Here is a 262,120-nt window from a genome sequence, read left to right as displayed (position 1 = left end):
ACTGGACCAAAATCATTCAAAGCCCACTCAAAAGTTCTTCAATATGATACTTGTGTCATGTAAGTGGGTCAGTTGGTTCCGAAGATATAGCCGGTTAAATGAGATAACTGGTTAAAGGGGGGAGGGGTGGTTTTTTCTCCCCCTCACACCAGAAAATGCAGGGACTAGGCTGGTGTAAAAGGGGCCAACCTGGGAATGCATTTTCTGGTGTGAAAGGAGTATTATTTCAAATAGCCGGGACCTGCAGTGCTCTGAATACAGCCAGGCTCTGCCACTGTCAGTGGCTATCACTTCTGCCTGGCGGCGGCTGTCCCCCATTTACTGTACCACGAGCATGTATTCCCCCTTGGCAATGAGCATGTAATCCCACATGGCAACGAGCATGGAACCTCTGGCAATGAGCATGGAACCCTTGACAATAAGCATGTAGATAAGCAGCATTTATGTAGCATAATTTTTGGTACTTATGTAGTATCTGGGCTGCCGATTTTTTGATTGTATGCCTTAAGTTAAGGCATACAATCAGATGCGATGCGATGCGATATCGCATCGCATCGCATGCGACCATCGGATGCGATGACCCGATTTTTCCATAGGAATCAATGTTAAAATGGACTGAGTCCATTTTAACATGGAATTCAATGGGAAAAAGGGGTCCTTTTCATACCCCTACTATCCAAGTGGGCATGGAGTTGGATATAAACCTGTGGCGAGCGCAGCGAGCCACCGAGCCCGAAGCGTGGCGAGCGAAGCGAGCCCCGCGAGGGGACGGTATTCTGTGTCCCCTCGCGGGGCTCGCTACGCTCGCCACGCTTCGGGCTCGGTGGCTCGCTACGCTCGCCACAGGTTTATATCCAACTCCATGCCCACTTGGATAGTAGGGGTATGAAAAGGACCCCTTTTTCCCATTGAATTCCATGTTAAAATGGACTCAGTCCATTTTAACATTGATTCCTATGGAAAAATCGGGTCATCGCATCGCATCGCATCGCATCCGATGGTCGCATGCGATGCGATGCGATGTACCCGATTTAGAAATCGGCAGCCCAGATACTACATAAGTACCTAATTTTTAATAGGCATTATGGTGTTTGGCATTATACATAATGGACATAATGGCGTGTAATTGAACGTGTAATGGACATTATGGTGTAAATGTTTAATGCGCGCCTTTGGTGGACAATGTCCCTGTTTATGAAGCGTATTGTGAATTTTGGCTTAATCTGTGTGGCATTATCTGAATTCTGGCTCAATCCATGTGGCATTATGTGAATTTTGGCTCAATCCATGTGGCATTATGTGAATATTGTCTCAATCCGTGTGGCATTATGTGAATTTTGGCTCAATCCGTGTGGCATTATGTGAATTTTGGCTCAATCCATGTGGCATTATGTGAATTTTGGCTCAATCCGTGTGGCATTTTGTGAATTTTGGCTCAATCCGTGTGGCATTATGTGAATTTTGGCTCAATCCATGTGGCATTATATGAATTTTGGCTCAATCCATGTGGCATTATGTGAATTTTGGCTCAATATTTGTGGCATTTTATGAATTTTGGCTCAATCCGTGTGGCATTATGTGAATTTTGGCTCAGTCCATTTGGCATTATGTGAATTTTGGCTCTATCCGTGCATTATTATGTGAATTTTGGCTCAATCCGTGTGGCATTATGTGAATTTTGGCTCAGTCCATTTGGCATTATGGGAATTTTGGCTCAATCCGTGTGGCATTATGTGAATTTTGACACAATCCATGTGGCATTATGTGAATTTTGGCTCATTCCATTTGGCATCATTTGTAAGGGGCAAGTATAATGGCGTCTAGTATTTTGTTGCATAATGTGTAGAAGTTGTATATGGTGTGGTACACTACACTCAAGGACATGCCCCCTGTTGAGTGGCCACACCCCCTTTTCCGGAGCACAACTGCATCCTTCACTTTTGTCGCCATGGTGGGCCTGCGTACTTTTAATCCCATTCCCACCCTCTCTCAGCCGCTCTCTTAGCATGTACACTGGCACCACTAACACCGCCCCTCCCCCACCTAAACCCTCTTTTATCATGGTGCCCCCCCTGTCATTTTATCCTGGATCCGCCCCTGGCTGTAAGCAACTGGTTGAATATAAAAATTACTTCTATGCAATACTTCATAAAATTAGTCATGGCTCTACACCGAAATGGGATTGTTTATGTAATAACATCATTGAGAATAAAACCTCTCAAGTGTACCAGAAGAGTCATCCGTGAATATTGTGAAATGTTTCTCTGCTTACAAACCACTGATAAGCCTGTGCTGCTCATTTCTCTATTAACATTCCTATGGGATGTATCCTGTAAAATAAATGCACTACTTGTTTAGTTTCACGGCGGCAGTTATGCCATCAGCGTAGCGTTCCCGCGCCCAGCGTAGTCAGTCAGAAGTAGCGTAGCATCCCTGGCTGCCTTGCTTGTGTAGTTTCACAGTGGCAGCATAGGCTGCCGCCATGTAACTACCATACTGTTGCCGGGAACTGCATCTCTGTCCCCGACATCTCTGGCAAGCCTAGTCAGCGCCTCTCTCACACCGCCGGCGCCAGCATGATCCCCTCTCTTTGGTGGAGAGATGATCATGCTGGCGGAGAGGCGCTCCATCTGTTTGAGATGCAGGAGTGTCTCAGACGCTCCTGCAATGAGACGCTCCTGCCCCTGACCTGAGTAGCTATTGCTCAGATGTATGATATGGCAGGTGTGAATGTGTTCCTGAAACACCCCCACTATCCACGGCACCTTATTCAGGAGCTTAGTATGTGGTCAGATGTTAAGACCCAGGTAGACCTCCTCACCCGGGTCTTAACATCTGATCCCACACTAAGCTCCTGAATTAGCCTTTTGTTAAAAGGCCAGATACTGTACCAGGCTTTTATATAAGAAAATTTTGTCTTTTTATATATGTGTTGTTGAATTCCATTTACTTTTTACGCTATGTGTTTTTCCACTCTGTACTTTTATTTCTGAGGGATAAGGAAGATCCTGTTGATATGTAGACTCAAGCGTGTGACCCCCGTTCTACATGCAATTGTTGGCATAGGAGAGGCCTTTATACGGTACGGGCATCTCATAATTTTTAATAATTCATTATAATACTAGTATTAAAACTGCACCATGAGACCTCTTTCTGTTTTGTTCTGAGGTTAAGATCTACGTTTGGACACCAGAAAGGAGGGACATTTACTATCAAAGTTACCCCCTAAAAAGGAAAGAACTTTTACTCCAATAGGAAGCGCGGGCCCCTACTATTATTTTCAGCTGTAATTCTAGTCTAAGCAGGGAGTGGGATGCTGGGTAGCAGTGGTGCAGTGTCCCAGAAGGGGGAGGGGGTTTTAGGGCAGCAGCATTCTAGTTTGCAGGAAGGAATGGGGTGTGGGGGGGGGGGGCAGGTAGCAGCAATGTAGTGTGCAGTAAGGGGGGGTGCAGGGAAATAAAGGTGTAGTTTGCAGTTAATGGAGGTGCAGGGTAGCAGCTATGTAGTGTGCAGGAAGGGGTATGCCAGGTAGCAGTGGTGTAGTGTGCAGCATTGAGGTGCAGGTAGCAGTGGTGTAGTGTGCAGTAAGGGGAGGTGCAGGGTAGCAGCGGTGGAGTGTGCAGGGTAACAGCGGTTTGTAGGGCATGGTAGGGAGTTGTAGGTTAGTGGAGGTAGTGTAGTGTGTGCATGGAGGGGGTGCAGGGTAGTGACGGTAGTGTGTGTGCGGGGAGCCGTGTGCAGAGAATCAGCAATGTAATGTACGGAGGGAGGTATAGGGTAGCGGCAATATATTCTGAGGGTGCAGGGTAGTGGTGGTAGTGAAGAATGCAGGTAGGCAGGTGTAGGGTATTGGTGGTGTAGTATGTACGGGGAGGGAGGTGCAGGGTGGCAGCAATAGTGTATTCAAGGCAAATAGATAGGTAGGTTAATGTGGCGCTGGATGATTTCAAGGTCGCCCTTCAGAATTTACTTGGAGTCTTACCCTAGGGACTCCCAGTGAGAATATGGGGTATAAGAAATGTGTCATTCAGAATATAGGCGCTCTTTATACGGGCATAGATTGATTAAAAGAGTGGAAAAAGGTTGGAAAAATACTTCCCTTCTCTTGTGGGGAATAGGGTTTTTCTTAGAGATGTCTTTTTTCTTTTTAGACTTAATCCTCCTTTCATCTTAGAAGTTTCTCAGAATATGTGAAAAAGAATATATATGCAATGGGTTATATTCTGTCAATTTCACCTTAGAAAAATGGAAATCATTCAAGTTCTTTAAGGTTAATGATCGGGCGTACCCAACTCACTATTGGAAAAAGATAAATACACGTATCAAGGTATCTTTTTTACTGGGTAACGCACCAGTACTCACGGTGTTAGTAGCTGTGTGAAGCAGATAAAGGTATCTTTCTCCTCTTTTTTTCCTTAAAAAATACTTTATTCCAAATACACAGCAAACAGTTTCTTTTTAAAATCCAACATAAATTATGCTGTCTGAACAACAATGAGGTTACAGATGGTGATAATGTGAGATCAACACTTTCAACTGGTATTCCGGATCCAGGAGAAAGTGGACCAACGCATACACACTCACCTGGTCCAGATTGCAGTCCTCCAGTTTATGCACATTCAGTTTTGAGTCGACATGTTTCGAGACAGATGTCTCTTCATCTATAGCAATAGTGTATTGTGTGCAAGGAGATGTTTGTATGGGGAAGAGGCTACAAGGTAGCAACTGTAGTGTGTGCAGGGAGGGCATGTAAAGGTATTGGCATGGGTCCGGAGCAAAAGCTGGCATAAGAATCTCCTGGTTTACATGAAAACCTACCACCCTAGGAAGATATTCCACATGAGTGCATAACACCGCTCTATCCTCTAAGAACACCGGAAATGGAGAATGATGAGACAAGGTACCCAAATTAGATACAATGTGGGTGCAATGGCCAGCAGGAAATTTTTTTATTTTTTTTTTACAGGAGATCAGCCAGTTTTAATGGCTCAAATGGGGTACCTTGAAGCTTTCAGAGCATTAGGGGCAAATTTCAGGGCTGCACTGGAGGTTGTAATTGTAACACTGTCTGTAAGAAGGTGTGAATAGTGGACAAGGCCACCACTCGCCATTGAATTAGAACATAGAGGACGAAGACCTGTACCTTCAGGAACGCGCTATGGAGCCCTAAATCCAAACCTCTCGTGAGAGGCGGTAGACCTTTGGATTATAGTGGTGCAGGTCACACTACTAAAAATGTTTTTGCTAAACTCTGCATTAGATCTTAAGACTGCCCATCAATAGCCAACCCATCAAATTGAGCTTGAGCAGATCCGATGATGGCATGGAACTTGCAATAGGATGTTTGGCCTGCCTGAGAGGAAGACGCTGGGGACTGACAACCTGAGAAGATCTACATACCAGGGCCTCCTGGGCCAATATGGAGCAATCAGGAGTGCATTACCCAGCTCCTGATTCAACTTGCGCAGCACTCTGATGATCAGAGCTATAGGAGGGAATATGTACACCCTTTGAAACAGCCAAAACACAGTGAAGGCGTCTACAAGACACGGTGCAGGATTTTGAGTCCTGGACCCGTACAGAGGCAGTTTGTGGTTGTATCTGGAAGCCATCAGGTCCACTTGAGGCTTGCCCCACCAATTGACTAGGAGACAAAAGACGTGCTGGTGGAGAGACCATTCCCCCGCATGAATGTTCTGCTGATTTAGGAAGTCGGCCTCCCAGTTCAAGACTCCTGGGATGTAAGTTGCGTACAGGGACATCAGAAACTGTTTTGTCCACTACAGAATTGCAGAATCTCGGTCATGGCAGCATGGCTTTGTGCTGCCCTAATGATCTATGTACACAATGGCTAATCTATGGACAAGATTAATAAGATCCAAGATGAAATGGTATACTCTTTCTCAACTAGTGGCCTGCTCAATTCTGTACCTGAAACCTCTGGTACTCTCTCTTCATTTGATTCTACAGATGAAGTTTCAACACTCTTCCCATCCTGCTACACTACTACTTCTCCTCTCACAAGTTAGTAAATCGTTATCTCCTATGCTCATTTCCTTCAATGTTTAAGCTTGCAGTGATTACTCCCATTCTAAAAAATAAAAAAATTATGACCCTAATACTGTCAAATTACTATCCTATCTCTCAACTTCCATGCCTCTCCAAGCTACTTGAGATACTTGCCTACACGCACCTCATATAGGGGGTTATTCTGGTTCACTCTTTCTGTCAAATTCCTTCTTAGATGGACAGAACCATGTGCACTGCAGGTGGGGCAGATGTAACTTGTGCAGAGAGAATTAGATTTGGGTTGGGGTTTACTTCAAAGTAAGATCTATATTGCAGTGTAAAAATAAAGCAGCCAGAATTTACCCTGCACAGAAACAAAATAACTCACCCAAATCTAAGTCTCTCTGCACATTTTACATCTGCCCCCCTGCAGTGCACATGGTTTTGTCCATCTAAGAAGGAATTTGTCAGATAGAGTGAACCAAAATAACCCATACTTACATAGTAATTAAGGCTGAAAATAAGACTTTTGTCCATCCAGTTCAACCTTGGTTTATTAGCTTAACCCTTGTTTTATGTAGTGAATACTGATATTTTAAAGATTGTTATTTTTATTTTTATTTTGTACCCCAGGATGTTTTCAGCCAATAAATGTTTGTCTAACCTTGTTTTAAAAGTATTTATCGTGTCTGCCGACACAAGAGAACGAAATCTTTTCTCTTCTATTCTGAACTCATGCCCTCGTGTCCTAGAGTCCTTCCTTGTAGTAAAAAGGGTACTTGACAGTTCCGTATATTGGCCCCTGATATATTTGTACATGTTAAGCATGTGCCCCCTTAACCGTCTCTTTTCTAGCGTAAATAATCCCAATTTGTTCAATCTGTAGCTTAAATTCTCCATTCCCTTTATTAGCTTTGTTGTTCTTCTTTGGATTTATTTCCAGTTCTATGATGTCCTTTCTATAGTGTGGGGCTTAGAATTGTACTCCATATTCAAGATGTGGTCTAACCAATGCTTTGTACAGTGGCATAATTCCTTTTGAGTCCCTAGTTTCCATACCCCTTTTTATACATGATAGTATTCTGTTTGCTTTGATTGTTGCTAGATGACATTGAGCACTGCACCCCAATTTGTTATCTATTTGGACTCCTAGATCTTTTTCACGTTCTGAATTACCTAATGCCTCCCCGCTTAGGTTATAACTAATACATTAGTTATGTCTCCCCAGGTGCATAACTTTGCATTTATTAAACCTCATTTTCCACTTTTTTTCGCAAATTCATCTAGTTTATTAAGATAATTTTAAAGCGAAGAGACATCCTCGGTTGATCTAATTACTTTGCTCAATTTTGTGCTGTCATCAAAGATGGAAACTTTGCTGAGCATTCCCTCCCCAATATCAATAATAAATATGTTAAATAAAATGGGCCCTAGTACCGATCCATGTGGCACTCACAACCACTGTCTGTTCTCTATTACACAGCCAGTTCCCTACCCATCTACAAATTCTTACCCCTAGTCCCAGTTCCTCCATTTTGTTTATCAACCTCTTGTGTGGTACTGTATCAAAGGCCTTAGCAAAATCTAAGAAGACCACGTCTACAGCATTTCCATTACGAAGGTTTTTGCTGACATCCTCATAGAAGCCTAGTAAATTTGTTTGGCATGAATGATTTTTCACAAACCCATGTTGGTTGATACTTATTAAACTATGAAGATCTAAATATTCCTGCATACCATCCCTTAAAAATCCCTCAAATAATTTACCCACTGTTGATGTTAAGCTCACAGGCCTATAATTAGCTGGGTCATCCCTTTTTCCTTTTTTTAAATATTGGCACTACCTCAGCTAATCTCCAGTCTTTTGGTACCTTACCCGATGTAAGTGAGTTATCAAAAAATGTAATACACTAGGGTTGCTAATTCCTCCCTTAGTTCCATTAGTACCCTGAGATAAATCCATCTGGGCTTGTTGATTTGTTTGTTTTGATTTTACTGAGCTGCAATTTTATCTCATCTGTCGTGAAAGCAATATTAAGATCTGGTTTGCTCGTTCCATTTGTGGTACCTGTAAGTTCCACTGTCTGTTCTCTTCTGGTAAACACTGATGAGAAAAATTTGTTTAACAGTTCTGCTTTTTCCTTATCTTCGGTAAAGCTTTTACCATCAATATTGGTTAATGGGCCTATGTTATCTTTAATTCTTCGTTTACTATTGATGTGTTTGTAAAGCTTCTTGGGGTTGGTTTTACTCTCAGAGGCTATGTGCTCCTCATTTTCTCTTTTAGCTATTTTGATTACCCTTTTACAAATTGTATTTAATTATTTGTTTTTGCTGAATGCCTCGTCATAAATTGATTGCTGTCCTTCCTTTTTTATCTAACCATGATGGCTTTTTCGTATTGAATTTACCTTTATTGCTTTTTGGGATGTATTTAGTTGTTAGTGATTTGAGCACATTTTTTTGTGTTTCCCACATTTCTTCTGCATTCTTTCCCTCAAATAATGCCTCCCACTCAATTTCTTTTAAAGATTCCCTGAATAATTTGAAGTTAGCTTGTCTAAAATTTTATATTTTAGCCGGTCCTGTATGTTGTAGTTTGCAGAAGTTGATTTCGAGTGAGACCGTGTTGTGGTCACTGTTCCCTAGGTGTTCTATTACTTTGGTATTTGAAACTAGATCTTTGTTGTTTGTCAACACTAAATAAAAAAGTGCCTCGTTTATATTTGGAGTTTCTACCGATTGTATGATAAACTGGTCCTTGAGTAAGTTTATGAACCCTCTGCTTTTCTTCTACGATCCCCATGGCAGCCTTAACACTGGGATATTCCCATCCCCCATAGATTCAGACAGGACATTTTTCTCTAGGACCGCCCACCTTGGGTATAATAGCCCCCTCCTTGCTCTCCTCTGTGTCTTTTTTCCTGTCTCCGTTAAGAGTAGGACAGAGTAGGTTGTTTGATTTTGTTTAAACAGGGTTACCTCTATACAGTGATGGGGTGGCTCCCCGTGGAGAAGAGGATGCTAAGGTCAGTATACTGCCCTTATGCATAAATTCCTGCCTTTTACAGGGACACTACCTCATACAGTTTGTCCCTATGGGAAACGCTGATTAAGCCCAGATATGCGCTAGGAGAAGAAATTGTACATACCCAGCGGGAGAAGCTGCAGGCTGTGGGAGAAGCACGCGGTGTCTGTCACAGGCGCTGAGAAGCTGGCAGTAGCAGGAGAAGGGAGCCATCAGACCGAGCTGCAAGCCGCGTCTGTGTGCTCCGGAGTACAGGCAGAAGGGGCGGAAGTGTGCGGTGCGTGTCACTTCCGCCCACAAGCGCCGGAGGTGCGCTGGTAAATGCTTCCCCGCGGAAACAAGGGGAAGCATTTTTTGTTCCGCTTGGCCATCCTGAATAGGAAAAGCGGCTATCATAGGGTTAAGGCGCCCTATTTAAAGAAACGCCAGGATGAATAGCATGTGCAGCTATTCTAGGATTCTGGACCTTGTAGCACTGAAGCAGAGAGCATTATGGATACACCTTCTCCCCACAAGCCGGTTGATGCCCCAGTGAGGTAAGCCCTTTGGTTTTGGGCATTAGTTTTCTTTATTTTACAGATACTTAGTGTAGTTTTTTCTTGTAGTGTGCCTGTTGCGGATACAGTTCCCAAAAAGAAAACGGCAAAAAAGAAGTTTGTGGAGACTAGATGCATGTCTTGTGATAAACTATTTGCTTCAGCTCAAAATAAATCACTATGTGACGAATGTGAGGCTGGACAGAGAAGAGTGGAGAGAAAGGCTGAGCAATAGGAGATTCTCAAAGACTTGATGGCGTGGATGAAGGACTCATTTGTCTCCAAAGATGAATATTTGCAGGCAAAAACACCAAAGAGATCTAGAGCTCAGGCGGGGTTCAGTGGTGAAGAGGGCTCAGCTGACGAAATAGAGCATCAGGAGCCAGAGAAAAACTCCACGGATGAAGGGGAGTTAGAGGAAGCCAGAACCTTTAATCTGGATTTGGTTGAAGGTATACTGAAGAATATATACAAGGCAATGAATTACAAGGAAGAGCCTAGTACGTCGGGAGTGAAGAACCCCTTATATGATGAAAAACCGAAAAAGGGGAGAACATTTCCGGTCCACGCCATGGTGAGAGATATGATCGCCAAGGAATGGACGAACATGGACAAGAAATTAACATTGGGTAATCGGGTCGATAAGATGTACCCATACAAGGACGATGAGTTCCTAGGCTGGTGTTCACTGCCCAAGGTGGATGCCGCGGTGGCAGAACTTACATCAAGGTCCACCATCCCAGTGGAGGATTCGGCGGCCTTTAAAGATTCCATGGATAGGAAAACTGAGAACGCCTTACGTAAGGTCCATTCGGCCTCTGCAGGGGCACTGAAGTCCACGGTGGCAGTGGCATCTGTGGCAAGGGCTTTAAGGCTATGGGCGTCTAACCTCCATACGGATGTTGAGGAGAAAATATCTAAGCATTACTTATTGAAGAGCCTTGAAGTTATGCAGAAGTCAATAGACTACCTATGTGAGGCTTCATTAGACTCAGTATCATTCTCAGCGAAAACTATGGCCGCTGGGGTCACAGCCAGAAGGCTTAGACCATGAAGTGCGGACGCCAACTCTAAGAATAAATTAGCAACGCTGCCCTTCGAGGGGAAGTTCCTATTCGGGTCTAAATTAGACACAATGATCCAGAGGTTGTCTGGAGGAAAATCGATTCGGCTTCCTCAAGATAGAAGAAATCGTTTCCCTTACCCGACTTCATCCAAACAGTCGTACAAGGAGGCTAAGACGTACAGACCGGGCAGGCCGTACTATAGAAGAGGTTCCAGCACTTCAAGGCAGTCCTTTCGTCAGTCCTTTCGTGGGCGATTCCAGACGGATAGAGGAGGAAGATCATGACTATCCTCGGGAGTTGGAGGTAGGAGCCAGACTGTCACTGTTTTTAGAGGAATGGAGAGACACCATAACAGACAAGTGGGTGTTGGGGATAATTCAAGAAGGTTATCACATAGAATTTGTGAAGTTCCCAGCTCACAGCAGATTCATGAAGTCAAGGGTACCAGAAGATCGGCAGAAGAGATCAGCACTCTGGGAGAAGATAGAGCAACTATTGAAGCTGAAAGCAATAGAGAAGGTGCAGCAGACCCAACACAAGGAAGGCTTTTACTCCAATCTCTTCTTAGTGGAAAAAGCCAAAGGTGGGTTTAGGACCATCCTGGACCTAAGAGAGCTGAATTACTTCATAAGGAAGATAAAGTTCAGGATGGAGTGTCTAACTTCAATACTTTCAGGCATAAGGAGGAACGAGTTCCTAGCCTCAGTGGACCTAAGAGACGCGTACTACCACATTCCAGTATGCAGAGATCACAGGAAGTTTCTAAGGTTCTACGTGGCAGGTCAGCACTTTCAGTTTACATGCCTACCGTTCGGGCTGAAAAGTTCACCGAGAGTCTTCACAAAGGTTCTGATCACAGTAATGGCGGAGCTGAGAAAAAGGAAAGTCCAGATCTGGCCATACTTAGACGATTTGCTAATTGCTGGGGACTCAGCGGAAGAAGTAAAGCTGAGCCTATCGCTTACTCTAGAAACACTGACAAGACTGGGGTGGATAATAAACGACGAGAAGAGTCAATTCAATCCTACCAAGATAATACAGTTCCTGGGTGTCAGAATAGACACGGGAAAGTACTCAGTGGCCTTGTCGGTGGAAAGAGGTACGAAAATAAAAGAGCTGACGGAATGGATACTACTGAAGAGAAGAATCCCACTTCTAAAAGCAGTTCAATTGCTGGGGATGATGGTGTTGTGTATAAAGATTGTACCTTGGGCACAGTGGAACTCAAGACAGTTACAGTGGCATCTGCTTCCACTGTTGAAAAGAGGGTACAAAGACCATCATATGATACAGCTGCCACAACCAGTGAGAAGATCCCTGAGATGGTGGATAGAAGATCTGGAGAGCAGATCCTCCAGCTTAGAGAATCCAAGTTTCCGGATACTGACAACAGACGCCAGTTTGTCAGGATGGGGAGCCCACATGGGCGAATCGTCGGTTCAGGGAAACTGGTCTCAGGAAGAGGCAAAGAATTCCTCAAACGCAAGAGAACTGCAGGCTGTTTGGGAAGCAATGTCTATGCTCAAAACGAAAATTCGAGGCTCTGATCTCCGAATTATGACCGACAACGTGACAGTGGTGTCCCACGTAAATCACCAAGGGGGAACCAGAAGTCAGAAGTTGATGAGATTGTCGGAAAAGATCATGAACTGGGCAGAGGCGAATCTGCTGTCGATTTCAGCGGTTCACATTCCAGGGAAAGAGAACATAGTTGCGGATTTCCTGAGCCGCAGGGCGATACTGCCTGGAGAGTGGGAACTGAACCAGGAGGTGTTCCGAGAGATCGTGAAGAAGTTTGGGGTGCCAGAAGTGGACCTGATGGCCACAGCCACCAACAGAAAGGTGAGCAGATTCTGCTCAAAGTTTTGGCATCCTCAGGCAGAAGCACTGGACACTTTCGCGATCAAGTGGTCGTTCAACCTGGGTTACGTCTTTCCCCCTTTCCCAGTAATAACCAAGATACTGAAGAAGATACGGGAAGACCAGGTGCAGGTGATAATAATTCTACCGCATTGGCCGAGGAGGGCCTGGTATACCAATGCCCTGAGAATGTCAATACAGCAACCTTGGAGATTGCCGAACATACCAGATCTGTTGAGCCAAGGGCCACTGTGGTATCAAGACCCAGCAGCATTGTGTCTAGAGGCATGGAAATTGAGCGGCAGATTCTGAAGAAACATAATCTATCGCCACAAGTCGCGGAGATAATGATGAAGGCTAGGAAGACAGTTTCTTCAGCAGCCTATTATAAAACTTGGAATAAGTTTATTACCTGGGGTGAATTCAAAGGAGACTTTGCAGGTATTCCCACAGACAAGGTGTTACAGTTCCTGTTTGAAGGATTTCAAATGGGCCTAGCCACGGCCACGATCAAAGCACAGACTTCAGCTCTGAGTGTTCTATTGGACAGGCCTCTGGCGGAGGACAAGATGGTCAAAAGATTTGGTAGGGCGATGAAGAGAATCAGACCACCAATCAAAGCCATTGTAGCACCTTGGGACTTGAATCTATTACTGGCGGTCTTAACTAAGGATCCGTTTGAACCTCTAGCCGAATGCGCATTAAAATTCCTCACCTGGAAGGTGGTGTTTCTGGTTGCAGTCACTTCTGCTAGACGGGTCAGTGAGTTGCAGGCCCTGTGGATAGAGGAACCATACCTGGTAATATATCCAGACAGGGTAGTTCTACGTACGCACCCAGAATTTGTCCCTAAGGTCGTCTCTTCTTTCCACTTGAACCAAGAGATAACATTACCTCAGTTTTGTACTAATCCGCAAAACGAGCAGGAAGAAGCCTGGCATACTCTAGACTTGGTCAGAGCTATATCCATTTATCTGGAAAGAACTAAGCCTTTCAGAACTTCTAATCACTTGTTTGTCATTCCAGAAGGAGTAAAAAGAGGGAAGGCACCAGTGAAGCAGACAATATCCAGGTGGATCAGAGAAACCATCCTGTTTGCATACAAGAAGGCCGGTAGAACAGCTCCTCCTATTGTTCAGGCACACTCTACCCGGGCAGTTTCCACTTCCTGGGCAAATAAGGCGAAGGCGTCGGTGGCAGAGATCTGCAGAGCAGCTACTTGGTCGTCAGTTCATACCTTTGCGAATCACTACGCACTTAATGTATCGACTGCCCACTTTGGGAAGCATGTCTTACAAGAGGCTACTTCGGCTGTTTAAGAGCCTACAGATATATAAATAAATATTACATGCATGAATTCAGCCCTCCCGTGTGTTTACTTGGGTATGTCCCAGTGTTAAGGCTGCCATAGGGATCGTAGAAGAAAGAGGCGAATTATACTTACCGATAATTCCTTTTTCTTCATAGAGATCCCATGGCAGCCATTGGTTACCCTCCCTGTGTATTATGCTATGTTGTGTTTTTCTCCAGGACCAGTGTTACGGAGACATCAAAAGACACAGAGGAGAGCAAGGAGGGGGCTATTATACCCAAGGTGGGCGGTCCTAGAGAAAAATGTCCTGTCTGAATCTATGGGGGATGGGAATATCCCAGTGTTAAGGCTGCCATGGGATCTCTATGAAGAAAAAGGAATTATCGGTAAGTATAATTCGCCTCTTTTTCTGACTTACATGACTCATTTGTCCAGTCAATGTCTGGATAGTTAAAATCCCCCATAATTAGTACCTGCCCCTGATCTGACAATTTTTTTTATTTGGTTTAACAGTAGAAACTCATCCCTTTCATTAATGTTCAGCGGTCTTTAGCACACCCCTATTAAAATTATATTTTAAGGTGTTTTTTTTTGTTGTTTTCAGTTATCTCTGCCCACACGGCCTCAGTATTATCCTTGTCCATCCCCGAGCTCATTTCTTTCTCACATGGTTTTAAGTTACTTCTTACATAAAGGCACCCCCCGCCCCTTCCTTTTTCCCTGTCTTTTCTGAAGTGGGTATATCCCTCCATGTTCAGAGCCCAATCATGCGACTCATTGCACCAAATTTATTTTATACCAATTATATCATAATCGTCCCTTGTGGCCACAGTTTCCAGTTCCCCAATTTTTCTTGCATTAGCCAGCAAGTTTACTTTTACTGTTTTTTTTATTTTCCTTAAGGTGTGATTGTGTTCTAAGTGTGCTACAGATTTCTTACTTTAATCTAGTTTTTCTCCACAACCCCCCTTCTCCAACCTCACATACTTTCTAAAGTCACACAACCCAGTGGACTAAATCCTTCTATAAAAAGCTTTGTCAGACTGCTAGACCATCCTGTTCTCGACAAACAAAATAAAAAAAAAATCCTAAGGAACCTCTCCAATAAATAATGAATCGCTCTAAAAAGGTTGAGCACTGATAATAACATTGTGATACGCCCCGGAGATAAAGGAGGGGCATTGGTTGTCCAGGACATTAACAAATACAAAAATGAATTGTATAGTCAATTGGTTGATGAAGACGTTAACGAACCACTTACTTCAGAACCCACATTAAATGCCCTTATTCGTAGCCATTCGTTGTGATATATGGCCGTAAATTCGTATTTTCAAAACTTACTAAGGGAAATATACGGGTGTTCGTATTTTTGTACGCCATTTCCATTCGTATTTCATTTTACATATGAATACACCATCGAAAGAAAATGAATGGGTTTGTCCATACGCTTGTATTCAAAATCCAAATTTACTATCAGGTCCTGTGCTGAATAAGACTGGTAATTTGCCTGAAGCCTGCACGGATCAGTCAGATCCGTGCAGGTATCTCTGTGTAAAAAAATGAAATAAATAAATAAAACCCTGGTAATTGACAGCCCCTGGGTCTTTGAGCCGGTCCTGGTTGCAGAAATACAGGGAATAAAAGCTGGGGTTCCCCTCTATTCAGTGGCGTAACTACCTAATTGCCCCCCCCCCCCACCGCATATTTTTCGGCGCCCCCCTCCCCTCGGCCCCCTGGATGTACCTGCCCGGCCGCATCTGCCTGTCACGGTCCCGTCTCTCCCGGCGCAGGCTCCTGCTACTGTAATGAAAACGGACGCTTAGAAAATGGCTGCCCCCATACTGCAGACAGAAAACTGTCTACAGTATGGGGGCAGCCATTTTCTAAGAGTCCGTTTTCATTAAAGCAGCAGGAGTCGGCGCCGGGAGATACGGGACCGTGACAGGCAGATGCAGCCGGACAGCAGCGGGTAAGTGGTAGCTATAGCCCCGCAGACCCCCGGCGCCCACAGGTTCTCTGCACCTCCCCGCCACCGCGGGGGCTGCGGAGCTATAGCTACGCCAATGCCTCTATTGCTATACCCAGCAGCAGGCTCATGGCCTGGTCCTGAGTCCCAAAATACAGTGGTGTCATGTAACAGCCGGGGAGACTTTAACATAGGCGTCTATGATGGGAATTGCCTATAGACGTCCATGTTAATCTTTAATGGAGTCACGCACAGCCCCGGAGCCCGCTCCTGATTTGGCTGGGGGAAGACCCGATGAATGATATCACCAGGAAATCCTTCAGTCTCAGGGAGGAGCTGCAAGTGTAAACACACTTGCGGCTCCTCAGTCTGGTGCTATGGGCTACTCTTGTTTTTGCTGCTGCATCATACAAATTTGGCAGCCATTAAATAGGCAGCCAAATACGACTGATATCGACTTAGGATAATACCAATCAGGAGAATACAGCCTTAGTAAATTTGCCATATTCTCCATACCACTGCAGCATGCTTCAAGTCAGCAAGATGATAGGACAACTGAATAACAACTACAACACTTACATTTGAAAGTACTATTGACACAGTGCGACTGTATCACAAGCTCTGACACCAGGGCCTGACTAGCCAACTGGCAAATGCCAGAAGGGCCGATAACCTTGTGGGATGATTTTCTCCATCCATTTTTCTAAACTTCTAACGCACAAAATAGGAGTTTAAACACTTATCCAGCGCTCTGTTGTAGCTTTCTGCTGAAACCTTTTAAATCAGCCAATACTCCACATATAGGGAATATGAAGAAAATATCATGGTGTAGTACAGCATGAAAATTTAATTGACATCACAATATATAAACAATCCACAAAAACTTTTTCCCATCAGGTTTTCAGCATAAGAGGTGGGTAATTACCAAATAATGGGAGAACTGCACACAAAACAGTTCAACAAGCATTTGTTACATGTGCGGGGTCAGGATACTGGTTCCTCCTGTCTCCTCCTGTGTGTTGCTGGTCTCCCACGTGCCTGGTTTCCCCTCTCCGTATAGCTAGAAAACGAGTCTGGATGCGGGCTTCACCGACGCGTTTCTTCCCCGTCCGGGGACTTTATCAAGGTGTGCCTACCGCCCGCTGGTTCCGGCTCTTTATACCTCGTTTGTCCAATCAGAATCTACACGGCGGCACGGATGGATCTCTAGACATATTGTGCCTAGAAGTCACACAATCCTTTCCGTTTCCGCCGTCTTCCTGACGCTGGAATCTGAGCGTACGTCCAGCGTCCAGGGTTGCCATGACAATCGGACGCCAGAGCGCAATCGTAGCGTTCCATGTCAACTCGTCAAACTGTCCTTTTCTTTCTTTTTCATCCGTTTCCAGTCTGTGACTTATTCTTTGAAGGAAAAGAGAGGCATATATCAATATCTTAATTGATGGGAAAGTCATTTCAAAATATCATTTTAAAACACTCTAAAATCAATCCTTGATATATTTAAGGATTTAAGAATTTTTATTTGGAGAGGAGGAGAAGATGTTTTAAAGGAATTTTATGAATATCTCAACTGTAATTTATTGAATATAGAGTTTACATTTGTAGATAGTAAGGAAAGAATGAACTTTTTAGACATTACTATTTACATTAAAAATGATAAAATCTGAACACAAAATTTTTGTAAACCTACGGATTCAAGTGCTTACATTAATGCTACCAGTTGCCATCATCCGCATTGGTTGAAGTCAATACCTGAAGGCCAATTTAGGAGACTTAGGAGAAATTGTACAAATAAGGAAGTGTACGATCTACAATCCTCGGTAATGGAACAAAAGTTTGAAGCTTCAGGTTACAAAAAAGATCAATTAGCCATAACAAATAACAAAGTTGCTGAACTAGATAGAGAAACACTATTAAAACCCAAGCCAAAAAATAGTAATGGAAGTACAGATGCATTCCAATGGGCGTTCATAACAACTATTAATAGTCAATACAAAACCTTAGAATCCAGTTTAAAAAAACACTGGGGAATCCTAAGGAAAGATCCGGTGATAGGCAGTCTGATCCCAGAAGCACCCAAATGCATTTACCGTAAAGCCCCGACTATTAAAAATCAAATGGTAAAAAGTATGACGATTAGTAACAAAAAACAAATGACAACCATTAAATCCATAGGTTTTTTTCGATGTGGGCTACGCATAGCTTGCGGATAAGTAAAAGGAAGCTTTAATAAAATCGTAGAGGTAGAAATTAATACCACTAATTTTAAAATTCATGATTTTATTCCCTGCAATAGCACTAGTGTGGTATACGCTATAGACTGCACCTGTAATTTATGGTATATAGGCAGAACGTCAAGACCACTAAAAACACGGCTCGGAGAGCACCTTAGAAATATTAAAAAAGGTGTAAGGACCCATGCACTCTCCGAGCATTTTAGGGTACATCACGGGAGCTGTGCTTCCGGAATTAAAATGTTCTGTGGAATAAGACATATTAAAAGCAACATAAGGCAAAGGGACCTGAAATCAGCTTTGGCAAAAGCTGAAATGAAAACAATTTATGAGCTTGGGACCCTCATACCGGGGGTCTCAATGCTGACTTTGAAATAAAATGGTTCCTTTGATATCCTTCATACAGCACTTGTGTACTTTTCTTAAAGCACTTTTCACAAGCTTCTCTCCAGCACCTTAATCACTCTGCACTTTACTCGAAGCATGCTTGAGTTTTTATAAATGAATTGTTTTATAATAATTGTATTTTACAAAGTTTTAAATATATCAAGGATTGATTTTAGAGTGGTTTAAAATGATATTTTGAAATGACTTTCCCATCAATTAAGATATTGATATATGCCTCTCTTTTCCTACAAAGAATAAGTCACAGACGGGAAACGGATGAAAAAGAAAGAAAAGGACAGTTTGACGAGTTGACATGGAACGATACGATTGCGCTCTGGCGTCCGATTGTCATGGCAATGCTGGACGTACGCTCAGATTCCAGCGTCGGGAAGACGGCGGTAACGGAAAGGATTGTGGGACTTGTAGGCACAATATGTCTAGAGATCCATCCGTGCCGCAGTGTAGATTCACATTGGACAAACGAGGTATAAAGAGCCGGAACCAGCGGGCGGTAGGCACACCTTGATAAATTCCCGGGACGGGGAAGAAACGCGCCGGTGAAGCCCGCATCCAGACTCGTTTTCTAGCTATACGGAGAGGGGAAACCAGGCACGTGGGAGACCAGCAACACACAGGAGGAACCGGTATCCTGACCCTGCACATGTAACAAATGCTTGTTGAACTGTTTTGTGTGCAGTTCTCCCATTATTTGGTAATTACCCACCTCTTATGCTGAAAACCTGATGGGAAAAAGTTTTTGTGGATTGTTTATATATTGTGATGTCAATTAAATTTTCATGCTGTACTACACCATGATATTTTCTTTATATTCCCTATATGTGGAGTATTGGCTGATTTAAAAGGTTTCAGCAGAAAGCTACAACAGAGCGCTGGATAAGTGTTTAAACTCCTATTTTGTGTGTTAGAAGTATTGGTGAAGGTCTCAAGGAGAGCCTTGTTTTCTTGGGAGTTTACGCTGTTCAGCTGCACTTTGCGCACGTTTCCTTCTGTCACAATCTTTTCTTTCGACCATTTTTCTAAACTGTCAGCACCACCTCCCAGGTGTCACACTGTGCTGAGCGAACACTTAATTTGCATATTTACATCATGACATGCCTGTGTCATGACATTATTATGCTACCGCAACTGAGCCTTCCACTCTCAGCGGCGTAGATGGGGGAGCTGAATGGACAGTGACCGCATCATTTGCATAGGATGTCATGATTCGGCTGCGCTGCCTTCAAGTTCCCTATCTGCACAGGCGGGAGGAGCTGAGCGTCTGGGCGTGCAAAATCTTTTTTTTTTTTTTAAATATGTTTTATTGATCCTCATAAATAACAATCAATACAGACAATAGGAATGGAAACAAAGATATCAAATGAAGAGCAATCCACAATTTTAACATTTTCCAAATAAACATTAATAAAAGAAAGAAAAGGAAAAAAACATAACATAGTAACTCCGGTGTTGAAATGATTATGTTGGGAATTACATCCCAGGATTAGTAATGACACATGTAAGAATGAAGACATCGCATATTATTAAAAGAGGGTTTACAAAAACATCTCAATAACAAAAGCCATATATTAAAAAACAATCGCCAGTTCCAAAGACCAAGCCATCAACCCATCCATGGACTGATCTAGTCATCCAGCAGAGAATACAAGAGGAGAGAAGAAAAAAAGGGAAGAGTAGAAGAAAGGTAAGGATAAAAGAGAGAGGAGGGCAGTACATACCATAACAGATATATTATGATAGGGGTTTTGTTTTGAAGAAGCTGTAAGTTATACCATAAAGTGAATTGGAAGCATTCCTGGATTGCCACTTTAGTCCTGGGAGGTAGAGTCTGGATATATTTATCCCAGCATCTAAACAGGACTGGGGTCTTAGATTATTTATGGAGTGATGCCTTAAGCCAGTCCATGGTAAATAGAAAGAGTAATCTAGAAGTTGTCATATGTAAAGAGGGAGCCGGAATGTGAAACCATTGCTGTAGGATAGCTTGCCTTCCAACCGCTGATATAATTACTAGGAGGTTTTTTTTATCATGTTTGGGAACAGAAAGTTGATCTGTAATATAGCCAAATAACACCCATGTTTCATTACAATGGAAGGTCAGTTTTAAGGATGAGGTAGTGCAATTATGTAGGTCATTCCAAATGTGGGGGCAAGTAGAAAAACAGTGGTATACTGTAAACCAGCCTCATGTGAGTGACATTTTGGACAATAAGAGGTATCAGCGGTGCCTATCAGATAACAATGCTTAGGGGAGAAGTATGCTCTATGAATGATTTTATAGGACATCTCTTGGTAAGAGCTAGCAGGGATAAATTTAAGGTTTAGTAAGATTGTGTCAAGAGTCATAGTCTGTGAGGCCCATTTGTGAAGTCCTGGAAGGTCCGTGTCAGGGTCTAGTTCAGGATGTATGTGTGCGTATATCACTGATATAGAATGTGTACAGGTACGAATGGTGGAGTCAAGAGGGTTCATAATATCCTGGGATTGTAATCTAGCAAGGACCAAATGTAGGTAATATGGGTGAGATTTAATAGGATGAGAGATTCAGAAAGTGAGAGATTTGGTAAGAAATCGCCAGTTTTTTTAAAGCGGCAATCATTTACACTGCTAAACCAGTTTGATTTTGCAGTGTAAATGATTGCCGCTTTAAAAAAACTGGAGATTTCCCACAATCTCTCACTTTCTGAATCTCTCATCCTATTAAATCTCACCCTATTAAATCTCACCCTGTGTATCTTCAAAGTAGGCAAATTGTGGGCACAAATTAAAGCATGACATAGCTCTGTCAAAGGTTAACGGTGTGTGCAAAGTATTTAATACATTTCGTAAAGTTAGCATACCAGAAGAGCGCCAAAGAAGCCATAGCTTTGCCATTCTGGAACTCTAGATTGCCAAATCGGGGGACAGATAGGGAATAGTAACATTGTAAATGTAGGGATTTCCTGACTCGTCTCCATGCATAAATAGTAGAAGACCAGAGGAGGTTGTCAAATTGAGTAGACTTCTGCTGCAACTCAGAACAGCACACGCAGATAACTTTGTGCAAGAGCCCAGGAAGAACAATTGACATTGACAGTCACTGCTATTACAGTTAATTTATTTAGTTAAACGGTACCAGTTAGAATGCTAACGTTTTACTTGATGTGGCATGAAAAAAATTCGATTTTTTTTATTATTTTTCTGCTTGTAGGGATCTTTTACATTTTTAGACACTGTAGTCAGAGTAGACCCTGTTGATGGGACTTGTAGTTCTGCAGTGCTAAGTTAGCAATATTTATGAAGAAAAAAAATAATTCTTGAGAGTGACTGTGGTCCTCCTAAAGTGTTATTCAGGAGGACCCTGAAAGGCATGTAATGCATTAAGCATATTTCCATGAACCAGGAATTCCCCTAAATAAATGTATCTAAGTGAAATGTTCCAAAGGTACAATGTGTAATGGGCATGCATTATGGTGTGTGCCATGTGTAATGGGCATAACAGATTGTGTCATATTTTGTAATGGGCATTACGGTGTGTAGCCTTATATGTAATGCGTACTGGGCATTACAGTGTGTGCCATAATGTGTACTGGGCATTATGGTGTGAACCATAATGTGTAATGGGCATTTTACGGTGTGTAGCCTTATAGTTAATGGGCATTACAGTGTATGGCACAATGTGTATTGGGCATTAAGGTGTGTGCCATAATGTGTTATGGGCATTACGGTGTGTAGCCTTATATGTAACGGGCATTACGGTGTGTGCCATGTGTAATGGGCATTACGGAGTGTTCCGTAATGTATAATGGGAAATAACTTGTAATTTTTTTTTATGTTATGTACTGAAAGTTACTTTTGTATTCATTGTGCTCCCAAAAACAATATCACAAATGGAGGTCTCAAGCAGGTGGGCCTGTGTGGCAAAAATGCCAGGGCCAATTTGTGGTCCCAGTCTATTTATTATTTTATTTATTTATTAACAGTTTCTTATATAGCGCATACAAATTCCGCAGCGCTTTACAGAGCATAGTTTTATGAGCAAACACAAAACAAATTACATTACAAGACAGTTTAGGACAAGTACATGGTTAATACGGATAGTTGCATCAGGGGACAGGACACTGAAGCAATTATCAGGGTGGCAGTGGTTTATATATTCTAAGAAAGGCACATGAGGAGAGAGGGCCCTGCCCATGAGAGCTTACATTCTAAAGGTGAGGGTTAGACAGACAGGGGTAACACAGAAGGGGGAGAGGTGAGCATAAACAGGTTAGGATGAGAGATGGTCAAGTTTTATGCAGGAGGGTCAAAAGAGGTCAGCTTAGCGTTTGATATTTTAAGTCTAAAATAGCACTGTGTCATCCAAGAGTAGATAGCAGAGAGACAGTTGGAGATATGAGTTAGGATGGAAGGAGAGCAATAAGGAAATGAGGGGTAGATTTTAGTATTTTCGGCATAGTGGAAGTCGAGTGAACAAATAAGTTCACCCAGAGAGGACATGTAGAGATAGAGAAGAGGGCCAAGAATAAAATAATCAGGGACACCTACTCTCAATGGAACAGCAAGAGAGGTAAAGTCATTAGAGGTACAGCTGGGCATTTTCAAAACTGACAGTGCAAGTACAAGCATAAAGAGTGATATTCAAAAAGTTTTAGCAGATGGAGAAATGGTGATATCACAGCTGAATAGGCAGATTAAGCAGCCAGGAGTAGTATGATGGGAGACAAGGTTGTAACTACCATAGGTGCAAGGGGTGCAGCTGCTATGGGGCCCAGAGCTGAAGGGGGCCTATTGTTACCGTCTAAGTAATTTGTTTTACATACATTTATCACCATCAGTTGCTAAATTGGGGGCCCTTACAGGGGCAAACGCAGGATTTTCAGAAGGGGGTTTCCAGAGGGGCGGAGCAAAGCACAGAGATGGACACTTAGGTGACCCAGTATATGCCGGGTCAGTTAAAGTATTATAGGTAGACCAAATGTATATAACTAATAATAATAATAATTATATATATATATATATATATATACATATATAACAGCAGAGTAGACCCCTGGGCATAGCAATGTATTGGGGCCCCTACCTATCCTCCAGCGGTAGGGGTGGGAGGTGCTATAAGCGGAAGCTTTGATGTCCTGCGGGTGTTAGGGGGTATTATATCAACCGCTTAGCATGTAGGGCTCAGTAATTTCCACTAATTACGCTTTACTGCACAGATGGTGGGAGATGGGGTGGGAGAAGGGGGCATTGGGCTGAATGAAGGGGTCCCAATACATAACTTCCAGGGTGGTAGAGGATGTTTAATACGCAGAGGAGGGGTGTATAGTGGAGTTGGGCTTATTATTCATAATTTTCTGGTGGGAGGACAGCTTGCTTGACTGCAGATATCTCCAGTTCCCGGAAATAGATTTCTTAGCTTTTAATGAAATTAAAAACTAGAGAATCCCTCCTACCAAACGGTATTGGGGACTAGGGGATCAGAGTTCAGTAGGCAGAGCAATCTGCCAACGATATTATAAAACTACATACCAGGTGTGTGGAGCTGGAGCAGTAACCAGCTGCTGGAAGGCTGATATTTCTGGTTCTGGGCACAGTAGAGACCAGCTTCTAGTGTTTCTCAAAGGGGGAGAGTCACAGCTTTTGGAATATACCCTCAGAAAAACTCTAAGTCAGACAGAAACTGAAATATCTGACTGGGAAGAGCAATTAACAGGCTTGGATGGGGACCACTGCTTTAAAGTCGGATATCTCCGGTTCCCCTTGGCCGATTTTTAAAATTCTTGTACCTATGGAAAGAGGGGACCCTCAGCTTTCAGACTAGGGTCCTCAGATTCCTGGGGGGGTTTCTGGGTACTCAGAAACCCCCCCTGCGTGCGCTACTGCCTTAAAAACTTTTGCTATGGGGCCTACAAATATCTAGTTACGCCCCTGATGGGAGAATGAAGTGAGCTCACTCAGTCTAGCCCTGCCTGTTAGATAATTACTGTGGCATTGGCCGGAGCCAACAAGTCCTGTTCCACTGCATCTGGCTAAAACGCAGTGCAGTAGTAGCTGATTGACTGGTTCCTTATCACTCTCCACGTTACTACTTTCCGAAGCTCGGGGCATCTGGCCTGGCCGTATGTATCTCCTGCAGACAGGAGGACACAGCAGCGCTGACGGGCAGCCGGTCTGTGGTAACGGTAACGCGCTGCCGCAGGTCGGACACTGGAGGGCGCTGTGGCTCGCTCTCCGCTGCCTCTCTGTACTGCACACGTCGCTCTCCCCTCCCAGGGGGCATGCGGGGAGAAGGGGAGGCGGCGACGGCTGGCTCGGAGTGGATGTGAGAGGACTGTAGGAGGGGGAAAGCGGCTGCTGCTCATCATCTTCCCGCTCCGTGGTCAGGAGGAGGCAGCGCTGCCTCGGCTATTACACCCCTCCTCCAGGGATATCGCCAGCCAGGCTCTGGCAATCCTGTGTATAGAGCAGCTCCCTCCGACAATGGCGCCCCTGCAGCACATCCCATCCCTCCGCCTGCCCTCCGCTCCTGCCTTCTAGCTGCAGCCAGCGCACCCCCAGCGGTGACAGGAACAGGGACAGAGCGGCGGTGGCGACCGGGAGTGCTCGCACAAAGGAACGGGCTGCGGTGTGTGATACCCGGCGAGCCAGCACGGAGAGGTAAGCGGCGCTCAGTACAAAGGACTTCCTCTCCCAGCCCTGTCCCGGTCGCAGTGAGGGGGCACAGGGCAGTGTGTGGCGGGGGCAGCAGGTCACGCTGTGGTGACTGGATGGATGGAAGGGGGGAGGTGGCAGGGAAACCAGCCGAGCTGTGGAACGGGGGAGCAGCGGAGTAATGCCTGAGGAGCACAAGAGCTGCAGTTGCACTGTGCGGGACATGGGCAGGGGAATGGTAACAAAGAGCCTGTGCCAGCAGCCAGCACATACCTCCGTCATATCCCCCCCCCCCCATCATCTCACCTCACCTCACTCCCATCAAATCAACACCCCCCCCTCCCCCCCCCCCCCCAGCACCTCACTCCCAGCACATCACCCCCATCGCATCCCCCATCACCCCCAGCACATCACAGGCACATTTCTATCAGACAAATAACAACAACGGACAGACCCAAAATGAGACGTGACAGCCTGTGTAGGGACAGCAGTGATATACTGTAGCATGCCCAGAGGGCAGGTCACAGTGTCACTGCTGTAGGGACCATTATATACCCCTAATTGCTGCACATTCTCCCTGATTTCTGCTCTTTATTCGGCAGGTAACTGAGGTAACCCTCGTGCAAGTCCCTGCTTCTGTAATCCGATTACATCCCGTCACAGCCAGGCCCTGTGTGTCCCTATGGCTCATGAGCACTGACATAGTCACATTAAGGCACCATCCAACCACAGTGATTTACAGCTTTCCCAGGGCCCAGATTGACATCCCATTGTATGTGCATATGATATCTTCGCAGTAATACCAATAGAAAATCTTTATTGGGCAAACACTTTTATTTATGTTTTGTTCATTTTTTTCATGTGTTTTTTTTTTTTTTTCTTGCTTGGTGATTTGAGAGAACCTTTTAGTAGGCAGTGTGCATTACTTGTTGTCACACACATAGGTGATATTATACACTTTGAAACATGAGTTATGTGATTTCTCTGTCTACCTTATACACTACAGTATCTCTCCAATGCTTAGTACATAGAATCCTTAGGGTGCTTCCTTGTTTCAGTGACTTCATCAGTTTATGGGGCACATCTATCAAACAATATTGCAGCTATGACCACGTAACTACTATTCTTGGGGACTATCCACAATTATTATGCATCCCTGCAATGTGGAGAAAATCTATTTTTTTAATATGGATTAATAAATTTATAATTGGAATATTGTGCTCCTAAATTGTCAAAATGTATTTTATGTTACTGCTTTTATTTGTGTAGTTAAATAAATAAGTGCACTTTCACTGATAACATGGTAATACTGCAATGTTTATCCTGCGTTTAACTTTTTTAAGTTGTTGAAGGACTTTTATAGTGTATTGTCTGTTGACTGTTCTTAAGGTTGCTTAATAAAAGTAAATGAACTTCAGTGTTTCTTGATTTAGGAAATAATCACTTCAATTCAATTGAGATACACAATGGTGACTATTGTGGAAGAATTTTATTGCAAGGTCAGGCAAGGATAGCCATCCTAGCTGGTAAATGATGATACTATGGCTTCATGGCAAATCACTTGGGTTCATATGTGGTGACTGAGGGGGCTTTGACATACAGATAACATTGGTGTCATTAATTTATTAATGTAGTTTCTTATATAGTGCAGCATATTCCGTTGCGCTTTACAATAGGAAACGGTGATACAACATACTGGGTATTTACAGATCTATATTAAATCTACTAAAGAGAAGAATTTGCCAGTCAGCTTCACAGCATATACTTCATAACTGATAGATCACAATTGTTATGGGCACTTTCTCCACTTTTACGCCTTTGAATTTCTGATACATCTGCCTCGACGGTCTACAAAACACAGTAAAGACATTCCCTCAGTACTATTACATTGCATTTATTTTGCCTTCTAATGGAATGTCTACCCAAACCATTCCATACCCCTTCAACGTTGTCAACTGATGGAAATCCTGGGATTTGGGATTGGAAAATGCTCGGTCCTGGCATTGGCCTTCCTGATCATAAAAATTACTTACATGTGTGGCGGTGCTGGGTTGCCACCAGTGGCGCATCCTGAGCAGTGTGACATCTGATGTCGAGCATGCACAGTATTCCTGAAATATGGCATTGGAAACTCCAATCCTGGGATACAAATCCTAGCAAATTCGGTGCCTAATCCTGGATTTGCCTCCCTAGTTGTAAACAAGCACTTGGTATGTAGCTTTCTTCAGACTGGATACCAACTGGCATTTGACCTTTTGTTATAGTTTCAATTTCAAATGCCAGTGAATTTACATGTCAAACAATACATACTTCCGAATGCAGGTATCATTGTAAATCAAAGAAAGAAAAAACTTGGGGCGCTTGTAAGTACACAAGATAATGCTTTTTTTATTTAAAAAAAAACCCACAACAAATACACACAAATATAAAAACATTACACAAATAAAATTGAATCCATATACAGTTGATATGCACAACATACACAATGATCGTTGGTTGTATAGTACCCTTTTAGTAAATATAACCTTATGTCCTTTTAAGGCTATATGGGATTGTCAGCCGAGATGCTGATCTGAGCTCAATAATTGATATTTGACTGCATGAGGTGAAGCTGCCTTCTAACTGTCCCCGCCGCTGTGTGAGGTACGACCACCCCGCCCACACTTCTTCCCGCAAAGCTGCCACAGCCCGGAGACAGGTATCCCTGCTGAGACCCTTCCTGACACAGGAAGCGGAATATGCACCAATATCACTGTTACACCCAGGCATCCTCCTGAAAACCACCACTTTGGAGGATTGCTGGCCTCCACGGTGGCACAGAAAAGGAAGAACGCTGTGGCCGAGCGTCTTACCGAACGTACTCTAACATCAAGCCGTGGGGAGGAGACTTGCTGGAGCAACACAGTCAGTTGAATAACACATAGCAGCTGAGAGGTACGGGATGGAGCGGGTGCTGCAGCATATCTCCAATTTGGAAAACCCTTTAAACTGCGTGTGCCCGACAGAGTGACAGGAGATACCCATATTTACAAGGCGGACAATGTTATAAATCCAACATCACTCTGCATAAAAGGAGGTAATTTCCCCTGCATTTCAAACGTGTATTTATCCACATTAATTTACACAGAGACATTGTGGTGCTGCCCAAGTATGGCAGTGTGTACAGTGATTGCAAAATTGGATGGTTCATGGTTTGTAAGGAAACCTGATTTATTATCAAATATCAATTGAGCTCAAAATCAGCATAGCCTTAAAAGGACATAAGGTTATATTTACTAAAAGGGTAGTATACAACCAACGATCATTGTGTATGTTGTGCATATCAATTGTATATGGATTCAATTTTATTTGTGTAATGTTTTTGTATTTGTGTGTATTTGTTGTGTTTTTTAAATAAAAAAATCATTATCAGTACCTACAAGCGCCCCACGTTTTTTCTTTTTTTGTGCTATTGTGGAGGATAGCAATCCTCCAACGTGGTGGCTGCAGGGTGACAAGTTACACCACCATAACCTATAGCGCCAAAGACATACCTTCGTTTATCTATAATTGTAAATCAGTAGAATCGTCATTGGAAACTATTTCAAACCCATTTGAAAAATTAGTGTATTGGACAAACTTGACACCACAGCATGTGAAGCCTTAATTCCAAACACACTTGAGCTGAAAGAAGCTAATACCCCTTTCACACTGCAGCTCTTAACCGGTATATAGCCCAGCTTAGTACCTTAACCTTGGGATCGGAGAAACACTGAGACTGAGTAGATTGCTCTTCCGAGGGGGCCGCAACTCCTAAGGGAGTCATTGGAAAAGCCCAGTGGAGTACCCATTCCCATGCCAGGGGCTGAAAAGTGCCCTACGATGGGAGCAGAGAAACACTTGGTCGGACGCTGATTGGTCGGCTGCCTAGGTCCCGAGGCTGCACTGTGCCCCCGGGGAATCTCGGGGGTGCCGAACCTGCACAGGTGATCCCAAACATCACCTTGCACAAGAAAGCACTGCACTGCGCACTTCCCTCTAGGTTAGGCTGCACGTCCTTACCTCATCCTTTTGGATGGGGTAGGACAATTTTTTACACCCCTACTCCGGCCTTCTGGCTGGAGTCCTCTTTATTATTTATTTCTCTTCTTCTCACGTTCCTGCACTTTTCACGTTTTCTGTTTTCCGTAGTTTGTCACTTGGTTTTTTGGGTTGTGTGGTTGACCCTTATGGGCCTACCATTCCCCAATGTGCCGAAGCTCTCATCCTTTTGGGGAGAGCTTCGGTCCCCTTGGAGGATGACCCCGAGACGCAAGGCGGAGGGAAGTCTAATGCGGGTCTCTCCAAACCTTCGGGTGCGGAGGACCCACCGTCCTAACCCTTCCGGGGGTTGAGGAAAGAGGGTCCCTCTGAGCTCTGACAAAGAGGACCCACCTATCCCTTTTTTCCCCTCTTCGGCCTTATGGCTGAGAGGGGTTAGGGGAAAAACGGGGCCCTTCTCCTTTGGGAGAGGGTCCACTCGATCGCACGACCCCCTATGCACGTGTTTAGGCACAGCACTGGTGGTAGGGAGCACACCTCGGGCTCCTGAGTTTTTTTCAAACTCATTGACACTCATTTAGCCTTTTCAAACGGTTAGAGCTGCAGTGTGAAAGCACCAGTCTGCATTTACCGGTTACAAATAACCGGTATTTGCAAACTGGTAAAAAGCCCTACAACGGTACAGAGCCGTCTTTTATGCAGTGTGAACGGCTCTGAACCAGTATATAGGACTCAGGCAGTAGCTATGAGAGTGCAGTGCATATGTAATGAGCCACTCATTATATATGCACATATGTAATGAGCGGCTCATTACATATGCACTACGCTGTCTTATAGCTACTGTCTGTCCTACTTTCACACTGCAAACCTTCTTGAGACCCGGTATGTGCAGTGTAAAAGGGGTTTAAAACGGTAATATACCGTTGTTAAATACAGTTTCAAAATACTGGGTCTCAAACGTTTAGGCATGTGAAAACAGCATCAGTTTCGCCGTTTGAGCTGCTTTTAGTTGAAAAACCGCCCAGTGTGTATGGGCAGGCAATGAGCACTGATGCTTGCTTCCGTACCATCACCGACAGCCGACGTTCATATGCTGGCATTACCAGCAGATGGAACGGCTTTCCATAGCATCCTGTTGTGGAAAGCCATTCACAGCGTTCAAAATCGCTGGGCAGGGGGAAAATGAGCGATTTTCATCCCATCGATTTTAGCGATCTTTGCTGTTCATACGCGTTGGGGAAAAAAACGATGTATGGTCACTAGGTCTACAACTGGGGTAGCCAACTGCAGTCCTCGAGAGCTACCAACAGTTAATGTTTTCCAGATCTCCTCACAGAATCACAAGTGAAGAAATTAGCTCCACCTGTGGATAATTGAAAATGTGTCAGCGAGTAATGAGTAAACTTTTGCAGCAACTAGGTTATCTGTGATCTGTTGGTATCTCTTGAGGACTGGAGTCGGCTACCACTGGTCTACAACAACTAGGTCGACATTCATGAAGGTTGACATGGTGTTAGGTTGACAGGGTCATTAACATGGGGAAGGTCGACATGAGTCTTTAAATGAAAAAAAACAAACATTTTTTTTGAACAGACATGCCAACAGGTGGTATTTCATGCTCTACCATCCACTAGGGCAGGCCTAGCCAACCTGCGGCTCTCCAGATGTTGTGAAACTACAAATCCCAGCATGCCTTGCCACAGTTTGCTATAAGGGAGTGTAAAAACTGTGGCAAGGCATGCTGGGATTTGTAGTTTCACAACATCTGGAGAGCCACAGGTTGGCCTGTCCTGCACTAGGGCATGGTGGCAGAATAAAATAGTATGCCAAGCATAGCAAGGCACTGTGCCCGAAGTATGACGAGCACAGTGAGCCATGCAAGGGAACGCGTTCCACTTTTTTTTTTACTGTCGATTGTCGACATCCGGGACAAAAACAACTTGACAAATTCCATGTCGACCTAATGACCCTGCCGACCTAATGGTGTTGACCTAATGCTTGTAGATCTAGTTGCTGTCTATCCAATGATTGATACCTGGCAAAAATGCCCAGTGTGTATGCACCTTGAGGCTGGTGTCAGACATGCTTTCACTGTTTGTCAAGAACATGGTGAAGGGTGATTCATCTGACAGTATTGCACTCTTGAACTGATTTGGTTACTAGCTGTCTGTGCTCTTTGCACCAATGTAATGGGCATTCCCAGGTGTAAAGCATGGTATGTGCAGTACATCCTGACACTGATCTCCTGTTCTCCGCCTTTTATCATTTGATGATTTTTTTTTTTTTTTGTAATGAAACCCACTGCTGCCACTTGATCTTAATTGACTAAGGTGGGTATAATGAGAGTCAATACATTCTATTCCTGTGGTAAGTGTCAGTTGAGCAACACTAGTATGTAGCTGCTCCTCCTGTTGTGGCTGGCACTCAGGGGTCACAATCTCACATTCTCCTAGCTACTCTTATTCTGGGTACAATTTAATGAATGATATGCTCAATGACTATATTGTTAATGTACTGTTGATTCTAGCACCTTTTGAAAATGCACTTGCCAATGCCAGCAGGCGAGGTACGATGGGGGGGCATGGCCCTCATTAACAGTCCACTCCGTAGTAAAAAAAAAACCATGCACAGTCTTTTTTTACTTGGGATAACAACCTTGCGGGGCTGCGGGGATACGAAGCCCCTTAACACTGCGATTTTCTTTAACTAAATTCAAAACTGCATCGTGTGCTGCTTTACTTGTGAATCAGGAGCTTTTTTTAGCAAAACATGCCCCTAAGCGCACTCCACTTTCAGTGGTTGTCTATTAGCCATGCTAACTGTATTTATAGGTGAGTGTTCACTCTAGGTCAGTGGTTCTCAACCTCGGTCCTCAGTACCCCCCAACAGTGCACGTTTTCCAGGTCTCCCCACAGAATCACAAGGTAAGTAATTAGATCTTTTAAAATGTGTCCGTGAATTAGTGCAGCTGCAGGGTGACCTGGAAAACGTGCACTTTTGGGGGGTCCTGAGGACCAAGGTTGAGAACCACTGCTCTAGGTGAAGGGTGCTGACAGCCCTTGATAAAAATGTACAAATGGCCAGGGCTTTGATGGAGGGGCTTATGGATGTGGAAGCCGTGCCTGCATTTGTGACTCTTGAGCCCATGATAAGTACCATGGAGTTGATAGGCTGCTTTTATGTGCTTTTTCCACGATTACTTGGATTAACTACACTTAAGGGACCTACACACGTAGAGATTTGCTGAGCATTCTGAGTGATGCTAGATTGCTCAGAACACTCATCAAGATCTCTCCGCAGGTGTGTCAGCGCTGTGTGCTGAGTGATCTGTCTGGGCCAGTGGTCTCTGTTGAGACCACTGGCCCTGACAGAAAAATATCCAGCATGCTGGGTATTAATTGCTGGGCGATAGCGATGAGTGGGGCCACACATCACTATTGCTGTGGTTTCTATGCATGGAGCGATGTAGGGGCATTTTCTAAGCAATCTAGTGAGATTGCTTAGGAAATGCCCCATAATATAGACTTGTTTTGTATAAAATTGCTTTGCTGGTTTCCTGCTTTTGCTGAGCCCCTGGAGGAGTCATGATTGCTCTACTACAGTATATGAGAGATTATATGATAAAACTTTGCACCAAGACGTTGGTTCTTCCTGGCATCATGTCTCCTAATTCACCTGCTATATCTCTAGATGCTTCTACCACTCATGCTTACTGTTATGTGTTATACCTGCTGGCATTTTGCTTAAATATTTGAATGATACTATCAAACACATTACATATCAAAAGCAAAAGTGTTTGCAAATGGTAAATACAGAAATGGAACAAGTTGCATTCCCGAAACATCTATTACGTGGAAAAGCTATGTGAACACTCCGTACAATGTTTTCTAGTGTTAAGGTGGGTACACACGGAACGATGTCGGAAGCGTTCCGACATCGTTAACGAGTGTATCAAATCGTTCATCGTGCGTACACACGGAACGATTGGATACACTTGACAAAAGATTTGTCTATGATCTTCCTGCATGCAGGAAAGATCATAGACCATCGTTAACGATTCACGGGTACGCGCATCGTTAACGATGCACGGAACGATTTGAACGATTGGTCGTTCCCATCGATCGGGAACGCCCACATCGGGCTTCAAATCTATCCGTGTATACCCAGCTTTAGAGCAGTTTATTTGCTCTAAAAACATGCAAAATATAAAAAAATGCCCATTGCTATGAGTCACGATGGGGTTCTTTGTATCCAATGTGTTTGAGAAGAATAGTTCTATTACTTCACTGCATTCACTGTCATGCTTATTTTTGTCAGACAGTCATTGTCAGCAGTATGAAAGGGATGTAATTAATGGCAGTTGTTATCAGAAGTAAGGCACATATGCTGAATAATTATTAGTATGTGTCAATATTGAGTGGCTAAGCTAAATGGGGCATATACATAAAAATCTGTGCAATGCAGACATAGCTTTAGAACAATGTTGTTGTTTTTTCCATTTGTCTGAGGGGTGGGCTGTTAGGGATATGGTCACTAGGTCAACATGCAGGAAGGTTGACATGGGTTAGGTTTAAGCCAACATGTGCTGACAGGCAGTATTTCATGCGCTACCATCCACTAGGGCGTGGCGGGAGAATAAAATAGTGTGATGAGCGCAGCGAGTCACCGAGCCCGAAGCATGACGAGCGCACGCGGTGCTGCGTTTGTGTCCTTGACGACGGTGAAAATTCAGACAAAAAAAAAAAGTGAAAAAACTCCATGCCAACCTCTTTTTTTTTACTTTCGACCTTCCCCATGTTGACCTAATGCTTGTCGTCCTAAAGGGGCCTGTAGACCTTCTTGCATGTTGACCTAGTTGCTGTCTATCCAATGATCCATAACCGTTCTTTATGCCATTATGAAACTATTGCTCCATTGCTATAAGTTTGTCATAGTGAATTAATGCATTTAACCTAATATTCAAATTCACTAGCATTTGATTAACATTATTACCAGGTTTGTTAATAGTACTTTATTTGAGATGATACAGCTGTGTTGAAAAAAGGCTTAGTATATAAATGTAGCCACAACGGATCCGCAGCACCGGACAAAATACATAAATACGCAAAAACAAAAAACAATGACTTAAGGGGCATACACACGGGGAGATGTTAGCCCCTTTTCTAAGCAAAAATTATTCTGATCCGTTCATTCACTGCTTGTTCACCCGGTGAAGGGATGTTTGGCATCTGTTCATGTGTGTTTCTGCACATAGGCGCCAGGTGCGAACATGCACAGCGAACTGCAAGATCGCTGTCCCATTCGCACCCACCATGGACGGAGGGCAGTGGTGTTCCTATGGAAATGAGGCAGTGACTTGGCTGCCGGGGACCAGGCAGCTGCCTTCACCAGATGTCAGCTGCCTGTCCTGTTCTCATACAGGGACACTGAAAACGTAGACATCTGGGAGGGGCTTAGTTTCGCGTCCCCGCACCCAAGGCCACGCATGGATGTTTATGCAAAACATCCATATGCAGCCGTTTGGGTGACTTCGGCGACCAGGGGGGGGGACGTTTGTATGAGCATCGTGAAATCCACAATGGCTTTCCCCAGATCACGGGGCTTTGCCTATTATAAAAATAGCCAAAGCCTTGCTCAGCATGAACGCCCAGCACACAGCATCGCAGTCTGTCCCGCTTTGTGCTCAGCGTTCGTGCTGCAGCAAGTTGCTCAGCACAAAAGCACAAATAGCCGGGTCGCCTCGTGTGTATGGGGCTTTAGAGTACAACCCGTGACTAGCACTGGTGTGTAAGGTTCCTGGGCCTAAATACCAGAATTCCAAACCTGCTATGTTCCCGGGGTCCTGGCTGGTGTGAAAGGGGTAGGGGTACTCACCCGGGTTGCCGGTCCTTGTGCGGGCTGTCAGACGGGGATCCACACAGGTGGCAGGCGCAGATGACAGGATGCCGGACGGTGTATGCAGATCTCCGGCGCCCTCACTGCAGCCGCCCGCCGCCTGATCTGTCATCCGCACCCGCATGGATCCCCGGTCTGCATCGAGGACCAGCAACCCAGGGTGAGTCCTCTCCACCTCCTGCCGGCCTCCGAAAATGCAGGTACTTTTCTGGTGTGAAAGGGGCATGATCCCCGGGCCATATTCCCGGATTGGTCCCTGCATTTTCTGGTGTGAATGGGAATGCAACCGGGTTGGCTGGTGTGGCTGGGGTATTATACATACCCCAGTCACACCAGCCAACCTTGTGTGTGAAAGGGTCCCGGACCAAAATGCCATGCCCCGGGATTTCAACCCTGCTAGTTACCAGACCATTTCTAATGACATTCTCATAAAATGCAGGGCCATCCTCGATACAGTATGAAAGGTGCGGAGCATGGATTTCGCTGCTTCAAAAGCTTGTGTAAACGGAGTCCAACCCAGGAATGTCCCTGGAGTTGGATTCCGGGTTGCACCCTGCATCTCTGGTATGAATGGGGTATAATTGAATTGACCCATATGTATTATTATTTTTTTGTCAAATATGCAATCCCCTTTCTACAGTAGAATTTAATTAACTTTTTTTTCATTCTAAACATTTTCTGTATTACCTGGAAGAAGTACTTTTCATTCTTATAAGCTTGAAACACTGTCACTTTCTTTTACTCTTCGGTGTCTTTGGAAAATCATGTTTCAATTTGGACACAATGTTGAGAAATGCATGGCCTAAATGCAGCTGTCCTTGCAAAAGCTAATACTTTAAGCAGGCAACACCCTAAAACAAATTACTGTAGCTATAACTCAGTATTAAGGTATACTTACCTTGTCATATTTTTTTTTAATCAATATAAGTAATTTAAAGCTTTGTCAGGCATGTTTAATACCTGAATAAGTCTTCTTTACACAATATGTGTATGAAAATTGCCAGCAATACACTAATTTCTCATATAGCTTAAAGTTATCAATGAAATATAATTTGAAGGGAATTGTAATATATAGGTGATGTTAATGAACCTTTTAAACTCCTGAAATTATCTCTATAGGACTCGGTAGTCGTCTGTGAGTCCTGATAATCACTTCCATTGTTTATCACTGAGGGCAGTATTCAATGTAAAATATTGCTGTGTTCCGGAGGGCTGGCTGCCACTCGCTCTCCCTGTATTCAATGTCGGAGGGGAGAGTTGCCCCTCTCGGTGAATCTTAACCCCTGCAGCGGACGAGCGTCCGCTGCAGGGAGCCGTGGGACGGTGGCAGGCAGCGAGATGGAAGTCTCCCTGCCTGCCCCAGAACCTATGTGGGGGGGAGGTGGGCTCCCCGGGAGCCAGGCAGCACAGGCTGCCCCCCCCCCCGGGAGAGCCAACAGGGGACCGGGTATTCACTGTACCCGATCGTGCATATGTAATGATCGGGTGCAGTCAATATATGAATATCTAATGAGCGGCTCGGCTCGCGGCCCCCTGCTGGCTGCTCTGTGTAAAAAAAAATAATAATAATAAAAATATTTTTTTTTTAATTAAATATATATTCATGTGCTATAAGCACATGAATAAAAATAGCATGCCCCTTTTCAGAATACAATTCCTGATTTTTTGACACCAAAATTAAAACAAAAAACTTTTATTTTAAAAATTCACATTCCACTTCTCCATGAAAAGATGGAGAATTGCTACACAGAGAGACACGGCGAAAATCACTTAGAAAGACGGCGAGAAGTGCACGTTGAATAGGGTTGTTCGCTTTTTGAGACCAAAATTCTCCGTCCAACGCGAGAAAAGCACAAACTCGCTATAAAACACGGCAAATTTTTCTCATTGAATACTGCCCTAAAACTTGTGTGTTATTTGATCAATGGAACATTATGGTTGTCACGGACAGATCATAGTTGGGATCCATGGACTGGACTGGTGAGTGATAGTGGAAATGTGCTGAGCGTGTCAGACACTTACTCATGCATTAGTCACCAGAATAGGAAGTGACCTAGTGCAAAGAGGTCAGCAATTTAGTGGTAGGCCCCCAGGCTGTCCTGGAATCAATTGAGAGGAACTCCGCTCCAGTCCTGACCTTCAGGACAGTGGTGCTGGAACCCATTTGTAAAACTCAGGAGCAGGACTTGAGGTAATATATAATTGGTAGCCCTACTGGAATAAACTAAATATCTCAGGCTTGGAGCAATGTTGCAAAAGGATCATTGGTATTATGAGAAACTCGGGTACTTGTGTAATAGCACGGCTACGCTACGTTTTCAGCGTAGGGTAAGCTACACTGTCAGCGTAGCCCAAACGCTGCATAGCGCACTTAGCGTAGTGACTCCGCGGCTGCCTAGCGTAGTTAGCATAGTGACTCCATGGCAGCCCGTCTCTGTCCCCGGCGTCCATGGCAAGCCTAGTGAGCGCCTCACACAGCGCCGGTAACCGCCAGATGCCCTGCGCTGGCGGACGCAGGCGGAAAGAGGATCATGTGGGCACCGGTGGAGAGGCGCTCCATCTGTCTGAGATGCAGGTGAGTCTCAGTATTATTGCGGCTACGGAAAACCTGCCCCCATGTCCGCTTCAGGGAGAGCCTCCTTTTCAAACCTCCACTATCCACGCCAGCCCCAAGTGTGGCGAGCGCACGTGTTACGTGTCCCCCCGACCTGTTTATACCCACACTATCCACGTCGGCGTGGAGTTGATTTCACAAAGTGTGGCGAGCGGATTTTTACATGTACTCAGTGTCCCCTCGCGTGGATAGTGGTGGTGTTTTAGGAACACATATCTGACAGGGACGCTGACTATGCTGGCCGCGGGAACACTACGCTACTTCTGACTAGCTGACTATGCTTACTACGTTAACAGGAACACTACGCTACTTCTGACTAACTACGCTGGCCATGCGAACACTACGCTGAATTTGACAGGGACGCTACGCTAACTACATAACTGGCGCCATGCTATTACACAAGTACAGAAATTCAGTCAAGTTCTGGTCAGATCGCCAGTGTTCTAACACTGGTTAGCACACATCGCTGGTGCATAGCATGTGTGTCAGCAATGTGTGCTAAGCAGTCTGTGCTTAAGCACACCACTCAGCACAGGGCTCCTGTCACCCTGTGTGTACGGGCTTTAGAAGCACTAGAACAGTCAAAGGTAATATCAGGATACTTCTGAATATATGGGAAGAGGGGGGCCCTAGACTGCACACCCTAATGAGAGGTGCTACCTTGCTGAGATTTTTAGCTATATGCAAGACAGAGGGGATTTGCAGGTGCACTATGCATTACTGCTAACATATATTCCTTTTATAATTTATGAGGTTGAATATAGTAAAAATAGCTCAGGCTGGAACTGGAGTGTGCAGATCAGGCTTAATGGTATGCAGGTTGAACTGGATTGGAACCAAACTACAGGACACAAACCAAGTTGGAACCACAGGAGATGGCAGCACTGGATGTACAGTATGCAGGCTGGATGCTGGCAGCAGCAATATTTTGCAGAGCCAACATCCAATGAGAAGCTCTCCGGACAGGGTACGAGAGACCAAATTCCCCATTCACTAAAACAAAATGGTTAGGGGATATATACTATATTTCAGGTTTATAGAATGGAGATGTTGCTCATAGCAACGGGTCATATTTGATCTGTTATTTAATTGAACAGGCCTGGCTGACCTGTGGCTACAGTTGTCATGGAACTACACATCCCAGCATGCCAGGTCACAGTTTTTCTAATTTCCTAATAGTAAAACTGAGGCAAGGTGTGCTGAGGTTTGTAGTTTCACAACAGCTGGAGAGCCACAGGTTGGCCATGCCTGTACTAGAAGGTGCTGAATTTGAATCTGGTTGCTATGGGAAACATCCACTTCTGTAAACCCATACTCTAGTAAATATGCCCCTAGGTGATCTGCCACTTGTATACATGGCTGGCAACTCTTTTCATTTTATATGGTAACTACCTATATCAATTTAATTTACTATGGGAAGACCTTTCTACCATATGTTAAAATAAATAAATCTTTTGAAAAATCTGTGCAAAAGTGAAAATATATACTTAGACCAAGAGCTCAAATGCCACCGGAGGAGGGACTGGCAGCGTTTGAGCTTAAGTATATATATGTAAGTATATATGTTCACTTTTGCACAGTTTGCATTTATTTGTCCTGAAGATGGGCAGTTTGCCCAAAATGGCATAGATTGCGCATAAAAGTTTGACTATTACACTAAAGACCCAGAGTGACGTCTATTACTAAATATGTTTCACCCTATTGCTGTCCCCTGATGCAACTGTCTTTTATTTATAATATCCTCAATGCTGTACTGTAATTCATTATTTTCTTGTTTTTTGCTCATTTATATATGTTTAGGTGCTGCAGATGCCTTGTGGCGCCATATAAATAAATGATAATAAAAAAACTGCTTAATAATGATGAAGGTAATGCATGTATGTACAGTATGGGTATAGCCCTATATGCACTACCTGTGTGTTTTTTTCTTTATAATGCCCTTCTGAGCAATATCTTCAAAAAAAAAAAAAACAGGTAGTGTGTTTACTTAATATCGTAAATGATGCACGCTCCTACGCATTGTTAATGGTCACCCCCTGTCGACTGAACATGCATGTCAGTTTTATCTTTGTAGCCACCGACCCGCAAGTTTGGCGGTGTCCAGGTGAAGTCACTGAACAATATAATTAATTATATTGTTCAGTGTGTATCCACACTATAGGCTACACGCGGGACCGCGGATATCTTTAATCCTAGTGTGTACAGTACTTAACAGTCAATTTCATTGTATTTTGGGGTTTTTGGTTGTTTACATTATGATAATTTTGTGCATTTCAAGACAGTAATTTTAAAAGAAAATAAATTATATAAAACTGTTTTGTATAATTGCTAAAATAATACTACTGTGTCGTCAACACTGACCATAGTGTTATGATGTTCTGTGTGCCCTCGAAAGGAGCAACACTTGCCAATGTTTGCACAGTTGAGCAGGATTTTATTTTCTCTACTGTGCGTGCATAAATATTTCTTAATCTCTTTTGCCACATGTGTATGCACAAAGGCACTGCTACAGTTGTATAAGAAATGTCTTCTAGTCCTGTGAATTTCTGGGGGATGATTTGGAGGTCGTTAAACAGATGAACGGATATGGTCCATCTTATGTTTGTATTATAATGCTCAATCATTCAAACTCGAGTCTACTTATATGTAAAATCTGCACATGCCGTAAGGTGTCCGAAGATGCCCCAGGTGGTATTACAGCAGTGCACTTTTATTGTATTCTGTTTTGTACGGCTCCGATAAAGTGATCTCATAAGAACATTTGGAAAAAATACACTTCCATATATAAAGAGGGTGAAACGCAAAATTATAAGCACCATGAAATGCAAACTGAAAGAAAAGAGCTCAATATGTACTTTCCGCCTGTCAAATAAAATCGGACGTTCGGCCCCGTCATGTGGAAGACACGGCGAAAGCTCAGCGCCGTCATTTGCAACGCTTGACGGAAGGCCACGTGGAGAACAAATGGCCTGACACTGATGATGATAACATGTCCTGCGGCATAGCAGAAAGGCGGGAAACAAGTTTTTGATGGCATCGGGTGAATAAAAAAAAAGGTGGAGGTGGATTTCAAGGGGAATGTATGTTCTTTCTATGGGGACTTAGCAACTAGGATATGTCTGGAATTAGGCCCAACCTTCATATGAAAGGAATGAAGAGAATTGTGGGTATAAATATAGGAATATGGACTTCGATCCAATACCTTGAATAAGATACAGCTCCGTATCGAAACGCGTTGCTGCAGGGACTTCTGGAGAGTGACTGCTGGACGTTCTGTCCCTGGATATGAACAGCCTCTTGCGGGGAAGAATGTTTAGCTCTTTGGTTTTAGTGTGTTTTATGTACAATAAAAATGGTGTTTACACCATATGGAGCATTTCCTCTTTTACTATATATTATCCTGTGGAGGAGTGGTAGCCTCATCTGTTTTGATGTGCGTTATATTGCTGGTACAGTCTACAACGAGTTTGTGGACCATATGAGAGGGTGAGAGTCCTGTATATCCCACTTTTCACTTATCCCCTGAAGAAGAAAGTAGAAAAGTGGAAGTTAAAAGGAAGGAGGACCTTTATTTTTTCTTTTAAAAGTGTTTTATGTCTACAGTGTGAAAACGTAGACCACCATAAGGAGTACGAGCATTAAGAGTCCATTATTTGCTTGCTATTCATTATACACCTATTAGACGGTATTATGCTATGTGACCAATTCTTTTTTTGAGCATCTTCATAATTGGAATCTTCTGAGCGGATCTACATTCAACCATTATTTCAGCGCACGGGGAGCATTTGGTGATATCTTTTTTTGTATTTTACACTTTTGGTGGTTTGTGGCAGAACCCACATCACACCCCAAGCAGCTTTTCCAGCGCAAAAGTCCTGTCTCACTCTTTTTCTATTGACTTTAATGGTTGTACCTACAGAGAACTACTTAACTTATCACAAGCAGCATTTTATAACTATATCATCCAAACTCGAGAACCTTCTTTGAAATCTCATTGTACTGACTTTAGTTAGTTGTTTGATGTTGCGGTAAAAGCCTTTGTTAGATGTTTCTATTTTAAAACTTGCTTAATGTCTTTTTGAGATCCGTTTTCAATGGTACTGGTTTATAGCTGCAGATTTATATTTTAAATAACTGTATGCTCAAAGGTTACACAGTATGTAAGGTTTACTTTTATGTGAGCATATTGTTCCAGTTTGTACACTGTTGGGGTATGCACACAGGCTTTTATGATGAAATATTGCTTGTGTGATCTTATTACAAGCCATCTATTATATTGTGCAAAGCTTTCTCTTCCTGATTCTTTACAGTGCTTTATGTTTGATGATCTAGGGGCCACATCTTAGAAGTTCATGGGCTTTTGATCATGCTACTGCTGTTTTATGATACAATTGCTCAGTCTTCATTTGTAAAATAGTATGAACTAAGAAGTTGCATGATAATTAATCAAATGTATGTCCCCTTTTAAACACTGACATTAAATATGCCATATCCTTAGTTAATATAAGACTGTGGACATGTGTACTAGAACATAATAGGAAACTGCGTGCTGTCTTTATCATTGAACCAAGCTCACCTCAGACATAGCAATGTCCCATGTTTAAGTGGATGGGGTTTGTATAGCCTTGATCCGATTGGCTCACTAGAATGTTCATTGTTATAATAATACTGTGAAACATTGCTTTGTATAAACCTTGATCAACCATATTTTAATGTTTTCTAACATTAAGAAGTTCTATTGAAGATAGGATTTTGCTTATAGCAACCAACCAGATTTGTTCTATTATCTGCTAGAAGGAGCTAAATAAGAAGTAGAATCTGGTTTCTATGGGCAACATCCCATCTCCCAAACTCCAATCTTTAATACATTTATCCTTAACAATCCAAAGTTATTAGGCTTTGATATGATTTATTTGAAAACTTTCAATAAAACCAATTTTTGGTAAAACGTGCAAAATAAATATTCAGAGAAACACACACACGAAGACAAAGGAGTTCAGCATTAGCACTGGATGTGTCACGGACATTAAACATTTTGAATAAAAATGCTAGTTTAGATGCCTTTTTCAGTTCTGTCTGTTTTAAAGTTGTGATTGAACTAATCCAAAAGAAAAAATAATTTCTACATTAACTGAAGATGATTCAGCAGTCAGAAGTTCAATAATGGGGAATACATTAGCAATTAACGAATGTTGGGGAAGAAGCTTGATGGTGGGTAGACTTAGCACCTCTCTTATCTGAATCAATTCCCCAAATCTCTGGTGTGTGTGTGTGAGAGAGAGATTTACTGCATTGGTTCAGCTTACTTAAAGCCCGCAAGCAATAGGCTTTTTTTAAGATGCCTTTTTTTTTTTTTTTTTTAAACCAGCCAACTCTGCAGGTAATATTTTGCACTGTCCATTGAACATGTCAGCTATTTATGTTTTGTATCCTGCAATCCGTAAAGGTGCCCATACACGTTGCGATTTTAACATGCGTTTTGAACTTTTAAAGTTCAAAGCACATCGAATCAGTTAGAATCGCACCATGTTCCTGTGGGGATGCGATGTGCGTCCCCATGGGTACAATATTGTATAGCACAAAAAGTATCTGCAGGCAGTACTTTTTGTGCTACATCGCATCAGTTTTGTAGTACATGCAATGCGATGTCCATTTGGTAACTATAAACTCAAAAAAATAATAATAAAGTGGCTAAAATCGCATCGCATCCCACTACAAGTGCCAAAATCGCAGGGCACAAATGAAGTACAAAATGCACAGCACACTTATCGGCACATGTATGTGCACCTTAAGAGAGAAAGAGAAACAAAATAGGAGTTTGAAAAAGATGACAACTATTGGTCTGTGTATACATTCAATAGCTTTAGACTAGCCACTGGGACAAATTGTTATTATGTACAATGTTAATTGTAATGCCTAGCTTTATGTGCAGTAGTGCCCAGCAGCGCTTAGCAGTATGTACAATGTTGTACCCACCAGGGCTCAGTAGAGTGCATATTGGTATTTAATATTATTGTGCAAAGTGGTCACACATTTTTATGTTGGTTTGTGGTTAACTTTTTCATGCTGCTACCAACTGTTCTGGGACAGCGCCTAGCAGGAAAAAAAATTGCTTTTGTGTAGTTTAAGCCAGGCTTAATTGACCTGAATTTGTAATGAAGATTATTTAATAGCTAGTTTCATACAACAAGTAATGAATATTAAATTCCTGTAAGATACACTGAGGATAATGCAATTAGATGGCGTGCAACAGAATAATTCAATTGGTTCTCCGTTTGGACGTGAATGCAGGGGGGGGGGGGGTGCATATTTGAATATTGAATTGCCTCCATTTGATTTTGATGAAACCTCCACTGACCTCGAAGGCAGTGACGTGTGGTGAGGTCAGTGGCTGGTAAGGCAATTCCCACCTCTGAAGACCTGCCGTCACCACCAGGGGTGGATCCAGAACTAAATAACAGGTGTGGGCACAATATCAGGGGAATGGGGGAGAAGTCGTGGAAAAGTGGGTGTGGCATGACAAGGGGAAAGGCCTCCAATGGAATGCCCCTTCCAATTGTCAAACTCTCATTTTCTTTATACTTCCTCACCCAGTACCTTTTTATGGGGGTGTTAAGAGTCAGGTTGCAGGGTAATGGGGGTAGGTTTAGGCGGCAGTGTACAAGGGTTTAGGGTTAGGCACTAGTGGGGAGGTTCAGGATGTGGGAGTTAGTGTTAGGATGGGCAGGGGGGTTGGTAACTATACTTACCAGACCCCTTTCGGGATTCCCTCCTTTGGGATGCTGGCATTGGTATTCTGACCACCAGCATCCCTGCCGCAGTCATCAATATGTGGTGCATATTTATTTCATACAAAAATATTTGCCTTAATCCTAAAACTTAAGATATAGAGGGCATAGCCCATTAATTGTGCCCACAAATGTAGTCTAATGTGAATATATGGTAAATGCTAACATAATAATAAACAATTCAAATTTTGCATGTCTGAACATATCCTAAAATGAAAAAAAAACAATAAAGTGCAAATGCCAATTTACGTCAGGTGTCCACTGTAGCAGTTATACAGTATGTCCCTAAACAACGTGACCTGCGTGGCATATCAGCAGAATGGCAGGGGAGCATTTACAGGGGCATGGAGTGACCCAAAGTACTCCTGGGAGGGGTATTGGGATACTTAAATCACTTTAGGAAGGGGGATTTATAGAGTGCAGTTGTTCGGCGGGGTAGAGGGGGGTGGGGCGGTGATTGCAGGGGTGCATGTGGAGACAGTTACCCTTATCTGCATTGCTGTGCTGCTGCGGCCTTGTATCCTCCCAATTTCCCGTGCTCCTCCAGTCCATCAGTCAGCTGTTGCTCCACCCACCTACACTGCCATTGGCCAGGGATCTGTGTGGGAGGTGGAGGCCGGGATGAATGAATGTAGCTGGGTGCATCGCAAGTGACATGTGAGCACACGGCAAACAGATTGTGCTGTCCGGACAGTAACAAAAGGCGTCTGTACAATCCTCAGTCCTGCCTTTTGTTACTGTCCAGACAGTAATGCCGCTGCCATCTCCCCTGTGAGCCCTCTTTTGTAAGGGGGAGGACATGGGAGCCGGGGGGTAATGGGGACAGCTGTTTATGGCTGATGCCACTGGGAGCGGTGGAGATTGACAGCTGCTGCTGGGAGTCTATAGTCATAGGTCACTAAAGCTTGCCTCTCACTGAGCGGTGAGCAGATTTGAATTTCCCCCAGGCAATTATCTCACTTCGACCACTGATATAGATCCTCTGGCCCAATCACATCATCTTCAGTGGCGGGGGCATGCTTTCTGATTGGCTGAAAGCACGAGTAAATATTACAGAAGACTATCAAGTTAAGAGAATGGTAGGGGTTCACCTAGCCATGGTAGGTTGGCCCTTATTTTTGACTAAAGAACCTACATTTTACTCCCATGTTAAATTACAAAGCTTACTATAATTGTTATGAGTGCTTAGGTCAATGTGCATTTAAAATTTACGGAGGGAGGGGGGTGGTGGTGTGTTTGACATGTAGGGCCAGATATTATGCATTGTGAGTCTGACAGCCATGCGGGATGCTGGCTGAACACAGACTTTTTTTTTTAAAAGGGGCAAAAATAGCTGCATGGAGCACATTCTTTCCTTAGGCTTTGCCTAGTGGGGAGAACCCCGGGTTAGTAATGCACATCTGAGATAGATAGTCTCAGTCTGCCTCTCTCTGTTTCTCTGCCTCTGACATTGATTTGGTTGAGATTAAGTTGAAGACCAATTAGACCCCCAATCCTGATCCCTCCATGGGGCCCAAAATGTGGTCCGGCCAATACAAAGTGGATCAGGGATATGGCAGATTTGTATAACATAAAGGTTGTATGTATGTATATATATATATATATATATATATATATATATATATATATATATATATATATATATATATATATATATATATATATATATATATATATATATATATATATATATATATATATATATATATATATATATATATATATATATATATATATATATATAGAGAGAGAGAGATCTTTGTTAAAAAGTTCAAATGGCAATTTCCACACCATTTTTAAAGCTGTAAGGAAACGCACAAATTCTGCTTGTGAATGTTGCTGTAATTGATGTTACCTGAGGAAAATATATAAGCTGTCCTGTGTTCCCTACGCTCATTATTTCTTCAAGGCAAGAAAATGGCCAGTGGAATTGCAGGTCTGTCCAGCCACTGCCATTAATGTTATATTTTTCACCCCACTTTGACGTCTCTGCCTTGGGTTTAGTGCTTCGCTGAAGAGTTGTCATGGCAGCTTGGCATTTCCTCTAGCAGGACACCCACTGTCAGTGCTGTAGTAGCTGAGGCTACCTGATAGCTCTTGACGTGTTTTTCTGCATACTAATACCGCGTGACTCCTTTTATTTTTTTCAACAGGGAAGTTCCCTTCTGTCTCTCGGCACAAACTTTCACACAATAAGTTCCAAGATTTTGTTTCTCTTTTAACATACAAGTTACTATTTGTGTCATCCCCCTACATCAGATACTTTTGGGTACTTGCAGTTTACAGAAAAAGCTAATATCAGATTTGGCCTAACTTACTTGAATGGCCCCATTGTTCCTCTGATAATGATTAGCTATAATTGATCAATTTTGTGCCGTCCTCTTTTAGAAGTACAAGTGATGAGTTTCATAGAATGAGCCGATTCCATGTGAACATTGCCAGTCACTAACTAATCTTGTGTTTTTGTTTTTTTGGGGGCATTTTTAGGTATTATTTAACTTTTTTTTAAACTATTTTATTGTCGTTGACATTTACCCAACTTGTCTTGGAATTGGGAGTAGCTGTGTTGATACATTTAACATGTAGTATTTTTCATGTATCTTTTTACATTTGCATTCGATTTTTCAGGATTTACTAATCCTTCAAATATGAGTAATATAGTAGATAAGGTTTAGAACATGGGTCTTCAAACTGTGGCCCTCCAGATGTTTTGAAACTACAAATCCCAGCATGCCTTGCCACAGTTTTAACATTCCTTTATAGCAAAACTGTGGCAAGGCATGCTGGGATTTGTAGTATCACAACATCTGGAGGGCCACAGTTTGAAGACCCATGGTTTAGATCAGGTCTGGGCAAAACCGGCCCTCCAGATGTTGATGAACTACACATCCCAGCATGCCTTGCATCAGTTTCAGCATGGCCGCATAGCAAAACTAATGCAAAGCATCCTGGGATGTGTAGTTCACTAACATCTGGAGGGCCGGTGTTGCCCAGCCCTGGTTTAGATGTTCATTTCCCTTTGCAAACAGCAAATGAATATCCGTGACTGCAGTACTTTTTCTTTATAATAGGATTTAAAAAATCTTAGGTGGGAAGTCAACTGAGGGTGAATGGACTCGCTTGGCGGCTATTCATGGCAGCAGCCGCGCTTTCTGGCAGTATGATCCCACTGAAAGCTGTACACTGTTGTACTGTGATTCGGGCTGAAAATGCTGGCATTTACATTCTAAGGCAATTCCCCCTTTGTTTGTTTCTAGTATGCTCCTGAAGCTTGAACATCTTTATTTGTGCTACTGGTAGTGCTCTTTTTTATAAGAAACTTGATCTGTTGTATTCGTGCTGAGCAGTACCATACATTACACTACAAAAGCTTCCAAGATTCAGACATTTTCCTACAACATTAATGTCTATATGATACCCCTTTTTACACCGCCACAAAACACCCGTGTCCCTTTACACAGGACTTCTACCCAGGTCCTGACCAGGGTAGAACACTGGCAGGACCTGGGTAGAGGGCAGTGTAAACGGGTATGCCAGGTCTTCTGACCCGGCTCCCGTTTACATCAATGGGGAAGCACAACCTCCGGACCGTAGCGGCCGCAGGTGGAATATGCGGGGGGGGGGGGGGGGGGGGGCGCGGCGCACACACAGCCTCCGCTGCTGTACTGTGCAAACAGCAGCGAAGGCAGGGAGGAGTGAGTGGATGTCCTGGCTTGCTGTCAGAAGAGAACAGAGGAAAACTGGCAAGTAACCCATCAGATGATTTTTCATCTGTGCTGGTGCATTCAAGTGAATGTGTAAGCGTAAATATCTGCTTGCAGCATGGCGAGGTGATCCGGCAGGGGGGGGGGGTGTTCATTCACCATGGCATTGTTAACCAGCTTGCTGGGCTTCGCATATACACAGCCTAGGGAGCAGGTCCTTGATTTCATTCTAAAGAACTAGCCACCTAAGTGACAATTGCAGGTGTTGTCATGGGTGGTTCACCAAGAGCAGCCACTTGGTGGTGGGATGATCAGTCCCACACTAAGCCAAGAAATGTACAAACAGAAAAAGTGGTGCTTGTTTTGATGAAAAAATTGTGTACAAGTTTATTATAGACTTAAAAGTATACATAAAATAGCATAAATCACACATGTATAACATGTATATGGATAATAACAATTTAAATGAAAAAAGTAATAATAAAAATCACAAATATGGACTCAGACTATAAGAATGATTTCTGCAGTGGAAGTCCCGTTACTATTTTGCCGCCAGATATTAGACAAATGAAAGCACTTGAGAACAGTCAGAAATGGCACATTCTGTATTGTGAGGCTTGCCCCATAGGATATATAATTACCCAGTACCGCTAGAGGCTCGAATCCAAGCAGATGGCATTGCAGCAGTCGTCATCAGATCTTGTGGTTCGTTGCCTTGCTGGGCACAAATTGTAATCCAAGTATAGGTATACTGGTATACAATAGGTTGACGGAAATCACAATAAAGGTAGGTTGGTCCGGGCAGTTTAAAAGTCTTTAAATGAGTCTGGTCCAATACTTCTAACTATACATTACTTGTTCTGCATGAGACTGAGGGGCAGATGTATTAAGCTCGATGAAGTGATAGTGTCTGATTTTTATCACCGACCAATCCGCTCCTAAGTGTGAAGTTACAGGCTTGGTTTGAAAAATGGTAGGAGCTGATTGGCCAATGATAAAAACCAGACACTTTATAACTTCACCGAGCTGAATAAATCTGCTCGAGTTGCTAATGTATGTCATTGCAGAAGGAAGCCTAATGTTGACCCATATAAGCAAAACATTGCCACATCAATGTCTGATCTTTGAATACAAGATGAAATCATTAAAAATGGTAATTGAATTAATCAAATGAAAATGAGAGCAAAACAGTTTGCAGAGCGTAAAGTGTGAATGTTTTTTCTAACAATCTTCTCAGCTAATTATTTAGTTCAGTTATAATTATCTTCAGAAAATGAGTTGTTATGTATGAATATTTGTTTCTGCAGGAAACTTGTGAGCTCTACTGGGTAAATTCAACCTTATCACGGGCATACCTGCATACTGTATCTCTCTACTGTAACATCCACATGCTTTTGAACTCTGCTGGGTAAATTGAAAATAGAATATTATTTGTTTAGCTATTTCTGCTTAGGTCTGTACCCAAGCAGGAAATCTGTGTTCTAGTGGGTGCAGGGATCTGATAGTGATCACACCTTTGATTGAACCATTTGTTGTGGGTGGAGTTTAAAGGGGGGGATTGCTAGCATATGAATGCCAATTTAATCTGTATATTTCAGGCTGTGAAGTCTTGGCTTTGTAGTCTTTAGATATCAAGTATTTTAGTATTAAGTATTAGATATTAATATAACATTAGAGATATACTGGCAATAAACAGGAGAAAACAGAAGGACTGGAAACTCTTCAACCTCCACTGGAAACCAATCAAACAAAATACTGCAGTGAGTTACGTGATCCATCAACACCAACAGTCTGCACAGCCTGGGCACTTAACACGCTGTGAGAGACTCCTGAGATTGTTACACTGCATTCACTGTGTAACAATCTCAGCCATCCTTTATCTTCCAACATTACTTCTGAAGGTCTGCATAAAAACCCCAAAACTCAGGAACATCATGTGGCCTTTGCCATGAGAACACCTGGACCAGGCCCACCACCCCTACGGCTGAGAACACCAGGATTACCCCCAGCCCTACCCCTCATGGTGAGCATGGAGCTGTGAGGGGAAGCACCAGGGCCAGCCTATGTAGCAACACTTCCCCCATCAGTCCCTTGTAACGGTGTAAGCATACCCCACCATGTGCTTTTCCTGTACTGTGTACCTCCGCAGATTGCACACCCTGCTAGCTCTGACCTATGCAGTGCACCAAGCTGGTTGCATCGGATGGTATCTCTGCGGGCAGGATGTTGTTCACTTGGATGCTTCTGTGCAGGGTTTATCATACTACTACACAAGTATTTGCTTTCCAATATATGCATTGGGGCTTGTATGGCTCGCATCCTACAGTGTAACCTTTTGTAGTGCACCCACCATGGCTGCCTCATCTGGTGCACTTGTGGATGTGATGAAAAATACATGGACCTGAGTATCCACTGAAATCACCCATTTTGGGTAATTTCTTTTAGGGGTAATCTATTCCACCTAGGGTAATCCTATGCAAAGCGCCTAAAATGGCTGCCGCACCTGGTACCTTGTCAGGGTGGAGTACACAACCCATGGAAGTTATTATCCAAAATGCTGCGCCACTCCTGCATTATGCTTACTGTGTGCTCAAGGGTTTCTTTTGTCTGTGACTTTTCTGTTACTGTACCACCAACATCCTCTGTATTATGTGCATTGTTTTTTAATCTCTGTAAAGCGCCTTGAGTCCTGTTGGAGAAAGTGCGCTATATAAATTAAACTTACTAGTATCTATTTTCTGTTTAACCCTTTGAGTACCAAGTGAATTTGTCAAAATTGGTGTAAAAATTGCCAATCAAACAATTTTATTCATCATAATGGCCTGTAATGTTTACCGTTTTTTATATAGGAAATATAATCTTTTTTTACACATCATTTTTTAATTTGAAATTCTATAACAAATGTGAGACGCTGGCATTTTTAGCGGATATTTCGAACATCTCTCACAGATATGTTGGCACTCAAACGGTTAAGCTCAACTGGTCAATGGGGGAATCTGGGGAAAGCCGCAAAGCTGGGGCCTCGACATTCACGTGAATGTTATAACTTTACTCTCTCATAAGGTCATTATTCCTCCCAGACTGTTGGGACAATAGCCTGGGAGTATATAACTGGGGATAAGGTATGCCATCAATGTGCTTAGGTTATAGTGTGTGTGTGTGTGTTTTGTTTTATTTATTTTAACTTTTGTCTTGGTTTTTAAAAACACACCTGGAGTATGATTATTTTAATATGTTTTTCTATTAAATATAAATATTGTTTATTTAGAAGTTTTTAATGTGACTGTTAATTAGGTCTTATATTTTCATTTAACATCGTAAGTGTATAAGGGTTCTAGCTGAGGGAAGAACATTTTAATTTATAAAAACATGATGATGATGATGGTACCTAACCAAGCCTATGAATATGTGAATATACCTGCAGAGATGAATATATTTGTTTTTGCGCTCACAATGGGGACCGCTCATGTGCCCAATGATTTCTGCATATCTGAGAATCTAGCCTATTAGTTTGGAATAGACCGTGGAGAAGATGTATTAACCAGCTGAACTAAATGCTGGTTATCTGGGGGGGGGGGGTTTAACGTGCACTAGGGAAACCCGCTGGCTGCCCCCTGCCGTTTACGGCTCGGGTGATGTATGACTGGCTCTGAGGCCGCTTCACCAGCCCAGGGCTAGTGTTGTCCTATTCCCACTGCAGGTACAGCGCTAGCCCTGCTGCTGGCTCCAGGCTGCACACGTGATCTGGTGCATGCCCATTACAGCTGGCTGGGGGAGAGAGGCTTTTTTTTTTTTTTTTAATAAGAGTGGTCTAATTCAGCAACTTGTTCCTCTGTGAACAAATGTCCTCAGCATTTACTAAGCTTGTTGTTATCCAGAGGTGGAAAAAAGTAACTGCTACTTCTATTCTGTAACAGGTATTTAATTATTTTGCATATGTTTTATCATTCAATAGTTTGACAAATTCCTTTATGGAACAAGTGGACTTTTTATTATTCTGAATTGCAACAACATATTCCACGTTCCAGTGTTTAGTACAGATCCTTTCTGTGAGATGCTTGCTTAGATATAATATATGCTGATTTGTATTGTGTGTATTCTGTATTAGTTGCTGCTGCTGCAAACTCCCATAGTATATGCTTGCAGTCAGCCAAATGAATGGATGTATACACTGGCGCCTTCTGGCTGGGGTCCAGGAGGAGAACATTCAAGTGATTGTCTGTCTCTTTCAAATTTCCATGCTTCAGGAAGGGAGTCAGCCTTCTTCTGCAAAGGTGTATTGCTTCACAAATAGAAACATTGCTCTGGATTTAATACAGAGCCAAACAGAGCGGGAGCCTTCTATTTCTTACATGCAGTATACCCTCCCGAATCCATTTTCTAGGTTTAACTGCTCAACATATAGGGCAGTATTCAATGAGGAAAATTCACCATGTTCTAAGGCGAATTTCTGCTTTTTTCGCGTTGGACGGAGAATTTTGGTCTCAAAAAGTAAACAACCCTATTCAATGTGCACTTTTCGCCGTCTTTCTAAGTGATTTTTGCCGTGTCTCTCCGTGTAGCAATTCTCCATCTTTTCATGGAGAAGTGGAATGTAAACTTTTAAAATAAAAGTTTTTTTGTTTTAATTTTGGTGTAAAAAAATCAGGAATTTTATTCTGTGAAAGGGCATGCTATTTTTATTCATGTGCTTATAGCACATGAATATATATTTAATAAAAAAGAAATTATATTTTTTTTACACATAACAGCCAGCAGGGGGCCGGAGCCGAGCCGCTCATTAGATATTCATATATTCACTGCACCGATCATTACATATGCACGATCGGGAGCAGTGAATATACCCGGTCCCCTGCTGGCTCTTGGGGGGGGGCAGCTTGGGCTGCCTGGGTCCCGGGGAGCCCTCCTCCCCTCCACATGCATTCTGGGGCAGGCAGGGAGACTTCAATTTCCCTGCCTGCCACCGTCCCACGGCTCCCTGCCGCGGACGCTCGTCCGCTGCAGGGGTTAAGATTCGCCGTGAGGGGCAACGAGCCCCTGCGACGTTGAATACTGGGAGAGCGAGTGGCAGCCAACCCTCCGGAACACAGCGAGTGTGCAGCGAATCCTAAAAAGGATTCGCTGCACACCGCAATTTTTTACATTGAATACTGCCCTTAGTATCAGCAGTGTGTCTGCTTAGAAAGACTAGTAACGCAATTATCAAACATCTGGTAATCTGCTGATTTTAGAAATGTTTAGGCAAATAAGGAACTGGAAATGTATTCATTCATCAACATCTGGCCCAAACAATATAATCATTTTGGGAAAATGGCTCAGGGACTGATGTCAGTGATGGAACACACTCTGTAAAGTGCTGCGTAATACTTTGGCTCTGTATAAATAAAGGATGATAATGTAACAGCTGGGGATTTCAATAAATATTGTGACAGCTGTAAAAAGCTCAGGTGCAGATGCTGTTGGCTAAGGTGAGATGGAAACAATTTATAAAAGGCTGGTGTGATGATGAGTACATCCTGCACAAATGTAGCTGAATAAGTATGGATTAGGCTTGACATTTATGAGGACGCGGTCAGGAAAGCAGTTTGGTGCTTTTGAATATAGTTTACGGCCCAGTAATACGTTCTACAAAAAAAAAGCATTTAATGTTTTTCCGTCAGGTTTGCGGTAGCAGCAGCAGTTCTTTATATTGGCATTGCTTAGCAGTCCGTTCTCGTTCAGCGATACCTCTTGATCCGTTCAGTTAATCAGCCTGGCTTCCACTAGTTACTTTCCACAGTACAGTGTCAGCTAATACGTGAGACTGCTGCTACACATTTGCCAGCATATATATATATATATATGCGACCTTGCTGAGACTTGTAGTGCCACACACAGAGAAAATGCAGGTGTGCTGTTTGCAGATTGGTCTAATGACCAACATTGTGCAATCAATTTATGTTCATTTTTTTTTTCTTTCATATTGTTTTGCATTATTGTGGGCTTACTCACCAGGTCCAGGTAGCCTCATCAAAGGGGAAAGTCTCTAACCTTTTTAGGGCATGGGACACCCCTAAGGCAGCTCATTCAACCCACCCCAAGGCACCACACTAGCAAAAGATAGCAAGTAAAGTGTTAAACACTCCTAATATAATAATATATTTTTTTTTATATAGCACTTTTTCTCAAACATTTTCTCACACATTATATACTAGATACAGAATGTATATTCCAACCCCCCATTATATCACCCTCTATACCTCACGTATAACCTCCCCATTATCTTGTATGTATGATATGTATACCTATCTTTCTACCCTACATCCATCACCCCTTTTGTCCTAGATACCTATTATACCATATTCCTACTCCCTGTACCTTATGCCTCACATATGACCCACCCTGTCTGTTTTCAAAACTTCAAAATGCACCCTGCTTTTTTGGTGTGTTCTACTGCGCGCCCTCACGCTGCTCCCCACCACACTGACATGCTGAGAATTTTCGGTCTGTGCCATCATGTGTAATGGGTATTACAGTCTCTGCCATCATGTGTAATGGGTATTACAGTCTCTGCCATCATGTGTAATGGGCATTATGGTGTGTCGTATAATGTGTAAGAGGCAATACAGTGTGTGCCATCATGTGTAATTGCCATTACAACAGAATATGTAATGGACATAGCAAAGTATGACAATGTAATCCTAGTGCAGTATGCAATTTTTATATATATATATATATATATATATATATATATATATATATATATATATATATATATATATATATATATATATATATATATATATATATATATATATGTATATATATACACATATATATATATGTATATATACACACACATATACACACACATATACACATATACATATACACATATACACACACACATATACATACACACATATACACACACACATATACACACACACATATATATATATATAATTTTTTTTCTAATAATGTACATTTCTAATATAAAATGTGCCCTCCCGATTGAAAAAATCGCCTGCCTGGTGGTCAGCGCCCTGCCCTAAAACAATCCTAGAGTGAACACACTTTCTCCTACTTCTCCACATACAGCTCCACTTCAGTACCCTAACCCCTAGAAACAGAACCCTGATTCAAAGCCCCCTGTACTATATATATATATATATATATATATATATATATATATATATATATATATATATATATATATATATATATATATATATATATATATATATATATATATATTTATATATATATATATATACCTCACATCACCACTGCATTATCTTAAATACATCACAAATGCCCCCCCCCTTTACTACCCTACATATGTCACTTGTCATCCCCCCCTCCCCCCCCCCTGCATCACACCACCCAGTCTCTGTAGACTCATTAGCCAGCACCTGACACCGCGTAGCAGCCATGACTCCTGCACCTCACACTCCCAGCTCCCCACATGCTTTCACTGTTTCCCGGCTAGAACCGGTGCTCACCTTGTGGCAATAGAGGAGACTCGTGGGCGTTGGGCACACAGAACGAGAGCACGGGCTGATCTTCTATAGTAGCTGCTCTCAGTTATCTAATGACAGTCAGGAAATGGTTGGCTGGTGCACCATTTATGATGCAATGAGTTTTATCCCTCGTTGATAAATAAGGCCCATGTTTGATACAGCTCCTCTATAGTTACAAAATAACTGAATATGTGAGTTTTTTATTATTTTCCTGTGAAAGGTATAACAGACAAAAGTCATTGAGCCAGCTGGCTGTTATAAAGCCTTTCTACTCATATTACTGTGGCTAGGTGGCTTGAATATGTATTTGTAATTAGAACATTGTTATTATTTACAAGATGTGCTTTTCTCTGCTGCTTGCAGGAGCGGACAGCTGGGGCACACATGTGCATTATTTTAATCTCACTTGTTCCCCTTCTCCTTATCCCTCATTTAAATGGCCTTTGAGATTTAATAACCTATCCATTATGCATCCCACTAGGAAGTGAACTCTTCTATGCTATGGCAGACACAATATTTTTCTAGGGAATGCTTTGGTTTCCTCTTTATCAATGGGATATTTTATTCCTACACCTTCATGTAATAAAAATGGTATATCCTATATAATAATAGTGTTCACTCTAGGTTTGGCTTGGGGCAGGGCGCCGGGGGGCGGCCCCGGCCCGCCGACGTCACAGCTGGGGGCGGTCCCGTGCCTCCAATGTCATTAGAGGGGCGGGCCCGGCCGGCGCCGTCATGAAAGGGGGCGGGCGCGTCTGCCGCCGCCATGAAAGGGGGCGGGCCCGGCCTCCGCCATCATGAAAGTTGGCGGGCACGGCCACCGCCGTCACTAAAGGGGGCGGGCCCGGCCCCTCCAAAGTCACTATGCTGCCGGGGAAGCACCAGGCATCGCCGTCTACGGCGACGCTGGGCTTCCCCGTGAGGCCGTTTTAGCGGGGCGCTGTGAGAGGGGCAGGGCGCATTTTGCCCTTTAAAAATCGGGCAGGGCGCAGCACCTCCGCTAAAACAGCCTAGCGGGAACACTAAATAAAAAGCTAATGGCCCCCATCCACTACTACCATATGTCCCTTTTTCTCAAGATTTCGACTCATCTGGCGGATCGTGTGAAAAGTGTCGTAACTTATGTCCTTTAATTCCCAATCCAATATGATGCTTGCTACAGTGCGCATCAAATTGGAACTGGAGATCGACAAGGATTTGTCATATACTGGGGCAGTAAATGGTGCCGCATATAATACACAGTATGCTAAAAGACTACATACAGTACGATGTATTCTATGCGATCCTAGCTGCTGCAGAACCTGGCGACGACTCAGTGGGTAATTGCTGAAGTATTTACATGCAATAAATTGGCTAAATATTATGGTGGCCTTAACTGTGTTCCTCACCTCTATATGGGGGGGGGAGGGGGGGGGGGTTTAAAGTGTTGCTCTGTTCAGACATGCACAGGGGCTGGCATTACTGATTATCCTTCATTTTAATGAGCTAGTAACTATTTTTGCAAAGGAAACCTGGGTCTATTTGGTGTAAAAGAGTCTCTTAAAATTGCCTGGGTCGTGTTACCCTGTATCTGACCCTATCACTATTCGACTTGAGTCTGGATAGAATCGCGATAGTCTGGTGGAAACGGGAGACCCGGGTCATACTAAAAGCCTGTGGAGCACAGCTCACCAGCACTTAAAGAGGATACCAGCTCTAAGTAATGGTGAGAGGCAGACCCACCTCTATCCTCGGTCCTGCTTGCACAGTGTGAACATTGTTTTAAGCGGCTTAAATCAGTGTTCAATTTTCCAGTGGTGTAATAGTATAAACCAGGCATGTCCAAACTGTGGCCCTCCAGCTGTTGTGAATCTACACATCCCAGCATGCCTTGCCATCGTTTTAGCATTCACTAATAGCAAAACTGTGGCAAGGCATGATGGGACTTGTAGTTTCACAACAGCTGGAGGGCCATAGTTTGGACATGCCTGGTATAAACCTAAGAAAATTATAAATGTAATTTATAAAGTGAAATACAATATGCTCTGAGTATATGGCCATGTTACATGTCTCTTGATTTTTTTTTTTCTTTAACTTGTTGAAAAACCTCATACCAAAAATCTGTTTTGCTGTATCTTTTGATTGAATGGTAAAATGGCTAAAATAGATCATTATGTAATTTTTGTTTTATACATACTCTTTGAAAGCTGAGTATTTCTGTATAATACCTACAGTGACTATTTATAGAAGCAGAGATGTTGGCTTTAGCAACTAATTAGATTCTACCTCTACATCTAACACCTTCTAGAAGATAGTAGCTGGAATCAGGTTCCTATGGGCAACATCTTAACATCTGAAAACACAAACTCTATCTTTTTTCTGTTTGTTCCATATCTGCTGGGGTAATGGTAGAAGTGAGGGCAGTTGCTAGAGGAGGAGTACTAGTTGGTGTCTGCTTTTGGAAAACCTCTTTCACATTCCCCTGCCCAAATGTACACAAGCTTCATATCAAAATATGAAATGTTAGGCACATACTTTATTAAGCTGTTTTTCCTGTTTTATAATTTCTTTGTGTAGTTTTCGGAGATACTCTGTAGTGTATGCACAAGCAGCAGTATTTGTAGTCTTTTCAACATTTTGTTTTTGAAGATGCAACCTTTTTCACTTAATGAGTTACTATGTTCTTTCATTCATGATTCATTTGTGTTTAATCATTTTCCATTGTTTCATTTTAGTGGCAAACTAGGGAACGGTGGATTTTCAAAGCATGGGGGAAATCGAGCAACAGCAGACAGCTGCCTCTCGATTAGGGGCTCCTGAGAGTGCTGGAATCAGCACTTTAGAACATGGAATCAAGCCACCCCTGTCACCGCAAGGCAAGTCCTTTCCCTTCAAAGTCCAAATGTTGGATGACACACAAGAAACCATTGAAGTTCCGGTAAGTGTTTTCATGTGGTTCTGAGCAGTAATATAATAAAAATGGTTTGCCAATCCTTGACACAGACTGAACTTCAGTAACATGTTGTGTACTTTTACATAGCCTGTGGTATTATGCACAATTTAAAGCAAATATAATCTATAGTTGATATGCCTCCATTGCAGAGCTATATGCAGCTTCAAATGGATATGCCTCCATTGCAGAGCTATACTCATCTGCAAATGGATATGCCTCCATTGCAGAGCTATACCCAACTTCAAAAGGATATGCCTCCATTGCAGAGCTATACGCGCTTCAAATGGATATATCTCCATTGCAGAGCTATACGCGCTTCAAATGGATATGCCCCCATTGCAGAGCTATACAGTTAGCAACCTTGCTAACTCCTAGTCGTTGTCGTCAGTATGAATGAGCACGTGCTCTGTAAAGATGTGCCTTCTAATAGGAGGTCATGTGCTTATATGCTGGCCTGCAAGGACTGTATTTGTGCAAACACAGAGTTACTGAATGTGAGAACATCTGTCATTCCCCTTATTCTGGACCAGATGTATCAAGCTTCAAAAGGTGATTAAATGGAAGAGTGAAGCCCCCTCCTGCGATATCACATGCTGGGTTTGTCTGGTTGTTTATCACTCTCCATTTTATCACTTTTTGAAGCTTGATACATCTGGCCCTCATACACTCCGGTTGAAATATTTAAACATACAAAATGTATGTGGCTCTTCATAGAGGCATATACATGCGTGCCCTTTTTTGAGCATGCCTCATGTGAATACCCACAATGCATGCTATGCAGATCAGAATATGTTCATGTCTCAGCCCAATTGTGGTGCCTGTTTTTTTAAGCACCTTTTGTTTTTATTTTGAAATGACAATATGGAGGGATTGTGGTATCTACGTTGTAAATCCTTTTGGTTGCCATTGATTTGTGCATATTAGGTATGTTTTTGTGTATTTGCTTTTATAATTTAGCATTATAGTTTGCTTTGCAACTACTCGTGAGATGAAGAGGAACTGATCTGCAAGACATTTTCAGCCAAGCCTTTCTCCAGCCTTTACTGCAAATTCACAAAGCTATCAATTGTCAATTCAAACCAACCACCAATGTTTTTTTTTTTTATAAATTCATTTTTATTAGGTTTTGCAATTTGACACACGTCTCATACAACATTACATAACATTGAACACTACATTACATTACATCACACTCACATATAAAAACATATCACTATCAGTGCGTTGGTTTCCTTCTGTGTCTTTTTAACTCTCTATTTCCCTCCTACTACCTTGACATGAATCGACACTGTACCAACTACACCATCCATGCATACATTGTACTACCCCTTTCTCTATTTGCCCTGCCCACGGCAATATTCCCTATTCCTTAGGAACATTAGAAATGTGGTTTCCCATGCTATACCTCTTTAGCTGGCGGGAGTCGACTTAATTCCCTACGACCTCTCAATTTCCTATGGGGCTGGTAACTGAATATGTCAAAAAGGAGGGACAACATAATTAAAGAGAATGGGTAAAGGATAGCAAGATAAGATTAAGAAGAAGAAAAAGCACACTATAATCATTTCATAGGTACGCCTATGGCATAACCTGGATATCTTTCTGTAGGATTAACTAGTAGCATACAAGTGGGAGTCTATTGGATTTCATCATCCTCTCGAATCCATCTGAAGCAGGTAACTAAATATTTCAATAAGGAGGGACAACATAATTAAAGAGAATGGGTAAAGGATAGTAAGATAAGATTAAGAAGAAGCAAAAGCACACTGTAATCGTTAAATAAGTATTCCCATGGCACTGGCAAGGTACCGATGGGAATCAACTGGATTCCGTCTACCTCTCAGCTTCATCTGAGGCAAGCAACTAAATATTTCAATAAGGAGGGACAACATAATTAAAGAGAATGGGTAAAGGATAGCGAGATAAGATTAAGAAGAAACAAAGCACACTGTAATCGCAGAGTAGACCCTCCTGTGTCATCCTGGGTATCTCCATATAGGGTTAACTAATAAAATACCCATAGGACAACTCAATTCTACTCGGAGACGGGTGCAGGGACAACAAGATAAGCGGAGAAAGAAGAAAAAAGCACACATTTTGATTCCCGTAAGGGATTTTGATCAATGCAGCCGGGGTACTGCTTAGCCATGTAGTACCTATCGATATAACATGTGTAGGGTTTACCCCAGTTATCTGGGGTCATCATTGACGCGTACCTACACAGGTGGATTGATGGGCATATATTAATACCGTAGATATGGAACCTCCTATGTTATGCCTCCTGACTGTCAGCAATATTTGTGTCGATAATTACATTGGTGGTGGAAATTCAAAAAACCACGAAATAGGTCGTGGTTATCTATCATAGTGAACTATTAGTGCATTCTTACATGGGCTTGTCCGAATCAAATCTCGCCGATAAAATGACCAAGTGATTATCATTCTAGTTGTATGTTCTTTCTAGTGACTTATCTAAGTGAAAAAAGAATAAATATGCTCCCCCACCATTCTCCCCCTTGATAATTTTTTTTTTTTTTTTTTTTTTTTACTGAAAATTATTCTTTACCATTCCTTATTCGTGCATCTGTGAACCTATCATTACGTGTTCAATATTGCTATCGATTATCACTCACTAGCTTTAAAATATATAGATGTCAACCAGGGGGTCCATATCTGTATATATTTGTGTACATTATTACGCCTTATGTATAGATGTTTCTCCTGCGTTACTGTATAATTAACCAGGGCCAACCATTTGCCAATCTCTGGGGCCTTGCTGTCCATCCATTGTCTGGCCACTATTACCTTGGCCAGGGCGCACAAACTGTTAATATAAACTTTGTTATACCTCATATCCCCTTTATCCTCCAGAATATTTAAGATACACCCTCTGACCGTGAGAGTATCACCCGGGATGCCCGTATTTTCTATTATGTCCCTAACCTTTTGCCAAAATGTAAGGACTACTTGGCACTCCCATATAAGATGAAAAAACGTCCCGGGTGCCCTCCTACACTTCGGGCATTCCTCTGATGTTCTTGCCTTAAATTTAGCCATTCTTACTGAGGTCATATAAGATCTGTGCAAAACAAATAGTTGAACCTGCTGCGTCCGAATCCCATTCGTGGCCCTCGTGATTGCTCTCATAGCTGATTTCCAATCTTCCTCGCTAATAGCCCCTACATCTGCCTCCCACTTCCCCTTTAGCCCTTCCAACTGATCTATATATTTTATCTTTCCCAGATCTTTATATAACCTGGAAACCAGCTTTCTTCTGTCCCCTCTTTTTATCGTTTTCTTAATTGTTGACTCACCGAACTCTGGGGGACCATTAGGAAACTGTGCCTCCAGGGCCTGTCTAATCTGTAGATACCTGAAGAAGTGTATCCGGGGGACCACATACTCCTCTTCTAACTGTTGGAAGGATTTAAGGCCCTCCCTATTGTATAGTTGTTTTAAGGTCTTAATCGAGTAGGGTACCCATACTTTTTTAATCTGGAGTTCTGCCAGCTCGGTAAACGTTATTCCATCATCCAGCGGGTGCTCCTCATCGATAATATTACTTTCTCCCTTCCTGTGTACTTCCTTCCATACCCTGACGGCTTGGGTAAGCAGGGGTGGGTCTGCTGTCTGAGTATGGCCCTGTAGTAGTCTGCCCAACGGGCTACTAGTGCACCCTGTAAATGCCACCAGTTCTCTAATCAGTTCACTCCCCTCTTCCTCCACCAGCCAGGGTCTTATTTGGGTTAATTGTGTGGCTAGATAATATCTCCTAAGGTCTGGTAACCCCAAACCCCCCTCACCCCTGTCACGCATCAAATTATCCAGTAGTATCTTCGGGCGGGCGTTGTTCCACACAAAGGAGGAAAGCATACCATTCAGTTTCCGGAAGAGCGACTGCGGCAAGAATATCGGAGATTGATGTATTATGTATAATAATTTTGGCAGAACGATCATCTTTACCAGGCCAACCCTGCCGGAAACCGTTACTGGCAGTCTACCCCAGGTTTTAAATTTACCCTCCATCCATTTAATTACTGGCTGAATATTCAAAGGGACATATTCCTTCGGGTCTTTACTCACCCAAATCCCCAAATATTTAAAAGTTTCTGACCATTTTAGGGTAAGGGGAGGGAGAGGAGAATGATTATCTCGCCCAGAGGCATGGCAGATAGAGGACTTGGCCTTATTAATACTAAAACCTGAGTATTCGCCATATCTTTCAATGAGGTCCATGACCACTGGCAGGGAGTGTTTATAATCTGCTAAATATATCAGCACATCGTCAGCGTATAATGATATCACGTCCTTTGTGCCGAGCCCCCTAACATTAGGGTTTTGTCTCAAAAGACACGCCAAGGGTTCAATTGCCAGGGCGAACAAAGCAGGGGACAATGGACATCCCTGTCTTGTCCCCCTGGCAAGTTGAAAAGATGCAGAGGTCCAGCCGTTCACGGATACCCGTGCCATTGGTTTAGAATATAATAGTTTTAACCATTTTATAAAGTTCGGGCCTATACCGAATGCCTCCAGTGTTGCCCATAAGAAGGGCCATTCCACGGCATCAAAGGCCTTTACTGCATCCAGCGATATCACCACTGGGTCTTTATCCCCGGCCCCGACCATCTGCAAGCGGCTGAACAATCTGCGTAAATTTATAGCAGTGGCCTTCCCGGGCATAAAGCCCGTTTGGTCTGCATGTATAATTTTAAGAATGTTCTTATTCAATCTATTTGCCAGTATTTTGGCCAGGATCTTGGCTTCGGTGGTTAAAAGAGAAATGGGTCTATAAGAATCCATTTCTTCGGCCGCTTTACCCTGTTTTAGTAGGACCACAATTTTGGCTTCGAGCATTGAATCTGGGATGCTATTCCCTGCAAAACACTGATTCAAAGTTTCGTATAGCATAGGGGCCAAGACTAGTTCAAATTTTTTATATATCTCGGCTGGGATTCCGTCCAGCCCGGGCACTTTGCCTCCTGGAAGGTCTCTAATTGCGCCTCTAACCTCTTCAATATCAATAGGGGACTCCATTACAAGGCTATCTACTGGATTTAGGATTGGCAGATTAATCTGTTCTAGATACTGCTTTATCTGTTGGTCATCGCGCTCTAGTCTGCTAGCATATATTTGACTGAAATAATTTCTAAACTCTTCTCCTATTTGTGGAGTAGAGGTTACTAGGTGTCCTGCCCCGTCCCTTATCGTATTTATATTATTGGGGGGGGATTCAGTGCGTGCAATAAAGGCAAGATATTTCCCGGTACGGTCTGAGTTTTGGTATTTATTCTGCTCTCTATAGGCCATCATTTTTAGGTTTTCTGCCTTCACTATGTCCAACCATTCAGCTTCGGCAATCTTCCATGACTCACGATTTTCCCTGGTATTATCCATTAGAAATTTACGTTCTGCCTCTATATATTTATTTTCCTTCGACTCCACCCTTTTTCTGCTCTCTTTTTTAATATTGGATATGCATTTTTTTAATGTGCCTCGCATATAGGCCTTGAACGTGTCCCATGTTATAGCTGGGCTTGCCGTCCCCTTATTTATCTCCCAACACTCCTTCCATTGCTCTACCAATTTCCCCTCCTGGTCTATATAACGAAGCCAACCCGCGTTAAATCGCCAGAAACCTTGTCCCCGTGCCTCTGCGTCCAACAATTCTAACCATACAGGGGAATGGTCGGATATGCCCCTTGGTTTATATTCGATTTTTTTAATTAGGGGCATTAGGTTTCTGGAGATCAACATGAGGTCTATTCTGGAAAAGGTTTGGTGTGTCGCTGAATAGCAAGAATATTGCCTAGAGTTCGGGTTATGTTCCCGCCAGGGATCGCACCATCCCATATCTTTAACAAATTTTGTGAACCCCATATTACTCCGAGCCGTGCCCACCTGTCCCTGCTTCCATCTATCCAATATAGGATCTATTGTGTTATTAAAGCCCCACATACTTATAATACTTGCTTCTGGTGAGGAGATCATGAAATCAGAGGCTTTTATCAAAACTTCGAAGGAAAATGGGGGAGGAATATATATTGCTAGCAGGAGGAAAGGCCTTAGGTTGATTATACAATCAATAAATATAAATCTTCCACCGGGGTCTATGCTTACCCTTTTACAGCTAAATGCTAGTGTTTTCCTGACCAGGACAGATACCCCACGTGAAGAGGAGGTGAATGGAGCATGATACATCTGTCCTACCCAGGGCTTCTTAAGGGTCATCAGTTTCCCCCCGACCAGGTGGGTTTCGGTTAAGCAGACTATGTCTGCCCCATACTGTTTTAATTGATTTAACACTAAAGATCGTTTCACTTTTTCATTGATGCCCCTCACATTCCACGCTACCACCTTTATCATCTATCTACATACGGTAGCCATATTTGTATCTTGTGGAAATATTGATATAAACAGGTTATTCCTTTAAGAGCCCCCATCTTCCTAAGCTTCCACCTTGACAGATTTGTTTTAGTACAATTACCATGCATACAATACATCCTGAACAACAAGAAAAACACAGAAAAAACGACGCTGATGCCCAGCCCCCCCCCCTCCCTGTATACCCTCCTGCCCAAGGCATACCTGAACCCAACCACCCATACCATACCCCTTAACATATCTCACAAAAACTACCAACAGGAACAAAAAAAAAAAAAAAAAAAAGAAAATACATGTATATGAAAAAAAAAAAAAGAAAAACATAAATGACACCATTGACTCCTCGCACTCGCCCAGAGGCTACCAATGTGCCACCAATGTGCGGGTGAGCTCCCCAGCAGACTTTTTTTTTTTTTTTTTTTTATTTATTTATGTATATATATTATCCCCCAAAGCCACTGCCATCTGCCTTTTCCCCGGAGCCCGATTATCCAGCCATCTTGCCGCTTCGTCGGGGGTATGAAAGAACACAGTTTCGTTCTCGGCCACTATCCGCAACTTTGAGGGAAACAGCATTGAGTATTTGAAGTTACATTCCCTTAATCGTTTTTTGATTTCGCTGAATTTGGCTCTGTCTTTTTGGACCTCTAGAGCGAAGTCTGGAAATACTGCCACTCGTATTCCATCCCACTCCAGAGGGCCCTCAGATCGAATTAATCGTAGTATCGCATCTCGATCTTGGAAGTTCAGGAATTTCACGATTAATGTCCGTGGGGGAGCACCAGGTGGCAGGGGTCGAAGAGGCACCCTATGAGCTCTCTCCACAGCAAAATGGTCTGTGAATGCATTTTTACCAAATTTCTCTGTTAACCATTTAACCATGAATTTCGGTGCGTCTAGACCCTCCTGTTTCTCCGGCAGCCCCACAAATCGGAGATTGTTTCTCCTGGATCTCCCCTCTATATCCACTATTTTTGCCTTCATCACCGTCATTTGTTGGGATAGATCTTTTACTTTATGGACCCATTGATTATTCACATCCTCTAGTGTTGATATCCTTGCCTCGGTTTCTGTGATTCTTGCCACTGTATTTTTTAATTCCGTTTTTATAGTAGCCATTTCGGTTTGTACTGTAGCGATTTGCTCAGACAGACGTAGTTCACTATTATTTATGGCTTCTAACACCTGTTGAAGCGTAATTTCTGTACTCCCAGCTGGACTTTTATTTTTTGTAGGTGTGGATTGTGGGGTTGTTGTTGGGGTTTGCGGCGGATTCCCGCCCTGTGCCCGGGCATACCTTTCAAGTCTGGCGGCCGCCCCAGTTTTACCGGACTTACTCATTTTGCCGACTCTCAAAAAAGAGAGAATTTTTATTAACTTTGGGAAATGGGGTGTTGGGCGCAATGCTGCAGGTGCTATGAACGGTATGAATATGCAGTCCCGCTGTACCAGGGCCTTCTCTCAGGCAGACGACAGGGAAGCTATTATAATTTTATTAGTCCTTGACCAATTGCCCGGATATCTCAGGACTTAATAATGAGTCAGCAGGGTTTGCAATTCGATTTTTTTCCCCCCTGTTTGTGGCAATTGACTCACTTAATATTAATTTTAGTCCCGTACCAATGCCCAGAATTATATACCTGGACGATATCTCTTCTGTTTATGCAATCATCTACACCAGCAATATAATATGTGAGTACTGAAAGAAAGTTTATACTGCACCAGACTCTTGTTGGTAGCTGTCCTGCTGGTTAGAATGCTGGTTCCATATTGTGGCTTGCCAGGATCCCTGCTGTGATGCTTGATGAATTTTAGGGGAGAAAGGTAGATGCTGAGAGCGATCTCACCGTGCCCAGCTGTCCCAATATCGCAGTCCCAATCACTGCTACAGTTGTGGATCTACACCGTCTGGATATTCTCCGTGGCTTGGGGCTCTCTCACCGCTGTCCCCCCTTTCTCACGGTTGCAGTTGATACCGGTACCTCGGGGCTTAGCTTCCCCGCCGTGTTCTCTGGAGGTGAGCTGCTGGCTGGAAGTGGGACTGTATGAGCTGAAGACGCTCTCCCCGTTCCCATCTAACACGTCTGTTCCCGGCTGCAGCTGTTATAATTTTTTTTTTTTTCTCCCCAGGCACCGTCTGGAGTCTTGTTTGGGGCACGGGGCACTCTCACTGCTCCCGCTGTCCCCCGTTGTACTCACAGCGGCAGTCGGTACCCGGCGCTTGACCACGCTGCTGGGACCGTCACCACCGCTCTGCCCGGCTCTCCTGGATGACGTCACCCGGCTCGTGGCGCGCTCCGTATGTCTCAGTGCCTGGCTACGGCGCAGCGTCCCCTCCACCACCTCTCTCCACCAGGTACCGTCTCGTTCTTATGCCGGAGTCGGGGACCGGGTATATGGTAGCTTTGTCAGCCGGGTTATAGCTGCAGGGAGCGGCTCATAGATACATGCTGAATGGGTATTTGTTCCGTCTGCCGGGGAGCTCACACTCCAGCCTCCTCACTCCCGCACCGCCGTGGCCACGCCTCCTCAACCAACCACCAATGTTAAATAAACTACTGTAACTTGGCTGGAAAAAATAGTTTAGGTATGCATGTATGTAAAAGATGTTCTTTTAAGTGCAAACAAACAAAATGTCCCCAAGTAATAGAAGCTTGGTTGTTCAGGTTTTGCTCTGCACTACCAACAATCCCTCCTTTAGCAACTGCATTTGATGATTAAGACCCAACATCTTGAAGCCTTCATCTGTAAAGTTTTCTTATTAAGGTTGATGGAGGAAGCTGATTGGAGGAACCATACTAGCTTTGCTGTCTTATGCTTCTCTGTGTTTCACAGTAGTTTTTAAAAGTTGGACAGTACAGTTTTTGTACACCTCTATTTGTTCTTACCTTTTTTCATTAATTACAGTAAGATGGGTAACTGCGCTGGATGTATGACAATATATGGTAATAAAAACCGAATTTAATTGTACATAAATGATAACATGTTTGACAGGACAATACACATAAAAATAAAAATAATCAATCAATAGGAATGTTTAAAATGTCATTGATGTAATTAATAGGTACAATGACCTTATTTGGATAGTCACCCATTTAGCCACCAGTACTGGGAAAGTCCGTCCAGGTATTTTGCAAATGGGTTGAGAATGCCAGAATCCTTGCAGAATTAAAGTTCCTCCCTTTGTTTGGAAGTTGAAGCCGGGTCTCCTATTTTAATTAACTGTTATTATGCTGTACTGTTTTTTAAAATGTATATGTGATTGTACATCCACAATGAGTCTCACAGGTGTATGACATCATCCTCATTAAGAGGGTATTTAAACCCTGACCATACACTAAGCAAGTCATCCTTGAAAAAGCCGCATTTAGCGGTGAAACGCGTAGGTACTTGCACCTTCAATTTTAACATTTGGACAGAGCACCCATTGCACCAATCATTTGCCTTACAACCATCCAGTGGTTATTATCCTCGGTAACAATACACCATATACCCATATCACTTGCCGTGGCTAAGAGATCTTCTGGAGGAACGCCACCTCCTAAGGACCCGGCTTCAACTTCCAAACAAAGGGAGCAACTTTTATTCCGGAAGGATTCTGGCATTCTCAACCCATTTGCAAATACCTGGACGGACTTCCCCAGTACTGGTGGCTAAACGGGTGACTATCCAAATAAGGTAATTGTACCTATTTATTACATCAATGACATTTTAAACATTCCTATTGATTGATTATTTTTATGTGTATTGTCCTGTCAAACATGTTATCATTTATGTACAATTAAATTATTTTTTTATTACCATATATTGTCATACATCCAGCGCAGTTACCCATCTTCCTGTACTTGCTCTTTTCCTAATAGGTAGTGACTATCCCTATTGTTTTAACTGCTGCTCACAGCAAAGCACACTCATACCAAGTGCCCTACCCCTTGATATCTTGATATCAATCCAACACTATTTTCATTAATGTCTGTTGTGTAAATATAAGACCGTGTACAGAAGGTTGTTAAACCATCCGAGAACCTTTTTTTTTTTTTTTTTTTTTTTTTTAAGAAAAGCAGCTTAGATTAAGATTTACAGTTAGAAAATTAGACCTGGTGATACCAATTAGGTAGCTATTACCCAATTGTTATTAAATGGGTATTATGTACTCGTACACATTGTTGCTTATGCAATACTCATGTATGTCTAACTTTACCCAGGAAAGATATGGGTCTGATTCAGAACTGCAAAAAGCTGTCACAGATGTGGCCGCATTGTGTGCTCAAAAATAATTGTGGCTGTTCATCTGTAGTTAGAGTTGCACCTCTGCAGTCACATGACCAATATCCATCTGTTTCCAGAAGTTATTAACCTTATCAGTGTGGACTTGTTATTGGTACACCTTATCTGAATGAAATGAGTCCTATTACTGTTCATGTTTGACTGAATACCCCACAAACCTACCTTATACCCATGTTGCATTCTCAGAACACATAGCCTATGTATGCACTTCCTGCTGCCACCCAGTTACACCCATTTAGCCATGAGGTAGATGTGGCTGACATGCGTATAACTAATTCATTGAAACATGCATGCACTTGGCTCTGATACTTGCACAGCTGCTAAATATTGTGAGCTGCACCTAGTTATAAACACCTGAGTTGGATACATGCCCACTACAGTTGACCCGGGTAACACCAGAGAAAAATCCTGGTACAAAGCAGGGTTGGGGACCCGGAATCTCATTACTGCTTTTACATAGGAAAAACCCAAGTTTATGCCATTCACAGAATAAAAAAATCCTTCCTCCTCCCATGCAGTTAAATTGAATGGCCCATATCTACGGGGAGTAGATATTAAAGCTGCATACACACAGATAACTTTTTTTAAACGATGTGGACGTTAACTCCAGGTTCTGAACAATGAATCATGTAAGTCATCCAGTGTGTATACTCTTATCACGAATACTGATGCATATTCTCACTGGCTTCTACTGTTCTTTTCAGATGCAGGGTTTGTATGGATTGTTCACAACGGCATACTGCTGGTTGTGGCTACTGACTATCCATTTTGCAAGATGGCACAGTGTATATGCACAATATCTGTAAAGTGACTGATGATTCTGGCCTCTATCTGTTCGACTTCTATGTACACTTGCCACTTGTTGTCTTTTCTGTATTGTTACCATAGTCTCCCCCTTTGATTGTTATTCCCATTCCTGGCGGTCTTATCGGCCATGTCCACATGCTTGTTACATCAGTTAATAGAGGTCAACTCTCAAACCAGCAGTACATCTTTCAGGACTGACGAATGGAAGGCGGCTCTGCTCGTATCAATTTCCAATTTACATATTTCTTTTGGCCAGGCTTCTTTTTTACATTTCTTTTCCAGAAAACACATGTCAAATGTGAACGGTGTGGAATATTGTCCATTCCTGCAATTTCTTACTGCTGCCAGAACAACTTTACAATGCAATAGACACTGCTTCACTAATAGTGAGGGGATGAGTCCATATTTAATGATGTCAAAATTAATATGGAACAAAACTTAAATTCAAGCTAGACGGTGTATATTAATAGGTACAAAAATTTTAAAGAGACATTGCGCTGCGATTAATTTTTTTTTATCTATATCACGAGTGATAAGTACTTAACATTTTTATATTCATATTAAAAGAATTTACACACTTGTATCAACAACAAAATGAAATAGGTACATTTAAAAAGTCACAATCTAATGATAACTAGGAGATATTTACAATTGGTAACAAATAGTAGCAATTAACTCCCACTTAGTGCTTTTTGTAGAAATAGAGAGCCTGAATGCAATGGGTTAAAGCTTAAATCCCTTTTCTTGAGGAATTGGCATGCAAGCAAACACGCAAACCACAGTTCAAGCAGCAGTTGAAGAAGGGTTAATAAATGTTTAGGAGCAGTTAATGAGCTTCATATTAAAATTTCTCACCCAATGGTTATAATAATGAATAATACTAAAAGTTACAAACAAAAATCTTAAACAAATCAAAACCAGTGAGAGCTGCGGAGATCCATGGGTCACGCTGGGGGGGTATTACATTTGCTTTTCCTTCAACACTTGTGGCCAGATGTCTAGGATGACCACCATTTGGCAGATATGTAATTTCTCCTTTAGAATAACTCTCCAGCTACTGACCAACAGCAATGAGATGACAAATAGATTGCATTTCTTATGGGGCCTACACACATAGTGATGTTAGGGCATTTTCTAAGCGATCTCCCTAGATAGCTTACTAAATGCCCCTACATCGCTCTGTTTGGTGGGGCCATAGTGATGCCCGGCCCCACACGTTGCTGTGTTCTGGTGAGTAATGTCCATCATGCTAGATATTAATCAGTCAGGGTCGAGAACTCAGCACATAGCGCTGACACATAGCTGTGTGCTAAGCGATATTGCTGAGCGTTCTGACCAATCTAGCAGCGCTCAGAAATTCTCTACAGGTGTAGGCTCCATTACAGTTTAGCAGAAGATTGTTCAGGTTCTACTTGGTGAACATCTCAAGAAATCGGGATTCCCAGACCAAAGCATACAGGTTCTACTGGTTCTGTTAACTTTATTTACCTGTTTTTTTTTTTTTTTTTGCTGCACTTTTCATCTTTTCATCTTCAACCTAATATTTTAAATGTACTTTTTATAGATTTTTTTTTTCCTTTCTCCTAATGGTGTGTACACACGGTGAGATTCCTTCGCTATTCGACTGCTATACAATCATTGCTAACTCTGTACTTTTTACATACAATTCATACTACATTTGATTTGCACTATATAGTCATTGCTGCCCTGTCTATCTGGGTTTCGATTTGTGCTGTCACGGGAGCACGCATCGGGATTGCAAGGTAAAAAAGCTGCATGCGATCTTGATTATATAGTCAAAATCTCATGCTGGATTGTACCGCATGTACACAGTACAAATAACAATTTGAAATTAAGCCAACATGTAACACAAACAATGTGTGCACCAAGTTTACTACACAAACATTGCAATACACTCTCAGCAAGATGTGAGAAGCAGTGCTAATATGCACACTTGGGGAAATGAAACATTTCTGTAACAAGACAGACAACACAGCTGAATAAACACACCCTTCAACCTTCCTCAATAAAGAACTATTGTTTGTTAACTTTTAAGTAACTTGTTTGGGGATTTTTTGCATGTCCCTTTTTTTTGTTGATGCAATCCAAACAAAACCTACTGATTGTCAGCATGGATAATTATTATTACCAGCTATTTATATAGCGCACACATATTCCGCAGCGCTTTACAGAGAATATTTGAACATTCACATCAGTCCCTGACCCAATGGAGCTGGCAATCTATATTCCCTACCACATGTACACGCACACACATTCATGATAGGGTTCATTTTTGTTGGGTGCCAATTAGCCTACCAGTATTTTGTTTTTTTGGGGGGAGGAATCCGAAGTACATGGAGGAAAGACCGTACAAACTGAACATTTCTAAAATATAAGATCTGTTTCTGCAATCTTACTTCTCTAATGGTAGTGGGTTTTTTTACCATCGATGTTGGGCCCTAGTCACACTTGCTTGGTTAATTTTTCTGTTGTTGCATACTTTTGTGTTTGCCAATAGGGACAGAAAGCACAACAAGGGAACAATGGCAACCATTCCTAATTTTGTGTTCCCAGGCATGTGCTTTGCTGTGTGTCAAATATGATATACTTCACACTAATTAATCAACCGTATTTTCACAACAATACATACTGTGTCTCTGCTCCAGTGCTCTCTCTCCATCATATTTATTTGAGCCCGAGATTGCGCTGCCCACACCAGATCCAGCCCCTTTCCCTGGAGCAGCCTGTCACGGAAATGCTATGTTTTACATTCAGATGTCATTGCTTGCAGGAATATTCTGGGAGCATACAAATTCTACCTTGTCACTGCTTTCACAGTCGCACCTTGAGGATGGGAATATACTGGGTTCTGTTATTCCTTAAGACATTTTGACCACTGGTCTTGAATGTCTTTCTTTATTCAGTGTGACGTGTGTACACAGTCAGCCTTGCAGTTTGTCATAACAATTCATAGAAGGAGCTGCCTGCCAGATGATTTCTCCCACCATGAACTGTTAACTGAAAATAGAGTGGGGCAGCCTTGTGCACAGAAATGTCCTGTACAGAGTACACCGTGTACCAGAAACAATCTGCTTATTGCAAGCCTGTTTTCATGGTTAAGACTTTTGCCTCTGTGTCTAGCTTCATCATATACTCTTTGTGATCCATCTCCCACTTCTACAAATATAGGTTTGAGAGCCATGATACTTAAGCGGCCCACAGACTAGGCAATTTACTATAGTCACTAACGCACAACCCCTTCAATTCTTGAAACCAAAAATATGCTACTTAAAATACTGTATATGTAGATGGTATCCTGACTGATCATAGACTGACATATGGTCGACAGGGTTTAAAGGTTGACAGGCAAAAGGTCGACATGCATTTTTCTATAAAATTTTCAGGTGACATGTGCCGACAGGCGGTATTTCATGCCCTACCATCCACTAGGGCGTGGAGGGAGAATAAAATAGTGTGCCGAGCCCGAAGCATGGCGAGCACAGTGGTACACTTAGACAGTGTCCATGTCGATCTATGTTGCCATAGACACCCTAAAAACATTAAACTCATGGCGACCTTTTTTCATGGCAACCTTTTACATGGCGACTTTTTTCATGTCGACCATATAACCATGACGACCTTTTACTTGTCGATCATATGACTGTCGACCATTAGTGGTTGACCATATGACTATCATGATGCCGTCTATGATGCATACCATAACCATGTAGATACAAGCCACATTACCTGATATCGAAACGGGTGATTGCCCACTGATACCCAAACACAGATACTATGTCTATACGAAAAAACCTCTTGGTACCTGAAAAGACAATTACATAATACCTTAAAGCAGGGGTTCCCAAACTTTTTGGAATCATGGCACCCCGAAGCATCAGAATTATTTTGTGGCACCCCTAGGCTACAGGTTTCTCATTGAGAAAGTTAAAAACAAATATTAAGTTAAATATATTGTGTTTATATCTCATCCTTAGGATCAGTAATGTGGTAATAGACAGTATTCACTTCTGTTTGTGCACAATTTGACTATAATGTTAGACATAAATAACTTGAATTGATCCTGGACCACCAACCCAGGGCACCCCTGCAAGTCCTCCAAGGCACCCCAGGGTGCCACGGCACACAGTTTGAGAACCCCTGCCTTAAAGTATGTCTTGCTTGATCCCCCAGTGTTGAATGGTGAAGTCTACGTAGTATCTATTTTGTTTAGTAATATTTTGTGGCAACAGTGACTACGCACCAATCGTTCATATGCCCGGTTTTGAGTCATTTACGACTGCTTGACTGTGCAGAGCACTCTATTTGATATTCACTTTCTTGAACTTTGCTATTGTGAATCTCCAAATAAAATGTGTTTGGAAAAAAAAAAGTGATGATAAACTACAAGTTGTGTACATTTTAACAGACCATTTTTCCCACCTGTGCATGCAAGCCCTTAGTGGCAGCAAACTTCAACAATCCGTTATTCACATAGATCTTCTGCAGAACCGATAACTCTGCCATGAGGTAGGTAGTACAGTAGCACATGCAGTTGCCCATGTTACTGGAAATATTTGTGATTTCATTTGTTTTCCCCTTCCATTCAAGGTACTTGTTATACATACACCAATCTGGCTAGGACTGCCCATATGTTGTATTTAGATCCCACATTAGTACACTGCAGCAAAAGCGTATTTCCCTCTGTGGAGCTTAGCCTCACTGGCAGGCTCTATCAATCAAAATAATGTCAACTGTCCCAAAACATGTGGTCTCTCACAGGGAGGGGGCTCTTTTGTGTGCATGTTTCTAGGATAATGGTAGTAGCCTTGTAATAAGGTGCATGTGGTCTCATGTCAGACTGCTGGGCCGGGGGTAGGCCTAAGCGTAGGGTATGGGGGTTATGGTTAGACACGATGACCTAACACTTTTTGGACAGCAAGTGTAGTGCTGGGGTTTAGTCCTCTGTTTACTGCTTGGGAGTGATGAGGTGAGGGTCCTATTTCAGGCCTGCACACTGCCTGAGGTAGAATCGCAAGGTACGCCCTTGTGCCAGCCCTAGCACTTGCAGTGAGGCAAAGCGGGTCTTACTGCTGCAAATGCACTTTAGCAGGACCATGGGGTTGGAAGCTCCTTCCACATTCTTGTGCGCAGATAATAATACATCTGACACAACACCTCCCAGACATTTCTAGAGCTTGAAGCATAGACTTGCACGATAATGATGATGTCATACTCTCACGAGGCTGGTGGTTCTGTGCGCCTCCGGTACACATGCCGCATTATATTCTACTAGGAGCCTGGAGGAGGGATAATATTGTAGATCCCCCCCCCCTTTTACATCTTCCCAATTTGATCCCGAACTGTGCAAACAAGTCTATATAGTACAGATCCGAACTATGTAGTCCAAATCTAGTGTTTATTCAACCACCCGCCATCTTTGAAAACCCGTGCAGTTCCTCTTCTCTACCTGGGGTGTCTCTGTCTGCTGTAGTGCTTCTAGCACAGTGTGGTCTGTTTATCAGCACTGATATGCAAATCAGACCTGTGCTAGAAACACCACAGCAAACACCGACACCCCAGAAAGGGAAGAGGAACTGCATGGGTTTTCAAAGATGGCGGGTGCTAGAATGAACACTACGAATCTAATGTGTTTTGCTTGCAGTTCAATTCCAATAAATTCGAATGGCAAGATCACAATGTGTGAAGAACACCACTTTAGAGTTATGAAAATGACAATACAACATGCACAGTTCTCCCAAGTTTTATTTCAGGAGTATGATGCAGTGATGAATACTGAATCGTCATACCCAACCTTATTATATATGTTGCCTCTTTATTATGCCAACTCTGATCAAATCACATTCCGCATACTCTTGATTACCTGTAAAAAATGATGATCCATATACACTGCTTTGGTACACTGGTTTTTTTCATTAGGTGTTACAAAATGTGGCGGTGTGCCTTTTTAGATATTTCCAAGTTATTCTATAATTTGTGGAACCCTTTCTTAGATTTATGAAATGCATCTCTCAGCCTCACGGCCATCATTACTCATTTATATGTACTTTGTTCTTAGGGGGAAATTAACTAAGATGGGAATTCTATTTCAGATGGGATATTGCTTTGGTCAACCAATCAGAATCTACTTATTTATTTAGCACCTTCTAGAAGGTAACGCATAGTATCTGATTGGTTGCCCATATCAACATACCATCTAGTGTTGATTGAGTTCGGTTTTAATCGGATCCCAAAACGGGATCTTAGTTGCTATCCAAAACATGTTACACCCGATAGCCAATCCAGAAAAATCTTAAATTGCGATAATTTGGGTAAATTGAGTGAACCCGAACCTGATCACCCCTAAATAGAACTCTACGGTGGACAAAGTGAGAAAAGAAATGTAAAAATTATTAGTAACCTTATCTTAACGAGAACTTTACTAACAGTGCAAATATGTTTTCTAGGGTTAGTATATGTTTTCTTAAGGATGATTATAAAAGCACATATGTTGAATGCTAACTTAATATGCACAACTGGAACTAGGTGTAGCGAGTCAGGGATTGGGTCTCTGCTCTCAGAGTTTAGAACAACCCTCACTATAGACAAGACAAACATAACTAATCTTAATTGAAATGCTAAGTATTTCTGCTGTCTACTTCCCCACATACATTTTTCTGGTTTAACTCCCGCTGGTGAGTGTTGTTACAGGGCGCACCTGACAGTATAAGGAATGCACAGAAAAATAACATGGGACTAAAAACATATATTTCATACTCCTGTGTACATACTTAGAAGGGAGGACTTATTCTGGTGCATTATTGTTAGCATCAATGCCTACTACTTACTCACTGTGGAGGCAGTTATATCTGTGTATTTGCAATGTCTTATGGTGTCAGTAGATTATAGTGATAACTAATTCATTCAACAAAGTACTTCAGATATTTTGACCTATGGAACCCACTTGATACATGGAATTAGCAGTTAATATCCTTATTGTCTGCTCCTATTACACAGGAAAAATGCTATTTAATGGTTTTTAAGTGCCATTCATCACAATGTTTAACCTTTTTGAGTGCCAAGTGAATTTGTCAAAATTGGTGTGAAAAAATTGCCAAGCAAACCTTTGTTCATCATAATGACCTGTAATGTTTACCTTATAAAGGAAATATAAGCTTTTTTTGCTCCGCTTATTTATTTGAATTTATATAACAAATGCGAGCAACGCAGGCATTTTTTAGCGAATATTTTGTGCATCTCTCACAGATGTCCATTGAAAGCATAAGAAGTGTTTTTTTTTTTTTATTAACCGTAACAGCCTCTGTTTTTCATAGTTTGCCCCTTAATCAATTCCATCTCAGAATGTCAGAATTATTGAGGATATAAAAGGAGATAATACAATGTGAGACTTAAGACATTTAATTAACATATTAAGGATCATATATATATTATATATTAGCACTTCTGCGATTTATTAATAGTCAGTATTGTGTGACAAGGAAGCGCATACACTGGATCAGATGAAGTGTTGGTCTTTATTTTTGCAGCAGGTGACCAGCATACCAGGTAAATTAGCACAGCAAGAATAGTTACAGCATTGCATAAATACTTCAGAATGCTCCAGTGGTCCCCACCGTAGCACACACTCAAGCCGATCAGTTGGACAGTATTGAATGAGTGTACATGTGGTAGGGAATATAGATTGTAAGCTCCACTGGGTCAGGGACTGATGTGAATGTTCAAATATTCTCTGTAAAGCGCTGCGGAATATGTATGCGCTATATAAATAACTGGTACTAAATAAAATAATGAATAAGAGCAATGACCCTCTGCCCTGGAAACACTTATATCAGGAGAACACATGTGCTGCTTAATCAGCCCAACCCAGATCACACCAATTTGGAAACCTGGACTGGATCTAACTTTCCTGCTGCTAATCTAAAACATGGTCTGGATTTTCCACATTATCTTCATGTGGAAAGATGCTGTATCTACCACAATTGGAATGAAAATATTCCTACTCCTATACTAAAGTTAACTCAGAGACAGCAGTAGCACTAAGCAGTGGTCATGCATATTAGAGGGGTCTTTAACATTCATGAGACTCTTCCAGTAAATCTGACAGTGTGCATGTGCAAAGTGTAGGATTCCGGAGCCGACAAGGCTGTACATGGAGTATACTCTATGCTGTATTGTTCTGCATCTCTATGTTCTCTGTATAATTTACATATTTTGTGTTCTCTGTTTTCTAATCATGTCTATGTGCATAATACATTCCACTTCTGAATGGTCACTATTTTATAACTCTTGTTGTACAAGAAATACAGGTTGGGTAAATATCAAGAGATTAAAATAGCCATTATTCTGGGATCCCCCTATAGAGCTGTTCCCGATAGAATGGTATATTCTAGTCAGGGACCCATATTTTGAGGCCCCACTCGCTAAACCTCTGCTTCAACAGAACCTTCAGTATGTGACCTGACATCAGCTATAGTCTAGGTCAGTGGTCTCCAACCTTTTTGGGGTGTGAGCTACTCGCAGCAAAATAAACCTACCCGAAGAGCTACTAGAATAAAAAAAATTAAATCTGCCTAATAACCAAATAATGCCCTTTACACATTATGCCACACACTGTAATCACTGTAATTGATTAACATCAATCGAGTGAAGGAGAGACGGGCGGGCAGCAGTGTTCGAGCTACCAGTAGCTTGCGAGCAACAGATGGCGACCATTGGTCTAGGTTTCCCCCAAATAAAATGTATTTACTGTACGAGTTGACATTTTATACCCCTTACACACCAAAATCCTGGTTCCTGGCTGGATTTGGAACACTGCTTTAACCTCAGTATCATCCTGTTTACAAAGTGACTCTGAATCCTGTTATTCCCGGGCTGGCACCATTTACACTGCACATGAGTGAAGTGTTAACTTTGAGAAAGGTCCTTTGACCGAAATGCATCAATCGTGTTTGAGGAATATGAACAATCATTTACCACTTCAGAGTCTTATTTATGTATAATCGTTTTTATGGACTTTTTTATTTATTTTTTATTGTCTGTGTGGATCGCTTTAGGATTGTTATCAGACATCATCTTTTGCATATGTCTCCTACCTGGATCGCCTCATTGATTAGGGGAAAAAAACAGAATGTGAGCACTCCAAAATACATTGGACTATTCAATTTTTGTACCTTTACCAAGTGTTGTGGAAGTGTGTATAAAAAAAATGCCTGGTCACCCTGTACCATGTTTCCTTATACCATCCAAAGAAACTGATATATACTGTATGTGAGGAACCTCTACAGTTGGGTACACTTACCACCCTGTGCTATAAAAGAAACTGTTATGGGCTTTTCCCACTGATTTAAAGTGGTGAGTGAGGTACGCATCGCACTACCTACCAATTCCCTTTCTAGATTCTGGTGCTAAAGATACCTTTATACACTGTCTAGTGTCCGTGAATCTCCAAAACACTGCCATCTGCTGTCAGAGTGCAACTACATCTCTTTCTCACACATGCAAAGACAGAAGGTAGCAGACTAGCTTTCGAAGCTTTTGCTTCGAGTGGGCTTACGTACCTACATCATTTTTTTATATTGTGTTTCACTCTGTGAGTGCGGTATGCTTTGGAAATTTTTATAAACAGTGACAAAACAGTACGCAACAAACAATTCTACACATTTTGGTATCGCTTTTTTTTTCCCCACATGTTACAGCTCAATATTTGAAGACTTCACTAAAAAACTATTTAGAACAGAGGATCCATGGTCCAAGTAAAGATACTGCTACTGGTTTGAAATCTTCAAAACCTACCCTGAGTTGGGGGTATGTCCATTATACTGCATCACCAAATGCAATTTTGAAGATACCTCCTCGTTCTGTATCTTTCATATATATTGAGTCACCATTTCTTTGATGGAAAAAAAAACTATCATAAGGAAGATCACACTTCTCCTTATTGGAAGACTATATGTACTTAAGTTTCAGACTTACTTTTCTGTTGTGCCCTAAGATGTGTTATCCTTAACCTTTTTTCTGTTTTATATTTGTATTGAGTTGTGGGTGACATCCTAGGGGATTATACATCTCTGGCTTCACTGCACCATTATAGGTTACTGTTTACCAATTTTTGTTCCTATTTACTGTTCTGCTGGCTCTCCCTGTGCTGTAAATTAAATGTAAACTGTTCACACTGTCTCTTAACCCAGGTCCTTCCTATGTTCAACCCTGCTCACTATACCCAGACAGGATTCCTGTGTCACTGCAACAAGGTTATTTTTCATGGCCCCTTTCACACTGATCTGTGTTATCCTGGCAATAACCCAAGTTATTGCTGTTGTATTAAAGTAATGTAAATGTATTGCTTGTGAAGCCTGGCAAACCAATGAAATAGAATCATAATACACAAATAACTGCTCTGAGAAATTCTGGCTATATAGGAAGGGATAGGTTTGGGGACTTTTTTTAATGAAATTAATGACTGGACCAGTATGTACTGTTGTTCATGGACCATGAGGAAAGCCCCCTTTACTGCTGAAGAGGGGCATCCTAGCTGTATCACATTGCATCGAAGAGGGGTACTCAATAGTTTATGGAATTTTTGACCAGTTGAAACCATTCTTTTTTAAGAATTGGATTTGCCCTATGCAGTACCTTTTTTTTTTTTTTTTGGACTGGTCAGAAAACTAGACTGATCAATGCTGTTCCAAGTATTTTTGACCACTTTTGGTCAATTTTTGCATGCATTTTTTCTTTACCGTTTTTAGGTCTGTTTTCTCCCATTCATACTTCTGGATGTGGCCACTGACAATATAATTTTTGAAATCTCTCAGTTTTTATATGCATTGTATTGTTGTCCGGGTAAATCATGAGCGATATGGCACGCTTGTAACGTCGTCTAGTGTGTACCGAGCTTTTCACAAAGCATTGGGTGATTTTTTTTTTTCATTTGTGCACATGAAGATTCCATATCCATTACACTTTTAAAGGAATTAATTCTGGTACCTAAACAGTTTATTTTTTTCTGGAATGTTGCCATTATAACCGCTTTGATGAGCACATAGCTTGATCAGTCCTTTCACTAAGATACATTTGTTATTCATCAAGATGATTTACAGCTGTTAATTATTCACAGAAATCTGTTCTACAGTTAATAAACAAATGCCAGATAAGTTAGGACATTAACTTGTCTTTCTGCATGTCCTCTTTTGTTTTTTTCCTGGTCGCTAAAGAGAGGCTGCGAACTATATGTATTTTAAGCCGTGAAATACAAGTGTATAGCAACTGTACGTTTGACAGCTGCAGGCTTGTGATCTTACGTATGAGCAGATAAAAATGTCTTTATTCTCACTATATGTATCTGTCTCCATTTAACTTGAATACTGACAGCTGATTTGGGTGGAGGGTGTTGAAACTAAAATCTAAATTGCAGTGTAAAAATTAAGCTATCCAACCTGTATGGGCTTAATGTAAAAGCAACCAGTATTTATGCTGCACAGAGAAAATATAACCCGTCAAAATCTCTCTGTACATGATCTACATTGACACTCACTGATCTTCAAATTTGTACTGTTAGAGGGCCACATTTCTTTTCTGAGCCAGCTTGCTGTATGCCTCTATGAACAAAACATCACTGAACACGTGGAACGTGTTGTGTCCTGTTCCTATAATAATATGGATGAAGGGATTAGTTAATTAGTCCTGACTTATCAGTCTAGACCAGTGATTTTCAACCTTTTTCAGGTCGCGGCACACCAGACAAGACTTCAAAATTGCCAAGGCACACCAACATTTTTTAATCAGATATTCCAGATATTTTGCATACCATAATGCCAGTTACATGTTATATCACACACATTAATGGCCATTACAAGTTATGCCACACATCGTGATGCCAATTACAAGCTATGCCATATACCGCAATGGCCATTACACATTATGCCAGGACTCAACAAATTTCTTGCAAACGAGGGACAATATGGACAGTGCGCGCCGAAGGCGCGCGCCAAATTTTTCAACATAATGCCAACACACCGCACACCCATTATATAGTATACCACATGCCATAATGGCCATTACATGTTATGCCACACACCGTAATGCCCATTGCACATTTAAGTGAACTTTGTAATTCCGATTACACATAAGCCCACACATGATGCCCATGACATACTATATAACACACCGCAATGCCCATGACATACCATATAACACTCCGCAATGCCCATTGCATACTATATAACACTCCGTAATGCCCATGACATACTATATAACACACTGTAATGCCCATGACATGCTATATAACACTCCGCAATGCCCATGACATACTATATAACACACTGTAATGCCCATTACATACTATATAACACTCCGCAATACCCATGACATACTATATAACACACCGCAATGCCCATGAAATACTATATAACACACCGCAATGCCCATGACATACTATATAACACACCATACACATTTGACACATAAGTGCCACTTACCTACATGCTCAATTCCAGGGGCTTCATGCTCGATGCCAAGGTGGACTGAATTTGCTCGTTGCCAAGGGGAACAGAACTGTGCAGTGGCCCACTCCTGGCTCCCGTCCGCTATTTGCAATTCAATGCACCGCCAGTAGTGTGCAGCAGGGAGGGAGGGTGGGAGCAGTAGGGTGGGAGGGTATCTGCAGTGGGGTGGGAGGGTGGCTGGGAGGGTATCTGCAGTGGGGTGGGAGGGTGGCTGGGAGGGTATCTGCAGTGGGGTGGGAGGTTGGCTGGGAGGGTATCTGCAGTGGGGTGGGAGGGTGGCTGGGAGGGTATCTGCAGTGGGGTGGAAGGGTGGCTGGGAGGGTATCTGCAGTGGGGTGGAAGGGTGGCTGGGAGGGTATCTGCAGTGGAGTGGGAGGGTGGCTAGGTGAGTGCAGGAGGGTGGGAGAGTGGGTGGGAGTACACCATACTAAGTTAGCCGGCCCGCTCACCTCACTCCCCCCCACCTCCTCCTCCCAGTGTGCGTCTGTGTGAAAACCCCCCTCCTGCCTGTGCTTACACGCCGTCGCCGACGACCCCTCCCCCCTGTCAATGTGCGTCCAGTGTGCCGCTCACGGCTCCCCCGCTATGTACGGGAGAGAGAAGTGCTGTGCTGATATGTAATATTCATATCTCCCGCTGCTGGACCACTAGCCAATGGGCGCTCGCGGTCCAGCAGCCACCAGTTGATTGGCTGCTGGACCGCAAGCGCCCATTGGCTAGTGGTCCAGCGGGATATATGATTATTGCAATGCATAGCAGCACAGCACGTCTCTCGACAAGTGCCGGACAGTGCACAGCGGGGGAGCCGTGAGCGGGCGGGCAGTGCGCACATGGATGCACACTGACAGGGGGGCGGGCGGGGAAGCATTCCCGGACAGCGCCGTGCGACCACACACAACCCATGACACATGATGCCGAGCCGCCTGCCCGTCCCCCCTGTCAAAGTGAACAAAGTGGTGTGTCGCCGTGACCCAAGGCATGGCGGCACACCTGTCAGCTAGTGTGCCGCGGCACACCGGTTGAAAATGTCTGGTCTAGACTCTCAAGATTTGATTGCAGTGGTTTGTGGCTTGTTTTAACTCCTTCTGCGATTGAATACTAAAGTGTAGGTGATTCCCAAGTAACAAGTCGTGGCACATGGTGTGTTTTTTTAGAATTTCTGAGCTAGTGAAAACATAAATTAATGATTGTATTTTGGGACTGATACAGAATTGATCACAAAAGAAAAATCTTTCTCAAATGGGAAAAATCATGTGCACTGCAGGTGAGGCAGATGTAACATGTGCAGAGAGAGTTAGATTTGGGTGGGTTCATTTGTTTCTGTGCAGGGTAAATACTGGCTGCTTTATTTTTACACTGCAATTTAGATTTAGTTTGAACACACGTCACCCAAATCTAATGCTGTAGGTACACGGTGCTATTCAGGGTCACTTTCTATTCTATATATCTATATAGTCCAAATCGAATAGAAAGTTGGTCTGAATCCAGCTGCATTCGATACCGATTAGATCCCGATGCGCGTCGCAGCTAGATCGGGATCCAATGGGCAAATAAAATGTGCAAGCAAAGCTATATATAGTACAAATATATCAAATTCAAATGTGTTTTTTTAGCTGTGTGAGATTCAATCCCGACTGAATCTGGATCGAATGGAAGGATTTAACACTAACTTTCTCGGCACATGTTTAATTTGACCCACCTACAGTGCACATTGTTTTATCCATATGAGAAAGATTTTGCTTTTGCGATCAACTCTCAATCAGGCCCTTTGATGGTGAGACTTTTTTATTTGATTTAATTTTATCTACTTTTATATGTGCTTGTTTAAATTTTAAGATTTACCCATTGATGAATAGCAGCTGTATGTACACAAAATGTGTGAAATATGTATTCTGTTTGAAACTTTTCCATAGCTTTTGGCTTGAACTCAAAAGGAAGGCATCATTTATTTTAGTGACAAAAACGAAAAAATATATCCCAATCATTATTTTTTTTTCGGTTTACATACATGGCTCTTCTAGATTTTGGTTGAAGTAGACCAGGCATGTCCAAACTATGGCCCTCCAGTCTTATCATTCCCTAATAGCAAAACTGTGGCAAGGCATGATGGGACCTGTAGTTTCACAACAGCTGGTGGGCCATAGTTTGGACATGCCTGGAGCAGACAATGTCTTGTGGAAACAAAAATCTGCTAATGTTTTGGGGCATATGAAAATCCTCTCTTTTCCAGCTTTTGAGAGCAAATGGTTAATAGTCATTCAGACATATTGCTTAATTCAATTTGATCTAACAGATTTGTACAAGGTCCAATGCGTTATGGCATAACAGGATTTTCTCCTGGGGGAAAAAAAAACGGCTATTGAATAACCCTATAATGACCATTGGTCATCAGACTGTTTTTTTTTAATCCTTTTTTTGTAGACCAGTTAATGGGGTTAATTGGATACCACCCTAAGGGCTCGATTTCTAATTAAACTATGTAAACCATTAATTATTGCTCCTGCCCAGATTACTAGTTAATACGACACTGCTGCTATTTTACCAGTACTTACAGATGGGTCCACACATTAGTTGAGCCGGCGCGCCAAGGTTTATTAGGAACTAGTCATCCATAATTTCCTGGAACATAAATAAATAAACTTTTGCTTTGGTAAATTGCAGCTCACGAAATGCACTAGGTCCATAATGACAAAAGTTTGACACATGAAAAGGTTGACAAGGATTTTTTAGGGTTTTTAGTGTTATTGTTCATACAGAAGGGGAGTTGGGTACAGAATAAAGGAGGGGGGAGGGGGGTACAATCAAACATACAGCAGTTTATACAAATGGAAATGCCAATACTTACAGAGATTGCACTGAGGGTATAGTTAAGATCAATACAGTACACATAAATGATTGACGATAAAGAGGAGTAGGCTAAATGGGTTTTGCAATACCTTAGGCCATGTCGTATATCAGTGTTGGCCCTTCTGGGGTGGTAACATAATCACGCCTACAGGACCAAGTTACTAGGGGAGATGATGTTTTAGATGAGGAGGTTAAACCCATAGTTTCCATTTGGAATGAATGGTGTAGTTTCCTGATAATTTTACTAAGAGGTGGGGGAGGTGTTTTTTTTTCCAGTCTTTGGCTATTGCTGCTCGTGTAGCTATGAACAAATGGCCTAAGACGTAGCATTTGATCTGTGGGAGGTCAGGAGGGTATAAATACAAAAACGCCGGGAGCGGGGACCTCACGATTGGAGCTCCGATGACTTTGCAGGCAAGGTTAATAACGCCCCCCATAGATGTATTATTTTCGGGCAGGCCCAGAAGATGTGATGTGTCGCCAATCTCCCCACAATTTCTCCAGCATAAATCAGAAGTTGAGGGTCAGATTCTATGGAGTTTGGCAGGGGTAAAATATAGATCGTGTAGGTCGGAGTTTGAAATGCATTTCGAGATGGTTATATGGACTACTATTGGTAATGGTAAAGTGTGCCAAGCACAGCACCATGCCCGAATCATGGCGTGAATGCAATACACTAATTGGTGGTCCATGTTTGAAAGACATCATGTTTGAAAAATGCACATCGACCTTTTTGTCAATGTCGACCTTTTGGTGCAGACCTATTTACACCTTTTTAGACCTTTCCATCCACAGCCCTCAGGCTAAATAATAAAATATTTCCAGTGAATATCTATGTCAGGCGCATCAGGCTGGGTTTGTGCACAGTAGACCGGTGTACTCCCATACATTCTGCAGTTGTTGTGTTTTATTTATAGCTGTAAACATACATTCCCACGATCTAGGATTCAGTTTTAAGCATAACTAAGTGCTGTGGAGATTTCCCCCTCCCCCCTTGCTTCATTTCTCATAATCCTTTCCATATTGTTAATATTCACTACACAACCCAAAATTATTCCCACAGAAACACCCCATTGCCCCAACTCCTAGAGCTTTGGGAGTTCTATGCTATACGGAATAGTCAGAATGTAATTGGTACCCAACATACTCTGCCTATTACACCAGCTGCTCTATTCATTTAAGTAAAATATGACTGAAAGGGTTTAGATCAAGGGGTCATCCAGCTAGTGGGGTAAAATAACATTAATTGGGCCTACAAACGGGGTAATTTCAGGGCATTTTCAAAGCAATCTCACTAGAAAATGCCCCTACATCGCTCCGTGTGTAGGGGCCATTGTGATGCGCGTTCCCCATATTGCCCAGTGATTAAGATCCACCATGCTGGATAAATCTAGTTAGATCACTGATTAGGGACCATGTTCTTACAAGAGATCGCTCAGCTCATTGCTGACCCAGCGCTGTGCAGCGATGTATGCGGAGCAATGTTGTGAGGCCTACACACATAACAATGTAGGGGCATTTTCTGAGCGATGTAGTAAAGTTAAGTAACACAAATATGTATCCCCCTCTGCCACATGTACCTTTTTGTGGCATTTAAAGAAAAGTCTTATATGTTAGATATTGCTTCCTCTTAATTCGGGACTGAAAAGAACATAAAAAGTTTTCATAAAAGCCTTTTTGTGTTAGTCCATGCACAAGAACCATAGAGCATGCCGTGTAATGCACAGTGTTTGTATAGTGCCTTCCCCCAGCAAGATTGACTGAATTGGCCTCTTTCATTGCATTCTCTGTGAAAAGGGGGGAAGGGAGGCGGCGGTTGGGGAGGTCTGAATACAATACCTTCAACACTGAACCACAATGGGAGTGTCTAAGACGCTGTAGCGACACATGTTTGACGGAGTGTCTGAATTAACGGGTCAATTGGGAAAAATGTGTCTACTTTGCACCCTGATATATCTGGTTCTATGTGGCCTAGAGACTTGAGACTGGTACCATATGAAAGAGGAGACTCTTGGCTTACTACATGTAGTAGTTTATATGACATCAGTAAGGGAAGCGGCAAGCATCCATAGTTACGGTCCCCTCTAATTGTCCACCTACTGTAGCTCATTACTACTGAGTACCGCAAATAGGAAGTACTGTATAGAGAGTCTAAAGACGGTGTGGTTGCATCCAGGAACTTAGGGAGGAGCTTTTATGTCTCTCCATTATACATATAGAGATATCACTTATAGCTGTAACTGTTGCAGTACAATGCAATAAAAGCTGTTCCTGCCTGTGCAGACGCACGGAAATCTTTATAGGGAGGTAGGATTTTTTTTGTGTATTAAATACTGTATACTCTAACTGACCTACTGTACTATAGCTGTGTTTAAAAAAATGATCCCTTTATGAATCAAACTCAGGCATACTGTAATACATGCAGAGTGTCACGCTTATCCACTACTTTACAACACTTGACAAGAGCGGCCAGACTTTCCACTCAGATGCATCCTAGCGACTTTTGACCAAAACAATGAGACGCACTAGCGTCTGTGCCCATGCAGACGCACAGAAAGGTTAATAGGGAGGCAGGAGTTTTTGTGTGCTAAATATACAGTAACTGACCTACTGTAAATTTGTTAGAAAAAAATAAGTTCCCTTTAATATAGATTGTAAGCTTGCAGCAGGGCCCTCCTACCTCCATGTCTGTCTGTTGTTACCCAGTTTGTTTTATCACTGTTTACTATTGTAAAGCGCAACGGAATCTGTTGCGCTATATAAGAAACTGCAAATAAATAATAATAAATAATAATTTAATAATCAAACTCAGGCATACTGTACTTTAATGTACAACATGCAGAGCGGCGCGCTTATCCATTAGCCTACACACCTGATGAGAGCTGTCTATCTACAGTACTGTAGCTTACTGGACAGTACAGTAGTAGCAAAGTCGTTCCTGCGCTACAGAGCTTTTTAATACTGTAGTCACTTCATGAACACGCTGCAGCACACATTTCACGCATGCGCAGTGAAGATTTAAAAAAGTGACACCTGGTGGATGATCACTGGTATTACACTCATCCGGCAATCGCCAAGCTGTTAAAATGTATTGCGATGCCTTGCGCCGTGGGCCGCCATGGGTAGGCTGAATGAGCGGCACTACATCTGTATTAGCTAGCAATATTGTATATGCAAACTGTTGCTGAGAAACTTTTTCTACATGTATTTCATTACTTTGCATTTCGGGTCCAATCCAACTGGCCAGTGGTTGTGTTGTGTGGTCTCTTCTCACAGTAAAAAGTGCCCAGAACTATTCAATTAGAGACCTGAAAGCACATTTGAGCCAGCAGGTATCACTTCTGTCTGCTAGTACCTCCGAAGCAGAACTAAACCTCAATATTCCAATTGTAAAGCGCAACGGAATATGCTGCACTATATAAGAAACTGTAAATAATAATAACTACTGCCATAATATAGCCTTAAAGTAATGACAATTTGTTACAACATATTTAGACAAATACCTGTATTACTGCTGAACCCCCCTCCTTCCATACATAACAAATTTGTACTTTAAGATATCTTGAAGTCTAAAATGTGATGGTAGGAGTGTGAGAAATGCTGGGCAGAATTCTTTCTAGAAGGAAACCAAACAGATATGTCCTTAAAACTGGTGTGCAGTGTAGTTAGAGATGTATGAACATAATACAAAGCAGCTGATCCAGACGCAGCTTCCCAAAGGTATTGTACTGTTCTATCTGAGGATTGCTCCAGGTTATACCATTTCATTTACCATTTCATATACCATTTAATCATTGGTAATATCATAGTTTGCTGCATATGTTATTCCTGTTTGATGCTGGAATCAAGGCCAATTAGTTAAAGGGGATTTACTCTCATTAGGATAACAGACAGGCTTGTCAGCCATTCAAATGCTTGCACAGAATAGAAATTGTGTTGGCGTTGGTGTTTACATCACAAGGTTTATTTATGCAAAATAAGTTTATTTATCTTTGTTAATACATTTCCATAATAATACGCAGTGCTGGTTGATGGGGGAGATATAACAGGAGATCTTTTCTCACCCAAACTGCAATTGAGATTTCACATCCTCCAATTAGTATTCCTAGTGATTGTGACATCCATGATGGCAGGCCACCGAGGTCCTGTGCTAGAAGTGGACCACATTCTATGCAGTGTCCTGCTGTCTGTCACTTTCTGTGAGCAGGATGCATTAGTGCACGTCATACAGGTTGCACACTGTAGAATTAATGCAAGACATTGCTTTGTTGCCCGTGACTCACTGTTTCTAAATAAATTGTGCAGGTAATGAAAATATCTTGAAAATGAGCATTAATGTTACATTATGTAACGCAGGACTTCACGTTACAGAAATAAAATATTTGGTTTAAAATTTTCTAAATTGCGACAATTTTTAAAGCTTTCTAAAGATTTCTATGAAAAGATACCCATGCTCACCTAACATTACAGATTTGCAGTATTGTCTGATTTATTATTATTATTCTTATATTCACCAAGTTTTGTACACAAATAGCAGAGTATTCTGCAAATGTTGGGGGAGATAACATTCAAATAGCAGCTGCAACCTCATGGGAAAATGCATTCCCATGATGTCATCCTAACATCTGAAGTGTAAGGCTTCATTCAGTATATCGGATAGGCATATAGTATTGAGAACAGAAACGTTGTCTTTGCATTCCCTGGACACTAGCATTCATTGTCTTCAGTTACTTGCTCATTTTCATTGATATCCACACAGTTAATAAACCTGAAGCTACCTAATGTTTTTTTTTTTTTTGGTAGGACTTATTAATGTAAACATCTTTTATATTGTAAATTTAATGTGCCCTCATGACTGGCACAATTGTAGGGGATCTTTGCATAAGTTTTGAAGAGAAATAAACTTTTAGTCGGTCATCATGTCCGTTTACAGGCAGTGTTTAAAAACATGGCAGGAGCAGTTTGGTCATTTCTCCTACCACTTTAACTCTCTCCAATTATAAACATCTAGGGAGTGATTTCATTGTACCATACGGCACCTGCTGGGCATATATGCGAATGGGACACATGGTTTTGTAGATTAGCAAACCAAATCTGCTTTGTGAATGAATCTGAATCGCCCCCTTGGTAAGGAAGTCCCTGTAGGATTCACTGATGCAGGCCTGGCCAACATGTGGCTCTCCTGCTGTTCTCAAATGACACATACCAGAATACTCTAACACCAGTTTTAGCATTCCCTAATAGCAAAACTGTTGCAGGGAATGCTGGAACTTGTAGTTTAACAGCTAGAGAGCCATAGGTTGGTTACATCTGCAGACTGGAGTTCTGCAGTACTAGCTTGCAGTACAGATGGAGCCCCTCTTCACTATCTTCCTTAGGTCTTGGCTCACCATGGCTATTCTATTATTCTCCGCAGCAATACAATACATAGAACAATACAGTAGGGCAGGGGTGTCAAACCCAAGGCCCGCGGGCCAAATCCGGCCCGCCAGACCTGTCTATGTGGTCCCCGCAGCCGCCGCCGCCACCCACCCCCGCCGGCCCTTTGAAGGCGCTTCGTCTCCTCTGAGCCGATACTGTAGCTGCTGGCTGCCGGCTACCGCAGCCTGTGCATGTGAAAGTGACAGGACTGTCTGACAGGAGCGGTGCCGGCAGCAGCGCAGACCCGGGTGATGGACGTGGCTGGGAGACATTGAATACTGCTGCTGCAGTATTCTTGGACACCCGCTGGCCGCCGAACAACTCACACCGCCCCGCGCTACTGAACGACACTGCCCTCCTCCCGCCGACGTCATCACATGATGCGTGTACAGAGGAACTAGACCCGAGCTGGAGGGCGGCCTGGTGGTTTTATTGGCTGGACTCTGGAGCAGGTTGACAGTACGGTGTGGGACACACTGCGCGGGCCAGGGCACAGTCACGGAGGCCACAAAGGTGTGTGTTACAGGGGCAATTATCAATGGTGCAGAACGGTGGGCCACTATGACAGAGTGCATTAACACAGAGGTGGCAGTGGCACTCACAGGATTAATTAGAATTAGTTGAGATTCAGAAGTGTCTGTAAGCGTTTGTTCATTCGCTTCATTCTGTGAGTGCCACTGTCACCTCTTTGTGAATACAGTACAAGTGTTAGGGACTTGCTTTCTAAGTGTGTTTGTGTGTATAATATATATATATATATTCTCAGTGGTGTGCTGTGAACAGAGAGGCACTGACACAGCCACCACCACGCACCCCCCCCCCCACTCCTGGCTGCCGCCAACAACCGCAGATACAACCGGCCCTTTGAGGGTGACCAAATTGCTGATGCGGCCCCCGATGAATTTGAGTTTGACACCCCTGCAGTAGGGGATTAGCAGAGTAATCCTATTGCTCACTTAATCCTGTTAAAGGGTTAGATGAGGAGGGCTCCATCTGTATGTAGCATTGTAAAACACTAAAATCTTCAGTAAAGGAGGAGTTACTGTTTTGCTGCTAGTAATTTCCCAGTTTAGTTCACATACCTTTTTTTGTATCCGTCTTCTAAGGACGAGTGTCATTGCCAATTGCATCATTGCTACCTCACCCCCATTACAAATGATTAGCATTATTATTACAGCGGCAATTGTGGCCATGGTGATGTCCATATCAAATCCCATTTTCAAGCCCCGCCTCTTTGATTGGGGAAGAGGACAGCATGCAGAGTTTATATGTGTTACTATCAGCATCACAGAGTATGTTTCCTTTTGCAGCTCACTCTCCGGGTCTAGTTAGGATTTCCTTTCTCCATAGTTCACAGATCAATATACCTTTTGTGCTAACAATCCAATTTCTAATATGCCAAGGGTTTTTCTTCTCTCCTGGGACCTTGGAGATCTCCATATTCAGGAGTATCCAGAAATTCTGTTACAGAGGTAGCATACTCACAGTTGTAGGTTGTATATATATATCAGTGATTCCCCAGATTGCCTGCTTTGCATTATATACAGTTATGATTTTCTCTTAATAATAGTAAAATGTTATCTTTTTGTTTCTCGTTTTAGCAAGAGCTTTAGATTTGTAACACACTTGTTAAATCAGAATATTTTAGTAAATAATGGTCAAGCAAATAGTTAACCTTCACTGGTGTTTGCAGTTAAAGTTTTTTTGCTTGAAAGGTGAACTGGGCGTCAAAGCAGCTTTATAATTGTGTTTGAGTGTACAACTATAATTTACAATATCAATCCAACTGAAAGATTTAGATCTACATAATGGCCACATTCTAGAACATGCAATTAATACAAGCTAATTAGTACTTTTCTGTGCTTGGAAATCCTTGTAGGCCAACATTTCAATGTCTAATGTGCTTGCCGTAAACAATGATAAGACGCTAAACTAATTCTATAGGTTTTTCAACTAATTATAGGTAATTATTAAGGTTGATGGGAAGCTAATCACATTAATGTGTAAATGTGCTTATTTTTACATTTATCAGAAGATGATCTTTTGGAATTAACCACTTAAGTGGTATGCCCGGAGATTTTCCGGGCTCAGCTGCGCTGCCACAGCTGGCTGTCCCGGAAAATCTCCGGGCATACCACTATGTACTGTAGGTGCGCGCCAGTGGTGTCTCCATCGGAGCACCACTGGCGCACTACCTTAGGTGTCCCCCCCCCCCCCTCGGTCAGCCCCTCCCCACCCCTCTTGTTGGCCCCCCGGGTCCCTCTGCTCCGGCGTACAAAATTTTGAGCCAGAACTGCATTTTTCTGTAAAAAATTACATTTTTTTACAGAAAAATGCAGTTCTGGCTCAAAATTTTTCATTTTCACAAGGAATGAAGGAGACAAAGCACCCCAAAATCTGTGCCCCAATTTCTCCCGAGTACGGCAATGCCTCACATGTGACCAAAAAATACCAGTTGGGTGCATGGCAGGACTCAGAAGGGAAGGAGTGATATTTGGATTTTGCAGCACAGATTCTGGTTGAATGACCCCCGAAGCACCCATACAGTGGAACCCCCCCACAAGTGACCCCATTTTGCAAACTACACCCTTCAGGGAATTCATCAAGGGGTATAGTGTACATTTCAAACCCCCAGGGGTTTCACCAATTTTGATACAACTGAGCTGTGAAAATGAAAAATTAATTTTTTTCATTTTCACTGCCCAGTTGTACCACAATTGGTGAAACCCCTGGGGGTTTGAAATGTACACTATACCCCTAGATGAATTCCCTGAAGGGTGTAGTTTGCAAAATGGGGTCACTTGTGGGGGGGTTCCTAACTTTTAGCATCTTATGGTGCCTAGAAACCTACATGGTGCCTAAAAAATAATCTCATAAAAAGGAGGCTCCAAAATCAAGTAGGTGCTCCTTCTATTATGAAGCCTGTGGTTTGGTCACCGTGCACACTAGGGCCACATATAGGATATTTATGAAAACCAAAGAATTGGGGAAATCAATTTTTAGTCACATTTCTCTAGTAAAATCTGCTGTGTTCCTTAGAAAAATGTATTAAAATTGAAAATCTGCAAAAAAAATGAAATTTTGAAATTTCACCTACACTTTGTTTTAATTCCTGTGAAACACCTAAAGGGTTAACAAACTTCCAAAATGCTGTTTTGAATACTGTGAGGGGTGCAGTTTTTGAAATGGCATCATTTATGGGGGTGTCTCACATACAAGTCCCTCAAAGTCACATCAGAACTGAACTGGTCCCTAAAAAAATCAGTGTTTGAAATTTTCTTGAAAATTTGAGAATTTGCTATTCATATTTTAAGCCTCCTAGTGTCCAAAAAAATTAAAATGAGGTTGAAATAATGATGGCAACATAAAGTTTACATATGGTCTATGTTAGTTATTAACTATTTTGAGTGGTAAGATTATTTGTCTCACAAGCAGAAAATTTAACATTTTGCAAATCGCAAAATTTTCCATTTTTTACGACATTTTGGTATTTTTCACAAAAAAACACAGACTGTATCGACCAAAATTTACCACTAACTTGAAGTACAATGTGTCACGAGAAAACAATCTCAAAATCACTGGGATAAGTAAAAGCAAAAAAAAGTTATACCCACTTAAGTGATACATGTCAGATTTGAAAAAAAGGGCTCTGTCAGGAACGTAAAAACTGGCTCTGTCAGGAAGGGGTTAATGTCATTGTGAAATAAAATACTGTAGAATAGTAAATGGAGAAATCATGCAATAAGGCGCTCTAAATAAAGACTACAGTATAGGTTACGTTTGAATTTTTCAGTCACATAGGGCCTTATTCTAGTTCACTCCTTCTAGCAAATTCCTTCTTAGATGGACAAAACCATGTGTACTGCAGGGGGGCAGATGTAACATGTGTAGAGAGATTTCGTTTTGGGTGAGTTATTTTGTTTCTGTGCAGGGAAAATACTGACTGCTTTATTTTTACACTGCAATATAGATCTCACTTTGAAGAAAAACCCCACCCAAATCTAATTCTCTCTGCACAAGTTACATCTGCCCCACCTGCAGTGCACATGGTTTTGTCCAGCTAAGAAGGAATTTGCCTCTAAGAGTGAACTAGAATAAGGCCTATACTGTTTCATTCAGATCAAAGCTAATATAAAATAAAATTTGTAGAACGTCTGAAATCACAGCACCTTAATATTGTCATCTTTCACATAAAGGTTTCTTTTAAGTGGTAATAATTTTGCATACTACACTCACAGAACAACAAACAAGACACCACCTAGCAGGGTTTCTGTTGATGGATGTCATTGTACTCTCTCCAAATGCTGGAGTGGCACATAGAAATGAAAGAAAAATGAGCTATAATTTCCACTATTGTATTTTTAAATGAATGTATTTGTACAAGCATTGCTAACCCATACTCCGAAAAAACCATGTGGTTTTAAGTATGGTGCAAGAAAAGTTATTTTTCAAGGGGTGCCAGATGATCCCGGCGGTTACAACGATTAAGCCAAAATGCGGACTGTTCAGCTGGCCAACAGTCGCAATCCTGACCAACAGGAGCAATTCTCCACAACCCAATCAGAGGGAGAAGAAACCTGTGGCCAGCGCAGCGAGCCTGCAAGGGGATTTGTTGCGCTCTCCAGTGTCATACGGGTGTCCGAAATTCCAATTTCGGTAAACTGGCCCCTAGGATCCCTGCCTTCGACAAATCATACCAAGCCCTTTTCAAGAGCTGAATAAATCTACGTTGTGTGATGCTACTTGTAATTCTGAATTTATCATTGTGAATACCTTAAATCAATAATTAAGGTTTTTTCATTTACTACCATGTAAATATTGCTGTCTTTAAAAATGTAATGACCTTTTGACAGGGCTGGATTATAGATGGTTGACGCACTGTCCTGCAGCCCCTCATGTCCGCCCATCCCCCGGCTCATCTGCCTGCAGCACACCGCTATGATCAACCTGGACGGGCCTGCAGATGGGAATTAATGCATTCCTGACTGCTGCTGGCTGCCTGCACACCCCTGTACCTTGCATTCCCTCCTCCACTGCGCTCACACTTTGCTATGCATCTGCCCGTAATCTTCTGGGGAAACTAGCATGTTACTGCCCCTGGCTCAGGACATGTTACCCCCCCCCCCTGGCCCGGGGCATGTTACACCCCTCCCACCCTGGCCCAGGGCATGTTACACCCCCCCCCTGACAACGAGCATGTAGGTAAGCAGCACTTATGTGACAGCATGGACAGTGTAATGGTTAGCATTACTGCCTCAGAGCACTGAGGTCATGGGTTAGATTCCGACCATGGGCCTAACTGTGCGGAGTTTGTATATTCTCCCTGTGCTTGCGTGGGTTTCCTCTGGGTATTCTGGTTAACTCCCACAATGTTCAAATATCTGTAAAGGGCTGCAGAAGATGTGTGCGCTATATAATAAGTAAATAAATAAAATGTAATAGGCATTAAGCTGTGTGACATCATATGTAATGGACATCATGCTGTGTTGTTAAATATATGTAATGGGCATTACGCTGTGGCATAATGTGTATAGAATATTTGTTTTCTCAGGTAAACCAGATATCCTATTTGAATTGCATAGGATGATATTTCCAGAGTAATGGCACATTTTAAAAGATGTGCTGAAAGCTCTCTGAACACACTCCATTCCAGACATACATTCCATTGAGACAAATTAATGCTCAATGCCTTCAGATCAAAGGAACATTACTAAGCTGCCTAATATTTACACTCACTTATTAAATGCATGAACTCATAAACTAATTATTTACTTATTGTAAATTCACATTTTAATTCCTCAGGTCTCAGCCTTTACAGTATAATTGCATTACAATGTTGCCAATAAACTGCAGCACTGTGCACGTTTGAAGTGTTCTGCATGCGACACGGTTGGATTTCCAGTACATTGTAATGAGTCCAGCTTCAGGCTGCAATTATTCCAAGAAAGACAATTATTTTTGCTGTAGTACCCGGTTGTGGGATGGGGATTTACCATACTGAAGGTTAAGTCGTTTAAGTTAATCCTGCGTAAACTAATAGATGCTCTTGCCTTGGATCCAGCATCTGGAGCTGTCACTTCGTATTATTGTTTTGCAGTCTGCTAGGATTAGAGGAGAAACCTTACATACGTCTATCACTGGCTTCCTTGAAGAATGGGTACTTAAAGCTGATCTTGCCATACGCTATCTGCTCTATTGGCTGTGGTAGTGCCTATATCATCACAAAATCACAGCACTTAATCTTTAACCTCTCTGAACTGCAATTATATGTACATTTTAATATTTCATTAAATAACCGAAGGGGCTATGTATGGATAAGTTGTCAATAAATCATTTTTCCACCTTTAAATAAGTGTATAGTTAGTGTTAACCCTTCTTTGGCCCTTACCACCTTCACTACTGTACTGTAGCAGTCCCATTGCAGAACCGACAACATGGATTAATATCCAAGACACTAGGAAAATGTATTATGTGCACGTGTGTGTCAGGATCTGAGCTTTGAGAAAGTTCATCTCAAAGCCACATGTTAACATTTTTTCGATCTAGCTTTACTTCCATGCAGCACTAATGAGATTAAATGTTACAGCAGTTCAGGTAGGATAGTCAATTCTGTGATTTTTATTATGTGGGATGGGAAAATGATTGATACACCTAAAATCCATTTGTATGCCAGGAAACTCCAGCAAAAACATAAAAAAAGAAGTTGCTAGATATACAGTTCTAACATGACATCCAACACAAACACCCATAAGCGAAATAATATGAAAACGACCGGTGGTTATCTTTGTGCATGAAGTGTTTGAAGCCTTACCAAGATTATGAAACTGTAGTGTAGTATTCTATTCTTTCAAGTGAAAGAATACATTATTGGAGTATGTGAAGACAGGTTTGTAACATGGTGTTCACTGCTGACCACCGGGCAGGGCACTTTTTTTCGAATGTAAATTTCTGTTACACATTATTGCACATACTGTAATGCCTCTTACACATTATACCATAATGCCCATTACACATGATGGCATACATTGTAATACCCATTCGAAAGTTCTGTGGCATGTCAGCACGGTGAGTGGGCAGCGTTAAGGGCGCACAGTGCCACACACAAAAAGGGCAGGGTGCATATTGAGGTTTAAAAAACGGGCAGGGTGCAGCACCTTGCAAAAGAAGCTTAGAGGGAACATTATAACAATAACCCGTTGTCTCTCAGTCTCTTGTAATAAGAATAAAATATAGCCACAAACCATAAAATTATGCAGAACTTCATTTTTTATATGATTTAAAAAAGCTTGATAAATTGGCCCCTTAAGCTTTATATTATAAAAAAAAAAAAAAAAAAATATATATATATATATATATATATATTTTCATTAATGCTTGATCATAAAAGCTATTCCAGTCATATGGCAATGATTTGAGAGTGTATTTGCTCCCATAGCGCTTTCTGCTTGATGAAAAGATATGAATAGATAATTAAATTGCTGCTAAACTGGGCTTTGCTCACAAGAGAGCAGACACAGAACATGAACTTGCTAATAATGGGCTAATTGCCATACTTAGTGCAGCATGATTTACACACAGACACCACTCATGTACACCCAAATCCAAACCAAACACGGTTTATTCATCTGTAGTACAGTATGTAGAGATTGGGACTTGGTAATACAAATTAAATAAATACATCTTTTCTCGCATACATCAGATTGTTAGTTATGCTGCACTGATTTGTGCACATTAGGTTGCAGATGTTGCATTTGGGTGTGAATGACCGGTAACCAGGTCTTTAGTTGCTGAAAATCACGCTGCCTTTAGTTCTCAAACCATTATATTTTACTTATTACCATTGCACAATATTGTCCTTCCATTGATCACTTAGGATGGTGATTAGTAAGAATAGGTCTAAATAAATAAATTCTGCTATATGTGGCAGCCTTCAAGAAACTTAGATTTCCTTTTGGCTGCTAGACAATATACTGGATGAACAAGTGGTGTGCGATAAGTTTTTGGATACACTAAAAGTATAATACAGTATTTACAAACAACACGGATATTACATTTTTTTTCTCAAAGTGTTTGTCAGAGGAGTCTATGCAAAGTTGTATACACTTAATCCACAATTGGTGAAGCAGCTGGAACAGTCTCGGGCAGAAATGTATTTTATATGCTGGATAAAGACAGTTTCCAGTGACTCAAAACAAGTCCCAGGCATCTTGCACTTGATTTTTGGGAACATGAAGTCCCAGGGGAACACGTTTGGACTGTAAGGCATCTCCCGTGACAAAATTCTCTAAACACAGAAGTGCTCCGCCTCTATGCATTGCACTTATGCCCCTTTCAGACCGCACTTTTAAAACGGTAAATTGCCGTTTTTTTACCGTTTTAAAACGGTAATGTGTGCGGTCTGAAAGGTCCAGTCCCACTTAACCGGTTAGAAAATGCCGTTTTTTCTAACCGGTTAAAATGCAGGGTCCTACCCGTTTCTGAACCGGTATTTTAGCGCAAAAATCGGCTCAGAAACGGTATTTAGGACCCAGCCAATGAGCTGGGTCCTAAATTCAGCACAGTGAATACTTAATGAGCGCTCATTAAGTATTCACAGCACTGGAGCCCCCCCCCGCGCGTGTCGACACCCCCCGCGCGCGTGTCGACGCCCCCCGCGCGTGTCGACGGCCCCCCCGTGTCGACTTACCCCGTGCCGGTATCTCCGTTGTGGTTCCCGGCACTGCAGCTCAGTATGCTCGGAAAGCACTTATGAAAAAAGTGTCTTTCAGAAAATGGCTGCCCCCCATACGGAAGACAGTTTTTTTAAACAGGGTTTCCTATGGGGCAGCCATTTTCTGGAAGACACTTTTTTCATAAGTGCTTTCCGAGCATACTGAGCTGCAGTCCACAACGGAGGTACCGGCACGGGGTAAGTCGACACGGGGGGGGGGGCGCCGACACGCGGGGTGGGGTGGGGGGGGCGTCGACACGTGCGGGGGGCGTCGACACGCGCGGGGGCGTCGACATGCGCGGGGGGGCGTCGACATGCTCTCGGTCGACACGCGAGGGGGGGGGGGGAGCTGCACGGAGGGCTGAAGGCTGCACTGGCTTTGACCCTGTATTTGGAAAGTTTCCAAAAACGGGTCTGCCAGTGTCAAAAAATCGGCACTTAAACGGTAATATACCGTTTAAGTGCTGCGGTGTGAAAGGGGTTTTATCTGGCAGACCCGTTTTTGGAAACGTTTCCAAATACAGGGTCAAAGCCAGTTATGCGGTCTGAAAGCAGCATCACAGAAATGTATTGCACACCCCTCGTAAAGAAATATAAATGACAACTATATGTTACTAACTTTATGCTGTTGGCGATTCTCCTTAAGAATGCTGAGATGTGCAAATGCACATAGAAGAAGCGTTTATCACTCCGGCATACTTGGGGATATGTATCAAACCTTAAAGAAGGGTAAAGTGGAGAGGTTGCGGCTGTCATTTCACAGGCTGCGTTTGAAAAAATATATATTAGTTAGAAGCTGATTTAATAAATTTTCCCCATGGTGTTCTGCATCCGTTTCTGTAAACAAAAACACTCCTGTCTGTTGTATAGTGAAATAGCATTCTTAAGATTCCTTGTTTGAGAAACAGATCTGTAAATTCCTATTCAAAATGCCTTTGAGTGTGCGTCTTAATCAGCACATCTAAGAGCAAGGCCTGCAACAGAAATCTTGGTGCTCGGAGCCTTGCTGGAAAGTAAACCAGAAGTGCCCTGTACAAGTGTTTTGTGTATGCATTATATGTATGTGTGTGTATGTAATATGTAGATTTAGTTGAAGTAATTATTAGGGTGTCGGACTCAAGGTCTCTGACACGCTATTCAATTAACCTTCATTTACCATGTACTCGTCCTAAATTGCCTTGTACTTTAAGTTATGTGCAGTTAAAAGAGTTTGTGTGTTACAATATATACCACACTCACCTGAAGTACCTGCTTCTGGTTCGGGTGCCGGACGGCTCCCCGACAGTCAGGATTCCGACAGTCATTACTCCGACGTCGGAATCCCGACTGCTCCCTCGTGGGGGTCCACGATCCCCATAGAGGGAGAATAAAATAGGTGGCGAGCGCAGCGAGCACGCAAGGGGCTTCATTGCACTCCCCACGCTGTGCAGTCGGGATTCCGATGTCTGACTAATGACTGTCGGGTAATTATACCTCACCCCCTGGTTCCTTCCCGAGTGTAATCTGTAGTACTCTGGAGTCTTAGAAATGGTGAAATATGGTGGGCTTTATTGTAGTCTACATTTCAGGGATTGACTCCCCTTCCTTATCCTTGATCAGGAACAAGTAGCATATAGGTAGTAGGTGAGGGAAAAATAGCATATTGGGTATAAGGTGACGGTATTGGAAGCTTAATGGCCAATATGGTCTTGTTGTTTAGCCATTGTGTGTTTTTATGCTTAAGCTGGGTACACATTAGATTTTCTAACAATTTGTTGTCATGAGCCAAATTTGTGCCACACTGTCCACATCGTCCAGTGTGTGTGTGTGTGTGTGTGTGTGTGTGTGTGTGTGTGTGTGTGTGTGATGCGCTATGGCACTCTCCCGTGCATCGTTAATAACACTTTAACATCTGGTGTACATGCAGGTCAGACAGATAATATTGAGTGTGTACTCGCTACATGATGTGTGTATGTATGTATGTATGTATATATATATATGTGTGTGTGTATGTATATATATATATATATATATATATATATATATATATATATATATATATATATATATATATATATATATATATACACACACACACAATATCGTTAATGTCCAGACAACCTAATTATGCATGATATTCTGTTCTGACATTTGGAAGATTGCCCAGTGTCTGTGCACTATATCTCAATCACCATTGTGTCCTCTGCTCATCATCTACTGTGTACCCTGCATTGTGTCCTATACATACACTGAGTAATATGTGAGTAATAATCATACACAAACATTACGGTAACCTAGTTATTGTCTGTTGCTTTGCTTTTACAGTCTCTCCAAAAAAAAACACACTTCTTGACTTGTCTCAACCAGACTTTAACACTCATTTTCTTATATATTACAGTATATGAATGTAAAAAGAAAGACCCTTTTTGTGACCACCTGTACATTATAGTAGTGCTTTTTACACAGACCATCTTTTACATACCTAGACAAACGTTTAGACCATGGGTCTTCAAACTGTGGCCCTCTAGATGTTGTGAAACTACAAATCCCAGCATGCCTTGCCACAGTTTTGCTATAAGGGAGTGTTAAAACTGTGGCAAGGCATGCTGGGATTTGTAGTTTCACAACATCTGGAGGGCCACAGTTTGAAGACCCATGGTTTAGACCATTACCTTCTTTTTCAAAATGACATACTTGTACCTGTTGATGATGCTGTTTGGGCTTTTGCTTGCTTGCTATGATATAATCCTCTTCTTTTAAGGCAAATGATGGTTTAGCTTTAGGGGCAGTCTTTTCACATGTAAAGGTTGGCTCTCCAGTAGTCCTAGCGTAACTACAGTGTACTGCATGCTTGTTGAGTTATTCATGTGTCAAAATTGCCTGGGGCCCCGTAGTTGTTGATAGTGCTCATGATTTGTGAAATAGACAGATATTGAGATGTTCTGTGACCACATAAAAGCACACCTCTGCAGACAATGATTGCTTTTATAAAAGTCATAAAATGCTAGCTTCAGTTATTTTAACATTACATTATTTAATAATGGGTGCTTTATTCCTTTATTACCTTTTGTATTAAAAAAAAAAATACAATGCTTCCATTATCACTATGTTAAAGTGTTTTAGGTATATGTATTTTTTTTTCTTGGTGCAAGGGGTTATGCTTGCTCTAATGTAGCAGGGGCAACAGGTGGCACTTACCTGGTAGCCAAGCTGGTTCCTTCCTTTCGGACTTCTGATTTTGTTTTAAGGGAGAGAAAGAGTTTAAACTGGAGCAGCTGACCTCCACTGCAATGCATGGAGGGTCACGGCATACTAGAGGAGGAGAAAGGGGAGCAGCAATCCTTCTGTTGGCAAGAGTGGTTAGTAGAACAGTCTGTAAGTTAAATCATGGGAGGTCTAATGGCCATGTGATATGAGATCTGGGGAGCATATGTCTGCATTTGCATCTCTGGAAGTGTGTGTGTGTATATATATATATCGGGTTGATCATTACTGGTCATATGGGACTATGCTGGTATGTTTGGTGGATGACACCTAGCAGGAAGCTGAGCAATATTGTTCAAAAACAAAAAAATTCCATACATACAATGAATGGCTGTCAACACTCTGGTGAACAGCTCCAACCATCTGCCAATCCATATGCTGACAGCCATTCACGGTGGGTTTTTCTGGGGCAGGAGTACCTAAATATGACCGTTTTTTCCTGTCCCAGAAAAACCATCCACTGATGGGGTAGGTGACTCCCACTGCTCCCCTCCTGTGAACCCCCCCCCCCCCCCCAGCGCCTCCGCTCCAGCGGTCTTCAGCGGAGCTCCCCTGTAGCTGCTGCCGATCATAGCAGCACACTGACCGGCAGCAGGCGGCAGGCTCGGTATGTTCGGGGCGGCTCGTGAGGACTCGGGCGCCCGAACACCTGAGAGATCCTGAGTCCCCCGAGCCGTGCCGAACATCCCTGAGCCTGCCGCTGTCTCTGCCGAAGTGATGGGGGCGGCAGGGGAGCTCCGGCGTACGATCGCCGGAGCGAAGGTGAGGGGTTATAACAGTGGAGGTGGGGAGGGAGCAGCCTGGTGGGGGTCGCTGGTGAGGTGATGCGCCACCTGTAGATTTGTGGCATGGCCAGAAATTTTCTGGGACTGCCCACTACGGCACTGCAGCGTGGGCCAGAAAATTTCCGGGACTGCCACTGAAGGGTTTAATATGGCCCTGCCTGGTATGTACTAATATAGACCTAATGCTGCCTTCATAGCTCAGAACTATTGGTCCCACAGATGGGGATGTTTTTACAGTAGAATTGTTTGTACAAGTATTGACAACACAAGAATTGAAAGATATTACTATAGAAATCTGCAATGCTTGTTTAAATTTGTATTGCAAATACAGAAATATATCTTTCATAACGAGAAATAAATCCATGTGTAAATAAAGGCCCTCCCAAGTTTGTTTATGCCTGGCACGTTATTTATGCAGCATGCAGGGACAGCCAAGTTGCCTTTGGCCCAAGATCTCATCGAGATCTCACTTCACATTACAAAATTACAAATTAGCTTGCTCTGGTCAAAGTGGCAGCAAAACCGGAATGGGAAAGGATTACTCCTTTTAATCCAGAGCCAGCTGGTATCAGGAAATGATGTGTACATTGTAAACTGTGTTTATGGGATACATTAAGCACACACAAGGACAAACCACTGAAAATGAATGAAAAATGTACAAGTTAATTCTAAGCTGAGTTACCTTTTGTTAATGATTTGCAGATGTGGTCAGCAATTTGGCTCTGGGCCCAGCACTGTTTATTAGCTGAGCTGGAATCATTTATGGTTGGTTGACCAAACTAATACATTAGTCATCTGAGTGTCCCTGCTAAAGTCTGCTGCTTTTCTGCTCATTTTTCTGTTAGGTGATTGTATTGCATCAGAGATATGGATTTTGTGGTTCCATTGCCTAAGTCATTGCATCAGCAATTTCATTCACTTCTTTTATTACCAAAAAATTGGTAATGGTTCCCATAAAAATAATAATTTGAAACCAGCTGTGTGTAAATAACCAATTCTCTTACTTTGATTAAGAAAGATTTAATTATAAAACAATGTAAAAATATATTATTATTATTATTGTTATGAATAATAACGTAATGCCAAATGATATCAGTTTCTTTACCATTTAAAAACCTTGCTTTTGGCTAGGCAAAGATGTGATGCAGCTTTTGTGTGTGTGTGTGTTTGTGTGTGTGTGTGTATGTGTATGTATATAAAGGATGATTCAAAAATCGCAGTACCCCCTTTTGTTTCAAAAACTGTGCAGGAAATGGGAAAACTGAATACTCCAGTATTGTACTGGAGTATTCAGTTTTCCCATTTCCTGCAAAGTTTTCAAACAAAGAGTATATATTATATTATATGCGACAGTGATCAAAATTCTCCTGTTCACTCGATGTAAATTATCTCGATTTCAAAGTATTAGAATGGGCGCCCTCCGGAGGTCACTTTGTTTTGTTTTTTTATGTCATCCACATGCTGATGTTTACTACAGTGTTGTGAACTTTAGCTGTGGTTATCACGGAGACTGTTGAAGCCCTGTGAACTGAACAGATTTTCATATAGGATGGGGCACAGTGATTTTATATTCATTTTATTTATTTTTTTGCTCCTTTCTGTTATCTTCCTTTCATCTTTCTGATTTATCTACCCACTGCTGTTATCTGCCTGCTTGTCCTACTATGTACCCACCACTGCTGTTATCTACCCACTTTGCTGCCATTTTCTTTCCTTTTTTGTATATTTTCCTACTGTAAAAGGCTTTGCAAAGTTTTTTTTTCTATCTTAAGTGTCCTGTTAAATAGTGGTGATCAGATAAAAAGAAAAATCCACGTTTTCTGGTTTGGATGACCATGAACTAATGTTTTTAGGTAGTTTGAAATATTTGTTTGTTTTATCTACTTGTATCCCTTCCAGAAAGCTAAACTGAATGTATGACATTGCAGTTGTTTTACCATGAGCTCTCTTGGCTTGTCCGGGAATGGTCTGTTCAGTAAATGTACTTTTCTTAAATATGCGCAGATTTTGGCAGATTTTACCTAATGAGTTCGTGTTTTTTTATATAACATACTTTCAGGAATCCCAGAGGATATCTTTAAAACTGCGCCTCGTTTAAAATGTTCCCATACACTTTATGGATATATTAAAGCATGCAAAGATGTCTGGCTGCTGTAGCAGTAACAATCTGCTCTCTGAGAGGCGTGCTTCCTCTGAATGAAGGAACAGTTTTTCTTCTGAATGAATCAATACTTGTTCGTAAAGGGATCCTATCAAAGTTCTTGCATAATCATATTTACTTTTAAACGTAAGCTTTTGGCATAATTTGTTATATGTGCAGATATAATAGGTGCCTTGTTTATCTTTATTAACCAGGAATAGCTTTGTTTATGTGTTTTGATTTATTGGATAAAAATTAGGAATATAGTTTAACCCTTTCAAGTCCAACGTCTCCTCAGGTTCAACAGACCTAGCGCTAGTAGCAGATCCAGTAGTGAGCCACTTTAAAATAAGAACATTTATACCCCTTTCACATCGCACTTTTAAAACGGTATATTGCCGTTTCTTTTCCATTTTAAAACGTTTAAGGCTGCAATGTGAAAGTGCCAGAGTTGATTTACCGGTTAAAGTTAACCGGTATTTCAACACTGTTAAAAAGCAGAGTCCTACACGATTTAAAACCGTTTTTTTGGCAGTTTGAACAGCTCTATTTCAATGGCTTGAAACGTGTCCCTTGGGGGTTAAACGGGTTGAATGTTTGAATGGTATTAAATGATTTTTAAAACGGTTTTCACCTGCAATGTGAAAGGTCTCAAGGCTCAGACCTGTTTTAAAGTCCCATTTAAGAATACCGTGTCATTACCCATTTTTGCAATGTGAAAGCAGTATAACATTGTTCAACATTCAATGTAGACCAAGTGCAGGGGGGCCCTGAGGATTGCATGTGTGAATTGCCAGTGGGGATCCCCAGCATTACTGTTGAATTTCAGAGAATTTATACTGGTGTGGAGCAGGCTGGTGGGGTGTCCCCTCCTAAATTGCGCTCTTTGCTGTACACTTGTCTTTCACTGTGTTAAGGTATAGGAAAATTCTTTGGCATAGCAAAGAAATTCTATATAAAAGAAAAAAAAACATGAAAACCACCTGTAATAAAAAAAAGCTAACACTACTATTCTCTGTAATGCTAATAATGACTGTTATGATGTTCTGTTACTTTGTCCCAATAGCACCTGACATTATGCTGCAAGTGTTCTCTCCATGAGTAGGTTAGCTGTGAATCCACTTTTGCTCTTCACGACTCCTGGCCTAGTGTACAGTATCTTTTCTCCTCTAGGATTAGTTCATGTAAGAAATGAGAAGTTATGGAGTCAATATCCTTTTATTGGCACTTGTGTCCATTACCAGTGATCGTTTGAATGTTTCCTGAACCATTTCAACTTGTCAACACAGCTGAATAGATAATACCTCTAAATAAGAGAACATTATAGTTGCAATGAGCTGTGTTAAAGCCGTTCTATATGCACCAAATAGATGTGCACTAATGGAATGTGATTGTTATTCCTATGATAACAAATGTAAGTATGTATGTATCCTAAGGAAGATGCCAGATGGCACTTCTCTTACAGAATACATGTCTTTGTACGTACTATTAGGTTTAGCCTTTGAATTTGCAAAACGTCTTACATGCTTTTTATTTCTGCCTAGTTTTTATAAAGTTGCTATTCAAAGTTGCATTTGCCATATAATTGCCCTTGGGATGTACTATTAAATGTTAGTATTGCAACTACAATGCCAAAACAGATGTTTTTATTGTGCATAATAAACATTAATATCTATGATAAATGAGTCTATAGAGTTGCAAGAAAATACATGAACCCTGTGGAATTACCTGGATTTCTGCATAATTTGGTCATAAAATGCGTTTTGATCCTCATTTAAGTCACAACAATAGACAAACACAGTCTGCTTAAATTAATACCACACAAACAATGTTCTCATGTTTTTATTGGACACACCATGTAAACATTCATAGTGCAGGGTGGATAAAGTATGTGAACCCCTAGGCTAATTACTTCTCCAAGACCTAATTGGAGTCAGCCAACCTGGAGTCCAATCAATGAGACGAGATTGGAGATGTTGGTTAAAGCTGCCCTATAAAACACACACACACCAGTTTTGAGTTTGCTATTATAAAGAAGCTTTGCCTGATGTGAACTATGCCTCGCACAAAAGAGCTCTCAGAAGACCTACGATTAAGAATTGTTGACTTGCATAAGCTGGAAAGGGTTACAAAAGTATCTCTAAAAGCCTTGATGTTCATCAGTCCACAGTAAGACGAATTGTCTATAAATGGAGAAAGTTCAGCACTGTTGTTACTTTCCCTAGGAGTGGCCGTCCTGTAAAGATGACTGCAAGAGCACAGTGCAGAATGCTCAATATGGCGAAGAAGAATCCTAGAGAGTCAGCTAAAGACTTACAGGAATCTCTGGCTCATGCTAACATCTCTGTTGATGAATCTACGATACCTAAAACACTAAACAAGAATGGAATTCATGGGAGGACACCACAAAGAAAGCCACTGCTGTGCACAAAAAAACATTGCTGCACATTTGAAGTTTGCAAAAGAGCAACTGGATGTTCTACAGCAACAAAGTTGAGTTGTTTAGAAGGAGCACACAACACTATATGCGGAGAAAAAAAGGCACAGCACACTAACATCAAAACCTCATTCAAACTGTAAAGTATGGCGGAGCGGCATTATGGTTTGGGGCTGCTTTGCTGCCTCAGGGCCTTGACCGATTGCTATCATCAAAGGAATATTGAATTCCCAAGTTTATCAAGACATTTTGCAAGAGAACTCAACATCTGTCCACCAATTGAAGCTCAACAGAAGATGAGAAATGCAATAGGACCACGACCCAAAGCGCAGAATAGGGTTCAGTCTAGCACCAGTTGTCTTTGTAAGCCCATGCAGTTCCTGTTCCCTGCCTGGGGTGTTGCTGTCTGCTATAGTGCTTCTAACATAGTGTGGTCTGTATATCAGCACTGATATGCAAACCAGACCTGTGCTAGAAACACCACAGCAGATAGCGACACCCCAGGCAGGGAACAGGAACTGCATGAGTTTTCAAAGTTAGCGGGTGCTAGAATGAACACGAGAGAAGTAGATCAACAACATGAATGGCTTCTATAGAAGAAAATACACCTTCTGGAGTGTCCCAGTCCTGACCTCAACCTGTTTCATGCTGTGGCATGACCTCAGAAGAGTGATTCACACCAGGTATCCCAAGAATATTCCTGAACTGAAACAGTTTTGTAAAGAGGAATGGTCCAAAATTTCTCCTGACTGTTGTGCAGGTCTGATATGCAACTATAGGAAACATTTTGTTGAGGTTATTGCTGCCAAAGGAGGGTCAACCAGTTCTTAAATTCAAGGGTAACATACTTTGTCCACACTGCACTGTGAATGTTTACATGGTGTGTTTAATAAAAACATGAGAACATATAATTGTTTGTATGGTATTAGTTTAAGCAGACTGTGTTTTTCTATTGTTTTGACTTAGATGAAGATCAGAAAATATTTTATGACCGATTTTTGCAGAAATCCAGGTAATTCCAAAGGGTTCACATGCTTTTTTTTGCAATAGTAATCCAAAAGGCTAATGCTAGCATTGTACAAGAAGCAACAAGTTGAAAAATGTTTATTAAAAACCTATTCATTTTTTTTTTTTTTATCAATTGAGTTTTTTTGCCAGTTGCATTGCCTAGTTTACACTAGGGGCCACTATCTGTTTAGAGTGTGAGCACCCTTAATCTTTTAAGTATTATTTATCTTTGCCTAACTCAAACGTTGGGTTTTATAGTGTTGTATTGGCATACTGGATGTACAGGATATTCAGTGACCTACACACTTATAAATCTGTGTGTTTGCCTGCTGTGCAGGGACACATATGGACACCTATGTACATGTATAGGCTCAAATGAATACATTGTGATTTAGCTGTGAAGTTGCTGAAGCATTAAAGTAGTGCCATCTTATTTGTATTGTCCAAATAACACCTTTCCACCTTTCAACCCTCTGTAGAAAAAAATAAGCTTTATACATTTCCACAATAGTCTATAAAAGCTTAAACAGCTGCATTCAGGTGGGTATTATTATATATTTAATGTATTTGTGTTGGTGTGATCATGTATCGCACAGATCAGATTACTAGTCCAATGTTATTTTAGTAGTCGACTTGCTCCAGGCGGTTTCCCTTCTTTGCTGGGAAATAATCACAGCACACATCAGTGAAGCTTCAAACTTCTTGTCCTCACTAATACTTAAAGCACAACGTATACCCATATAGCAAATATGCGTGGAAAATATCTCTATACATAAACATAGCTTTCACATACCTTGTAACAGGTATAAAACTTTTATCATATACAACTTCCATCACCTGCAGTACATTTTTCCTCGTTACAATTTCCATAATCTCCCGAAATGCTATTGTTCTGCTCCTGTTCCATTCTTTTTTTCTCTCATAACCATTGAATGATCACCTATTATTCTGGCACACGTGTACATTTTAACTCAATGGTTATTTTTGATCGCAAAACTTTTTTTTTAAAGTTTGAATATGTTTATCGATGTCCATATCAATTTTCTTAATATAAATTTCTGTTCATTAAAATATATGAAAGTCTTGAAATTATATACCTATAAAATAAAAATAAAATAGTCCGTTTAGTGCTTAACATGTCTCCTACGTAGAGCTCCTATGCATCATCCTTGTTCTGCACAATTTTGGTGCTTTGTGGGAGTGATTCAGTTGTTTTTGCAGAATTCCATTTGTGCGCCATTATGTTAGTTTTTTTTTTAATGCTCTCATTGCATGAAGACAGCCTGGGTTTAGCCACGTAAAAGCTAACCCAATCTGAGTGATCGGCATGATTGGGAAAAAGTCAGTTTCGGCATCTATACGTGTCACTTTCTTTTGTACATTTCTTCTTGGCAGCATAGGGACGGGTCTAATATAAGAAACTGTAAATCCATTTTATGAGGCATCGTCTGATAGCCCTGCATGCAGGCTTGATTGTAAGATATTGGGTGATGCTCTGCACATATTATGATCTTTTGTCACATCGTAGTGTGTAAATCGGATATCTCTTTTACGGTTATACAATATCTTCTCTCATCCTGTCAATTTAATGTGTATATATTCCTAAAGGCCAACATACACTTCCAATTTGGGCCATTTTCACCTGATTACGACGGATGGGGGCGAAAAATCAGGTGAAAACGGCCCAAATTGGATGTGTTTTTAAAGCTGCACGGTCCCATGCACCTTGGAGTCAGAGGTCTGACATGCTGCACATCCGACTTGGACCCCCTCCTGGCATACGTTCCTGCCACCCAGATCACATGGAGTGCAACTAGGTTTTGCCCATTAAAGAGAGATTTTGCTTTTTGGACCATGCTGAATCAAGCCCTAAATGCTGTCATATCTGATGATGATGATGATGATGATGATGATGATGATGATGATGATGATAAAAAGAAAAGCTTCAGCATTTTAATATTGATGATTTTTTTTTTTTTTACAGCAAATACATAAACTGTATAAACACTGTAAATTATGTGTGCAAACACACTTTGCCATTGTATGGTAATGATATAGGGCAGAATCAATGAGGCTGATTCGCCATGTTTTATGGCAATTTTGTGCTATTTTCGTGCTGTACTGCGATTTTTTTTTTTTTTTACTAAAACGGTGAATCACCCTATTCAATGACCAGATGGCGAATACATTTCAAGGTTTTTATCGCCATGATTCACCAAGTAGCAATCGATATCTTTTTATGGTGAAGTGGAATGTGAACTTTTAAAATAAAATGTTTTGTTTTTTACATTTGGTGTCAAAAAATCAGGAATTTTATTCTGAGGAGGGGCATGCTATTTTTATTCATGTGCTGTAAGCACATGAATATATATTTAATAAAAAAAAAATATATATATATATATATATATATATATATATATATATATAAAAAAGAATTCAAGAACCCGGCGACTGAGTGGACAAGGATATGCAAAATGGTACGGTATGAAAAATTTATTTTCACATACAAGACATATATAAAACGTACAAAATATCTAAAAAAAAAAAAAAAAAAAAAAAGGGGGGGGGGATGTATCACTATGGGACGATTGGGAACAATGCGTATGGTAGCACAATAGAAAAAAGATGACACAGTAGAAAAAGGCTTATTGACTATGTAGGTAAAAAACTATTACGTTAAAAACCACATAAAAGTCATAAGAGAGGATGAAATGAGGTACCGTAAAACAAGTGTTATAAAAAATTGATATAAAAAGAGGCTTAACTTAGTGCAATGAGGTAGGATTTCAGAAGCTGCCCAACATGTTTCGTCGCAAAAGGTGGGGGACACGCACCGAAACAGCTGTAGGCGCCATGAATGTTTGCCCGGAGGGGTACTGGCTGTACTTGCACTATGCTGTCTGTTACTGATATCGACATGCTAAGTATATGCCCCTTCATGTTTTAATATTTGTTTGATTGCACTTATGCCTTTTTTTCAATATAAATAAAACTCTTTTGATATTTTTGCACTAAGATGTTGCTGGCTTCCTAATGCATGGATATATATATATATATATATATATATCATTTTGGTACTTATGCATTATCTGGGTTCCCATGTTAAATGCACCCCACTTTTTCATACCCCTACTATCCAACTACGCATGGAGTTGATTTTATATAGTGTGGCGAGCGCAGCGAGCCACCGTGCCCGAAGCGTGGCGAGCCCCGCGAGGGGATGCGGGCTCATAAGAAAAACGGGAGCCCAGATATTACATAAGTACCATTATTTTTTTTACACAGCAGCCAGCAGGGGGCCGGGAGCCGAGCCGCTCATTAGATATTCATATATTCACTGCACCCGATCATTACATATGCACGATCGGGTGTAGTGAATACCCGTCCCCCTGTTGGCTATCCCGGGGGGCAGCCTGTGCTGCCTGGCTCCCGGGGAGCCCACCTCCCCCCCCACAAACATTCTGGGGCAGGCAGGGAGACTTCCATCTCCCTGCCTGCCGCCGTCCTCAGGCTCCCTGCGGCGTTGCCGCAGGAGTTAAAATTCGCTGGTCTGGGGCAGTGAGCCCCTGACTCGTTGAATACTGGAGCCGGCGAGGCTCCGGAACGCGGCGGGCAGTGGCGAATGTGCAGCGAATCCTAAACAGGATTCGCTGCACATCGTCAAAAATCTCATTTGAATACTGCCCATAGTGTTTCTGGTGTTTATTTCCTCCTTTACTGTGTGGCATTTTACGTTCTTACAATAGCGAGTTTAATTAAGAACAAAAGCCAGGCACCCGATGGATAAACGCTATTAAAAACACCTTATTATTATTAGAGGCTGAGAACAAATGTAATACAATTTGTGCAAACCTACAGTATAACCTACAGAGTCCAAGCACTGTTCAAGCATCCATGTAAAGTAGTAGGCACACTGCCGCAATATGGGCATATTATCTCTAGAAAGTTCTCGTTAACTCGCCTTTACCCCTTCCAGCTTTACACCAATTCAGGGCCACAGAATTGACAATGGCTAAGGAATAACATTCTCACAGACGGTACTGAAGATATTTAACCACTGAGCACTATTTACACTGGTCAACATGATTTTTTTCACAATACAACTTAATAATGACCCTAGTGCAGTTCATTTTGAATTCAAATATGTGATTAGAATTTTTTCATCAGGCATAGGGCCAGATGTATCAAGCTTCAAAAAGTGTAGAGTGAGTGATAAACAACCAGCTCATATCTGTCATTTTTCAAACACAGCAAGTAACATGGCAGATAAACAACCAGCTGGTTGTTTATCACTATCCATTTTATCACTTTGTGAAGCTTGATACATCTGGCCCATATTGTTTGTGACTGTTGCTTTTCCTTTTTCATATGTTAGTGTTCTTTATGGTCACACACCCTTACACACATCACCCCTACACACACACACACACACCACCCCTACACACAAACACACAGATAAGGTGCGTCTCACTGTAGGCCTTCTCCGCTATTACCTTTCATATTCATGTGGCGCATCCAGCAGCTTTGTTTGCAACGTGGGTACACTAAATTCTGTGGTTTCTTGAGTGAATGGAACAGCAGGGCTAGGAAGTTTCACTAAATTCTAAATTTGCTAGCAGGGCCCTCCTACCTCTATATCGGTCTGTTACTACCCAATTTGTTTTTATCAATGTTGTTTCCAATTGTAAAGCGCAACGGAATATGCTGTGCTATATAACTATATAAACTGCATAAACTTTATGTAAATACATTTGAAAAAAAAATTGGTCTAAATGTGAATCTATTATTTCTGAGCAGAAAAATGTGTGTATACTGAAAAATTTGATCTCCACTGCATATTAAACTAGAACTTATGAAACAAAATGTAAAGGCAGTTCATAAAAACTGCTGCATTTGACATTTAAATTTCCAAATGTAAATGATGCAAAACTGAATGAAGGTATATTTATAGGGCCACAAAGAAGATGGATGATCATTTCCAGGAGCTGGTAAATACACTAGAAATAAACAGCCTGGTTGTCATTCAAAAATATCTGTTGTAACTTGTTTTCTTGGAAATCATAAAGCAAGAAAACTAGCGTTACATAGTGAGTGACCTGGTGAAGTCATACATAGCTATGAAATGCAGCAGGTTCTTCAACCTAGGGGCTGTCAGTGATGAGCATTAGGAGCATTTCCATCAGCAGATTTTGATGGTGGTAGAGCAGTACACTATCAAAGCACATGTCGTTCCAGTATGCTGGCTGTAACTGTTTGGGACAGCCAGAATGAGGTGTATTATGTCTTAAATACTTATCAATAAAACGTTTAACATAGAGGTAGCCACGTTCATCATAGCAGCACCTATCGCCCCACAGGACTCCCATGCTGATTGGCACAATCCAGTCTACTAATTTGCTCCTGCCGCTCATTGAAATGTTTTAAGTGGCAATAGTGCATTATGGCAATTCCTCGCTATGGGTGCGAATTTGCCACAACATCTGTCACAAAGAAAACCCTGCCTGATTGGAAAAAATCTGAATGCATATTCAATTTCCACATGATAAAGACGCGCCCCGCTGTTTTGATGGCCGCCCTTGCCGTTTCCACCTCGCTGAAAATAACCAGGAAACGGCAACTGAAGGGGACATCATTGAATACTCACAGGTTCACAATTAGCCATTCATTTTATTATGGAGAAAGAGATCATGACCGTATTTGCATCAGGTGGAAAGGCTGTTTTGTGGGTTGCATGCCTCTTTCTGATGTGCACATGGGCAGCGAGTTGATTGGTTTCCGAACTATTACTTGGCATGTGAAGTCCCCACTGTAGCTTGGTTTTTTTCTGTCAGCCCTAGTGCATTGTGTTTTTCTAAAGGCCCCCTTACATTATGCGATTTGGGCACGATTTTGCCCGATTCGGATGAATCGGGCCGTAAAATCGTCCCAAATCGCATATGGTGACATCCCCTCCGACCCGATGCGCGGCCCCGTGCGCATCGGATCGGAGATGGGAGGTCGGACGGGCTGCACATAAGATTTGCTAAATCTTATGTGCTGCCCGGAGCCGTGCTCCCCCACAACAGGGGACCTACCAGAGTCAGGCGCAGGGAGCCGGGCAGCATCAGCGGGAGCAGGGGGGGCGGCGCAGAGTACCAGGGAGCCGGGCAGGAGAAGACTCTGCAGCAGCAGCACTTCAAAAAAAAAAGGGCCATACAAACGCATAGGAAGCCATTCATTGGCTGAGACCTCTCTCAGCCAATCAGCGATTGGCTGAGACCTCTCTCAGCCAATCGCTGATTGGCTGAGAGAGGTCTCAGCCAATCAATGGCTCCCTATTCGTTTGTATGGGGTTTTTCTGTTTTTTTTTGGGAAGTGCTGCTGCTGCATCGTGTTCTCCTGCCCGGCTCCCTGGTACTCTGCGCCGCCGCCCCCCCTGCTCCCTGCCCAGCGGCTTCCTGCCCGGCTCCCTGCACCCCGACCCCCCCCCCTGCCCACTCTCTGTTTGCGGGCATATTCCTGCTGCTGTCCCCCGCTCCCATTGTCCCTGCAGCTCCCCGGGAGTGGCATGTGATAAATCGCATGCGATTCATCACATGCAAAACTTGGCACATGAAGTGCCATCGCATGTGATCCCTCCCGAGGAGCTGCTGGGACAATCGGGTCCGACTTGTCGTTATGACAAGTCGGACAAATGTAAGGGGGCCTTAAGTCAAGTTGTACAAGTTTTTCTGTATTTATTTTTTTTATGATATTTACAAATATCATGCATTGGCAAATACTGTGGAAGGATGTGACAAAGCTGGGTAATGGTGCGTACACACTGCTGCAATTAGTCATGAAATCGCTGGCAAAATGGTCGCTCAGTGACCATATTGCCAGTGATTTAATGTGCAGCCAGCGATAAATGACTGGGAGTGCGCTCCCGCGGCCAGCCCTTCATGGTCGCTGGTCGCAGGAGCTTGCTCCTCCGATTCTCCCTAAACATTGCTGGTCGCTGGTGCACAAAGCACTGTACACCAGCGACAAGCGACACCTACTATGTCCAGCGCCGGCCGGGACCCGCCCTGTCACAGCGTGACACGCCGGCCGGGACCCGCCCACCCTCCCTGTCACAGCGTGACACACGGCCCCCCCCCTGCTTCCTCCTCCGTCCATGCCCGCGCATACTTCTGCGCAAATCTCCCCCTCACTGTGCCAGCACCCACACCTCCTGCGCGCCCCACAGCCGCACTAGTCAGTGCATAAGCTGTCTTTAGAGGGCATTGGTGTTGGGCAGCATGATTATGTTCATGCAAATCACCATCGGTGGGCAGCATGAGCATTACCATGCTGCCCCACACCAATAGTATGTGACATGAAAAAAAATGAAGGGGCATTGGTGTACGGCAGCATGATTATGTTCATGCTGCCCATCGATGGTGATTTGCACCATCGGTGGGCAGCATGAGCATTACCATGCTGCCCAACACCAATAGTATGTGGGCTCAATATAAATGAAGGGGGCATTGGTGTCGGGGTGGCAGGGGCCGCACGGCCGTCTTGTGCCCCCACACCCCTGGCAGGAGCGGGGCACTAGCGGCTGCTGCCGCTAGATTATCCTGCCCCTACAAAGATGACCCCTGCTACATCTGTATATACACCATATACACTTTTATTCCCTTCCAGAAGGACTTCCCACAACCCATGTCAATCATAAATGAATTTAAATATAGGGTAAAAAAAATCTAGTCAAAATTGCTAGCAATTTTCAGGGAAAATTGCTGGTCCCTCTGAAAAACTGGAAACTGAGCAATATATTGCTGAGAAATATATTGCAGAGATATATTGCAAGTACACTGAGCAATATATTACTCAGCAATATATTGCAAGCAATATATTGCTAGCAAGGGATGCATGCAGTTAAAATCCCAGCGGTCGGGATCCCGGCGTTCAAAATCCCGACCGCCGAAATGCCGACACATTCTCCCTCCTGGGGTGTCCACGACACCCCAGGAGGGAGAATAAATTAGTGTGCCGAGTGTAGCGAGGCACCGGGCCCGCTGCGTGGCGAGCGCAACGAAGCCCGCAAGGGGGGGCGATCCACGTCCCCCCCTTGTCGGGACTTCGGCCGTCGGGATTCTGAAACTTGGGATCCCGACCGCCGGGATTTAATACTGAATCCGCTAGCAATATATCTCCCCCGTGTGTACACACCATTACATAGAGAGGGCATTGGGTACAGCTTGCATTGCAATTAACATCAATGAGTAATTTAAATTGAACATTTTTCACTTAATCCTGGTAGACTGTGACGCCATTGCTTTGTATGATCCATGCTTTCTTTTTGTTCCTAAATGAAACCTTCTCATATAAAGAACAGTAAAATGTACTGATGGCTGTGGAGGGGGATAAACAGAGCATTTTGCTCTACATTTCTCATTGTGTGCAAAGCATTTAGTATGCGGGCTTCAGAACAAACGACTGTGCTTTTGTTAGGCGGGAACAGCCACAGGCAATTTGCAGAGGAAACAAAGCTGGTTTTATGATGCAACTATATGATTTCCTCAGAACAAGTGACCTCATGGAGAGAAAACATATTTCAAATGCTTTTAGGAACTTTTATTTCCCAAGGACTTTGCAGTACCCCTGTGGGCTGAAATGGAAACTAACTCTTCACTATAAAGTATTCAATTTGGGTTGGAAACAGGCATATTGATTGTTTCAGTACAAGTGGATGGATTGCTTAAAACAACAAGATATATTGGAAAGGACATTTTTCTTGGCTTTTCAGCTGAACGTATCCTGTAAATCTTGTGTTTTATGTATAAAGAGCAAATATTTTTATGTGTAAAGACAAATATTTAGGTTCCTGATAACTTGGGAGGTGTTAATTATACCCCTCGTACACCAAAATCCCTGGTCAGACCCTGGTCTTGAACATGAACATGGGAGTTTCCAGGGTTGGACCCCACTTCATACCCCATTTACACAGCACTGTGACCCAGGTCTGCGCCGTTTCCACTGAACCTGGGTCAGCCCTGCTTTTCCATATGGATGACATTAAAAATGTCCATTTTAGGATTGATCAACTGCCAGCCAACCTTCCCTCAATGATTTAAAATAAAAATTAAGACATGACAAGTTAGCATTGAAAAATGGTGGTTTGTTTATTTTGTTAAATATTTTTTCAAAAAGTTATTTCAGTGCTCAAGCATACATAGCAGTTACAAAGTGCAGCATCTCCCATGTGCTCCCCCCCCAGCCCCCTTCCCCTGCAGTAGCAGACCGAATCTCTCATGTGCTGCCACCCCCCGCCCCCCTACCTGTATGCTTCCTGGCTGCTGTTTTCACTTCTGATATCCTTTCAGCACTACCTGGATGTCCCAACCTGGGTTTGGACCATTTACACCGCCCATGACCCAGGTCCAACCAGTGTTCAATCCTGGTCAGGACCTGGGTAGGAAACCAGTGTTACTGGACCTGGGTTGGCCTCTTTTACACCAACGCTGACCTGGGTCTGACCTGGATCTTTGCCTCTAAAGCAACCTGTCCCTAGCATTATTTGTTTTTCTTTACTACTCTGCCTGCTTGCAAAATATCTTTGGACTCCTGTGTATGCACTTGCCTATGCCGAACCCCCAACACCATCTTTATCGGCGTCGGCTAGATCCTCCTGTATGTGTATGGGATTTTATAGTCAACCATCAGGGATCCGGTTTCTCTCTTATAGTCAAGATGATGATTATTAAGTTTCTTATATAGCGCACACATATTCCGCAGCACTTTAAAGAGAATATTTGAACATTCACTTCAGTCCCTGCCCCAGTGGAGTTTACAATCTATATCCCCACTTAACCTACCAGTGTATTTTTGGATTGTGGGAGGAAACTAGAGTACTTGGAGGAAACCCACGCAAGCACAGGGAGACTATACAAACCAGTTAGGGCCATGGTGGGAATCAAACCCAGTACCTCAGCGCTGTGAAGCAGTAATGCTAGCCATATTACCGTTAATTATGTGATTTTTCTATATAAATCCCAGCTGCTGTGTCCTTCAGGAATTACTGCTTTTCTTTTCTACATGGTCTTATGTATTGATATAATTTTATTACAATCCAATTGGGGTAATTGGCTTCCTGCACTTCAGTTTTGTTTATGCTGACTCCTGTAATCGTACAGCTCTCCTGCTCTACAGGCTGGAGGTCTGTCTTAAGCCAGGTACATGCTAGATGATATTTTATGCAAATTTGGCGATAGCGACAGGTCTTTACAACAAATTCTTAATCATCTAGTTTGTACCCATTGCATTGGTAAAGATGCGCATGCCCAAGGGTTGCTAGCAACATACCACGTCGCCTGCGCTGGCAGCTTATTGAAAGGATGTCATTAGCGATGCCAAATGCTAAAAAAAAAAATCCAATAAGCCGCGGCATGCACCACCTTATCAGGGATAATTGGATAGGCCCAGTGAGATAATTGGATACCGCCCCTGGAGTGTACTTGTTGACTACAAAATTTGGATGTAGCCATTCTGTGGGTGAAAGCATTATGGTTATGCCTTAATGATGTCCCTGGTTCCTGGGGTTAATAGTTCAGCACACACTTTTAAAAATTATAACAAGTAGGATATGGATATTTAGAAAATTGAAGCCTTGGGTAGTCACTATACAGTTATCAGATAATTGTGTACTCAGCCTGATAATCGTAAAATGGGTATGTGGGAATACGGTAACGCCTGCCGCTTTACTGACGGGCAAACCACACACGGGCCAGGGATCGACAGCCGGGATTGCATACCCGTTAGAGTTATGAGGCCTCAACACATACCAATTTTTTGCCATTTTCTAAGTGATCTGACTAGTTCGGTTAGAAAATTACCCTACATCGTTGTGTGTAGGGGGCGGGGCCAGCATTAGTGTGCGCCATTATCGCTGGTAGACTAAAGAATGCGCAGGGAGCGTAAATCTACTCATAACCAGTGTTCTCTCATCAAACAACACTGGCGCTAACAGCTTGCTCTGCACACAGCACTACACATCACTGTGTGTGTGCGCTGAACATTGCTGCGTGCGGAGATCGCCCTGCACACTCGCTGTGTGTAGGCCCCAGTAACTGAGATGCCAGGGTTTCTGTATGATGCAAGAAATAAGTGTTATGTGACTCCATTTGATTTTCTTTTGTTCCATTTTAGTTTAATGTTACATTGTAGCATCCATTCCAGTGGTCAGTGTGCTGTGAAATTCCCCATGGTAATGTCTAAGTTTGTGATTATACTGTGTAGTTCTGTAGTGAGACAAGTCTATGGGCTCCATAGCAGTGTAACATTTCCCCTGCTTGCCGAGTAGGGCTATTTATCTTCAACAGGGTGTAGTGCGTACACACCTAAGGAATGATTCGTACTACCTTGTTTGTACTGTTTATTCATATGTGGGATACTTTTAGATGTTGCTTCTTTGATTCTGTATAGAAAGTGTTTGCTTAGTTAAAGTATACAAATATTTGGAACAAATAGATTCTACGAATGGATTGTAAACACTGAAAGCACCATTTCAGTTCCATCCATGTGTAGATAATTTATTAACTGAAATATAACATCGCCGTACACTGTGTGGTAATGTTTTGTTTTCCGCTTGCACTTGTCAGCTGGAGGTTTGGTGTGTCGGCCTCACAATGTGTAAACTGTCTGTAGGGATTAGTGAACCATCCAAACCAGTCAAACTAGTTTTGTTTTATTTTTTTTACACCGTTATTACGCTTATTAGAGGACCTAAAATTAGGGGTCGGTACTTTTATGTAGAACTGCTAACACCGTGCCAATGCTCACACCCGGGGGGAATGTTCTTCTCCTTACCTACAGATTACATAGAGAATAGTGCTATTATACTCTGCTTTTCCCTCTGTAAAGCTGTGAAATTTAATATGAAGCTGGCTAATAAGCATTTTTTGTGTGTAATCTTCTGCCCTGCTGCCGAAACAAGGGGCGTAGTGTGAAGTTTTAATGCCTTTCAGACTGCAAGTTAGACACATTCATTAATACGCTATGAAATCCATTAGGTGGTGTTCCAGAAACAGTACAGCTATGTCTTCATATTGGCATAAAGATAATAAATGCGAAATCATTAAAATGCCTAGCAAGTTTATGGTTGAACCAAGGCAGCTGAACTTTGTATGAATTATTGTGTTGTATTGCAAAGCAGAGTGTTTCCTTGTTAATATTCAGCAGCCAAACACAAATGTTCACAGAGTCTGTACGCAGACGATTTACTAAATGGCTATACAATCTGAACAAATTCCAACTTCGTTACTTGCTCCTTTATTCTCTGGGGAAAAAAGCGTAAATTCTTTCATTTTTAGTTTTGATGTTGTTCACATTTCAATGTAGTCAGATAGCAGTACAGTATATATTGATGTTGCAAAATTTAAAGGACAGATAAATGAGTAACGGTCTGTTCCCAAGCCTTGGAGAAAAAGAGAACGTGCCATCCCATCAGCTCCTAACTGGCATATTACAGGCTGTGTTTGAAAAATGACAGGAGTTGGTTGGTTGAGACTTTTTCTCTCCAATGTTTGGTAAAGTCCCCTATAACGCACATGTATTAGATATAATTGGAAAAAGGATCCCATAAATTACTGCACATCATATATTTTACTCCTAGAAAGCATATTTAATGGTTCTGTAGGAAAAATCATGTAGGCACTAAAGTGGGCTGTGGTATATGTGAGTGTGTTGTTCTCCCTGTTAACATGCACATGATTGGTAACGATACACTAAAGCCCTGGGCGACTGGCCACCGCTGATACAGTGAACTATATTGGCAGTGTTGGTGGGTGTACGATGTAGCACATACACAATGAACACTAGTTACTGATATCGGTCAGTGATGTCACCAGGACACCCACCGAACATGCAGTCACTGACTATATTGTCAGACTGAGCTACATGGGGAGGTCGTTAATGAACCGCAGGAGCGCGCATTGTTTATTTGGCACATAAATTCTGGGCGATATTATACTTAGCCAAAATGAGGGATATCGATCATGATGTTGCCCAGTGTCTACGCATCTTTAGTGATAGACCTATGTATGTATTTATTTATTTAACAAGCTTTGGATTTATCTGCTATTACCCGGAGACATTGCATTGGATTGTCCGAATATATTTATAGCCAAGTATGTATGTTTTAGCAACAAATAATGTTTTTTTTTTTTCCTTTTAAATTGCTGGTCAGGTGTGTGTGTTTTAAATATACTTATATTGCCTTGATACATTTTGGGAACATTACAAATATTTTTACCATCTTATATACAGCTTGCATATAGTTTGGTGATGACCAAAGCTGCTGTACTATTTATTCCTCAAAATGAGTCACCTACAAATGGGTGATGCAATAAACCTGTGACCAGTTACATCATTACAATGAATCAGCAGCACTGTTCAGCTCTGAACTCCTTTTGAGGTTGGTGGAACCCAGTTTATGTTGCCAATCTGGATTTTGAAATGTCAACAGAAACACATTGTAATGTGCTCCTCCTAACAAACTTGTGGGAAACAATTGAAGAATGAAATGTGCCTCTCATGCAGTAGCACAATGCTACATTTTGCAAGCCCCTGCCAAAAAAGTTTATGGAGACCCCCCCATACATTAGTTATAATTTGTATTACCTTTTCATGCTAGTTGCCAGGGGCTTCATGCTCTCTACTGGTGCTAGTGGTCCTGGAATCCTGGTACTTCTAGGTAATGCTATACATGCTGTGCTTCCCTGACCGACACTGCAGGGTCCAGTAGGACCTGTAGCATCTTTTTCCTCCTAGGCGACAGTCCTTTTTGTCGGGACATTTTCAATAGATTTCCATGTAGATGGTAAGACCACATGGAATTTGCATAACATATGCGCCAGCGCCTCTGAGCCACCACATGGTGGGAACTATTGCTACACTACTTATCTGAAGATTTTGTTGTTCTGAATGTATAACATAATTATTTAAATATATATATATATATATATATATATATATATATATATATATATATATATTAATAATGATCTTTAAAATATAATTTTGAACTGAAAAATGTCACTTATCCCAAATTTCTGACTTTGGTGGAGGTGTTGTGTTGCCCCTTTCAGACCGCACAAATTAAACGGTATATTGCCATTTCTTTACCGTTTCAAAACGGTAATATGTGCGGTCTGAAAGGTCCAGAGTGAATTTACCGTTTTAAAATAAGCGGTATTTTAAAACGGTAAAAAAGCAGGGTCCTACACGTTTCAGACCCGTTTTTTTGCGGCCTGAAACGGTACCCAGGCAGCAGTGAGCACTATTGGTCCCCAGTGCCTGCATATTTAATGAGCTGGCCGCTCATTACATATGCGCATATGTAATGCTCGGCCGGCTCGTTAAAAATGAACTGCGCTGGCTTAGAGGGGACCTGGCTCAGAGGGGGAACCCCCCCCCCCCCCTCAATGTGTTTAAGAAAATCCCCATGCGCCAGTACCTCGTGCCTTACCATCCCGGCTGTCGGCTCCTGCTGCTTATAAAAAAAAGTGACTTTCGGAAAATGGCTGCCCCATAGGAAAGACTGTTTGAAAAAACTGTCTTTGGTATGGGGGCAGCCATTTTCCAAAAGTCACTTTTTTTTATAAGCAGCAGGAGTCTGCACAGCCGGGATCCGCAAGGCATGAGGTACCAGCTGCACGGGGGGCTTTCTTAAACACATTGGGGGGGGGGGGGGGTGTTAGCCCTACTGGTTGGGGGGGGGGGGGTGTTTAAACTGTAACACGCTGCCACACAGCGTGTTACGGGGGGGGGGGGGGGGTTGCTGAAGACCTCACTGGCTTTGATCCTGTATTTGGAAAGTTTCCAAAAACGGGTCTGCCAGTGTCAGAGATGCGGTGTGAAAGTGTTTTACCTGGCAGACCAGTTTTTAGAAACGTTTCAAAATACCTGGTCAAAGCCAGTTTTGCGGTCTGAAACCAGCATGTGTGTTATGGCGTATAGTGGCGGGTTTGGACACATTAGAGGTGGCACTGATATAAGTGGATCTACTTGCTGGCACTGTATTGTTACATTGTATTTGTTTCTTGAGAATTCAGTTTACTTTTATTGCGTTGTATCATACAGTATGTCGCTAACGATGTTGACTGTGTATCATGGGCGACTTTGCTAGTGACCGCGGACACCTGCTGATCAGGCATACACACAATGATATTCTAGACATGTATATCCGATTCGGCTGGAAAAACAACATATCGGGCCGATCTCTCATTATGTACTGTACCTGGCTTTAGAATGTGAAGCAAATGTAAAACTTTTTACATACAATAATAGTGCCAGCAACATACCGTGGTTGGCTATGCTATGCTATACAGTACACTGTAAATGTAGAACAAGGTAATAAACATCCTGAGAAAGACATCCCTGGCTTCCACTAGAGGACCACTTATTTTTATCTTCATTTTCATATCATATTATTTAGGCTTCTGGCACACTTCAGAAACTATTTAGCCTATAATTTCTACACTGCAATATAGAAAAGCACCCTTTCCCGGATTTTCTTTTTTTGGAAGAAAATTGTTGGGTGTAGTCTCCTTAAATGAACACTGACTGATTGCACGTCTGTTTCCTAAATTCTGGTTTATTCTCTTAAATCGCTTTTATCCTTTGGAGTAATGATACCATTACCCTCTTCACGGGCTCAGAATAAAACTGTTTATGTGCAAAAAAAGACATTGAAACATCACAAAATACCAGTTTAGGTGCGCTGAATGCCACATTTTTTCTTTCAGTAAATGTTGATCTTTTTCCATTCTATATTTCATGAAAGATTTATTTCAAATAAAATAAATCAATTGGGAATTTTGAAAGCGTATAAAATTATTATGTTAACTATATTTTTTTTTTGTAAGGACATTGTGATGTTCTGTTCACAGAACTACATTGGTTACAGTTCCCCAAGTGCTCACCAAAAAGTTACCGAAACTTTAAGTTGGATGTTCGCTCACTCTAAGGGGGGGTTTCAATGTTATTCCGACTGTCAGAATATTGTTGCATTGAAGAGATTTGGGCTAATATCTCTGACTGTCAGAAAAGGCTATTCAATTAGCCGCTGTAATTTGCTATTCAGTTAGCCCTGATTATGCTTCAGATGCCTCTGAGCAGCCATAACGCATGTGATCCATATATTTATCCCAGATTCCATGTGTTATCAGGACCTTTTTTCACCAGAATAATTAGCGCAGTAATGACCAAAATCAGCCCATTTTTTACTATGAGAAAAATGATCAGGGCTAGTAGAGTAACCCTCTATGCACACGGGAAGAAAATGTGTGTGTGTGTGTGTGTGTGTGTGTGTGCGCTGCATCTCTTCAGCATCCAGCACAGCAACAGTAGCAACACGTCAGGCATAAAAATACGTACCGCAATAGATTAGAGATGAGTATTAATTGTAGATGCACTACCTTTTACACTGTAATAATATAATGAAGAGCCACCTACACAAGATAAGTAACTGTTATAATAGTTTTTAATATAAAATATAATGGGGAAAATGTATCGAAACATGCGAGATAGTAAAGTTGCCCATAGCTAACCGTTCCAAGCAGCTGGTTGGTTGGTAAGGGTCACATCTCTACCTTCTCTCTCAAAAGATTTGATGCATCTCCCCCATTGTAATAAAAGGGCAGCTGACCACGGAAGTTTGCTGACTAACAGCATTAAATTATTGGGCCTGGTTCATCAAGGCTTTATCTGTGTTTATTCTAGGTGGTATAAATATTTGTGTGAGAGATATGGAATATAGTTTGTGAGCTATATTTGCGCAGGAATGATGTGGATGACCAAATTACTCACTGCAAAGCACTGCTGAATATGTATGCTCTATATAAGTAACTGTTATACAAGTTATTTCTATATAAAATTTAATTAAATAAAAGTTTCATCAAGTACAAATATTTGGTTGCATGTGAAGGGGAAAATAAGAACTATAAATATTTTGTATAGCTGCTATAGGAATGTATAATGTACCATCAGCTGGAGGGTTCAATACATAATTGACCAGACGGTAAATGGTCCTGCATACAGTCATAATGATTTACCCTAGCCAACCACAGGATATATGGCTTCTAAAGGGCTGGTCTACTGGGGTATTTATTGTGCATGCACAGTATGCGAATGTGGGATTTGTGTACAAAAAAATGGACTTGCATCATGTTCCAAATCCGCTCCCATTGCCTTCAAATACTACCACTGACCGCTAGGAACAAATTGACTCATTCAAAGATTATTCTTTATTTATTGATGGACGCATGTTGGCAGGTCATATTTATTACTAGTGTGAGGTAATTGTAGCGCAATATACAGTGGAATTATAAAGAATTCCTGCAGTTTCTTGTGTTTTGTATGTGTGTGTGTATGCAACACAAATAAAATTCTGTATGTTTAGTTTTATGCAGGGCTGTGGAGTATGAGTCGGAGCACATTTCGAGTACCTGGGGTCGGAGTCGGCAAACAATGCACTGACTCCAACTCCGAAAATTATAATTAATGACTTCTCTACTGTAAGAATAAAGACCAATGCATGCAGTGCCTCACGTAACCGCTAAACGAACACGTTAAGTGACCGTGAAAAAGCATGCTTTACATCTGCTTCACTATATGGCACGCAACGCACATTCGGAGCACCAATACTTCTAAATGTATTCTCCCTTGTAGTTTACAACTTATTTCCAACGTTCAATAAGGTTTTCAATACCTCGTTGGTAGAAATCACCTGGTGTAGACTCGAAAAATTCATTCAACCAAGCTCTCCCACCATACGCACAACATCTTTTTACGCGGATGAAGATCTTGTTTCATGCGCGGGGTTGTTTGTTTACCTTGGCTAAGCCATTCCTTACGCTGGTTCATATTGATGTACAGGCACCATTTTTCGTCGCCAGTAACGATTCGGTAAAGAAATCATTCCTTGTGTCCGTGAATTGAACGGTGACGAGCAAGCAAACCAGCGGACAAACATTGTGTTTGTTCTTTGCTTAAACTGTTCAATACAGTAGACTGTTGGCTTCCCAGCCTCTAGTTTCTGTAGTAATAATATGTATGTTGCCTTTCTTTCCTTCAAGGAATGTATCAAATACATTCGCATATTAATACAGAGGAGTCGGAGTCGAGGAGTCGGGGTCGGAGTCGGACCATTTATCTACCGACTCCACAGCCCTGGTTTTATGTTCTCACTTCTGTAAGATATTATTCCTATAGAAAGTATGTGCTGTTTTAAAAAGAAAGTTCCCCTTTTGTGTCATTGACAATGATTCAGTGTGATAAGAGTCCGTGATTAGTCTCAAGTTTAAATGACACCATTTGTGGGCTAGACTAGAGGTTATCTAATCAATAAAACAAAGGGCAGTATTCAATGAGAAAACTTCTCTGTGTTTTATGGCGAGTTTGTGCTTTTCTCGCGTTGGACGGAGACTTTTGCTCTCAAAAAGCGAGCATCCCTATTCAATGTGCACTTCTCGCATCTTAGTGATTTTCGCCGTGTCTCTTCGTGTAGCAATTCTTCATCTTTTCATGGAGAAGTGGAAAATGAACTTTTACAATAAAAGGTTTATTGTTTTAATTTTGGTGTAAAAAAAATCAGGAATTTTAATCTGTGAAAGGGCATGCTATTTTATAGCACATGAATATATATTTAATTAAAAAAATATATATATTTTTTTATTTTATTTTATTTACACAGAGCAGCCAGCAGGGGGCCGGGAGCCGAACTGCTCATTAGATATTCATATATTCACTGCACCCGATCATTACATATGCATGATCGGGAGCAGTGACTATACCCGGTCCCCTGCTGGCTCTGGGGGGGGGGGGGGGTGCAGCTTGTGCTGCCTGGTTCCCGGGGAGCCCACCTCCCCCCCACATACGTTCTGGGGCAGGCAGGGAGACTTCCATCTCCCTGCCTGCCGCCGTCCTCAGGCTCCCTGCGGCGTCACCTCATACGCATTTTCCAAAAACGTGAATTTTTAGAAAAAATCCACTATTTAATGGGATGCAAATTTGGGGGTGAAAAGGTAAAATCCATCTTTTAGAGGTTATCCTGTAGGGCTGCTGAATAGCGCACAATTAAGTAGACCACAAACACTATTCTCCTTTTGTATCTGGTATTCTATATTGGGTGTACTATGCTTAACTTGTGAGTGCTTTTATTCAGTCTCTCAATGGTAGGTTTAATCTCTTGCTCCCCCACTCATGGCAGAATAGTTGCTAGTGTTTTGCGAGAATGTCTGCCATACAGGGATCAAAACTAAAGGGGCCACAGGAAATTATTCTTAGTGATTTTATTTGATTTACCACTGAAGACCTTTTAAATTCCTTCTCCCACCAGACAGTACATTTTCTAGTTCTGGATCTTCAGAGTAGTTTTGGTTCCCACACAATGGGCCTGATTCTGATTTGGGACCAACTGTGCTCCAATACTAAACCATGCTGCACTGAATGTGGGTCAGATTTAAAATGTGCAGACAGATTTACATTTCAGAAAAGCATACCTAAACGCCAATCTAAATGGCTGTGTTGGCTACATGCTAAAGCAGCCAGTATTTACCATGGATGTAATTATTTTTCTATTTATTTATTTGTACCCTTTGAAATGCAACATGGTTTGTCCAGGTGCACAGTTACCAGAATCCGGTCTTCTAAATTGCTCATAATGCCTGTGCTTTGTCACCATGAATGCTTTGACAAAGCTGAAGTAGGAACTCTGGGTATTTATAGGCCAACAGACTGACCTGTTTTAAAAAATGTGTGAGGCTAAATTTAGAATATGATAAATATAAAACTGGGGATCAAAATGTGTATTTATGATGCATTTGTAATGCAAGGTAAGCACATGTATACAGGTGGGAAAATATGTGGTTAGCCACATGCTGGTGTCTGCAGTTTGCATAATAAAAGGCAAGAAATGCATTTGTATATGATTTCAACTGTTTCTACAAACATGTGTGATAAGCCAGTATTTACCAGGATGTCATTATTTTTCTATTTATTTATTTGTACCCTTTGAAATGCAACACGGTTTGATAGATGGAATTTGATTGGTTGCTACGGGCATCATAAGCTCTTGTAGTTTGTAGAAGCTTTAATATATGTACCCCCCACAAGGACCTTACACACCTGGCGATATAATGTTTGATATCACTCATTTTATCCCTTCTGAGCGATATCGCTCATGAATATCACCCAATGGGCAGTATTCAATGTGAATACTGGCGACGTGCAGCGAATCCTCCAGTATTCAACGAGTCAGAGGCTCGCTGCCCCTGACCGGCAAATTTGAGCTCCTGCGGCGGACGCCGCAGGGAGCCTGAGGACGGTGGCAGGCAGGGAGATGGAAGTCTCCCTGCCTGTCCCAGAACGTTTGTGGGGGGGAGGTGGGCTCCCCGGGAGCCAGGCAGCACAGGCTGCCCCCGGGGGTGCCAGCAGGGGACCGGGTATATTCACTACACCCGATCATGCATATGTAATGATCGGGTGAAGTGAATATATGAATATCTAATGAGCGGCTCGGCTCCGGCCTCCTGCTGGCTGGTCTGTGTAAAAAAAAAAATATTTATATAAAAAAAAAATTTCAATTAAAAGTTCACCTTCCACTTCACCATAAAAATATAGCGATTGCTACTCGGTGAATCATGGCGAAAAAAACCTTGAAATGTATTCTCCATCTGGTCATTGAATAGGGTGATTCACCGTTTTAGTGAGAAATTCGCCTTACAGCACAAAATCGCCATAAAAACCTGCCGAATCAGCCTCATTGAATACCGCCCAATGTGTATGCTCTGCCCGACAGCCAATACTCTGCCCTTAACGCATGTATAGACGAGGAGCAGATCATTAACAAGGGCCATCATGCATTCGCCGCCTGCTGGCATACACATTTACCGATGCTGGCTTCTCCGCCTGGTCCCCGCTGCCGGGTCCCCCCTGCAGGTGATTACCGGCAGTAGTGGAGTTCGTCGAATGTGTCAGACCTTCATTGTTGAAAACAAAATGTTTGTCGATTATTTATTAAATGGGTGAAAATGGGAATAACCATTTTATATTTGTACAACTGATATTCTAGGTGGTTGTTGTTGTCATTCCGCACAGTCTAATATTTCCGCTTTCTGCAGGTACGAGCCCCTGGCAAAGCACTCTTAGATGCTGTATGCAGTCACCTTAATCTAGTTGAAGGCGATTACTTTGGATTGGAGTTTCAAGACCACAGAAAAATTATGGTATGTGTCATTACATACACAATGTGAGCATTCCATAATTCTCATAACACTATGCAAACTTTTCTCTATAGATATCATTTTTTGATACTATTTATTTATAATGTTCCATTTGCGTTTGTTTGTCAGGGATGCAGAACATAGGATAGACAGTGTCTAGGTCGACATTCAATTGGGCAACATGCACATGGTCAATGTTTAGTATAGGTTGACATGCACAAGATCGACATTGAAAAAATTCGACCTAAGCAAAATGTTGACATTGAAACTGTTAACCCGTCTGTGCCAACATCTGAGCATATGGACCCCCAATTAGTGTAGTACGTACCACTGCACACTTCACCGCTCCCAATCAGTCCACCAGGATATTAAAGTGTGAAACACTTGTGTCGACCTATTCATGTGTCGCCCTAATGCATGTCATCCTTTTGATGTTGACCTATACCTATACATTATAGATCTATCATCTGGATCCCCCTCAATGTTATGATATTCCAGGCCTTTTAATGCATTTGTATTTAGTTGTTTTTGTTTGTTGTTTGTAGGTCTTTGTGTATCAGTTTTGGACTTCAGCTCCTTCTTTACCTTGGTTACAAATCAGGCCCTTTTTGTGTTGCCAAGCTCACGAGAGCTGTCCTCTAACACCCCCCCCCCCCCCCCCACTGTACCGACTGTTGATTTAGTGACTCCCAAGGTTCCCACTATTTTTCTGATTGCTTTCTTCTTGCAGCCTTAAGGGGTGTACAGTGAGATTTTGGCAGGAGTGTTTGTTAGATAGTCAAAATCTCCTAGAAAGTTAGCCAAAATCTCCCAGTTTTTCTCCTGCTTTGATACCAACCTAAAAGGGTGTACACACGGGGATATTTTGACTAAGCAATTTTGGGAAAGATTTTGGTTAGATGCACTGGAGATTTTGTCTAAGCTATGATCTAGTCAAAATTGCCTTGCCTGCACAGTCAATCTATACTAAGCAATTTCTGCTAGACAATATTGACTAAGCAGGAGAAAAATGGGGAGATTTTGGCTAACCTTCTATCTAGGAGATTTTGACTATCTAGTCAAAATCTCCTATTAAAAGTTCTCCGTGTGTACACCCCTTTAATCAGTATCTGCTAGCATAGATAGACTATGCAGGCAAGGCAGAGTAGGTCATAGACTTAAGGGGTGTACACACAGTGAGATTTTGGTAGGAGATTTTGACTAGATAATCAAAACCTCCTAGAAGGTTAGTCAAAATCTCCCAGTTTTTCTCCTGCTTAGTTAAAATTGTCTAGCATAGATTTTTTAGCATAAATAGACTGTGCAGGCAAGGCAATTTCGACTAGATCATAGACTATCATTACTTAGACAAAATAGCTTAGTCAAAATCTCCAGTGCATCTAGCCAAAATCTCTCTCAAAATTTCTTAGTCAAAATTGAAAAATCTCCCCGTGTGTACACCCCTTTACATTAGTAAGACAAAATTACTTACACAAAACCTCCAGTGCATCTAGCCAAAATTGCTTAATCAAAATTGGTCATTAGCCAATATCTCACTGTGTGTACTGGGCTTAAGATCGTCCTGTTCCACTTGCATTGGAAGCTCTTTTGAGTGCATGTTCATGGTAATCACTTTCAAATGCAAATTCTGCACTGAAGGGGCCTACATACACAGCGACACCAGTGAGCGATGCTACAACGCTCAGCGAGATCTATCAGCACACAGCAATGTGCCAGCACTGTGTGCTGAGTGATCTGTCAAGGCAATCATTCTCGGCTTAGAACAGTGGCACTGACCCCAGCAACCCTATCGATTAACTAGATTTATCCAGCATGCTGGAAATTAATCACCTGGCGATAGCGACATGCAGATGCCGTTCATCCGCTATGCCCCTTCACACGGACCGATCTAGGGGCATTTTCTAGTGAGATTGCCCCTCAATCGCTATGTGTGTAGATCCCATAGGGGTCAACTCCAGATCAACTGCTTAATTGATAAAGAAATAGAACACCCCTGCATTTGAGTCAAATATCCAATTACTTTTGGGCTACACATTAAACAGCAGAATTTTCTAAAACCTCATATTAAAATTATAATTTTATGAAGCATTTTAAAACAAATATTGATTATATAACTGTAGGGAAGCCAATCCCGTGGTATTTTTCTAGTCCCCGGATTTGGGTTTGAAAAATCCTCAATCCCGGAATTGGCTTTCTTAATAAAAAAAAAAATCCCTGGCCGCCAGCATATTTACTTACCATATGCCGTTGTGCGGCCGGGAGCCAGGCAAGGGGGTCGGTGCAGGACCAACGTGGGTGGTACAGCTGGGGGCCGGGCAGGCATGAGTCCGGTGAGCAGCTCATGCCTCACGTCACTCCGTGCAGAGCCGCATGGCCGGGGACGGGAGAAGCCGGGCAGCATCTGAGTGAGTGCTCAGACACTGCCTGGCAATTAGACTTTGCATTCCAAGACTCAAATCCCGGGATTGAAATCCCGGCGTTTTTGTGACCAAATCCCAGGGTCCCCGGGATTGGCCACCCTATATATTTGTAATGTGAAGGTTTTGGTATTAACCTAAAATCACAAAAAATGTGTCAATGTCTAAACATATAGAACCTAACTGTGTATTATATAGTGCAGTACACAGAGATAATTTTCAGAGAAGGACCCTTGATATTCTAACAATAACTATATGTACTTTTGGTTAAGTTCCAAAAAGGTATTCTGTGTACATATCTAGATGTAATAATTATTATTTAATTACGTCTGATCTGCGTGTTTGCTTTGGAGGCTTCTTGTTAAAATGATGTTGTTGTGTTGGTGCCATTTTTAGGTTTTCAAAAACTACCAGTTATTTGGTCTTTACAGAAACTCTGATGAACTCTCAAATAATACATGTGATAGGAGCCTTAATATTCCTTTGTTACACTGTGTCCAATGTTGTTACCCCCCTTCATATCATAACCTACAGTAATACCCCTTTCACATCGCAGACACGGTTTAAAAACCGGTATTTTAAAACGGTAATTAAAACGGGTCAGAGCCTTAACAGTGACCCAGATTACCGTTTTAAATACCGGTTAAGTGTCATTCACATAGCACTTGAAACGTTTCATCCAGAACACGTTTCAAGTGCTATGTGGGTTGTGTGGGGGGGGGGGGGGGGGGGGATCACATGGAGGCGCACAGGTCATTCAGGTAGTGGCCGGCGGCATAGCTGAGCTTCTGGCCAGGATGCAGGGACTCTGCCATCCTGACCCAGAAACCGGTCACGTCCTTCCAGCCGGTATCACGGCTGTCACTGGCCGCACAACCCCCGGCAACGCAGAGCGCACTATACGACCAGCGGGGCGGGGGGCGGGGGGGGGGTTTCAAAATGTGGTTTGTAGTGGGGTCTGATATTACTGTGACGGCTGGGACTCAGTGACACCAGTGTGATCTGACGGCTGGGACTTGGTGATGCCAGTGTGATCTGACGGCTGGGCCTCGGTGATGCCAGTGTGATCCAAGCTGCAGAACTGAGTTCCACAGGTCTCTCTATGATACGTGTAACAACATATGGAATTCAGTTCTCAAAGCTGGGAACTAAGGATTCGCTCCGTCCAGGGCAGCGCCTGAAATAAACAGACAGCGTTACCACCGCGGGTATATTCCCGGCGCCTGGCTTGGCGCTCACCTTCTTCCTCTGGCCGGGTATCGCTGCGTCTCCGGCAACTGGCTTGGTGCTCCCCTCAGCAGCCTGCCTTCTTCCTCCGGCCGGTTGTCACCCTGTCCCCAGTGCTCGCCTCAGCATCCTCCTCCATCAGCTCCCCTCCGCTCGCCGATCACCGATCGCCGGAGCACAGGTACAGGGGGGGGGACAACGACTGGGGGGACAGAAGCTGGTCACGGGGGTGTCCCGTAGAGGTGCTGCGCCAGTGGTGCACACCTGGACACCACTGGCGCGCACCTATTGTATAGCAGTGGGATTGTGTGTCCTGTGTGACATATAGGAGGGGAGGGGGCGCCACAAATTGTGCTTGTGCTTGTGAAGTTTGCCTGAAATACCGTTTCAGACAAACTGTACACATTCACATTGCACAAAAAACGGCAAGGAACCGTGTAGGACTCTGCTTTTTACACGGTTCGAAATGCCAGTTAATTTAAAACGGTAAATTGCCTGTGGTGCATTCACAGTGCACCCTTAAACGTTTTAAAAAGGGAAAAAAACGGCAATATACCGTTTTAAAAGTGCGATGTGAAAGGGGTATAAATTATTATTAATTTTATTATTGCATCACTTCATGTGTTTTGGAACATTGAAAAAATCAGGCTGCTGTAGCATAGGACAAAATGCTTCAAATGCAATATTCAAAGGGTTTTGTTTTTTTCAGTTTGTAATATTGAAGATGAATAACAGATTTATTATCTATTCAGGTATGGCTGGACCTGTTGAAACCCATCATAAAGCAAATCAGAAGTAAGTCTTACAATAGACAAGCACTTATTTTTTTTTTTTATAATTATTACATTATTCTGTCTTGAAGCCCATGTTGGTGAGATGCAATTGTTTTTCTGATGGGCACCCATTACTTTTATAGAGCATGTTGTGCCCAAATGCGCCGAGTTTAGTCATGTACAGTATAGTGGCTAAACCCATGCAAAGTACTGGATATGCTGAATTAGGGCATCGAAAAGTCTGACTTTTGCTTATCATCAAAACAATTGAATATAACTTATAGGTACCCAAAAACAATTGACCCCCCTCTGAATTTGTTTACACTTCTTTTTATTATTGATATGATGGGGTTTTTTTTGTTTTTGTTTTTTATTCTAGGACCCAAGTCTGTTGTCCTGAAGTTTGTTGTAAAGTTTTTCCCTCCTGATCATACTCAATTGCAAGAAGAATTAACCAGGTTTGCAACCTACTACACACATACAGTATGCGTGCAGACATGTTTTTTAATTCTTATTTTAAATTACATATCTTTTTAAAGTTAGTGATTATGGGATGCTGCATGTAGCAGTTATTGCTCACGTTGTGTATAGCCCAAATTCTGCATTTAATTGAAATATATATATAACTACTTTTTTGTTCTTTTATTTATCTATTTTTGTTCTAGCAAAATCTTAACTGGGACAAACCATTTACCTGTGTTGCAGGGAGAGGGGGTATGTGTGAAAAAAAGGTTTCGTTTTGGCCCTTAATAATTTAAAATCAATATTTAAAAGACAGATGCACTAAGTTTTAGAAAGTGATCGAGTGGAGAGTTCTAAACAATCAGCTCCTGTCCATTTTCATACCCAGCCTATAACATTGCATTTAGGAGCTGATTGGCTGATCGTTTCATTGGGCAGTATTCAATGTGAAAAATTCACCGTGCATGGCGAGAGATTTTTTCTCTCGCCATGCACTCGCCCTGTTCCGGAGGGCTCGCTGCCACTCCTGCTCCATCTATTCAATGTGGTTAAGACTCGCAGCCACTCGCGGCGAGTCTTAACCCCTGCAGCAGACGAGCGTCCGCGGCAGGGAGCCGTGGGACGGTGGCAGCCAGGGAGATTAAAGTCTCCCTGGCTGCCCCAGAACATATGTGGAGGGGAGGGGGCTCCCCGGGACCCAGGCAGCACAAGCTGCCCCCCCCCCCTATAGCCAGCGGGGGACCCAGTATTCACTGCACCCGATCGTGCATATGTAATGATCGGATGCAGTGAATATATGAATATCTAATGAGCGACTCGAGCGCTCCGGCCCCCTGCTGGCTGCTCTGTGTAAAAAAAAAAAAAAAAATTTTAAAAATATATTTTTTAAAATTAAATATATATTCATGTGCTATAAGCACATGAATAAAAATAACATGCCCCTTCACAGAAAAAAAATCCTGATTTTTTTTTTACACCAAAATAAAAAAAAAAAAAACCTTTTAGTTTAAAAGTTCACATTCCAGCTCTCCATGAAAAGATGGAGAATTGCTACACGGAGAGAGACGGCGAAAATCACTTAGAAAGACGGCGAATATTTCACATTAAATAGGGTTGCTCGCTTTTGGAGAGCAAAATGCTCCGTCCAAGACGAAAAAAGCACAAATTCGCCATAAAACAGTGCGAATTTTTCTCATTGAATACTGCCCTTTCTCTCCACTTTGTCACTTTTTGAAGCTTTGTGCAACTGGCATGCCAGCGGTATCAACTCCAGCCACATATGCATAAGGGAAGCTGCACCTATTCCATTCGCAAGTACTGCTGACTTATTGGAGAGGGAATACTATCACCTCTCCAACCTTTATCTGGGAACAATACCACCAAACTGACGAAGAATACAGAGACAGGTAGAGCCCCATACCCCTATTGTCAGGGACACATTTTACACAGCGGACAACAGATCCTTGCCTTGCTGGGGACGCCCAGCATACTAGGATCTATATCAACTACTGATAGTATCGGTGACCATTCTTTTTAACCTTTTTATTGAAACAAAGGGATTTTGTCTTATTAAGACGGACTGACCATATTATATTAAGTCCAATTGTAAACAGCAGAATTTTTTAAAAACCATTGCCTAGATCTATTTTTGTGTTATCTTATTATATTGTCTTTGTATATGCATACTGTATTAAACCTACCAAAACTATCATTTGTATTGTAATTAGCTCTTTATGATTCACAAGCCTGGGTTACACAAGCGCAGTCTTTTTCCGTAAATTGCTTGCTCAGAAGGCTTGTTCTAAAGGAGATGTAATTGTAGGTGTACATAAAATATTTGTCTATATGACACTAAACTAGTTTTTATGCTGTAGTGAAGGTCTGCCCAAAGCATATACAGTAGATTAGGAAACTGGTAATAGAACAGTTGTAGTAATTTGTTTCTTTGTTGACTAAAATAATTAAACATGGTATCTATTTTTATTTTAAATAGAGTATACAGTTTAACTTATCTTTGTGCCTTGAAACAATAGTTTTGCCATACAGTATTTACATCCCTGTTTCGATTGGTGAGGCAAAGCCTGCTGTAAATATAATATAAGACTGTTGCGGAGTAGCAGATAGCATATAGAAATGTTGCAGCTACATAAAATGGCTGGCATTCCTAGAGTGGTGTCACAGTAACGGAAAATTGTATGTCGGAGACAAACATGCACTTTAGAAACTGCTGGAGAACTACCCAGAACATTGGCTAGCTTGCCAGACAGCTGTGTTATATAACTTTTCTTCTTTGGGCACTTAGCCTGAAGAACTGCAAAATTGCAAGACTTAAAAGCCGATAAAAAAGGTAGAAATCCATGCTTCTGAAGCAGCAACATTAAAGTGATCCACAGATATTTAAACCTAGTCTTCAGAAATTGAATGTTTGAAAAAGTAGCGTTTTAAGCCGCACAGTTTGGCTTTCTGGATCCTTGGTTTGGCAGCTTATGAATTATGAGAACATGTCCAGCTGGCTGACTTCTCTGCGCTATAAAATGTTTCATCAATTCTGGCAAAGTGTAATGTAACAGCACAAATCTGCCCACTTAAAGGAGGTTCATTGTTTGTTACTTGAAATGTTTGATCATGATATGTAAACCTTTTTGAAACAAAACATGGCATTAAGGCTTCATTTAAAAAGTGTTTTTTTGTTGTTGTTTTTTCAGTTTGGTGGGCGGGGGAGATACTATATAGATAGTGCCATTCAGAGTGTACCTAGTTTATATGGAATAGACAGAATATAATACCCAGTGAAGTACAGCATCACAATACAACACCTAAGGTTTGGTGCGTAATATAAACTGGCAGTAGTGATGAGAACTACACCTTGCAGTTATTGGTGTGATAGCCAAGGTTGCAGCTCAGTGGAAACAGATCCCTTCAAACAAACCCAGATCCAGTGGAATCCATCCATCCCAGCTACCAGTGTTGGGGCCTCAGGAAAGACCCAGGTACGGGTGCAGTATAAACTGGTCATTCGTTTCCTGTTTACACCATAAAACGAGACATATTTTCCTGTGCTTAAAGATAATATCCACTCCAAGCACTGGCAGAAGCGAGACTGCACCAGTGTCTGGTGTGAATGTCACCGACCAGGAAATTACCTGGGTCTGAGTTGCAATGGGAACAGGTTCTGACACGGCAGACTAGATGGACCAAGTGCTAATAATTTGACTGTAAAATAGACATTAACAGAATCCTAGCTTCATAGTCTTCTTGTTGCTCTGTTGGTCTACTTGTTTCTATTGGGAATAGAGCAGAAATGGCTGGCTGTCTCAGAGCGTACGGTACCTACACTAAACTAAGTATGATACACTGAAAGTCGCACTTGCTTCTAGTAATATATATATAAATGCCGTTGAGCTGGTAAGATAAGCTTACACAATTATTTCATGAATCCAAGATGCTTTAAAGCATGGGTCTTCAAACTGTGGCCCTCCAGATGTTGTGAAACTACAAATCCCAGCATACCTTGCCACAGTTTTAACACTCCCTTATAGCAAAACTGTGGCAACGCATGCTGGGATTTGTAGTTTCCCAACATCTGGAGGGCCGCAGTTTGAAGACCCATGCTTTTAAGCATCTTAAGAAGGGGCATGATGGGTGCAGTCCATTGTTATACACTGCTTTGCGCAGGTCATTTTGTCATGGCATTTCTGATCACAGCACTGATCTAGTAACATTCAGGTAAGTTAGCATATGACGAGCAGTATTTCAGTGTCTGCTACAGTATATTTCTCTTCAGTAGATATAATACCGCTATGGAGACAGACGTGTCAGTTCCTGTAAATCAATGAGCCCTTGTCTGGGAGAGAATAACACAGTGCTGGAAGCTGCCAGTTACAACAGCTTGTTGCATATTTCATGCACTGATAAATAGTGTTCGTGTCTGACGGCCAGGGCTTGTCACTGTGTTATTTATGTGGTCTCTTCTTCTATGGTGCAAATAATCGTTTTCTCTTTCGTTGATCTTGAAGAAGAAAAAATGTTCTCAATTTAGTTCATTTGCACAAATGTTCATTCAGATCCCTGTAAAGAATTTGTTCCCTACACCTCTGAATTCTGCTGTTTTTCAAAATCCGCTTTGTGCCAGTGTCTGTCATCAGTAACATGTATGGAAGCAGTGCAGCATATTTTCCAGTTCAGTAATTGGTCACAGGATTTGACCCTAGGAACTGGAGACCCTTGTTATTGATGCTGTATCTTATATAAAACAGGGAATGAAGAATTTTACAGTGTAAAAGACAGACCACACATTTATTTTTGTCATATTCCAAATAAAAGATATTAGTATTGGCAAATCAGCAGTCTTCTCACTTATAACAACTTGCCTTTTAAGCCTTTTCTTATTCCTCCGCTGACCTATTTTTGACACTTTCTGGGCTGTTGCAGTCAGACTTTAATACCTGTAATGCCCCTTTCAGACCGCACTTTTAAAACGGTAAATTGCCGTTTTTTTACCGTTTTAAAACGGTAATGTGTGCGGTCTGAAAGGTCCAGTCCCACTTAACCGGTTAGAAAATGCAGTTTTTTCTAACCGGTTAAAATGCAGGGTCCTACCCGTTTCTGAACCGGTATTTTAGCCAAAAAATCGGCTCAGAAACGGTATTTAGGACCAAGCCAATGAGCTGGGTCCTAAATTCAGCACAGTGAATACTTAATGAGCGCTCATTAAGTATTCACAGCACTGGAGCCCCCCGCGCGCGTGTCGACAACCCCCGCGCGCGTGTCGACAACCCCCGCGCGCGTGTCGACGCCCCCCGCGCGCGTGTCGACCCCCCCCCCGCGCGTGTCGACGGCCCCCCCGTGTCGACTTACCCCGTGCCGGTATCTCCGTTGTGGTTCCCGGCACTGCAGCTCAGTATGCTCGGAAAGCACTTATGAAAAAAGTGTCTTTCAGAAAATGGCTGCCCCCATACGGAAGACAGTTTTTTTAAACTGGGTTTCCTATGGGGCAGCCATTTTCTGGAAGACACTTTTTTCATAAGTGCTTTCCGAGCATACTGAGCTGCAGTCCACAACGGAGGTACCGGCACGGGGTAAGTCGACACGGGGGGGGGGGGCGCCGACATGCGGGGGGGGGGGGGTGGGGGGGGCGTCGACATGCGCGGGGGGCGTCGACATGCGCTCGGTCGACACGCGAGGGGGGGGGGGGGAGCTGCACGGAGGGGAGTGCTGAAGGCTGCACTGGCTTTAACCCTGTATTTGGAAAGTTTCCAAAAACGGGTCTGCCAGTGTCAAAAAATCGGCACTTAAACGGTAATATACCGTTTAAGTGCTGCGGTCTGAAAGGGGTTTTATCTGGCAGACCCGTTTTTGGAAACGTTTCCAAATACAGGGTCAAAGCCAGTTATGCGGTCTGAAAGCAGCATTATTTGTTTTGTCTGTCACACACATTATTTTGTCTTTTTGTTTTTTTTTAATACAGCCTTTGATTTTTTTTTACATATCACTAGTAAAGTAGGAAGAAAAATCTACCCACAAAAAAAGTTTTTTATTTTTTAAAAATAAAGTGTGTTTTTTTTGTTTTTAAACACCACCAAGCGATTATACTGTTTGCTTTGTCATCAAAACAGCAAAAGAGGATGCTTACACCTATGTTTTTATAATATAAAGTCTACACCTCATGGTGGCGCAGTTATTAGCATGGGCAGCATGGATGGTGTAATGGTTAGCATTACTGCCTCACAGCACTGAGGCTATGGGTTCAATTCCTACCATGGCCCTTGCGTAGGTTTCCTCCCACAATCCAAAAATATACTGCTAGGTTAATTGCCTCACCAACAATTTAACCCTAAAATTAAGTGTGCGTGTACATGTGGTAGGGAATATAGATCAGATTTCCGGGAGCCACCTGGTTGATTCGGGAGGGTAGGTAATCCTGATCTAGATTGTAAGCTCCACTGGGGCAGGGAATGTTCAAATATTCTCTGTAAAGTGCTGCGGAATATGTGTGCGCTTAATAATAAATCCCTCGGTTTTTAAGACTCTTTCAATCCTCATTCTATTCAATGCGACCTCCCATTTTCTCTATATCGAAAAGAAAAAGACTGTGCAGGCAAGGAAATATCAAATTTGATCCAGTAAATCGATAGTGTACACTGTGCCTTTAATGCACATCGAAATCGATGTCAGATGCAAAAGTGCAGATCGAATGTGAAATCAAATGGAAAGCAGAGACCATATCTAAAGGGGGTGGAATTGGGGAAATCGAATCAAAAGTAAATCGATGCGTGTGTACACACCTTAAAGCTTACTAGATGTTTGATATTTCTGTTATGATTCCTTCTAAAATAAGAAAGAGAATGAACATGGTAAATGGTTTGTTTCTAGTTGCAGTAAAATACCTTTGACACATCCTGTCCTCCTGCCCTATAACATGTTTTGTTAGATGTTAGGCTAAAGGCAAGGCTTCAGGTACATTTCTCTCTGTGACATTTCTCTCTCTCTGTGTGTGTGTGTGTGTGTGTGTGTGTGTGTGTATGTGTTTTTTCAGTCAGTGTCTCCAGGATGCCAGCCAGTTATTGGAGTATGTCACAGGCATCATATTACTGTTACTTCCTGCTTGGATCTGGATCTAGCACTTCCCTGTAATATTGCCCTCTCTACTGTCTCTGCAGGTACCTCTTTGCACTTCAAGTAAAGCAGGATTTGGCACAAGGCAAACTCACATGTAATGAAAGCAGTGCTGCACTCCTAATCTCACACATTGTACAGTGTAAGTTTTAATGATTTGTTTTGAAATTGTTCAGGTGTTGGGCCGCTCTGTATATCTTATGGTCTTAAGTAGTAGAGTCCAAATGGTAGTGCAGTCTGCTGATCACTGCGCTCCCCCCTCCAGTGTGCGTTTTATTAACACTGCCTCTGTGGTAGCATGAATTGGCTTACCTGTGTTATTTTTATACGTCACAACTTTAAGTTTTTTATTTGTCAAGTTTTGTTGGCTTATTAATTGTGTGTACTTATCTGTTTTTAACCTTTTTTAAGAGGAGCAATGTATTTTATTTGCACAGTTCTAAATTCATAATTTTTTAATCTCCCAAACCCTACAGGATGCATCTATTCATAACAATCACAGATGGTGCCCTACAGTTGTTTACTGTTTTGTTTATACTATTTATGAAGTATTTACAAGCAAAAGAACTAGTGCTTATATAAACGTTTAAGGTGGTATTCAATCCCGGGATCCGACTGTCAGTTGGATTCCCGGGCCGTTTACTCACAGCTCAACTGAAACTCGACAGCCAGAATTCAATGTTCGGAAAGTGGGCGTGTTGGGGAAAACTGATGCGGATTAGACAATCCGAGGCCGTTACCTACAAAACAGATCCGACTTGTTTTAAATCGGCCTTCAATGCTGTCAGAAATGGCAGCATTGAATAGGCAGTGGCCATAATTTCCCACTGCGGAATTAGCGGCCCAGATTGAATAACCCCCTTATATTACTTTAGAATTTAACTCCTAGCATTCTTTTACACAGTTACTGTACTAAACTAAACAGTAAGCCTTCTGATCTGATTGGTTGATATAGATATTGCACCTTGTCTATATACTGAATTTCCCCTCTTTGTTTAAAGCTATGCGCGGTTTGGTTGAAACATTAGAAGTCATCGTAGATATATTGTTAGAGGGTTACTTGAACAAAGACTGAATGCTTGTGAAAGATGTGCGTTGTATAACATACAGGGACTAATGTACAGATTTGTTAATGCTTATTTGGCTCTTGTCTGTTTTTTTTTTTTTTTGTGCTCAGCTGAAATAGGAGATTTTGATGAAGCTGTTGACCGGGAACATTTAGCAAAGAACATTTACATGCCTCAACAAGAGGCTTTAGAAGAAAAGGTCATGGAATATCATCAGAATCACTTGTGAGTTATCTTGATGCTGGGAAAGTTTTATATTTTCATTATGACTCGGTTTTGAAAGGTGGATGCAGGGAAATGCTTAGATATGTTGGTCTATGTATAATATGAAAAAAACGTAAGTTCCTAAATAAAATTGTCCTTGCCTTTCCTAGCTTCCACACACCGTCAGTTCCCAAGGCTGGGTAGAAGAAGGCTTACCAGTATCATCCAAGTTCCAGGGGGCATTGTGTCATACTCTTGAGAGATAAAGGGGGGGGCATTCAATCAATGCTGATGCTTCCGAAAGTAGGAGATATTGGCACTTTTCACCAATAGGTCGAATTTATATTCAACCCATTCAATCTATTTGATTCTATTCTGTTCAGATAGCCCCTGGATCTTGCAAAACAGCTGCGGATCAGTGAAAAAGGATAAAAATTTTACAATTTAGTAGTCAAATGAATCTTTATTGATTAAAAGGAATGCTAAATTGTCAAATCCCATGGCATTATTCGCCCATCTCTGGCCGCAATGAATGGGTGTGTGCCAATATTTCCACCTGTCTGATATATCTGCACACATTGAATATCCCCCACAGTGAAGAATTGCCCATATCAGCTTGTATAATTTCATAGGCTGCTACATAAATAATAGCTATTGGCTCATTAGTTGCTGTGGGCACATTTCGTAAAATACAGCAAACCAGTTCAGTCAGCCTGCATTTACTGTAATATATTGCATTACATTATCAGAATGTGGCTTAATGTCTGGTTCATGCTGACATAATTTACTCAAAGTGCCTGATTTGGCCGCAGTGCCAATAATCGTGCAATTCGCCTATGGTTTTAGTTCTATGCATGCAGGAGTCGCACCGTGCGTGCATCCTAATTCTGTACATACAGCTTGCAGGTTTTCATGCACAGTAGTAGAAATGTAAGGAGCATTTGTGGGCGGTGACACGGAGGTAATAAGGGGTTGGCTAAACAAACGACTTATTGAAGTGTGTTGGGTTTGTTGCTGGAAGCGGTTATGTACAGAGATATGCTCAACCAGTCTAATAGGAGTCCAGACTCAAACAGAGAATCTGCACCAGTTTCATTGGTGCAGCTAATGGGGAATCTAAAGATGCATCAAGTGTATATAGAGTCGCATACAGTCACATGCATATACACCAGGGGGAGAGCTAAGTAGTGGCATTAGAATAATGGCGTGACTGCGGCAAAAGACCTGGTCACAACTACAGATCAGGCCCAAATGATCCACTACGTGTTCATATTCCGATGAATGATCCATGGAATCATGGTCTAATATTCTTTAAGCAGAATGCTGATTGATCATGGGCAAATACAAGGGTCTATTAGATAATGGACTTCAAACCTAAATGTTACATCCCAGTGTCTTTAATCAGATTTTAACCCTCATCGATTACATTTTAGAACTCTCTTGACGGACTTCATTATGCCCAGTTGATTGGGTACAGTATATAATGGGAGGTATTCCAGTGTATTGTTTGATAGTCATTGGCATGGAGTCAAACTGAGCAAAGAGAAACATTGATACTCGATCCCACACAATGTAATGTGTCCCTTTTTAAAGCTTCACTCATAAGATAATGAACCCATTTAAGGAACCCCCTACACTTTATGATAGTGCAAGGGAGTAATCTATATAATTTTTTTTAATTTGTAACAAATGGTGGTACTTGTTTCCTAGCACAGCACCCACGATTTTCATCTTATGCCATCGTTTCGATCGCATCGCATGTGACCCGATCGCATGTGATGCGATGCGATCAGACCTGATTATTTAATTGTAGAGGCACCCTGATGGGTGATTACTATGTTAAATGCACCCCCATTGTTAACGCCACCCCCACTATCAATGCCAACCCAAAGCATGGCGAGCTCAGCGGTATGCGTCCTCCGACCTTTTCATACCCCTAAAATCCACGGTGGCGTGGAGTTGACTTTATATAGTGTGGCGAGCACTCGCTCGCCACGCTTCGGGCTCAGTGGCTTGCTGCGCTCGCCACACTATATAAAATCAACTCCACGTGGATAGTGGGGGTATGAAAAGTTCGGAGGATGCGTACCGCCGCCCCTCGCAGGCACGCTTCCAGTTGGCTTTGATAGTGGGGGTGGCGTTAACAATGGGGGTGCATTTAACATAAATGTATTTATATTCCAGCTGAGTATTTTAGATACTTGATATGTTATGTATCTTATTATCTGCAGTGGACAGACCCCAGCTGAATCAGATTTCCAGCTTCTGGAGGTTGCTCGCCGCTTAGAGATGTATGGCATAAGACTTCACCCAGCTAAGGACAGGGAAGGAACCAAGATCAACCTGTCTGTGGCCAACACAGGCATCCTAGTATTTCAGGTTAGTTAGAAATGATTGCTATCTTGTTTTCGAATCTGTCAAATACCACCTCCTGCCAAGCTTGATTATAATGTGCTTTTATTCAGCCTGCTTTTCTGTTCCACCAAATTCTTACAATTCACAATGATCAGACAGTGTCCTAAGCATTCCTGTACATTAGAGTCTTCTGTCTAACTGTTCTTTGGTGGGCTCTATTTATATTTAGCAATGCCTGTTTTAGTAGCTTATTCATGTCCTCTTGTATGGTATGTTTTTTATATCTCTTAGTACAACAGGTTGTTTACCTATAAACTGGAATGCTTGCTATGTTAGTGCAGACTTAGGTACTTATGAGCATAAGGACTTTAAAGTATCTGTCCACTCCATGATGTCATCCTCCTTACTGTAGTGCTAATGTGCTTTTTAATCATTGCTGCACAGTACAACATGCCACTTCAGCACAGTAATAAAGGATGGTATCTTTGTGTGTTTAAAGGATGCTGTCGTTATATTTTTTTTGCCTGACTTCCAGAAGATGCAGAGGTAAAGAGTGGTTATCTAGAGCTTAAGCTTGTCTTTGTGCACCCACACCATCAAATGGGCAAGATAATCCTACCATCAGGCCCCATCCACCTCAATAAATTTTCAGTGGCAGGCATGTTATTACACAGTTCTGCTTGTTTCTGCACCCAACATAGAACAGGTATGCTCTCACCGGGAGAAATGGCTGCTCTCTCGCCAGTTCCCTTTATGCTTATTTGAGAGTCTTCCAGTCATTATTGGGGATGCTCTAATATGTTTTGTTGGTAAAGTTAAGCAGAATGGACTGCAGCTGGATTCTGGTAATGATTATGATATAATGATATATATATATATATATATATATATATATATATATATATATATATATATATATATATGACAAACAAGACCCGTTACACTTCAGGTATTCTAGGATGATATGCAAAATGGTTACTGATCGATTGGACATGTGTTACTTGTTGCTATTGCCCGGTGATCTAGATCATGCATGCATGACAAATCTAGTCAGATCGCTCAGCACACGTCGCTGACACATCGCTGTGCAGCGCTGTGTTCTAAGCAATCTACATTGCTCAGATCACTGGTGCACATTGCCCTATGTCTAGGCCCCATTAAACTAATAATAGTGAAATTGTAATACATTTGCTGATTTCTGATATTTAAAATGTATGGAGTGTAATTGTACAGCTTCATCATTATTTCTAAGGCAATTTAACACCCACAAAATTACAATTTATTTTTTATTTTTAGGGTCACACAAAAATAAATGCATTTAACTGGGCAAAGGTGCGAAAGCTGAGTTTCAAAAGGAAACGGTTTCTTATAAAACTACGCCCAGATGCAAACGTAAGTAATAACTTACTTGGAGCCAGATGTATCGCGCTTCAAAAGCGATGAAGTGGAGAGCGATAAACAACCAAGCAATAAGCTCTCACCTGTCATTTTGCAAACCCAGCCTGTAACATGGCAGTTAGAAGCTGATTGTCTGGTAGTTTATCACTCTGCACTTTATCACTTTTTAAAGCTTGAAACATCTGACTCTTGACTATTTTGAATGAAATGGCTAAATGTTCTTTAAAATCATTCTTCTGCCGTTCCAGTTCCTAGATTGGTTGACTGTGTTTTACCAAATCTAAAATTCTCAACCTCCCTTCTCTTTCCAATATCTTCGTCTCTCATCCATATTTGGTAATTACCTGTTGCTAAACTTTTTGTGAGTCTGCACTAACTCTGTGGAAGACCTTCCCTCATATTGCACCTTTCCTGTATCCTCGAACTTTTTAGTACTCCCTGAAAACTTTCTATTTTCTTTCTAAAAGTGAACACCGGGCACCTAATCAGCACTGCTCTGTTCACTATGACCGTATCCTATTTAGCCCATGTACACCGTGTATTCCAGGGCTGCAATAATATTGGCATTTTCGCACCTGGTAATGGGCCACCGGGCCCGATGTTATCTTGCTATCCTATATGTATTTTAAATGCACTTTCGGCCGACAACCGGCCAATCAGGCGAGTGGGGGAAGTAAACTTTTCGCACTCCCGGGCTTTTCTTACAATATAAGAAGGGAATCGGGAAGTTCAAAGCGACTTACAGTACCAAGGTCGATCGTTTATAGGTCGACAGGTGCAAGGTCAACCGCCAATAGGTCGATGTAAGCAAGGTCAACCGTTAATAGGTTGACGTCTCATAGATAAGCAGCCCCATACCAGTTTAAACCTAGATACCCCAAGGCTTCCCCTTAGTCACGCAATAGCCAGTCTACATTTAGATGCCCTGTTGATAGCGGTTTGCCGGGGTCTATTTTGTACCGTGGCATTACAAGTACCAGAATGACCTGGCACTGAGCAGCGCTATGCTAGCGTTACAACAGCCATCACACCCTCACCCATGATGGTCATGATGGGATCCTTCCTTTAGCCCTGCTGCACACTTGAAAGGCTGCACCCCCATATCCATAAACCTAGACACCCCAATACCTCCCCCTAGACACACCTAGTCAATAAAACATGGGGTAACAATTTCAATGAATGTGTATTAATTAGGGGTGCTGTTCAAAAGGGATCACACTAAAAATCACTTTTTCTGAGGTAAAATTAACATTTAATAAATTAACACCTGCTCAGAATAAGTGAAGTGAATTCTCCGATAACAGCAGTGAAATTCCACGCTAGTTATCAGAGATAGTGAAATAGGATAGCGTTTCCCCGAAAACCAGCCTTTTTTCTATAGAGAAAGTCGGATTAGCAGAAAACAAAAACCACAGATAAAAAAATCCAATGTTTTTTTCCCCGCGAAAAAGGCACTTCGGGGGAGGATTGAACGTGAGAAATTGCTGAATTGTGTCGGGGAAAGTGCTGAATAGGATACCCCTTTATATCCTCAAACCCCGCTTTTCTAATTGTAATCTTTGACATGTGGATTTATGTATTATCCCATAGATTGCAAGCAAAACCATCTTACCTATGTGTTGGTCCCATGTGTTCACCAAGTTTAATCCACTTTGTTGTGTTACTGTATCTGTCCAATTATAAAGTGCTGTGGAGTGTATTGGAACTCTGTAATACATGTGAATAAATGCATGAACAAAACATATTGCATTGTTTTACGTAAGGTCTAAATATGGAAATTGTAAGGGAGCATCGTATCATTCTGTTTCAAGGCTTTCGTGCAAGATTTTGAGGTTTCCGCTTCATTCCAGGTTTTAGGGATAGCCATACTGGAGTACGGGTGACTTAACTTCTGTAGTACATCAATTACTGTAGTACATCAATTACTTACATCTGTGCTCAAAGCATGAATAGCCCAAAAACCTGCACTGTTTTAGTTTTAGACAGATTTTGGGATACAGGCCCTATGCTTAGAATGGGTCAGTATGTAATTTGTGTTAATATTTGTTTTTGGCAGAGTTCTTACCAGGACACTCTGGAGTTCATGATGGCTAATCGGGACTTTTGTAAGTCATTCTGGAAGATCTGTGTAGAGTACCATGCCTTTTTCAGGCTTTTTGAGGAGCCCAAACCAAAACCGAAGCCTGTTCTTTTTAGCCGTGGTTCTTCTTTTAGATTCAGGTAAGGCCCATATCATTCCTTTATCAATTTCCAATTTAGCATTTCACAGTTACTGGTCAGCAAAAGTTCTTGTATTTACTGATCAGTATTACATTTGAACAGTGCTCACCTTGGTACTGACCTTATTCCTCCCATTCATTGTATTCGTATTGTGTTTTAATCAACTACTTATTAGCTTACAATGAAAACATCAATAAATACTGTAATGTGGAATAGTAATGACAGCAACATTTAAAGCGACCTCATGAAGTAGTAAAATGTGAATAATTTGCCTGGAGGGAAAAGGCCTCCTTTATGTATGTAGTTGTGATCTCAGGGCTCCTGCAGGCTTCCAGCAAACACTTGTCAAGATGCTACAGAACATGATACGTGGTTCCGCCTTTACATCCTTGCTCCCGGCATTGTATCACTGATTGTGTCTGGAAAGATCTTCCATATAGATTACAGAGATTAACAATGAACTGTTTCTGCTTTTATTAATAGAGAGTATAGTTTATTGGGGTATGTGTTATAAACTGTAATTATCTGGATATCCTTATTCCCACCATAGTTAGGTGCTCCTGTTGATTCTTAGGTAATTTAGCTACAACAGAAAATTATTTTATTTTCTGTTAATAGTAAAAATAGGAAAACAATTTGCAAAATCATATGAAGTCAATGTCAATGAAGTCAATAAATGCAGGTAATCTGTATAGGATAAGAGAGAAAACAACGTGGATTGTATTGCAATGGGGGCAATAAGGGTTATGCTCATTTAAATAAGCTAGTCATGTACTGTAGCTAAAAGTAATAAAAACTCAAAATGTATGTTGGCATTCTAGATATCAGCCCACCTGCCACTTACCGGGAGGTCAAAGCGGATATCATTTGTGAAATTACTAATCGCATCCTCTCCGGGCATTGTTATGTATGTAGCAGGTAACAAGTAGGATAAAATTGGCCAGACTACAATATGAAAAAGAAAAGAAGGGTTCCAAAAGCCTCTAAATTTTCCTGTGCAACCCATCTATAAGTTTGCAATGTTTTCCAGGGAGAAAGCCAACATGGAGCCAATTGGGCTGCCTTAGTGCTGGTATCCCATGCTGTTAGATGGGGTTTCCAGACATATGGGGTTTCACATATCTATCGGAATAAGGGAGTTCTGGAATATTTAAGGTGAGCCTGTGTGCCTCACTGTATGAGTATGAGGTTAGGTAATGATATCATGGCAAGTAGATACAGGTCTTGGGAGGAATGATTTACTTTACTTTAATAAATATTTCTTTTAAAGTATCCTTTTCTTTATTGTCAGTGGCCGCACACAAAAGCAAGTTTTGGACTATGTCAAGGAAGGGAGTCACAAAAAAGTGCAGTTTGAGAGGTAAGGAATCCGTCTTCAGCTTGCAGTATCTGATGGTAACTGTTAAGAAGTCTACTAAACACGTTTAATTGCATCTAGTGCATGGATCTTATTTTTAGTTAAGCAGTAGCTTACCTAAAAAACTAAATTTACTACTAATTACTGTTGTAATAGTGTAAAGTGTGTACAGGTTATAGTGCTTTTTGGAGTGAATTATGCATTGCATGTTTTTTGTTTTGGCTTTGAACATTTATATAACTATATATTTTTTTTTTTAAATAGGAAGCACAGCAAGCTTTGCTCTATAAGAAGTTTGACTGCAGCCTCATCTGAGCAGATTTTGGAGGTGCCAAAACAAGTTAGTTAATCTTGCATATGGTTTTACCTTCTGTTTTTCTTTTGGCTGTCATTTAAAAACAAGGGATTTTGAGGTTCCGGAAGGAGTAAAAATGTGGCGGCGAGGCAAGGACAGAGTAGACCGGAACAAAAAGTTAAACGGGGGCTCAATATGTGGTACAGGCATTGTTTACTTGTTTTCCATTATGAAGACTATTCTATTGTGAGTTATGTATAACCTTAGGAAGATAGTCTCTCAAGTTAACCAGTGATTGGTGATCTGTGTGATATTCAACTATGGACACACACCAAGCTCTTTCTAGTATTGGTAATCGAGAAGGCGAGGTATAGGGTAAGCATTTTTATAACCTAAAGCAGGCATGTCCAAGGCATGCAGTATTGTGGAAGCACAAAAGTTATGAAGATATAGTTGCGTAGGAGATTTTGAAAGGGACCTATGTCCCTGAATGTGAGATCTGTTTTTTGCCTTTACTCAATAACCTCGCTAGAGGTATGATGTGTTCTGAAAAGGTACATTGTTTAACACCAGTATTGATATTTTATGCTGAAGTTGCTCCATGGTATTCATCGTTGCCTAAATCTTTAAAGCTTGGAACATGTATAGCAGCCTCAGGAGAACATTCATTGGCACTACATTGGCCCACCCTGTCCACAACGTATAGTAGTTGTTTAGCTCTACCTAAAGAGACTTGCATCTGTATTTCTGTGTACGTTGTGCTGTACAATTCATCATATCTACTAGTGCAGCGAATCCCCCAAGATTTGTTTTAGGTCAACATGCAAACCTAGATTAAAGGGATGAAAAACAGAGCTTTTTTAATCGCTTCCCAATTTCTGCATATCACAGCCTGACCATGTGTTGACTCCATCAAAGTCACTGTAAGATAATAGTAAATATCTCTTATGATAGATCCCATCAATGTAAATTGGGGTTTTCATAGTATTAATATTTGCAGTTATGCAGCTGTATGGATCTAAAGGGCTTTTAAAAAAAAAAAAAAAACTTAAAGTTATTGAAAGAAATGGGCCAACTCGCCAAAATTACGCTGATGAACACATCTTGCAGTCTATTGACTTTCCCCTGAATGTACTCTAGTCATCATGGAAAACTAGAGATCATGCACTCTTCTTTTGATTTTGTGAAGGTACCTAAAAGCTATGTGTTGTTGAATCTGCAATGTAGAGATACATTTAGAGAGTACAAAGTATAATGACAGACATTCACCACATGAAAATTGTCGATCTGTATCTCTGTAAATTGGTATTTTGGTTCTTGGATGGTCTTTTTTTGAAGAGTGACGTTGGGCTTGACTGTTCTTAAAATCAATCTAGCCTGTGTAAACTAACATCGTCAGCAGTTAGTTACAGGATAAACCCTGAGTCTCACTGAATGCTAATACTTCCCATGTGTTTCTGAAATCTGTCTCCACTTTTCTAGGTAATATCCTTTTTTAGTGGTATTTATTTATATTTTTTAAATGTTGCATTCATTGTGACCATTTTTACGTATTTAAACTGATACTTGCTCAAAAGACTGTTTTTGTTTTTACAGCAGAGCCCTAAAATTACACTTGTACAGTGTTCTCAGGCCAATGATATACAAACCTTACAGCCCTGCAAAGAGGAAAAGCTAGTGGCTGAGGTGCCATCACAACGTAAAAGCCCATCTCCCAAGAAAATTCTTCTAGACAGGAGAGAAAAGGAAGGAGTGCATTTGACAATTGATGGGGAAGATGCAGCCAAAGACCACATTCAGCAGAATATGAAGAACGCACAGCATCCAAGCACAGGTCCAGCATTCCGGGCTGCTCATGGCAGCAGTAACTCAATTCCTTACATTGACTGCAGTGATGTAGATAGCGAATATGATATTCACAGAGCACTTTTAATTCGCTCTCAGTCCCAAACAAATGACAATGATGAGTGTGGTTTTCATTGTAGTAATGGAGTCTGTCGAACAGATGATTATGTCAAACGCACCAAATTGAGGCAACAAATTTCCTCTGTTCGGTCATCCTCTAATATTATTGAGGAGTACATTGATGATGACGCAGCTGGCATGTCTTACTATAGCTGCAGTAGCCCAAAATTGCCTAGGCACAGCTCTCTGATAGATGAAATGTTTAGTGGCCCACACAGCCGTAGTCCCCTTGCTACTCCATTGCCTCCAAATAGTAAGAGATCAAGTCCAAATATGAGTTATAATCGAACTGGGTCTCCAAGCTACAGTTCACAGAATGTGTTTAATAATAATGGGGCTGGAATTTCAGCAGAGAATGATCTTGCTCGCCACGATTATGATTATAACAGGTACGACACACCTTTAGAGAGGCCACATATTCAGAAACTAAAGAGTGGCTATCGCAATCATTCTGATACTGATCCTTTTATTTTAAGTCAAATAACCTCAACTCCAGTAACAGACCATAGGGATGAGGAGCAGAGGATAGCCCACCTCACCAAAATGGCTGCCTTGGAAGCTAAAATGATGTCAAACGGAATCTTTGACAGCAGACAGCCTAAATACAGCCCGGTATTGCGGTCAGCTGCTATGGTTGAAGACCATATGGGTGCTCTTCCAATGGCTGATGGTTCTACCAGCAGTGGTAGTGAGTCGGGTGATACAGATTCAGATATAGTTGATTCTTTTGGTCACCCTCTTGTGTATGGGAATCCAATAGTCTTAACGTCTTCACCGATGCCTAGAAATAACTACTCGTTTGGTAGCCTTCAGCTGGAAGAGTATGCTGAAGAGGTAAACGATGAGGATACATGTCTTAGTTTTAGTGATGAAGATGGTGCACATGTTTTCAGCTGTTGAACAGTATTTTTTAATATTGTCCTTTTAAAACCTTTCTGTGATAGTGTTCCTCATGCCATAAGGCAAGAGAAAATATAATCGGTAGTTTGCACTTTATGTTTAAATATAGGTAATCGTCGTAATTTAAGTATTTGGTAAGATAATTTAATAATTATGTGATAGAGATTTTTTTTAATGGATTTTTAATGTTGTAGTTGCACTTACATTGATTTTTATAATAGATGTCTTTTAGACCTGTTTTTTTTTTCATTCAAGTAGAATATGAGTACAGTATTTGTAGTCATTCGGGAATCACACAAGTTGTTGAGCTACACTTGCACTAATTCTTACTAAATAAGAATTTTAAAGCCTTTTTTTTAAAAAACATTAAGACTCAACCTCTTGTCTGTGATGTTGTTTTTGAAGTAATTTGATGTGCTTGTGGTAATGGAAAAAATAAGCCTTAGTGCCACAATTGTACACCAAGCCATACTCTACAGACAGTTTATTATTTAGGTTAAATGTTTTTTTACTTTACAGTGCCTATTACTCAGAAATACATGGCTACAACGCAGTTTAGTAAGAATAGTTTTAGAATTCACGGATTGTGATCTTTATTTACAAGGAGTAGTCCTCTTACTTTTTTGGGGCCTGTAAAACTTGTATGTACTAGGGCTTCAAGCCTGATTTGTTCCTTAACCCTTTGAGTGCCAAGAGAATTAGACAAAATAGATGTGAAAATTGCCAAGCAAACATTTGTATTCATCATAATGACCTGTAATGTTTACCTTATCGGTCTTTTTTTTACAAAACATTTTTTATTTGAATATATAGAACAAATGTGAGTGGCGCAGATTTTTTTGCACATCTCAGAGATGTTGGCACGCAAAGGGTTAATGCTAATTTGGGGGCAGGATTTTAGATGGTCTTTCTGGTTTAGGTGTTTTGTAAGGTAGTGTTAGGAAATTCTGGACTTTCTATAGATCCATGTGTGGTATGGGTATAGAAAATAATGGGATGTTGCATTGCTCTTATATTAGTAGATATGGTCTTTTATTAACAAGTAACCACGTAGCATTGGTTGTTTTTGTATATTGACAGGATCACCTGAGGCCCAGTTAGTGAGGTTTGCAAATTACAAATGTTATTATTTCACCAAGAATGTTGCTGGCTAGCTTTATCTCTGTGTAATGTAAGAGGCAGTCTTGGCTGCACCACTGTAGCAAACATTACATTTCAAAGCAAATGCGGTCACATTTTGTAGCAAGTCTTTTCACTTAATAGCATTATATTTTTATGGTTGAAAACACAATAGCAGCAGGTACTTGAATTAAAATGAAAAAAGAATGTTTAGTTTTACGGTTAATTTACCAAGATAAAATATATCTATATCACACACATGCACACATACACACAGATGGACAAGTTCTCAATGGAGCTGCTCCTGGTGATAGTCGCCAACCACCGCTGTGTGCGCTTCAACAGAAGGGGGCGCGTACGAGATGCTTGCACGCCCCGTTCTGACGGAGCCTGCCGCCAGCTCCCCGCTGCTTCCCTGTGCTGCCCCGCACCCGACACTCATCCTGCCTGTCTCCCCTGAAGTGGAGAATGACTGGGAATCTACTCCCCGCTGCCGTGCTGACGAGGACCACGAATGCACAGGACGCTACTTCCGCCCTTCACCGCGTCTAATGGAGACGCGGTGAAGGGCGCGAGTAGCGTCTTGCACGTTTGTGGTGGTATTTAAGGTATGATGATGCACCTCTTGTAAAGTGGTGGCATGGAATGAACCATCAGGTTCATCTATGTACTGTATGTGCAAATCTGGCTCTGATTCTAGCCAGTGCCGCCTCAGCCACTGACCTCACTGCACCTCACTGGTGCAGTAGGAAGATGACTTTACACACACCTGATACTGGTTATCTTCCTCCTGCAGTTATGTTAGATAATGATCAAGGCGGTTAACTAATGGCCTTACGGCCAGAAGTAAACGGGCGCCTGATAGGGTGTTTTGTCAAGCTTCTCGTACTGGGGGGCGTCAACCCCTAAAGGATAGGTACAGATAAAGGAGAGTGGAGCGCTAAGAAAAGTGGATCAACTGGTTAATTGTAAAAAACAATATGTATAGTTTATTAAATAGATTGTATTAGAATAACAATTAATATATTATAAAAACATTTGTGACAGTTTTTCTACTTGTGTACTCAATTAAAATAATTATGGGTTGTATACTTAGTTGTGTGGAGTCCCTTATGGAGTCTCAATAGGAAATTCCTGGAGATATTGGATTCCTTTGGGCAGATCCTTCTTAAAGCTGGATGAGTAGTGGGTCCATAAACCTTGCTTTATTTGCTTTCTCAAAGCTGTCAGCCAGACAGCGAAACATGTCAAGGAGCACCTGTTGATTTTATTTTGTTGGGCTACTTTGATCGGTATTGGACACCCTACTTTTGGAGATTTACTCTACAAATAATATTCCTGGGCTACTAGCTGGAAAAGGTACCATCTTTATACAACCACTCTTGCGATTCCACCACCTACAAACTGCGGATTACAAGTACGTGCTATCATTGAGGACACCCCTATTCCAACAGGGGTTCATCCAGGTCCTCCAGCGTTACTCAAATCCAGCAAGGTTTATGGACCCACTACTCATCCACCTTTAAGAAGGATCTGCCCAAAGGAATCCAATATCTCTAGGAATTTCCTATTGAGACTCCATACGGGACTTCACACCACTAAGTATACAACCCATAATTTATTTTACTTGAGTACACAAGTAGATGAACTGTTTGTCACAAATGTTTTTATACCATATTAATTGTTAATCTAATACAATCTATTTAATAAACTATACATATTGTTTTTTACAATTAACCAGTTGATCCACTGTTCTTAGCGCTCCACCCTCTCGTCATATGTTAGATAATGATACAAACATTGGCATAAGGCTTGTACTGTTATACAAACAGGTCCAGTTTGTGCTATTGACCAATTACATTCACAACTTAGTTGCGTTAGGTCCTGATGAGGATTTCTGCTCACACCCATTTGGATGTTCTGCAACGTTTGGCCTAAAACAATAGGTAGCTTTATACTTACCTTGTTGTTTTATCGTCCGGAGTACACTGAATATTTATCTTTTTTTTTATAAATAATTTACTTCCATTCATTTGAGAATTTTGTTGTAGGATTAGCTCAATATCTATATGCCACAGTAATAAAAGAAAGTGTGAAGGAGACAGCTGAGGTTGTGACTTTGCTCTCAGAGGATCTCACTTATATGTGTCTTAAGACCAGACTAGATACAGCTGTTTTGTTGGAGACCCTAATATCCCATATCTGATACACGCGCATGTATTCCTGCCTTCAGTATTGCCTGTATATTAATTCTTATAACAAAGCCATTACAAATGAAGAGAGCAAGGTGCCCTCCCATGTAAATGCTTGCTACGGGTGCTTGGCTACTAAATGTAAGCATGTGCAGGTGCGCTAACACACAGAGCACGCAGGACGGTGTGACTTGTAACCAACTTCTTGTGCGATCTGCTTTGTTTCACTTTTTAAACCAACTCTTTGTACACTAATTTTCTTGTTATATACTACCTTGAGAAATGCATTCTCATTTTTGTCATTTGTTAATATACTGTGACGAAAGAAATTTGTTTATGTTGTATGTAAGCACTGCTTTTTGTTGGCATGTATTTCATAACCAGGAATTGGAAGGGGGTTTCTGTCTTCATCCTCCAGCATGTTTTATCCTCTGTTTCTCACATTATTCTTGGTCCTGTTTTGCTGTTCCTGTTTCTTTGGATTGCCGTTTTATGCAGAACAATGTCTTTTCATTCAACAGCAGTGATACTGCCCTCCAAGGGTCAGACAAAGTGGGTGTCTGGTGAATGTGTGGTCCAAGCAGAGCTGATAATAATGTATTATTGCTACAGTATGTCATGTTCATGCCCTCTTACAAAGCAATCTATACATCTGTTCATATGCTAATAAACTAAAACAGTTTCTTAGTTTAAGGAGCACACAGATCATTTACTGTCAGTTATTTCCAATTTTATTTTGCATATTGCATTATGGAATTTCCATCGGCAGGTTTATCATTTATTCTTATTGCAGGGAATATTAATTGATCGTGGATCACTGTTGTTGATTAGAAAAGGTGTGTTTTTCAATAGACTACTCCTGTCAGTGGTGTAACAGTAGGCTGTGCACTAGTAAGTAGTTCAGCATACCCTTTGCATTAAAGATGTTTTTTTTTCTAATGTCATTGGGTATCTGTTCTATTCACTTACATTCGAGTTGGCACTAGCGTTACATTCCGATGTTACCCTACTGGCAGCAGTACAATGATGCCCTGTGATGTAATACTGTAACATGAATGCATGAGTGCGCTGGCTGGGAATGCTATGGGCTGCTCTGCGCCGCTTGGTGAATTACTGTGCATGTGATGCATTGCTCCCCTGCACCCATGCCAGAGGCATTACCTCTACCAAACCTGCTGTACCACTGTCATTTGTTTCTGTTTTGTCAACCCGCTGACCATCCTTGGTGATAACCTAGTCACTGGGTAAGATGAAGTGTACTCCTTAGTCACTGCGTTTGGTGTTTTTCTTTCTTATTCTTCTTGAAAATAACTATTTCCTGTGGCACACACACACACACACACACACACACTAGATGAAGGGGTAGATATACTAAAGCTTTTAAAAATGAAAAGCGTTGGTGTTGCCCATAGCAACCAATCAGATTCTCACTATTTTCTCGGATGCAATGAAGTTGCTATGGGCAACAGCACCACTTTTCGTTTTTAGAAGTGTTAGTAGTTATTCTAATTCTTTCTATAGGCAAAAGCTTTTAACAGAGGAATTTGAATAATGTACATGCTTGGAGGATAAAGGTCTACCTTGTTTACCCTTGTGGAACATAGCTGCCCTTAGACAAGCCTTAATGTTTTAGCTATTTCAGAACTACAAGTCTAGTGTTTATTTTATCACCCTGCAGCTTTCAAAATCCGTGCAATACCTCTATCCTGTGGTGTCACGGTCTGCTTTCATTCTTCTAGTACAGTCTGGTCTGTATTGAGGTATTGATAAGACCGCTAGAAACACCAGAGCAGAGAGCGACACCCCAGGCAGGAATGAGGAACTGCAAGGTTTTTAAAAGGTGCAAGGTTCTAGAAGGAACACTACAATCCCCATTATGCACTGCTGCTTGTTTGCAGTGCATGCTTGATATGATTCCAGGCAGTATTTTTGCATCATACCTGACACATGAGCTGTGTGATAGGTGTATTGTACTGTGTTGTTTTTTTTCTTTATATTTTCATAATATTTTCATAATCTTTGTGTCTCAGGCATAGAGAAGAAACCCTCAAAGTATACTATGGATGCTGGGCTGCCAATTCAACAGCCCAAGAATTTGTTGTAAATGTATAAGTCAACATTGAAACACAGGGCTTAGGGGATATTCAGTCCAGTAAACATCCCGACAGTTGAAAGCCGGGCTTTTTTCGGTTCTTTAAACCGCAACTCAACTGTTGGTATTCAAAGTACCGACAGTCCAGTGTGGGGAAATTCCGAGGATTACCGAAAACGCCTGCGAATTGGCGAAAATGAGCATGAATTTGACAATCGGCGATTGTTTCCAACAAAGCAGACCCAATTTGTCGGAAACTGCCTTCCATGCTGTTGGAAATGGCAGCAATGAATAGGCAACAGCCGCTAGTTCCGCTGGCAGAAATAGCTGCCAGGACTGCATACCGCCCTTAGTGTGAGAATACATTGTAGCACTTCTTACACAGATTCAGACTCATTTGCGCACAGGTATGTCTGCATAATCTAGTTTAGTCACTTCCATTTGTTCTATATGTGCACTACATTGCAGACTTATGTGGAACAATCTGCCATTGCTTTGCTGGAGTGTTCTGACATTGAGAGGAATGTCTAGCTGTCAGGTTTTGATCAGGAAGATCATGGTACCAAGTTGACAGCTCAATTTTCCACTATCCTTTATATTTTGCAATAAGTAATACGACCGTCACAGTTACAGTATGTGTTAGAGGCTATGCAGGATGCCATTACTGTTGCACCATAACTTTCTTGTTAAAACCTAAAATAGCTGACCCGTTAAATAAGAATATATGTAGAATTAGTGTAAAGGCATTCCGGGCATTCAGCTCCTACTTACTGGGTAGGGATCAGAAGATCCCCTGTCTGGATGGCTTTGCCCTTTAGAGGCAATAGGCTATTGAAGAATTTCAGGCAACGAGCTATGTAGTTCAGTAAGTCAGATATATCTGATTATCTCCTGCTTTATAACCTTCATAAAGAGTTGTCATCCTTAACTCTGCCTAAACCTGAGTACACAAAAGCCAATGTGTGTACCCGGCATCGGCAAGTGCCTACATTTGCTGGTGCATACACACTAGCTGTAGCAAGCAAATGTGTATTGCCCTCGTTAACAAAGACCTCCCTCATCTGATCTGTTCATACGGGGGGGGGGGGGGTCGTTAACAATATCATTAATAATGTTGAGTGTACACACTAGATGAGTTATCGCTCAGTAGAACCCTCCAGGGCAATACATTTTACTATGTCATCTATGGGGCTTTAGACCCCCATAGTTTTTTATAGTTTGACCTTATTCTTTATCGGCTGTGCATTGGTTAATGTTAAAGCAATGAACCCTTATTTTTCTAGTTTTAGTAAGAGGACCACACGCACGCGTTTTATTGGTCACTGAAACTAATTTCTCAGTACTACCCAAAGTAAAATTATTTTATATTAGCCACTCACAAGAATCAGGGCCCGAATTCACCGGCGTCGCCCACCCGGCATAATGCCGGGGGACGCCGGTGTAAAAGGGAACAACTGTCGGGGCGCATCCGGGTCCAAATTCCCTGGTGCGTCCCGGCAGTTTTGGTGTAAAAGTGGTATAACTGTCACAATGGTGATGCATTGTAAATAGCAGGTGGATGTTTTGCCACATAACTCCAAAATTAAGCAACCAATTAGAATGCCAATATATTTCTGCAAATCTATGTTAATTTGGTATTGTATCCTCCTCGGACATCTGCATCAGAAATAAGTCACTCATAAAAGTCATCCTCCTGCTATACAAAGAGTTCCCACTGCAGACAGTCACATAAATTCAAAATTCCGTCCTGTATACTCCTGGGCAATGTGCAGCTAATTCTCTATTAGGACCCAACCATGAACCTTGGGAATAATTGGCTTGCAAAGTTAAAGGAGAAGCACACAATTAGTAAAAGTTCAACTTCTTTTTACTGAAATATCAATTCGCATACATTGACGTTTAAACTGCAAGTTTGCCAGAATCAGCGTAGTATTAGGGAGCGGGGCATCAAAACAGCCTGGCCTGACAAAGTCAGAATGTTATGGCCATGTACAGTATATGAATATACTTTATTTTCTTTTTTTACTTTTCTTTTTTCTTTTTTTTTTTTCCTGGAGAAAGAGGCTTTTTAGTTATTTGTGAAATGTTCCAAAAGGGTAAAATAAAACTGCAACAAGAAAAGCTTTTGCTCATAAGAAAGACTTTTTTGCATTCCGGAAGGATCTGGAATTGATTGTGTTTATCAGAACATGAGTTCATCTCATTGTGCCATATACATAGACTGACCATATACTGTAGTTCAACTAAATATTATATGCAGAATTTCTGCTATGTAATAATAATACATATACAGTGAGGAATTTGTCAGCTCCAAACTTGCACCAAACCATTTAATGTATATTAGAAGAGTTATTTACTGTTATTACTGAATTTTGTGAGCGTAGGCTAATTAGATGAGATTACGGTTTGTAAAGAATAAAAATGCATGTTGTTTCTTCTGTATATTCTTAAGGGTTGATTAAATGAAGTGTGAGGTCCTGTAGGAGCCTTATGCAGTGAATATCTGGGGGGATGATATGGTACAAAATCATCACTAGGTGCAAGCACAATAGCTGGAAATGTACACAGGAGCAGGGCCTCACACCGACATTAACCACCCCTCTTTCCAGACTTACAAAGGTGTAACACTCTGACACTGATGCCTGCAGATCCTGTCTGTGAAATGTGGCTGTTAGGCTATCTTCTATGGTTCCATAGCACCGAAACACACAACCTTTACAGATTTGTGCATGGAAAGGGTTTCTTGCGGTATGTGTATGTGTATATATATATATATATATATATATATATATATATATATATATATATATATATATATAATATCCACGCTGCAACCAAGCAGCTGCAGCAGCACACGGGCAGAAGAAGAAGGACACGAAGAGCAGGAACTACTGCAACGTTTCGATTTTCATAATCGTCATCATGCCTGATGACGATTATTAAAATCGAAACGTTGCAGTAGTTCCTGCTCTTCGTGTCCTTCTTCTTCTGCCCGTGTGCTGCTGCAGCTGCTTGGTTGCAGCGTGGATATCGTATGTTATTGCCTTCACAGTGAGGTTACAGCTGGCACCGGGACCTTTACAGCATTTTATGGGTTGTGCCTGACCGCAGTGGCGGAACTAGGGAGCCATGGGCCCAGGTGCAAAAAATGCTCTGGGCCCCCCGCACAATCATTATTCAATATTGGGGGGGGGGGGGGCGTAAAAATATCAGATGGGCCACAGAAAAATAGTTATATTTATAAATATAAAACCATTCCCTGTACATTTCTGTGAAAAAAGTATATATACCGTATATGAACCAGGGCCTATGGACACTGGCTGCATCATATATATATATATATATATATATATATATATATATATATATATATATATATATATATATATATATATATACATATATATATTTATTTTTTATTTTTTTCCTCACAGAAATGTACAAGGAATGGATGTATTTATTAATATAATATATAACTACTTTTCTGTGCCCCATCTGATGTTTTTAAGGCGGACGCCCAAGCCCCCCCCCCATTTTGAAAATGATTGTGCGGTGCAGTGCGGCCCCAGCCCCCGTTTTTATGTGCGCTTAGTAGTGCGGCCCGCAGCCCCCCTTAAGTGTACTTACCTCTGCTGTCTGGTACTCCAGGGAGTCGCTCCTCCGCGCCGCCTGCCTGCTCAGCCTTGAAGCAGAATCTTTTCCTATCTACTCGGCGTCTCAGAGCAGCAACAGGCAGCCTTGCGATTGGCTGCTTGTTGCTAGACTACCAAAGTATACCTGTCCCGGGCCGGAATGGATGAAGAGTCAGACCCAGGCAGGGTATGTCCCGGCGTCCGACTCCAATGCCACACGCTGCAAGTCGCTTTGTAGTACTAGTACCAGTCCTGAGCCGCCACTGACGAAACCTGTCCTGCGCTGCCTGCGTACCCTTCTTCCGCCACACGGCGCACATCACGGCGCACAAGTCATACTTGCCTACTTTTAAAAACTAGTTTCAGGGACATTCCGGGTGCAAGTGTGCCGTGCTGCTGGGGGGGGGGGGGGGGGGGGGGTGAGACATCATGCTCCCTGCCAGGGGTGTGTTCTGCAATGGTAGACTTCACAACTTTTGTGTGCTTGAAATTGCAAGAGGGGGCAGAGAGCTACAAGCCATGTGGGTGTGGCCTGGGAGAGGGCATGGACTAGTATAGTGACCCCTATTTCTGGCATTCCATTTCCTAGCAGCTGGGCAGCCCCTGGCTCCCTGACTGCACTCCCTCTGTCCCTGCACCGTATACAAAGCACCATATTACATTATACACAGACCCCGATATTACATTATACACACAGACCACCCCATATTACGTGACACACAGACTACCCCATATTACATGATACACAGACCACCCCATATTACATGACACACAGCCCCCATACTACATGACACACAGACCAACCCATATTACATGACACACAGCCCCCATACTACATGACACACAGACCACCCCATATTACATGATACACAGCCCTCCCATACTATAAGATACACAGGCCACCCCATATTACATGATACACAGCCCCCATACTACATGACACATAGACCAACCCATATTACATGACACACAGACCACCCCATATTACATGATACACAGCCCCCCTACTATAAGATACACAGACCACCCTATATTACATGATACACAGCCCCCCATACTACATGACACACAGACCACCCCATATTACATGATACACACAGAGACCACCCCATATTAAATGATACACAACCCCCATACTACATGACACACAGACCACCCCATATTACATGATACACAGCCCCCATACTACATGACACACAGACCACCCCATATTACATGATACACAGCCCCATACTATATGATACACAGACCACCCCATATTACATGATACACAGCCCCCCATATTACATGATACACACACACAGACCACCCCATACTACATGATACACAGCCCCCATACTACATGACACACAGACCACCCCATATTACATGATAAACAGCCCCCATACTATATGATACACAGACAACCCCATATTACATTCTAAACAGAACACCCCCCCCACCCCACCCCACACACAAACACACACACACAAGTAAAGTACAAGTCACATTCCCCTCCTCATATTACTGCCCCAGTACACCACAGCACTAACCTTTTCCCTATTCCTGGGAGGTGCAGGGAGGACTCTGAGGCAGTTGGCAGTGTGGTGGATGGGCGGAGACAGCATCAGAGCAGCCGGTGACAGGAGCAGGAGACATAGGCGAATCTAGGGGGTGGTCCGGGGGTGCACAGGACCACCCATTAGCCCATTTTGTAGATGAGGAATGGGGCTTTCCAACGAGCCCAGCCCCGTGTCTCTAGCCCAATGGGAACCAGAGATACTGCCAGGCAAAGCTGGAACATTTTCCCTATAGGATAACATGGGACCCATCACCCAGTTCAACGGCTGCCAGTTCCCCCTTCGGCATCACTGAAGCTCGAGGTTGATCTCAGTCGACCCCAAATTGCTGGGCCTTCAATCTGATACCAGGCTGGATCCATATGGGTTAATTGGTTCCAGGGAAATTGAGGTTAAACTGTTTTTTTTTTTTTCATTTCTTAAATGTAATTTCATGACTGTTTATGTTCTTTGAGGGCAGATTTCTCTGGAACCAAACAGCCCAGTTTCACGGGATGAAAATCATTCAAAGCCAACTCAAAAGTTCTTCAATATGATACTGGTCTCATGTAAATGGGTCAGTTGGTTCCGAAGATATAGCTGGTTGGTTAAAGGGGGGTAGGGAGAGGGAAGTGGTTGTCTCTCCCCCTCACACCAGAAAATGCAGGGACTAGGCTGGTGTATAAGGGGTCAGCCTGGGAATGTCCCTGCATGATCCTGGGACCATATTCCCGGGTAAATCTCTGCATTTTCTGTTGTAAAAGGGGTGACCTGCAGTGCTCTGAATACAGCCGGGCAGCCCCCTGCTCTCTGCCCAGCTGTCAATGACTGTCACCCCTGCAGCTGCCGCTCCAATTCTTCTCCCCACTTTTACCTCAGCCCGCCCCCCCCCCCTTTAATCATGTGGTGTTGGCGCCCGGCTTGCTCCCCCGACGTCATGCACAACAACAGCGTGCACAATATTTCAAATGTCCACTCGGCTAGAGGGGACACCAGTAGGGGAGTGGGAGCGTGAGCTGCGCTGCGCTCTGCTCCTCTCCCCATAGAAGCAGCTGCACCGCTCTCCATCTCTCCCTGCAGCAGCAGTGAAGGCTCATATAAAAATTTACAGCAAGTGGCACTTTTGAGGGCATTGCTTAAGGGACGCTACAAGTGGCGATATGTTGGGGCATTACACATAATGGGCTTTATTCTAGTTCACTCTTAGAGGCAAATTCCTTCTCAAATGGACAAAACCATGTGCACTGCAGGTGGGGCAGATATAACATGTGCAGAGAGAGTAAGATTTGGGTGGAGTTTTTCTTCAAAGTGAGATCTATATTGCAGTGTAAAAATAAAGCAGTCAGTATTTACCCTGCACAGCAGCAAAATAACTCACCCAAATCTAATTATATCTGCACCTGTTACATCTGCCCCCCCTGCAGTGCACATGGTTTTGTCCATCTGAGAAGGAATTTGCCTCTAAGAGTGAACTAGAATAAGGCCCAATGTGTGGTTTAATGTGTAAGGGGCATTATGTGTGCAGCATAATGTGTAAGGGGCATTATGTGTGCAGCACCATGTGTAAGGGACATTATGTATGCAGTATCATGTGTAATGGGTACTATGGTGCGCGGCATCATGTGTAATGGGTACTATGGTGTGCGGCATCATGCGTAATGGGTACTATGGTGTGCGGCATCATGTGTAATGGGTACTTTGGTGTGGGGCATCATGTGTAATGGGTACTATGGTGCAATCAAGCAAGAACCCCCTAGCAATGAGCACGTAGGTAAGCAGCATTTATGGGGCAAATATGTAATGGGCATTACGGTTTGTTATATAGTATGTAATGGGCATCATGATGTGTGGCACAATGTGTAATGGGCATTATGGTGTGTGGCCTTATGTGTAATTGGCATTACGGCGTGTTCCTTTATGTGTAATGGGTATTACGGAGTTTGCTAAAATGTGTAATGGGCATTACTGTGCATGGTGTAAAGTGTAATACCACACCCCTATTTGTGATGACACGCCCCCTTCCCATGAGGCCACGCCCCTTTTTTTGCAGCGCGGCTACGCCGCGCAAAGGTCCCCATGCTGTGAAGGCTAGGTCTGGGACCACCCATTACCATAATTCTAGATTCGCCTATGGCAGGAGAGCAGGGCTGATACACGGAGCCCACTGTGTTCGTGTGGTGGGCGGGGCCAGCATCAGGGAAGCCCTGGCTGACGTCTCTCCTGCTCCTCCCGCTGCACGGACTGCCTTAGTGCACACAGCATGTGGCGCGTGCAGAGTCGACTCGAGACCCTCCTCTCCGGGCGTGCGCATGCGCAGTAAAGATGTTAATAGAAGCCCACAAAAAAATCTGGAGGTGCGGACAGGTTTGCGGGGGGAGCGGGAGGCTCATGCAATAAGCGGGAGCCTTAGGCAAGTGTGGCACAAGTTCAATCTGTCATGCCGGGCAGACGGTGGCATCGGGCCCCTTTAACCTCTTGGGCCCCGGTGCACTGCACCGTCTGCACCGGCGGTAGTTCCGCCCCTGCCTGACCGAGTGCTATCTATATATATATATATATATATATATATATATATATATATATATATATATATATACACACGCGCGCGCACACATATTAAATAAGTAGGAAGTAGGATAGTTTGATTTGAGTCAAGTACTTGGTATAATACTTTAAAAGCTCCTCACTTTGTTCATGTTTTTCAGCAGCAATAAACTAGGCACCTTTTTGTGTCATTTCTCTTAAAGTGTGAGCTTAATACTGTGTTGTAGTTGTAGAAATGTACATGGCCACCATTGATTTAGTTTAGTTCATACTCCCATTCAGCCCCCTGAAATAACTGGCATCTGGGTGAGTTGTGCCTTGAATGATTACAATGAATAAGACAAGAAAATGACAATGATTGTGTCACTACTGTCAGTAATATGCTGTTCAAGATCTACCCTTCCCAAGACTTATAAAGTATGTCCTCAGTCAATGGAAACTTAGTTATATTTGTTGATGTTGGTCCCTCATAACTGTACAGGCTTGAGAAGACCTTCATTTTGCTTTCACTGCCATGTCCTTAATAGACAGCATTTAAGTAACACAGAAAGTACAGACTTCGGTTTAGTCAACATTACAGCAGGCCTCAAATTGGCCAGTCCTAACTTAAACCAAATTAAATAGGAAATGCTAGATTAGAAATCATTATGACTATTATGGCTTTGTTTTTATTTTCCTTTGCCCAAACCTACGAGCACCAGGATCATTTTCCAGTTTTGCCACATTTATGAGTAGTCAGATTGCATGGATCTGGCCAGCAGGTGACATCGCCCCCGAGCCTAGAAGTGCAGGTGACATCGCCCTGGAGCCTAGTAGTGCAGGTGACATCGCCCTGGAGCCTAGTAGTGCAGGTGACATCGCCCTGGAGCCTAGTAGTGCAGGTGACATCGCCCTGGAGCCTAGTAGTGCACCCCCACACACAGGGATGTAGCTTCCATTGTGCGACCAGCAATGCCATCTGCAATCTTTAATCCTATGAATTTTGAGCCATTTCCATCTGTTGATACAACACGCTCGTTTTAGTCATGTACTGTATGCATAATAAATATTTATATATGCTTGGCCAATATTAAGCCATGTAAAATAAGATAACTTTTAACAATTTAAACTAAATTGTATATGAATTAACATGAACAATAAGCTTAAAGAAGTTCATACGTCTTCACGGTGTTGAAACTAGTTTCATATTGCAAACAATTGTTGGCGGGTGGGGGATTTACTAAGATGGGAATTCTATTTCACATGGGATGTTGCTATGGGGAACCAATTAGAATCTACTTATTTAGCACCTTCTAGAAAATAATAGAATGTATTCCCATGTGAAATATAACTCCCATCTTAGTAAATTTGGGAATCTAGTCATCCTTAACACCTTGCAAAGGTCATTACTGATGTAGCATATTTGCAGCTGTCAGTTAATCATCTGCAAAAACCATATTCTTTAGGATCTGTTATTTCCAAACCTCTACACAAAATATGAAGACAAAAGTGGTGAATGCCAACATCTTGCCATGCACTGCCGGATCAGGTTTTCCGGGCATTCATGTTTCCAATTTATCTTTCCCCACACATGACGTGCCAGTTATTTATCACCTATATTTACCATCTGGACATTTCTCTTCACTGAGTGTAGACTAGCTGTGCTAGGATTTCTGTCACAAGCATTCAATGGAGCATGAATGGAATGACGGCAAAAGGTATACAACGTCTATTGTGTGTAGTACTGGTAATGTAGTTCACTAAGCCCCTGTCATCTGTGTGGAATGCTATGGAGTTGTGTATTGTAGAAGGCCTCTGTTTAGACCCTTTCTAGCAAATATCCATTCAGTAGTTTATCACCAGCATAATTTCTATTGTATAGTACATACTACCTATTGTCCATATTGTAAAAGCCACTGCTCCCAAACTGCTTAAAGTAACCCGCGGTAGTCCTTCTGGCACACTGGAGAAGATGTACCATGGCATGATCTGTTACGGAGCTTTCTCTTTGACAGAGACAAATCATTAGGGGCCTACATACTGTATGGGGCGATTTGCTGAGCAGTGTGAGCTATGCCAGAACACTCAGCACACAGTGATGTGTCAGCGCTGTGTGCTGAGCAGTCTGTCAGGGCCAGTGTAATCTGCACTAGCCCTGCCCTGTGATTTAACTGGATTTATCCAGCATGCTTGACCATAATAGCCGGGCAATAGCGATGTACATCATTATGGCCCCTACACAGTGATGTAGGGGCATTTTCTAAGCAATAAAGTTAGATCGCTTAGAAAATGCCCTGAATTCACCCAGTATGTTGGCCCCATTAGACTTTCGTATTCTGTACATTGTTTTAATTAAAAATATATATTCTCATACAGGAGTATCACGTAATCCCATTTTCAGTTTGTCTCTTGGTGACTAAGCTTTCCGGTATATCGTGGCTCAGTACATTTTCACCAGTGTGCCTGTGCTTCAGTCTGATATTTAGGCTTTGATGTTCTGCTGTTTGGAAGAAAATGCCATACTCATTTTTTCTCTTTTTCTTTATAGGTTCTTTAACAGGTAGCCCACACCTCTCAGAGCTATCTATCAACTCTCAAGGAGGAACAACTTTACTAAACTCTTCTCTATCGCCAAATTTAAGTCCCGACGGAAAGCCTTCTTCTCCACTGATTAGTCCATTGTTGAATGAGCCAATCTGCATCAGAACTGATGATGAGGAAGAGAGTCGTAAAAAGGTACAGTTCTGTTTGGTTGTGTTATAACTTACGTAATACCCACACATGCATTGAAAAATGCATTCTTATAGACTATGATGTAAATATAATACATTAGGTAATCTGAAGATGCATAGAAAAGAGGCTGATTGGATTTTGATCATTAATATTGCCCCCACACAGTTACACACTTGTTTTTACTATTAGCCAATCAAAACCTGGTTTCTCAAGATTCATTAGTAAAGTGGTTTTGGTACTTGTTTCCTAGCACGGTGCCCACGATTTTCAATCGTATGGCATCTTATGCATTGTATCGCATCGCATGCCATATAGCCGCATGTGATGCAATTTTGGCCCCACTATACGATTTTTAATTGTATAAGCACCCTAATGGGTGCTTACAATGTTAAATTCACCCTCACGCCACACCCACTATGCACACCAACCCGAAGCATGGCGAGCGGCGGCAGTACGCATCCTCCGACCTTTTCATACCCCCACTATCCACGTCGGCGTGGAGTTGTTTTTAGATAGTGTGGCGAGCCACCGAGCCCGAAGTGTGGTGAGTGGACGCGTATTACTTTACATGTATTCCGCGTCCCCTTGCGGGGTGCGCTGCGCACGCCACGCTTCGGGCACACTATCTAAAATGGACTCCACGCCGAAGTGGATAGTGGGGGTATGAAAAGGTCGGAGGACGCGTACCACCGCCCCTCGCGGGCTCGCAGTGCTCGCCACGCTTCGGGATGGCGTTGATACTGGGGGTGGCGTGGGGGTGCTTTTAACATTGTAAGCACCCATTACGGTGCTTATACAATTAATAATCTTATAAGGGGGGGCATTTAACATTGAAAACACCCATTAGGGTGCTTATACAATTTAAAGGACATCGGGTGCCATCGTGTAACATTGCATCGCATTGTAAGGCTTATGGTATGCGATGCGATGGGCGCCGTACTAGGAAACAAGTACCGTTGTTTTATATGCAGACTGTTTGACATGCTGTGTGTAGAGGAGCTATTAGTCTGGCAGCAGAGGGAATTTTTAATCCCTAATTTAAAGATGTATGCTAACTAGATGGTGTGGTAATTTGGGGGGAGGGAAAGAGGTGGCAACAGCCAGCTTTACAGAAAACAGGAGTGTTGGGGCCAATAGATGTCTTTCCACACAGCTGTAATGGCCCTGGTGGCGTGATAACTCTAGCCATACCACGTAACCTAAGGGTTACTTAGATGACCAGTGTCCTTGCAGATGATCTTAAGATGTGTCTTCAGGTGTAGTAGCAGTTTAGAGAAATTGGCAGCAGTCATCTACTGTATGTATACAACCTTCAGCTGCATTTGTATATTGTTGCACAGCCACTGCATACAAAGACACACAAGTTGTGCATTAGCAGCCATCTCTGAATCTAGCCCTTAGTAGGTCAGTTTGGTTAATGTGGCTCCAATAATCAGAGCTGTTAAAATGAATGACCACATTCCCATGCTCCTTAAGTACTATTTAATAAGTTGAATAGTTGAGAATAAGGTTGAAAATCCAGAACATCACTTGTCTGATCATTTTTATACGAACGGTTTTGCTTGTATATTTAACGGCACCATAAATTACATAATATGCTGTAGCTCTTGGATTGGTAGCTAAATATCATTGTTGCCAGTTATCGTTTTAGGTGGGTCATTTATTCAGGTTTATATCCGTTCAAATGATATACCTAGTACTGGGGCTTCTGGCTAATATTTTAATTGGCACCGTTGTTAATTGTCTGAATGCTTTAAGGACAGGTAAGTCTGGCATACAATATGGCTGCTGACTAATAAGTAAAGTAATCACTGAGCAACATACAGTAGTAAGCATAGCATATGATGTAATCCCTATTTTATGTACTTTTGTTTGTTGTGTGTGTGTGTGTGTGTGTGTGTGTGTGTGTGTGTCTGTGTCTGTGTCTGTACAGGTAATTGGTTATTGTTACTGAACTGCACGCACAAGCCTGTATATCTGTGTACACTATTCTTAGCTGTTCTCTATAGAGATGTGTGAAACTATAATGCAAAACAGCCAACACCATTTCCTCATGCCACACTTTGGGCCTAATTTAAGGTTGGATCTCATAAGTTATAGATGCTGCACTTTCCTGATTATCTGTAAGCTGCGCACGTGCACGACCCGTTCTGCACTCACATCACTATAATGTGAACGCCTTTGCCCTATTGACAGGCCATTTTGTACCGTTAGCCAACCAGAATGGCTGCCGGTACACGAGCTCTAATTTGCTCACCAGCCTGTGCTACATTGGCCGCCGGCATCCTGCATTGAAGAAGCTTGTGCTTCGGGACCTGCAGCAGGAATCTGGTGGTAAGTGAAGGGGGTGTCCGGACTGGAAATCAGTCACGGGCCTCAAAATTCCTAGTGGCAGCCCTGATTGCAAATGCAGGCAGGAGGTGGTATGCACCTTCTCCTGCATTTGCATTGCTAAGGATTGCATATCTTAAGCTGCTGCGACAAGCTTAGCATGTACAATCCTTACTGATTTAGGCACTTTATACTTTTTACATAAGCCAAGATTGTCACAAAATATCTTTATAATGCAGTGCCATTAGCGTAAACCTATGCATACTGGGTACTGTCAGCTGAAAAATGCATCATTTTGGATGTTTGCCAAATTATTACTCCTGATTGGATCGTATTTAAACAAGACAAATACACAACGTTAACCTTCAAGCACATCTCCAGTCGGTGAATTCATGGTTTACATTTGGTGGAGAAAGTGACGTTATTTATGTCTGAAAACTGCACAAGCATGAAAGCAGTTGCTGTAATATTAGGTCTGTGGAAACTTCCATCGAGTAATGAAAGACTAACAAAGTCCTCATACGTAGGTTGTATGTGGAAAGCTAACCTGTGTACACTATGTTTATACATTTGTCGCTTTATTACTTAATGCTGGTTTTTATTTAAGATGTCCTATATTTTCTCATATTCCATTTACTTATGTTTTTTATACCTTTGTTTGACAGAGATTTCCTACAGACAAAGCCTACTTTATTGCAAAGGAGGTTTCAACTACAGAGTGCACCTACCTAAAGGACCTTGAAGTCATTACAGTGGTAAATTCTTTAATTATTCTATCTGATAACAACTCAGATGTGTTGTTCAAGAGATTGCAGTCTCACCTACCACCTGTCCCGATTCATGGACTTAACAAGAGTGTGTTGTTTACACACAAGTCGGCAACATTTAACCTTAAATATGGTGTTTCCGGGGCATTCAGTGTGAGGTTGGAGTGAATCAGGGACTAGCTTATATTTACCCCCAATTTCACATATCTATATAGTTATATAAGCCACCGTACAATGCAATGGTGTGGCCCCCAGAGCCCTGTACCCTTGCATTTCCCTACATCTAAAGGAAAGCACTTTGATGCTTTAGTGGTGAATCTGCAGGCAGTCAGGGGTGGTTAGTTGGTGCTGGCTGCCATCATCCTCCCTAGCCCCTCTGCAAATGATCCCGCTACTCAGAGTCAGTCCTAGTCATACTGCAGGTTGTAAATTCTAGGTTACTTAACATTACTGTGCATGTATAAGTGTTAGCAATTCCAAGCATTTTATGTATGAACCGTATGTGAAGATTTTGTCTTCCTCTCTCGTCCAGTGGTTCCAGAATGCAGTAAACAAAGATGACTCCATGCCAGAACAACTGAAAAATCAAATGTTCTCCAATTTTGACCCATTACACAAATTCCACTCCAGTTTCCTAAAGGAGGTTGATCAGAGACTTACTGTTTGGTAAGACTTGTTTGCTTCTATTTATATCTGTCTTAGTATTACCCCAGAAAATAATGGTTATGTTATAGCGTATCGACAGTGTCTAGATTGACCATGTTTAGTCGACAGCGGCTAGATCAACAGGAACTAAAGTTAGATGCAATCGTCAGGTGGAAGGGAGTGTGATCGGCAGTCACAGGGGTTGACATGAGTTTTATCTGGTGGCTATTTCACCATAGTTATACCTGCACACCATGTAAGTGTACCATGTCCCCTCACATGACTCTTGGCTCGCCATGCTTCGGGCACACTATTATAATCTAATGCTATGCCCACTTGGATGAAGTATGAACCAAGTCGGTCTAAAGCAAAAATATGGTGAAATCCTCATGACAAGTATCTGCCGATCACGTTCCTGTCGACCTAACACTGTGTCTAACTTTCGTTAGTGTTGATTTAGACATTGTCGACTATCTTTAGCCATCTAAATAGATGCGTTTGACTAGGCGTGGTCCACCATAATAACATGGTCAATTTTAGACAGTCGATCGGATACAGAAACAACGCAAAGTTATACCAAATGAGTTGTATGACTGTATTTTCACACAAAACTGTGATTGTGAAGTCTCAAAGTGGGTCCTTTATTTCTAGTTCCATTTCGCAAGATGACAATATGAATGTTGGTTTGCAATGCTCCATTGGTTTTAATGGTCATTTTGTGCGCATACCAAATATAAACAAGATTCAGGAAGAGTTCACATATATAGAATCCCATTGATTAGCATTATTTAAAGTTACAGCTCGAGAACGGTTTATTTAGGAAAAATTTTCTTGCTAGTTATGTAGGAATTTCTCTGTATACAGATCTTGTGTGTTTATAATAATTTATTAAATATACAATTACTTTACATTTTAAAGTGTAATGCCTTTAAGTTTGACATGTGTAATGTTACATGATCTATTATAAGCTGTTGTACTGTGACAGGGAATGCTGTTGCAAGGCCCATGAAGTAACTCAGCACCACCAAGTGGCGTCTTTTTGTATAACCAAGGGATTTATAAAAAAAAAAAAAATACTATTTTTAATAGGTCTATGAATTAATATTGCTTTGTGTTCTGTCAGGGAAGGAAGGTCCAATTCGCATATGAAAGCTGATAATCAGAAAATTGGTGATGTGATGCTGAAGAACATTCAGGGTTTAAAGGTACTTTGGAAAGCCTTCCATCTTTTAGCAACCAAACAACCCCTTCAGTTTTGCCCTTGGTAATAAGTAAATACCATACGATAGAACTTACTCAATAATTCAGCCACTGATAAGATTGTACATATGTTTAAGTATAATGTGTATTGTATTATGTACTGTTTGTTTTTTAATTTACTAAAACAGCTTTTTGGAGTATTCATTGTCCAAAACAAGATGTGGGCAATTCAACTATCAACAAAAGCCAAATCCAATGTATTGAATGATACAGTATGTGGCATACTTTGTGAATTTGATAACTACATTACTGCAACTTAGGTTTTCCAAACAGTGATTGCAAGTAGCATGAATAATTAAAAGGCCCAAAGGAGAAAAATCATTAAAGGGTTTTCAGTGACCTTTGCTTAAGAGAGATCAAAGAGAGGTAATCCTTAAAATACCAGTTACAGAGTGGAGTTATGTTATCTCAAGCCCTTTGTGGTTGTGTCCCCTATAACCTCATGACTATCTGCACATCTTGTCTCAAGTGGCCATTTCAACAATGGTTTGTTCTACCCAATGATGTCCGTGTTTGAATAGGATTAGTTCAGTTAATAGTATGTGATCTTCATTAAAAAAAAACTTTTTGACGTAAGCCTAATATGCCACTGCTAGAACATGCATAACGCAACTATGCAGTGGTGGTTTTTACCAAGCTGGATGCAGAATACATTAGTGAGGGGTAGGATTTGAGAGCTGTTATGGGGCCTACACACAGTGCGCTCCCTGTATAGGGACCATATCGATGAACAGCCCGCACATCGCTAGTAATATCGTCCGGCAGGGCCAATATTCTCACTGGGGAACACTGGCCGCTCAGCACATAGCCTGACACATCGCTGTGTGCTGAGCGATCTTGCTGAGTGTTCTGATGATCTAACATTGCTATTGTTATCTAACATTGCTCAGAACGCTCATCAGCAAATCTCCCTGTGTGTAGGCCCTTTGGACTAATGGTATTACATAACGTTTACTGCAGCACATCCTGAGACTGAACCCAGATAAAACAGAAGTCCTGATGATAAATCACAGGACAAGACGGCAGAATAGCCAACTGACAGGTCTTACGCTGGGGGGCACAGCACTAAAAAACTCTGACCATGTGCGGAATCTTGGTGTTGTCCTGGATAGTGGCCTGACACTTAAACATCAGGTGTCAGCCACAATCAAATCCTCATTCTTTCATCTGAGAAACATAGCCAGAATCAAGCACTTAATTCCCTCAGAAGACCTGCCTAAAGTCATACATGCATTTATATCATCACGACCAGACTACTGCAATGTTCTCTACCTGGGTCTTCCAGCAAAAGAATTGCACCGCTTGCAGCTGGTACAAAATGCAGCCCCCAGACTATTAACTAACCAGCCCCGCTCCAGCCACATAACTCCCATTCTCTATGCCCTTCACTGGCTACCTGTAAAATGGCAAATCGTTTTCAATATTGGCTTACTCACTTTCAAGGCCCTACGTGACCAGGGCCCAAGGTACCTGCAGCAGCTGCTGATCCCTGTCCTACTGTCCTACTCAATTACTACCATCCACTGAAAAAGGATGACTACCAGTACCCTGTACCAGTCTCCCTGAATTCATCTGGGGGTTGAGCTTTTAACTTTGCTGCTCCAACTCTGTGGAACTCTCATCCTCGCACAGTGCGAGAAGCCCTCACTGTGGAATACTTTAAAAATAGACTAAAGACATACTTATTTACTCAAGCATTTCACTGACATCCACTGTTAAGCTTGTTTTGTATTTCAAGCTGTAAAGACAATGGTGAAACACTTTGAGTCCTATTGGGAGAAAAGCGATCTATAAATATCATCATTATTATTATTATTATTATTATTATTATTATTATCATCATCTACTTTATACAGGTTGCTTTAAAAAAAACAACACTGTAGGTACGATCACCCTGGATGACAATAGAATAGTGCTCAGAGCATTGTAGACACACTGAAAGAAAAAGTTATCCAATACTCTCACATTAGTAACAGTGAGTGAAACAACCCCCCCCCCCCCCCCCCCCCCCCCTCTATATTTAGATAGTTTTTGTAGGTCAAGACCGTGAGAAAGTCCAGTGCTAAGAATAGAAAGATGTTCCTTCATTATTGCGGGAGATTGTTTGCACTCCAGTCACGTTTATTTTATTATTTTGTTAGTATTTTCCTTGGAAGGGGGAAGCATCTTTATATTTGTGGAATCAAAACTCCTGGGATGCAGTTGGCAGGTTGACAATAAATAAGTCGACAGTCAATAGGTCAACCACTATTATTCGACAAGCCATAGGTCAACACAGGAAAAAGGTTGTCCTGGTCAAAAGGTCGATGCATACAGTAAATAGACATGTGAAAGGTCACATGAGATTTTAAAAAAAATTCCCATACTTAACTATCCAAGTGTACAGAGGGGGAGGCTATAATAGTGTGCCGAGCATACCAGTACACTTATACGGTGTCCAAGTTGACATAGACACAAAACCGTGGAAATGCATGGCGGCTTTTTCCTTGCGTTGGCCTTTTGACCCTTCTAAAATAAGCCGCGTCGCCCTTAATATAGTTGACCCTATGACCCATACCGTCCCTCCTTGGGAACACAGCACTGATGCCAACTGGCCCAGGACTGGTTTAAATGGTGAAATCCCCCACATGGCTCTCTCCTCTATTGTTCCACCAATCCTGGTTGGTAAAGTTCACTGGAAATCAGGAACCTATGCTTTGTCTTACAAATTTATTATTACCAGCCTATTACCAGCCTAGGCTTCAAGGTTTAATGCACGTTATGAATGTTGAGGGCCGTCCCACGCCGTGTTTGTGTGGTTTTTTTTTTTTGCTTTGGTTATAATTTAGCAATTCAGCCATTTATTTAATTTTTTTTTCGATTAAAAAGAGAAAGCATGTACAGATTCTAGGGATCTAGGTATTGCAGTGTACGAAAGAAATTTAGAGATTTAATTGACTAGTCTAGGGCATGTACATTGCTTGTTTGGCGGGTGTACCCCACACTTGGCAACTGGGCTGCTCTCTTTGGATCTTCAGTTGCAAAACTGGTAACTGGTAGCTACAGGAGGCTTTCCCACACTTATGGGCGGAAAGGGAGTGCCATCTGCTTTTGGGAAGCCCCCTGGCCTTTCCAGGAGAGTAGGCAAGTGTTGGCTATGTGAGCTTTGAAAACGTATATACTCTAACCATCTTCGCATCACTCGTCTTCTGTTACATCTTTTATGCTGGGAGTAAATGTCTTTTGAATTACATATTATTTGTTCAATAAACCTCTATTTGCTTCAAGATGCTGGCATGGCATCTACTCACATTCTGCGACAACCAGAGTAGCACAAAATGCTACTCTGTTCTTTGCCTGTTCTGGGTTGAGCCAGTGCCTCCTGCTCAAGCCCTCTGCCAGCTCCTTAGAACGTACTAGTCCATAGTGAGTGACCAGTTATGAATTAGATAACACCAACCAGGAGGTGGTTGCTGCAATGTGGTAGGTGCCTGCGAGATGCTCTTCTAGATGGCAGTGTGGAACAAGCCATTCCAGGTGCTGATGTAGCAGTCTGCTGGTTACAGCAAGTAACTCGGCCATGATACAGGGGGAGGTGTAAGTAACACGTTTTTACTAAGGGTGAGAGGTAATCCCTAGGAGTGGTGAAGTAAGCACATTCAGATTGTTTAGCCATGCATAACCTCCTCTAAGTACAATACATCTGTGATCTCCTAGCAGAGTGAAATCTCCCAATCAAGATGATCTTCTTAGTAATTCTGGGGTCTCAATATTTTTAGTGGACAATAATTTTGGTTCCAGCCTGTGGATTCTTGTTGGGATGAGGCAGCAATTTGGTCAGCAAAACAAACTATTAATAAATTTACTCCATACTATTGAATTCTTATTTTGTTAAAATAAAATAGACCTTCATCGTTTGTTTATTACTTACATTTTATCACTTATGTCCGTACGATATAGGTTAACTACTTCAAAGATACAATCACTATTGACTTGTGTCTAGGCCAGATCAGGTATCCCCTGACAGAATGAGAATTAGAGGTGAAAATTTATACTGGATACTATGTGACATTAGAGTATATATTTGGTATTTGGAATCTGTACCAACCTCAATCCCAGAAAATGTACATATCAAAGTTATTTGATTGTCATTTAATTTCCTTTTTTCGCAATTTAACAACATGATTACATAGGGACAATGACTAAAATAGTCCATCAATTAATAAGTTTACATATATAATAGCATGTTGGTAAATCCATAGTGACTGCTATCAACCTGTGTGTTGCTGGAACTGGGATCTACTTCAGCTTGAGTGAAGAACAATAGGATCTGATGCAGTTTAGCCTATTGAGTCCATGATCCTGTGATTTTGATCTCCTGCTGGTCCCTAAGATCTTGGGGTTTTATGGTTGCTTTTCCCAATAAACCATCCCAGTGCTGTGGAATTATATTCCCAGTTTGTGTTCTTTTCTAATACTTCTTTTTCCTAAATGAAATATTTTGGATTTTTTTTCAGCAATTCACCTGTAACCTTCAGAAGCATTATGAGTTGTTGATGGAGCTTGAGAAGGCAATTAAAACCTCCCGCAAGCTGGATATTTTGTGCAGGGACTTTGAACAGGAGAAGGTTTGCTACCTGCCTCTGAACATGTTCCTCCTGCAGCCTTTGCACAGACTCATGCACTACAAACAAATCATGGAAAGGCTTTGCAAACACTACTCCCCAAATCACGTGGATTTCCGCGACACTCGAGGTAACATGCTACGGTCTGTTTGCTATAATGAGGACTATGGGCAGAAACATAATCAGTGGGATGGCTGGTATTTATTTCTGGAGATAGACATTTACACTACTAGCCTGATAACCTAAATATATTTAACATTTAAGTGGATAACTTACGTTCACATATTTCATGACTGCACCTGAACATACCGTAACAAATTCTATATGAGGAGACCTAATTTTTTCTTCACGAGGTCCTGGTCCCTAGTACAGTGATATACTGCCCACAACATAGTTTCCGGTGCACAGGTACCCTGTAAGAAATGTACATTTCTCTATTACTGGATAAGAGAAAAACTTCCATATAGCTACATGTACATTAACTTCTTGAAGGATAGGCATGCTCACAGTATTTAGATAAGTCTGTAAACACCATCTGAAATACTATACTATATACATTTAATCTGAGTGAGCATAGCATTAGTGGTCTTAAAGATAGTCATCTGTTGACACCGAAGATTACGGCAGGGTCCATGGACAAGACACTGGATTCAAGAATCGCATGAACCAAACATACAGACTATCTTGTGTATTGAGTATTGTAATAAAAGTACCATTATCTTACATGGCTTAAAAAATCCTTAATAAAATGTTTTTGAAAAACAATTATAATAACGTTGTGTCTGCAAATCTATGACATCATGCTAGACACTGTTACTGGTTGAGGCTCACGGGAGAATTGGGTCCGACTTGTCCTAAGGACAAGTCGGCCTAATGTATGGGGGCCTTTATAGTGTGCAGTAACTGTTCTATAATCTGAAGGATATTCTAATTGCTTAGAAGTTGCGTGGTTATGGATGGGCTCAGTGCAAGCTCAGGACACACATCTCCACTTACCAGTAACAGGGTGCATTCTTTTCTTAATGATGATGCATATATTCTTTAAACATATGATCATCACTGGTGTATTTTATTTTTCTTTATACTGCAGGTGACCTGTCTGCTTACACTAGTTTGGGGAATGAGTACTAGAATTACCTTTTTCGAAAATAATTTCTGGGAGAAGGCATAAAGCATCTGATTTTCTTTTCCCCAGCGGCTCTTGCAGAGATCTCAGAAATGGTCGCCCAACTTCACGGGACAATGATAAAGATGGAAAATTTTCAGAAACTGCAGGAGCTTCGGAAGGATCTGACGGGCATTGACAATCTGATTCTACCAGGAAGGGTAAGACCAGCAATCAACTGGTATTGTTCAGTCTTCCTTCTGAAAGTCCTGCCATCTTCTATGCAATTTTATGGTAAACTCAGATTTCATAAAAAAAAAATTATCCTATACATTTCCTTTTAAAACCTCTGTATAATGTCCATTACAGTGGGCAGCAGTTCAGCCGGGATACGGTACTATGTCTACACCACTAGGTCGACACAAGCATTAGGTTTACATGGGGAAGGCCGACAGGCAGTATTTCATGCCCTACCATCCACTAGGGAGTGGTGGGAGAATAAAATAGCGTGCCAAACATAGCGAGGCACCATGCACTTTTTCAGTGCCCAGGTCGACTGTGTCAATATTTGGGTAAAAAAAAAAAAAAGTGAAAACCCCACATTGACTGTCAACCTAATGACCCTGTCAACCTAACCCCGTGTCGACCTAATGCTTGTCGACCTAGTTACTGTCTATCCAATGATCCATACCTGTTCAGCTACAGCTGTATCAGCTAGCTCCACTCCCGTGTGCTGCTTTTACATTACGCTCTCCTATTGGCTCATCCACACAAGTTGGTTTCCAAATGGCGCACACTGTGGTAACTATGGGTCAGCAATGAAATGCACAACATAAACATAACTTCACAAGATGGATGCATGCAGCGGTTTCTTCTAGTCCTTTCCATGCATGTGCTCTAGTTGTGTGGATGAGCCCCTGTCACCGCCATTCACAATAGTGCAGATATTGGCAGTCGGGGAACATTATGACACATCTATGTAATGCTGGTCACAGATGCTCTTATAGCAACTGCTGTATAAAGTAATTGGTGCGATATCACGGCAATAAAGGAAAACAATCATTATGCCTAGTAAGGATTATTTACAATCAATTGGATCTCTGTCAGATATTTTGGTCAATTTAATCAGAACATCGCTGCTAGGTATGAAACCAATTACCAACCACACTAACTGGGCACACAGCAAAGTGACCTTAAACCTATAGTATTTACTGAGCATGATATCTGTAACACTTGTTTCATAATCTATTCCAGGAGTTCATCAGGCTTGGAAGTTTAAGCAAGTTATCTGGAAAGGGCCTGCAGCAACGTATGTTTTTCTTGGTAAGTAGTAATGACTACCTTGAAAATATGTACAGTATGTATTTGTATATATTGCATAATACCAGGCTTACAGCTCTACAGCCTGCCAAGATAGAATATTTAGTATACGTCTATTCGGTTTCCATGTTTAAATTGACCAGTGTAAATGAATGTGTGATGTCACATAAGCTGGTCTTGGTTACAATGTATTTGTCTCCCTTTGCTGAACGTATAACATCCTCATTTAAAGCACCATATTATATTGCTGAGCCCAGACATTTGTACAGTATATTAACAGATAAGCATTGCTCAATATAAGGAGGAATAAAGGTGCATTCTCTCTCTCTCTTGCAGTTTAATGACGTGTTGCTGTACACAAGCAGAGGGCTGACCTCATCTAATCAGTTTAAAGTGCATGGACAGCTGCCACTGTTCAACATGACGGTGCGTAGTCCTCTCATCCTGCTGGTTACAGCGTTGGCCTGAAGTACTGTAATCTACACAGAAATGTCATTTAGGCATTGCTTTCATATATAATCTGCAGATTTGTTTTAGAAATGCACATTATTTACACAGGAAACTACAAAGCCAACATTTTCTTATGTAATGTTTGGTAACGTGAAGCTTATGCTACGTAACATATACAACTTATATCCTGTGCTGTTCTTGCTCTTCAGGTAGAAGAAAGTGACGAAGAATGGGGAGTATCCCACTGCCTTACTTTAAGGAGTCAGAACCAAGCTATAGTTGTGGCAGCCAGGTACATTGCAATCAAATGGTCTGTTCTAAAATTCAACAGTACATGTGCCCAGGCTTAAGGCGGCAGAGGCACAAGGACATTTATATTTGTTTTCCCAGTTATTTAAAAATTTACTATTTGCATAAGATTACCATTTACATTAGTTAGATTTAGTTCCATGTCAGGGCAGAAAATGGAATTATAAATCTTGACACGGGTGATGATTTATTTTGTACTAGATGCTTTAAGACCAGGGTGGCAAAACCTGTCCTCAAGATCTACCAACAGTTCATGTTTTTCAAGCCACCTGTGGTTCTATAGTAGGAATGAATGCAGCATGTTTGATAATGTGACAGTTCGTAATGACTGCAGCTGTGCACCAGCTAGGATATTTGGGAAAACGTGGACCGCTGGTAGATCTCGAGGACCAGCACTGCTTTAAGACCACTTTATTTTATGAACCACCAACCGTTCCTGTTTTCCAGATCAGCCGTGGATCATTTAAAATGTGTTAAGAGTTTTTAATGAATTCACCTGTGCACCAGCTAGGAGAAATGGAAAACATGAACTGTTAGGGGCTCCGAGGACTAATTTTGAGAACCCAATAAATGTGTTGCTTATCAATTAGTGACCCCATCACATAGCATTTGTTTTGTATAGGACTCTTCCAAACAAATTCTTAAATGGATACAAATTAAAAATTAAAACAAACATTAGAATACATGTAGTGTGTGTGTGTGTGTGTGGGGGGGGGGGGGTTAACAACGCTTGCAGAGAGATGAACAATGTCTCAGCTCCTGTAAGTTTTTAGCTTCAAAAGTGATAAAATGGAGAGTGATAAACAGCCAGCCAATCAGCTCATACCTGCCATGTCACAGACTGTGTTTGAAACATGTCAGGTAGGAGCTGATTGGCTGGCTGTTTATCACTCTCCATTTTATCACTTTTGAAGCTTAGAGAAACTGGCCCATAGCCTGTAAAGTGATTTTTGGAGGTAATTGCATAGTACTTTAACTCTTTCCAAACTTATCCACCATAAAGTGTAGAATTGTGTTCTACTATTTGGAATTTGTGGTGTTTACCTTCTAGCATATGACATTGTGGAGATAACACAATGAGGGCTTCCACGTTATTGGTGTATTTATGTTTTCTCTTTATATCTGGTTATGGGCCCAATTCACAGATCGAGCAATTATCGAATGACTGCACATGCGCACGGATCATAGTGCTGAATAGCTGGTGAATGCAATTTGGCTAGAGGTTACGGAGTGGAAACTTGATGTTTTCAGGGAGTGTCTGGAAAAAAAGCAGGCTTGCCCAAGTGTTTTAAGGGAGGGTCTATGACGTCAGTGCCGGTGTCGACCAGCCTGTCTCTGGCCGGTGGCTATCTACTAGCAGTCATCTGTTATTTTGCAATAATTAGAAGGAAAAAAGCATTCAAGATAAAATCAAAGTACACATATAAAGCTTAATTTGAGGTATTTGAATGAAATGAAAAACCTGTCCTACACAAAAACAAGTATGTCTGTGTGCAGCCAATGTTGGAAACATTGTTCTTTTTGGGATATTCCCTTCTTAGTTCCCGGGCCGAAATGGAGAAATGGAGTGGAGATATTCAGATGGCTATTAACTTAGCAGAAAAAAGTGGTGGTCCTATCCCTGAGCTGTTGGCCAGCAGTCCCCCTGATGGCAGTAAGTAATCAGGCTCCAAACTGATCTACTCAAGTTTAATTCCATTCAGAAGTGTGCTTCCAGGTCTGCTACACTCTGCTTTTACAGTAAAGGGGAGTACACACGGGATTTAGGGGCAGATTTATTAAGCTCAGTTAAGTGATAAACTGTCTGGTTTTTATCACCGACCAATCAGCTCCTAACTGTGAAGTCACAAATGAATTTTTCAAACCAAGCCTGTAACTTCACAGTTAGGAGCTGATTGGCCGGTGATAAAAACCAGACCGTTTATTACTCAACCGAGCTTAATAAATCTGCCCCTGTGAGTAATCGAGTTGTAGTTAGCAGTCCGATATTAGACAGCTAACTAAATCCTGCCTTCCCCAGCCTCGGCCAAAATACTGTCTATTTGGCCGTGCGATAGTGATGCTGTGGGGCCACACATCGCGATTGCACGCTGTGTACACGGGGCAATTCTACTTAGCCCTCTAGGTGATTTTGACGATGTACTCAAAATTGCCTGCAATATCACCCAGTGTGCACACGGCTTAAGCCTAATTTGTACACAATGTGAACCCAAATTTTTTTTATTTGCCCCTAATTGGTTTAACCCCTTCCCGACATATGACGTACATTTACGACATATGCCGGTTGCGGGGGAATCAAGCCAGCTCACGGAGTGAGCTGGCTTGAAAGAGAGCAGGTAATGGCTGTATATTACAGCCAGGTACCTGCTCTCACGGACACGAGCGGCGAGTTCGCCGATCGTGGCTGCTTAACCCTTTAAGCACCGCGGGCAAAGCGCCCGCAGTGCTTAAATAGCTGATCGGAGGGGGGGCGCCTCGCATCGCCTACCCAAAAAAAAATAGCTAAAAGAGATCAGAAAGTCGCCCATATCCCATAATGGTATTAATTAAAAAGTACACTTCAGCCCGCAAAAAATGAGCCCTCACCCAGGTCCGTAGGTGGAAAAATATAAGCCGCAGAACATGGCGCAAATTCGAAAAACCGTAACATATTCTATTTTTTTTTTTAGTCGTAAAACGTAACAAAAACTATATAAGTTTGGTATCACCGGAATCGTAACGACCCATAGAATAAAGATAACCCATCATTTTAAACGAACTATGAACTCCAAAAAAACCGTAACCAGCGCAAAATTGTGGAATTGCGTTTTTTTTCCTTTTTACCCCACATTGAATTATTTCCTGATTCCCCAGAATATTATACGGTATAGTAAATGGTACCATTAAAAAGTACAACTTGTCCCGCAAAAAAAAAGCCCTCGTGTCTATATAGCCGGAAAATTAAAAAAGTTACGCTTATTTGAACGCGAGGAGGAAAAAAAAAAAAAGTTAAGAAAAAACGCCCCGTCGGGAAGGGGTTAAAATCTAGAATGCATGCTCCCACTTGTTAAAATAGATTCCTCCATCACCTGCCAGATAATTTCAATATTCCCATTCATAAATTGATTCTTAAGGTGCCCATACACGTAACAATTATTGTATACAATATTGCATCTCGGTTTTGCGATGAGATTAGATCTAGTACAAAAAGTATATGCTGCACATAGTTTTTGTACTAGATCTCATCGCAAAACCGAGATGCAATATTGTATACAATATTGCAGGGGTCCTCAAACTATTTGCTCTGGGACCCCATCAGACAATAAAAATAATTACGTGACCCCAGCAAGTTACTCAGCAGAAGGTCATCACATCACATGTGTAGTCAGCAGACAGCACATACATGGCAGCACAAGTGATGTGAGGAGTCTAAAATAACAGACAATTCAACAGATATTTCAGACTCCTTGAATCACTGACTGAGTTTAGAGAAGTCATCATGGAGTCGTGACCCCATGCTGAGAAGGTCGGGACCCACTTTGGGGTCAGGACCCACAGTTTGAGAACCGCTGCAATATTGTATACAATAATTGTAACATGTATAGGGCACCTTTTAATTGACAAGAAAACCGTTGAGAAGTTCCAGTCTACATACATCCTAATAAAACGTAAGCAATATTAAAACAAAGTGTAATGCAGGGTACATACCAGGACAAGGAGGGTCCGATCCCATCAATCTAGATCCAATTCCGACCGATTGGATGTAGATTGTGTTTTGATTGGGCCCTTTTCTGTCCTGATCCGATCCCGATCGGATGCATGGCCCCGCGGGTCGGTTGGTTGGTCGTTATTCAGATCCTACCTGCAGCAGGTAGGCTCTGGAAACAACCATACACCCGGGTACGGGTCGCGATCGGATCAGAACCGCCGTGCGCTCCGCGTGAGCGGGTCGGAGGAGACACTGACGACCCGCTCACGATGTGCATCGTGAGCGGGTCATCCTGGTGTGTACCGGGCATTAATGTCAGTTTCAAGGCACTTATCCCAAGTAGATTAGCTGGATACCACACTATGGGGAAGATGTATTGAGCCTAGAGAAGTGATAAAGTGGAAGGTAATAACACATGAGCCAATCGGCTTCTAATTGCGAAGCTACGGGCGGAGTTTGAAAAATGGCACATAGGAGCTGATTGGCTGCTGCATTATCACCTTAACTTGATCTTTTCTGTAGGCTTAATACAAAGATTGTCCAATAGTTGCAGTGATAATATTTGATCACATTCTCCCAAACACTGGAAAACAGAAGCAAAAAAAAAGCAATTTAAGTAATCAAACATTATAGCCTATTTTCTGGCTTTCAGGAGCAATATTGCTCCCATACATTACCAGATTTTCACTCCAACCAGAGAGATTGTACAGATAATCCTATGGTGTGTATCCAGAATTAGTAGGCCTGCCACTGCAGCAAGGTGCTTCTGCCTACCCCCTCTAATGGGCCGCTAGATGCTTACAGTATATAACCAAATTATTTCATTATTTAATGTTGGTCAGTGGTAAGAATTCCATTGTGATTTAGCCATGTAAGAAATTAAAATATGTGCCAGATACATCTTACAGCCAGTATTGTATACAAAGATCACCAAATAAGTGTTAATATTATTGCATCAATCCTGAAACTGAAATTGATCCGAGGTATTTTAACAAGTCTTTATATTTTGTCATGGTAATTTATGTGCCATGTACCTGAATACAAGCTGTTCTTACATCAGCCTCCTTGACCCTCCTCCACAATACTTTCTATTGGGATGACCTACATTTCCGGGCATTAATAAAAATGCTTTTAATGCAATCACAGCTTTATGCCAAATATGCAATAATTCTAGGATGCTTCTAAAATATTTAGGTATTTGTGAATTTTATTATCAGTCTTTGCATTTTGAATTGGCCTGGTCTTAAACTGGAACAAAAGTACAGTGTTGTAGATACGTATTTGTGTTGTTACTACTAAACCTGTTTTATTAACGTATAGAAACGTATAACGCAGATGATACAGGCTGTCAGGGTTCTGTCTGGCATTGTATAATGTATTCCGAGCTTGCTGATTTGCATACATTGCTGTATGTATAATTGGATTACTGTATCACTACAAACACTTAGCTAATCATATATCTATGACATTGCAGAGTCACCGGAGGAAGGCCCCACAGACCAGGAATCTGAGGACGATTTAACTTCTTCTCGCACTTCCCTAGAACGACAATCGCCCCATCGCGGAAACACTACAGTCCACGTGTGCTGGCACCGAAACACCAGCGTCTCCATGATTGACTTTAGCTTTGCTGTTGAGGTACCTTGCATTGTAACCCAGCACCCTAGTATAGAGCCACCTATTCTCTTTCTCTCTTGTGGTTAGTTTGGAAGATTCTCTATTGTTTTATCTTATGTTTACTCCCAGTCAATATAGTTTTATCAAGTATTGTTGATGGGGTCGACACGGCTTAGGTTGACACATGTAATAGGTCGACATGACTAAGGTCAACAGGGTCGGAAGCTTGACACAAGCATAAAGTCGACATGAGTTTCTCAAATTTTTTGTCCCGATTTTTCAACATACAGAGTAAGCGGCTGTCATCTTTGCAGGGGCTGGCGGTGGATTTTCACGCGCACGCATCCCCTTACAACGGGGCTCCGTAATTCTCAGTATGCAGTAAAATTTAAGAAACCATTTACAATGTTTACCTAGCTATAGCTAACTACTCCTAGTACCGCCACTGACCACTAAAGGCCAGTTGACAGACCAAATTACTCCTTTGAAACTGAAAGCCATTTTTGCAGGGACATTGATCTGTTTCAAACTTGCTGGATATGGAGAGAGAGGGTGCTGTGAAGACAGACTGGAGGTAGGAGATAGGGACTGGAGGTGGAGAGTTTGTGGGCTCACATTGTCACAGCTCAAAGTGAAAGTAAAAACTGTCACCGCTTAAAGTGAAAGGACATTGCAGAAGCCATCATTTTGATAGGCCTTTTACTAGGACAAAATAAACACCATGAAATGATGATAAATCGTGCAGATATTCCAGCAGGTGGCAGCAAATCCCCATTGTAGAAGAACGATCGTAATGATGAATTAGCATTTTAGTCCATTTTCTTCTTTTACTAGCCCTAAATAAATGAAATGACTGAGAAAGAGGAGTTTGGAAGTACTTGTTCATCTTTCAAACAGCATTTTTATTTCTAATTCATATGATTTTCATCAATTATGTTGGTCCTAAATGTCTGAGCTTTTCCAACTAATTTCTGTAGCACTTCCAGCATATACTCTACATCTGGGGTAGCCAACCCTAGTCCTCGAGAGCTACCAACAGTGCATGTTTTGCAGGTCTCCTCACAGAATCACAAGTGAAGTAATTAGCTCCATCTGTGTATCTTTTAAAATGTGTCAGTGATTAATGAGTGCAGCTGTGCAGCAGCTAGGTTGTCTGGAAAATGTGCACTGTTGGTAGCTCTCGAGGGCTAGGGTTGGCTACCACTGCTCTACATGAAGAAGCCTTTTTAAAATAAATGGGCTTATTGAAATGAATGGCCTTTTACAGCCCTGCTAATTATTCGAGAGAGTACTCAGGTCTCCCCTTTACCAACAGGGAGGCGGCATGTGATTGTCATGCAGCTCAGGGTAGTCCCAGTGAACATTTGGTAACCCCGAACATTGTGTTAGATGTGGGAGCTCTCCCTAATCTAGTCTGATATATGGGCCCCATTACTGTTTCTGCAAACTATCCCTTATAGGTCCTACCACGCTGCTACTTTTCTCACCTCTCTCTCATTGTATTGCAGTACATTTGCAACTAAATTTGTTACTTGCCACCACTATTTCCTAGTCTGTACATTCTTCCCTTCTCCATGGATAGGGAGATAAAACACACTACTTCATTTAAAAGAACCACAATGGTGAGCGTTACGCTGCTCATTTTAGTCAAACCTCAGTGCTCTGGGGTTGGAATTCTGCATCAATATCCTACTGCAGCTATAAATATTACCTGTTAAGTAGCGTGTCTGTGAGTGTCACCCGGCGCTGCTCCGGCGTCTGCGGGTCCAGGTTCCGGGACCCGGCCCCCTCTGACGTCGGGCCGTTGCCCGGCAACCACAAGACGCTGTCTCCCCGTGTCTGCCCGGAGCGCGTCAAGGCTGTGAAAAACAATAAGACCAACATAACAGTTAGTTGGAAGATTATGTGCACATAATCTTCCAACTAACTGTTATGTTGGTCTTATTGTGCAATACAGTGCAATATCTGCTTTTCTTTTTCCCACACCAGCACCACCTACTCTCTATGTCCAATCCCGATGAAAAGGCTATAAAGCCTTGAAACGTCGATATGATATGACATGGCAGTATTTTGCACATTGGATAAAAAACTTTCTTCCAAAAATCCGTGAGTGCCGCTTTTTTCCATTTGGCTTGTTTCCCCAAGTCAGACGGTCATTGGTTCACTGTATCTCCCTGAGAGGGCACCATGGTGAGTGACTTTATTGTCCGGAGTGCCGAGCGATCCAGGATATATATATATATATATATATATATATATATATATATATATATTTGTGGATACGGTTGGCACTCACTTTAAATCCAGCATCCGCCTGGGGTCGCACATCAGCAGTTCCTTGCAAAGGGCCACAAATACAATATATATATATAATTGTTTGACCTCATCAATGTGACTTGACTGAGCAAAGGTATTTTAGAATTTCATGTCAACCTTCCATTGATCAGTTTATCCGATCTTTAATGTTTCTTTCGTTACGCTTTTTTTTTATGTGATTCTTCCAACCCCAATCTCCACTTTGTTTAAATATCTGTCGTTTTTCCCCCAATGACAGAATCAGCTATCAGGGAACCTGCTTAGAAAGTTCAAGAACAGCAACGGATGGCAGAAACTTTGGGTGGTGTTCACAAATTTCTGCCTATTTTTCTACAAATCACACCAGGTAACCTGCTGGGATCGGGTCTTGTTTGTGTCAACGTTTAGCCCTATTATATTGCTAAGTGGGGTAATGGAATTCATTGATGACAGAAGTGACGGAGAAACTGTCATGTTGTCAGCATCTCACAGCTATGTCATTTTTTACTTCCATTTGTGGCCTAGTATATTTCTTGGGGATTATTGTGTACATTGCATTTCCAAAACCATAAATTGTGATAGGACCCAGAAACCATCGATAAGGATTAACTAAGTGATGGGTTCCTGGAACCCATGTAATTCTGAGCTTGGTGAGATCACTGAACCTGGCTGAGGAATTAACATCTATGGTTCATAGATGGGTAAATGCAGCCACTGCTGATCAAGTCAGGGTCTTATCCCAAACAGTGGTGCAAGCCAGTTTATTGACCTCATCTTTTCTCACCTTTTGTGGTGTGTTTTGGGGTGAAATTATATGAAAACTAAATAGAACAGAACTTGTCAGTGCTAGAACTGATAGCTATGCCCCCATGTTAGTGTGTTCACAGCTAAGGCATGTCACTCATAGCATGTGAGGCTGCTCCCCCATGTTAGTGTACTCACAGCCAACATATGTCACTGATAGCATGTGAGGCTGCTCCCCCATGTTTGTGTACTCACAGCCAACGTATGTCACTGATAGCATGGGAGGCTGCTCCCCCATGTTAGTGTACTCACAGCCAACGTATGTCACTGATAGCATGGGAGGCTGCTCCCCCATGTTAGTGTACTCACAGCCAACGTATGTCACTGATAGCATGGGAGGCTGCTCTCCCATGTTAGTGTACTCACAGCCAAGGCATGTCACTGATAAAGGGATTTTTGTAAGAACTTACCGTTCGAATCCCTTTCTCTGATATGGTCCTGGTGACACAGCTTCACATTGGGATGTAGGAGGGTCCGCAGGAGCCAGGCACCTATCCTAAAGCTTTTGGAGGGTAGGCTCCTCCCCTACTGCATCCCAGATTCCTCAGTTCAATCTTTCAAAGCCACTGGAATACATTAACTCAGTACAACGCCTGCACATATTATATGCACAATTTTAAATTTAACTTTTCAACCAATTATAACATGAAACATCATGAACACTGGCATACTTACTGAGCGTAAGGGAGGGATCGCTGTGTCACCAGGACCATATCAGAGAAAGGGATTCGAACGGTAAGTTCTTACAAAAATCCCTTTTTCTCTTTCAATGGTCCTGGTGACACAGCTTCACATTGGGACGTTCCAGAGCCGGTCCTTTTGGGTGGGTACGCTCAGGTCTGCAGTTCTCATCACTGCTCGCCCGAATGATGCGTCCACCGATGCGAACTCATGGAACCTATTGAATTTGGCAAAAGTATGAACAGATGACCAAGTGGCAGCCCTGCAAACCTGCTCAGCTGTTGCCCCATGTCGAACCGCCCAAGAGGTGGCAACCGACCTGGTGGTATGCGCATTAATCCTGGCCGGTACAGGCCTACCAACTTTAGTATATGCGAACGCAATAACAGAGCGCAACCACCTAGCAATGGTCTGCTTAGAAGCAGGCCAACCAATTTTGTGTATGTCATACAAAACCAGTCAAGTATCAGTCTTTCTGACACTCTTAACTCTGTCCACCTAAACGCGCAAGACGCGCACAACATCCAAATTCCTCAATTTGTCCCTTTTCCTAGAACCCTCTGGGGGTTGAAACACAGGCAGAACCATCTCCTGATTTAGATGAAAAGCAGAGACTACTTTTGGTAAAAATCTTGGGGTACTGTCCGAAAGACAGCCCTATCATCATGACATATAAGGGAGGGAGACTTGTAGAACAAAGCTCCCAACTCCGATACTCTTTTTGCTGACGCCACCGCCAACAAAAATACCAGCTTCCCTGTAAGGAAACTAAGGTCAGCCAACCTTAACAGCTCAAAGAGGCGCCTTTTTAAGGTACTCCAGAACCAGAGATAATTCCCCTGGCGCTACTGGTTGCTTGTAGGGAGGTTTCAATAGAGAAACCCCCTGCAGGAAGGTCTGAACTTCCAGTATTAATGCAACCCTTCTTCGGAAAGAAATTGACAAGGCCGAGATATGTACTTTGAGTTACTGAAGGCTTAACCCAGAGGAAAGTCCATTCTGTAAAAAACTCCAACAATTTTAGCCATTTTAAATCGGGATGTGTGTGATTTCTATCTTTCACACCATCGAATATAGGTCTTCCAGACCCTATAATAATTTACAGAAGACTCTCTGGCTTTAATCATTGTGTTAACCACCACCTCTGAGAATCCTATATTCCTCAAAATGGCGGTTTCAACAGCCAGGCCATCAAAATTAATCAAGCTGAATCCAGATAGTTAAACGGTCCTTGTTTTAGACGGTCTGACCTCAGAGGTAGACGCCATGATTCCACAGAGAATCTCTGAAGCCTCGAGTACTAGGACCTCCTTGGCCAATCTGGAGCCACTAAAATTACTGGAATTGTCGGGGCCTGTATCTTTTTCAACACTCTTGCCAGCATTGGAACTGGCGGAAAAACATAAAGAGAATTCCCCTCCCAGGGGATAGACATGGCATCCACTGCTTCTGCCAGTGGATCCCTCATCCTGGCATAAAACCTGGGTACCTGATGGATGAATCTGGATGCCATCAGGTCCCCCTCCAGGGTTCCCCACCTCCGTGTAATCTGGTGGAATACTTGTGGGTTCAGGCTCCATTTCCCTTCCATCAGCTCCTTCCTGCTCAGGAAGTCTGCCTCTATATTCTCCACTCCTGGTATAAATATTGCTGATAATGCTGGAACATTCTGTTCCGCCCACAAGAAGATTCGGGACACCTCCCACATAGCCAGCTTGCTGCGTGTGCCTCCCTGGTGGTTCAGATACGCCACAGCTGTGGCGTTGTCGGTCTGAATCCTTAAAGGGAGCCTCTGCAACCTGTCTCCCGCTAGAGAAATCACTTTCCACACAGCTCTCAGTTCCAAGATGTTGATCGGTAAGGCAGATTCCTCTGGAGTCCACAAACCCTGCAGACGCAGGTCCAAGACTACTGCCCCCCCAGCCCCTGAGACTGGCGTCGGTAGTGACTACCAGCAAGCTCCAGGACTGCAGTGACCGACCCCACTGAAGGGAGTCCACGTCTGTCCACCATTTCAGGGAGGCTCGAGTTTCCGAAGACAGCACTATCTGTTCGGATTTCATGGTCTGTGTGATTCCTGACCAAGCCGTCAAAATATTCCACTGGAACACCCGAGAGTGGAACCTGGCAAACTGCCGCGTCTCGAAAGACGCCACCATCTTCCCCAGCAGCTTGAGGCACCTCCATACTGATGTGCTCCGAGAGCTGAGAATCTCCTGGACTAAGGCAACCAGATCCCTGGCCTTTGCCTCCGGTAAAAATACCCGATGTAGATGGGTAACCAGAATGACCCCCAAGAATTGGAGTCTCTGTGACGGCACCAACTGAGACTTTTGTAAGTTTAAAAGCCAGCCGTGAGCCTGCCAAAAACCCGATGGCTTCTGCCAAGTGACTCTTCAACATGTCTGCTGACTCCGCTCTGAACAGCAGGTCGTCCAAATATGGGATCACCGTGATTCCCCTCAGTCGAAGCACAACCGCCATTACAGGCATTATCTTGGTGAATACCCTTGGCGCTGTGGCCAGGCCGAAGTGCAACGCCTGGAATTGCAAGTGCATAGTCTCCTATCTCAATAGAGCCTGATGTCCTGGGTGAACAGGAACATGAAGGTACGCGTCCTGGACATCCATGAACGCCAAAAATTCTCCCTGGTCCAGGCTTAACAGCACTGACCGTAGAGACTCCATTTTGAAATGGTCTACCCACAAATGGATAATTAACGACTTTAAATTGAGAATCGGTCTGAAAGACCCGTCTGGTTTGGACACCAGACACAGAGTGGAATAAAAGCCTTTTTTCCACTCCGCTCTGGGGACCGGGATCACCACACCCTTCTCTAAAAGAGAATGAGCCGCTCCCAAGGGAGCTGTACGGAGCCGAGCCCCTTTTGGTATTGGCGTGGGAATGAATCTTCTTGGAAGAAGACCTTTGAAGGGAATTCTGTAACCCTGGGTTATAATTTCTAACACCCAAGAATCCCGGTCTAACAATGCCCATGCGTCTTTGAACAGTGTAAGATGTCCCCCCATCTTGACCACCGCCGGGCAAAACCCTTGGCAGTCATGCAGATGGTTTGTCCTCTCCTTTGTGTTTGGTTTCTTATGAAAGGAACCAAATTTAGACTTTAGGACCTTTCCCCTGAAGGGCTGCCCTCGAAAAGACGCACCTCCTCTAAGGGAGGGCCGCAAGGCCGGCCTGAAAGCAGAAAACCTTGATGTCTGCTTGGCTGCAGGGACTGGCAGGAAAGTACTTTTGCCACCTGTGGCCTGCATAATAATCTCTTCCAGTTCAGAAGCAAATAACAGCTTTCCTTTAAAAGCTAATGCCTCTAAGGCTTTCTTAGACACATTATCTGCCTCCCAAGCCTTAAGCCAGAGCACTCTCCTGGCATTTACAGACACTGTGGAAACTCTGGCAGCCATTTTGAGAGCTTCCTCTCAGACTCCAATACATGCTCTGCAGCCGTTTTTAAGCTTCTCTGCAAGCAATAACACACAAGGGTCAGCGTGTAAAATAGTGCACAAATTTCTGGCCCACACGATCATGGCCTTAGAGACCCAGGCTGAAACAATCAGAGGGCGTAGGGTGTATCCCACCCCTTCAAATATTGCTTTGAGGTTACCCTCCAGCTTTCTGTCTGCGGGGTCCTTAAACGCTGCTACCCCTTGTACTGGTAGCACAGTGGCTCCACCTGTGGCTTTGATACACGTGCCACAGAAGCATCTACCACTGGGACTTTTTTCCAGAGGTCAGCATGCGCCTCAGGCATGGGGTACAGGCTTAGAAATCTTTTAAGTATCTGAAGCCTTTTATCAGGGGTTTTTCAGGCCCCTTTGCAGGGAGATATCAGTTTCTTTACGCTGTCTCATAAAAAACAAGCTTTGCAGGAGTTTATCCTTCACGGACAAATTTAATGCCTGTTTAACAGCAGTAATAAAATCCTCTACCCCTGAGGCTGAGGACTCTTCAGAAATATCACCCTCATTGGTTGTCTGTGTACTCTCCTTCCTCATCAGCAGCTAATAATGGCACTGAATAAGACCTTTTAGGGGTCCCCACAGAATAACCATAAAACTTGTCCAACAAGTAATTTAAACCTGCTGATTCCCATAGCAGTATCCTGCATGACCTGTAATAAATCAGGATCTGTCTGGGTCCGAGGCACAGAGCTAGGGGACTGCTGAGAGAATGGCAATGGTCTAGGGAAGTTACCAGCCATCACTCTGCCCGTCCAGTAATGCACCAAAGCATTTTCAGACCTGCCCAGGGCTTAGCCCACGCAAGTTCCGATGCACTACCCTCTGGGGTTCACTCCCCATGGGTTTCACAGCAGCGCAATAAATACATAAGCCCTCCTTATCTGCTCAGGGACAAATCTCAGTGTACAACCACTGCAAGCGCTCAATGCATTTAAGGCTCCCTCCCCCAAAACCACAGACTGTTGCTCAGACCTGATGTTCTCAATTAACACAGTCACAGCATTAAATGTACAAACATTATATACAGAACCAATATACTCAGTTCACTTAGCTTTCTGTAGTCTTCAGAATGGGGAAAGCGATGCCCAGGAAATCCAATCACTCTGTCAGGATCTGTAAGCCAGCTCAGCTCCGCTGCAAGCGTTCTGAATGGCGCCAAAACAGAGTGAGGGAAGGGACCAAGTCCCTGCTGCTGCGGGGTCTGTGACTTTTGCCGCCAACTACCCCCAGACAGCCTCTCCCATTGTAGGATCTCCTAGTTCCAGTATCTCCCCCTCAGCTGGGGACCACTCGGAACATGCCTGTAACAACACTGCTGTCCTCTCATATCAGGAGCTCAGTGTGTAAGCTCCGCATAAAATGGCCGCCGCCATCACGGAGCGCCTGTCCCCCATGATCCCCACCTAGCGTGAAGCCGGTTTCAGAGCGCTCCAGAGCCCAGGCAGCTTCTTAAAAGAAGCTGTAAGCGCTGCACAGGGAGGCCAGACAGCGTCTCCCATGTGCACAGTGAGCTGACAGGACGCGCTTCTGTCAGCTCCTGCTGCGCTAGCAGTGTGAGGATTCACTAATGAGAATTCTCACACTGTGCCTACCTAGCTAGTGTAAAAGTTAATAAAATAATAAAAACCCTAACTAACTCTACTCCTTCGGCTGCTCCGGCAGCCCTTTAGAATAGCACCCACTCCAGTGGGCACCTAACACGAACTGAGGAATCTGGGATGCAGTAGGGGAGGAGCCTACCCTCCAAAAGCTTTAGGATAGGTGCCTGGCTCCTGCGGACCCTCCTACATCCCAATGTGAAGCTGTGTCACCAGGACCATTGAAAGAGAAAGCATGTGAGGCTGCTCCCCCATGTTAGTGTACTCACAGCCAACGTATGTCACTGATAGCATGTGAGGCTGCTCCCCCATGTTAGTGTACTCACAGCCAACGTATGTCACTAACATGGGGGAGCAGCCTCCCATGCCATCAGTGTACTCACGGCCAACGTATGTCACTGATAGCATGGGAGGCTGCTCCCCCATGTTAGTGTACTCACAGCCAAGGCATGTCACTGATAGCATGTGAGGCTGCTCCCCCATGTTAGTGTACTCAAAGCCAAGGCATGTCACTGATAGCATGTGAGGCTGCTCCCCCATGTTAGTGTACTCACAGCCAACGTATGTCACTGATAGCATGTGAGGCTGCCCCCTCATGTTAGTGTACTTACAGCCAATGTATGTCACTGATAGCATGTGAGGCTGCTCCCCCATGTTAGTGTACTCACAGCCAAGGCATGTCACTCATAGCATGTGAGGCTGCTCCCCCATGTTAGTGTACTCACAGCCAAGGCATGTCACTCATAGCATGTGAGGCTGCTCCCCCATGTTAGTGTACTCACAGCCTAGGCATGTCACTAATAGCATGTGAGGCTGCTCCCCCATGTTAATGTACTCACAGCCAAGGCATGTTACTGATAGCATGTGAGGCTGCTCCCCCATGTTAATGTACTCACAGCCAAGGCATGTCACTCATAGCATGTGAGGCTGCTCCCCCATGTTCAGCCAACATATGTCACTCATAGCATGTGAGGCTGCTCCCCCATGTTCAGCTAACATATGAACATATGTCACTCATAGCATGTGAGGCTGCTCCCCCATGTTAGTGCACTCACAGCCAAGGCATGTCACTCATAGCACGTGAGGCTGCTCCCCCATGTTAGTGTACTCACACCCTAGGCATGTCACTGATAGCACGTGAGGCTGCTCCCCCATGTTAGTGTACTCACACCCTAGGCATGTCACTGATAGCATGTGAGGCTGCTCCCCCATGTTAGTGTACTCACAGCCAAGGCATGTCACTTCTAGCACTGATAGCATGTGAGGCTGCTCCCTCACATAGTGGGAAATATTGTCAGTCTCCACTTTTTCTGTTACGGCAGGGGTTCCCAATCTTTATTGAATCAAGGCACCCTAGAGTATCAGAATTTTTTCACGGCACCCCTAGGCCCCCCAAAAAATGCAGAATAAATACTACATTATGTAGATTGGATTTATATGTGATTCCTAGGGTCAGTTATGTGGTAAAAGGCAGGATTTACTTCTGTTTGTACATATCTTATGGTTGGCAACCACCAGTATTGGTTTTGCCCATAAATAATTAACCATAAAAAATTTGAATTGGTCCTGGACCACCAACCCGAGGCACCCCAGGGAGCCACGGCACACAGTTTGGGAACCACTGTGTTACGGGTTTATATTACCATATAATCTTATTACACACACTTGCATATTTGTGTCAGGCACAGTGTGAACAAAAGGACATTCTGACACCTACACAGCAAATCCTGTGCTTCCTCGTACTAACTTACATATTGTGACACATGTAATGTCATTTCTTTTGTCCTGTTGTCACTTTTGGGCATTTCTGTATGTATCTTACAGGTCTTTTCTCTTTTCAGGACAATCACCCGTTAGCCAGCCTCCCATTGCTTGGATATTCACTCACCATTCCCTCTGAATCAGAGAATATTCACAAGGATTATGTCTTTAAACTCCACTTCAAGTCACACGTCTACTATTTCAGGGCTGAAAATGAATACACCTTTGAAAGGTAAAAGTTGGTGGGTTATTTCCACACTGAAAACAATATCTAATTATACTACTCACAGGATTACTCAGAAAATATATTTCCTTGTATAAAATCCATATTGACTAAAACGCTAACTCTTCAAACAAACAGGATAAATATTCAGTTTTTAGAGCTTTTCCATCACTCCATGTGTAGAGACCATGTTGATAGCGATGTGCAGCCCCATGCGTCTCTATGGCTCGGTATGTAATATCCAGCATGCTGTATAAATCTAGTTAATCGCCGGGCAGGGCCAGTGTTCTCACCGCAGAACATGCCCTGACAGATAGCTCGGCGCACAGCACTGACGCATACGCGCTGTGTGCTTAGCGATCTACATTGCTCAGATCACTCAGCTGTGTCGTCCCGTATGTAGGCCTGTTTTGGGGGTTGATTCTGAATAGAGATTAGATCTCATGGGAACCATAAGAAGGACACCAACATGGAAACTTCTTCCTCATACTCAGGCAGCCCCCATCCCCTCCCTGATTGTAGCTGGCAGATATTAATGTATAACCCTGAAAGCACTGGCAGGTACCATTATAGCGGATGTGCCCCGGCTTGCAAACAACAATTAGAGCGATCCCATGACATTGATCTTGGGGTATCAGCACTAGGCTGAAGGCTTTCTTCCTTCCAAGCCCTTTATTGAAATTCAACTAGCAGGCAAGCGTATATTGTCAGCTTGAATATATAGTTGGCCAGAAATACTGTTTGGTCGGCTTATATGGTGAAAATGTTGGTAGATTGTGGTTGGCTTTACTCTTATTGATTAATATTGAATAATATCTATATATACTTTTGTTATGGCGTGTGTGACCTGATAGACCCACATTAACAATACAATTGTACTAAATCACATTTCTTTAGACCATTTATCTTTTAATTTGACTTCCTAAAATGGTCAGATCTAAACATAATCAGTTTTACAAATCCTTCTTTAAAATATACAAAAAATCCACAAGAAATTTTTCAATAGAAAGAATCCTCAATTGCAGGGAAATAATGTAAATGTTTATATAGCTCACCGGACCTTTTGGAGACGTTATACCCGATTCACAATTACTTCGGTCTCTCTCTGGCAGGGCCACTGCCACTATAACAGGTACTCTTGGGTGGGAAGCCGCACTGCCACTAAATCTATGCCTCCTTTCCCTCAAATGTTCCCTGTATTATCCAGACCTTTTGGAAATGGATGTCCTTTAAGCAGGGTCTACAGCTTCCAGATGGTCATTGCCAATAATACCCCCCCACACACACACACACACACACACACAAACTACCTGCGCTTGCAGTCTGGCAGGGCGGCGCACGGCTTGTTGGATGAAAAAGGCTGTGCACTGCTTAGCGTGTCTCCGGATATGGCTGCAGTTCTTATTAGCCACAAAATACCGCAAGGTGCACCTTGGCAAAGACCCACACAAGCAGAAATGCATCAGTGAGCTGGAGTCCGTCGCTCAATGGGAGAATTAGCAGGAGAGCTCACCAGACATAGGAGGGAGACGGTGGAGGATCCGATAAGTGCTATGTAGTGGCAGTATCGGTAGGTATATTTTAAAGAAGGACTTGTAAAATTGATTATTTTTTTTCTGGACTAATATCGTATGAGGAGCTTCCTTTTAGTCCCTTATAATCTCGAATATATTTTTTACCAGCGCGTCAGTTAACCTCAATGTTTTGATGTATTGTTGTTTTATGAGATACTATAAGGTTGAATTATTCATTGGAGGTACAACAACAGCAGCAGCAGCAGCAGCAGCAGCAGCAGCATAAACAGCGCTTGAGACTATTGGATTTATTACTATTTTCTCAGATACTTTAGTCCTGTATTACCCCTTTCACATCGCACAAAGAACCCTGCTCTGACCCAGGTTGTCAACATGCGGTGTGAAAGGCCTTTTCAGCTTACCTGGGTCGTGCAGCCCGGCATTCCGACCCAGGTTAAAAGAAGGTTTAATCCAGAGTGAGATTTGAGGTGCTGTGCAGTGTGAACTGGTATCCTAGGTTGAACGACCCGGTTTCTGTTCACACTAGGGAGGAGACTGTCGGCTCCAAGCACTGTCTCCTCCCCCGCTCCCCGATGACGCGCCACTGATACACCCTGTCCTCTTTCTGACGTCTGTGACCTAGCTTATTGGATTGCCATTCGGGAGCTCAGCTCGCAATTGCGTGATCACTCCCGTGATGGACCTGTGTCCAAATCCCTGCTGCGACCCGGCATTTGCGATGTGAAAGGGGTGTAATTGTGATGTTCTGCTTAATTGGTACAAAGATTGGCTATAAGCTGCGTCAAACAGGTAAACCTTCTTTATTGCTTGCCCTTCTGTTGATAGATTGCACTTTAGTTAAGTTCACTTATTTGGTATTTAAACATTTCATTAACATATACTCTTTTTGTGATGCAGGTGGATGGAAGTCATTCGAAGTGCCACGGACTCTGCCTGTCGCTCCCGCCTTTTGAGTCACAAAGAGTCCCACTTGTACTGAAGTCAGAACATTCCCTGGCTCACAAACCCCAGCTGCTTTCTAGCAGGAATTTGATACCAGCCCATGTTGGAGTTGTGTAAGGCCAGCTGCTCCACGCAGAAACAGACACTGCCTCTCAGTGATTTTTTTCAACTTTGTTTGGACAGAAACCTTTTTTAAATTTTTTTTTTTTTTTTTAAATGACAAATCCCTTCCTGCCCTAAATTAACCCATTGCTGACAGCAGGCAGTTGGTATTCTCCTGTACGATACATTTTGACATTGTTTGAATTTCGTGTGCCAACATTAAAATGTGTTGTCTCTAGTATAGTGGCAAATGATTAAACTATTATTCATACTCCCGGTTTTTAAACTTACTATTGAATTTAAACACGTGTGTACTCCAGCAATGACCAGCCAGTGTTTTTCTAGTGGTTTTTTTTAAGTTATAAAGCTTTCTTAAATACAATATTCATGCAGTATAGCTGTTTTTTGTAAAGGTTTACATACATACAAAGCACTTTAATCACCTCTGTTGTGGAAGCCAAGTACAGGAACAGTAGTATGCAGGTAAAGCAACATAGAACTAGACCACAAGATACTGCAGCCTAAAGCAATGTTCCTTTTTATCTATAATAATTTTTTACACAGTACATTTTATTTTTAGCATCCTGGCCACCAGCCTTGTTGTACATTGATTAGACCATTGTCTGTCAAGGAGAAGCATTGCAGTAAACTTTTTGCCAAACATTGTTGTGGTTTCTTGGTGCTGCTCAGTCACGCATCCCCTTTGGTGTCAGTATATGGACATACCAATTGCATAATAGTGGTGGAACCGTGCATTACATCAGAAGTGAGTTCCGCTATTTGCAACAAGTGTATTACATTCGTTGTGTTGTGGTCTTATTGTTCCCAGTCCTCCATTTTAAATTAAGGCAGCAGTTCCCAAACTTGGTCCTCAAAGCACTCTAAAGGGTCTATGTGCTAATTTTTGGAGAGAAAAAAGGTGGATGGAGATAAAGTATCAGCCAATCAGCTCTTAACTATCATTTTACAAGCTTTGGCTTAAAAAAAAAGGGGGGGGGGGGCAATTATGAGCTGATTGGTTGGTGTTTTATCTCCATCCAATTTCTCTCTCCCAGGCTTAGTACATAGACACCTTCATTTTCAGGATATCATGCTGGACACTGGTGACTTACAGATGTGTCCTCATCTCCAGTGTTCCGCATCGCAGCATAGCGGGGCGTACGCTACATATGCTTCCTGCAATTCATAGACTTCATTGGGAGCTGGATGGTGGGGAATCAGTTAGTAGTAGTACTTTACCACGGTCAGAAAGGGTGGTAGCCTCAGGCTTTAACACCCAAGGATATTCAATTAAGGTCCCCTTTTGTCTTGGGGCCATATGTAAAAGGTCTGAGTAATTTATTTGTATTTTTTTAAAGCAACAATAATTTTCAGGGCAAAACTGTTCCTTTTAAATGATTGCTGCGTTAAAAAAAAAAAAAAAAACACATTTGAAATTGGCAGCATCCAGCCTCTCCGGTGGCCTGACTTTGTTACATATGCCCCTTGGAAAGAAGCGAAGTGTAGAGAGGCAAAGGTACCAGCCAATCCACTCTGAACTGCCATGTTACAGGCAGTTTAACTCTCTCCAAGCTTAGTAAATAGACCCCCAAAGCCACTTAAACCACATTAAAGTGTTGGCAGCACATTAAATACAGTATACACAAACAGATGTTTCCATCTGAATAGCTTTTATCTTAAAAAGGTATGAATAAAATATTTGTTATTTTAATCAGCGTCATTGTCCCTGATAACAATTCTGTTTTTAGTGCTGGGGACGCTAGCAATGATGTTGGAGATGTTCAGGCACTAAAAAGTTAAGTGTTAAGGTGCGTACACACAGGGGCGATTTTGTATATCGCAGGAAATATGGTCGCTAAGCGACCATATTGCCCACGATGGGAGAGTGCACCGGCAATATATCGCTGAATGCGCGCTCCCGTTTTTACCCCTGTAGTGATGGCTGGTCGCAGGAACATGCTCCTGCGACCAGCTGATTACCACTGCCGGGCTCCCCCGGCAGTTTCTTTTTCATCAGCGACCATCTCTGATGAAAAGGAGAAACTCAGCAATATATGGCTGAGCAATATATCTCCCCCGTGTGTACGGGGCTTTAGGCTCCACTCTCCCATTTCCACCAGACCTTAGTGCACCTGCCATAGGGAGCTTGTAGTTAGGGAGCTACTATGTGCTCTACTCCCTCTATGCCCAGCACCACAGTTGAGTCACCACTCCATTGGCCTAGTGCCCGGGTCACTTCTTCTGGTGAACAACCTGACAGGTGCTTTGGGGCCTGTTACACAGTCTGGCACATAAAATGGCTGAAAAGTGTACCTGTGGCCTGGTCTCACTGTCGCTCTGCTAAAACTTAAACCTTAAGGGGCTTTTCCTGCAGAGTTCTGGCCCAATTCCCAGTAAAACAGTGCAGCTGGCTCCTGCCCCTTCCCTCCCTGGCAAACCCAGGAGAATCTGCCACCATCTTTCTCCTATACTGCCAGTATACAGATGGTGCTGACTGACCTGTTTAGTAGTTGTGGTTCCTAGCAGCAGGTTACAGGCAGTTGTGGTGGACAGTGTGTGGTAATCATTCTGATCTATGCGATTAGGGACATGTCTGATAACTGTGTCAGGTTGGTATTTACTTGTTTGTGGTGCTGAATTTTATTCTGACTATGGGGGTATTCAATTCTGGCAGAGATTTCCAATACACGAAAATATTGGCTCGGACCTATATATTTGAAAAGCCGAATCTGCATTTGCGTAAACGTACACAAAATTTGCGACTTAGCATCTGCTTTCCTAAAAAAAGACATTGATTCGCCGATCCAAGTCTTTTGCGACTTTTCCGAAATATCTGCCGGGATTGAATACCTCCCTAAATCTTAAAGGAGGCTTTGTTTAAACCAAGTAAGAAGTTTCTGGTCACCAGAAGGTCCACACACCCCTCTTTTGCTGAGGGTGACACACAGGTTTGACTTTTGCCAGTTGGCTAAGCTAAAGGATCAGAAAATGTCCAGCCTTGATTAAATCTATGACTATGCAAGTACTTCTCTTGCTCCCAATTTAGCCATTGCCTGGGTCAACAAGGCAATGGTACAGTATCTTGAACATAGCAGTTGGCGACCCAGGTTGCAGTTGGAGGGTATTGTGTACAATCTTCTTCAAATTTGTGAGGCTTATATCTATATTGATGTTTTGCGGACATGGCCTCCCTTTGCAACCTCAGCCAGGCGGTCTCTTTGGCTTAGGCCTTGGGGTGCTTGTATCAGGACTGATCATAGACTGACTCATGATAGACAGTCAAAAGGTCAACAGGGTTTAAAGGTCGACACACAATAGATCAACGGGGTCAAAAGGTCGACATGAAAAAGATAGGCATGCCTTTTTTTACAAAATTTTCAGCCGACATGTGCCGACAGGCGGGATTTCATCCCCTACCATCCACTAGGGGGCGGAGGGAGAATAAAATAGTGTGCCGAGTGCAGCGAGGCAACGAGCCTGAAGCATGGCGAGTGCAGCAAGGGGACGCAATACACTTAGACAGTGTCCATGTCGACCTATGTCAACATAGACACCCTAAAACATTAAAAACTCATGTCAACCTTTTTCAATGTCCACTATTTGTCTGTCGACCTTTTGACCAGGTCTACCGTTTTCCTTTTGACCCTGTCGACCATTAGAGTCAGTCTTTTTTTTTTTTTTACCATAACCGGGGTGCTGACCCTGACACAAAGCAAGAGCCCAGAACGTTCCGGACTAAGGATCCAAAACTGATGAAAATCTGTTAATGTATGGAAGCAAATAACTATCTGCTAATTGCTCCCAAATGCTGGAAAATGGATGAAAACTGTAATTCAGATAAGTTGACAACTGTATTTATTAATGTTCTATGTTTAGGAGGAAATGGCTGGTTGTCACTCTCCAATACATTGCCAGATTTTCATTCCAACCAAATTTAGTCTAATGTATGTCCAGTTTGAGTGAAATATTTTACACCAGTGTTTCCTATGGTTCCTCCACCCAACAAGTCACATGTTGTGGATTTGTTTGTATACAGACCAGCAATTCATCTTTTTTTCTGGATCAGTAATCATCCCACTAGCTTACATAGACAGAAATCTACAAAACAGAACATGTACTTGAGGACTGGAGTTGGTAACGACAGGTTATATATACACGCCTCATTTATTCTGGTTGATTAAATAATTGTAATAATTAAAGCACATGTTTCATCCATTTCTTTACACTTTCAGGTAATATACCTTCCAATATTCTATTTTACCTACCTTCTATAATGGAGAGTAAAATCCTAAATATATATATATAGATTAATGACCAAGAAACTAGTTTAGAGAAGAAATAATATTTAATCATCAATATCTTCCGAGTTAAACTTCAGTGCTTAAAAATAAGTTTGTTTGCTACCAATGTAGCCTTATTCTGAGATAATGGCAAATAGAGGGGACGTGGAAACACCATGAACTGAGTAACATCTCTTTATAAGAAGAGACAAACAATAGAACCCAAATAACAAGACAGAAGAGCCTTCAAACATAAAGTTGTCAGGAAAGAAAACTAAATATGAAGTGAGTGTTATTTATCGAACACATAACCCCACAGTCACACTGCTGACCAAGACCCATTCTGTTTTCTTTTACCAGATTAACTCAAAATATATTCCAGTATAGTTAAATAAATTTAAATACATGTAACTTTTTCCTCTTCTTTACTTTGCATAAATTAAATAAAAATATGGACAGAAGTCCTTGCGGACCTGATATGCATAGTTGAGAAAAAATAGTGAGTGGAAGAAAGTACAAGGAAACCTTGATCAGACAGCGGCCAGCAATCATAACCTGATGAAGTGGTAGAAAAACATTTTTACCAAGCAGAGTCTACACCAATGTATTGTATTGCATGGGGAATGTTCACATATTAAATGCCTACAGTATTTTCTTTATGGTATCTGGAAGGCCAATATCTAGGTTGACATACATATGGTCAAAAGGTCAACACAAGCAAGATGTCCACTATGGTCAACACCGAAAAAGGTCTACAACAGGTGTTTGGGTCTTTATTTTTTTTCCATACTTTCCCATTCACACGGACATGATTGGGATCAGTAATGTGTACAGAGCGCAGGGAGGCGCCTCGTCTGCTGCCATGCAAGGAGATATGATACACTAATTGGGAGTCCACATGCGCAGGTGTTGTTGTGGATACCCATAAACCTCATGTTGACCTTTATCTGTTCACTTAAACCAGGCATGTGGCCCTCCAGCTGTTGTGAAACTACACATCCCAGCATGCCTTGCCATAGTTGTAGCATTCCCTAATAAAACCGTGGCAAGGCATGATGGGACTTGTAGTTGCACAACAGCTGGAGGGCCGTAGTTTGGACATGCCTGACCTAGACATTGTCACCTTAATGACTCGCACACTACCTTTTATGGGTTTTATTATTAGATGGAGTTGCTGTACTACATAGCCATGTGCAGGGGGCAGTGTTTTGGCTACAGACAGCCCATACACACCAGAAATCTGCAGAGGAATAGGGAATGCTATTCATACTACTCAGTCCAAACTCTGAGGACATTGGGTTTGTGATGTGCTGGCTGGCAATAGATGACTGGATATACACCAGATGTTCAACAGGGTAGTGCAAGGCTGGTTTGTACAAAATGCTTTCATACAGTGTATTAAACCCATAAAGGTTTATTAATCCTATACCAGATTTAAATCCACTTTAAAGCACTGATGATGTATTTGGCAAACTGGTTCAAATGTAATGTAATCCATAGCAACCTGATTTTCACTTCCTTTAACATACAGCAACCTTAGCACCAGGTTTCAGAAATGCTCAATGGTATGTTCTTCTGCAGCTGCCTGGTGAGGAGATCACTATTAGGGCTTGTACTTTTGTTTGCTCTTTTGCCACTCTTACATACAGGCCACAAATGTACTTACATTTGGTCCCCTAGATTAAATGCTTCCACATCTACATGTTGTGGCCAGCCAGGCTGTTTTGATTCTACAACAAAAGGGTTAGTTAACAAATCTATGCTTTATATCCAGCAGCTCTCCACAACTAGCAGACTACTGTTGCTATGGGCACCAGCACCTCTTCTCACTTGTAGAAGCTTTAGTACATTTACCCCAATCAGATTGTCATTTCTCTATTGCATTCCTAGATAATTTGATTGGTTGCTATTGCTGACACCACCTTTTTTCATTTTTAGAAGTTTTAGGAAATGTACCTCTATAATATGATCACTAGTACACTGTACACTGTAATATTGCTTACACAGAGAAAATCCATTGTCGAAAGGTAAGAGATATGACCAGCATAAATGTCCGTTAAGCTGTATTGTGGAACACTGACATGCATCATACGCTGTGCATATGGCCGGATACTGCTTGCGGATTCTAATCACTAGCAGCCAGATATTTACTGTAACGTCCATGGTGTTTTGGTGCCAACACCGCAGCGTGATGAGAAAATTATATTGTTTAACAAAGCTCTAACTTTGCTACAGAACAAGCTACTCCGTTTGTGACAAAAGGGTGAAGTGAAAAAAAAAAAAAAAGTTATTTTGTATAAGGTCCAACCTGGATGCGACCTGACTGACACCCCTTTCAAACTTGCTTCAGAACCCGGCTTTTTGCAGGAGCAGTAACATTACTGCTCACTGGTGCAGCTCCAGCTCCTATCCATATCCAGTTCATGTCATCTTTTAGCACCAGCTAGCCCTATGTTGTAACAGGGTGCCAAGGTAACCTCAACCCAGCTTACCTGTTTACACTGCACCTCATCCTGGGTCCTTTACTGGCCCAATCCTGCAAGCTACAGTAGCTGGATTGGATTCCTAGGTTACTGGATCTCAGGTTAATCTTCTCCAATGAGCCACTTCTCGGTTATCACCACAATAACCAGGGTTTTTAGCAAAAGTGGAAAAGGGGTACAAAAGAGGCTGGCATGATCGCCAAACTAATTCCAATACACACATCAGTGATGTCACCTCAGCAGTTATATCATGCCTCAGATTTCAGTTCCCATAAGTAAGTCTAGTCCTGGCTACACCGTCTTAATTATAGCTCTATAACAGTGGTTCTTAAACTCTGTTTGTTTCCCAGGCCGGTGCACAGGTGTATACATTACTCAATGACTTTTTCAAAGATGGAGCTGGGAATCATGTATTGTTTGGGGCCCCAAGGACCCAGTTTTAGAGCCTATGGTCTGTGACGCAGAGCTATAAATTAAAAATATAATGAAAAATGCCATGACCTAACTTCATCCTTTTTATAGCATACATTCCAAGCTGGGAAGAGCTTTAAAAGCCAGTTCTTAATGCAAATACTGTATTTTTATGTTGAAAAACTATTGGCCTCATGTAACATTTATCTCACAGTAATGTACAGTGTTCAAAATAAAAAAAAAAATCCGCCAAGTCATTTAAAACACACAGGGAAAAGAAGGGTAAAATGTTAAAGTATTATGGCCTTTTAAATATTGAATCCAATAACATTATCTACAGCCGGACTCTCCTGTTGGCACACAGGGAATGCCATGGGCATGGTCACAGAAGTTTCATAAAAATGATGCTATATACATACATTTCTGTACACAAATCCAATGCAGCTTTTGTTCCACCTTCCAGAGGAGCTGCCTGCTTAGAGCAAGATACCTGAGGATTCACTATGTCTTCATTTGTCTCATCACAGTACTAATACATCTGCTTTGTCTTCCATATTTGCACTAGGATTACAAAAAAATAAAATAAAAGCTCTAGCTTCTCATTAGGTGTGCTCAGCGCAGTCACTGGTACTTAAAGCTATGTCCACATTCTGTGACTCTACAGAGGAAATCCTGGAGAAGAGAGAGAATGCCAAGTGTCTCACAGTCTGATAAGGTAATAAAGTTCAGTGTGCCGAAGAGTCTTTTCCATTAACAGAGTATCTGAAATCAGAGAAAGGGAGAAATCACTGTGGCTCCCTCTGTACAATCTGACATCACTTAATTACAGCATGATACATATTCACATTATGTGTAAAAGTATAAATGAAATATACAGCCTTCAATTCAAGGACAATTGAGACATCAGGCATCTAACAGGGAAATTCCCTCTTCTGCAAATGGCTGGGTCATGATGATCAGGAAAATGTAACATGTTGGGCAATCTTCATTCATCAACTCAGACTCAAAAATGATCAGGAGTTTCAACATGCTGGCCACAAGGTGATTAGAAATTCAGCTCCACACTGACATGGAAGCGTTACGCAGTTACTACAGACTTGGCCTCTGCATATTCATTCTGTGAATCTCTCCAAGAAGCTGTGGAGGCTCTTGGGGGTACACTGAAGTCATGGTGATGTGTGTGGAACCAGCTTGAGATGATGGGTGCTTTGTTACACAGCATTATTCTGCATGAAGTAGTTACTATAGGATAGGTAGACTATGGCCATAAAAGGATGAACCATGTAAACAATAATAACCAAGGCTGTGACATTTAAACAATGTCCAATTGGTATTGGACCTACAAAAAAACCTTTCACCACCACTGCAGGCATAAGTAACTATGGGCCTTATTTTGGTTCATTCTTTCTGACAAAATCCTTCTTCGATGGGCAAAACCATGTGCACTGCAGGTGGGGCAGATGTAACATGTGCAGAGAGAATTAGATTTGGGTGGGGTTTTACTTCAAAGTGAGATCTATATTGCAGTGTAAAAATAAAGCAGTCAGTATTTTCCCTGCACAGAAACAAAATTACTCACCCAAATCTAATTCTCTCTGCACATGTTACATCTGCCCCCCCTGCAGTGCACATGGTTTTGTCCATCTAAGAAGGATTTTGACAGAAAGAATGAACCAAAATAAGGCCCTATGAGGCACTGTACTTGGGGCCCATATTAAAAAAAAAAAGGTCCCGTGACAGTTGGAAGCCGGGATAATTGAACCCATGTGTTATTGCAGATCTGCAGGCTGCATATTGGGTGCTTTCGATAGCCTGTGCCACCTAAAACATGGTCTGCACTATGTATCATTTTATCGGGGCTAATTAGATAGCAGTAGTAGTAGTACGTTTATTTATAAGGCGCCACAAAGTGTCCGCAGCGCCGTACATAGCAAACAAAAAACAAATTACAAGGTAACGTACAGGGTGTGATGATAAAATACAGCATAAATAAAGGTAGAACTAAAATCAGCATCAGTTCTGAAGTAGGTGTGGAAATTGTCGAGGAGACTGAAGATGAAGTAGAGGAAGGGAAGAACTGGGCAGGAGCACTGGTGAGGTAATGAGGTAGGGTGAGTACGTGAGGAAGGAGGGCCCTGCTCATAAGAGTTAACAGACTAAAAGGAGGTTGGTGGACGAACGAAAAACAATAGGATAAGTACAGTAGTAACGGATGGAGGGGTAGGGTAGGCAGGATAGGAGGAGCAAAAGAGGTTAGGAGGAGGAGGGATAGGCTAGTCGGAAGAAGTGGCTTTTGAGGGAGCGCTTGAAGGAGGTAAAGGAATCAGAAAGCCTGATGGGTGGCGGGAGGTTGTTCCAGTGCAGGGGGGCAGCGCGAGAGAAATCTTAGCCCCAAGTGAATCAATTAGTTGTGGGATGTCTCCTGTGGAAGTCTAGGTACACACACGCCATTTTGTGATAGTATGGCCGCCATTTTGGTTCGCAGAGTTGCGCAAATAAAGTTTCCATACCCGAGTATGTGTGACAATGTGGACCAGAAGGGTAGACATACTATCACATATAAATTCATAATAACACACTTACACGAAATGAAATATAGTTAAAAGGTTTAGAACGCCACACATAGCTTAGTTAGCCCTGCACACACCTGTCTATATCGTGTTTAGTACCGTTCCGTTCAGCTCATTATGCGGAGTATTCCGGTCATTGCGAATATTTCGCAATGTACACTGTCCGAAAGTTATGGATTAAATCCATATTCCAGAGACAGTTTCTGTTGTAAGTAGTTAACAAAGGAAACTAGATAAAACCGGTTCTTATCCTTGCTGACGCCGAAACCACCGAACAAAGGACTCTTAAAGTTCACTCCCCTGCACCTGGTCAGACCAGGTACAGCGTCTAACCTCCAATCACAGTGGACCGGACATATGATCTCTGACCAATGAGAATGGCCTTTGACCTCCCCTTTCTGACCCTATAAGATAGGCGACCCGGAGCAGGCTCGGTCACTTCGGCACAACTACCTTCCCTGGACCTTCCTACCGGACTATCGCTCATTCCTGAACGATAGTGAGCTCTGACCGGACTGCGCTTCGCATACTAGAGTGAGACGGGTAACGGTTGCATTTTTCACGGTATTTATCCTTGTAGTATTGTTGGCTGATTGTGTCTTGTATTATTGTATTCTTTCCCCTTAGCAGAGTTTGTTAGTATTCATTGTTAGTATATTGTATCACTTGTTATACCTGTTTATTTCTTATTTCTGTAACCCCCTTTTGTCCATTAGGGACTTTAATACAACCTTTTTATGGAGTTCTAACCTCCTTACTTCTATTCAGTGGTCGTGTCTGGTTATTCGCATAATAGCGATACGGTATATTGCGGACTCTGTCCTTTAAAGTATATTCGCAGAATTAGAGACAAAGTCCTGCGAAGAGATCTCTTATCAAGGTATTGGTTCTTAACTGTATAACATACAATTAATAGGTACGCTACGCTGCGCTACGTTTTGTTCGCACGTAGTTAGGTATAAAGGGTAAGCCAGTTGCGGACACATTACGTAACCTGCGCTTTTCACATATTGTATCTCTGGTCATAGTTTAATCACCATTAGCAATTGGGGGCACGTCCGTCCGCTCCACATTCCAGAACTCAGTACCAGGCGTGCGACCCGACCTATACCAGCAAAAGGGTGGAAGTATTATCCATTGCTGGATAGGCCAGGTCCGTGGCGGTGCGGGGTTCGGGAAGTGCTAGCGCTGAACCCGGAGTACAATAGGTGAAAGCCACGTGTTTTAAAGTATATCATACCTAAGTGTTTAGTAAACTGTACTTCTGCCTGCCACAAGTAGTTTAACGGGGTATAGTGTCTTGGGTTGCTTGTTTATTACAGTATATGTACCACGTGCGATAAGGTTCGCACACGTGGAATCTGTGTTTATTATAGTACATAGAGGATCCCCTCTGTGCAAAAACTATAATTGTTTATTGTTAGCTACCGCAAAAACAGGGACTCCGCCACGTGGCGACAAGTCCTGGGCCTTTTTGCAGTAACGTAAAGCGTCTATTGTGTATTACGCAAGGTGCGCGCGCACGTGCCCACATCGGGAAAGTTTCGCATCTTTGTACGTGGTTTACGGATTAGGTGCGGGATTTATTTCGCATCTTGATACGTAACTCTCGGACAGAGTTAAGGGATTTATTCCACATTTAGGCGCAATTACTGCGTATATCGAAACCCGAGCGCAACCTTGCAAATACACTATAGAACACGTGGGTGGCCGATTCATCGGCGGCCTGTGAACAAGCGCACGTACACACGTGGCTGTTCATTGGTACTGCACACGCAGCACACATAGGAAGAAGTGAACAGTATTTAAACCACTAGCTTTATTTAAACAGTATAGTAATATACTGCGAATGAAGCGGTGATTAAGAAAAGAAAATAAGGTTTTCTTTTTGTTCATTTTCTCATAAGCAAGCAACTCAAGCATTATTTTAATAGATTCCTATAGTTTATTATAAGGGATTTATACCTGCATAAGAATCTAGTGAAAAGCTACCAGCCTGGGAAAATTTTCTGTACAGAAATATTTCACAAATTAGCATAAGACCAAGGTGTAACTAGCGCCCAGTGTGAAAAATAACTGAGGCGAACGGGTGTGTGACGGCACGACTCAGCGCAGTGTAGTCCAGTGTAGGACAGTCCAGTTAGGACCCGGGTTCACGTGACGACGTGCCCATAGGAACTGCCCCTTCAGTGGAATTAATTCCGCTAGGAGGGTACAAGAAGATATATCGGAACGCACTTGTTTCCGATTAGCTACTTTAGAAATCCGATTTTTGGGGGTATAGGAAAGCAAGTTTGTTATACCCTGGAAAAATTGTGCCGCATCAAGCAAGTTGGCTAGAAGTTCGCTGCTAGTTGAAAGACTTGGTGATTGAGTATCATACCTCGTATCCTTCGCACCTGCTTGACTGTGGGATGTTCTAGGAAGCTGTAGAAGTGAGTGTTTGGGGAGCTCTCAGATAATTAATAACCCACCGATATCTATTAAGCTGTGAACGTTTATTCCTGTAACTATGGGTAATAACGGGTCACGCTGTGATAACGTGCAAGATAGGGAGGAAGCAAGCCGGCCAAGAGGATCGGCGGCTTTTATTATGTGCAAGAAGCACGGTGAACTCGCAGTTGTTTACCAAAATAAATGGAGAAAAATGACACAAGGCAGCAAGTTAGAATTTCCCAGTGTTGGTAGCTTCGATCCAGAAATCTTATCGGCAGTAAAAGATGAAATATGCCTACTCTCCAGTCGTAAGGAGAGAGTGAAGCATATAAATATTCTTAAATTGTGGCAGAAGGAAGGACAGGAACAATGGGGAACCAGAGGTCTGGCAATACCTGATGCAATCAGCCACAATAAAAATGCAAATGCAACCGCTGCCACACTAGAATCAGCTCCCCCACCCCCATATGTGCCGAAGGGGTTAATGTCTCATAAGAAAGACCTAAGTAATCATGTACCTGTTACTAACTTGTACCCTGTTTTATCCCCTTACAAGGAAACCCGAGAGGAAAACGAGCAGCTGTTGGCACTGGCCGTCTCTCATGCAATTAATATGATTGAGGGAAAAGCTCAACCCGCTGTTGAGGCCCCAGCACAGGAGGAGGAGACGGCTGATGCCAACAGCATAGTATTGGACTCAGGTAATGATGCACCACACAGCACAGACACAAATGACTCCCAAGCCGGTCCCAGTAATGCGAATGTGGTACAAACATACCCTGTACGCACACTGGAGGTTCCCTATGGTAAGGCAGACAGAGAGGGTGTGATACCTACCAGGAAGATGACCATGCTAAACCCATGGACACGGTTAGAGCTGCGGTCCATCATTACAGACTTCCCTGATCCTAGGAAAGATCTGGCAATATGCCGGAAATTTGTAAGGGATCTGGGAAACTCTGATGAGCCCACCAACAAGGATTGGAGAATCATGTTGAGGGCCTGTCTCCCCACTCACATTGACATCCCGAAATTCATTCAGGATAGTGGATTGAAAGTGGACAAGGAGATAAATGATGAGATCAACCAGGAGAATATACGCCTGATTAACTTACAGTTGGGAGTATATTTTCCTGCGGCAGTAGAATATAGCAAGATTTTCACCATCAAACAGAAAGATGGCGAAACTGCTGCTGATTATTTTACAAAAGCCTTACTGGAGGTATCAAAGTACACTGGTGTCTCCGAGCCTAAGGACGACCCCCACCTGAGGGAGATGATTGTCTCTGTGCTGGTGGAAGGGCTTAGGGAAAACCTGAGAGCCAGAGTCCAAACCTCTTTCCCAAATTGGCGTGGAATGACAGTGGATGCCCTACGGGAATCTGCTGTGGACCACGACCGCAACATTAAGAAGCACAGGGAACTGCAAACTGACAAACTGATGATGGTTAGCATCCAAGCCCTTACTAATGCCCCAAACAAAGCTGCATACCAACAACGAAACACAAGGGAAACAGGTAGAAAGCCAATTATCTGTTACAACTGCAATAGGGAAGGTCATTACTCAGCTCATTGTAGGTCAGGAAACCCCAGGAGTTATCAGACACATAAGCGAGAATGGGAATCTCACAAAGGTGAGACACGGAGATACCCAGCCCCTAGACAATGGGAGGAGACAGACAGGTCACGCAACATGCCTCCTCCCCATCTGATGGCTGACACTGTGCTAAGGGCAACCCAGGTCAGACCATAGGAAACAGGTCATACCTGTATCCTACAGCCAGTTAGACTAACTCAACACCTTGGAGAGGAACCTCAGGTGAAGGTTGATATAGCTGGAGTAAGGCAAACCTTTTTGGTTGATACAGGGGCGGCCAGATCTGTTCTCAACACTCCTCTTCACTTGGGTTTCACTAACCAATCAGTAGCAGCAATTGGGGTAACAGGAAAAATACAACATTACCCACTGACGAAACCAGCGGAGGTTACAATTGGGCCTCTGCATACCAAACACTCTTTTCTGTTGGCTGCAGCGGCCCCGACTAACCTCCTGGGTAGAGATTTACTTTGCAAAATGGGATGTGTCATCTATTGCACCCCCGATGGGGTATTTCTGGACACTCCTAGAAATCTTACACAAGAAGTGCAAGACATGCTGGATAGTCCTCAGAGGCTAATGTTGTGTTCCACTGTTGTAGAATCAAATCCATCTAGGGTAGCTGAAATTACAGCACAAATACCGAGTTCCCTTTGGACTAAAGATGGACAGGATGCTGGGCTGATGGCAAATGTAGCTCCAGTAGAAATCCGCTTAAAAGAAGGCAGGATAGCCCCAAAAATACCGCAATACCCTTTAAAACCTGAAGTTGAGCTGGGAATATTTCCAGTGATCCAACGATTGCTCCAGCAGGAAATCCTAGTTAGAACTTCCAGCACGGCCAATAGTCCCATTTTTCCTGTGAAAAAGAGCGGGGGGAGGGGCTACAGACTAGTGCAGGATTTGAGAGGGGTAAACAAGGTAGTTGAGAGCCAATTCCCCGTAGTGCCAAACCCAGCTGTCATCCTCATGCAAATCCCACCTCACTGTACCCATTTCACAGTCATTGACTTGTGTTCAGCATTTTTCTCCGTCCCTTTGCATCCTGACAGCCAGTATCTGTTCGCCTTTACTTACAGAGGAGTACAGTATACCTGGACACGACTCCCCCAAGGGTTCATAGACAGCCCCAGCATCTTCTCCCAGGCCTTGCATGATTGTCTGCAATCCTTTCAACCCATGAGCGGTTCGATACTGATACAATATGTCGACGACTTATTGTTGTGTTCTGAGTCACTGGAGTCATCAGTGGATGACACTAGACAGCTACTGATGCATCTCTCAGAGACAGGACATAAAGTATCAAAGGATAAGCTGCAATTATGCCAGACCAGGGTTAAGTATCTGGGTCACTGCCTTACCCAAGGGCTGAGACACCTCACCGACGACAGAATCCAAGCGATTCAGAACATGGTACTGCCACAGACCCAACATCAGATCCGTACGTTCTTAGGCATGTGTGGATACTGTCGCAATTGGATCCCAGGATTCTCTATTCTGGCATTACCACTGCAAGAGATGGTTTCCTCAACTAAGCCTGAGCGGGTCTCTCATACTGAGGAATCTGAGCTGGCTTTCGAGGAACTAAAGGTGAGCCTAACAAAGGCCCCAGCACTGGGAATGCCAGATTATGGGAAACCCTTTGAACTGTACGGAACTGAATCAGGTGGGTGTGCGGCAGGAGTACTTGTACAAAAACATGGTGATGCCAACCGACCAATAGCGTACTACAGTGGCCAGCTGGACACAGTAGCACGCTCACTCCCAACTTGCTTACGAAGTGTGGCTGCAATAGCACAACTAGTAAGTAAGAGTGAGGACGTAGTGCTGGGACACGATTTAACTGTTCATGCTCCCCATGCTGTCTCTGCTCTCCTAAATTCTGCCCAAACACGTCATGTGTCCTCAGCACGGTTCACTAAGTGGGAACTGGCGCTGATGGCCCCAGTAAATATTACCATCAAAAGATGCAACACATTAAACCCAGCCACATTTCTTCCTCATGTGCCCTCCAAGGCACAAAGGGTGGAGGGTGATGGAAATGTTGCTGAATATGGTAAAGCAGAGTTTAGTGAGAGTGAGGACAAACATGATTGCATGACCTACCTGAATCAGACCTTCACAGCACGTCCTGACATAAGCGACAGCCCATTAAGTGAGGTAGACATAACCTTATTCACAGATGGTAGCTGTCATAGACAGACGGAGACGGGAGAGCTTTGCACAGGCTACGCGGTAGTAGATGGAGAAGGTATTGTGGAAGCTGAACCCTTAGGACCACCTCACTCAGCGCAAGTAGCGGAACTGGTGGCACTGACCAGAGCATGTGAACTGGCTAAAGGGAAATCAGTGAACATATATACCGACTCCAGATATGCTTTCGGAGTAGTCCATGATGTTGGAGCCCTATGGCGCCTCCGAAATTTCATGACGGCGGCTGGCACACCAGTGGCGCATGCGACGTACATTAGGAGACTTCTGGGAGCTATCCAGCTTCCAGACAGAGTGGCTGTTATCAAGTGCAAAGCTCACACATCAGAGAAAGACCCGGTGTCACTTGGTAACAGCCGCGCTGATGAGGCAGCGAAAAGGGCCGCATGCCCTGTAAATATTTTTACCCATCCCACCAACCTTTGTACACTGAACATGGTATCCACATCCAAACTGATAGACATGCAGAATTTGTGTTCCCCACAGGAAAGAGCAGTATGGAAGTCGAAGGGATGTGGCCAAGAGTCCACCGGACTTTGGAGAGATGGACACGGGAAACCAGTGGCCCCCAGAGCATACCTTCCTAGTCTAGCCGAGGCGGCCCATGGGCTGACACATCTTGGGAAGGAAGGTATGTGCAAGCTGGTAAAGGCCTACTGGTGTGCACCAGGGTTCGCTTCTCAAGCAGGTAGAGTGGCAATGTCATGCCTCACCTGTTTGAGGAAGAACGTTGGAAAAGCCATCCCAACAGAGCCATCCCACATCCCTCCTACAGAAGGCCCTTTCCAGGTAATACAAATCGACTTCATACAGTTACCACCCTGTAGAAATTTGAAATATGTATTGGTTTGTGTTGACATGTTTTCCAGCTGGGTGGAGGCTTTCCCCGCTGCCTCCAACACCGCTACCTTTACAGCAAAGAAAATATGTCAGGAGTTTGTCTGTAGATATGGTATCCCAAAGGTCATTGAGAGTGACAGAGGCACTCATTTCACAGGAGAGGTCTTCCAAATCATGTGTAAACTCCTGGGGATTAATAGTAAACTTCATACTCCATATCGTCCCCAGGCGAGCGCCAAAGTTGAGAGAATGAATGGTACTATTAAGAACAAATTGGGTAAAGTTATGGCTGAAACAGGGTTGTTATGGCCAGAGGCACTGCCTATTGTGTTGTATAGCATTAGGACCACTCCCAGGACTCCGCTCAACCTGTCCCCCTTCGAGATACTGTTTGGTCGGCAGCCACACATCATGATAGACCCACAGGATGATCTAAAATGTAATAATGAGCTAACTGTACAGTATATCCTAAAGCTAAACAAACAGCTAAGGGAGCAACAAAAGCAGCTGAATTTTCTGAACCCTGATATGCCTACCGAGAATTGTCATAATCTTAAACCAGGAGACTTTGTTATGATCCGAAATTTCTTACGCTCAGGTTGTTTGATAGACCGTTGGGAAGGACCGTACCAAGTTTTGTTGACCAGCACTACATCGATTAAAGTCGCAGAGAGAGAGACTTGGATACATTCGTCCCACTGCAAGAAAGCCAGTAACCCAGAATCCCAGTGTGCAGAGAGCGAGAGAGAAGAAGTGTCGCTAGAAGCATTGTTTCGGGAACACTGAGAAGCAGCCAAGGTCGAGCAACCTGAGCGAACAAAGGTCTAAGAGCAGAGCAAAATAAAAGTCTCCTGGGTAGAGATGATGGAAGGACTCCAAGCAAAAGGTTCACAGTTATGCATATATGTCTTTGTTTTCTTTCTGTGTTCTTTCTTTCATCCAAAAATACTTGGTGGCTGCCACATTCTAGAGCGATCGGAGCGGAGTCCTGACAGTGTAATAATGGACCCAGATATGGGTGAGGTAGAATCCCTAAACCAGCTTGACACTTTGCCCATGACAGGAGAAGGTAAAAGGTATGAGGAAAACGTAGTTCAAGGGCTATGTGATGATTTATTGTCTGGTGAGTACTGTGTCTGTAGGTATTGTCAACCTAAAATGGAAGAAGGATGCATCCAGCGATGTCAGTCGACCAGTAAGGCAACTACCGGCCAACATCCTTTGAGTGATTACCACTCATTAGTGGGTAAGGTTTTAAACCAAACAGAATGCTGGGTGTGTTCTCAAGTATTACATAAAAGGAGTAGTGTAGGCCTAGTCCCATACCCGCTCAATATTTCAGAGATAAGCGTATTAAATAAGGGGAGGCCATTGGATAAGAGATACCTGTATACCAGGTCCCCTAGTCTTAGATTACACCCATACCAAGTGGATAAATCCCTGGTATGTATGAACTTCTCAAGTTCCAGAACAATTGGTACTTGGGAAGTGACATGGCAAAACCAGACAATAACTTACTCCCAGCGTCCAGATGGAGAGCCCATAGATAAAGAATTATTATTAAAAATCCGAACCAGTGGAAGACACTATAAATATGTTTACACGGTGAAGAAAAGTAAAATGATGGCCGGCAGAGTATCAGCCGGCTACTGTAATATGACCCTACAGCCAGAAACATGTGAGGAACGAGTCAGGGAGCAGGGGACGGGGATGTTCTTATGGATAATGTGTGACAAGATAATGAAATACTCTGTCCCTTATTTTCTCCCTGACGATGTTTATTATATTTGTGGTAGAAGGGCGTACAAATGGCTCTCCATGAACTACGTTGGTATTTGTTATCTAGGCAGAGTGTTACCGGAAGTGATGACCCTCACACACGATGAGATGATGAACGTACACAGAGGTATTTCTCCTCCTTACACTCATACCCATTATGACCAAATCCATAAAAGGGATTTAACAATAAGAAAAGAACCCCTAGCTTCTGAAATGATACACGAGTCGTTCGGTATCCAATTCCTCATTGCATTAGATATCACCCATACCGCCAGAGGAGTTATCAATTTTAAGTATATACAAGCATTAGCAAGCTTGGTAGATAACATCACTGAGATTTATGATGACACCTTTAGATACACTGGGAAGGAGTTACAAGCGTATAAAAGAGAGCTAGTTCAACATCGAATGGTGTTGAACTATCTGACAGCTATGACAGGAGGATATTGTGTCACCCTCTCTACACAGTTTGGGGTGAAATGTTGTACATATATCACCAACAATACTGAAGACCCAGAAGAAATCATCGATCACCGGATGGATGAGATTCTTCAGCTTAAATGGGAATTTAGAAGGGAACATAATATCAGCCTGGCAGAAATAGGTAACAAAGTTAGCGAATGGACCTCCTGGTTGAATCCAATGCACTGGTTCTCTGGTCTAGGAGAATGGGCGCAGGGGATCATAGCTAGCATAGGAAAACTCCTTCTCTGTATCGGTGGTGCCATCATAGTCTTTGTGCTATTGTTCAAATGTTTAAAGGTGGTGACCCGGGGAAAGGCAAAACGTACCGAAATCATGAGTGTAAGAACGAGAGATACAGAGGAAGACCAGGGTTTGGTATATGACCCTAAAATCGAAACCACCTCCCTTTAAAGAAACCATATTTGTGAACGTGTATATGTTGTAACCGCCCCTGTTTTTATTTTTATCCCAAAATTGTACATTATCCTTCGTGACCCTGAGTAGATTGTTCGATAAATGCGGCCCATCGTTTATCCATGATCCTGGATCGGCCGAGAGCAGATACCTTCCCTGGACCTTCCTACCGGACTATCGCTCATTCCTGAACGATAGTGAGCTCTGACCGGACTGCGCTTCGCATACTAGAGTGAGACGGGTAACGGTTGCATTTTTCACGGTATTTATCCTTGTAGTATTGTTGGCTGATTGTGTCTTGTATTATTGTATTCTTTCCCCTTAGCAGAGTTTGTTAGTATTCATTGTTAGTATATTGTATCACTTGTTATACCTGTTTATTTCTTATTTCTGTAACCCCCTTTTGTCCATTAGGGACTTTAATACAACCTTTTTATGGAGTTCTAACCTCCTTACTTCTATTCAGTGGTCGTGTCTGGTTATTCGCATAATAGCGATACGGTATATTGCGGACTCTGTCCTTTAAAGTATATTCGCAGAATTAGAGACAAAGTCCTGCGAAGAGATCTCTTATCAAGGTATTGGTTCTTAACTGTATAACATACAATTAATAGGTACGCTACGCTGCGCTACGTTTTGTTCGCACGTAGTTAGGTATAAAGGGTAAGCCAGTTGCGGACACATTACGTAACCTGCGCTTTTCACATATTGTATCTCTGGTCATAGTTTAATCACCATTAGCACTCCCCTGGGACTCTCACCTTTACCAATAAAGTGCCTATCAAGCCTACAGGTGTATGTATAACTGCTTACATATCTCCATGGAATTTGTGCAGATCAGGCAATTGTACACCTGATAGGACAGTGTAGCAGTCATCCAATCAATTGTGTCTCCATTTTATGACAAACATGATTAATAATGTTTAAATTGTTGAGGAAGATATGCGCAGAGGTTCTAGTAGACAGAAGGAACCCTAACAGTAATGCTAAAGCTTGAATGAACTGTATGATTTTGTATGAATTTCTACCTTTGAAGCCGCATTAGAAGCTGTGACACCATAGAGTCAGAGATGCCCGGACAGGCCTCTTCAGCTAAATAAATGGCCTCTCTCAGTTCTTCTATAGAGCCGACGTTACCACCGCATGACTGACTCCTCTCTTTCAACTGATGACAAAAGCAAGAACACACATTTAAAAATGTTGTACCAGACTAACATATATACATTAGGTGTACAATATTTACTTACAGCTCTCCATTTCTAAGAGAGAAAATGCACCTGGTCTCCGTCTCCTACACTTTCTTTATATAATGTGATGTATAACCTGTGAGTTTAAAATGGGCCTTAGTTTTCTCAATTTAAAAATTGTATGGTTCATATACAGCAGAGGTGGCCATTCAGTAGATCGCGGACCTTCCAACCGCGATCATTACCCTAGGTATTCACTCCTGAATCCTCTTCTAGCTTCAGCGGTCCCAGTAATGCATTGCGCGGGTGACGGTGGAGGGAGTGGAGAAAGGGGTTCATCCCAGTTTAATTGGAACCTCACTGTTATTTTAACCTCACTGGGGGGGGGGGGGGGGGGCAGAAGTCCTAAGGGGCACCATCTCAGGTAATGAGGTTTTGTATGGAAATTTGTTTTGGTAGCAGGATGGATGGGCACAGCATAGGTGACCCTTTGTGTTAGGTTAATGAACAATGTTGCTCTAATTCCGTGAGTCATAATGTGAATTTTAGCCAGTACCGTGTGTCATAATGTGAATTTTGGGTCATTACAGTGTGTCGTAATGTGAATTGTGGAGCTTACCGGAGTCATAATGTGAATTTTAGCCAGTACCAGGAGTCATATTGTGAATTTTGGCCCGTGCTGTGTGTCATACAGTCAATTTTGGCTCGTACCTTGTGGCATAATGTCAATTTTGGCTCATATCATGAGGCATAATGTGTAAGGTACGTTTTGCACTGGGATGGCAATATTTGACCTAGGAAGTGACGCCGTAGATCACCGGAACGTTAGTGTACAAAAAGTAGATCCCGGGTTACAAAAGTCCGGCCACCCCTGATATACAGTATAGTAGACTCTAGATTCCACAGGACATACTTGGTTCCAGGATCACTACTGAGCACGGTTGAGCTAACTAGGCTTCCAGTTTTCAATTAAAATGTGATCTGGAATTATGTGTAAAGTTTTGGGACATTCTGAAACATAAATGTTTTTTGTTCTGTTCTTATACAATTCCACAAAGGCTTACGTTTCCATGTCTTGCCCTAACCACTTCTGATTATAGCCACCATGTTCAGTCATGTGTCATCGTGCAAAGCGGGAAAGCATGTTATTGTGAGGGCTAGAACAATAGGGCTATTGTTCAGCCACAACCTGTAATGCCCACCCTATCACAAAGCTCATTATGTAACGGACGTTTTTGCCCAACGTGTATGGTGAGAGATGATGGGGAAAATCGCTTGGATGAAAACCGCTCAGTGCTTACACACTGAGCTTTATTCTCCCATTTAGTGATTTTTCCAGGGTGAACGACTTTCCATAGCAGGACACATGAACAGCCAGGCCAGCATTGACACGGGAGTACGCAGCAGTGCTCATCACTGCCCCGTACACAAATGAGCGGCTTTCGAGCTGAAAGCAGCAAAATCTTATTGTCTCTTGCATGTAAACTCTATAAAAGAAAGCATATGAAAAGCATTTAAAAGGCAAGATACAAACATAGTCAATACAAGTACAGTGTATTTATTTTGCTGAGACTGACAAAAGACAACAATAAATGTAAACACTGTACGTACCTCAGCAAATAAAGGAGACATTATTGTAGACAAACACTGAGATAAAGGTCTTTTTTGGATGTCTTTAACCTGGAGTAAAAGGTGAAGAAAAATATGAATTAGGTTATAGGTATGCTTCCCCCGCCATCCACTGCTCTGTATATCTTCCTGAAGGCAAACTGCATAATTAAAGTGTGAAAAATGAAACTAGCAAAATGTAATTAAATGATAGCTTATGTTTGTTCTTGAAAGTATGTTATTTAGCCTAGCCTGTATTGTCTTAAGCCGGCCATACATCTACAGATCGATTGTCAGATCTGGCTGGTTGGAACAAAATCCTGGTAATAGATAAGAGCAAATGACAGTTGACCATTTGCTTTGAAATGGAAAACGGCCAAAAACTGTCATTCAGATATTACCAGGTTTTTGTTCCAACCGGCCCAATCTGACAATCGATCTGTATGGCCAGCTTTAGACTCGTCATGGAAGGTGAACACACTCATTTACATTTCAGTTACTGAACAATGATCTCTCCAAAAAAATGGGGAACTAGAATAAAACAGTTCCGTCGTTATTTTTACTATTGCTATGTGGGCCAATGGTTTGTGAAAACAGAGATTGTACTTTGCAATGCCAAATGCATACTTAAAGAGTTAGAGTTTTGTTTGTGCTGAATAAAAAGAGTGCAGGAGCAAGCATCTCCCATTCTGATAGGTAGGTAAGGGGAATCAGGAGTCAACAATAAATATATTTTTCTATATGAATATGCATTTCATATAGAAATGGTTTTAAATGGTTTAAAATATATATATATATATATATGTAAATAAAATATTTTTTTATTTTTATTATTGGGATGTATAGAAAGCGACAGAGAACAGGGAATGCATGTACATAGAGAAAAACAGACAATATACAAATTGCATGGCACACATCCGGAATACTTTCACGCATACAGTGCATCCAGAAAGTATTCACAGCGCTTCACTTTTCAACTTTTTTTATGCTACGGCCTTATTCCAAAATGGAATTAATTAATTTCTCTCTCAAAATTCAACACTCCATAATGACAATGTGAAAAAAAGGTTTTGGGAGATTTTTGCAAATGTATTTAAAAAAAAAAATCACATGTACATAAGTATTCACAGTCTTTGCCATGAAGCTCAAAATTGAGCTCAGGTGCATCCTGTTTCCATTAATCATCCTTGAGATGTCCCTACAGCTTAATTGGAGTCCACCTGTGGTAAAAATCATTTGGACATGATTTGGAAATGCAAACATCTGTCTATATAAGGTCCCACACATGTCAATGCACGTCAGAGCACAAACCAAGCATGAAGTCAGAGGAATTGTCTGTAGACCTCCGAGACAGGATTGTCTCCAGGCGCAAATCTGGGAAGGGTTCAAAAAAATATATCTGCTGCTTTGAAGGTCCCAATGAGCACAGTGGCCTCCATCCGCCATAAATAGAAGAAGTTTGGAATGACCAGAATCCTTCCTAGAGCTGGCCCTTTAAACTGAGCGATCGTGGGGAGAAAGGCCCTAGTCAGGGAGGTGACCAAGAACCTGATGGTCACTCTAACAGAGCTACGGCATTCCTTATTTGGAGAACAGTCCAGAAGGATAACCATCTCTGCAGAAATCCACCAATCAGGCATGTATGGTAGAGTGGCCAGAAAGAAGCCACTCCTTAGTTTAAAAAATAAATAAAAAAAGCACATGGAAGCCCGTCTGGAGTTTGACAAAATGCACCAGTAATTCCAGTGAGAAAGCAATGTAGATCAGAAAAGTAGCCTCAGATAAATACTCACAGTAAGAGAGAATCATTTCCAACTACACATGTAGAAAGACATCTAACCATGGAGAAAAGCCAGATCTTACATGAGAAATAATTAAAGGTAGGGCACAAATATTTATAGTGTATGGAGATAATCCTGTCGCCAGACATAGCAGAAGAGCGGGGAATCAAGGACACAAGTTCTTGATCATAACATGTGTCACGGGAGCCTCGCAGCTGGGACCTCACAGCTTCCAGGTTTGCAGCTGGCTGATTTGTTGTGGTCTCATAGCAGTTCATTCACTCTACTCTATTACATATACTGAGTTCATTAAAGTACTACACAGGTCTCCTATTTGTTGGGACAAAAGACACAGTTGGCTAAATGCAAAAAGGTCCTATATCTGTCCTGACACAAAAGTGATGATTTCAAATGATTAGAACCATCGTTAGTCACTGCGTCTTTGACGCCGCATCCCATGGCCGAGTACCCTGTGTGTGACCTGTATAACAACCTTATTTTATTTGCACTGTAAAGCTTTACAGTAAGTTTTTGGCAGGAGTTGCTATTGTATACAGTAGTATACCTTACCATGTCAATCTGGGCTATACTTATGCCATGACTAAGATGCATGTATTGCAAAACTTCAGCAAGGATGAGTGTTACAACATCTGTTTCTCCACATGGGAGGTTACTCGTTAGGCTGTCAGGGACTCATACCTGCTTTACATGCGGTTTGCCCCAGGCTTATCTACGTCATTGTCTATGGTGCTGCCCATCAGTTTATAGAGGTTTGTAATTATTCTCAGGAACAATTTGTAAAATACGTGCCACTAACTCCATTTGGATCTCAACGGGAGGCAAAACATTGCTATTGGTAGATAGTCCCGTTCTCGGTCAGCTCGACCGAGAACATGCAGGCGGGATTCAATGTCCCGCCTGCCGGGGACTGAGAAGGGGGCGTGGCCGCGAGTTGCGGCCAGGAAGAGGCGAGCTGCAGCTGGCAGCTCGTCACTTCCCGGCCGTTCTCTGCAGAACGAGCCCGATAGCTAGTGATGTCGGGTTCGTATTACCCTGCTCGATGCTGTCAGGGAAGACAGCATTGAATAGGGACCGGCGAGCATCTCACCGACTGGAGATGCTCGCCGGGATTGAATATCCCCCTAAGTCTTTGTTGTAAAGTGTTCAGCATCAGAGAACTCATCAGGTTAATTACTGATCAAATAACAGTAAGGTCACTATGACCATTTCATGAAATAGTGAGGGTCACAGCACACGTCCCCATGTCCCCATCCCCCATAAGTGCTACTTGGGGAGGGGGATACTTATTGATATCCTAGGCTGTCCAGCAATGGAGATGCCTTTAAATAACAATTTGTCATAAAGTGATTCATTGTGGAATCTAAAACACAAAAGTGAACATGAATTAGCCAACCTCACTGCTCGCTAGCTCCTCAAGTTGTGCTGCGCCGTTCTGCATCTTCTTCAGATCTGCTTCTTCCATTGTAAAGTACCAGGGTCCCTTGTCACTTCCTCCTGAGGCTTGTCCATCTTCTTCCCTTTTTTATGTAGAATAAAAAAAAAAACCATATAAACACCCACATAACTGTACCAAAATAATATTGCAAAGATACAGGTTACAAAGTTTGAAGTGAATTCAAGACATATGCTGCTGGTTCTATTACTACAAGAAGGAAGCATGAAATTTGTATCACAGCTAATACTTTTGCACACATGGTCTTCACATAGAGTACACATGGTGGAAGCAAAATGCAAATACTTAAATTCTGTATGTGTGGAGAAGGGCTTAAGAGAATATAGCTCAGCTCTATGCATGGAAAATGAAGTGGGGACACTGCAAAGTTCAGTGCCGCTCATACAGACCATTGTGACAGGCAACTATGGTATGGTGTGTGCTGCTTTGCACTATGCAAGGCAACAAAGTGCACACCGGAAAAGTATAGACAATAAGAGACAGTATACGACATAATAACAATCAACAGCGCACTTATTAGGAGGTTGAATATGCCAGGTACTCTTTCCAATCAATACATGCATTGCAGTAGCCCATTGCATGCCATGGCAGTAGTAAAAGCTGTAGAGTAAGTTTGCGTCACATAGTAACTCAGTACACAGTATATAGTATAGGCACAGTAAGTAATCTTTTCCCTCTTTTTATTTTATTTACACTTCGGCAAATGCCCTTATACAGCAGTATAGTATATTGCTGTCTTATGCACATTAAGGGAAATTAAGGAGGTCACAAAGTAGTTAAGTACATTAAACACTTAGGAACGAGAGATAGGCACACGTTAAATGTAAGTAAAAGCATAGACACAAAATACCCCTTTGTTTTTTTTTTGTTTTTTTTCATCTCCTTTTTCTCCCTTCCCCTCCCAGTCTATTCCTCTTCCCTTCCCTTTCTCTCCCCTTCATATATACATATGCATAGAAGTAAGGGGACCATTATGAGGAAAAATCGGATCGGCAAACATTAGGTTGGTATTGTCTCAGGTAGGTAAAGGCCATCCCTAGAGAGATTTACACAGTGTAAATATCTGCTATTTGTATTATAATTTGTTTGTAAGTGTTGTGTTGATAAAAGAGAAAAATGTAATAAAAAAATACCTGATATAAAAAAAAAAGCTGTAGAGTAACTGATGATGGCTGTCATGTATTCAATAAGTACAACAGCAGAGAAGACAGCAAGTATAGCTGGACAGAAGTATTAATAAGTACAGTATTTCATTTTATGCTGACATGTCTGCTGTGGGGATAAATGCAAATCTTACTGAGCACAATAGCTGCTTGACTACTTACTTTTTATTCTGGGCTCCTATGCTATTTAACCTGTTAGCCTTTGGCATTCTGTACCCAGGAAATGGATTCGTAGTGACCTAAACAGTACTTGTGTAGTTTCACTGCGCCAGCATGTGTCTGTGTCCAGCTGCGGGGCTGTAAACTCCATGCCAACTTGGATAGTTCGTACCCCCACTATCTACGTTGGCATGTAGTTGATTTTAGATAGCGTGGTGAGCGTAGCGAGCCACCGAGCCTGTAGCATAAGCGAGCGCAGAAAGCCCCGCCATGCTGGCGCCATGAAAGTACACAAGTACCACCTAAACTTTTCACCTGGATCCACTAGTTACAGTGACCCACCTTGTAATGTAATTACTAGTTCTGAGGTAGAACTTTCAGTTAAATAAAGTTAGTGGTTTAATTTTCCCAGCAGTATTTCCTGAGAGATCTAAAGAGCCCATAGGGGATCGGTGTCAGCAAGCATCACAGAAGAACACAGAAGGCACTTTGCCCACAGACGACTCTACACAGTTAGGTTTTTGTTTTATGGGGTTTACATACGGTTTGAATTCTACACGTTTTCAATTTTGCTCCTAGAAGCAAAATTGAATCGAAATCTAATCAAAATCAAACAGTGTTAACAGCCTTTCCTCTAGATTCGATCCTGATGCGCAGAAATAGATTTGCCTGGCAAGTCTATTTCTGCTTAGATCTGGAAAACTGAATGCATATATATGCTGCTCTAAGCAGCATCCCAATGCACCATCCTCCCTCCCTCCTGTTCGATTCCGGCAACCTGCCAGCCATTGATATCAAATCGGTATTGACGGCCGCCGGCATCGAACTGTGTGTAGGCCTCTGTAGATAGACAAACCCTTCAGGTGAGTGCTGTTACCCAGATACATCAACAAGCAGCTGTAGAAAAGGTCACAAGTTTCAGAATATTTGGCATATTCAAGGTGAACTCCAAAGAGTAAGCTGTTACCATGTCAAAACAACATTTCTTCCAATCCATTGTAGCTACTGATTCTCTTTACCCAGAAACATACCCATCTGAGTCGGAGCTGGAAGCCTCATGACCTTGCTCCATCTTCCACCGCTTGTACCTATCGATTAAGTCTGTTAAATAGGATGTTTTCTTGGCATAGCGCACAATGAATTTATGCTTCAGAAGCTCCTTTGCAGTTGGTCTCTTAAAAAAAGAAAAAAAGTAAGTTTCCGAAAAACAAAAAAATAATCCAGGATGAGCAAAACTATGTATATTTTACCTGTAGTACTGGACCCTCATGAGCAAGTCTAGGTCCAGCCTAGATCAATATCACCTATATCTAATCTCTGCAGCTACATAACGATATCAGCGCCACCATGCTGAGGTCTAGAGGTTATCTGCTAGATCAAAGATCTGTTACCTGTAACTACCTGAGGCATGTCATTTTATTTCTGTAGACTGAAGCAAAACAGATAAAGAGCAGGGAAGTTGGGACAGAAATAGTACAGAAGTAATACTATTCTATACCAGTATTTCTGTTCTGGTGACCATGGTCCCTCTATATGTGCCCTATCCCACTGAGTCTTTTAGAAAAATTGTGTACAAATCTGTTAATGGGAGGGGGGTTCATGTGATAATGATGAAAACAAATGTGTCACGCGCTCACAAATCTTAAAAGATATTGTGTGACTGCCTCCTCACCTACACCAAATTCTAGTTCAGCATTTTAAGCACGTAATCTTTAATTGAGGTCACTAAAATGTATTGCAATTAAAGGTCTCATTTTCACACCAAAAGGTTATGAGCCCAGAAACGAAAGAAATGAGATAAAAAGGTCACAGCTATCTTTCTATAGACAAAAGCAAATGACAATTAAAAATAGAGGGGGGCAAATACCCATTAGATAACCAGGGGGTACCCTAGGGAAAGCCAATTTAGGCAATCTTTTATAACTGGTAGATCCCGATGGATGGGGTCTAGGGGAGTCTTGATGTAGAAGTCAAGGCATGTACCTATTGAGGCTAGAGAATTTATTTTTTTTATGAATGGAGCAAATTTACTGGCCTTAAAAACTTTCCAAATTGACAGGATGACAGTACACCCAATTATTCAATCTTGGCACTTGGATTTCTCCAGCCCCGGCACAGCAGAATAGAAATCAGTCAGAAGGATCAGATATGGCAGATGCTCCGGCCATAGCGAACATCCTACACATATTATCATAAGGGTTTTAATCCACTAAAAGGACCATGATCAAAAACCATATAGTATAATTCAGTAGCTATCTCAGATAATTGGTACAGTAGTACCTATATAACCAATCTGTGTCTATTTTGGAGGGTTATGTATATATAGTATTTAATGGTCATACTGATTAAAAATTGCTATGCGTTCCTAAATTAAATGTGTGACATTAATACATTAAGGCAACGTGATATGTATATTAAAATGGATTCAGTTATGGGCAGGACAAGGGAATGGTGCAGCCTTAAGCAAATTAGGAGCATATTCTCAGAACATTCATGAAAATAGGATGTGGATGTAATAGCATATAAATATTATTTATAAGTCAGGGTGTGGAAATTTGTAACAACAAACATGCTAGTAAGACTTACAAAACTGGGTTCTTTGTTTAGGCAAACTTCCACAAATTCTTTCAGGAATTTGCTATAGTTTCCTTCAAGTGTGGGAGGGTTACTTTTGGGAATGTGGAACAACACTTTCATCGGATGCAGTTCAGAATGAGGTGGTTCTCCTTTAGCAAGTTCAATAGCAGTTATGCCCAATGACCAGATATCAGCCTGTACGGAAAACAAAAATACATTTCTTATTCAAAAAAATAAATAAAAGGGACTTTGGCACTCATTGTTAAATCCATCCTCCTATCCATCAGGGTACACGGTTACCATGAGTTGTAGAGGCTAATCAGCAGTTGGGCACTTAGAAGGTGAATAAAGAAGAGAAAATTACTCCCCTCTATGTTTCTATATCAATGGATTCTCATCACTAAAGTGAAATCAAAGAACATATGGAGCCTACTCAAAGTCCACAACCATCATCCATATAAATCAGTAAACCAATGAGTGGGGTGCAGTGTTGCCAGTTGCAATCAGAGAAATAGATTTAACAGTGAGTACCTAAAATCCTCTCTTCTCCTTAATCCAATACTTGAGGGAAGGGTATGCACAGGACCAGTAGGCCAAAGAGAAAATTCTTACACAGAACACATCTAAACTTTACCTTGCAGTAAGAACTAACCAAAACCTGTTGAAAATTGGACAAGACAGCCAAGTGGAGGACAATCCAGAAAGTAGGCAGCTGAATGGTTCTCTTCTTTCAAAAAAAAAAAGCCTATCTAATCTAATTTAATTTAATTTAAACCTTGTTTAAAATAAAAAAAACACTGCATAAATCTCATGCATTATCATGAAAAGTCCTGCATACTTAAGTTAGGCAAGCAGACTTCAGGTCATCCAAAAGAACTGTTCCCTACTGCTCCAGGGTTAAAACAAAAAACTGAACTCTATGAGACCCTATATACCCTATTCCCAAATGGTGGCCCCTCCAGATGTTGCTAAACTACACATCCCACCATGCTTTTTCATAGTTATAGCACTCCCTAATCGTAAAACTGTGGCAAGGAATGACTTGTAGTTTGACAACAGCTGGAGGGCCATAGATTGGACATGCCTGCCTTATAAGTTCATCCAAGAATAAGACTCCACCAGGTAAGCCTTCTCTTGCAGAACCATATATGTCTGCTCAGAACAACCATCTACAGTACCATTATATCATTACACAAATATTTAAATTCTGTGACTGCAAAAAACAGAATACCCTGACGTTTGGTGACAAAAGACAGTGTTTTGTCCGCTAAAAAGACAGCAATCTATCAGCGTGTACATCACTACTCTTAAGACGCAGATGTAACCTGCATCTTAAGATGCTCACCAACCTTAAAGAATACAGTGTAACTTCCTAACTGTAGGCCCCAAGGGCAGGTGGTCTATAGAGTACACTTGTTGTGACCCTCCACAGGAGAAATTTCCACACCCAACAAACCGGAATAACTCCAATAAAGCCTTCTTTAGAGTAGTCTGAGAGAGACATCCTGGCAATGGGCAACTTCAGAGATTACCCCCATCTACTGTACTTGAAGAGCAACTGCATAAGACTTGAAATGACCTGCTGTCTACTGCATGGTGAGAAATTCTTAGTAGGTATGAGGAGTCTAACAAGCCCTCCAAACACATAGGATTTAAATCAACCTTTTTGAAACTCCAACAATTACTAAATTGAAGGTGAAATCATCCCTAAATGTGAGAATGTCCAAGAGGGTTTTTCAAAACACTGCAGCCAGAAATGCTATTACCCTTACATTAACCCAAGATGATGTGCAAGTGTAATGAAGATGAAAGTGGAGAGTAATAAACAAGCTCCGAACTGCCATGTTACAGGCTGGGCTTAAAAAATGAAAGGAGCAGGTTTTTCTAAAACTTGGCACATCTGACCCTACGTGTCAAACAATGCGCTGCCACAGGAGTAGGGGCAGACTGGGAACTAAAAGTGGCCCTGTAAAAATTTGTAGAAGTGGCCTCATGTGGGCTGTACCAAATCAAATGTAGGCGTAACAAAACCTAAGCAGTTGGGATAAATACATCACTACACCTGTGTGGAAGCTGCTGGTTTCAAAATGCTTGGCAGTCTAGTGGCCCCCAGACCTTTAAGCTGCTGTGACAAATCTCCATCAAGGTTCAACCATAAGGTCCTACACGCGGGGAGATGCTGAAGTGTTCTGAGCAATGCTAAATCGCTCAAGATGCTTCAGCAAGATCGCTCAGCACACAGAGATGTGCCGCTGAGCGATCAGTCATGTACAGTGTTCTCCGGTGAGATTGATCCAGCATGCTGATAGTAAAAGCCAGCCGATAGCGATGTGAGGGGTAGCGCATCACTATGCCTATGGCCCCTACACACAGAGCGATGTAGGGGCATTTTCTAAGCGATCCCCATTACTAAATATGGACTTATTCTTGAGAGAGAGACATAGGGAAAGAGGGGTAGAGACAGAAGAGGAGATAAAGATAGACATGAGAGCCCTGGGGGGGGGGGGGGGGGGGGTAGAATAAAAAGGTGGTGTTGGTGGTTGTTGAAACAAAAAAAACAAAAACCAAGCAGTATCTGGCACATCAGCAACTGGCCTGACAACATTTATAAATAAATAAGTGGTGGGAATACCTTATTTCTCACAAGAACACGTAAATGTCTGATGAATACTCCATATAAGTATTAATTATTTATGGAATCAAAATTGTTCAAAATCTTAAAGCTCAGAAATGCATCTTTTTTGTAATAAATGTAAATATTTACGGTTTAGTGTTTGCTAAGCAGTGATATATTGTGCAGGTTACCAAAGTTGTTCTACAGGTTTGTGAAGTGCACCTGTACATCCCAACATCAATATTCATACAGCCTTTCCAACAGAACACATATCAACCCTTTTATTTGTGTAAAGACAGTGATTCATTACATTATGTATGATCTTTAATAACAGTCAGGTGCAAGAGAAAGATAAACAGGTACAGTCCCCATTTTACCTTACCTTGAAGTCATATGCGGATTGCTTTATGACCTCTGGAGCCATCCAGAATGGCGTGCCGACAAAAGTATTCCTCTTGATCTGTGTATCTGTAAGCTGACCCGCTACACCAAAATCTGCCAGCTTTACCTCTCCGTGTTCGGACAACAACACATTGGCAGCTGGAAACAAGTACAGGATAAATAACAGACTATGAACCAGAATATCATGGTACATGCATATAACTGTGTACTTACCTTTAATATCTCGATGGATTTTTTTTTCTGAATGTAAATAATCAAGACCTTTAAGTATTTCCCTTAAGATTGTGGCAATTTGTGTTTCATCTAAGTGGCCAGGTTCCAGCTGTCAGAAAAGTACAAGCGACAAATTATTTTTACATGAAGCAATCAATATAATATTACAAAAATGACAACGACAGTAACGCCCATAAAACCATAATATACACATCACCACATAGGAGTATAGGTTGAGTATCCTGTATCCGAAGATCCATTATCCAAACTATTCCAAAAACTGTTTTTTTTGGAATAGTTCAAATTTTTTATTCCCCCCCCCCCTGACCCTTTTTATATACTTACCTAGTCCCACGGCATCCACAGCATGCCTTCAGCTTCTTCTCAAGCGGTCCCAGGAGTGCATTGCGCGAGTTTCCTCGGAACGCACTCCTGGGACCGCTGGAGACGCCGGAGATGAAGCTGAAGGCCTGCCATGGACGCCGAGGGACCATCGGGGACAGGTAAGTATGTAAAAAACATTATTCCAAAACCGTCGACATGGACACCAATGAAATGCTACACTTTTGTCAACATTTACATGTGTTGATTTTTTCTTGTGGCGATTCGCGCCCCCCCCCCCCCCCCCCCCCACGACCTCTCCCGCGATTCACGGCACCCCCCCTGCGACCACCCCCTCCCGTGATTCGCAGCACCACCCCTCCCTGTGACCCCCCCTCCCGCGATTCGCCGCCAAACCCCCCTCCCACGATTCGCGGCAACCCCCACGACCCACCCCTCCCGCGATTCGCGGCAACCCCCCTGCCCCCCGCGACCCCCCCTGCAATTCGCTGCAACCCCCCGCACCCCCCCTCCCGCGATTCGCGGCACCCAACCCCCGTGACCCCCCCTCCCGCATTTCGCAACCCCCCCTTTGCGCGATTCACGCTGGACCCTCACCCACTGGCAGAAGCTGCACTGTGTCTCCCACCCTCTTCTTTAGTCCCCCTTATGCCCACACACCCCTATCACTACCCAGCCTCCTGTTTTCCTGTGTTGTGACCTCCGCCAGTGGGGAGCCCCTGACTCAAAAAAACCCTACTATACTATTACACACACACACCCACAAATGTCACTGTACCATCCACACTATCAATGTACATCTTACTCTGTAACTGCTTTTTAATTAAACAAAACAATATACACCCCCTTCCAAATCATATGCTCTCTATTTAACACATTTCACCTATAACTCAAGTTGCAATACAGGCATCTTTCATACAATTCTAACCATATTTCTTACAATACAAACGTTCACAAATTAAGGGGGCGCAGCCCCTTACGACGTTGTGAAGAGCGCCCGTAGGGCGCGATGAATCACCTAGTATATATATATATATATATATATATATATATATATATATATATATATATATATATATATATGATTTATTTTTTTGGGTACTTATGTATTATCTGGACTCCCATGTTAAATGCACCCCATTTTTTCATACCCCCTACTATCCAACTACGCATGGAGTTGATTTTATATAGTGTGGCGAGCGCAGCAAGCCACCGTGCCCGAAGCGTGGCGAGCGGACACGGTCTCATAAGAAAACCCGGGAGCCCAGATATTACATAAGTACCATTTTTTTTATTATTTTTTTTCATGGTTTGAAACCTTGTTTTATGCACAAATAAAATATATTTGTGTGTATTTCATGTGTTTATACAACCTAAATGCAAGATACCTCAAGATACATCACTGAAATATAAAAATATTCTGAGATACGGAATAATCTGTTATCAAAAATTCTTCTGGTCCTGAGCATTTTGGATAAGAGATACTTGACTTGTATTGTCCACTGATAAATGTGTACATGTTATACCTCTCTCCCCATAAATGTCTCTTTTCCAGCGTAAACATTGCTAATTTGTCCTCATAGCTTTATGACTCCAACCCTTTTATTCCCTTGGTTGCCCTGTCTCAACTTTTTCGAGTTCTATAATGTCCTTTTTGTAGTGACGAGCCAAAAATTGTACTCCAAATTCTAGATTAGGTCTAACCAGTGCCTTGTAAATTGGCATAATTATTTAAGTGACCCTAGCTTCCATGCCCCTTTTTATACAGGCTAGTATCTTGTTGGCATTGGCAGTGTCACGATCTACTATCATGTGGCTCAGAAAACAAAAACCAGATAAGAATGCTGAGATAGAAGATAGATCCATCCTGCTGCAACAACACAACAATCTGGGGTATTATTATCCTTTATCCTAGGTATCCTCAAGTCGGTTAACTCTGGCTATCAAATACATTTAGATGGAACTGACTAAACTGAACTAGCCATTCGTCTTTCCTTATATTGTCTGGTGCTGCATGCAATATTGTTTTGTTGGCCGCGCAGCATAGCTGACAGAAGAGATCTCTATCGATCGCAGGAGTTCGCAGATTGGTCGCATCAGTATGCCATCTGAGCCAGACTGATAGAGTAATATCATCTATTAGCACCAATGACCAATGCTGTAAGAGACCTATGTTGGATCCCAAAAGCTTGAAGATATTTCCATTCCTCTACCACAAAATCTATTATAACCATCTTATTACCAGATTGACCCACTGAAGTAAAAATATTAATCAAACTGCCTAATACCGTAATCTAATTTGTAAACTGCAAGATCTATTTTATGATGATGTCATTCACCCAGCTGCGTGACACTTATTTACCTCCCGGGGACTTCTAAAAAATTTACATTGACTCCAATCTCACCCATTACTGACTCCATTTACTTGGGCCCTCCCTCCACATATCTTTGCTGGTCTTACTTCTACCTCACACATGGGTCGTACCTTCTGCAGTGTACAAAAGTCCCTGAGAAAATTCCCGCTCAATGTAAGTGGGTGTAGAGTTGGTGGGAGAGAAGTGGAAGAGACCATATGCAGCACTCATTTTCTAAGTGCATTCTTCATGAACAGGTGTATGGTAAATTTCTCCAAACTGGCTGCACATAATGTATCCCTCCCTATTGTGACTCTATTCAAGAGGCTGTGGTCAGGTGGGTAATGTTTCTCAAGTATTTTTGCACCCTATACCTGTTCCATGTTTGGAAGCTATTGCATAGCTTATACAGTATTTAAGGTTTTTACATATTTTGCTTGCTCTTACTCCAACATTGTCCTTCGATATTGGTACCCACTTGATATCACATATGTCCTTAGCTATATCCTTATCACGGCAAAAGCAGCTATTTCCCAGCTGTGGAAATGTAATTCTACCCCACTCTCTCCATGGTCACAAAGAAGGTTCAAGCACAGGCTTCTGATGGAAATGATTGATTTCTCCAATGTAGCTCCTACGTTATAACAGAGGAACAAGTGATGGAAATGATCTAAAAGGCATGACACAGAATGAGTGTGCCAATGTCATCAGTGCTATAAACTTTGTATCCATTATTTTCAAATATGGCTGCCAGTAAAATCACAATCATGGTCTAATTTCGTATGAAGAATACTCGTTACCCCATTTATAGAAACCTAGCACGCTTCCCTTTTCAAGCATTTGTTCCAGATGAGAGCTCAGTAGACAATAATTAATTATCTCTGCAAATCTATTTATACATGTACTTGCATGAATTTGATATATTTTAGTCCTCATTCAATTAGTTAATTTGTATAATGAGTTGCCGTTTCCGTGTATTCAAGCTAGCATTTTAAAATGAACAATTATCTAAAAACAGCTACAAGTTCTACGTGAGAGATGGCAAAAACATGTCATATTGTAGATAGCCAAAATAAAACTGCAAGAATGTCACGCTCACCAGGTCTAGAGCTGATCCACCTCCAAGGTATTCCATAATAATCCATAATTTTGTGTCCTATGAAGTTAAAAAGGAAAAAAAAAATATATAGGTTAAAATGTTAGAATGTCATCTATAGGACAAGATACGAATTGTCTTAAGTATATTAATATAATCCAACATTTTCTTAAATAAAAAGACCTACGTTTTAGATTTGTATAATATTTTACAAACCCTTTATTCCTTTCTGGAGGAAACTACACCAAATAATCGCTAGCTTACTGGTCTCATTCCAGTGGCTGTAACATCAATAGTCACATCTAATTCAGAATCAACTTTATTGGCCATATATACTTGCGCATACTAGGAATTTGACTTGGATTGCTGTGCAACAGCCAGTTAGGTACAGTTAAACAGTGACAGATATGCGGACACATACAGGTATGGGACGCCTACTCAGTGGCCGGACACGATCCAAATCACGTGACCGGGTTCGTTGCCCGGCCATGCGACTGACACACATCAGGACTCTGGCTGTGTGCCACCGCTAGCATCACCGATACCAGCAATCGGCTCCTGGCGGTGGCAGCGCACCTGATGTTCGGGATGTGTTTGCGCACATTAAAATGTATTTTAATAGATCAGACTGCCTCCTATATTAATAAAGTAAAATAGATTATGTGATTTATACACGGTTCTCGTATGTTAAGTCTTTTTAGATGTTAATGAGTACACAGGTGAATCACCTAGGCAATCACCAATCAGGTATAAAACGACGCTCAGAGCTCACAATAAATACATTCACTCCTGATGAAGCCGGAGGTCTTGATTCCGGGGAAACGCGTTGAGCACCTATAAATTGCTGTCTACACCCATCCATACAACCGCCAGTGACGTCTCCACTACCCCACAGACGATCCTTAAAAAATCATCTGGATATACAATCTTCGGGGATATTGCTTGATCCCTAATTTCTTCCAGTCAATCCAAGAGGACATTCGTATTGGGAACCCTGAGTCCTTGAAAATATAGGACAAACCACAGGACACTTTGTCACGGACCCTGGCTCCTAAACCAACCAGGCACAATGGGATGGTAATATATACAGCTCTTTTCATCCAATCTGTTTTTGAAAAAGCTCAAAGCTAAAACCAAAAACGCTGATTATCCCTGTGATAGCTATTAATGATGGTGTGTCATGAACTATATGTTCTAGAGCGATTCACCTTTTTTATATATTTTAGATTTATTTGATGTTGTATTAATAAATTCTCTTTATATATTTTGAGAACCGTGTATTGCCAATTTCTTTACAGCCAGCGCTGGCACACTTTTTCTTATATTCATTCTCTATAATAGGGCCTGACAAACCCTGTGCCAGCAGCTGTTGATAGTGCACCACACATTATTCTTTCTTTAACATACAGGTATAGGCTAGAAGTACACTGGGGGATATAGACGCAGGGAACACATACCTGCCAAGCAGCACAGTGCCTAGGCAGCCATCAGAGGCGCCACTGGTCATTGCAGCAGCCAGGCAGGTAGCAGTATAAGCAGAGACAGTACAGTTATCACACAGGGAATATATACCTGCCAAGCTGCACAGCACCTAGGCAGCCAACAGGTAGGTAGGTAACAGTATGAGCAAGGACAACACAGTTACAGCAGAGACAGTACAGTTATCACACAGGAGATGTGGGGTTACATATGACTGAGTGCACAGTTCCACAGTCAACCCTTGAACAGAATACTTTATGGACCATTGCTCATTGTACTGAATTTAGCTTATCTCTGGTAACTGGCTTGTTGGCAGCAACATCTGGCAGTGGCGTGTTCTTTCTATATACAGTGTATTGCAGAAGTTCTGCCTGCATGTGCAATAAAGGAAATGCAACAGTCGCAGTCATTTATGCTGCTTTCAGACCGCAAAACTGGATTTGACCAGGTATTTTAAAACGTTTCTAAAAACGGTCAGCCAGCTAATACCCCTTTCACACCGCATGTCTTTAAACGGTATTTCAGTGAAGTTTCTCTCCTTAAACGGTATTTCAGTGCAGTTTTTGTTCCTTCACAACACTGAACCTGTTTTAACCCATAGAAAACAGTGGATGAAAGAAAACAGGTAGGACCCAGCTTTATTACCGTTTAGAAATACCAGTTCAATAGAACCGGTAAATTCACTCTGCACCTTTCAGACTGCACAAATTACCATTTTAAAACGGTAAAAAAACAGCAAAATAACGGGTAAAAAGTGATGTCTGAAAGGGGCATTCGTTTTAAACAGTCAACCAGCCTTCTTTCTCACACATGGAAATGTATTACTATGAGCATGGCAGATATACAATAACGCTGTGTACACACGGTCCGATTTCCTTTCCGATGTTAACGATATAGTCAACATCGGATCGGCATCGGATCTGAATCGGATGCAGATCGCAAGGGTTTTAACCCTTGCGATCCCGATGCGCGTTCACGTATCGGAAGCCAGGAAGTCTTGGCTGCCTTGTCTATATAGTGCAGATCTGCACTATATAGTCAAGATAGAATGCAAATCGGATGTGCCTTAAGATCCTATCCACAATCCTATCTGATCAGATCGTGGATAGGATCTTAAGGCACATCTACCGTGTGTACACACCATAACACATGGATAACATCTAAATAACAAACGTTATACAAAAAAAAATCTAATTAATTTTTTCAGACACAGGATACACTTCCACTTCTTACATTTTTTTTTGGGCTGAAAATACAGCAGTTTCTTCAGTAAACCTATTGGTATTGTGTCTTTGCTATTAATACATGCTGCCTTCTTTAATCTTCCCATGCATTTAAGATTCATTTACTAACTGCAAAATAGGAGTGTGCAGAGTGCAGACAACTAGTGCGGAGATGAGCCTATGGGCCTTATTCTAGTTCACTCTGACAAAATCCTTCTTAGATGGACAAAACCATGTGCACTGCAGGTGGGGCAGATGTTACTTTTGCAGAGAGAATTAGATTTGGGTGAGTTATTTTGTTTCTGTGCAGGGTAAATACTGACTGCTTTATTTTTACACTGCAATATAGATCTCAGTTAGCCGTAAAACCCCACCCAAATCTAATTCTCTCTGCACAAGTTACATCTGCCCCACCTGCAGTGCACATGGTTTTGTCCATCTAAGAAGAAATTTGATTTGGGTGGGGTTTTACTTCAAAGTGAGTTCTATATTGCAGTGGAAAAATAAAGCAGCCAGTATTTACCCTGCACAGAAACAAAATGACTCACCCAAATCTAATTCTCTCTGCACATTTTACATCTGCCCCCCCCTGCAGTGCAGATGGTTTTGTCCATCTAAGAAGGATTTTGTCAGAAAGAGTGAACTAGAATAAGGCCCTATGTCTCAATTTAGGAAGTTCGGATTGTTGGCAGATTCTGCTGAAGTGAAAATGTAACTTCCGCCCCGCTTACTTGCACTTCAGGATTCATTTTCACTTTTCTCTATAAACACTGCTCAATATTTCATGTCATGGGAATCTAAATATTGTTATTGCATTGGTGTACTTGGACATACAACTGTGTTTTTCACATAAAATGCACCAGGAAATACAGCAAGCATCCCACAGAGTATAGTCCAGCATCTGATCTCAGCAAGGGTTATGGTATATAGGGGGTCGACAACGTCTAGGTCAAAAGTCACTACACTTTGGCCTAAAAATGGTCAACATTGACAGAAGGTCGACACAAGCTTAAGGTCAACATGTGACACGCAAAAGGTCGAAAAAAAATTCCACTTTTTGTTGTCGACAAATGTCAACATGGACACCGTATTGGTTTCCCGCTACACTCGCCATGCTTTGGGCACTGTGTCTCGCTGCTCCCGGCAAAAAAAAAAAAGAAAAACTTGTGGCCTTTGAGTGTCGACCATGTCCATGTCGACCTTAAGATTGTGTCAACCTTCTGTCAAGTTCGGCCTATATGATATGTCGACCATTTTAGGTGTCGACCATTGGTGGTCGACGTACACATTGTCGACCCAAGGGCCGGGTACCCTCAACAAGAGGGTCTGGTGGCATTTAGCAGTGGGAGCATTCTCCAAGACATACAAATATACTAACTGACCAAAATACGGAGAACTCTTGTGATCAGTTTGCCGCCACTTCAGCCAAACTAATTGTTGTTAGGTACACATACTGTAACAAGCGGTTACCAATGTTCTATCATGGGTGCATGATTAGGTTAATGGAGGATTAATGATTATACTGCCCCGGTGGGAGAGCGCTAACAATATTGTGCTGCCTAGGTGGAGAAAGCAATACTAATAGCCTGCATGCGTTCACCCACATTTCTTACACTGTCCCAGTATACAACCATGCAATCTCCGGAGACAAAAACTACTAGAAGAGCTTAGTAATGTTAGTGTGGTATCATGATAGGATGTCACCTTTGCAACAATGTAATCTTTCTAATGCTGCTATTTAGGCAAGCCAGTTCTGCCTCATTTTGGAATATTGGGATTCAGGACTTATGGTGTGTACACACGGTAGATGTGCCTTTAAGGCCCATACACACCTGCCGACTTTAAGCTGAAACTCGCTCAAAACAGCCATTTTGAGCGAGTTTCAGCTTAAAGTCGGCAAGTGTGTATGGACCACCGATGCCCGACTAGCGATGATGCGCGCTCCCGCATCATCGCTAGCAAAGTGGGCCGTCTGCTGGTTTTACCAGCACGTCTGGCGATGATAGCTCATATTTGAGCCATCATCGCCAGGTGTGTATGGCAGCCGGGCTGAAAGATGAGAGACTTTCAGCCCAGCTGACCGGCCGCTCCCGCCCCCACCCCCTGTCGCCCTCACCGTCGCCTCCTCCCCCCTTCTCCCCACCGGTGTATACTCACCCCGCCACCGTTCCCACGCCGCCACACTGCCACACTGCTCCTGCGCCCGACACTCTCCCCGGCCAGGCCACACAGAGTCTGGCACATGCCAGCAATCTATATATTACTGGCACCACTGGCCACCAATGTATAATTTTTATGGCGGCAATGTATACATTGCCAGCGCAGGCTAACAATATATACATTACCCCAGCAATTAACATGTAGGTAAGCGGCACTAATGTGGCATATGTAATAGCCATTACGGTGTGTGATAATGGGCATCATGGTGTGTTGCATAATATTTAATGGGCATCAGTGTGTGCCATTATCTGTAATGGGCATTACGGTATGTGACGTAGTGTGCATCACGGTGTATAGCATGTATTATGGCCATCGCAGTGTGTGGCATAACATGTAATGGGCATTACAATGTGTGGTATAATGTGTAAGTGGTATTACAGTGCGCAAAATAGATTTTTTAGCAAAGATTAAAAAAAAAAAACACTATAAGGCCGATCAAGAGTGGGTGGTTAAGGAGTGGGCCACTGTAAGAGAATATTTCAAAACAAAGGTGGTAACAATTATTTTATTATGACAATAGATTATACATTGTTGGTGCAGGTGAATGGATTTCCCCGGGTGGGGGCGGCGTGTACTTGAACGCTGGGCTCTGAATATATGCAGCCCAGCGATCAGTTTTCAATCAGGCACCAAGAACAGAAATGCACTGAAATAAAAGGGCCGTTGCTCCCACCCTTGGAATTCAAACCCCGCCCATTATGTAAATAGCCTTTTTATATGAAAGATTTTCAGCAAAGTCTTTCGCCTCCTGAAAATCTCTAGCTCTTTGGGGAAAATAGCTCAGTGTGTACGCACTACTTTGGTGAAAGATTTATCTTTCAGAGATTTTGGCAAAGTCTTTTGAAATGAAAATCTCTAAGTGTGTATGGGCCTTAAGATCCTATCCACGATCTGATCAGATAGGATCGTGGATAGGATCTTAAGGCACATCCGATTTGCATCCTATCTTGACTATATAGTGCAGATCTGCACTATATAGACAAGGAAGCCAAGACTTTCTGGCTTCCGATACGTGAACGCGCATCGGGATCGGATCGGGATCGCAAGGGTTAAAACCCTTGCGATCTGCATCCGATGCCGATCCGAAGTTGACTATCGTCAACATCAGAAAGGAAAATCGGACCGTGTGTACACAGCATTAGAAACAATACCAATCCTGGAATATATATAGATATATCTATCTATCTATCTATCTATCTATCTATCTATCTATCTATATATATATATATATATATATATATATATATATATATATGTATATAGATATATATCTATACACACACACACACACACACACTTTTATATAGATAGATCACTGCCATCAGCTGTGAACAGCGTTGTTCACAGACACATATCTGGCACACACTGGCCGATAGACCAGCACTATATCAGCTACTCCACTTAATGCCAATATATCACCCAGTGTGTACGCAGCATTACAGGCTGGATCAGATTTTCATTGTACCAGAGGTCTTCAATCTTATTCAATCATTTTTATTCCATGATATAATTAAAATTATGGGGAGAATATATGGGGAAAAATCTGCAGTCTTCTAAAATCTTTATGTTGCCAAACCATTAAATAGGATATGAAAAACATTGGGTGAGATTTAATAGGATGAGAGAATCAGAAAGTAAGAGATTTGGTAAGAAATCTCCAGGGTTTTTTTTAAAGCGGCAATCATTTACACTGCAAAACCAGTGTGATCTTGAAGTGTAAATGGTTGCCGCTTTAAAAAAACTGGAGATTTCTTACCAAATCTCTCACTTTCTGAATTTCTCATCCTATTAAATCTCACCCATTGATTCCCAACTTCTAATTCCCAACTAATTCCTACAAGAATAATTATTGATAGCCACAACGAAAAGCTGAAAAAAAAAAAAAACTCCTTATGAACCACGACAACTATAATAGACTATAAGTTTGGCTTATAAAACATATCACATACTGTACAAAGATCCCTTCCTTTCAAACGGTATACGGGCTTTAGATCTACAGTGTTTAGGTAGACAATTAAATGGTTGCGAAATACTGGTCATCAGTCTACAGGTCGACATGGACAAAAGGTCAACAGCCGAAAGATCCACACGGTCAAAAGGTTGAGGATTTTTTAGTGATTTTTTTCTTACATCTATCGGTTCATACTTTAGCATCCATGTGGGCATAGAGTCCAATTATAATAGTGTGCCAAGTGCAGGAAGGCACCGTGCCTGAAGCATGGAGAGAGCAGAGACACCAAAAAACCATGAAAACTCATGTCAACCTTTTGACCCTGTCGACCTTTTGATTGTAGACCTAGACACTGTAGATCTAAAAGGACCCAACACCTCTCAAACACAGACACACACACCCAACATGGGTAAAGCTATGTTTTCTACTGCCAAGGACAATACTCTTGCATTGACTTAATTCTGCAAACCCCCAGTCCACTCCAGTAGATAGCAGCCACCCAAGGCTTACCTTAATCAATTAGAAACATTATAAAGCCTGAAATGTTGGTAGAATGAGGACATAACCAGTCATTAGTTGCATTACATAAAGGAATCAGTGTCTGCTGCATTTATTCTGTGGTTCAGGATGTTCCACTGACTCAAGATTTAAAAGGGAAGCATCGCTGGAGCTCCCTATATTGCCGTACCTTACCTGCCACAGAGTATTGCACATACCACCAAAGAAAGCTTAGAGCATCACAGTGACAGTATACAATACACAGAGCATTGCAGTAATCACCATTTAATATACAGAGAGCAATATAATGAATGCCATATAATGCATAGAAAATCATAATGACCACCATACTGTATAATGCATAGTACAACACAGTGACCACCATATAATGCAGAGAACATCATTGTAATGGCCATACAATACAGAGAGCAGCATAGTGACCACTATATAGTGCAGAGAACATCACAGCAAATGTTATACAATGCAGTGACCTTTTCATACCCCCACTATCCACGTCGGCGTGGAGTTGATTTTAAATAGTGTGGCGAGCACAGCGAGCCCGAAGTGTGGCGAATGCAGCGAGCCCCGTGAGGCGGAATACATGTGAAGTAATCCGCATCCGCTCGCCACGCATTGGGCTCGGTGGCTCGCCGCACTAGATAGTGTGCCCGAAGCGTGGCGTGCGCAGCGCACCCCGCAAGGGGACGCGGAATACATGTAAAGTAATACGCGTCCACTCACCACACTTCGGGCTCGGCGGCTCGCCACACTATCTAAAATCAACTCCACGCCGACGTGGATAGTGGGAGTATGAAAAGGTCGGAGGATGCGTACTGCCGCCCCTCGCGGGCTCGCCACACTTCGGGTTGGCGTTGACAGTGGGGGTGGCGTTAACAATGGGGGTGCATTTAACATAGTAATCACCCAACAGGGTGCCTGTACAATTAAAAATCGCATCGCATGCGATGCGACCAATACGATGCCCTACGATGGAAATCTTGGGCGCCGTGATAATACACAAGTACCCATTACAGTGTATCACCATGAATGCCATACAATACACAGAGCATCCCAATGACAGCCATATGATAAGGAAAGAATCACAGCCATTACCATATAGATCAATACAGAGACACATACAATACCAAGAAAATCATAGTAATACAAAGAACATCACAGTAACAGCCATATAATGCAGAGAACATCAAAGTGACAACCATATAATGCAGTGAAGATCACAGTGACAATCGGACAATAAAAAGAGCATCCCCGTGACAGCCACATAATACAAAAAGTATTTCTGTGGAAGTCATACAATATAGAGGTCAAACTTCAAAATTACACTGAGAAAAAAACAATACAGAGTATCATAGTTACCACTATACAACAAAAAGAGAAAAAAGACTAACACATATATATATAATATAAAGAGAAGCACAGTGACCTCTATACAATACAGAGAGCATTAGTGACATATAATAGGAGGTGTGACTGATAAATGAGAATGATGCTATAATTTACATTTAATTATATTAAGTACATTTTAACTAAAATTCCTCTCATACTTCAATAAGTAGTAGTTATGGGGCAAAACAGATAATTAATTGTAATCTAAGACATACAATTCAATTTAAAATTAAAATCCACGTTCATTTTTTTGTCAAAGCTGAGAGATACAATCAACAGTATCCCTGCACAACAACTTCATCCACTGTGTCTCTTCATACCCATCCTTACATTTATTCTCCTGCCTCATGCCACTCCCAAGTACCTCTCCAACCTCAGACGCCCTTTCGATTTCTCATTTACCCCATTGTCTATCCAGCTTCAGGATCTCCCAACCCCTAATATTTCTCCAGGCTCAGCTCCAGTTTCTCTCCAACATCAACCCCCACCCCAAAATATCTGTCTCGTCTCCAGCACCCCCAGTATCTCTCAAGCCCCAGACAATCACAGTGTCTCTCCAGCTTCATGCCACCGAGCATCTCTCAGGTTCTCCCAGTGTCTCTACATATTTGTCTTCGTTTCTCTTCAGATTCGTGTTCCATCCCAGTTAGACCTCAGCCTTATATTCACCATGTCCCTCCAACCTGCATCTATTTCATTTTTGTTCTGTCTCTCTCTCTCTCTCTTTGGGCCAGATGCACTAAGCTTCAAAAGTGATAAAAAGGAGAGTGATAAACAACCAGCCAATCAGCTCCTGCCTGACATTTTTCAAACACACTCTGTAGCACGGCAAGGAGCTGATTGGCTGGCTGTTTATCACTCTCCATTTTATCATATTTTGAAGCTTAGTGCATCTAGTCTGTCACCACCTGTGTTGGGTGCTTACAAGCTCCAAGCACTGACAGATGTGGTTCCCATCCACCACCATTGTCTGTTATATCTGTTGCTCCCCTTCTACCTCCCATCTCTGTTGAATTATCACCTTCTCTATCATCCCCTCCTTTATTTTATCCCCTTCTCTCTCTTATCCCTGTCCCCATTCTTTCCCTATCTTTCTCATCTGTCCACCTTCCTACCTATCTTTCATATATGAATCCTCCTTTCTCACGTCCTCCCTGGTTTCTGAACCTGCATCATATACACTTAATAGACTACAATTTTTAATTAACCCTGGATTAAATGATGAATGATCCAATAAAACATAGCTTATTTTATTTTTTTGTAAAGCGCAATTTGTTTCCAATAATTTTTAATCAAACTACAGATGCCAACAGACATGGATGCCAGTCAACGCTGTGATATTTGGTTATGCATTTTGGTACCCTGGTATGTGTACTTGCACGATTGCCAAATGCTTACATTTGAGTGTGGGATGAACTCTAGGTGTAATAGGGCTGAGGTTACCTTGGTGGGGACACCAGCCTAATTTCAGCTGGTGTACTTGCTAGTACCTCTTAATTGGATAGGTTTGTTGTTGATTTATAAAACCAGATGCTAAGCAAATCTATAATTTTAAATAAACATTGATTGTCATTTAGATTTTAATGTGGTGCATCTGAGAAGGATTGCAGTAGTTTTGGCCTTAAGCTGGTTACACATATATACAATCGTCGGGCCGTTCTTCCGTTCTGGGTCGGACGGCCGTTCAATTGTATAAGTGTGTACACTGTCCGACTCACTCTGTACGATCAATAAATGGCCAAAAACTGTCTTCTCTGTCCATACTCGGTCGATCGATGGTTCATTGCAGTTTAATTTTCATCTGACAGGACGGGCCCATATCAGAAAAAAAGTGCAGTGTGTACGCACGTTCGATCAATATGCTGGCCATTCTTGCGACTATACTGGCAAAGCTGGAACGCCCATGTGGGCATTCCATAGCTGCATGATCTCTCCTACAGCACAAGAAGCGTTCACCTCTGCCCATGTGTATTTAAAGAAATAATAATAATATACATGCACCCCAAGAGGGGGAAAGCATTCTACAGTCAGCCGGCAGGGTGACTATGGACAGATACCGCAAACTGACTGTAGACGCTTTCCCCTGTCTTTATAGCAGTTTGCATATCTGTCCATAGTCACCCTGCCAGCTGCTATAAAGACGGGGGAAAGCATTCGACAGTCAGCCAGCAGGGTGACTATGGATAGATACTGCAAACTGACTGTAGACGCTTTCCCCCGTCTTTATAGCAGTTTGCATATCTGTCCATAGTCACCCTGCCGGCTGCGTACCCCGACTTTTGTTTAGGTTTTGTACTCACGCCTCTTTGTTTTGGTTTGTCCTTAACCCAGCCCATTATGATAATTTTGTTTATATATATATATATATATCGTGGCAATAGCCCAAATCGAGAGAGTGTGTACGGTGGTACAATCTTTTTCTTGCGACTGTTTGGACAGGAGTACATCGGACATCGCAAGTAAAATTGTACAGGTGTGTATGCGCGTATCGGCTGTTGTTTGTGGACGGTCAGACGCGTCTACGGCCAGTCGAACGGTCGCAAGAAAACAGGGATTGTATAGATGTGTACCCAGCTTTAGTAAAATTGTCAGGATGCAATTCAACTAGGAAAATGCCATAACACAATGCTTAATGAAGTTAACCCTGGGGTCATGTTCGTAAAATGCTAATTATTATAGCAGATCTACAGTAGTTGACTTTTACTACTCACCTTGAGATATGACCCATAATACTTTGTAACGTAAGGACTATCGCACTGGCTCAACACAGTGATTTCTTGTTGAATATCCTCTATTTCATCTTCTGCTTCTTCCAAGTCTATAATTTTTATAGCTATAACTTTTTGAGTCCTATTGTCAATCCCTTTAAAAACTTCTCCAAAGGATCCCTTGCCAATCTTCTCTAACTTTCTGAATAGTTCGTCAGGGTCTGCTTTTAAATTCTGTTAAGGAGAAACAAAAAACATATGTGAAATAGCAGAAACAGGATAGTGGAAGATGCAATTTTATCAACTGCCAACTGATTATTTATATAAATACACCACAATCCCAATATTTCAAGTGCCCAGAATAATATTAGCCAGCAGGAAGCAGCGGGTGTCAACCTGACAGTAGAGGAGGAGTTAAAGCTCCTGGTGACAGAAGATGCCAGAGGAATTCCTGGTGGGCTGCAACCATGCAAAAGAGTTTACAGGACACCGGCGGCCCAGGTGAAGTACAGGAAGGCAGACGCCATGCAAAGGAGGTTACAGGCTGCCACCTCCTTCCCCCCAGATGGTGACCACGGAAGACAACGCCTGAAGCCCTGGTGGTAGGTAGCAGCCATGCAAAAGAGCTTACGGGGTACTGTTCTCCAAATGAAGAACACCTGACCCCTGTTTTTGCCACCCTGATGCTCAGTTGAGTGCTATGACCACAGTTGCAGCAGTGTTTCTAAACCTTTGCTTGTCCTGCATTAAGTCACTGTTTTGTTGTGTGCTCACTGGTTTACTTTGTGGTGGTGGTGGTGGTGGTGGTGATGGTAATAATAATATCACCAATACTTTTGTATTATTATTACTATTATTATTATTATTATTATTATGTACAAAAAAATTGAAATGGTGTGAAAAAAAATTCTTCAGTACGTGTTAAGGATTTAAATCCATGTGAGCCCAAATAAATCAGGTTTTAAACTATTCAGAATCAAATGCATATGCTGCGACCTGCGACATATTCCTTCCATAGGCATCCATGCCGGAATTCCCTTTTCTACCTGATAATATAGTCAAAATTGACTGTCCTCTTATGGCTCCCTTGGATAAATGTAGATACTAACTCCTAGTGGGGGGGGGGGGGGGGGGGGGTTTGGAGTAAAATGTGCTTTTTTTACAGTTCCGTTGTGGTTTTTAACTTGTAAACCAGTATGTAAGGGACCCAGGCCTTGTTACAAAACAAGTCCTGGGATCCTTACATACAGTTTTTTTATACAAATCAACATACTTTTCATGACTGTTCTCCACATCTGTCCTACGAGCCAGACATTCCTCTGCTGCACTCATCTGAATAACCTCTAAATCTAAACATTCAACATGCAGCAAAGATCAAGCTCATGTCCAACCTCCCGGAGTGGCTATGGATACTGCTTATGAAACTCAGGAGTATTTTAGGGTAGCAAAGGTTACAGGATTCTGGTACAAGATAGAATTCTGGAGGTGACGTTGTCTAATCAAATCTTCCCAATAGCACATAAGAGAATTGGGGATGAACACCTCCTGCCTCATAGTGCCCAACTTACGGATCACATAGAGACACAATATTGGGACAACTGCAGAATGCTTTCTAAACTGTCTAATCAGAGTCAAAATGAAAACTTATTTAAGGACAAAACATAGAATCGGTTCAGTTGAGTGGTGCCCAGTTAATGCTTTCTGTTCACTTTTGGTAGCATTTAAATGCTCCTCACTTTATAGAAACTGGGACAGTTCTCTAAGCAACACTACTAGGGACCTAAACAGGTTTTCAATACTGACTAAACCCATATACACACAGTACTCACTATACACAGTACTCATTAATACCGCTTTCAGACTGCAATTGCAGGGTCGCACTGGGACTTTGAAACGGTTCAGTCCCGGGGCGACCATGCATTTTGGTCTGTTCACATCGCGTCAGGGTTGAGCGGCAGAGTGTCATCAGGGGTGGGGGAGGAGGCAGCACTTAGAGCTGGCACTGCTGCAAGCACTGCCTCCTCCTTAGGGGTGTATTCCATGATTTTGCGAGCTGTGACAGCGAGCAGTGCTGCCTGCTCGCTGTCAAAGCTCGCATGGTCAGTATTCAACCGACCCCCTGCACACGCCGTTTACCCCTCACTAGGTTTTTTGTAGCAAGGGGGAAACGGCATGTGAGGCTGCTAAAACAGTGAGGCTCACGGCTAAATGCAACTGGCTCACTGCATTAGCCATGAGCCTCGCTGTTTTGTGGGAATTCTCACTGTCCTGTGACAGCGAGGATTCCCCTGGAACATAGAATAGTTGTTTGAGCAATCCCAGCCATTTAACCCCTTCATCGGCCACATTGAATATGACCCACAAAGCAACATGGCAATCAACCGGTAAGAACCCTTCTTTTTTTACCTGTTCATATTGCCGTGTTACTAGCGGTTTGCTGTAACCATTAACCCCTTTCACATCACACCAATTACCAAGTCGAATCAGTAAGAAACCAGCATGAACCTGGTAATAAGGTGCGATGTAAAAAGGGTACAAGGATGAAGGGTGGGGGAGGGACCAGTTCATAAGAAAATAATTGAAAGTAATCATCACACTAGATAATAAAATTTAGACAATAAAGTATGCAGTACATAGTGTTGTAAGGTACATAGATCAGTGGGACATGGATCAGTGAAAAGAATGGATAAGTGTCCCTTGCACACCTGCCTATGCCCACCCCACCCCCACAAACAAACACACACACTCTAGGCAGTGGGGGTTTCCCCTGTACCCCTCTCAGCCAGACCAACCTATCTGCTATTTTTCATTTAGCTCCAATACAAATAGTTAGCACTGCTCATTAGATGAACACATATTTCTTTGTCGTGCTCTAGGTTTGTAATAACAATTACATTTCAGTACAATTATGACTGCTAGGTGGCTTACAGAAAATCCAATCGATAGGGGAGCAGACAATGGGGCAGATTTATTAAGCCTAGTGAAGAGATAAAGTGGAGATAAAGTCGAAGGTGATAGCGCACTGCCAATCAACTTTTAACTGTCATTTTCCAAACACAGCCGATTGGCTGGTGTGTTACCACCTTCTTCTTTATCTCCACTTTATCTCTTCACCAGGTTTAATACATCTGCCCTATTTGGTAATTCTCATCAGTGCCAGCTCCAGCAGAGTTTACAGCTATAGTCACTATCACATGTTCAAATACACATACATTTTAGTGTTAATTTTTGTCAAGAGACAGTTAGGTTAACTGTATATTTTGAGTGGAAGGAAAATCAGGCAACCACAGGGTGAATACACAAACTCAGAGAGTGGGAATTGAACTCGTCAGGCTCAACAGCCCTAGCGCTAGTAGAAATCCAATGGTCATTTAAAAATAAGAACATTAACAGCATTCAATGTATACCATTTTTGAATAATAAAAATAAAAAAACTTCTCTGCACATGATCTGACTAATTTCATCCGCTAAAACTCCCTCCGATTTCATTGTACTGAAACTTTGCATTTAAAGCACACACACACACACACACACGTTCCCGCAGCGCTTTACAGATAATATTTGGCCATTCAGACCCTACCCCAGTGGGGCTTACAGTATATATATATTCAAATTTCAATTCTTTTTACATTTTTTGGGGGTTGTGAGAGGAATTATCCCACACAAACACGGAAAATATATACAAACTCCACTCTGCTGTCGTGGGAATCAAACACACAATCTTACTGCTGTGCGGAGTAATGCTAACCAGTTCACCATCCGTGCTCTGTCTAAATCACATACACATACAAGAAGAAAATATAAAGCACCCCATATGCTTAATTTACTAAGAATCAGGTTTGCAGCCTTGTTATCCACGAAACATAGCAGGCGCATTATGGTCTAAAAATCCAGCATCGACTAACCATCAGATTTGAGTTGAAATAGAATGTCCACGAAGTCCGTCATATATTTTTCATCTAAAATCTTTAGATACACCCCTGACCGAGAGAATCTGCTATCAATTTGAGAAACAATCCCTGAGCCCATACCCCTATGAACTGTACAGGCTTCGTTAGCGCACACACACACACACACACACACACACACACACACACACATTCACCCTCAACTTGAAAATGGTAATGGAAAATGGGGGGGAGATTGAAGCGTGGGGTCCCCCTTATTTTATAAAAAAAACAAGAATCAGGCTGAGAGTTTGGATAATGCTTTGGAAGGAGACATACAGTGTGGTGTTCCCATGCTATACCATTAGCCAACTGGTCAGCCCAAAGCTGGGATCCCTCAGGATATTTCAACCCCCGTCCAAAGAACAACCACCTGGGCTTTATGTAAAGGAGTAATAAAGCAATAAATGGATTACTGTACATAACATTGTTCTTTATTTGGTGTGTTTGTCCTGTCTTTATTTTTTAAACCGTTTTTATTTTATTTTTACAGGTGGTCAGAGCATGCTGGTGTTTTTGGTTCCACTTCCTGGGACTTGGCTTTATTGTATGATACTCTATGTGGCCTACCATATATACGGGTGCGATGTTAAGTGTCACACATCATCCATACATACAAACAGTGGGCTAATACTGTGCATTATCTTGGGAACCCCTGCAAGGGGGAGGGGGCGGGCAATGATGTAGTAGCAATGTAGGGTACAGTCCCTGTATTATACCTACAATGAGTTTCAACATTACATATATTCTGCGCAGAGGTGTGAAATGTTACATCGCATTTAACTGAACCAACAGATTACTTTCCTATTATAATCATGTAACTTTACCATTTTATAAATATGAATATAAACATAATTAAAGTACTGTGATTTATGTAATGGTAATCCAAAGGAAAATATTTCCTGTGCATCGAGATTTCTAATACTACTATCAAAACAAATAACATCTAACAATCCTTTATTATTCATTTAATGACCATACCATGTGAGAAATATAAATGTACCTTCATTTCCCTTCCAATACAGCACTTGTGCCTGCTCTAGTGAATAAAGCCATGTAAATCACACACAAAGAAGCAGTGTGAGTTCATATGGACAGCAGCCTTTCCTTAAGTGTACTAAAAAGTAAAGATACTGTATAGTACAAGGACCAAACTGTGTAACTGTAACCTACAGACTCCAGTCAGAACCTAGAAAATGAATGCACTTCACATATGCTACATGTAAAAGGAAAACACAGAAGACTTCCCATTGCGTACACATTAGAAATAAAAAAGTACCTTGTTGAAAAGAAAATATTTTATTTTCTGAAGGCTATGAAAACATTCTAGCAACTTATACACAGGCAATATTTAACGAGTAAATAATGTAAGTATACTACATAACCCTTTTGCTGGGTTATGCTGGGTATACACTGTGAGATAAAGGGACTAATGCAGACTCATTTGAAAGGGGCCGAATGCGGACCTGTTCCGATGGAAGGGGGGTGATCTGCGTATGCACGTATTTGTGTTATGTGCAGATGCATTTGCCAAGTATCACACCCGCCAAGGCATTCACACTGGTAGGGCGGGAGGGGGTCCTTCAAGGGCGTTACCAGGGTAACGCCCAACGTTTTATGGAAGTCTCCATGATAACACTGGGTGTTCCCCATGGGCACACAGGCCGGCCGATGCCTGCACGGGTGGGCGGCTGGCGTCACATGATGTCAGCGCCCGCCCCCTTTTTTGGTGGATTGCGGCTGTAATAAAAGTGAGTTTAGACTTTTATTACCGAAGGCAGGAGGGGATGTGAAGTGGGTCATGGTAAATGACTAAATACGAATAATGCAGTATGATAAGCATGTGATCTCTATAGTAAGCCCACAGGAATAGGCGTATCTAAGGAGTGGTCCGGGGGTGCAACCACCCATTAGACATACCGCTAATCTGCAAAATGTTAATGTCAACTTGGTCAGGAACATATTAGCGGAGCCTGACCGGGATGACTAGCTCCGCCTCCCCTGCCCTTTCCCCAACAAAATTTGTCATGTGCGCGACCTGGTGTGATGATGTCATGCGGTGTGCACACCTGCTCCAGCGCCCGCCCGGATCTTTGTGGACAGCGCACCGGCTGTGTGCGTCCTGCTGCTGTGCACGTGTGCAACATGGGTGGCGTAATGACCAGTAATAGCCATGCAGGTTGCGCACCTGCCCATGCTCTGCACATGAAGCACAGTATAAAACATATTCCTGCACACGCCGGCTGTGTCTGACTGCGTGAGTGTCAGTGAGGGGAAGGTGACACAGCAGGTGAGGAGGAAAGAGTGAGAGCAGTGTAACTAGAAAACCCCGTACACACGGGGTGATTTCAGCCATAATCGCTGAGCGACCATATCCCGTGTGTACGGGGTGACTCTCGCCAGGAGCGTGCTCCCGTGACCAGCCCTGACATGGTCACTAGTTGGAGGAGCATGCTCCTGTGACCAGCGACTTCCCCTGGCAGAGAGTCTAGAGAAAACGGCACACTGAGCAATATATGGCTCAGCAATATACTGCCGACCGCTCATATTGCTCCATTGCTACTGAACTTAGCACTCGGTCACTTTAGTGCACTAACACTGGCTGGCAAACAATAGTAGAAAGAAAAAAAAAATGTTTTAATAATTTTCATGAGCAGTGGGTTCCCTGTTTAGTGGCCCAAGAGTTATCCAGGGTCTATTTCTATGTTATGCACAGGCAGTGAGGAGATATAGACCCTGAAACACTCTTGATCCCCTAAAAAGGGAATGCACATTTTTTTTGGTACTAGAAGCCTGAGTCTTAAGGTGTGTACACCCTTGTACAATTTAGACTATGTATACACTGCACTATATAGTCTATGCAGCCAAAACTTCCTGGCTGCGATACGGGAGCGCACATCGGGAGCGCAAGGGTTAAAACCCATACAATCTGCATGAGATCCAGATGACATTTTGACTATATAGTCAAAATCTCATGCAGATTGTACAGATTGTACAAGTGTGTACACACCATTAGTCTACACAAGATTAAAAGGTGCCCATACACTTATCCGATTTGGGGCAATTTCACCTGATCCCGACGAATCGGGCCAAATCGGATGTATTTGACATCCCCTCTGACCCGATGCACGGTCCCGTGCGCATCGTGTTGGACCCTACAGAATGAACCTGCTGCAGGTTCATTCTGTCGGATCGGACCCATCAGCGGTACGTCGCAGGTGCTTTTTAGCTCCCACGATGTGTTGGATCCGATCCATAGGTGTGTGCCAGCGGTGAAGCACTGCTTGCACATATCTTTGTGCAGGGGCGGACAGCAGTGGGGAGCTGGCAGCGGCTGGATCCAGGTGGCAGGGAGCTGGTAGTGGCATCTGCCAGGCGGCGGGGTACGAAGTGGCTGCTGAATTTAGAAATTTGTCAGAAAGAGTGAACCAAAATAACCCCCTAAGTGACAAATATGCCTGTACTCAACAGCTCTTTCTTTTTTCACTTGTTAATACTTTAGGTCTTTACAAACTACAACCGAGAACAGTAGGGTGCCCAAAGTTTGCTCACCATGCAAGAATACGAGTGACGCAAATTGGGGTCTATGTCTACAGACACAAAAAACCTCATATCAACCCTTTCCTGTGTGGACTATTTCCATGGCAAACTATTGAATGTGTTGACCTTTTTTCCATGGTCGACTTAATGATTGTCTACCTAGCGATCCACACCTGGCAATGTTACTTTAGTGATTCTCATTCTGCCATGATAAGAAGGAGTGTAACCACACACTCACTCACTCACTCACTCCAAAGAGGTTGTTATACGGCAATAATGGCATAACATATAAGTGCAATACTTGTGTAAAGTATGATGGCAATTCTGGAATCATCAAACACAAAACTGGCAGATGTGACTGTGATTAGGAATAAACCACATAGCTGCATAGAGCATGGCTAGGGGATGGGGGTGCACACAAAAAAAAAAAAAGTTTCTAATTCAAAACATAATACAGGACAGGTTCTTGCTTTTTTTCTTCACCTTGACTGATGATCCTTAATCCTGGATGTCATATACTATAGTAGGAGTTACCAGGTCAGCTTACATAATTAGAAAAAACAGCACAAAAAGCAGCGCTACCAATTAAAGATGAATGAATCAGATATCAAAAAGTAACAACAATTTATTAAAAACAATAATAAAAAATACACATATATAGCAGCATTAATTATCCCATAGCATATGCATCACAAGTGGGTGCATATGCTATGGGATAATTAATGCTGCTATATATGTGTATTTTTTATTATTGTTTTTAATAAATTGTTGTTACTTTTTGATATCTGATTCACTCATCTTTAATTGGTAGCGCTGCTTTTTGTGCTGTTTTTTCTATATATTTTTGGGGACTGACCCTCCCCATTCAAGCAGCTGCTTCAGATTGAGGTCACAACACTTTAAGCGCTCCTATGAGTAGACACACTAGTGTCTACTCAAATTCTTTTGTATACAGCTTACATAATTGCAGATATATGTCATACTACTAAACACATTATTACCATACACCTACATGTCTAATTTTAACAATGAAACCTCTGTGTGTCTATAGTTATACACCTAATTATTGTATATAAGTGTAAATAACTGGGGCACGATTTCCAAATAAATAGTACATTGCAAATGGGTCTGTAAATTGTGTAATACCAATTGCATTAGTTCCGTCTGCATATCTACATGCTAGTAAATTGTTTTAAACAGGAGTTTTTAATCTCATTAAACCTTGTGGAAGCAAAAAAAGTACAGTGGTACCATGACATACACACACACACACACAACTCAGAATCATGTACCAGTACAGTCCAGTTACTGTCTGACCATTCTTTAATGTTAGCTGATGACATATACAGCCAATGACATGAGAAACTGAGCCACGCCTGAAGGCAGAGTAACACTGGTAAGGTAAATTATCATAACAATCGCCCTGTTTCCTGCTCTTCCACCCAAGAAATGTTCCTGTGTGTCTGACTCACACATACTTCACTCCGACATCAGCTGCAATCACCTGCTCGGTCTGCATGCTCCTGCCAGTGACTGATCTGGGGCCCAGGACATGCCAGGTAAGCTACTGCTCAGGTTTAACTAAAGCTGTATGCAGTATTACTTATTGCCCTGCTGTAAGGAGAAGACTCAGGTTTCTGCCACTATTACACCGGATATACAGCAAGCTGCTGCTTATCCTATCATGCATGTCTTGAGTAAAAGCATGGGTCGAGCAGCGCCGGACACCAGAACTAGCTGTCTGCAGACAGTTGTGCAACACTGACAGATGTGCTAACATGAGGTTTCCTCTAACTGGACTCAGGCTTAGCAAGACTTCTACACAGTGCTTAGTAAAGGAGCACAGGCAAGCGCATATGTACATTGAACCCAGCAGGCAGTATACACTGTGATGGGGTGCATTACACAGGTGCATGCGGTGATGCATTACACAGGTGCCACGCAGTGATGCAGTGCATTACACAGGTGCACACAGTGATGCATTACATGGGTGCCACGCAGTGATGCAGTGCATTACACAGGTGCGTGCAGTGATGCGGTGCATTACACATGTGCGTGCAGTGATGCGGTGCATTACACAGGTGCGTGCAGTGATGCCGTGCATTACACAGGTGCATGCTGGGATGCGGTGCATTACACAGGTGCATGCCGGGATGCATTACACAGGTGCATGCCGGGATGCATTACACAGGTGCACGCAGTGATGCATTACACAGGTGCACGCAGTGATGCATTACACAGGTGCACGCAGTGATGCATTACACAGGTGCACGCAGTGATTAAATGCATTACACAGGTGCATGCAGTGATGCATTACGCAAGTGCACGCAATGATACATTGCATTATGCAGGTGCATGCAGTGATACTGTACACTGTAATCAGAGCCATATTTTGACCTCATTTGGCCGTAGGCAGGATACCGGTTTGAGGCCCCCCTCCCTCAAACAATCCATAGCACTATATTTTTGCAGCTGACTGTAGGAGCACCAGTAGAGTAGCTTGGAGCGAGCAGAGTCCACAGATCAATGCCCAGCTGTGTGAACATCAGCATTGTGAAAACAGTCTCCAGGTCTTTTGGAAGTAGGCTTAATACCTGGGTCACATCTAAAGTAAACCCAAATACAGTGGGTGAAACCTTTTGGTGTGTCCAAACATTTTCCATCCTATCAAAGAACACCAAAGGGACATTGGGAGTGTGGGCAGGTCTAGGTGATGTCATGTAGTCACGCAATGCTCCTCTGGGAACAATCTCAAAGGCCAGGATATTTATGCGGGGCCCCTTGAAATTTGCTGGGCCCTAGGCAGGCGCCTAGGTCATCTTGTAGAAAGTCCTCTTCTGACTGTGGTATGTTACATTACACAGGCAGGCTTGTGTACCCATCCCCAGTGGGATGCCATGTACTGTAGTAACATCGTGTCCAGCGCTAATAAAAGTATACTAGTAAGTACTCTACTGTGACACATTAATTACCAGGTAAAGTTAAGTACAACTGTAATCCAACATAAAAGCTGTGGACTAAGCCTGCTGCAACGTAACACCCATAGGTTTTTATATAGGGAGGGGGACGCAACAAAAGTTCTCTAATATGTTGTTGTTGTTATTAGATTGTTTCACAACATATAAAATGTGTCTGATCTCCAATAAGAGAGTCAGAAGTAATATGCAGGGAAATTACTTAGCCCTGCACAGCAGCGGCTGTATGACAGTGTACCCGGCACATGCCCAGTGTTATTTCATCCTCACCTACTCTGTGACCCGGGCTGGGGTGTGTGAGGCAGGGAGAAGGCAACACGTAGTGTGGAAGGTGTAACGCAGGACCTAGGACAACCGGTGCCTATGCGTGGTGGTCCCTGGGTCATAAAGGGGGCATAGATTATAAATAGTGAGTAAAACTTCCTATGAGTCAGTAGAGCGCAGGTGACCCCCTGAGAGTGGCTCTTACCTGCACCCCAGGCAGGCCGGTGTGCCCCGGGGAGTGAGTCATGCTGTTGTAGCCTGGATCCTGCAGCCCAGCTCCGGCCTGAGATCCACAGCAAGCCGAGGACACCTCCCCACACCCGGGCTTCCCTGTATCTGCCAGTCAGGGCCCAGGAGGAGGGTACAGATGCACAAACACTGGGAGAGTTTGGTAGCAGGAAGAGATTTGCTGTATTATTCTCACTAGGATGATGATTTCCGGCTGCAGGCAGGGAATTCTCCTGTAATACAAAGTGTCCCTGTTAGTGCTCTCCTGCACTACATGTCATGTATCTCTGTGGTGTTCCTTCGTTTACAAATAACTAGACCAGGAAACAAAAATGAAAAACCCATTTACCACCCACCTACCCTCCTCCTTTCAGACTAGTCTCTTCCCTCTCACACAGCTCCTCCTGCTGCTGCTACCTCAGGCTCTGAGCTAAAGCTGGGTAATCATGTCACTGCTGTGACAGCAGAACACTCACTGTACCCAGCATCAGAGCAGACGCAACTATTCTCATTGCTTGCTGTAGCTTGTGTGGGGAATAGCCCCTCACATTGCTTTATCACATATGTAAAACGGAAATATTGGGATTTTACTCTTCACTGCAGCTGTAGCTACGGGTGGAAAAGTTGGTACATATGTACATAGTGGGCATCTGAAGCTGTTTTTTTTTTTATTCTGACCAATTTTCTGAATAAGTTACTACAATTTCTGAGGCATTACCAATCATTTGCTGTCACCTCCATGGTGTCTCTGATCTGCGTGCACCCTGTGTGGGAAACTGGCTGGCAGCGGGTATGGGTGAAAACCGGACCAGGACAAAACCCGCCGGACCAGACATCAAACTCTGCATTTTGGAGCTTGTAGCCTCTGGTCCGGGGGTGTCCTGTTCGGGGGTGTCCTGTCCGGGGGGGCTGCCTGTCACACCTGTCACCAGGGAGAGGAGGAAGGAGAGAATAAAGCCTCCCTGTATGGTCCGGGCATGTAGCAAAAACCGGACGGTCCGGACCACACAGGGAGGCTGTAATCACCCCTTCCCCATGTCCCTGGTGATAGCTATCACAAGGACCCCCTCGGACAAGACACCCCCCGGACAGGACACGGACCGGACCCTACAAGCTCCGGACTGCAGATTGTGATGTCCTGTCCGGCGGTCCGGAGTGTAGTCCGGTCCGGTTTTTACATAGTCCCGGCTGGCAGCTGACATCAGCTTCCCGCCGCCCCACCCGGGCGCTAGGTGAGAGTGGGATGTCGAACATGTAGTTTGCTGTGCCCACTTGCACCCTGTGTCTGCACATGCGCAGAAATGTGCTTGTACAGACACAAAACATCAGTGCCCCGTGTGTAACCCCTATAGTCCACAGGTGGCTTTGACCTCCAGCAAAATAAATAAAATCACCCTGGCCAGTAGTACTGTATATCATTTGTTTCACTGACCCTTTGGACAGACCTGGATGACAGCCATCATTAGCCTTTGCAAAGAAAGAATATCTTTTTGGAGAGGATAAACAACTGCCTTTTTTGAAAGTGCTGTTGTCATTTTTGATACTCACAATCAGATTGTTTTCAATTATATTCCATGCAGACTCTTTTCATCTTTGGGCCAGATGCAATGCACTTCAAAAAGTGATAAAATGAAAAGTTATAAACAACTGACCAATCAGCTTCTGCCTGACAATTTTCAAACCCAGTCTGTGACATGGCAGTTACGAGCTGATTGGCTGGTGATTTTTCACTCTCCATTTTATCACTTTTGGATCATCTGGTCTCATATGTACACATTGGCAGTGGCGATTTTTACCTATGGGCTGCGGGGCTGCAGCCCCCCAGATAAAATCCACCACTGTAGTGAATCCAGATGCAGTCTGTGAGATTGCACTGGCTTCACTGTGACTGGCAGTGACTTCCTATTGGAAGTCTGACCTGCCAGTCACAAAGGCAGTCCCATTGGGAGGTGTTACCTCCCTCTGGGATGCCTTGTTGCGGGCTGCTGGGCAAAAAAAACCTGCAAATGCGCATGCGCATGCGCAGTACCAATATCGGTACTGCACATGCGCTGGTCCCGGCGCCTGTAACTTATATTGTACAGGCGCCGGGACCATGATTACTTCTATGGGCTGCTGCCGAAGCAGCCCATAGAAGCTGGCCATATGCGCAGTACATATGTTTGTACTGCGCTTGCGCCAGTCCCGCCGCCTGTCATCATAGGACAGGCGCGGGGGATGGGAAGAGGCAAAGGCGGTGGTGACAGGGGGAGGCGGGTGCCTGCGGCCAGAGGCAGCCCCACTCCCTGAAAGTGGTAGGAGCCGCGACTG

The 262,120-nt window shown here is 42.3% G+C and overlaps 2 protein-coding genes across 5 annotated transcripts; one reads left to right on the top strand and one right to left on the bottom strand.

The window, feature by feature from the left end:
• The first annotated feature begins 24,670 nt into the window (after positions 1 to 24,670).
• On the top strand, positions 24,671 to 201,577 carry FARP1 (FERM, ARH/RhoGEF and pleckstrin domain protein 1). 4 transcript variants are annotated; one of them, XM_083168766.1, is made up of 27 exons: positions 24,671 to 25,053; positions 58,285 to 58,487; positions 130,212 to 130,316; positions 134,710 to 134,752; positions 135,110 to 135,188; positions 141,852 to 141,949; positions 142,985 to 143,099; positions 145,310 to 145,457; positions 146,730 to 146,825; positions 148,888 to 149,051; positions 150,343 to 150,411; positions 150,673 to 150,736; positions 152,303 to 152,537; positions 169,213 to 169,400; positions 172,394 to 172,483; positions 173,028 to 173,161; positions 174,264 to 174,345; positions 178,897 to 179,134; positions 180,200 to 180,330; positions 181,364 to 181,432; positions 181,766 to 181,855; positions 182,089 to 182,171; positions 183,730 to 183,842; positions 187,351 to 187,514; positions 190,048 to 190,155; positions 198,193 to 198,344; positions 200,768 to 201,577. In XM_083168766.1, exons 2-27 carry the CDS (start codon positions 58,317 to 58,319, stop codon positions 200,847 to 200,849), a joined length of 3,111 nt encoding a protein of 1,036 aa, XP_083024892.1. In that variant the 5' UTR covers positions 24,671 to 25,053; positions 58,285 to 58,316; the 3' UTR covers positions 200,850 to 201,577. The 4 variants fall into 4 exon arrangements, with proteins under 4 accessions (XP_083024892.1, XP_083024891.1, XP_083024890.1 ...); XM_083168765.1 differs by having other exon boundaries at positions 24,672 to 25,053; positions 152,300 to 152,537; XM_083168764.1 differs by having other exon boundaries at positions 24,672 to 25,053; positions 150,673 to 150,748.
• Positions 201,578 to 205,240: 3,663 nt separating this feature from the next.
• STK24 (serine/threonine kinase 24) lies at positions 205,241 to 260,195 on the bottom strand. Its single transcript, XM_083168762.1, has 11 exons — positions 259,788 to 260,195; positions 248,860 to 249,090; positions 237,374 to 237,430; positions 233,579 to 233,687; positions 233,346 to 233,503; positions 230,359 to 230,544; positions 228,804 to 228,946; positions 226,391 to 226,514; positions 223,199 to 223,267; positions 221,429 to 221,565; positions 205,241 to 208,850 (listed from the first exon to the last, which is right to left on the bottom strand). Exons 1-11 carry the CDS (start codon positions 259,827 to 259,829, stop codon positions 208,814 to 208,816), a joined length of 1,293 nt encoding a protein of 430 aa, XP_083024888.1. The 5' UTR covers positions 259,830 to 260,195; the 3' UTR covers positions 205,241 to 208,813.
• Positions 260,196 to 262,120: the final 1,925 nt, after the last annotated feature.

Source organism: Crinia signifera, chromosome 2, assembly GCF_055691185.1.
Source record: "Crinia signifera chromosome 2, ASM5569118v1, whole genome shotgun sequence".
In the NCBI taxonomy this organism is placed as follows: domain Eukaryota; kingdom Metazoa; phylum Chordata; class Amphibia; order Anura; family Myobatrachidae; genus Crinia; species Crinia signifera.
This window is presented reverse-complemented; position numbering and strand designations above follow the sequence as displayed.

Coding starts and splice junctions, on each gene's coding strand:
- FARP1 (XM_083168763.1), top strand. CDS start 58,317: ATGGGGGAAATCGAGCAACAGCAGACAGCTGCCTCTCGATTAGGGGCT. Junction 180,331..181,363: donor ATCTGATTCTACCAGGAAGG/GTAAGACCAGCA, acceptor AATCTATTCCAG/GAGTTCATCAGGCTTGGAAG. Junction 181,856..182,088: donor TGCCACTGTTCAACATGACG/GTGCGTAGTCCT, acceptor CTTGCTCTTCAG/GTAGAAGAAAGTGACGAAGA.
- STK24 (XM_083168762.1), bottom strand. CDS start 259,829: ATGACTCACTCCCCGGGGCACACCGGCCTGCCTGGGGTGCAG. Junction 233,504..233,578: donor AATCCATCGAGATATTAAAG/GTAAGTACACAG, acceptor ACTTGTTTCCAG/CTGCCAATGTGTTGTTGTCC. Junction 221,566..223,198: donor TGTCTCCTTTATTTGCTGAG/GTACGTACAGTG, acceptor TTTTGTCATCAG/TTGAAAGAGAGGAGTCAGTC.